This window comes from Delphinapterus leucas, unplaced genomic scaffold (genome assembly GCF_059928025.1).
Source record: "Delphinapterus leucas isolate spDelLeu-1000000601 "Yukka" unplaced genomic scaffold, BTC_Dleu_Yukka2 spDelLeu_asBTCV2_sq49, whole genome shotgun sequence".
NCBI classification, from domain to species: Eukaryota; Metazoa; Chordata; class Mammalia; order Artiodactyla; family Monodontidae; genus Delphinapterus; species Delphinapterus leucas.
The window spans coordinates 1,993,807-2,282,164 of NW_028322258.1; the positions used below are offsets into that span (position 1 = coordinate 1,993,807).

At 36.2% G+C, this 288,358-nt stretch overlaps 1 protein-coding gene and 1 pseudogene across 40 annotated transcripts; one reads left to right on the forward strand and one right to left on the reverse strand.

Annotated features, from left to right (window-relative positions):
- Positions 1-6,386: 6,386 nt before the first annotated feature.
- LOC149743936 (uncharacterized) lies at positions 6,387-233,475 on the reverse strand. 40 transcript variants are annotated; one of them, XM_089905991.1, is made up of 5 exons: positions 232,932-233,475; positions 228,368-230,795; positions 226,310-226,401; positions 12,722-12,812; positions 6,387-12,014 (listed from the first exon to the last, which is right to left on the reverse strand). In XM_089905991.1, exon 1 carries the CDS (start codon positions 233,453-233,455, stop codon positions 233,018-233,020), a length of 438 nt encoding a protein of 145 aa, XP_089762117.1. In that variant the 5' UTR covers positions 233,456-233,475; the 3' UTR covers positions 6,387-12,014; positions 12,722-12,812; positions 226,310-226,401; positions 228,368-230,795; positions 232,932-233,017. The 40 variants fall into 40 exon arrangements, with proteins under 40 accessions (XP_089762117.1, XP_089762140.1, XP_089762115.1 ...); XM_089906014.1 differs by lacking the exon at positions 232,932-233,475 and having other exon boundaries at positions 228,432-228,609; positions 230,732-231,932; XM_089906003.1 differs by lacking the exons at positions 6,387-12,014; positions 12,722-12,812 and adding an exon at positions 115,577-116,365 and having other exon boundaries at positions 228,432-228,609; positions 230,732-230,795; positions 232,932-233,452.
- LOC149743937 (FUN14 domain-containing protein 1 pseudogene) lies at positions 148,645-159,699 on the forward strand (annotated as a pseudogene).
- Positions 233,476-288,358: the final 54,883 nt, after the last annotated feature.

The following is a 288,358-nucleotide window of genomic DNA, read 5'->3' on the forward strand; positions in this document are numbered from 1 at the left end:
AAACGACCTGCTTCACTAAACGTAAAGTGGCAGAAGCATTTACATGTTGAAAGCAGTCTTCTTTCTACGGAATCTCAAAACTCACAAAAGAAAATCAAGCCCTAGGGTAATAGAATCAGAACAGGACACTAAACACACACAAACACATGCATGCATGCATGCATGCACACACACACACACACACACACACACACACACACCATAAGAATAAAAAAGAATTCTCAGGCACAATGTGAGGCAGAAAAAAAATTAAGCTAAAACAACACAACTGTTCTCATTAGTGAATTTATATAGAACCTCACTAACAAATATTATATTTGAATCTTGTTAGAATGACACTTGGAAATGAAAAACTGGAACCATATTGCCATATCGGATACTGTGTTTAATTCTGGTGAATATAATAAAAGGTTTTTTTGTTTGTCTCTTAAAAAATTTATATATTTGCTAAGTAAAATGCACAATGGTTAAAAGCCTGACCATCAAAAAACAAGTAGCTTGATCTGGAACCCAAGATTGCTTTGAAAGTAATTCTGACATATGTGTTCTGACATAATTTTATCTGATTAAACCTAATACTATTAATTTTAATATAAAAATAAAGGTAATAATTATTATAGGCCCACCATGTACTTCTTATGATCTCTGACTTTAAGTCAAGCTTCAAAGTAAATATTAATAATGAGGGCTTACACATAAGCAAACAGGTTTGAATAGTTTAAGTAATTTGCCCAAAATAATAAAACTATGACACAGCAAAGCTAGGTTGTAAACTAAGGAATGTCTTCGTTCCAAATTTTGCAATCTCTTCTATTAAATCATAATAACAGGTTAAATTATTAATGTTTGGTTTTCTGAGGTATAAGTATAAATTAGATAATCATTAGGTATAAAAGACTATTAATAAATGGCACTGTTTCAAAACTTTTTTACTTATCAGTGTCGGGAAAAGAAAATCACACTCTATTCAGTCAATATGGTTTGTACTCTAGGGGATTAGGGGCCATTTCTGTCTGGTTCAAAATTGTATCTGCAATGTAAAACACAGTGCTTAGTACCTAAGAGGTGCTGAGTATTTTTTTGAATAAATGAATGAATATTGGTGGGTTTTATTTAACACTAAAGTTAATTTTGCTATATTAGAAATTAATTCCTCTATGACCTCCCTTATATTATTGTGATATTTTAGGAACTTAGTAAACAAAGCAGAAAACAAATTGTTCAATAAGGAAACAAACTCTTTTATGTGGAGGGCGGCAGGGTTTTCGTTTGCTTTGAAAGTATTAAAACTCTATCTATATCTATATATAGAGAGAGAATTTTTTAAATATATATATATATATATTTACTGATTAATACAATCAAATTGTAAAATGTAAATTCAGGACATACAAAAGGAATAAACTAGTGATATCATTAGTCATGTTGGACATCTACATTTTCATAATATTTAACTGGAGGAAACTCAAGAGCATGATCAAATGTGCACCATGCCAGTAATATTGAACTACCATGATTCTTGGGCAAAACAGCCCATCTTACTATTTCCTAAGAAGAGAAATGTGCTATGTGATTGAAAAACTACTTTTCACATGAGCATTGACTCGTAAAATGCATAAAGTATTAGTCAACATTCCAAAATGTTAAGGTTAATGCTTACTATTTGTATTAGTTTGCAAGGGCTGCCATAACAACATACCACCGACTAGGTGGCTTAAAGAAGACTAATTTATTTTTTCACTATCCTGGAGGCTAGAAGCCATGATCAATATATGGTCAGGTCTTATTTCTTCTGAGATCTCTTTCCTTGGCTTGCAAATAGCCACCTTCTCTCTGTGTCTTCACCTGGTCTTCCCTTTGTGCACATGTGCCCCTGGTGTCTCTCTGTATGTTATAATCTCCTCTTTTTATAAAGACACAAGTCAGAATAGATTAGGGCCCACCAAACCAGCCTCATTTTTAACTTAACTACCTACCTCCATATATAGTCATTTCCTGAGGTACTGGAGGTTAGGACTTGAACATATGAATTTGGAGGAACACAGTTCAGCTTATAACACTAGTACAAATATTACAATTAATTAAGTATAACTTGTTTAGGTAAGCAAGATGGTTCATCTAGGAGATGACAACTGAATCCAGGTAAAAAGAAAAAGTCAAAAGTAGGCAAGACATAAAGGAGTGAAGACACTAAAACCCAAAATTTTTTTAAAAAGCAGAAAATAAAATTTTTAATTCTAATCAATGTGTTATTTTCTAAGCAATTCTAAAATTTTGCTTTCCTGCGTTGCCTGGATCATGAAACAACATTTTCAACCACCATTATTATTCTCTTTTAGAGAAAATTATTTAAGAAAATTGTCTCTGACAGCATTCAAAAATGTTGTTTATATATATATTTTTACTTCAATCATATTTTAATCTTAGATTTATTTTTAGAGCCCACAATTATACATTTTAGGCAAAATGTAATATAAGATATGATGATCCTAAGACTACTGAATACTGGATTGTTACCAGATAAGACAACACTCCTTCTCCTGAGATTCTCAACAGAGAAAAACATCAAACATGAACAAAAACAAAAAGCAAAAGCATTTGATTATTAATTGCCCTTACACTCCTACTTCTCAATTCAGTAGGCTCTGTTAATAGGGTGCAACTTAAAAGGGATACCTGAATTGTCTCCGTGTGGCCCTAAGTATAGAGCCAACTGAAGACAGAGTGATAAGATAACAGAGTGGGTAAAAAAAATGCGGAGGAAGGGCTTCCCTGGTGGCACAGTGGTTAAGAATCCGCCTGCCAATGCAGGGGACATGGGTTCAAGCCCTGGTCCAGGAAGATCCCACATGCCACGGAGCAACTAAGCCCGTGCACCACAACTGCTGAGCCTGCGCCCTAGAGCCCGCGAGCCACAACTATTGAGCCCACGTGCCACAACTACTGAAGCCTGTGCACCTACAGCCTGTGCTCCACAACAAGAGAAGCCACCGCAATGAGAAGCCCGTGCACCGCAACGAACAGTAGCCCCCTCTTGCCGCAAGTAGAGAAAGCCTGCGTGCAGCAATGAAGACCCAACGCAGCCAAAAATAAATAAATAAATATTTTTTTAAAAATGGGGAGGGAGGTTCATATCTCCTACTATAAAGCATGGAATCCTCCACTGCTGACATCCAGCATCATGAAAGTACAGAGCCAACTACTTTTACCCTCCACGATGGTGACTGTTAGAAAACAAGGGCCACAAATTTTATGGTATTTGACATCTCAATAAACACATTGAAAATCACTTTGGGAATAGAATAATTCTCAGTGGCATATTTGAAAGATGGCTAGAAAATAAATATGAAAGGAGTTTTGATACAATTATAGTCAATATTAAGAAAACTAACACAGTACTGGACAAATAATTTCCCTGTCCACAAATATTATTATTCCATCCTCAACCTATTCTCACCATGCCTTTTCTTTCCTTTCTGTTCAGGAAATGCTTTGCACACATACATTTGATGTTGGATATTAGTTAAGTTTGTCCCTTAAATTTTCAGACCTTTGTAAAAGTATTGACTTACTATTCTTGTTAGTTTTCCTTCAGGATGCTACATGTAACTTAAAAATCAATGGAATTATGGGTGTGTGTCTGTGTGTGTACAGAATGTCTTATTTTAGAGTCATTTTCTAGTTACTATATGTGTCAACCTACTCACAGTTATTAGGGACACTTAGTCCACTATGATACATGTTTTTATTTCTTTACAAAATAGTTTTTTTCACGTTTAATCAAAATTGCCAACTATCTGCATTTGCCTAATGATCTCCTGACATGTGATGTGTTACCAGGAGGACAATGTAGAAGGTTAAGAAGGATGGAAAGCTATGAAACATTCTGTGCTTTTTAGGATATCCTTCTTTTGGCCCTGAAACCTGAAATTATGGCTAATATAATAACCACAGTAAGAAAAACTTTTAAACACTTTACTTGCCATTCAACGTAATATCATATATTAAGTTAAATATTATGCCCCCAATATTTTTCATTATTCAAAGAAAGAAGCTTGTAAAAATAAAAAGTGAAATATATAAATTAAAACAATAAACATATGCTTATCTCGTCAGCAAAGCACATTGCCAAAAATAACACATTTTGATAGTTCAGTATTTAACTATATAAACTCTTATGAAAAATGTTTCAACATATAAGGAGCATAACAGAAATATTCTTTGCTAAAACTTTTTCCTTTACTATCAGTGCCATTTTTATGTGACTCAGGAAGATTATATTCCATATATTTACAATTAAATTCTATTCAATAAGAGAGAAATAATACTTAATGCATTTCATACAGACTATTGTTGCTAGAGTTTCTCAAGACCTAGACCTATGGGGTCATAATCCATGGATTCTAAAGTAAAATTACATTTTTATATGCTATATCGCCATCTAGCTCACTGCCTAGGTATTTACTCATTTATACATATTTGGAGGGAGGCGTACATGAGATTTTATATATCTCTGTGTGTTAAATGCATGACGTTATATATGCACAAAAACATATCGTGAGTATGCACCATGTATTTAAAAAATCAAGACATATACATATATTCAAATAGTACTTCATTTACTGCTGATGCTGTTAAATTTCTTTTTAAACAATTATCACTTATATCAGCAAAATACATTTCAATAGTCACAGAGAGAGAGAGCCCCTAATATATGAGTCCATTCCAACATTCATAATTCACTGGATTACACCATTTTACAAATGGCATGACTGTGAAATTGGACTGGGTCTGCTTCACAAAATCTTGAATAAAAAACCACGTAACTATGATGAACTAAAATTATTTCCTAAATAAAAGACTATAATCAAAGTATGTCAGTTACATATGGTTTTACTGATTTATTGAATACTAGTTATAATAGTATTATACACTTAGCTGGCATTTTCCCAGTAGAACAAGGTTTTTAGAAATTTGACTTGTGCTCATACTGAACACACACACACACAATTAATAGGGATGCACATACATTACAGCAAAGAGCAACGGTCATCTCCATGAAGATTTGTGTTACACACTAAATTATTCTGTTATTGTTGCAATAAACTAACAGGCCACCAGAAAATTCAGTGGCCTATCTAGCAAGCATTTATTCTTCTACTCATGGTCTGTTTAACAACTGGGTGACACTGCATCATATTTCAGTGAGCTCCACTTGGCTCTGGGATTTGAGTAGGGTTCAGATATATTCCACATGTGTTTACATTCTCCGTGGGCAAGCACTACCCAGGGATATTACTTTCATGGTCGACCCAGGAGTAAAAGAGTTCAAGCCAAACCACACAAGAACCAAAACCACTTCCAGATCATTGAACAAACCAAGTCAAAGGCAAATCCATAATCTGTGCAGAAGAAAAGCATACTATACCCCAAGGGATATGGAATAGTGGGTGAAAGCAAATAACATTATGAACTAATACATATACACAAAAATATGCTTTAAGGACTGATATAAATATAATTTTTCTGGTAAATTGAGTTATTTGTGTTAATAAACTTAGAACAATTTTAGATTTACAGAATTATTGTGAAGATAAAGAGTTCCCATATACCCCATGCCCAGTCCCCCATATTATTAAAATCTTATATTAGTATGATACATTTGTCACAATTAATATTGATATATTTTATTAACTGAAGTTCATGCTTTATTATGATTTCCTCATTTTTTTCTTAATGCCCCATTTCAGTTTCAGGATTTCATCCAGGATACCATCTTGCATCTAATAGTGTTGTTTCTTTAGACTCCTCTTGTCTATGACAGTTTCTCAGACATTCCTTGGTTTTGATGATCTTAACAGTTTTGATTACTGTTCACCATTTTGTAGAATGTCTCTCAATTGGGATTTGTCTGATTTTTGTCCCATGATTAGACTGGGGTTGTGTATTTTTTGGAGGAAGATCTCAGAAGTAAAATGCCATCCTTAGCACATTGCTTCATGAGTATATACTGTCAATATGACACCATTTTTGATGCTAACCTTGTTCATGTAACTTGAGGTAGTGTTTATTAGGTTTCTCCACTGTCAAGTAACTTTCTTCCCTTTCCATACTGTACTCCTGAAAACAGTCACTATGCACAGCTCACACTTAAGGTGTGGGGAGTTAATCTGTACCTTCTGAAGGGTAGCATATCTACATAAATGGTTTTAAATTCTTCTGTGCAGGAAATTTGTCTATTATTCCTCACTTATTCAACCATTTCTTTATATCAACATGAATGCATGGATATTTTATACCTTATAATCTAAAAGTATTCTATTTTGTTTCTCAAATTGTGCCAGGTCTTTTGGCTGGCCCCTGTATCACTTTTGTAATTCTTCATCATTGTGTGTGTGTGTGTGTGTGTGTGTGTCACTTCCTTACTCTCTGGCACTACAAAATACTCTACAATCATCATACACATTTTCTGTCCCAGTCCTAGAAACAGCCATTTCTCCAAAGAGTACTGGTTGCATTTTGGAGAATGGTATTACGGAACAAGATCTGGCCATCAACTGTAGTTTTTGCTACTGGGTTTTGTTGACTTGAACTATTTTTGAGTATACAAATGTAAGTATCCATAGGAAGTTATACATTTAAAGATAAAAATTACTTATTAATGCAATATCTTCTCTTCCAACAGATTACATGCTTCTAAGAGTCAAAGAAAACTAACTTGGGGTACTATACACTTAGGAGAAGCACAGGGATAGAAATTTTGGGATATATTTCTAGAAAATGTGCATCTTTGCATATATGTGTGTGTATATAGACACACATATGGATATATTTTATATATGTACATATATGTATATAAACATATACACAGTAAAATAAAGATATACATATGTGTATATTACTATATAGGAGAGTGCAAAAGATAAAAGTTAAAATTGTTTCCAGATTCAACCCTGATCATTCCTTTATATAACAAAAATTTTTGGTCATTTTAACATGTAAATAACTTATAGAAAAGGGGATAAATATAGATTAATATATATATATATCTGATTTCAATCTTTGTTAATAACTTCTCAGCAACCAATATAGACAATTTTGATAAAGATTATATGTGACCTTGAAAACCACATAAATTCAAGTTTCCAATTTCATCAGCTTTGCCCTGTATTTCAGCTAACTACTTTCTGGTTTCTCCTTCTGTCTTCCTTGGCCATGCTCTGATTCTCAGCCAAATCTATATACCTTAGATTGAAGATGATCAGTCAGATTTGTTTGTTCTGAGTATTTGTATGTGGTTATGACAAATACAGGATCATATATAAAGACATTATGTCTGAAGCCAGGCTTAGCCTCTGTTGGTGAGTCAACTTGGGTATAACAAGAGGAGTGGTCAAATGAAAACTACAATGAGGTATCACCTCACACCGGTCAGAATGGCCATCATCAAAAGTTCTACACACAAAAAATAAATGCTGGAGAGGGTGTGGAGAAAAGGGAATCCTCCTATACTGTTGGTGGGAATGTAAATTGGTACAACCACTATGGAGAACAGTATGGAAGTTCCTTAAAAGACTAAAAATAGAACTAACATGTGAGCCAGCAATCCCACTCCTGGGCATATATCTGGAGAAAACCATAATTCGAAAAGATACATGCACCCCAGTGTTCACTGCAGCACTATTTACAATAGTCAAGACATGGAAGCAACTTAAATGTCCACTGACAGAGGAATGGATAAAGATGTGGTATATATATACAATGGAATATTAGCCATAGAATAGAACAAAATTATGCCATTTGCAGCAACATGGATGGACCTAGAGATTATCATATTAAGTGAAGTCAGTCAGATAAAGACAAATATCATATGATATCACTTATATGTGGAATCTTAAAAAATGATACAAATTAACTTATTTACAAAGCAGAAACAGACTCACAGGCTTTGAAAACTTATGCTTACCAAAGGAGAAACGTGGTGGGGTAGGGATAAATTAGGAGTTTGGGATTAACATATACACACTACTATATATAAAATAGATAACCAACAAGGACCTCCTGTATAGCACAGGGAACTCTACTCAATATTCTGTAATAACCTATATGGGAAAAGAATCTGAAAAAGAATGGATATATGTATTTGTATAACTGAATAGGTATACACCTGAGACTAATGCAACATTGTAAATCAACTATACTCCAGTATAAAAAATTAATTTTAAAAAAGAGGGGTAGTGAGGAATAGTTGGGTCTAGTGTTTAGCAAGGGTCAGTGGGAAATGTTCAGTTCTTCAGCATCTATTATATTACACGGTAGTTATGTTTGGGGTAAGTGGAGAAAAATATGAGCTTATTTTAGGGACTTAGATGTTTATTCCTCAATAACATGGTCATTGCTTTATCAAATAACAAAAGCATAACCCCAGGTTGTGGGCAGCATTGAATTCAAGAAACAGGAGTGTGAGCCATCACTAGGAATGACTTAGGCCAGTGAAAGTAGCACGAGTGAAATTTAATTTACCTACCAAGTCTCAGACTATTTGGAAAAACAGTGTGTTAGAACACTATGTTTCACATATAATAAATAATATGTACCTAGGGATTGTAAATTAAGGAAAACATGATCTTTCCACAGATAATTCATGTCTAATCCCGCTTACATAGCATTTAAATATGCATTATGTTCCCTACGTGTTACATTTGGTGTTATGCTATAAATTGTTAGCGAGAATTTTTCCTAAGTGCCTGGACAAATTAGAAAAAAAAACTACTTATTTTTGACTTGTCATTCAGATATTATTTAGTAAACCCTATATCTTAGTAAATAAATAGTTATTTACAAAGCAATCTGTGAGGGATACAAAAAAAAATAAGACATGGCCCCTGTTCTGTGAATTTCAATACCCAAGATACATTTTGGGGGGACTCTTAAAGCACAAACGTCTAAAATCATAACATGTCAAGAAGTGTGAAATCTTGCTGATATACAAAAATATGAGAAAACCTAGATATGATGTTGCTAACCTAAAAATCCTTAAAATCTAAAATCAAAACTTGGAAAGAAAGGAAAGATCAACACAAATAGCAACTGTTTGCCAATAATTCTTTACTACATTGCCTTTAACTTTACATTCTTTTTATAATATTAAGTATCTTCTCTTTCCTATATGTTGATTGGTTTCTGCTAGAGACAGAGGATTTTTTATGGTATAATATAAGAACTTGTCAACTTTATGGGACAAGGAATTGAAACTTAATATCTTACATAGCACATGATGTGTCCAAGACAGCCTACATTGTTTTATTTAACAGACTTGCAATCAAGGAGTGGGGAGTGACATCAATGAAACTGTTAGCCTTGCTCCTTGATAGCAATGCAGATCTGTGTGGATACTCATTACTCTACTCTCAGGAAAGCCTAAGTGTTCCCACCTAGTGTCACTATACTTAGGCTCTCCATTTATTTAGTGTTTTGTAGCCAAGCTGTCCACAACATGAAACCTATAGTTGTCATACATTTGAAAGTACTTGTCACAAGATTAGTATTCAGAATTCAGTGGATCTGTACTTTCTTAATAGCACCAGGCAAACTGGAAAAAAAGACTGCAATTCTTTCTGGAGGTGACATCTAATATACACACCAAAATCTCCACACTGATGTGTTCTGTCTTCATAATTCTGTGGGTAATAAGGTACTACAGACTGCAGCCCTCTTCCATACTCAAGTTGTAGAACTCCATCATCTACTATGGTATCTAGTTACTTCCTTCACCATAGTAATTGTGCCTCATTTATCTTTATTTTGCCAGCATCTGGCATGGAGTATGACAAGAAGTGATTTTTCACAAATATTTATAGAATGCGATTGAATCAATAAACTTGAAAACAATGACCCAAATGCCCACAAAAGGAATTGCTTTAATTGGCCTGAGTTAACAGAAACAAGAAAAATCATAAAATCTTAAAACAACAGTAAGAGCACAAAAAGTATGGATACAGTATATATGAAACTCTCTTAGCCAACACTGACTGTTTTTAAATTTTCTTATTTACAGGAGACAATAGTCCAGATAAGAAAAAATTAGAATTTACATATTTAATATTGGCAGATTTTACTTTTGTGTTTATTCTTGTGATACCCACAAGATACCCCCCAAAATCACTATACAGAGTAACTTGTTGAATAACTAAGGCACAGATCTGAATCACGATTATTCATCTACATGTTCCACTCAGTGAGTGGATAGAGCCAGCCATCTATCACCTGCATGTCAGCCAAGCTTTGTTACCTGTATAAGCAGGATGAATGGTGACTTCAGTAAGATCTACTGGATTCCTGTTACCTGACTTCATCCTGTCACACACTGTATTTTACTGTCATTCTTATTTACCCACTACCTGAAGTTGGAGCAGTGAAACACTGTGTATATCACTTTAGCTTTTATTATTTTTAACATCTTTATTGGAGTATGATTGCTTTACAATGGTGTGTTAGTTTCTGCTGTATAACAAAGTGAATCAGCTATACATATACATATATCCCTATATCTTCTCCCTCTTGCACCTCCCTCCCACCCTCCCTATCCCACCTCTCAGAGGCAAATATAGTTTTGGTCATTGTTGGTAAGATGATAAGCATTGGTTTTATAGAATCATAAAAGTCATTTTTTTGGATCGATTTCATTTTGTGGTGAAAATAAATGCGTTAGTATTGTTTGGGAAACTGGGGCTTCTCAGGAATCTTAAAACTTGTCTATAAACGTGAATGTATAAATAAATTAATTTTGAATTAAATTTAAAGTTTCTTCTTTAAAATGTTTCTGAAAATTCTTCCAAAAAAATAGCCATGAAATATGAATGTCTCCATTTTTAAAAAGCAACAAAACAAAAAGAAAAAAATCCAAAGTTAAACTTTAAAACATATAAATTTTATTGAACATATTTTTGGAATAGTGCTTTAAACTCAGTAGATGACAGGTTGCTTATTTTATTTCAAAGGGAGTGAAACTAGTTTGGTTGGCTTTCAGAGATTTTCAAATCCAGCACAAGAATTTGAAAACCTTTGTGTGTGTGTCTGCACATGTATATGTGACAGAAAGGGAAAAGGAGGCATTCTATCACAAAGAAAAATAAAATCATTAGGAAGGCACAGATTCACACAATTTAAAATGACAGAATCAGTTTACTGAGAGATTACAATTTAACATGCAATTGTAATGTGCTCACAAGTTTTCTGGGACCAAGCTTAGCCAGCCCTTTTAAAAAATCCTTAGCCTGTTCTTACTAGTGTTATACAAAATACTTAAAGGCTTTTGATTCATTTTCCTGATTAGTAAGTTAACTTTTCTTAAACGAAGCAGTAAATCCTACAATGTATATAAGCAAAAATAAAATTTCCCATGGATCTAAGAATTTGAAAAGTAAACAGCTTTATAATACAGTGGTTTTAGAAATAATGCTGTAAAAGTTAAAACTGAATGGTCTTTGCTTCAGTTGAGGCTTCACCTGATCTCTAAAATATGGGATATATCAAATTTTGGACATGGCTTAAGTATTGAAAGAATAGACTGAAGATGTATTTTAATAGAGTAGTATCTGAAAGGAGATGCAAAATGTATAAGATCGATAAGTGAGTTAGGGCAAATAATGCGAGGAACAATGTTGGAAAGAGTAAAAGATCATGAGAGTAAAGGCCTACATTGTTCAAGCTTAAAGTCATTTGCAACATTTCCTTGCCTTCAACTCACTTCAAGAATCATAAACTTGAAAGTGTCCTAATGGCTTCTGATTTTTGTGGAGTTCAAGAACAATAACCAAAAAAAAAAGTAGTGTATGATAAACCCCCTCAGAGTTTATCACAACTGAACCAGCAAAAGATTCAAACAGCTCCAGTCAGCAGCCCCTGGAGGTGCTGGAAGAGGAGTTAATGTTATGAACAGGATCATTGCCTTGTGGTTGCACTTGAAGTATAGCTTCTGCCTTTCATTTGGGTTAAGCAAGTGACCCTAAGTTCTGAAAAAAAAAAATAACTACAGTTAGAATTAGAGACAGAGACAAAGAAGAAATATATACCAAGGCAGAGGAGAAAGAATGAGAAAATGAGAACGAATAAGGGGTATAAAGCTGCACTGTCCTATATGGTAACCATTAGCCATGTGAAGTTATTCAAATTTCAATTAATTAAAATTAAATAAAATTAAAAATTCACTTCCTCAGACTTGCTAGCCTCATTTCAGGTGCTCAGTATTTACACATGGCTACTCATTACCATATTGAACAGTGCAGATGGAGGGCATTTCCATCTTCTCAGAAAGTTATGGTTCAAAGGGCTAATATGGACAAAGAGGGAGAAATAAAAAGACAGCAGGGACATAATTAGAGGCTAAAATTAAGTGATAATAGAGAGAGAATGGGTTACAGTTAGAGGCAGACGTGGGAGAGAGAATACAAAAAGATGATACAAAGAATTCCTTTTATAACTTAAAAAAAAATTAAGACAGGGTAGAATATAGGAATAATAGGTGCAGAAAAAGTATAGAAGCCCACAATCACCTGAGTGGTTTATGATTTTTAAAAAATCCATAACTATCAACTCAGCATACATGATATTCAGACTTTAAGAAACTAACCACCAAAAAGACCAAAATAGGGTCACTGAATTTATAGTCTAAGCACCAAGATCATTTAAGGGTTTTTGTTTGACTTTTTAAAGCACATACAATTAACATTTCAGATTTGCTCGTCCTTCCTCTCTTCATTTGTATATGAAATAGAATAGCTGCCTTACTAGGTCAGGAAGTAAGTGGGTACCTGTAAAGAAAAAAACAATAGATTGTGAAAAAATCATAGCAAAGATAAACATTTTAAAATGTATATGTAAATTTTTACAATTTGAAGTCCTAATACTCAATTTTTTCTTTATTCTGAAAAATTGAATATGAATTTTATACAGAATATAGGTTATTAATTTTTAAATGAAAAAATTTTCAAAGATTAAGAAATTTAATGCAGAAATGAATGATAATGACCTGAATTTTATATAGGAAAAATGCACAATTTGGAAGAAAAATTCCATTAAAATCCAACTAGAGAATTTATCAAATAGGAGAGTTTGAGCAAAGAACTTAAAAGGAATATCTTCACTTTTCAGAAAATATTTAGATTTAATAACAATTTTTAAAAATTTACATTTACAATTTACATATTCATATTTAGAAACATTAAATAGAAAAAATATAGAAACAGGCTTTTAAATTGCATGTGGTCAATATTTAGTGATAATATTGACTGATAATCCAAATGGAAAAATTTACCTATATGTTCTCTTTTTATCTTGTGTTTTGAGAGAGTAGTTTACATTTACTCTACTGAAATAATCTAGAAAATAATCTTACTGAAATTTTCAAATTTTAAAGTCTCTGGAGAGAGGATAAAAAGAAAGAAAAACAGGATGATAATTGTCAGGTCCTTTACTTGGCAATAATAAACCATCCTTCTATGCATATAATTAGATCAGTTTTTGTGAATGCCATATCTTACACTTTCCTCCACTGTTTTGTATTTTCCACTACACAGGCCATTCACAGTCTCTACACTTTTTTGTCCAAAGAGATTTGATGCTTTTATATTCATCATTATGGAATTTCTCGAAAGAAGACATATAGATGGCCAAAAAGTACATGAAAAGATGATCAACATCACTAATTATCAGAGAAATGTAAAATCAACGGCCATCACCAAAAAGTCTACAAACAATAAATGCTGAAGAGGGTGTGGAGAAAAGGGAATCCTCCTACATTGTTGGTGGGAATGTAAGTTGGTACAACTACTATGGAGAACAGTGTGGAAGTTCCTTAAAAAACTAAAAATAGAACTAATGTGTGAGCCAGCAATCCCACTCTTGGGCATATATCTGGAGAAAACCATAATTCGAAAAGATACATGCACCTCAGTGTTCGTTGCAGCACTATTTACACTAGTCAAGACAGGGAAGCAACTTAAATGTCCATTGACAGAGGAATGGATAAAGAAGATGTGGTACATGTATGCAATGGAATATTGCTCAGCTATAAAAAGGAACAAAATAATGCCATTTGCAGCAACATGGATGGACCTAGAGATTATCATACTAAGTGAAGTATGTCAGACAAAGACGAATATCATGTGATATCACTTATGTAAGGAATCTAATTTTTAAAAAATGACACAAAATAACTTATTTACAAAGCAGAAACAGACTTACAGATATTGAAAACAGACTTATGTTTACCAAAGAGGAAAAATGGGGGGGGGGGATAAATCAGGAGCTTGGGATTATCATACACACACTACTAAATATAAAATAGATAACTAACAAGGACCTCCTGTATAGCACAAGGAACTCTACTCAATATTTTGTGATAACCTATATGAGAGAAGAATTTGAAAAAGAATGAACATACGTATAACTGAATCAATCTGCTGTATACCTGAAACCAACACAACACTGTAAATTAACTATACTCCAATAAAATTTTTAAAAATTACTACTAAAAAAAATGAAGTCTCTGGGGAACTTCTAATTCTAAATCTGAAAAGGTTTTCAATCCTTATATAAATCAACTGACCTTTTTGCAAAATTTTTTGCTCCTCAGTTCTTATGTATTTGGAAACTTTATACCCATCTTGTAGTTTTTTTGTTTTTTTTTTTTGTTTTTTGTTTTGCAGTACGCAAGCCTCTCACTGTTGTGGCCTCTCCCATTGCGGACACAGGCTCCGGACACGCAGGCTCAGCGGCCATGGCTCACGGGCGCAGCCGCTCCGCGGCATGTGGGATCTTCCCGGACCGGGGCACAAACCCCTGTCCCCAGCATTCGTAGGCAGACTCTCAACCACTGTGCCACCAGGGAAGCCCCATCATGTAGTTTTGAGACAGCTCTGGCTGCCTCCTCTCACTCTTCAAGAGTTCCTCTCCATGCTCCTTAAAGGCTAGGGTTCCCTAGCTTTCACTTCGCTAGCCACTAACTGGCTGTTTCACTCTACTTGCCCTCCTCCCCTGATGCTATTATTCACTCTAGATGTTGATTACATCTCCAAGTATACTTCATGCTTAGAATAATTCTCTAGATTCTGACATGTATCTCAACTGCTTTCTAGATTTCTCTATTTACATCAGCGATTTTAGTGGTCACCACATTTTCATCCTACGTACCTGCTTTTCTTGTTCTTTCCTACCAATCCCAATTCCTCTCCTTCCTTTCCCTCTAGTTCTCTAACTGGGATCAATGCCCCTTCTTTGTGTGCCCGTACACATGGAATGGCCTACTTTGGGACTGCAGATAATTCCACTTCTGACATTCAGCATATTGTATTGTGTCATCATCTTAAACGCCTATGATACCCAGGGAGCACCATGAAGTAGAGAATGCTTTATTATATATATATGTATTTTTAAAATTTCCAACCATTATGCAGTTCTTGGCATGAAAAGTTATCCAAAAAGATTTCATGAATGAATGAATGAAATCAGGATATGAAAATAAAACTAGATTTAATAAATACTTAACTACATGTTAGGCAATACTTCACACATTTAGTTGTTTAATATTATGACACTTTCCATAACCTTTTGAGGCAAGTATTATTATCTCTACATTAGTGGTGGTAGTAGGGAATAAGCCATTACGATATTAAGTAAAAGGCCTAAAATTATATGGTTGAGAAATGGTAAGTCTTTCAACACACCAACGGGAATCAACCAGATAACTTTAAAAAGAAAGAAAACACAAGGTATCACAGAAAGTACACAAACTCTAAGTAAATTCGGACACATAATTTGGCTCGTAGTTTGTAGCACCCTATTGCTATAGAACGTAAAATGACAAAGCATAGAAAAATTAAAGCATTTTTTAAAATGTATTTTTATAAATAAATTAGCAAACGTTCATATATATACAAGTGATATTAAAGGTAGTAAAAACTGAACTTATCTATTCAGAGATGATATAATAAATTATTTCCTTTGCTAAGTACATATATTTTTTAAATAATAGATGATTTTTGTGATGAGTTGAATCACACAAGTATACTGAGGTTTTTAGGAGACAACTCTACAATATTTCAATGAATCACTTAGCTCCCTTCTCAGAGGTAAATTCAGTTCTGACAAAAACTATAAGATTGACCAGGATGATTTCTGATTCCTGCACTTCAAATAGGTTTGATCATGCAGAAGAAGATTTTTTTAAACTAAATTTATGATTGAATTGAAATAGTCAAAGACTAGGTGTTTATACAGAGTGGAAACAAAATACAGAAAGAAAAAGTAGATAAGGACAGCAGAGTAGCCCTATTTAATGTGGGATTAAAAAAAGTGGTAAGTAAAAGCACAAATGACTCTACTTAACAAAGTCTAATTAAACTGTATGGAGAAAGACTTATGTTGCACCATCTTGACAAGCTTGGTTCACAGGTTTAGACTTCTAAAAAAATTAAATGAACTGACATTTGCATCATTTTGAAATTAGTAAATATTGTCTATTTCAGCCTCAGATGCCAGGAAACTCAACTAATTTGAAATAGGATTTAGTCTTTCAGGATCATATGAAGCTGTTTAAGACCTTTGGAACAATTATAATCTCCATGGCAACAAAATATTTTGCTAGTTTTTTGTTTAATGCTGCTTTCACTGTATCTAGATCATGCCCAGTACATAGCAGGTGTTCAATAAAATTTGATAATGTGTTCATCCTATCATTTATTATTCAACCATAGTTTATTGAGTAAAAATTCTTACCTAGGGATGTGCTTGGGTTGCAAAGTGTAAATAAGGTCAAGGAGCTTAGTGTGATGAAGCCAAAAACAGGAAATACAGCACATCTTGTTGCAACCTAGAGGAAACTGCTGAGTTTTATAGGAGTATCAAGGAATTCCTTTTCAATCTGCTTATAAGACAAGTTGGGGAGAAGCAGATTTGGGAGCTGGACATGGAAATGTGGATGAGTGTGAAGGTAGAGGAGCAGGGACCAGACTGCCTAGGTTTTGATCCTAACCTTGTCCTTACTAGCTGGATGACCTTGGGCAAATTATTTGCTTTCCTCCCAATGACTCCTCATCTCTAGAGGATGGATACCAATCAATAATACCTTTCTAATTTATTTTGCTCTTTTTTTTTTAGAATTAAATGATCTAATGTATGTAAAAGACAGAGAAATATTCTGACACATAGTAAGCACTCAGTAAAACATTGCCATTGCTACTTTTCCATAACATTATTCTCATGATAGAAACCAGTATATATTATATTGGCATCATGTTTTATATATTGTTTGCTGAGGATGCACGTTATATTAGGGTTAAGTACTGAGATGATGGACTATTTCTCTTTGATTAAATAAGATCATACTCTGGAAGGAAGGAATCCTGGGGGAAATAATCGAAACATAAGAATACACAAAAAGTCTCCCATACATTCAAACTGTAGCCTACTAAAAGCAAATTAAATGACAATATCAATAGATGCAATTAGAAGTATAGACTTTAAAAGCTGGATCTATATTTTATCCAAATATGTTTCAAAAAAAGCAGTTGGCCTCATTTTATTCTTAAGACAGAGAGGCAGGAGTAGATGTTTCAGAAAAGCCCAAATGAACTTTTTGGCCAACCCAATAGAAATGACAACAACCTCTGCAATCCCGTTTTCTTTCTTTCACCAGGGCAAGCTATTAAAACCTCACTAGTCTCTAGTTTCTTTATGTTTAAAATGTGGCTAGTAACACTTAGTTTATCTCAGAGCATTGAGTAAGAATCAAATGAGATAAAAGACATATTTTAAATACACTTGAAAAATGATAAATTAAGGCACACAAAGTCACAGATACAATGAAAAGTGTTAAACAGTTTTTCAAGGTTTCATAGATAAATACATTTTATAGGCAATAAATAAAGGATACAATTGACTAATTCATCTATACAGAAATTTTGCTGCTTGATAAAAAAAAAGCTTTTCTACTGCCTTCAAGCTGGTTACAAACCCAAATAGCCACACCTCTCTTGCAATTGCTGCTGTATGGCAGCCACACTTTTCTTCAAAAATGGATTTTGTACCTATCCTTTATTAGTAGCTCTTTTATTTTATGTCCCTGTGTGGTGACACTTTAAGAAACAAGACAGGATGTGAGTGAGAGGGGCCAATAATGTAACATTGCATTCTGGGAGGTTGATCCACCTGAGAAATACTGAATGTAGAGATAAATGCAGTCAAAACTTTAGTATCGTAAGAATGATGACGATTTTAGATTGTCAAGTAGATCAGCTGGTAGTTATGGAGAGTGCAATTAAGTAAGGGTGGGCAATACTAGTGTCACATTTCAATAGAATCCAATAAATGGACACTAATGGACTTAAGAAAACAAACTTGAAATTTTGAGACCCATCTCTCATCTTGGATATGAGTAAATCAGAAGGTACTAAACCAGACATATTTTGAAGAAAATTTTCAGAAAGCTATGATAGTTTTGCTTTTATTTTGCTATTGTGCTTCCCTTCCCCTTGTTTATGATCAACTATTTAAAATGCACTTTAATTAAACAAAAAACCAAAAAAATAAGATTGGTTTCAACCTGCTTCACTTTTCATTAACTTTCCCTGGAACAATATACTGGCAGCCTGGACATTGCTCCTCAACATTTCACTTCCCTGAAAACGAATGGTCCCTTTCAATTCACATAATCTCATCACTTTTTAAAGTTGGGATAGTTAAAAATATAAAGTGGTAGAATAATTGTTTCTATTCCCTTTATACAGCTATCTTCTTTGTATATTAGTTCTCTGTTAATTTATCTTTGTCTGCTTTAAATTCATTTTATCAACCCATTCATCTACTTGGCACATTAATTTAAAAATTTCAAACTTGTCTACCCTGACATTCAATTCCTTGTCAAGTACACCTTTTTCCCCTTAATCCCCATATCTGACTGGGATCATTTTTCCTTCACTCTACAGAATTGTGTTGTAGTATAGGAATGCTGATGAAATATTACTTTTATTTTTGTTTGTTTTAAAGTATTATAAAATATCTTAATTTTTGAAGATTACTACTTGTAGAATTTTATATTTATTGCACTGCTTTAATGATATAATTCCACTGTCTTCTGAATTCCACTGATTTTGCTGAGAAGTCAGATGTCAGTTTTACTGGTTCTTAATTTAAAATACTGTCTTTAAAAAATTGTTTTCTTGAATATTTTCCCTGTTTTTCCCAAATATTTTACTATGATGTTTATAGATGTCATTTTATTTTCATTTATACTACTTGGTGTTCACAATGCTTTATGAATCTGTGTTTTGGTATCTTTCTTCAGTTTTAGAAAATTCATGGTGAATATATCTTCAGATATTACTTCTACTCCATTTTCTTCTCTCCTTTTCCCCTATAAATCAAATTGTATGCAGGCTAAACTTTTTCACTGCTTTGCACTTGTCTATAATGCTCCTTTCTGTGCTGCCTTATTCTTTCCTCTCTGTGTTTCATTTTGAATATTTTCCACTAGATAGCCTTAACTTCAGACTGGATTTGAAATAGGAAGGCCAGAAAACTTGAAGACAGGTTGAAAATAACTAGTCAAAGTGGAACAGAAAGAGAAAAAAGAGTGAGAAACAAAGAAGAATAGAGCATGGCTGATATGTGTTACATCAGCAAATGAAAAACTTGTATGTAACTAGTATCCAAGAAGGAGAGGAAAGATAGGATAAACCAGAAGAACTTTTTGAAGAAATAAAGAGTTGGGGATTTCCAGATTGATGAAAGATATTATTGTATATGTGCAAGAAATTCAGCAAAACTCCAAGCAAATAATATACAAAGGAAACCACACCCAGCATGTTATAAATTAATTATTTAAAACCAAAAAAGGATAAATCTTAAGGGACAAGGCTAAAAATACTCATTACATATAGTAGAACAACAAAACGAGTGACTAATGATGTCAACATCCCATCAGGGAAAACATAAATAAATAAAAAATAAAACATAAATAAATAGAAAATAAATACTAATTTTTAGCTACAATTTTATATTCAGTAAAAATATTGCTTAAATTTTAATGGATTTTAAAGGACATTTCCAGGCAAAGCCTGAAAGTATTTGCATCTAGTAAATGCACTATAATAAATGGTTAAACTAAATTCTTCAAGTGGAATGGAAAACAGATAAAAAGCCAGATTTATATATGTGATGAAGACCCAGAAAAAGAATATCTCTAGGGAAATAACAGAACATCATTGTTTTAGTATTTGTATTTTTATATTTTTTAAATTGTTAAAAACCTAGTGACTCTTTAGAGTAAAATGTTAGAGGGTTTATAATACAGAAGGAAGTAAAATATAAGATGTCCACAAATATTTGAAGGGAAGTAAATATATTTTACTGTGATATGGTTTGATGTTTTGTAAAATGATTATGAAATATCATATTATTATGTATTAATATCTCTAGCATAGCAAACTCAAAAATATATAGATAATAAGTCAATAAAGGGTACACTCACCACAAATAGGCAGAGGACAAAAACCAAAGAAATAAAAACAAAAACACTAATTTGAAGAGATACATGTACCCCAATGTTCATAGCAGCATTATTTACAATTGCCAAGATATGGTAGCAGCCTAAGTGTCCATCAATAGATGAATGGATAAAGAAGATATGGTATATATATACACACAATGGAATACTACTGAGCCATAAAAATGATCAGAATTTTGTCATTTGCAGCAACATGGATGGACTTGGAGAGCATTATGCTAAGTAAAACAAGTGAGACAGAGAGACAAATATGGTATGAGATGACTTATATGTGGAATCTAAAAGATACAACAAACTGGTGAATATTAAAAAAATAAGCAGACTCAGAGATAAAGAGAATAAACTAGTGGTTACCAGTGGGAGAGGTGAAGGGTAATGTAGGGGTAGGGGAGTGGGAGGTACAAACTATTGGATGTAAGATAGGATGAAAGAGGTATTGTACAACACGGGGAATATAGCCAATATTTTGTAATAACTGTAAATGGAAAGTAACTTTTAAAAATTGTATAAAAAATTAAATTTTTTTTTAAAAAAAAGGTATTGCCAGGAAAATAAGAGACAAGATTGTTAATGAAGAAGAATAAAATATTTAACCAGGAAACTTGTATAAAATTGTTCAAGAGGATGAACAAAAAAAAAATCAAAAACAAAAACAAATGGGATAAATTAAAACCAAATACCAAGACAGGAATCTTAACCCAGACAAATCCATTATTAATTTTATATGTTTGAATTAAGATTCTTCATGAAAAGGCAAGGATTTTCAGACCAGATGATGAAGTAAAACCACATTATATGTTGCTTATAAGAAACACATTAAAAAAAAAAGACATAGTGGCTGAAACTAAAATGTTGAAAATTACATACTATGAAAACACTAAGCTAAAGTAGGCTGTAGTGGCTATAATAATACCTGACAAGGTAGATTTCAAGTCAAATGTATTACCAGAGTTAAAAAGGGTATTTTATAATTAAAGGAGGATCAATTATTCAAGAAGATCTAACAATCCTAAGTGTTTACCCACTAACAGAGCTATAAGATACTTGAAGAAAAATTGACAAAGCTAAAAATAGTAGACAAATCCATAATAAATGTTAAATATTTCAATAATACTCTCTTAGTAATTGATAGAGAAAGTGTAGACAAATGAGTAAAGATACAGATATTTGATCAGTACTATCAACCAACTTAAGTTCTGTGGATCTAATTGACCTAACTGACATCTAAAGGACAAATACAACTTACCACTGAAGCTTAAATATTCCTCTCAAGTGTACATAGTACATTAACTAAGGTAATTAATAAGATGGACCATAAAAACAACTCTAAATTAGTATAATTTAAGCAGAGTCTATTTTCTGACCCATGTTTATTCCAAGTACTCTTTATTCTTTTGTGTAGATCCCTATTTCCATTTGGTTGTTACTTTCTTTTTGTCTGAAGAACAACATTTAACATTTTTCAGTATGGATCTCCTGGAGATAATTATCTCATATTTCATGTTATAAAATATTTATTTTGTTTCCATTTTAAATGATATTTAACTAGGTATAGAATTCTACACTGGGGAGCATAGAGGAAAATGGAGCAGTAGTGGAAAAATGGAGCATAGAGAAAAATGGACCCTCAAACCTAAATGCAGGGAGAGAAGAAAAGGAAGGATAGAAAGAGCTTCAGCCTGTGATGCAGCTCTGACAAAGTATTGGCCAGGATGATCAGAGCCTCAGGACAAAGATGTCCCATTTAAGGAATCACATATTAGGCAGGAATATGTATCATAGCTCAAGTACCTGAACCATGTTCAGTCATTGGCTGGGAGTAGTCTGGGAAGAGTGTGGTTTGATAAAATGTTCTGGAAGATCCTTAAGTTATGGCAATTGGAGGCTCTCAAGTAACTTTACTCTTTCCAACACAGATTCTCTCTTGAAGAGAGTTCTGAGTGGAGCACTCCCCTGGCTGCCACAGAGACATCCTTATCCTGATATAGAGCATCTTTGATAAGGCTACAACAAATATCTTCCTTACGATGGAAGATCGAATACTTTCCCCTTGAGCTCAGGAACAAGACTGTCTGCTTTCTATTCAGCATTGTATCAGAAGTGTGTGTGTATATATATATATATATATATATATATATATATACACACACACATATATATATTTATGCCATATATATGTATTATATATTAATATAAAGGTATATTACATCTGACTTTTGAAGGATGCAGTATTCTCTCATATCTTTAAGGATAATAGTAGTATTTCTTCCCCATAAATAAACTGATTCTCTCAAGTTGCTTTGGTTTGTTTTCATATTATTTTCTTTCCTGGTGATCTTGATCAAGCATCTTATGTATAAGATAGGGATACTAAAAAGCAAGGTCAACTAACAGGTGTGTGGCAATACTTGGCCTCTCTATCCTTACTGTAGACTGATCTTGCTGGCACTTATTGTAGATATCCCTGGTGATAATATTTTTTATTTAGTTATTTTTTCATTTGCTTGGACTTCCCATATATTGTAGAGAAGGTAATGTCCGTCTCCTGCCTTAAGTGTGAATACCTTTGTCCCAGTTAGAATACCAAATAGCAGAAAAAGCCCTTGGGTGTTCCTTAATCCTCATGTGATCGTCTCCCAAGCTTCAACTTTTCCTCCAAGAAAGAAAATTTATATTTTACACTCTAGAGTATAATTCTGAGTCTTCTCTTAAGTAGGGAAGTTACAATCTCCTGCCTGCTTGGAATGGGGGAGGATACTTGGGTATAATTTCTTCTCAATTAGACTTTCAACCAGTCCACCTGCTGTAAAGGTCACCTTCCTTTACCTTTCAGAGTTTACTGTCACCAATTAGTATGGCTTCTGGAAGCTCTATGGGGATGGGTTTACTTCATTCTTAAATTTCCCCACTGCTAAATTAAGGTTCTGTCTTCCCAAGCTTACTGCATGTAAGCAGAAGGCACTGCTATCTCTTTAATCCTTTTAGACATTTAGGCTATATGTATGTATACATGTGTGTGCAGTTTTTCTGTCATCCCATGATCTCATGCTCTTGGGTTTTACTTTGAGGTTTTAAATCCAATAGCTTGAGTTCTCCTGGTGCTTGTGACTGATGACTTTCACTTACTATGAACTTTGTAATTTCTGATTTTGAGCTTGTGAGCTCATCTTAATCTGGCCTCTTTTGATTTTCTCCTTTATAAATCCTACATGGACCAATGTGTCCCTCCAGAGCAATTTTGCATTTGATTTCTAGACTCCCTAGGATTTTCATGACACCAGGATCATTGTTTAATTGCTACTATCTCAGCTTAGGATATCCCCATATTATGAGCATAGTGTAAATTCATGTTCAAACACATCAAAGTTGCAGGGCTACTCTTTTGATTTCTTGTGAGAATTGTTGCCCCACACAGAGTTATGACAAAGGCAAGCTTAATTTTCTCTGGTGGCAGATTTAGTTAGTTCCCTTACCACTAATACTAAAGGCCTTTGACAGAATCTACTCTATAGGAATTTTGTACGCCTGAAAGCACAGTACTCAAACCATCACTATTTCAATAATTTCACAGGACTGTTGCTGTATCATCTTATTTACCTCTGTCTAGTGCTCAGTGCATTCTTCACTTCTGGCATTTAGAATGCCCCCCCTTTTTTTTTTGCAAACTATTGCATAAATTTTTAAATCATTTTATCTATAATCTAGTTTTTCAGAATAAAAATAAATAATTGCAATTCTATTACTGAAGTCCAACACACAATTTAAGTAATGTTATAAAGAAACCATAATTTATATTTCTTAATAGTGATATGTGTTCATCAAGATAAAGAACTTACTAAATAGGACTGGGGTGTATTTCCTTTTTCAGTACCCTTTATGAAAATCTCTAAGCTTTTAGTGCTACTATATTTGTTCACAACTCAATCAATCCTTTAGACCTATATTTACATTGGTTATTGGTTTGCTGCACTAGGCAAAGATTTTCTCAGTCCTCAAAATAAACTGTTTTTTTCTATCTTCTCATCTACCAGGTGGAAATATTCTAATGTGTCTTAAGTTATATCTTTTTGCTTGACATTGTGCTCCCAGCTTATCCTTTAGCGGATTCTCTGTAATAAACCGAGAAACAATTTCTAGCTTTACCTACTTTCATGCACCTCCTTAGGAATTCAGCATTAGAGGTCTGGTTGATTTGTGAGGCTGTCTTTTTCAGTTGATGGTGAGGATGGCTCATAGTGACACTTTGAAGCTACTCAAGAAGCTGAATGTGACATCCATGGCAAGTCTGTGTTCACAGCAGGAGAGATCTTGTGCTCAGCTCTGCTCTACTGACCCTTCACTCAATTTATCCTTTCATGCTATAAGCCATGATTCAGAAATAGATACTGGCTTTCTCTGTTTTTCAAGTATCTACCACTTGCCAAATAATATACACAAGACAAGTTTGCCCAGGAAGAAACTTGTATAATTTAATGACTGATTCATAACAGAAGTCACTATATTGTTAAGGGTTTTCTTCCAGGTGTATATTATAAAACACATCAGTTCATCAATTATGTTCAAGAAAGTGTGTGGGTATATATCTCCTTAGGAAATTACATATATATATATATATATATATATATATATAGCATGTGTGTGCATGTCGACTTACTCCATGAATTCATATAGTTTCATGGGTTAAATATCATCAATATTCTGACATTTAAGAATTTATATTTCAAGCCTTATTCCCTCTCCACTCATACAATCCAATTGTCTATTCAATATTTATATCCAACTGTCCAATCAGTATGTGATAGAAAGCTCAAATTTTCTACTTTCAAAACTTACTGGCTTTATATCTCATTTTTTGTTCTATACCACTCTTCTCCATTTCAGGTGGTCCCATCATTTCTGTTGCTCAGGTGAAAAATACTGAAGTTTTCCTTGACTCTTGTTTATCATAGTTCCATATCCAATCAGTCATTAACTCCTGTTTACATTTCGTCAACATATGTCTAAAATCTAAAACTTCTCAATACCCCCACTATCAGCACAAGGTATTCAATTGTCTCTCACATGAATTATTGTAATAGCTTCCTGAGTGTTCCTAGTTTTACTTTTTCATGCTTCCTTCCTACTGCATATTATCAATACTTGAACCAGAGTAAATTTTTAATAAGTCAGATTATATTGCTGCTCTGCTAAAAAGTCTATGGCTCCCTATGTCTCTAGTATAAAATAATAGCTAAGAACAATCTTATTATGTTGGCAGCATTATCACAATTTTACAAATGGAGTAACTAAAGCACAAAAAGATCATTTTCTTGACCCATACTCTGGCTAATAATGGTAGTATATGATTTGAGGCCAGGAAGTCTTTTTGCAGAGTCTACGCTTCCAACCATGATAATATATTATCTCTCAGTAGCAGGTACCTAAGAAGCCCTAAATGTTTGCACCCATTCTCTCCCTACTTCCCACTGACTTCTCTTACTTCATTCTCCTTTTAGTTTCCCATTTGTTCAAACTGAACTTGATATTCCCCAAAGATTCCAGGCATAATTCTGCATCAGGCCCTCCTCCTGCACTGGCTCTTCCCTCCTACTAGAGCTTTCCTGTACCAGAAATTCATTTGGATCACACTCTTATTACATAACTTCACTCAAATGTTGCCTTCTCACTCAGATCTATCTTGCCTTTATTGAAAATTTCAACATCCCCCTCCCCTGGCCTTACACCACTATAGATCCACACAAAACCTATCACCATAGGTTTTGTCCATAAGCCTATCACCCTCTAATTAGTTGCACTTAGTTTATTTTTGTGTCATGTAGAAAAAAACAGAGAGGAAAATAAAATTACTAATTTAGGAAATAATAAAAGTTAAATTTTATGTATCTTAATCACTCTTTAATTTATGGGTAGCCTTTTCCTCGAGTTTACTGTGAAATATTTACTAAGAATTCTAAATTGTGATAAGTGAAAACACTTGAATTTGTACGGCAAAGCTAAGGATAGACTGAGGTAGAAATTTCCAATTTTTTAAGGCTGATTTTAGCGACAAAATAAACTAAATATAATGAACATTAACAATTGACATTTTTATTACCATTATCAGGCTCACTGTTATTTCTCCTCCAAACAGTTTTTTACCATATATAATTCCTTTCATAAAAGATGAAAGCATTTTGAAAATAGGCTATTAACAAATATTTATTGAGCACTTCCTAAATCTTAATATGTTAAATAAGATCTCAGTCATCACAAATGTTTGAGGTTTTTTATCCCATATTTTTATAAATAAGTAATTCAATTTACAGAGTTTAAATGTCTCACTGAAGTTTATCCAGTTGGTGACTTATCCAGAATATAAATTCAATATTTTCTTCCACTAGAGAATGAGCTCATTGCCCACTGACATCCCCAAATTTCTCCCACCCACTCTCATTACTGAGAAATGAAAACCCATGTGTACATATCAGTTAACCTAAGAATATTTATTACTGTGGCTAGTGTCATTTCACAATGTCCATTTTCCTAAATGTTTTAAAATATTAGCCTAAGTCTAATATAATTATTACCTTTTCTATTGATTTAATTGCTTCCCAGGAAGTCAAATGTGTTTTTATGTACACTGACATAATTTATAAAGAAGAGATCAAATGCAGGGCAGTCTGTGCTGGCAGTCACACACACAATTACAGAAATGTAATTAATTCCTGCTCATTTTTATACACTTCTTATGCTCTGAAATTCTTTTGAGGTTGGCTTTTCCCCAGGTATATAGTTTATGGTCTCTGATATTCAAGGATGTTCTTTGTCAAACTATATCGTCTCAAGTAAGTTTACTTATGTGGATTGAAGTTTGTAAAGCAGAATGACTTTCAGCTTCCACATCATTTCTTGAATGCTACCATAAATTAGTTTGTAACAGAGTTAAATATTTCTTGAACGGACTAATATCTAGACATTCATTTTTAGCATAAAAGAGACTCTCCATCCTTCCCTTGTATATTCTCTACTGATAGTTTGCATTTGAATTTACTTTATAACATCTGCGTAAATAAGATTTTTTAAATAAAATTTGAAGAAAACATAGAGAATTGAGATTTAAGATTAACATGTTTCAACTACTTTTTAAAGTAGTTGAATAAGAAAGAAGCTGTAATATCTTCTTAAAAAATAATATTGAGAAACAGGCTAAAACATGTTGGATAACATTACAGGGAATGATATTCAGAACCAAATCAATATAAGACAGTTGTAATGCCTCAAAAATATGTTTTTGTTAATTTTTTAAAAAATTGTGAAAAAAGAAATAGTAAAACTCGAATATTAAATTAGCCATACAACTGGCTAACTTCAACTGACCTGTAATTTGCTTTTTTGTAACATGGAAATAATAATGCCTGCCTGTCCTTCCTCATAAAAATTTTACAACATCAAAGCTGTTGACAAATATGAAAATATAAACTACTATGGAGAAATCAAACCTCCTTAATCTACCTGTGCTGCCCTTTTTGATTTGGCCTACCCCTATATTACCATCCTCACCTCCAAACACATTCTATTCAACAAAGTAGGCTATTGTAATTTTATTATATTATGTACTGTTACCACAACCAGTTGGAAACTTTCACACCTTCTAGCCTGTAGTCCTATTTCCCCATTGAAGGTGTTTCTTCATCTGAATTTCTCTCTCTTCTACTCATTTCTGTAGCCTATTCTGTATCAGTCAGTGTACAGACAGGAGAACTAAAACATCTTCTGGATGTTTCAAGCACATAAACATTTAGTCACAAATTATTTTAGATGGCCTAAAATTGCAAAAAGGAAAAACGAAGATTTCATAGAAATGTGGAAGATGCTACCATGCTAGCTGGAGCCCACTAGTCTACCTTTTCATGTGGAGCCTCCCCTGTTGTGCTGCCAATGGTGTTGCAGCCCACAGTTTCCTGGAGGTACCCAAATCTGCTGATTCTTCTACTGCAGTCAGAGTGAGAAATGACACTTTCTCTTTTATATTCCCTTATTTCCTATCAGGGAATCCCAATAACAGCAACTGAGTAGAAAACAGCTGTTGAGGGAGTCTAGGCAGTGTGGTTTTTAGGTCCCCTGTGAAACTGTGGAGAGCTAAGGAAGATGGGAACAGAACTTGGAACCAATACACAATATCTGTCAGAGTGCCTGTACTAATTGTCTAGGGCTGTTGTTACAAAGCATTACAGACTGTATGGCCTTAAACAACAGAAATTTATTTTCTCACCATTCTGAAGACCAAAATTTCAAAACCAAAGTGTCGGCAGGGTTAGTTCTTTCTGAGAGCTGTGAGGGAAGTTTCTGTTCTAGAGCTTTCTCCTTGACCTGTAGATGGCTGTCTTCTTCCTATGTCTCTTCACATTATCTTCCCTCTGTGTGTGTATGTCCAACTTTTCCCTTCTATATTGGATTAGGGCCCATCCTAATGACCTCATTTTAATTTTATTAAGTCTATAAAGATCCTATCTCCAGATCAAGTCACATTCTGAGATACTGGAGTTTAGGACTTCAACATATGAATTTTAGGGAAACATAATTCAACCCATAAGAGTGTCCTAATATGGCAACTACATAAATGATTCATAGCCCATATGGGAATTTATTGAACTTTTCTATTTGTATGTTTTTTTCCCACTACTCTAGGAGGAATCTTGTTTTCTCTTTTAACTTTGTCTAGTAGCTAGCTGCTTGGCACATCAGAGTCTCAATATATGTCAGCTGGTCAATCGTTATAGATTAATGGAGCTAAACATTTAATGTTACATTAAAGGCTTCCAAAACTAGAAGTCAGTTTGCATTTCAAAATTATTCAACATTGCTTCCCTATGTTGACTCTCCCATTAATTTGCTCACTATCAATCTATTGATATTCTATACATCAGACACTGATTTTACAAGACACTGAAATGTTACACACTGAAGATAGAAATTCAGATAAATGTGTTACTCCTTCGGAAAGCTGATATTCAACAGGAAGACAGAACTAAATCAACAATATTCTCAAAGCTTAACAACTGCTCTTAGAAAAATCCCATGCTCTGGGAGTAAAGGTGCACTGATTAGAGAGCTGATCTTTCTACAGTACTCATTTCAACTCCCAAATATTGATCACGATGCTCATCCCACCACTAACACCCTCCACATTACTCTCTACCTATCTAATATATATCCATCAATACTTAAGTTATTTGTCCCTCTGTCTCTATAAACTAATACATGCTAAGTTCCCTACCACAGTGCCTGGAACTTTCTTTCTACATTTCTCTCCATCCCTCTCTCCTGTCTTCCATTCTGCTTCATCCTCTCTTCCTCTATTTCTTTCATTTATCACTTCATTTCAGCAAATTCATAACAATTACATCCAGCTTTGCTAAAACCTGACATACATGTTGATTAAAATTAATGTACTATCCAAAATAATGCCATCAAAACCACAAGCCTTTGGGGAAAATGGAATTTAGATTTATATCTGAATATTTATAATCAGAATTTTATAGTGTATTTTCTTTTATGCCTTGTATAGTAAGACTTGCATATATACATTTATTTTTAATGTCAGTAATTAACTCAGTGAGTCCTTTTCTTGCATTATATTTTTTTATTTTTTATTTTTTCGGTACTTGGGCCTCTCACTGCTGCGGCCTCTCCCATTGCGGAGCACAGGCTCCAGATGCAAAGGCCCAGCGGCCACAGCCCACGGGCCCAGCCGCTCTGCGGCAGGCGGGACCCTCCTGGACCGGGGCACGAACCCGCATTCCCTGCATCAGCAGGCGGACTCTCAACCACTGCGCCACTAGGGAAGCCCTTCTTGCATTATTTAATCAATCTTTTTTAATACGAATACTAATTTTAAAATCAATCTTTTTTAATGTGAATACTAATTTTAAAATTCTATAACCATATATGTCCATTACATTACATTAAATTGTATTGTTCTGAAATGCTCTTTTTGTACAGATTTGAGAAAACTCATTTCTGGTCACAATTCTTTCCTCCCAGAGTAAGCCACCTGGAATGCACTGTGCTCATATTAATTTGTCCATGTGCTATTATCTTTCCTATATGCATATTGGATAAATCTGAAAGCAAAGTATGAATAAATTGAGAAAAAGTAAATTATGTTTGTTAAGAGGATTGGCATTCATAACTGCTGTCATCACCATCACTGTTATATAGTTATCCAGACAGACAGAATCCACCTAAAATTTGTAAGGATGCAAGACACAGAGAAGATATCATAGATTCCAATACCTTTGTGAAACACTGAAAAGGGTAGCCAAATATCATAAAGCATTCCCTTTACTTTATGCCAATGGGGACAGAAATATTCTAATATACATGATTTACTTGTGGAAAAGTTCCAGACTACATATAAAAACAAATGATTAGGGCTTCCCTGGTGGCACAGTGGTTGAGAGTCTGCCTGCCAATGCAGGGGACACGGGTTCGTGCCCCGGTCTGGGAAGATCCCACATACTGTGGAGCGGCTAGGCCCATGAGCCATGGCCGCTGAGCCTGCGCGTCCGGAGCCTGTGCTCCGCAACAGGAGAGGCCACAACAGTGAGAGGCCTGCGTACCACAAAAAAACAAAAACAAGACTACAAATAGAACTACCATACGACCCAGCAATCCCACTACTGTGCCTATACCCTGAGAAAACCATAATTCAAAAAGTCATGTACCACAATGTTCATCGCAGCTCTATTTACAATAGCCAGGTCATGGAAGCAACCTAAGTGTCCATCAACAGATGAATGGATAAAGAAGATGTGGCACATATATACAATGGAATATTACTCAGCCATAAAAAAACGAAATTGAGTTATTTGTAGTGAGGTGGATGGACCTAGAGTCTGTCATATAGAGTGAAGTAAGTCAGAAAGAGAAAAACAAATACCGTATGCTAACACATATATATAAAATGTCATGAAGAACCTAGAGGCAAGACGGGAATAAAGACGCAGACCTACTAGAGAATGGACTTGAGGACAGGGGGAGGGGGAAGGGTAAGCTGGGACAAAGTGAGAGAGTGGTAGCGTATATATGGACATATACACTACCAAATGTAAAATACATAGCTAGTGGGAAGCAGTCACATAGCACAGGGAGATCCGCTCGGTGCTTTGTGACCAGCTAGAAGGGCGGGATAGGGAGGGTGGGAGGGAGGGAGACAGAAGAGGGAAGAGATATGGGGATATATGTATATGTATAACTGATTCACTTTGTTATAAAGCAGAAACTAACACACCATTGTAAAGCAATTATACTCCAATAAAAATGTTTAAAAAAAGGAAAAACAAAAAAGGAGTGCTTGTAATATCTAATTATGCTCTTTAAAGAAAGATGAGTCAATCTGCCACAAGTAGTATAGTTGCAAGGCTTAGCTTCTTAAAAACATTAATGTGAAATAACATAGTTCTTTCAAACTGAGCTTTTCTTACTTTTACCAGCATGCTACACAAAATGATTTCTTACTTTTACCAGCGTGTTAGACAAATTTAACAAATAAATGACATTTTAATGCAAAAAGAAGAAATGTATTGGTTTAAATTATCATATTTATAAAACCATCAGAACAAATAAATACACTCACTTAAAATTATTTGAGGGATTAAGTAAGAACCTTAAATATGTTATTAAGTAGGAAACCAATATTTTAACAATAAAGAATAATGTAGTTTGCCTACTGTGTACTGTTCTGGGTTATTCTGACATTTCAACTATACATACATATATTTATGTATATATATATATATGTTTCTGTTTGACTGCAGTGTAAAATCTATGAATTAACATGAAGATTTTTGAAAAGAATGATTACTTTTTAACCAATGTTATGCTTATTTTTTCTTGACTTTATTAAAATATAATACGTGATGGGAAATGATATAGTTTCTCTTCACATGAAGATCACATAAAACAGTGATATTTCATTAAAAAAATTTTTTTTCCACCAAGTTACTCACAGGTTTGTCATTAGTTACAATAAAAACCATAAAAAATTAATATGCCTCAGGTATTACTTATTTACTTAGGTGACATGCCAATTGCCAAAATTCTGTCATGCTAGCTTTTAGGAGAATTAATAACATTTATGTTGAGAATAATGACTGCATTGCACTTGTATTTATAAAATATAAAATACTGTGAAACCATACTTTTAATTCTCATTTTATTTGTCTACATTTAAGGTAATTTATCCAATTACATCATGATTAAGTAACAAGAACAAGACATACTTATGCCCTAAAAATAACTATAGTAAAAACAAACAAAAAAAGCTTGACAAGAGACAAACGAATGTTTCAGGCACTAGACACTAAAGTATGATTTTGATTACAGACACAAAGAAAACAAATGTTATCTTTGATATTAACTCAGGTTTTCTGCCTATTACATTGTGTTTTTTTTTTATTCTAAGATCAGGTATGGGAAACCAAGCAGAGTCCAAAGCCTTACTGAGATGAGGAGGTAGAGACTAGAAATCTGGAGAGGCTGAGATGGCTGAAACTTACAAAGTTAGGTTCTAGAAAAAGGGAACTACGAAGAAAAATAAATCCAGAAATATGCTTAGTGTCCCAATTGATATTTGCTGAATATGAAATTATGCAAGTGTGGAGAATAATTCTAAAAGCCCAGGAAAAGAAAAAGTGAAAAATTGTAAACTTAAAACTATCTTCACTAATCACGCAGGGCAAGTAGCTATTGGAGGTATTTACAGGCCAAATGAATAGTTTTTGGTGACCACCTGGGCCCTTTAGTGGAGACACCAGAAGACTCATGTCTTAGTAATAGGGCTGAACTATCCCTGGAGTAAATGTTACAGTTTATATTCTCTACAACAGCTAGTATCACATTGACTTGCAAATAATTTAACAGCCAGACAAAACAAACTACAGCACTCTTTAAGAAAGAAAACAAAATCCAGTCACTCAACAAGAAAATACCATGACCAGTATCCTACCAAAATATGACAAGAGGCAGAAAATTTCCCAAAAGTGTATCAGTAAATGTACAGGCATAGCAAGATAATAAAATAGAAGTATTTTTTAAAAAGTACCAGAGCCTCTGTAATCCATGAGGAAATTTCCATTTGTCCAACATATGTGTGATTGCAGACCAAGCAACAGAGGACAGTGTGGGGATGAGAAGAAAAATTAAAGTAATAATAACCATTTTTTCCCAATGTGTGTGTGTACATATGCACACATATATAACATACATTTATACATTATACATATATATAAAACATTACATATATATTTCTTCCACTTTTATTCTTTGCCCTTTTTATTATTTTTTTCTGTATGCCTTTTGATGCACCAAAATTCTTAAAATTTTTTAATGGAATTCATTTATCTTTTTTTACAGCAAGAAATTTGAGTCCTTTTAAAGAAATACTTGTCCATCTGAACTTGAAGAGGCTATACTATTGCTTTCTAGAATCTTTGATACACCATTCACTGTTTCCATATGGAAATCGAATGTATCAGTACCATCCCTTTCACAATGTATTGTAGTGCCACCTTATGTGTACTGATCTCTATATTTGGTGTCTTTGATCTAATTAGCTATTCCTGTGACAATAACCACACTATCTTAAATAGATATTAACAATTTTCAAAAAGCTACCCTAAGTCCTCAAATTTGTTCTTTCAAACATGTTTAGGTTATCATGGGATGCTTGCAATTTGATATGTAATTTGGATTGTGAATTTACACACACCTGCTAAGACTTTTACTGGGACTAAACTAATTATTCATGTTTGAAGAAGATTAAAGTTGTTTCCATTTAAAAGCTTCAGCTTTATGAACTTCATATATTCCATTTACTTAGCTATTCCTAATGTCTTATTTAGGTTCCTGAGGTTCTTTTAGGTTCCTTAAGTTCTTGGAAACTAGAGTTGCCATGGCATAGTGTCCTATGTATCAATAAGTTTGATATGTTAATATTTTGCTTAGGATTTTTATATCATGTTCATGACAGAAATTGAGCTATTAACCAAAATGATCTACCTTTTTCAGGTTTGTCTTTTATTTTATTTGTTTAGTTTTAGCAAAGTTATTGGGTTTTCATAAAATTTGTTGGAAAATGCTTCATTTTCCATATTTCATTGTTTTGTGTTATTTGCTTATTAAATGTTTGACACAATTCACCCTTAAATCATTTAAATAATTTTGGTCTGGAATTATATATGTGTGTGGGTGTGCACACATGCACATGTGTGTGTTAAATTTATTATTTTGTTGGTTTTAAGTTCTCTTTTTTTCTGGATTTGTAATTTTATTTAATTTTTAAATTGATTTACTTACACACGTTTATTATTATTTTTTATCTTTTTAGTATCAGTAGAATCTGGAGGAATAAAACCTGCATTCCTGAGTTTGGTATTTTGACAATCCTTTTTAGTTTAATTTTTAATTCCTATTTCAAATTTATTGGTATTTTTAAAGAATTTCTAATGTTTTTGATTGTTTTTTCTATTAATTCTTCTTTTCAAATTCTTTAATTTTTAGTCATATAATTATTTTCGATTTTCTACTTCCCTGGGATTTGCTTATATCATCCAAATTCATAAAATTATAATTAACAATTTATTTCAAATTTTACCTTTTTCTGAATATGTTTTTAATACTAAGCCTGTGGAAAAAATATAGGAACAGGTCTTAAAGGAGTTGTATCAGGATCTAAGGAATGTAGTGTTGGATCAGCTTGAAATGTGCTGATTTATGCAGAACAAGGAGAAATTCTGGTTTCCATGTGCTGACTCAAGTGCCTGGGAATGATTAGCGTTTTTCTTGGTTGGCTGATGTAATCATAAACCCAAAGGTGATTTAACAAAATATAGTTGAAACTCCTGAACTTCCTTGTTATTCTGTAGAAAAAGATGTCAAGAGAAAAAGAGGGAGTGAGAGAAATCAGAAATTTAAAGTGGATCTGTCATACAAAACTTGTTTAATCATTCTCTACCCATTTTCTCTAGAAGGAAAAAAGAGTTCTTTATAAAGACTGTGATTGAGATTTCTCAGCATTTTCAAACAACATGGGGCTACTATCTGCAGGCAGAGAGTGCCAGTGGAAGTGATGCCATGAAACTGAGCTCACTGAAATGAATGGAGATGACAGAATCTGTGGTGGCTGTGGCCAAATGGCATGGTTACCATAATGGGCAGCAGAGTCAAAGAATTAGAATTGTTTGGGTCACAGAGATTTTTGATGTGGCTGGTTGACCAAGATCCCAACAATGGAAACAGATGGGCAGCCTACAGAAGTTATATTTGTTTTGCATATGCAGGAAATATCCATATCTGTTAAACAGAATTGACTAGAGTCACTATATTGGTTACAATTATAGTACTTAATTCCAAGACTTGAGCCAGCTAACAGAGTCAAAGAACTTTAAATAAAGGTGAAGTTGTATCCTCTTACAGAAGTATCCTGCTACTTAACCATGTGTTACCCTGTAATTTTCCCTTTAGTAGACCTTAAAAGAAAATCCAGCCATAGATAGCAACACAGATGAACCCTGAGGACATTATGCTAAGAGAAATTAGCCAGTCACAGAAGGAAAAGTACTGCATAATTCATTTATACGAGGTATCTAAAGTAATCAAAATAATAGAAACAGTGTAGAATGGTTGTTGTTAGGGGCTAAGGGAAGTAAAAATACAGAGTTGCTATTCAACACATATAAAATTCCTATGCAAGGTGAATGTTTTAGAGATCTGCTGTGCAACATTGTGCCTATAGTTAACAATACTGTATCATACACTTAAATTTTTTTTTTAATAGGATAGATTTCATACCCCATGTTCTTACCACAGTAACAAAAGAGGCACCTGAGGACAATTTACAAGGGTAATTGTACATTAGCGAAGGGGAAATAAACAGAGTTTATGAAATGCTGGCTTTAAACTGAAACTACCATCTGGAGAACAAAACTGTCATTGTATTCAACCAGTCAGAGAATAGCTTTACGAATATCTGGTAATCAATAGAGTTTCAACTGGGGTTCATTTTACAGTTGGCCCAGGTCTTCCTCAAACCTCTCTGTGGTTATTTCCCCAGTTCTAGAATGTATTGTTTCAACAGACATACTGAACAACTGGCAGCAATTTCTCATTGGTTTTTATGATCCATGGAATGATGATTTATACTGTAGGGAAGGCCAAATGCCTTTATCTACACAAGTAGTAAGTTAAAGGCAAATATAGAGGGACTCCAAAGAGTAATGCTGCCTTCAAGGACTTGAAAGATGCAAGAGTAGTGATTTCTACCACAGCCATATTCAATTTGACTATTATCCTATACACAAAATATGTGTCTTAAAAAATGATGGCTTTTCATTAACTTTAAAAAAAAACCTTCATTATCTAATGCTACATAATAAACCACCCCAAAACTCTGGTATAAAACAATTTTATTATTCTAACAGATGTGGATCTTCGAATTTTTTTGTTCAGTAGTCATTTTTAAGCATCTAAACATCTAAGAATGTTTATCATTGAGTATGTATTCAATATATATTTTGAATGGTTATAAATTATCTATCAATATTGAACTACTTTAAAATTTTTAAACCGGGCAAACATTTTCACACATCTCTGTTCTTAGACTCTTGGCAATATTTTTCTCCTTGAATGCTTGCATTTATTTAATAAAATATTAAGCATTTATTAAAACATAAAATATTGTAACTATCAGAGCCCAGAGTATCTGAAAACGAAAGCACTTTTTGTAAGTGGGTCATTAGATGTAATCTTAAGAGATTTCCCCCCTATTTATGTTTCTTTGTTCCATACCTAAATATTCTGATAATGGAAGAAAAGAAATCTTGTGTGTTGGGTCAGAGCATAGCATACATTTGTATATCTCAACTTCACGAAATACTGTCTCCAAGATACCAATTAATGGAATTTTTTAATTGGACGCTTTACATATCTTTGGTCAGGGAAACGTTATATAGGAAAATATATTTTGTATTAGTGATATTTAGTATGCTCACAGATGGTAGATTAATGCACAGATGGAAATCACACCTTAGTTTAGAGTAAGTGTCTCTTTCAGTAAGAGTAAATAATACTCCATTTCACGATGGGAGGAGTTTGGTACTGTCAATTTGCTGGTAGGTAAATGGCTGGCATTTCCAAAGTATGATTAAGTATAGAAACCAATGAATTGTCCTTCTGCCAGCAAATGAAACATTTAGCAGTAAAATTAAGTACAAGTTAAATGTACTTAACCCATGCATATTATTCCGTTTTCATTTTTACCATCATGACAATTTGATCATGAGCTCATTGGACAAGACTATCTAGAACTGGGATAAAAGCTTACTAACATTCAGGCAGTAAGTCATTTTGCTAACCTTTCTATTCAAGGTATCTTCACTATAGAAGTCCTAAGGGGCAAACCCTTAACTTATTCTGAGATGTCCCCAAACTCCACCTTCCTATGAATTCATTTGTTCTTTATATACAGGAGCTCACACTCTAAGCAGAGTAGAGATGTACTGTTTAAAGATAAATCTTTGTATTTGACAGCTTTGTGGTGCTTCAGAGATTCTAATGAGCCGGGATATAAATTTGTAGCAGGTCACTCTGGCTGATGGGAATAAATTAAATAACTCTCCGTTTACCAAACTCCAATTGTTTTTTACCCTCAGCAGGCAACTAGTTAAAAATAACCCCCATTGCAGCACACGTATAGGATATTTCAGCAGGAAAAGTCACTGTGGGAAGGTGAAGAATCTGCTTACACAGTATACATATGGCTTCAGGACATGCTTGCGCCCAATCTCTTTTGTACACTTTAATTGGCATTGTTAATTAGATTTACCTAATGTAACGGCTAGGTGGGTCAGAGTAAGTTTGGAAGAGGCAGCCTGGATTTCATGTTCACTTGGGCTTCATGTTATATTAGGGCCAGTGGAAAACCACTGGCCCTAATATAAATGAGAAGATTTAAAAATAAGATTTAAAAATAAATGAGAAGATTTATTGACCAAAAACAGTAAAGCACAGTTGTATGATTGCTATGGGTCCCATGCTGCAACAGAATTTGCCTTAGACACTGAATTAATCATGTCTCCACAACTAGTCCATATAGTCCACGTAGTCAAATGCTGGCACTGTGTGAAAAGCTGGAAACCCTTCTGAATGCATTCAGAGCTGGAAACTTCTTTAGTTACTTACTAAATAGGTAAAAATAGCATATCTAAATAGAATATATTTTTCCTCAAAGGCAGTCCAACTAAAACTTAGTCCTCTTAGTGCTGGAAGGGATAGAGTATAACTTTTTCCTTCAATTATAAGGTAATATTTTACCCTGCCTACACCACTGGTTGGACAAGAAACTTTAAAGAAGTGTCAGACCACTGAATTATCCCTAAAGCATCTCTCTCTTTTGTGACAATTGACTTAATCATAGCTCTCTTAGAAGGTCGGATACTTGCCCTTCAGGTTGTGAGGGATGATGTCATCAACATGTTGAACAGAATATCTGTGATGATGAGCAATTATCCTTCCTAGAGACTCAATTTTGGTACAAAACTAGAGGGGTAATTCATTCCCTAAGAGTAGAATGAAATATGTACTTTTGTCACTGTCTTTTGAGAACATTTCCTCCTCTTATTAATTCTTATCACAAGGGTGGGAAAAAAACTAATCTCATCAATAGATATATAATACAAGATAAAAGTAGCTTTATTAATTTGCTCAAGTAGGGAGACTACATCTGGACAGCATCTGTAAGCAGATTCATCACCCAATTAAACTGATGATTATCTGTCATTCTCTAATTCCCATCTGTCTATTGAGCCAATTGAAGTGGATAATTTAATGAGACTGTGTTAGCAATCATCATTTTCATGTATTTCAAGGTTTTAATGTGGACAGATCTCTGCAGTTCCACCAAGAATGATCCATTTGTAGAGGGTTGTATGTGTGTTGTTTGTTTTGGTTTGTTGTTTTTTTAAATGGACTGTAAACTCTAGGGATTTCCATCTGACTCTTCTTCCAAAATACAGATTCCAAAATAAGCTATATATATTTATATTTATATATTTATATATGTTTACAATTACAAAGTCCCAGAAATTACAGTGAGAATATATGTGGTGATCTATTTGGACATACTGAGGCATTTCTTCTTTTTTTTTGTTTTTAAAGCATCAAAAATTAGCTCTTGGGGCTTCCCTGGTGGTGCAGTGGTTGAGAGTCCACCTGCCGATGCAGGGGACACAGGTTTGTGCCCCGGTCCAGGAAGATCTCACATGCCACAGAGCAGCTAGGCCCATGAGCCATGCCCGCTGAGCCTGTGCGTCCGGAGCCTGTGCTCTGCAACGGGAGAGGCCACAACAGTGAAAGGCCCATGTACCGCAAAAAAAAAAAAAAAAAAATTAGCTCTTAACTTTCAGTACACAATTGAGTGTATATAGAAAAATCTAAGGAGTTGATAGTTTCCACTTAAATCAGATGAAATATTATCATAAAAATGGAAAATCTGAACAGTTGTGTATGGGTATGGCTACAGTTTTTTTTTTGAATTTTTATTAGAGTATAGTTGATTTACAACATACTGAGGCATTTCTCTCAAAATTGTAATTATCACCTAAGTCCCATATGCTCTCAAACTTAGTTATAAACTACAAATTTTCTTTAGTTCACAAGAATTTATAATAGCTCAGATTCAGGTCTAATATTTCCTCAAAGTGCTGAATTTTTTTTCCATATCCAATGACTTTGACAGTTGTCTAGAGTCCCTTGGTAATAATTAAGAGAAATAACCTTAGTATATATTTATAGTGTTACTGTGTGGTCTCCTTCAGGTGTGTCTAAACTTCCATTTCTCAATTGATTTTAGGTCTATTAACTTATCTAGAGCTAGAAATTGGCTTAGGGGTCAAGGGTCTGTTGTGGTGGCTTAGGATATACCTTACAAACATGGAAATTTGAGGTTATATAAGCTAAGTTGAAACTTAAGTGGCCATTCATAACTTTTGATTCTGGAAACTCCACAATTAAGACCAACAAAATATTTCTGGTTCAGACTACTGTGACTCTACTGGCTCTTTGGTATCTACACTCACTTTATCACTAGGAGTTAGCTCTTACTAACAGATGTCTGTCACTATGAAATTCTTCTATCTTCTGAAATATGGAGACATTTTAACTTTACTATTTCAAACCTGTATCACCAACTGTAGCACTCAGAATGGGCTAGCGTAGGCTGAAGTATAATAAACACCCCCAAATCTCAGTGGCAACACAAAAATGTTACACTTTACTTATGCTATATAAGGTCAGCAATGGTTGGAGGACCCAGAGACCCAGAATGAACTGTGATCTACCTGCACACATACTCCATAATGTCTGAGTGAACGATGCATTGTCCTCTAAAACTTTTACTCAGCGGCAGCTGTTCAAGACAGGGGTGTAGGAAGATCCTGAACTCCTCCCATGGACACACCAAATCTAGTTACATATGGAAAAATTCCCTTTGAAAAGACCTGAAAACTAGCTGAATAGTTTTTCCAGAACAAAGGAAAAAAGAGCCACATTGAGACAGGTAAGAGAGGTAGATTGCCGAAACCTCACCCCCAGCACAGTGACCTACAATCAGGAGGAATCTCACAAGTAAAGAGCTTTTCCCTGAGGAGTGAGGGATTTTTTCCCCATGTCAGGCACTCCAAACCTTGGGACCTGCACTGGAAAGATAAGCCCCCAAATTGTCTGGCTTTGAAAACCAGTGGGGCTTATGTCCAGGAGACCCAAAGAGCTATATGGAATTGAGATCCTGCTCTCTTAAAGGGCTTGTGTGAAGGCTTACTCACCCCAGGACCCAGCACAAAAACAACAATTTGAAAAGCACCTAGACTATATGCAAAGGAGATTCATTTGCTAATCTTAAAGTGTGTGCTGAAGGGGCAAGGGCCTGTTGGGGTTCTCTCTAGGGATGGAGGTGGTGGTGGGTACCAGTTTTGCACTCTCCTTCTACCTTGTTAACAGCAGCAGGCACACCCTGCCTCCATACTCTCCTGCAGCCCTGTTAAGCCAGGGGGCATGCCCTCCCCCCATACTCTTTTGCAGCCTTGCCAAAACCAGCAGGCAGGCTGTACCTCCACATTCTCCTGTGTCACTGCTAAAGCTGGCAGGCACACACAGTCCACACAGGGAATGTCCCTTGAGCATCTGGCACTAGTAGCCAGCAGAGTTAGTGTTTCTGAGCCCTACAGGACTGAAACAATTGGAGAGAGAGTTCTTGGCAGGCTACCACCCCACAGGGCATACCACAGAAAGCTAAATGAGACATAATCCCAGTCTTCCTATGAAAAAGGAATTTATTTACTTGTCCTGGAGCTTCAACCTGAGGGGCAGGCTTCAGGTTTACCACACATCTAGAGGCTACAGAAGAGGTCTCAGGAAACATAGCCCAGGGAACATGATCTTCGCACTCTCCCTTGGCCTTGCTACAGCTCACTGGTACCTCCCAGAAATGAGCTTTTACACTTGTCTAAAACCCTGATTTTTGCAACCACTGTCAAGGAAACACTTCTGGATCAACTGGTCTGGAGGTCAGCAGGGTTTAAAATTGAGGTCCCAGAGGACTGTATATATTTGCATAATTTAGAAGCTGCTGCCTGAGAAACTGGCTCCCAAACAGACTGAAATTAAGTACAGACTAAAAAAAAAATTTTTTTTGAACACTGACAGGTGTTGCACATCCTTAACTACTGGAATCTATGAAGAATAAATCAGGAAGCTTGGACAATCACATAGATTTCAGAGACAACCAAGAGTAAGAACAAGGTTGAATGACAAGTTTCATCTCCTACACAAAGCCACTCCTTCAAGTCTGGGAAAGGTAGCTCTTCCACCTAATACACAGAAACAAACACAGAAAGTAAAGCAAAATGAAGAAACAAAGCAATATGTTCCAGATGAAAGAACCAGATAAAACTCTAGAAAAAAACCTTAATGAAACAGAGATAAGTAATTCATCTGATAAAGAATTCAAAGTTATAGACATAAAGATGCTCACTGAATGGATAGAATAGATGAACATAGTAAGAACATGAACAAAGAGATGGAAAATATAAGAAAGTATCAAACAGAAGTCACAGAGCTGAAAAATGTAATAACTAAACTGAAAAACACACTAAAAGGGTTCAAGAGCAGACTAGATGAAACTGGAGAAAGCACCAGTCATCTCAAGACAAGGCAGTAGAACTCACCCTGTCAGAGCAGAAAAAGAGAAAAGAGTTTTTTTAAAAAAGTAAAGATAGCTCAAAGGACATATTGCACCACTTAAAACAGACTACCATTCACATCATAGGGCTCCCAGAAGGAGAAGAGAGAGGGAAAGTAGTAGAAATATTATTTGGGGATATAATGACTGAAAACTACCCTAACTGGGGAAAGAAGACAAACATTCATATCCAGGAACCGGAAAGTTCCAAATAAGATAAACCCAAAGAGACACAAGCCAAGACATATTATAATTAAAGTGTCAAAAGATAAAGACAAGAGAGAATATTAAAAACAACAGGAGAAAAACTTCTTGTTATGTACAAGGAAACTCCCATAAGCCTATGAGCAGATTTTTTCAGCAGAACTTTGTATATCAGAGGAAGTGGCGCAATATATTCAAAATGCTGAAAGAAAAACCTTCCAACCAAGAATATTCTACTCAGCAAACTTCTTATTCAGAATTGGAGAGAAAAGAGTTTTCCATAAAGGAAAGGCTAAAGGAGTTCATCACCACTAAACAAGACTTTAATAAGAAATGTTAAAGTGACTTCTTTAAGCTGGAAAAAAAGAGCACTAATTAGTAACAACAACAAGAAAAGTAAAAATCTCACTGGTAAAGGTAAATTTATAGTAAAGATAGTGGATTAACTATAAAGCTAGTAGGAAGGTTCAAAGACAAAAGTAAAAAAAAACTGTAACTAAATAATTAGTTAAGGGATACACAAAATACAAAGATATAAAAATGACATCAAAAACATAAAACACAGGGATAGGGAGTAAAAATGTAAAGTTTTAGAATGTGTTCATACTTAACTTGCTATCAATTTAAAATAGATTGTTAAATGAAAGCTGTTATGTGAGCCTTAGGGTATCCACAAAGCAAAAACCTATAGTAGAAACAAAAAAGATAATGAGAAAGAAATCTAAGCACAACACTAAAAAAAGGCATCAAACAAAAAGGAAGAGAGCAAGAGAAGAAAGAAACAAGAATTATGAAACAGCCAGAAAATAATTAACAAAATGGCAATAAGTACATAACTAACAATAACTACTTTAAATAAAAATGGAATAATTCTTGAATCAAAAGATACAGTGGCTAAATGAATTTTAAAAAGAGCCATCTGTAGCTGCCTACAAGGGACTTACTTCAGATATAAGGACACACAGACTTAAAGTGAAAAGATGGAAAAAGATGTTTCATGCAAATTGAAACTAAAAGAAATCTGGGATAGCTGTATTTATATCAGAGACAAAATTCACTTTAAAACAAAGACTGTCATTAAAAACAAAGATTTGCATTACATAATAATAAAGGGGTCAATCCAACGAGAAATATAACATTTGTAAATTTTCATGCACCCAGTATTGATGTACATATATATAAAGCTAATATTAACAAAGGGAGAAATTGACAGCAAATCTTAGGACACCCAGACTGCAAATAGGACACCCAGACTGAAAAGTCAACAAGGAAACACAGGCCTTAAATGACAAATTAGACTAGAGAGACTTAATAGATATATACAGAATATTCCATCCCAAAGCAGAATACACATTCTTTTCACGTACACATGGAACATTCTTTAGGATAGATCACATGTTAGACCACAAAAAAAGTCTCAGCAAATTTAAAATGACTGAAATCATATCAAGCATTTTTCCATCCATAAAGGTAATAAACTAGAAATCATTAACAAGAAAAAAACTTGAAAAAAATAATAAATATGTGGTTAAACAACATGCTACTGAAAAAGCAATGAGTCAAAGAAATCAAAGAGAAGTCAAACTATAACTTGAGAGAAATAAAAATGAAAATACAATATACCAAAATCTATGTGATGCAGCAAAAGCAATTCTAAGAGGGACAGTCATAGTGATACAGACTACCTCAAATGACCAGAAAAGTCTCAAAAAAACAATTGAACATTACAACCCAAGAAACTAGAAAAGGAAGAAAAAATGAAGCCAGAGTTAGTAGAAGAAAGGAAATAATAAAGGTAAGAAGATAATAAAAAGAGAAAATAAATGAAATAGAGTCTTAAAGAGTAGAAAAAAATTTTAAAATTAAGAGCTGATTCTCTGAAAGATAAAACTGACAAACCTTTAACTAGACTCACTAAAACAAACAAAAAAAGAGGATAAAATTAGAAATGAAAAAGGAAAAATTATAACTGAAAACCAAAACATTCAAAGACTCATAGGAGACTAATATGAATAATTACACACCAACAGATTGGACAATGCAGAAGAAATAGATAAATTCCCAAAACATACAATCTTCCAAGACTGAATTTTGAAGAAACAGAAAATCTAAATAGACCAGTTACTAGTAAGGAGATTGAATCAGTAAGAAAAAGACCCCCATCAAACAAAGTTCAGGATCAAACAGTTTCACAGGTGAATTCTACCAAACATTCAAAGAAGAGTTAATACCTATCCCTCACAAACAATCCCAAAAAATTGTAGTGGGAATGCTCCCAAACTCATTTTATGGGTCCAGCATTACCATGATACCAAAACTTGACAAGGACACCACACACAAAAAAGATTATAGGAAAATACTGCTGATGAATATAGATGTAAAAATCCTCAATAAAAATATTAGCAACCAAAACAATACATTAAAAAGATCATACACCAAAATCAAGTGGGATTTATTCCAGGGATACAAGGATGGTTCAACAGCCACAAATCAAGATGATAGTCCACATTAACAAAATGAAAGGTAAAAATCATATGATCATCTCAATAGATGAAGAAAAAGCCTTTGACATTCATTTATGATAAAAAACCTCTAAACAAAGTGGGTATAGAAGAAACATAACTCAACAATAATAAAGGCAATATATGCCAAGTACACAGCTAACATCATACTCAACAAAGAAATGCTGAATGCTTTTCCTCTAAGATCAGAAACCAACAAAAATGTCCACTCTTGCCACTTTTATTCAACTTAGTATCAGAAGTCCTAAGACAGAGCAATTAGACAAGAAAAAGAAATAAAAGTCATCCAAATCAGAAAGAAGGGAGTAATACTGTCACTATCTGCAGACAATATAATTTTATATACAGCAAAATAATAAAGACTTCACCAAAAAAAACTATTCGAATAAACAAATTCACTAACGCCACAGGGAACAAAATCAATATCCAAAAATCTGTTGTATTTTTATACACTAAAAACAAACTATCAAAGAGAAATGAAGAAAATGATCCCATTTACAGCTGCATCAAAAAGAATGAAATACCTAGGAATAAATTTAACCAAGGAGATAATAGACTTGCATATTGAAAACAAGTCCTTAATGAAATAAATTGAAAAAGATACAAATAAATGGAAAGATATTCTGTGCTCTTGGATTGAAAGAATCAATATTGATAAAATATGTGTACTCCAAAGCAATCTACAGATTTAATGCAATTTCTATCAAAACTCAAATGGCATTTTTCAGAGAAACAGAACATATATTCCTAAAACTTGTAAGAAACCACAAAAGACCTCAAAGAGATAAAGAAATCTGGAGAAAGAGGCACAAAGATGAAGGCATCTTGCTCCCTGATTTCAAACTATATTACAAAGCTATAGTAATTAAAACAGTATGGTATTGGCATAAAAACAGACACATAGATAGATGGAACAGAATGGACAGCCCAGAAATAAACCCATGCATATGTGATCAATTAATTTATGACAAAGGAGCCAAGATTATACAATGTGCAAAGGACAATCTCTTCAATAAATGGTGTTGAGAAAATTGATAAACAACATGAAAAAGAATGAAACTTGACCACTACTTTACACTATACATGGAGATTAACTCAAAATGGATTAAAGATTTGAATGTAAGACCTGAAACCATAGAACTTGTAGAAGAAAACATAGATGGTAAGCTACTTGACATAAGCCTTGGTAAAGGTTTTTCAATCTGACAACCAAAAGGAAAAACAAACAAATGGACTATATCATACTAAAAATCTTTTGCAAGGCAAAGGGAACCATGAACAACATGAAAAGCCAACCTACTAAAAGGAAGAAAATATTTGCTAATCCTATATCTGGTAAGGGGCTAATATCTACAATATATAAACAACTCATACAACTCAATAGAAATAATCCCAAACAATTTGTTTAAAAACTGGGCAGATCTAAACAGACTTTTCAAAGATGAAACACAGATGTGCCAATATATACAAGAAAAGATGCTCAAAATATTAATCTTCATGGAAATGCAAATCAAAACTATGAGATGTCACCTCACACCTGTTAGAATGGCTATTATCAAAATGACAAGAAATAAGTGTTGGCCAGGATGTGGAAAAAGGGAACCCTCATGCACTGTTGGTGGGAATATAAATTGGTACAGCCAATATGGAAAACAGTTCCTTGAAAAACTGAAAATAGAGTCAGCAATTCTACTTCTGGGTATCTATCCAGTGAAAATGAAAACATTAACTCAGAAAGATATACAAGTCCAGTATTCATTGCAGCATTATTTACAATAGCCAAGGTATGGAAACAACCTAGATGTCCATCAATGGATGAATGGTTAAAGAAGAAGTGGTATACATACATACATATATACACACACACACACACACACACGAGATACTACTCAGCCATTAAAAAGAATGAAATCTTGCCATCTGCAATAACACACATGGTCTTTGAGGGTATTATGCTAAATGACAGAGAAAGACCAATGCCAAGTGACCTCAGTTATATCTGGAATTTAAAACGAATGAATGAATAAACAACAACTAAAACAAGCTCATAGATACAGAGAACAGATTGGCGGTTGCCAGAGACAGTGGGTGGGAGATATGTGAAATGAGTGAAGGGGATCAAAGGTACAAACTTCCAGTTATAAAATAAATAAGTCATGGGGATGTACAGCATGGTGACTATAGTTAATAATACTGTATTGCATATTGGAAAATTGCTAAGAGCATACAGTAAGTCCCCTACATACGAACAAGTTCCATTCCGAGAGCACATTCATAAGTCCATTTTGTTCATAAGTCCACCAAGTTAGCCTAGGTACACAACACAATCGGCTATACAGTACTGTACCGTAATAGGTTTATAATACTTTTCACACAAATAATACATAAAAAACAAACACAAAATATAAACACTTTTAATCTTACAGTACAGTACCTTGGAAAGTACAGTAGTACAGTACAACAGCTGGCATACAGGGGCTGGCATTGAGTGAACAGGCAAGAAGAGTTACTGACTGGAGGAAGGAGAGGAGGTGGGAGATGGTAGAGCTGAAGGATCGTCAGCAATAGGAGACAGAGGGCAAGCTGCAATTTCACTCACGCCTGACGTTGATGGCACAGGTTCTGGTTCCTTGCTGGATTCAATTCTATCTACCCTCTTGAAAAAACAATCCAGTGATGTCTGAATACTAGGCTCTTTTTTTCCCATCATAGATGACATGGTAGCACTGTATTACATTCCAAACAGTGGCTTCAGCCTTCGTGTACCATTCTACATTTAGGTCCTGTGCCTCAAAAACTAACGGTGCCTCCACAAATAGAACTCACATGATTGGACATGTGAACACACGTCTGCATCTTTGAAGGTTCGCAACTTGAAGGTTCATATGTAGGGGACTTAACTGTAAATCTTAAATGTCCTCATCTCAAGAAAAAGACTTTTGTAACTATGTATGGTGATGGATATAAACTAGACTTATTGTGATAATCCTTCACACAATATATCAAATATTGAATCATTATGTTGTACACCAGGAACATGTATATGTCAATTATATATATATTATTATATACATGTAATATTATTACATACATTATTATATTATTATAAATATATATATATATTATTACATTCTACAACATTCATGGCTACTTCAACTTCCAACATACCAAATAATAACAGTCAACTAAAAATGTACCTCTGCATGCAATCCAGATTTATTTTTTAGAACCATTTTCCCTAATCAAATTTTAGGTCAATAAATAATAACACAATATAAAATATACCCCATTAGTTAAATGATTCCTTATTATTATTTACAAACTAACATTTGCTTAAGTTAAACTTTCAAATAATAATTCCACATTATATATAAATATTTGGATGAGTAATAAAAAATTTCCTGTCTATTCTCTCATATTTTATGGTACATAATTACATTTACTCTCTGCCACTTTCTTTCAGGATGCCCATTTATAACTTTAGTACATCTGACATAAAATGATGTTCACAGAAATTCCCTGGAAGGGCCATTCATGATGGGAGAGAAGTTTAGTTCCTTACTGCCAAAATGATGTCAAATCCTATAGATCAAATGAGAGCTATAAATAACCTGAAACTGTGATTTATATTTTGAAATAATATGAGAGGTGTTACATTGAATTTTCCTTTTTATTCACCAAACTTATAATTCTCCATGTGATCATATAGTGTTAACATAGGAAAGTCAAGTGTTTAGGAAAATAGCAATGTAGAGGAGGTAATAGCCTTTACCTCCTTTAGGCTTAGGATTCTTTAAAATATCTAATTAGTACTGATGTGTCTATTTTTTTAAAGTCAACAAAATTAGTCGATATAATTAGTGTAACTCCAAAGAGCTAATGAAGATAACATAATTATTCTTCAATATATGCTATTCTTTTCTCCAATATATTATCTGCATTTGCCACTCCTAAAAAAAACTTTTTTTTTAAGCCTGCTCTTTTGTTAACAATGTAATTAATGGGCTTTTAGATTACATTTTCTAAACAAATGCTGAAAGCACAACATCAATGCCAAATAATGTTATCTTTATATCTTTGTCATCTTGTTATAGACTTCAATGTTGATGCTATGTTTTAACATGGCTTGTGACTTATCACTTACCATAAATTAGGAAGTGTCGAGCAATAAAAATGAGTACACAGTGTTTTATTTTATAAATTATCAGCTTTGAGTAAAGAAAGCCTTTTAGCAATACATGCCTAGAAAATTTAAAATACCATGAACTATTACCTTATATTTACATTAAGGCTAAGTTGACTATCAATAATTTCTATTTAATATTATTTTATCAATTTACTGTATTTGAAAACAGAAAAGAAATACAAAACTAAAATTATGAGTGATTAATTTCAACTATAGAGAAATTTTATGATATTAGAGAAAGGCTTTTGAACTCTTTTTATTGGTTATATTTTTATAACAATATGATTTTCCAACCCATAAATTAATACTGACTAGTTATCAATTTATAGATTGTTACATTCTCAATTTTTAAATCTATCTTTTTAACCAATTTAAATTCACTATAATTATGTAACACAAAGTTATGATTATATAAGTCATATACATATATGTGTGTGTGTACAAATTAAATATATTTTAAAATTAAAATGTGATAGTGAAAATAATGGCTTCCTGAAACGGCCTATATATTAAATCTTATAATTGTGAATACTTTAGGCTACATTACAAAATAATTCAGGCTTCAAATGAAATTAAGGTCGATAATCAATTGACCTTGAAATAGGGAGATTTTTGCAGATTATTCAGATAAACATAATATAATTACAAGGTTGTTTAAAAGTGGAAGAGGGAAACAGAAGAGTGACTATGGAAGAAAGGCAGAGAATGATGCAATATTTCTGGTTTCAAAAATGGAAGAAGGGGGTTCTAGGAGCTAGAAAAGACAGGGAAACAGATTTGTCCCCAGAAACTCTAGGAAGGAATGCAGCCCCGCAGACACCTTGTTTATAGCCCAGTGAGACTCATATCAGACTTATTACCTATGGAACAGTAAGATAATAAATTCGTGTTTTTTAAGACACTAAGTTTGTGAAAATTTATTAAGACAGCAGATAAACTAATACACCAAATGGACTTATTTTTTAAAACACATTCTGGAAAAAGAGATTAAATGTGCAGTCAAGACACCCTTTTTCTGCCAATTACCTTTATGGATGTAATACCATAAATAAGGGGACAGTGGCAGAAAATTGAGTGGGCTTTCTAAGGCATCAAGAATCAACATATCCAGGAACTCAAGGGTAAGAAAGCTGACACAGGACCAAAATTTTGGTGACATGATAGGTAATAGAATGCATGGTGGTTTAAGAAACCTTTTTCTAATCAAGTGTACAGGATTTGTTGGGGGTGGGGAAAGGGAAAGCACTCAATCTGCCTAACATGGATAAACCAAAACTTGCATTGGTAATGTAAATTCTTCACAAACGTTTAAGTTTTGAATGAACTGTCTTTTGCATCTGGATGAACCTGAGAAAAGAGAACATGCTGGAGGAATACAATACACTGGTTAATTTTTTCCCAGCCTATAAGAGCAGAAGCTTCTATTCCTCTTACTCCTGCTGCTTGGCTATTGCTCCATAATGTCAACAAATTGAGTTCTACAAGTATTAAGGAACCATGTCATCCTGAGTAAGTAGAGAAAAATCTTATCTATTGTAACCTAATGGAGAAAGGCCAAAATGAAATAATTAAAGAGAGAAAAATGAAATAAAGAATTATCAAGAAAATACAATTAGAGCAAAAACAAAAGCAAACACCCAGAAATTAAAAAAAAAATGTATTTCCAAATTTCAAATAAAAACATAACTGAGGGCTTCCCTGGTGGCGCAGTGGTTGAGAGTCTGCCTGCCGATGCAGGGGACACAGGTTCGTGCCCCAGTCCAGGGAGATCCCACATGCCACGGAATGGCTAGGCCCGTGAGCCATGGTCGCTAAGCCTGAGCGTCCGGAGCCTGTGCTCCGCAACGGGAGAGGCGACAACAGTGAGAGGCCCACGTACCGCAAAAAAAAAAAACCCAACATAACTGAGAAAAAGGAATGGCTATTTCTGAAAAACAAATTTATTTTCAAGTATATAAACTGAAAAAAAAATTTAGAATTTAGAATTATGTCACGAAGAATGACAAATCATTTGTTAAAAATCAAAGAAACATGAGATGTGGCAAAGTCAGTACTTAATTGGGAATTTAAAGCATTGAATACACATATTGGAGAAGAAGAAAGAAATGAAATTAATAATCTAAGCTTCTACCTAAGGCAACTGAAAAATGAAGAGCAATTAACTCCAAAGTAAGCAGAAGAATTAATAAAATTAGAGCAGAAATGAATAAAATTAAAAACAGGAAACCAGTTGAGAAAGATCAATGAAACCAAAAGCTGGTTCTCTGAAAAGATGAAGAAAATCAATAAGCCTCCAGCCAAGTAACTAAGAAAAAAAGGGAGAGGACACAACTTATTAATATCAGAAATGAAAGGGGACATCACTACAGATTCCATGGACATTAAAGGATAATAAAGTAATATTATGAACAATTCAGTGAAAAAATTTAATAACCTTGATGAAGTGGATTAATTTCTTGAAAGATAATCTGACAAACTCACATAAAATTAGACAATATGAATAGGCCTATAACATTAAAGAAATTGAGTCAATAATTAATAAACTTCCAAAACAGAAAGCACCAGGTCCAGATGGATTCACTGATGAATTCCACCAAACACTTAAGGAAGAAATGATACCAGTTCTCTTACCTCTTTAAAAAGATAGAAGCAGAAAAAATACTGACTCATTTGATGAGGTCAGCATTACACTAATACCTAAACTAGACAAAGATATGATAATGAAATTAACACAGATGCAAAAAATCCTCAACAAAATTTTAGCAAATTAAATCCAACAATATGTAAAAAGAATTATACACTACAACAAGTGGGGTTTATTCCAGGTATGCAAGACTGGTTTAATGTTTGAAAATGAATTAATGTAATCCCTCATATCAACACACTAAAGAAGAAAAATCACATGATCATATCAACAGATGGAGAAACAGAATTTGAGAAAATCCAACACTCATTCATAAAAACTCTTAGTAAACATCCTTAACTTGACAAAACATCTGCCAAAACTTACAGCTAAAATCCTACTTAGTGATGAAAAATTTCAAGCTTTCCCACTAATATCAGGAACAAGACAAGGATATCCCCTCTCATTACTGTCCTTCAACATCATACTGGAATAACTAGCTAATGCAGAAAGACAAGAAAAGGAAATAAAAGTTATACATATTGGGACGAAATGAAGTTGTCTTTGTTCACAAATGACTTGATTATCTATGTAGAAAATTTGAAAGAATCAACAAACAACTTCTGGAACTAATAAGCAATTATAGCAAGGTTGCAAGACACAAGGTTAATTTACAAAACTCAATGACCTACCTATATATGAGACATAAACAATGGAGTTTGAAGTTAAAAACATGATACCAGTTGTATTAGCAGCCCTCTCAAATGAAATACTTATATAAAAATCTAACAATATAGATACAAGATCTATTTGAGGAAAAGTGCAAAACTACTGAAATAAATGAAAAGAACTAAATAAATGGAGAGATACTCTATGTTTATGAATACAATGACTCAATACTGCCAAGATGTCAGTTCTTCTGAAGTTGACCTATAGCTTCAATATATCTCAATCAAAATGCCATCAAGTTATTTTGTTAATATTCATAAATTGATACTAAAGTTTATATGGAAAAGCAAGAGACCCAGAATAGACTAAGGAAAACAACAAAGTTAGAAGGCCGATAGTACCCATCTTCAAGACTCACCAAGACAAGTGTGGTGTTGGCAAAAGAATATACAAACAGATCAACTGAACAAAATAGAGAGCCCAGAAATAAACCCCTATTAATATAGTTAACTTATCTTTGACAAAGGAAAAAAAGGCAACACAATGGTTCAAAGAATTTTCCAACAATGGTGCTGAAACAACATGACATCGACATCCAAAAAATGGATCTAGATACAGAACTTAAGACTGTCCCAAAAATTAACTCAAAATGGGTCATGGACCTCAAAGTAAAATGCACAACTATAAAACTCCTGAAGGTAACTTAGAAAATCTAGAGAACCTTGGGTATGGAGATGACTTTTTAGATATGACACCAGAAGTACAATCTATGAAAGAAAGGATAAACTAAACTTCATTATGATTAAAAGCTTCTGTTCTATAAAATACAATGTAAAGAAAATGTCAAGACAAGCCACAGACTGGGCAAAAATATGTGCAGCACATCTTATGGACTCTTATTCCAAATATACAAAGAACTCTTAAAACCAACGATAGGAAAACAAACTACCACATTTAAAAATGGGCCCAATACTTTAACAGGCACCTCACCAAAGAAGATATACAGATGGAAAATAAGCACATTGAAAGATACTCCACATCATACGTTATTACAGAAATGCAAATTAAAACAATGAGATACCACTACACACCTATTAGATGGCCCAAATCCAGAACACTGACATCAAATGCTGGCAAGGATTTGGAGCACCAGGAATTCTCTCTCATTCACTGCTAGTGGAAATGCAAAATGGCACAGCCAATTTTGAAGATAGTTGGGTAGTTTCTACAAAAATAAATATTTGCAAACTGTCTTAGTCAGCTTGGATTCCTAACCATCATCTTCCTGGACTTCAACTATATGTTAGATTATTTGATATTGTTCCACAGCTCTTGGATGCTCTTTATTGATTTTTTTGTCTTTTCCCTCTCTTTTGCTTTGTGTTTGTTTTTGTAATTTCTGTTGTCCTGTTTTCAAGTATACAGATTTTCTCTGAGGTATCCAAAGTAGTCCATGGTAGGAATTCACCTCTGAAATAGTGCTTTTAAAAAATTGTGTTTTCATTTTATTCTTTATCTACAATTTCCATTTGTCTTAAAATTCCTCATCTCTTTTTTCTCCTATCATTCCCACTTGGCACTTTAACATAGTTCAGAGTTATTTTAATTTTCTTGTCACTTCCAAAATCTTTTTCTTCTATGGCTCTAGAGCTATTAATGGCTTTATGTCTTAATAAGTCAGTTTTGATGCTGTTTTCTTTTTCAGTGTTTCAATTTTTGAATAAATGCCAAAAATGTGTATCAAATTAGAGAGGCTGAGAAAAATATTATACTTGGTAATGTGCACACCCATCTCTCCTTTGATGGAACTTTTTCGTGAAGTGCAAGGTCAATATAGTCAATTAAGCTTCTTATTTGGGGGGAGATGGCATGAGCTACAATTGCTTTGAGATTACTGCTATTTAAAAATTCCACTTTATATTGCATTTTGTGGAGTTTTAGAGATCCAGAGCATTTTTCTCACTTTTCCTTTCCTACCCTCAGCTTTCAGCAGGTCTAACACACATGCACCAGAGATTGATTCTCTTGCATTCTTCTACCTGAGCCAACAGTAGATAATGGTTTCTTCTTATTAACTGAAGGCTCATGGTGAGACAGGAGTAGTTTCTTGGTTTTCTTTCTCCAGCCTTAGGCAGGCTCATTATCTACCAAAGTGAAAAAGCTTATGTGCCTTATCTTTGAGGAGACTCAACACCCTCTGGAATTTATTTTACTTGTTTGCCTTGAAATATCAGTTCTCTACAGGTTCAAGGAAACACGGTTCTGTAGATTAACTGACTGTTTCTCACTGTTAGAATGTGAACAATTTTTCTTCTGGGTTCTTTCACCTTCAAAAGGATGAGATTCTCATTGTTCTCATAAGTCTGCTTAATAACTAGTAAGTTCAAAGCATACATCACTAAATCATGGCTGAATGTTGGCAAATTCAAATAATTTTGTGGCAAAAGAGTAAATGTATACTGATTTCCATTTTATAGCGATATTTACTCTGCCTTGCTGAACTCTAAAACTGAGATTATGAAGAAGGTATTAGCCAGGCTATAAAGAGTAGATTACCAGTTCCTCTCGGTTTGTTGCATTTCCTGAAAAAGCTTTTTACATAAAAGGTAAAACTGAAGCAATCAAATAGTCTATATTAACTTTTCAGATCATCTTGCTTATGTACTGACCATAGTGTTCTTGAAATGTCAGTTATTGGAAATCAAAACTTCTTTTTCCAATATTTAGAGAAATAATGTGTGTTGCCCCTGGGATTCTTTATCATTCAGTGTTTTTTTTTTTTTTTTTGTGGTACGCGGGCCTCTCACTGCTGTGGCCTCTCCCGTTGCGCAGCACAGGCTCCGGATCCGCAGGCTCAGCGGCCATGGCTCACGGGCCCAGCTGCTCCACAGCATGTGGGATCTTCCCGTACTGGGGCACGAACCCGTATCCCCTGCATTGGCAGGCGGACTCTCAACCACTGCACCACCAGGGAAGCCCTCATTCCGTGTTTTTAAAGGAGTAGTGCATGGTTGTAGTGTAAGCCTTGGCAGGTTGTTTTGGGGGTTTTTTTGGGGTAATGCAAGTGCCTGACTTATGCTTTGATTGCTAAGGCATCCACTTCAAAGCGGCATCCACTTCAAGGATGGCTATCTCAAATAAACCCATGACTAGATAAAGGTTAGGAGGCAATACCTTAAAGGCTGTATAGTAGGAAAAGACATATTTATAAAGCATTTAAAGAGTATAAGAGAAGGGAGATGAATTCAAATGGGTCACAGATTAAATGTAAAGATTGACAATCCATTCTAGCTTGCAGAAGATGTGCTGGAGGATGTGATACCTGAGCTATGTCTTGAAAGATAAGTAATATTTCATAAAGTATAAGGTGGGGTCAGCTTGGAAAAAACAGGAGTTTGTAAAGGGCTTTGCATGTTCTGGTAGTAAAATTTAAACAGTAGACATGCCAATTTATATGGATTCAAAGAATTTGAACACCTTTAAACAGAATTACAGAATGCATAAATCCATATTCACTTAAGTTTCTTTATGTAAATATTTTCTCTCCAGTGATGCTGTAACAGAAATACCCTAATATAAACTTTCTTGTACACTATGGTCCAATAGCTCTGACACTCAAACTAGTGGATTAAACATCCATTATTCTTTTTGAAGTGGTTTTTCTTGCTTGTTTTTTTCGGTATGTGGGCCTCTCACTGTTGTGGACTCTCCTGTTGTGGAGCACAGGCTCCGCAGCGCAGGCTCAACGGCCATGGCTCACGGGCCTAGCCGCTCCGTGGCATGTGGTATCTTCCCAGACCGGGCACGAACCCGTGTCCCCTGCATCAGCAGACGGATTCTCAACCACTGCGCCACCAGGGAAGCCCTGAAGTGTGTTTTTATACGGTGATTTCTAAGACAGTCTTTTAGTAAAATTAGGTGTTTTTTACTGACTTGACCTACTCATTCACTGAATTGAAATGAATGGCCAACCTGGAAAACTGGAACAAAACAAATTCATGTTGCTTTCATTTTGTTTACATGATTCATTAGCGGAGAAAGGTACAAAGTGGAAAATAAAAGACAGGGAAGCGAAGAAATAATAGCAGATGTGGGATATACAATCACTGCCTAAATCTTCCAACAGAGGAATTTGAATTGACATTGAAAAATTAGCTTCTGGAAAGCTTTTACTTACTGGTTACCTATACTATATTACCTACCTAACTTTAAGAATGGTCAACACCTAGGAAAAGTAGGAAAAAACAATCAGGTGAATCAAGTCGATTTGACAAACACCTGGCTTTACTTTCTTCCTCACCAGGGCTGGGAATACACATGTTGCAAACAAAAGATAAATCACTAGGTGTGTGGTCTCCTAAAATTTAGTCCTATCCAATCCGTGAATACTCTAAAAGAGAGAAAGAAAAGCTCTGAAGTTGTTGAAGAAATGAAATGGAGCAGGACCATATGGGGCCCTCCTGTGTACAAATCCTTTCCAGGTCCCCCATTTTCTTGTCTGTAGAGAAAAGGCTTCACCCTCCTTGACCTTCCTTGAGTTCCAAAAGGAATATTCAAATAGTTGCTTATCAGGGAAGGGCAGGAATGCAGAAACAAAGTAGCAGCAGTAAAGAAACAATAGTTCAGTCATGGGGCAGGGTCCTGGTTCCTCTTCAAGGAATATACATAACAATATCTTTAAGTTCTTCTGTGGGAACAAAGGTCCCAGCCCAGGTGGAGGATGATAACTTCAGTCTGAGCACAAGATTCCTGGAGCACTGCCCTCTTACCTCACCACAAACCAATCAAAAGAAAGTCTGCAAACAGTGGAAGATAAGGAAGACTCTGATCCCCTCCGCAAATGATTCTCCCTGTAAAAACATTCATGGTTCAGCAGAATCTTTGGAGTTGATTTTGTTTTTTAGTTTGTTTTTAACCTTTTATTTTATGTTGGAGTACAGCCTATTAATAAAGTTGTGATAGTTTCAGGTGCACAGCAAAGCGACTCAGCCATACATATACATGTATCCATTCTCCTCCAAACTCGGCTCCCATCCAGGCTGCCACATAACATCGAGCAGAATTCCCTGTGCTATACAGTAGGTCCTTGTTGGCTATCCACTTTAAATACAGCAGTCGATCCCAAACTCCCTAACTATGCTTTCCCCCACTCCATCCCCCCAGTAACCATAAGTTTGTTCTCTAAGTCTGTGAGTCTGTTTCTGTTTGTAAGTAAATTCCTTAGTATCATTTCTTTTTAGATTCCACATATAAGGGATATCATACAATATTTCTCTTTCTCTGACTTACTTCAGTCAGTATAACAGTCTCTAGGTCCATCCATGTAGCTGCAAATGGCATTTCATTCTTTTTAATGGCTGAGTAATAGTCCATTATATGTATGTACCACATCTTCATCTTCTTTATCCATTCCTCTGTTGATGGACATTTAGGTTGCTTCCATGTCTTGGCTATTTGTAAAAAGTGCTGCAATGAACACTGGGGTGCATATATCCTTCCAGACCATGTTTTTCTCCAGGTATATGCCCAGGAGCGGGATTGCAGTGTCATATGGTAGCTCTATTTTTAGTTTCTTAAGGAATCCCCATACTGTTCTCCATAGTGGCTGTACCAATGTACATTCCCACCAACGGTGTAGGAGGGTTCCCTTCTGTCTACACACTCTCCAGCATTTATTGTTTGTGAATTTTTTGATGATAGCCATTTTGACTGGTTAAGGTGATACCTCATTGTAGTTTTGATTTGCACGTCTCTAATAATTAGTGACGTTGAACATCTTTTCATGTGTCTCTTGGCCATCTGCATGTCTTCTTTGGAGAAATGTCTATTTAGGTCTTCTGCCCAGTTGTTGATTGGGTTGTTTGTTTTGATGATATTAAGCCTCTTACCAATGGCATTTTTCATAGAACTAGAACAAAAATATCTTAAAATTTGTATGGAGACACAAAAGACTCCAAAGAGCTAAAGCAATCTTAAGAAAAATGGAGCTGGAGGAATCAGGCTCCCTGACTTCAGAGTATACTACAAAGCTATAGTCATAAAAACAGTATGGTGCTGGCACAAAAATAGAAATATAGATCACTGGAACAGGATAGAAAGCCCAGAAATAAAGCCATGCACCTATGGTCAATTAATCTACAACAAAGGAGACAAGACTACACAGTGGTAGAAAGAAAGTCTCTTCAACAAATTGTTTTGGGAAAACTGGACAGCTACATCTAAAAAAATGAAATTAGATCACTCTTTAACACCATACACAAAAATAAGCTCAAAATGGTTTAAAGGCCTAAATGTGAGATTGGACACTATAAAACTCCTAGAGGAAAACATAGGCAGAACACTCTCTGACATGATTTGCAACAATATCTTTTTTGATCCATTTCCCAGAATAATAGAAATAAAAGCAAAAATAAACAAATGGGACCTAATTAAACTCAAAAGCTTTTGCATGGCCAAAAGGAGACCATGAACAAAATGAAAAGACAACCCACAGATTGGGAGAAAATATTTGCAAATGATCTGACAAGGGATTAGTCTCCAAAATTTACAAACAGCTCATGGAGTTGATTTTTGGACATGAGTCTGCCTTCTCTCCAGGTTGCCAGCCTCCTGAAGAAAGCAAACTTTTGTTTCCAACCAACACTTGTCTTTCCGAGTATTGGCTTTCAAGCAGTGAGCAGCTGAACCTGAGTTCGGTAACAGAAACACAGACAGGGAACTCCGATTACTTTCAGCTTGACCTGCCGTTAGTCTTGCCCTTCAAAATCCTTCAAAAATTTCTAGAAAGGTAATGTTGGGGAGAAAGAAATTTTCTTTTACCCTTCTGGATTCTTCTGGCAGGTCTAAGACTTAAATTGATGTGACAGAGTTTAACAGGAGAAAGTCAAACAAAAGCTTAATAACATACATACTTTGGAGAGACCCAGAAAAATTCCAGAGTAACTCACCAAAATGACTGAAATACCTTAAATACCATCTTGAGCTAAAGACAAAAGATGTTGGGGGTAGTGGTTTGGGAAGGAAGGGAATTCACAAGGAGATGGAAAAGCAAATATTTCATAAGCAAGTGTTCCGTAAATAAGCGTTTGGTGGGCCATACAAAGACAATGGGACATAGGAATTTTAAATAAATTTTGATAGACTCTTCCCTGTCTAAACACCTAGCTCATCCTATACTTATGTACGGTGTTAGCTCCCTTCCTGGAACAAGTCCTCTATCTACATTCTTTAGGCAGTTAGGGGAAAGGTCAAAGTCTCTTCCTGAGTCTGTTTGGCCTTGTTTTCAGCTCAAAATAATTCACATGCCAAACAGACATTTTGGGGTGCCAAATTTTCTCCGCTATAGTAATTACCTAGGTTATTCTGAAAATAACAAACTGATCTAGTAAAAGTTTTCAAACAAAAGAGATTAACTATTCTCTGAAATTTAACCAGTAGGTTAATGAATATTTTAGGGTTGAGTCTTCCCTTGATTTTCAAGTGCCAGTGATACCTTTTACAAGCAATTTTCTCAAGAAGTTGGCATAATTGGAGCTAAGATTAAGTGTATATATATATATAATTGGCAGATGTTAGACTTAAACTATATGCAAAAAGCAGTGTTTCTTCTTACAGTGGTTTAAAAATAAACATTAATTAATTGGGATTAAATATGAACCAGTAAAAAACTTTAAAAATATTAGTTAAAATGACAAAATAAAAAGAAGTTCCACCTGAAGACATACATGTGCATATATAATTATTTTAGATGATTCAAATATCATTAGCTTCTTGGAGTTATATCTATAAATTATGTTAAATCTGTTCTTATATTACTATATAAATATTACATTAACATGTGAATTGTATTGCAATACTATTTGCTGATTCTGAGACTCGGATGTATTAATTTCTTAAAATGAAATTTGCAAACATTGTAATAAAACAACAGGTTATTGAGCTGGCTAGCTGTAATTAAACTTCAGGTGGTGTAACAAAAATTAAATTTTTTAACAGGTAGTCTCCCAATGCCCCTGAAAAATAGGTAATTGATGAAAATAACCATAATTCAATATAATTAGTACAAGAAATTCTCATACCCATATTACAATATAACTGTTTAAAATACAACATAAAATGTTATCCATTTCAAACTTCACAACTTTTAACTTTAGTTAAAAACTGGAAACATTTTAGTGCAGGATAATAGTTTTCTGACTTCTCTTGCAGACAGGGATTGTTGCCTGCCATTCCAGTAAAGAAAGAATGTTGCCTATCTTTCTTCTACAAAGATCAAGCCATCAGCCACTACAGCTGCTCCCTTCCACCCATGGTATGCCCTGAAAGGAATTCAGGATGGAGACAAACAGGAAGCGTTCTGGACTTTGGATACTGGCCCTAGATAGTTAAGCTTCATATCTAAGGAATAGTTCCAATGAATCCAGAATCTTGCATCTTCCTCTACATAGAAAAGCACTAAAATTAATTTTTTTTTTTTTTTTTGCGGTACGCGGGCCTCTCACTGTTGTGGCCTCTCCTGTTGTGGAGCACAGGATCTGGACGCGCAGGCTCAGCGGCCATGGCTCACGGGCCTAGCCGCTCCGCGGCATGTGGGATCTTCCAGGACCGGGGCACGAACCCGTGTCCCCTGCATCGGCAGGCAGACTCTCAACCACTGCGCCACCAGGGAAGCCCAGCACTAAAATTATTAACTTGAGATGTCTGTTCTTTGTGATTAGCAGTAATCTTTTGATCTTCAACTACATGTTTTTTTCCCCCCAGCAAAAAACTCCTGGCTCCTCCCTTAACTCTAAGGAACTGCTCCAAAGAGATACCTGAGAGGCCTGTCTCCCAGGCTATAGTATTCAGTAAGACATCCAAATAAAACTTAATATGCAACTTTTAGGTTGTGTTTTCTCTTCAGTTGATACTCTTCTTCTTGCTTTTTGACTACTACGTTTGTACTTATGAGTTTAAAACACCCTTTTGTCCTGAGTGAAAAATTCTAGGCTGTTAGACATGTTTTATCAAATCTTAGATACCATCATTTTAAAATACACAATTATTTTATGTAGGGCTAAGATTATTGAAAAAAGGGACAAAAATGACAATTATCTATAACATGGTGCTTTCTTATGACTTATTTACAAAATAACTCATTTATATTTAGACATAGATTTCTATAATATAATCAACTCATATATTTTTTCACTTATAGAATCCAACTCTTCCAAATAATTTTTCTCCTAAAGTTTTTAACGTCTGTTTTCCATTCCATATCCTCCTCTGTGCTGTCAGTACTGTTAGTGGTATGGCATTAAAAAAAATGTTTTATAATAGCTGAGATTTTTTCTCCCCAATACATTTATATCCGTCCCCCAATTTTTGAGATCCTGATTTTTTACCTCCTCTAAATGTGACAATGAAATGTTTGCAGGACAGTAGGCAAGACTCATGGTTTCTCTTCAAATAATCCTTAAATTATTGTTGATTGAAATTTCAAATGGCTGAGGGTCACACTAACAAAAATAGTAAGGTTTCCCCCATATGCAGGCTGTGACACTGGTGTCATTGTGACTATCACCTGCCAATGACAATTTTAATATGCCATTGAACTTAAGATGTGTCCTACCTACAGATACATAAAGATATGGGAAAATGTGCATCTTACAATTGAGGAAATATGTAATTAATATTGCAGAAGGATACAATATTTAATAATATTTTATTATGAATTAGTGAATAGCTTTTTCCATTTGCCTTGTCCTTAAGATCCCTCATTATGTTTATAAAATTAATATATTTATGACATTTTCAATTTATACTATGTATATATATTTTCATATTTGTGTATGTACACAGGTATGTATGTAAAATAATTCTTTATTCGCCATAGGAAATAATGTGTATTTGCCCCATGTTTTCCAGTTTCATTATGAGGATTTGGGTAAGAGTATAGAAATATATCTTTAGGTGTCCAAATTTATTTCTTGCAACCTGTTTTCAATTTTTATCACCATCAGTAAACTGTTATTTTGGTTCCAGTCTACGTCTCTGCTCTCATGAAACAATTTGTTTCAAAAGGCTATAGCTCTGTTCAACAGGAAATTCCAACATAGTATAGCACTTAAGAACATGACATTGAAAAACCAATAAGTGCACCATTAAGGAAATGCGGTTACCTAGATTTGTGTTTGGTGTTACCAGAAGGTAGATGGTAAGGTGTTATTAACATTCAGTGGTGAATTTATTCTATGGTTTATGAAGGACAACTGAAAACAGACACCAACGATAATGACATTTTTCAAGTCCTATCACTTCACTTTCAACCTGGTATTCCACCCCATGAACCATATATTTTTGGTTTTTTTTTTTTTAAATGCTTACCTGCCTAGGTTTATGATTGACCTCTCTTCTATTTCTTCTGAAAACTATTTCCCTCATTTCTTTATTTTTTTTATTTCTATTCTATCTTCCAGTAAATACACATATTCTTTACTAGAACTGTATTCCACCATTTCTTTCTTCTATCTATGGATTCTATCTAATAAATAAAAGAGTGGCTCCAAGAGTCCAAATAGTACAACACTTTATGTGAATGACAGCCAACTCTACTTTCAGTTTTCTGACCTCTACTTTCATAGGTCAAACTGATTGCAGACATATGCATATGGATAGTGTTGCTTTTTTGTTTTTGTTATTTTTTATGAATAATTTACTTGTGTTTTATATCATCAAGTCTGAATAATATTGCAAATAATATTTCAACAAAGTTCCTGAAAATAGGAGACATTTTTCAGTGACTAAAGTGACCACACTCATAGCTACATAAAAGATCACTCAAGATGAACTGACTTAGGAAACTGGAAGATTAGACAATGTAGTCTTTGCATAATTGTGGTAATGTGGCTACACACAAAGCCATATTGCCTAATGCTATCACCAAGACCTCGGATCATATCACTGATGGGGAGTTATAAAATCAAGTATAATATTCATGAAATTAAGGATTGACCTCTAAAGGGAGGATTTTAATGCTGCAAAATAGCTTCGACATGTAATTCTCCTTTCCCATAATCCGGCTAATGATACCTACATTCATTGGCAAAATTAAAAATATTTTGTTACTCAATTCCTAATTACAAAATATTTTATAATGAGTAAATGGATTACAATTATAGATATTCTGCCTTCTGTTTAAAAAAGCGTTTTATACACAGAAAATATTTTTACTCCTGTCATCTCATGATGAAGACATTTCCACCGCCTGCACCACTGTCTCTACCGTGCTCAATTCAGACTCAGCAATTGGAGAATCTACCCTGAAGAAGGTTTTGTCGGCTAGGGAGATGGAAGATACATTGGTGTGGGCCTGTGTGTATGTGTGTGATGGCTGTGGCTGTGGCAAAGGAAGACACAACTGGAAAGCGCCCCCTCTGTGCAGCCTGCAACTCATTTTATAGGCAATGAATTTGGCAAGGGGATGCAAACCAAGTAGCAAATTGTTGGCATTTAGTTTTAAAATCAAATATGAGTAATTCTGGTGGAAAAGAATCCATTGTTGAAAAGTACCATTTCTGTTAAAGCACAACATGTAGACATATGTAATCATATATGTACACACATATTTACTTTTTCTGTTCTGATACGACATTCATTCTACCAAGGGGGTCAGAGCTTTTAGGTTAGATGCTTTACTGCTATCACCAGTGGTTTCTCAAACCTCACACCTCTGCTTCCATATCAACCCTGTGCAAAATGTCATCGGTATTATCTGGGGGTGTTTAAGAACTTATTCTCTTTATTCATAGATTTGCTAGAACACCTTTTCATTCTCAATACAATATTATATTTATAAAGTTCTTAGAAGGTCACACGAGGTCAGATTTAATGGTTTGCTCGATTATACAGGAGAGAACTAGGTGAGGACATTTGGACACGATTGGCTTCTAAGTTTAATTTTCTCTCTTAAAATTCCATGAAATCTGTGCTCATTACTCAACACTTTCATTGCTCAAAAGAAGACGTCACTTGAAGGGGAAGCCTGTTATACAAAGATGTCCTAACATTTCCACATAATTCATCTCTGTACCCGAAGCGATATATCACTTTTCTTGATTAATGCCCACCAGAACAAAATAACCTGGGATGGTTTCTTGTAGTTTGCATTAATATTATCTGGCCGACACACCTAGGGGTTACTGGTCTATTGAGTAGCAGTTAATAGCTAGCTGTAGAATGCTTATTTAAGTTTTCAATTTAAATGCCTAGATAATGCTGGGGGCAGTGCAGATATATAAACAACTTGTTCTTGGCCTTAAGAGGTGTGATTATTGCTTAGGATGAGCAACTGTTCAAGATATCCTCAGGGGATGTGAGATGTGACAGATGACACACTGATACTATTGAGAAGGAGCCTGCCAGATGGTCAGAACCTGCAGCTGTGGAATGAGGACAGTATGAAGGGACCTGGGGCAAAAAAACAGTCTCTGTAGCAATCTGGTAGCAGCAACATTTGGAAACCTGAGAGACCGGGTCTAAGGGTATGGGAGAAAAACCTCACAAAGTACATGAGTTAGATAAGAACTGAAAGTAGACTCATTTCACAATTCAGTCTTTTCCTGATTAAATCATCTTCTATGACCTGAGAGGTTGGCTGTTTCTACTTCATCTTGATATAACATACAAGTTACAGTAAAATTTAAAATTTTACTTTAAAAAGTGAATTTTTCCCCCCCTCGGGCTACAGAGAAAAGAGTTGGTTATTGCTCTGGCCACAGTTTCAGCACGTTCTTTAAGTCGCCCTGTTATCAAAATCTTTTGCTCTCTTCAGTCTCCATATGCTGTTTACAGCTTGTAGTGCTGAGGATCATTAATTCTTTGTCCAACCGGTATATCATTGGTGGATGAGGACACAAGGAAGTATGAACTGCAAATGAATGTTTGGAGGACAGGAAGGCAAGAGTCTCTGTCAGCCTCATTTTTAGTGTTATTCGAGAAGCACAATACAATGGTGGGAAAATAGTTATTAAAGGGAAACATCAAAATTTACCCATCCCAGCAAGAATATGCCTTTCAGATGAAACATAATATTTCTGACATGCTTTAAATGTAAGGAATGATACTTTGCTAGATTATAGGAGAGAGAAGCTGTCACTGTAATTACACATCACTATTCTTTAGATTTTTTTTTTTTTTTTTGAGGTACGCGGGCCTCTCACTGTTGTGGCCTCTCCCGTTGTGGAGCACAGGCTCCGGACGCACAGGCTCAGCGGCCATGGCTCACGGGCCCAGCTGCTCCGCGGCATGTGGGATCTTCCCGGACCGGGGCACGAACCCATGTCCCCTGCATTGGCAGGTGGACTCTCAAGCACTGCGCCACCAGGGAAGCCCATATTCTTTAGATTTTTAATTAAATATTTTAATATAAGTCAAATACAATAAAATGCTCTCATGCCAATGCCATGATTACTACAGTTTTATAGTAAGTCTTGAAAGTGAAAAGGTAAGTGTCTGACCACCTTTAAATTATTTTTCAAAATACTTCTGGCTATTCTAGGTAAATGGCATTTCCAATAAATTGTAAAGTTTGTCAAGTTTACAAAATTTCTTGCTGAGATTATGACTGGGATTGAAACGAAGCTATAAAGTCTTCCAAGCTATGTATGTAGTTCAATAATCTGTTTATTTAAATTTTAATTTTTCAAGGTTACTCGTCTATTGAGTAGTAAGTAGTTCATAGCTAGCTGTAATTTATAGTTTATTTTGTCAAATTCATTCCTAAGTATTTTGATTTTGATACTACTGTAAATGATGTCATTATGTTAATTTTATATTGAAATATTTTGTCCATGGTGTCTAAAACTGCGATTAAAAAATATCTATTGCTCTTTTATTTTGAATCTTGCCATGATCACTTTACTTTATTGTATATATTTAGATTTCTTTCAGTTTGATTTTGGTGTTTTGTTTTGTTTTTTTACAAAGATTATCATATGGTTTGAAGACAGTTTTAGAGTGGGGCATCTTTGCCCTGTTGCAAAACTTAGAATGAAATTGTTCAGTCCTTCAACATTAAATATATACTAGTTCTAGGTTTTTCATAAATGACTTATCAAATTGAAAGGTAGTGCTCCACTCAAGACAGTGGAGTCGTAGGACGTGGAATTCACCTCCTCCCACAGATACATCAAAAATACACCTACAAATGGAACAATTCTCACAGAACACCTACTGAACACCAGCAGAAGACCTCAAATACCTGAAAGGACAAGAAAGATCTCTACGTAACCAGGTAGGATGACAGGAAAAAAAAGAGGAAGCAGGACGGGACCTGCACACTTGGGAGGGAGCTGAAAAAGAGGGAAGGTTACCACACTCTGGGAAGCCCCCTCACTGGCAGGGAGATCAGCCAGGACAGAAAAGGAGCTTCAGAGGCTCCTTTTGCTCCTTCTGCAGAATGCAGCCCACTATCTATGGCAGGCAGAAAAGAGAGAGACCTACGTGGATGCACGTGTCACTGCCCTGTGCACCCCAGCTGCCTCCTAGGAGGGTTCCTGTTCCAACCACCACCTCAGCGGGCCCTGGGAGCAGGCATCAGTGGGTTGCCCACTCACAGAGGTGGGGTTGAAACCACAGCTGAGCCCCAGGGGCTGTGTGACTCAGGAAGCAGGGCTGAAATCTCTCAACATGGCTGCGTGCACTATGGATTTACACCTCTGCCTCTGGCTTTGTAAATTCATCACCTGTGGGACAACCAAATAGACAATGGGTGCTCCTGCAGCTGGGACAGATCTGGCCTTAGCAGCTGTGGGCTTTGTGGGTGCATGCACACGGGGGGCTGGCCTGGGCCTGGGTCTGAGTTGCCTCCATAGCTCCCAGAGTGGGTCCAGGTTCGTAACTACTGCAGTCCATGGACCTGACTTCAGCGCACTGCACTGGTGGCCTTGTGGAAACAGTGCCTGAGAGACATGAGGCATTGTGTGATCCAATCCTGCCTACCTCGCACTGCAGCTCACAAACACAGCTCAGAAACAGATCTGGGGTTTCTACTCCAACACCTCGGGAACAGATCCTGCCCCTGACAAGGCAGTGACAACCACAGAGCTAAGGGGAGGACCTGCTCAACCTCCAGTGCAGGACCTGGTCACCACAACACCAGTCACACCTCCTATCAAGGGGATAATGGCCAGCATATACCGAGGAAAGAGGTGGCAAGGCATCTATATTAAAAACGGCCTTCACACCAAATATATTAAACCCATGCAGGTGACACAGGGATGTTCCCACATAAAAATAGTCCCCCAAGATCACAGTAGATAACTGTTTCTCCTAAACTCATAGAGCAAGAGAAAAAAAGTAAAATGAAGAATCAGAGGAATGATTCTCAATTAAAACATCAAGAGAATTCTCTTGAAAAAATAAACAATGAAACAGACCTCTTCAGTCTAACAGACATTGATTTCAAAAAGGAGATAATAAAAATACTGAAGGAATTTAGAAAGGCTATTAACAGAAATGCAAATTACTGTAAAAAGGAACTATAAACTATAAGGACGAGTCAAGAAAAGTTAGAAAATTTATTTCCAGAGATGAAAGCTGAACTAAAGGCAATGAATGCAGAATGAATAATGCAGAAGAAGGAATAAGTGACCTGGAAGATAGAATAATGGAAATCACCCAATCAGAACAGCAGACAGAAAGCCAAATGATAAAAAATGAAAGCAATATAAGAGACTTTTGGGATAATATAAAGCAGGACACTCTACTGATAATAGGGATCCCAGAAGGAGAAGAAAGAGAAAAGGGGATTGAAAATGTATTTGAAGAAATTATGGCTGAAAACTTCCCAAACCTAAAGAAGGAAACAGCTATCCAAGTACAGGAAGCACAGAGGGTCCCATACAAGGTAAACCCAAACAGACCTACACCAAGACATATTATAATAAAAATGGCAAAATTTAAAGAGGATTCTAAGGCAGCAAGAGAAAAAGAGTTATTTACAAGAGAACCATAAAGCTATCAGCTGATTTCTCTACAGAAATGTTGCAGGCCAGAAGGGAGTGGCAAGATATATTCAAAGTACTGAAAGGGAAAAATCTGCAACCTAGGATGTTCTACCCAGCAAGATTATCATTTAGAATAGAAGGAGAGATAAAGAATTTTTCAGACAAGCAAAAAGTAAAAGAATACAGCAATATTAAACCTATCCTAAAGGAAATATTGAAAGGTCTTCTCTAAATAGAAAAGAAGTAGGAATCTATAGGAAAGAGAAAATCACAATTGAAAAGTAAGTAACTTAAATAAGCCAGTACACAGATTAAAAAATATCAAAAAAATTCTGTGAAAGCAATGATAACCACAATGAACAGCAAAAGGATATACAAGAAGATGTAAAAGAAGACATCAAAATTATAAAGTGTGGGGGAGAAGAGTAACAAAATATAGATTTTTTTTCTAGAATATGTTTGAGTCTATATGACTACCAGTCTAAGGCAAGTAGATGTAGGAAGGGAATACTATACTTGAAAAATAGGGTAAGCACAAATCAAAAACATACAATAGATTTACAGAAACCAAAAAGAAGAGAACATAATTATAATACAAATTGAAGCACAAAAGGAAAAACAAGAAGGGGCAAAGAAGAAATATAAAATCAATGGAAAAACAAGATTAAAGGGGAAATAAATATATATCTATCAATAATTACCTTAAATGCCAATAGAATCAATGCTCCAATCAAAAGACACAGAGTGGCAGAGTGGATAAAAAAACAAGAGCCTACAATATACTCCCTACAAGAGACCCACTTTAGGGCAAAGGACACACATAGACTGAAAGTGAGGGAATGGAGAAAGATATTTCATGCAAACAGAAATGAAAAGAAAGTGGGAGTCATAATACTCATATCAAACAAAACAGGCATTAAAACAAAGGCTATAAAGAAAGATAAAGGACACTATAATGCCCAAAGGATCAATACAAGGAGAGGATATTACACTCATCAACATATATACACCCAATATAGGAGCACCAAAATACATAAAACAAATACTAACAGACATAAAGGGAGAAACTGACAGGAATACAATAATAGTAGGATACTTTAACACCCCACTCACATCAATGGACAGATTTTTGAGACAGAAAATCAGTAAGGCAACAGAGAACATAAATGATACAATAGAACAGTAATGTAATTGAAATTTCAGGACATTACATCCAAAAAAAGAATATACATTCTTTTCAAGTGCACATGGAACATTGTCTAGGATTGACCACATACTAGGGCAGAGAAACAAGCCTCAACAAATTTAAGAGTATAGAAATCATTTCAACCATCTTTTCTGACCAAAATGGCATGAAACTAGAAGTCAACCACAGAAAAAGAAATGAGAAAAAAAACAATTATATGGAAATTAAACCACTAAACAACATGCTACTAAAAAAACAGTGGGTCAACAATGAAATCAAAGAAAAAAGTAAAAAAAACCACCTTGAGGCAAATGACAATGAAAACATAATCATGCAAAATCTATAGGATGCAGCAAAAGCACTGCATAGAGGGACGTTCATAGCAATACAGACCTTCTTTAAGAAACAAGAAAAATCTCAAACAATCTAACCTACCACTTAAAAGCAGTAGAAAAAGTAGAACAAACAAAACCTAAAGTCAACAGAAGGAAGGAGATAATAAGAGAGGAAAAAATAAAATAAAGATTAAAAAATAGAAAAAAATCAATGAAAGCAAGAGCTGGTTCTTTGAAAGGGTAAACAAAATTGACAAACCTCTGGTCAGTCTCACCAAGAAGAGAGAAGTCCCAAATAAACAAAATAAGAAATGAAAGAGGAGAAATCACAACTGATATCACAGAAATACCAAAAGCCATAAGAGAACACTATGAACAATTGTATGCCAACATATTTGACAACCTAGAAGAAATGGACAACTTTTGAGAAATATAGAGCCCACCAAAACAGAATCGAGAAGAAATAGATAATTTGAACAGACAGATCACTAGAAGTGAAATAGAATCTGTGATTTAAAAAAAAAATCCCTACAAATAAAAGTCCAGGGCCAGATGGAGTCGTAGGTAAATTCTACGAAACATACAAAGAAGAACTTATGCTGATCCTTCTGAAACTCTTCCAAAATATTAAAGAGGAAGGAACACTCCCAAAGACATTCTTTGAAGCCATCATCACCCTGATACCAAAACCAAAGACACTACCAAAAAACAAAATTACAGGCCAATAACTTTGATGAATATAGATGCAAATATTTTCAACTGAATATTAGCAAACCAAATCCAACAACACATAAAAATGATCATATACTGCAACCAAGCTGGATTTACCCCAGGGTCACAAGGATGGTTCAACATATGCAAATCAAACAATGTGATACACCACATCATGAAAAGATAAAAACCATATGATCATCTCAATAGATGCAGAAAAATCATTTGATAAAATTCAACATCAGTTTATGATAAAAACCCTTATGAAAGTAGATATAGAGGGAACATATCTCAACATAATAAAAGCTATTTATGATAAACCCACAGCCAATATAATACTCAATGCTGAAAAGCTGAAAACCTTCTTGCTAACATCTGGAACAAGACAAGGATGCCCACTCTCACCACTTCTCTTCAACATAGTATTGGAAGTCCTAAGCACAGCAATCAGACAAGAAAAAGAAATAAACTGTATTCAAATTGGCAGGGAAGAGGTAAACTTGTCATTATATGCAGATGACCTGATACTCTATATAGAAAACCCCAAAAACTCAACACAAACTACTAGAATTGATAAATGAATTCAGCAAGGTAGCAGGATACAAGATTAACATACAGAAGTAAGTTGCATTTCTTTACACTAACAATGAAATATCAGAAAGGGAACATAAAATCACACAAAAAAAGATTATTTAGGAGTAAATCTCACCAAGGAGGTGAAAGACTTATATGCTGAGAACTACAAAACATTAATAAAGGAAATTGAAGATGCCACAAAGAAATGGAAAGATATCCCATGCTCTTGAATTGGAAGAATTAGTATTGTTAAAATGGCCATACTACCCAAAGAAATCTACAGATTTAATGCAATACCTATCAAAATACTCATGACATTTTTCACAGAACTAGAATAATCTTAATATTTATATGGAACCATAAAAGACCCAGAATTGTCAAAGCAATCCTGAGGAAAAAGAAAGCAGAAGGCATAACCCTCCCAGACTTCAGACAATACTACAAAACTATAGTAATCAAAACAGCATGGTCCTGGCACAAAAACAGACACATGCATCAATGCAATAGAATAGAGTCCAGAGATAAACCCATACACCTATGGACAATTAATCTTCAACAAAGAAGGCAAGAATATACAAAGGAGAAAAGACAGTCTCTTCAGCAAGTGGTGTGGAGAATGTCAGACAGCTGCATGTACATCAATGAAGCTAGAACACACCCTCACACCATACACAAAGATAAACTCAACATGGCTTAAAGACTTAAATATAAGACATGACACCATAAATCTCCTAGAAGACATCACAGGCAAAACATTCTCTGAAATAAATCATACCAATGTTTTCTTAGGTCAGTCTTCCAAGGCAATAGAAATAAAATCATACATAAAGAAAGGGGACCTAATCAAACTTACAAGCTTTTGCACAGTGAAGAAAACCATAAACAAAATGAAAATACAACCTATGGACTGGGAGAAAATATTTGCAAATGATGTGACCAACAAGGGTTTAATTTCCAAAATGTTCAAACAGCTCCTACAATTCAGTAACAAAAAAACCCAAACAGCCCAGTCGAAAAATGGGCAGAAGACCTAAATAGACATTTCTCCAAAGAAGGCATACAGATGGCTTATAGGCACATGAAAAGATGTTCATCATTGCTAATTATTATAGAAATGCAAATCAAAACTACAACGAGGCACCACTTCACATCAATCAGAATGGCCATTACTAAAAAGTCTACAAATAATAAATGCTGGAGAGGGTGTGGAGAAAAGGTAAACCTCCTAGAGTGTTGGTAGGAATGTAAATTGGTGCATCCTCTATGGAGAACGGTATGGAGGTTCCTCAAAAAAGTAAAAATAGAGTTGCCACATGATCCAGAAATTCCACTCCTGGGCATATACCCAGACAAAAGTATAGTTTGAAAAGATACATGCACCCCTATGTTCATTGCAGCACTATTTACGATAGCCAAGACATGGAAACAAGCTAAATATCCATCAACAGATGAATGGATAAAGATGATGCATTATATACTTACAAAGGAATATTACTCAGCCATTATAAAGAATGAAATAATGCCATTTTCAGCAACATGGATGGACCTAGAGTTTATCATACTAAGCAAAGTCAGTCAGAAAAAGAAAGACAAATGCCATATCATATCCCTTATATGTGGAATCTAAAATATGACACAAATGAACATATCTACGAAACAAAAACAGACTCATAGATATAGACAACAGACTTGTGGTTGCCAAGGTGGGGGTAAGGGAGGGAAGAACTGGGAGTTTGGAATTAGCAGATGCAAATTATTATATATAGGATGGAGAAACAACAAGGTCCTATTGTATAGCACAGGAAACTATATTCAATATCCTGTGATAAAACATAATGGAAAAGAATATAAAAAAGAATATATATATGTATAACTGAGTCACTTTGCTGTACAGCAGAAATTAAACACAACATTGTAAATCAACTATACTTCAATAAAATTTTTTTAAAAAGTAGTTGTTCTATTCATAGTTGACTGATTTTTAAAACTCATGAATATGTTTTCAGAAACTCATGAATATGTTTTTAGTATTGCAAATGCTTTCTTTGCACCTACTGAGATGGCTTTGTGAGTTACTTTTCCTTTATTCTGTTACTGTGGTGAATCATGCTGTTTCTCAAATACTGAAGAAATATTGTATTCCTGAGTATACATTTAACTGAACAATGATACATTGCCATATATGATGCTGTTTTGTGGAGGATCTTTGTATTTGTCTTCAAATGCGATATTGGTCTGTAATTTTCTTGCAACGTCTATGTCAGACTTGGGTGTCAGAGATGTGCTGTCCTCAAAAATGAGTTAAGTATTCTCTATTTAGAATTAAATCTGTAAAGTCATTTTAATATACTCTTTGTAGAAAGGTTTATGGATAAAAATTAAATGTCTAATAGGTATAAGTTTAATCAGAAATTCTAGTTTTTTGAATCAGTTTTGGGACATTGTTTTTCTAAAGTTTTTGAAATTATTTCTCAAATTTTATAAATTCATCCATTAAATATGTTATCTATTTTATTGATTTAATGCTGTTCAGAAATCCCCATTATTCTCCTTTTAATGTCTGAAGGATCTGTTTTAATGTCTGTACATCTGTCTAATGATGTTCTCTCATTTATTCCTGCTATTGATAACTTGTGTGTGTTATCACTTGTTTACCTAGTAGTCTTGTAAAGAATTTACCAACTTTATTTCCCTTTCCAAATAACAACCATTTGCCTTTGTTTTCACTTAAAAAGATTCTTCCTTCTATTCTCTTTATGACTGCTTTCATCATTATTATTTCTTTCCTTGCATTTACTATGGGGTAAATTGCTCTTTTAAAAACTTTCTTAATGTAGAAACATCTATGATTGCTTTTAAACATTTTCTTTTTCCAATACGGGGATTTTGTAGTAAAAATTTTCATCTAAGCAATGCTTAATCTGGTCTCACAAATTCAGATAGTCTGTATTTTCATTACTCAACTTGAAATGTTTTAAAATTTCTCTGGTGTTTTATTTTTTGATTCACTGTTCGTATATGTGTGTTGATTAATTGAAAAATTCAATGATATACTAATATATTATCACTATTGATATGCAATTTAACTAGATAGTAATCAGAGCATGGACTGTTATATTTCAATCATTTAAAGTTTAATGGAGTTATTGATTTGTTATTTGATTATTATTTGGCCCAGCAGCTAGTCTACCTTGGTGAATATCAGTCTGTAGAAACAAAAAATATACTCTTTAACAGTTGCTTATACTGTTCCATGAATGTCAATTTGGCCAGTTTGGTTGACAGTTCTGCTCACATTGTCTATATTGTTACTGATATTCATTTATCAGTTTTATCAGTTACTGTAAGAAGTACTTTTAAAACCTTAAACCATCGTCTTGATCTGTTTTACCTCTTAATTCTGCCAATTTTGCTTTCAAAAATGTTGAAACACTTTTGTCACATAGATATTTAGGGATTTTCATGTTAAAATTGAGAAAAGATGCATACATTGTTCTATAAAATGTTGCTTTATAATGTGTGTAAAACACTTCAGATTTGTTGAATCTATTTGGCCTATGTCAGATTTCTAAACTAATAAAATGTAGAGATGTACATATTTTGAAAATTCTATAGTAAAAACATGTTCATATTCAACTTTTTTCTTGCTTAATTAAGATTTTCTTGATAGTAGTAAACTGTTACAATATTTTAATCAAGAAAAATGGTCTAGCCTTTATGGGTACTCTAAATTGATAGCAACAATCCTGCCTTGGAAAGTAATTTGCTGGGAGTAATCAGTTCCAACTCTTACCACTTTCTATGTGTATGACCTCATTTATTTGTACTTAGATCCCTGGTCTATAAATTTGGCTTGTTGAGGTAATTGAATGAGTTCGTCCATGTAAATATATATCTTTTTAAATGGCAGCTACACATTAAGATCCCAAGTGTTGCCTAATGGAATGATCAGTAGCTTTATAAATGTAATGATTAATATTGCATAAGTTTAATACAAGTCATACAGATAAAGTTAGATAGAGGCAAGTATTTTTTAAAGATGGTATTAAGAAAAAACTTTCTATACCAAATATGAAAATATAGCTGATACATATTTTAAGAAAGTGGATATTCTTTGATAATATTAAGGCTAATATTTTCCATGACAAACAGTGGTATTCAATTAGATCTACATGCTATCAATAGAAAACACATCTAGTAATACTACCCACTTAAAGCAGCAGCAGGTGGAAGCTTTGAAAATACACCTTTATATTTTAGCAACAAGGTTCTCTTCTGGACACTATGGATATATAAGTATTTATAGGCTCTTAATTATTGATAATAGGTTTACAAATAGTATCTATATAATTTTATCTCCCTATTTACCCACCAATGTCAGTACCTATCTATCTATATCCACCTACATATATAAAGACAGAGATCAATATATCCATACATAAATGTATATATAGAGAGATCAAGACATAGAGATTATCTATGTAGATGTATAGAGAGATATCTGTATATCTGTATCTCTGGAGAGAGATAGCTATCTATCAATTTGGGTGGTAGAGATAGAGAGAAAATGTATTATCAGTTACTGAACTTTATTTTCTCAATATCTTGATTAGATGGGGAAAATAAAATTATTATATCTACTCTGTAGAATAAACACTATTCATCTGGTTGCGGTGACCCAACTTACAATCCACAGGTCATGACAAATATAGTCTCTCTTGAACTTTGTGGAAAATCTCATCCTTGTAAGAGCAAGGAAAAGAAAATATAGCCTTTACTATATTCTTTGAAAGCATTATTTAATTCTGTTACTGGCCAATCTTTATTTCCAGGAATAATTATAAATAAGTCAAAATAAATAAAATTAGCTACCTTAAGGTTTTGAGAGTCATTTCCCTCTTTACCCAATTTTTTTGTGATCATGCTAATAACCAAGAATAGAAAAAAGGAAAATGTAAACTAGAAACAAGTTGAATTTGGAAGAGATTACAAAAACCTTTAAATCAAAAGAAGAAAATTAATGTTACCCTTATTTAAGCATGCCCCAATAAAGAAACTATGGAAAGAGCTTTAAGAAAACAATTTTGACACCTTAACTGTGTAGAAGATCATGTAGACTGAATTCAAGCTTCATGTAAGTAATATGACCATAATAAGGAAAATATGTCCTATTGCAATTTGGTCTATAAATATTCTGCCCATGTCATTGTAAGGTTATTGACAAAATTCTTCTGGGAAACATATGGTTTACTGAGTTATAACAATGTTAACACCACCTGTGTCCCTAATTAGAACGTTTCAATTTAGTTAATCCTTAAATATCAAAGTCATGCTCATTACTTGTTACCAGGGCTAAGTTAATCACATAATAATGAGTAATATCAAGATGTCAAAATCACTAGAACTTCTGAGGCTAACTGCATATAAAAAGGATCAAATAAATATACTTATCATGGTCCGCTAAAGCACAATTAAGTACATATTTCTATTTTTCCCCATAGTATATTGCCAGTTCCAGGCCCAATGCCTAGAACCCTCTGGGCACATAGCAGGCATTTAAAACTTAATGTATAAATAAATGACTGTAGTATGAGGTTCCACCTATACAAGAAGCAATAAAGTCAGAGGATCAGTGAAGTGGACAGATGAAATTACAGAATATACTGATGAGATGATTCATATTTCAAAAACAAGAAGTGATTTTTTTTTATCCCTGCTCCTAGGTTTTCTGTAATTTGGTGGGAAAAAGCAAATCCAGTGAATCTAGTATACAGACTGAAAGCAATGAGTGACCCCTATGGAGCTGAGTAATGCCTAGGTCTATTTCAGTTTAGTTATACTAGTATTTTCCAACCCTGCACATATGAGAATCACCTAGAGAGAAGTAGAAATGAAAACCCCAAAACCAGTGCTTCATCTCTAAACAATTTGGTTATTTATTTTGGGGTGTGTCACATGCATGAGTATTTTTAGAAGCACCTCATCTCAGATCATTTGGAAGTATAGCTTGGGTGAGAAATAAAATTTAGCCAGTTGAAGGAAATAAGAATTTCTAACCAGATGTGGGGAATAGTGTGAAGAAAAAAATACGAACATGAAACTTTACAATATAAGTATTGCAGCATCATGGTGGTGGAGGAAAGTGGAGAGTTCCCAGAGATGAAGCTGAGAAAGAAGAGCAAGAGGAATTTGTTTTAAATATTTAGAGGCCAGGCTTTTACTGTAGACACCAGAAAGGAATATAAGGATTTCCGTTAAAAGAATGGCAGAGTTATTAGGCTGAACTTTCTCGTAGATGTTGTGGCTGCATTTGGTAAGTTAGTACCTCACTTGGGATTTTTATAATACTATAAATAAGAGACAATGTTACCTAAATTCAGAATAAGGATAAAGACAGTGAGAAATGAATAAAACTATATATGTATGTGTACATATTTTTATTAAGTTAAATTGGTAAATTCAACTTAATTTATCTGGAGAGACTAGTTTCTAATTTGAATGAGTGAGCATATGATATTATAATTAACTGAGTATTCCTACTAATATTAATGGTAATTTACTGATGTCAAGTTTCAGAGGCTATAAATGTTCGAGCTTCAGTCTTTATAAATCTGAAATGCAGGTTGTTAACCATTATCTTATTTACTTTTAAAAATGATCTCCTTTTGTCAGAGAAAGGGGGGATAATATATTGATAGAAGGACATGGAAATGCCAAGTGTATTAGTTTTCTATTGCTGCACAGCAAATTAACTTAAACAGTGGCTTAAACAAATCTATTACCTCACAGCTAACCCATGAACAACAGGGGTTTGAACGGAGCTGGTCCACTTCTATGCTGATGTTTTTCAATAGTAAATACTGCAGTACTACACAATCCCTGGTTGATTAAATCTGCTAATACAGAACTGTAGCTAGGGAGGAATCACACATATGGAGGGGTCCACACTAAGTTAAACGTGGATTTAATTTAGAGTGGACCCTCTTTGCACCTCACTAACTCCTGCATTGTTCAAGTGCATTGTTAAGTGGTTTAGAAGTCTAGGCCCAAGTGGCTGGATTGGGTCTTATATGTCCCCAAATTAAGGTGTACCCAGCTGAGCTCTTACCTGAAGGATCTGAGGAAGAATCAGATTACAAGCTCATTCCTCCTGCTGATTTAATTCTGTTTCTTGTGACTGTAGTTCTTAGGTACCTGTCTCATTGCTATTGGGTGAGAGCTTCTCTATGCTCAGATGCTGCCTGTACTCCTTTTCATGTGTCATCCGCATATTCAAAGGCAGCAATATGTACCAAGTCCATCTCGTGTTTCAAATCTCTTTAAGTTCTGCGGTTGCTACTGCATCTGACTTCCTTTTCTGCTACAAGCCAGAGAAAAGTCTCTGCTTTTATGGGCTCATGTTATTAGACCAGACCAAACCAGTTAATCTGTATTTTAAGATTGACTTTGGAATTTAATTATACCTGTAAAATACCATCACAGCAGTACCTAGATTAGTGTTTAACTGAATAACCAAGGGATAGGAATCTTGGAAGTGGTGGGGGCCATTTATTAAACTATGCCTATAAGATACAATTATACGCACAAGTATACACAGAGTTAAGATTCATCAGCTTTTAGTCAGTGATATAAATTTTTGGAGTAAATAAATTTGTACAAGATGACTATTCAGATGGTCAAAAGAGATAGAATTGTGCCAGCCCAAGGAACACTAATTGCAGGTATAGCAACAGAGTTAACAGAGTCTAAATAAAGATAGTTGATCAAGGAGGGCATGTTTATTTTCCTCCTGGAAGCTAAGGTGGAGAGCATTTTTTAAAGGTTAGATCAATTTCCTATGTCAAATGCTGAAAAAAGATTAAATAAGAATTCACAAGCAAATGCTGGATTTGGTCATTAATTATTCCAGTGATAGCTGAGTAATAGACATAATGAAATTCAGAAGCTGAACATTAGGAGGTCAAGAATATAGATTTGATAGGATTTGAAGTGGACTGATTTTTGAGAAACTTAAATAAGATGGGGAAGTCTTAAAGCAGTATTTAGATTCAATCCTGAATCTAATTCCAAGTGAGGGCCCGATAATATACCTGACATGTCTCCCTTTTGAAATAAAAGGTTTCTTAAGAAGTCAAAAGAATCTGCCCATCTACCCACTCACCTATCCACTCATCCACTCCCTATCTACCCTTTAGCCATGCATGCATCAAGCTCTAAGAAATAGATTCTTTTATTTCATTAAATATTTTAAAAATACAGTGACTGGTACTGAATTATGAGAATTCTTCATAATTTATAATGGTAAATGATGGATCTAATCTAAATAAGATTTTAAACAATTTTTTTATGCAGATAGACTTTATAAAATTAAAATGATACTTTCTAGAAGCACTAGGAGGGGAGCTGAAGGCAGCTATTTCTCACCAATGGTGTAAAGGGTACAGGAGAAAAGTTATCTTTCATACTGTGCTTCCATGTCACTCTTTTATAAAAATGTTTACGTGCATTACTTCTATAAGTTGGAAAATAATCCGCAAAGGGTAAAGTTGGGGAGAAAAGCATTAAATTATATACATTCCATTGAGTTGACTTAATTTTGTTTGAAAGAGTATTTTACTATTTTCTTACATTATAATTAACAATATAATCATTATCTCTGTGGTAAATTTGAGTTATCTTGTTCTTGTCAGATCATGGTTGCAACTGTCCTTTTATGTTATTACTGCGCATGAAGCACCCTGAGACACTCTGGTAAAATCTTTGAATTTTCATATAATTCTCCCTTTCTAGTGCAAATTAGTAGCAGCAAATATATTTTTTCATGATAATAAGAGTGTATTTTCTCATAAGGATAACAGCTCATCTACTGGTATGAGTACTTAAAATATGACCAGAAAGTAGGAGGTAACTAGAAGGTTAGAAGTAACTATTTCCTACTAGAAACATCTACTCTTGGGAATCAGAATCTCTAGTCCACCAGCACAGTAACAAGGATGGAAGTACAAATTTCCCATGTTACTCAATGGTGTGATGGTGGGATCAGCTACTCCTACTGTAGCCTTTAGTTCCTAAACTTTTTTTTTTTTTTAAAGGTACTGTGGTCACAGGACCATGTGATGGCCAACAGTTAAAAGTTTATTCCTCATCTTGAGAACAGCAGTCAAAACTTTCAGGGTGTCTTCATAAAACCTTGGTTGTGTCTTAGGGTAATTCCAGTGTTGTATTAATCTGTCAGCTTCTAGGCAATAAAGTATACAGCAGGACCAGAGTATCCCATGGACATGTGTCAGTGTCATATCTCATGCACCCTTAGTCTGAGGTAATATTATGCAGGATGTCATGATGTTAGTTGGATGCTTTCTGAGTCCTAAGCTGGAAGTACTGGCTAAGGCTCTCTCTGATGCTATCAGGTCCAATATACTGCAGTAGTGATATAGACAGTCTATATGCTTGTTTTCTTCAATAGCCCATCTGACTCTAGTTAATGCTCTTTGGAACAACTTACTGATATCCCCTGGACCTTTTTCAGGCCTATCCCAAATGTACCATTTCCATTTTATAATGGATTGGTACTATTTTTAATCAATCTCATGACTTGGGTCTGACTATACAGTTCATAATGGAACCTCTGGTCGTATAATAATTTTCAGTCATATTATCAAGTCTTTAGTTTTTACTTGGGCCTTGTGGCAGGCTTAAAGCTGCTTTACAGGGAGTAATTATCACTGCAGATGGCAGGATCTCACTCCAGAACCCTAGGTAGCTTTATTAAGGCTATGAGAGACTCTACACTACATTTTTATCTGTCTTAGATACTTCCAGCACCACGGACTATAGTGACTTAAGTAATCAAACGGTGAGGGTCAGGTATACTGAGGCATTAACGTGCTGCATACCCCTCTTTTGTTCTGGTTCCATTTAAAACTGAGAAGTTACCAAATCACTTGCTGAATGGGTCCAATCTATATTCCAAAATTTACTATGAGCTCTCTCCAAAACTTAGTAGGCTTAAGTGTTGTTCTTTGTTTGTAGAAGGTACAAAGCACAATATCTTTACCTTGGATGTTTCAGCATGCCCCAAATAAACCCTCTCCCCCAAATTACCCAAAATGATAGCCCTCTGAATCTTTGTAAGATTTATTTCCCATCTTCTCATGTACAGGTATTGTATGAGGACATCCAGACAATTTGTCACTTCTTGCTTACCAGGTCCAATTCATATCATATCATCAATAGAGTGGATTAATGTGTTCATCTGTGGGATGTCTACAATGAAGGTCCATTTGTACTATACAGAGTAAATATGTCCATGGGGGCACTATCATAAACCTAAACTACCGATGTCAGATGAATGCAAAATACTCCTGCTTCTCCTTCTCAATAGGGATTGGAAGGAATGTATTTGCAAATCAATAGCAACATGCCATGTGCTAGAAGTTGCACTGAATTTTTCTAGTTAATCACACTACCTGCAGCAGAAAGCAAATCTTGTGACTAAGGTTTGATTACTCTTATGGTAGCCAGACAACTCCATGATCCATCTAAGAGCATTCCTTACATCTCTTAAGTGCTTACATTATTTATGAAGCTAGTTGATACCTTTCCACCAATATCATAAATCACACTGTTTATAAAGTCTTAGAAAGTGGAGTACTTCAGTAAGCCAGGGGTTTTCAATACCTCATTTTACTATCAATAATGCAGTGTTTACTTTCATCTGGCCAGCAAGTGATAAGATTTCCCCCAACCCTATCCTCAGAGTTTACTTCCTAAGACCTCTTCTGTTTCCAGCTTACTTGATTTGGGTTCTCCTGCAAGCAGACCCGAGACAACAAGGATCTGAGTGTTGTTTCTTTAGAAAGTGATACAATAAAATATTGGTAGGGTAGCAGGAAATAACAATGGGAAGGGAAAAAAATGGAGAAATAAAGTATGCATTATCGAACCAGTTACCACTGTGTGCACTGAAAGGTCAGTTTCTCTGTGGTAGTCTAGGGACAATCAAATATATGCCTCAGTTCTCCCAACTAAGGAACAAGAATTATGTGGTATTTATCCACCAAATTACTAATGTCGTTGGATGAGGGTCTCTTCTGGGGGACTTATGCTCTATCACTCTGGTTTGCCTTGAATTTGGACCAGTGTACTTCTCAGCCCAGGGGAAAAAAAAAACAAACACCTTTAGAAAAGGATTACAGGTATTTTTCAATAGGCTGCCTTCCTCCTGTAAAGCATGGACCCGATACCGACAGTTTGTACTACTACCAGAGAATCTAGAAATTTGTACCAGGATAGCACACAGACTGATCAGGTTTAGGGTTTGCTAGCAATAAAATAATTGACTAATTTGTATCATAAAAGGAAATGAAGGCCAGAAAGAATTAGAAAATCAGGGTAAGAAGAGATCATGTGACTAGATGCTATGATGTGAATAAAGGGACAGGAGTAATGGGAGGAATACTACAAAGAGAAGGTTATTATCACCCTCCAAATCACACAGAAAAATAGATACTTTGGGGCTTCAAGTATATGTGACATCAGTATTATATAGCTCTACAAATAACATTAGAGAATTGATAGAAATACAGGCTTTGCCTCCACAACCCCAGTTACTTTTAATGTAACAATGTCAGCTATGAAACTCTATAAGACTGCTGGGGAAGCAGTATCCATCAGAGAGCACCAGGTTTATGCTTAGCAATCAGAGGCAGCTTTGTCAGGCAGAATTAACGAAGAGCAGATTTTGGAGAAAGAACATTTTTATGTGATTACTTGTCTAGATTTATTTTTTTACATATTTTTTATTTGCTTTATTTTAAGTCAACATTCCAGAAAGCACGATTAAATCCAGGAGGGAAGTGGTCAGATACTGGATTAATAGCTGGTAACTCTGTCAGAGAATATGTGAAATCACCTAAGAGAGGGCTGAATGAATCAAAAGACACATTGTTATTCTTTTAATCTAAATCCCTAGGCAAGAGGCAATGTTGTAATTCCTCCTACAGCTGTTCCATCAAATATCTGTTCTATTCCTACATATTTCCAGTGAAAGGGAACAAATGACCTACCCATCACTGTAAGCATTTGATGTGTAGGTCCATAACAAAAACGATATAAAAACAGACTATATGAAATTGAAGAAATTGAATGTTAGGGTGACTTTAAAAAGTTCACAGACAAGCCATTGCCTATGATATGGATGTAGCATAGTAAATAGCACTTACTTTTACAGATTTAGTGAAGGCACTGCATGCCATTAGGAAGGAAAATAGAAATAGAACCATAGACCCAGAAAAGCATAGACTGGGCTAAAAGAATAGCTATTTGTTCAGTGCTGTTGAGGAAGAGAACTCCTAATAGGGAATCAACTATATAAGCAGCCTGGGGTCAGAATGCAAATGGTTTTGAAAATCTAAGTGGTTTAGAATTCACTCTGTAGGAAATGAACAGTCACTGGTGGCTTTTAAATAGAGGGGTGGCATAGTTAGAAGTAAGATGTTTAGGCTTAAGAGAAAAGAGAGAGAAGATGCAATGAGAGCAGGTAATCACAAAATTATTTAGCGGTAGAATAAAGAGAGGAGGGCAGTCTGAATGAGACAAGGCAGAATCTTTTGGAATAATTGTTTTGAACTTGTTATTTTCATTATGATTTTTTAAATTATGAAATAAAGTCCACAAGGGACATTATGAATGTTATCCCATCACAGTCTACATACCATCTCTGACCTATGAAGATGGAATGATGGATGGTGGGGGGTTGGTACAGTGTAACTGAAAATTTCTTTCCCTGAAATCCATCACTGTATTCTACCTCTGAAACATCCCAACCCTGATCATCATCCCTGCACTGTTAGTTGTAATATTAAAAGGCATATTTTTAAATATTCATAAAGGGAATATATTAAATATATTTTATTTCCCATGAATATGTTCTTCAGTCCAAAGCCTATTTCAATGCAGTTACCTCAAAAAGAGGGATAAGAAGACAATAACAAAAAGACTAAGTGACTATCTGGAGTTAAACTACTAAAAGCAAAAATTTTTTGATTTAGAAAATGCTGTGTATAAGACTCTTTAATAAATGCTTTTCAAGGGTGACATCAGCATCAAGACAATGTGAGATGTTCCCTTTGTCTTTTCCCTTCCATCTACAAATGGTAAAACAGCCATAACTCAAATGTGTCTTTGTCCAACATGCATGGGCAGCAGAGAATTCCATATATCTGTACACCTAAAATGTGGGTGGACTAGAAGATAGGGGGCAAAACCAGGGAAACAACAGATGCAGTGCCTGTAATCTTGGACCCCCATTTGCAGCAGCTGAACCTACAGCTCCAGAGAACCAGGAAGCATCAGGGGAGGGAGCATACACAACACTGGCCTCCTGGCTGCAGGGGTATTTGTGGTCACAGGGAACCAGATGGCAGTGGGATCTGCAGTCTCATCCCTTGAGGCACCTGCAAATCCAACCTCCCCCATCTGCAGTGGTGGCGCCCACAAACCTGACAACCTTGGTCAAAGCAGAGACACCCCTGCCCTGGCTTTCCCTCCACATTCTCCCTTTTCTTGCAGTGGTGGAGCCTGTTACCCAGGAGACTCCAGATGGAGTGAAGGTGTCCACCATCCCGGTGCCCCAGGTGGCAACACCAGTAACACTAGCAGCAGCAAGACAATATGATTTCAGAGGTATAAGCAGTGACAAGGGTTCCAGGCAACACCTCTGACAAAGATGGTAGGTGGTGGAAAGTACCCATTCTGAAATATGGCCAGAGGCAACTCAGGTAAGACAAACTTAATTTGTGCTATACTGCTGCCTACTGAAAAACAAAAGAAAGACCTCTAATTACTAGCATGATAAATTCTTAGAATTAAAAAAAAAAAAGGGCTTCCCTGGTGGCACAGTGGTTGAGAGTCTGCCTGCTGATGCAGGGGACACAGGTTCGTGCCCCGGTCCAGGAAGATCCCACATGCTGTGGAGCGGCTAGGCCCGTGAGCCATGGCCACTGAGCCTGCATGTCCGGAGCCTGTGCTCCGCAACGGGAGAGGCCACAACAGTGAGAGGCCCACGTACCGCACCAAAAAAAAAAAAAAAAAAAAAAAAAAAAGGTTTACCCTAAGAAGAAAGGTGATTGCTACTTCAAATGTGCCAGCAGAGGAACAACTCATCAAGCAGGAAGAGCCACAATAACATGGTATTACAAAAGGAAAATGACAATTCTCCAGAAACCAAACAAAGTCATGGAATATGATGATCTAACTAACCAAGAATTCAAAATAGCTGTCATATGGAAACTCAAAGAGCTACAAGAAAACTCAGAAAGGCAGTTCAATGAGCTCAGGAATAAAATTAATGAACAGAAGAAATACTTTACTAAAGATATTGAAACTCTAAAAATAACCAAATAAATTCTGGAGCTGGAGAACTCAATGAGATGGAAGAATGCATTAAAAAGCACTGGAAATAAAGCAGACCATATAGAAGAGAAAATTTGTGAGCTCTATGAAAACTATCCTACTCTGTTAGGAAGAGCAATATTAGAATAATGGATAGCCAGAAGGAAAAGAGAGGGAGAAAGTAACAGTATATTTAAAGAAATAGTTTAATAGTTTGATAATTTGATAAAACTATAAAGGAAGAGGAAAAACATGGGAATTGTTATGGCAAATGAAGATAAAATAGTTATTTTCTGCTGATACCATCTTGTCTATGAGAGGTTTTATACAAATCTCATGGTAACCACAAAACATAAATCTAGAGAAGAGACATGAAACATAAGAGGAAACAGAAAAATCAGTTGAAAAAAACTGAGAAAAATCATAGAAAACCATCAAACTAAATGGCAGACAAACACAAGGAAAAATGGACAATGCAGATATAGAGCAACCAGAAGATAAAATGAAGTACTACGACCTCATCTATCAATAATCACCTGAAATGTAAAGGGAGTGAATTAGCCAATCAAAAGACACAGAGTGACTGAATGGATTAAAAAAAGACCCAATTATATGTTGCTTCCAAGAGACTCACACCAGCTCTAAAGAAAAACATAGGCTCACATTTAATGGATGAAAGATAGCACTCCAAGCAAATGGCAGTCAAAATAAAGTGAGTGTAGCCATACTCATTAGACAAAATAGACTTCAAGCCAAACAAGGTAACAAGAGACAAAGATGAACATTATATAATAAGAAAGGAGACAATTCATCAAGAAGATATAACAGTTAATATATATGCACCAAACACAAAAGCACTAAAATATATAAAGCAATTATTAACAGAAATAAAGGGAGAAATTGACAGTGACACACTAATTGTAGGGGACTTTTTGCAACCCACTTACATCAATGGATGGATCATCCAGATGGAAGGTCCACAGAAAACAGTGGCCTTAAATGAAAGATTAGATCAGATAGTTTTAAGAGATTTATACAGAAAATTTCATCCAAATGTAATAGAATACACATTCTTCTCAAGTGCACATGGAACATTATCAAGGATAGATCATATGCTGGAACAAAAAACAAAGAAGACAAATTATATAAAGCATGTTTTCAGATCATAATGAAATGAAACTAAAAATCACCTACAGGAAGAAAACTGGAAAAGTCACAAATAGGTGGAGACTGAACAACTATTGGGTTAAGAAAAAAATCAAAGGAGAAATAAAAAAATACCTGAAGACAAATGAAAATATGACATCAAAATCTATAGGATGCATCAACAGCAGTACTAAGATGGAAGTTTATTGTAATACAGACCAACCTCAAGAAATAAGAAAAATCTCAAACAATCTTACCTTACACCTAAAGGAACTAGAAAGAGAAGAACAAATGAAGCCCAAAGTCAGTAGAAGGAAGGAAATAATAGAGATCAGAGTGCAATTGAACACACACACACGCACACACATTGCAGGCCAATAGCTTGTATGACATAGGTATAAACATCCTCAGTAAAGTATAGGAAAACAGAATTCAGCAATACATTAAAAGGATCATACACCATGATCAAATGGGATTTATCCCAGGGATGCAAGGATAGTTCAACATCTGCAAAGTCAATCAACATGTTACACCACGTTAACAAAATTAAGGATAAAAACAATATCACTTCAACCGATGCAGAAAAAGCATTTGACCAGATTCAAATGCCCATTTATGATACTCAATAAAATGGGTATAAAAGGAACTTAACATAATAAAGGTCATATATGAAAAACACACAGCCAACATCACACTTAGTGCAAAACTGAAAGCTATCCATCCAAGATCAGGAACAAGACAAGAATGCCCACTCTTGCCACTTTCATTAAACATAGTATTGGAAGTCCTAACCAGAGCAATTAGGCAAGAAAAATAAAGGGCATTTCAGTCAGAAAGTTGAACTGTCACTATTTGCAAGTGACATGATTTTATATATAGAAAACTTTAAAGACTCCACCAAAAATACTATCAGAAATAATAAACAAATACAGTAAAGTTTCAGGGTAAAGAAACCAATATACTAATACCTGTTTCATTTCTATACACTAATAAACCAGCAGAAGGAAGTTAACAATCCCATTTACAATTGCAACAAAAAGAATACCTTGGAGTAAATATAACCAAGGAGGTAAAAGACCTGTACACAGAAAACTATAAGACATTGCTGAAAGAAACTGAAGATGACACAAAGAAATGTAAAGATATATCATGCTCATGGATTAGAAGAATATTGTTAAAATGTTCATATTACCTAAAGCAATATATAGATTCAATACAATCCCTATCAAATTTCAAAGACAACTTTCACAGAACCAGAACAAAAAAACTTAAAATTTATGTGGAACCACAAGAGAACCCAAATAGTCAAAGCAATCCTGAGGGAAAAAAAGCCAGAGGCATAACACACCCTGATTTCAAATTATATTACAGAGTTATACTAATCAAAAGAGCATGGTATTGGCAGACACATAGATCAGTGAAACAGAATTGAGGGCCCAGAAATAAACCTAGATATATATATGAACAACTTATAACAAAGGAGCAAAATACACACAAGGAGAAACGATAGTCTCTTTAATAAATGATTGGGAAAGCTGGACAGCCATGTTCAAAAGAATGGAAATGGACCACTATCCCATACTACACAAAAAATTTAACTCAAAGTGAATTAAAGACTTGAATGTAAGACCTGTAACCATAAAGCTCCTAGAAGAAAACTTAGGCAGTACACTATGACATTGATCTAGCAATATCATTCTGGTTATGTCTTCTCTGGCAAGGAAAACAAAAGCAAAAATAAATAAATGGGACTACAAACTGAAAAGCTTGTGCACAGCAAAGAAAACCATCAACAAAATGAATCGACAACCTAATTAAAAGATATTTGGGAAAAGATATTTGCAAATCATATCTGAAAGGGACTTGATAGCCTAAATATATAAATAACACATACCAAAAACATTTTTTTTAATGGGTAGAGAAACTGCATAGATATTTTTCCAAAGAAGACATACAGGTGGCCAACCCTACAGATGCTGGACATCACAAATTTTTAGGGAAACTCAAATCAAAACCACAATGAAATATCCCCTTACCCCCTTTAGAATGACTATTATCAAAAAGGCCAGAAATAACAGTGTTGGAGAAGATGTGGAGAAAAGTTAATCCTCATACACTGCTGGTGGGAATGTAAATTGGTGCAGCCGCTATAAAAAACACTGTGGAGTTTCCTCACAAAATTTAGAGCCACCATGTTACCCAGCTCTTTCACTTCTGGTTATTTATCCAAATAACACAAGAACACAAATTCAAAAAAAATATGCACTCTTACGTTCATTGCAGCACTATTTACAATAGCCAAGATGTGAAAACAACCTAAGTGGGTGACAGATGAATGGATAAAATAGATGTGGTATATATACACAATGTAACACTACTCAGCCATAAGAAAGATGAAATCTTGCCATTTGTGACAACATGGATAGGCCTCAGGCTAAATGAAGTAAGTCAGATGAAGAAAGATAAATACCACATGATTTCACTCATAAGTGAAATTTGTTCTTAAAAAAAAAAAACAAACCAAAACAAAAACAGATACCGAGAACAAAGTAGTGGTTACCAGAGGAAAAGGTGGTAGGGGGAAGGTGATGGGTAAAGGGGGTCAACTGTATGGGAAGGGATGGAGACTAAATCGTTGGTGGTGAGCACATTGTAATTTATACAGAGGTTAAAATATAATATCGTGCACATGAAACTTATATAATGTTATAAACCAAAAAAATCTGAAAACAAAAATAAACTAATGCTTTTGACCATGTTAGATTGTGGTCATTGTGATTTTGCGTGTTTAGGCACATGGCTATTTAAGTCAATTAGTCAACTCATGGACTATGCCATGAGTATGCAGTAAGCTATTTTATCTGAGAATGATTTTTCATGTACTTATCATAACAGTAATTGCACATGCTATTTCAATATCTTAATGATTCTAATTTATGTATCCTGTAATATACTATATTACATATATATACTATATATTATATAGTATACTATTATACCACTATATATACTATACTAATTGCTTTGATTTGTGATTAGATACTATGATAATCCTGTTTTTTGAAAATTGGGTCTGTTGGCATAGTATAATGTAAAAAATTTTTTTATTCATGTTTTTCCCCAGAAACTAAAGAGTTTATGACCAAGACCAAAAACAAACTGCAAATGAAATATAATACGTATTTTCAATAAATATAACTTGTACTTTGTAATATAACCATAGAAGTTATACCAATTCAGCAGCCTATGTGTCTAATAAAGTAACTGTTTAGCATTATCACTGTCTTTTGAAACATTGTATGTATGCCAGTAAACATTGTCAACTCTTTCATCAATGCAAAAGGTTATATAACTGTAGCTTTAAACAGAATTTATGCAAGGAAACTATGAAAATCCTCTGATCCGACTCCTGGTTGATTTGTCCTCTGTACAAGATGCAGTCCCAATATCCCGGTTTTATTCCCACATTTTCTTTTAGTTCCTCTCCCTCTCTTCCCATCCATAATCTCTCTCAAGATAAAGATATTGCAAACATGGAAGAGTGAACACTAGTTATTAAAGTTTTATCTACTAAGCAGGATAAGGTTATACAGAAGGGTATATTTTTAGGTGAGGTGATAAAGGGAAGATCTCTCTGAAGAGGTGAGAGGTTAAGAGACATGTAACTAAGGAGGAATACTATGGGAGTGTCCTAGAGTAGACTATTTTCAGCACTCTGAAGAACAAATGCAACGACTCTAATGACAGGGCATGCCTTGTCTGTTTACGGAGCTGCAAGATGGCTGGTTAGTCTGGAGAAAAGTAACCCAGTGGGAGAGTTAAAGGATGAGAAACTAGATTACGTAGGGTGCAGTAGTCAATAGGAAGGACTTTTTATTCCCAGTGTGCTGGAAGTTTGGGAGGCAGGACTAAGGAGGAGAATAACATGATCTAATTGACATTTGAAAAGATGCATTCTGGTTGTGTGAAAAACTGATTGATTGTAAAGAACTGAAGTGGGAGCATGGAGATCAATTAAAAGGTTATTGCTCAAGCCTGCATGAGATGCTTTGGGTGGCTAGGTTGGTAGGATATGACATGTGGAGAAAGAATTAGATTTAAAATTTATTGTAAAATTTAATGAAACAAGATTTGCTAATAGGCTATGCTAAGACATGAGAAAAAGATGACAATAACTCCAAGTTTTGAGGTGTGAGCAGCTTGAAAAATGACAGTGCCATTTACTGAGTTAGGAAACACTGGGAAAGTACATACAGGTTAAGTTCATGATGTCTCTTCAACATCCAAGACAGTTAGATGTATGATTGCAGGGAGTGCAGGGAGGAGACTTCCACATTAGATGTTTGAGGGATAGCAACATATCTGGGGTAGACTGAGGAGATATTGCAACAAGGGCCTTAAATGGAGAAAGGAGAGAAGAGAAAGGAGGTGCGGACTGAATTCTGGGAGATGCTGAACTTAATAGGTGGGGGGTGTCTTAAAGATGGGAAGGGCTTATCAGGGAAGGATGAGAATAAAATCTCAGTGAGATATGAGAAAAATCAAAAGCATTTTGTATCCCAGTGTTTCAATATTCATTTCACCCTTACAGCCACTCTGGATGAGAGAATAGATAACTATTTTATTTTTACCTATTGGGTAAATACTTGAGATTCAGAAAGGTTAGACATATCCATTATTATAAAGTTAGTAAGTAGTAAAAACATGCCAAGAACAACATGTCTTCTGAGGCCTAGACCAAAAACCTCAACTGAAAAGAAAAATGTCTTAAAATAAAATTTAAAATCTTATGAGCAGTTTTTTTTTAAACAGAGAAAATTATTTTATCAGCAGACCTCAGTAAAAGCTTAAATTTATAGCCTTTGAAGAAAGTACTTAAATTTTATCGATGACAGATGCCTTTCCCAGAAGGGAGAAGGAAGCCTATAGCTCATCTTTTTACTCCAGGGCCAATGTGTCTGAAACATTCCAGTGTAAAAAGTGGCTGTCCTATAATATAAACTAGCATAATTAATAGAGTAGACAAAAGCAGGATTACTTCTTTCATAGAGGAAATTCCACAGGGGCCTAGAAGACAGAATAGTAATGTTAAATATTTCTTAAAGTATGTGTAGGTCAATAGATTTCCCAACATATATATCCAGATTTGATAAAAATCAAAAGGAGAATTTAACTACCAAACAAAATCAACTAAAAAAAGAGTAAAATTAAGTAACATTTTTTTCTTGGCATCATTAGTCTCTTCTAAAATATCAAAATATGAAAAATAGAGTTCTCTTTTATTATGGTTTTGAATTATATTTAAAATTTAATCAGATACTTAATTCTTTAATATGAAAAATGGGACAATTAGAAATATAATAATTCACTACCACTTATCTGCAAATCTGTTAGTGTTGTTTCATATTTTGTATTATTATGCCTATAATGTTTATATTTTTAAAATATAACTTTGATTTTTCTATAATTAAATGAATATGGTATTTACACCACTGTTTCAAAGTTCATGCATTCCTGACTTTATCTTAGATTGTCTGCATTCTGCTAAGGAGAACAAAAAATGCTGCTGTACTTAGTTTCTGCAGTTTTAGAATTTCTAAACGTTGTGTCAGTATTTGAGCAAAAATGACTTGTTTTTTGTAGGCAACACATTTATTCTTTCAACAGCTGTAAAACTGGGTTCATTTTCTCTGTGCTTTGAATGGTATATATGAGAAGCCCAAATCTAGTGTTTGAGATTTTTTTCTTCCTCCAGCTGGGATGTCTCTACAATTTCTTTTTCTTTAAAGGTCAAAAAATTAGCTCTATATGTCAGAGTTTTTAGACCTCAATTTTTTTTGTTATAGAAAGTGCTATTTCCCACTGTAAATGAAAATGTTTCTTCATTAGAGGCAAATACTTCTAGCAGCTTAGGGTTTAATCCTTCCTGATTCCTAATATATTACTTCTACAATTTGTCAGTACCCCAAATCCTTATACTGTATTGGTATTTTCTGTCTTTGCTAGCTGTCTTATTTAAATTGTTATTTTATTCTGAATTCTTTGTAATTTTTATTAAGATGTCCTGGGTAGCACTTCTGGAAATGTGTTGCAAGTACATAGTTCAGAGTGAATTAGGTTACAGCATATCCTTCTAAAATTAGGTATTAAAAAGTCAGTAGGGTCATCATTGGACAAAGTGTACACCAGTGGTCAATCAATAAATATCATGTTAAGGGTTTCCCTGGTGGCGCAGTGATTGAGAGTCCGCCTGCCGATGCGGGGGACACGGGTTCGTGTCCCGGTCGGGGAGGATCCCACATGCCGCGGAGCAGCTGGGCCCGTGAGCCATGGCCGCTGAGCCTGCACGTCCGGAGCCTGTGCTCCGCGACAGGAGAGGCCACAACGGTGGGAGGCCCACGTACCGCAGAGGAAAAAAAAAAAAAAATCATGTTAAGCTTCAAATTTAGTGAGCAAAGAAAAAAACAGGGTTTTCGTTCCTGGTTATTGTTGCACTATTTCCAAGAATAACTAATTTACATATCTAAACATGCACATGGAAAACAATTGTGAATTTCTACAATATTCCCAATTTTGGAAAGGAAAGTAAATAATTGTAATTCTCTTTTGCTGTCTTACAACAGTATGAGTTTAAGTTATGTATGTGTGCTAGCATGTGTGTGTGAACACTTATCTATGCATACTCAGTGAAAATGGGATATGGACAGTGGAACCTTGGGGAAAAAACTAAATTAAATTACTTCCAGAACCATCGGCTCCAGATCCCTAAATTGAGTAAGCAGAGCAAGTTCATAACACAGGTGAAATTCTCACAGATACAGCTTCTACTAAAGTGTAAAAAAACTAGAATATATAATCATAGTTTTTTATTACCTTTTCTCTATAAATTAATTGGTTCCTTTAGGATCATTTTGTGTGTGTATGTTTGTATTGTCTTCATTCTTCCTTTGTTCTGGTAACCCTAAATATTTCTACATCAGATTAGTCAATTATAATCGATAGCATCTCTCTTTTTTTTTTCTTTTTTTTACTATAATTGAACTCTATCCTGGATGAATGAGAAGGAGTATAAGCTTGAAGGCTTCCTCATAACGTTCAGACAGGCTGCCCACACATCAGATTCCAGATGAAGAAAAATCCTATAACCCTCACTCACAGAACCTCAAGCTCGTAATATTTAGGTTGATCATGTTCATGAGAAGGTATTTTTACAGATTCAACCATTATTGCTAGTATAGGTACCAGACACTATTTGCTTTATGTAAAGGAGTTATGGAATTGATGAGACTGAACCTTACAACATATCTATAGGAAGTTCATTTATTCTCTCAATGCTATGGTGAATGAAACTGTTTTAATTTTCTTTTCAGGTTGTTTATTGCTAGCATGTAGAAACAATTTTGTATTGATTTTCACCATGAAACATTCCTCAAATTGTTTCAGTTCTTAGTTTTGTTGTGAATTCCTTTGGATTTCCTACATCAAGAATCATGCAGTTTGACAATAAAGACAGGATTACTTATTTTCTCAAGCAGGTAACATTAATTTCTTTCTTAATTTCTCTCTTTTTGATTTCCTTCCTTATTTCATTTGATCAAATTTCTAGGACACTGTAGAGTTTCTCAGAAGTAGTGAAAAGTCTTCAAGAAAACGCATTCAAGTTTTTACCATTAAGTTTCATGTAAACTGTATGTTTATGGTAGGTTTTTTTCTTTATTGGGTTTAGGGAGTTGATTTCTAGTCTTCATTTGGTGAGAATGTTTATCATTAATGGATGTGGATTTTGTCAATTTCTTTTGTTGCATCTATTGAAATGATTGTGTGGTTTTTATGTTTATCCTATTAATGTAAAGTATTGCATTAATTTTCAGATGTTAATTTGCATTCCTGGACTAAACTGTTTGATCATGCTGTTTAACCTTTTATATATTACTGAATTATTTGTTCTTACTTTGAGAATACTTGTGTCCATGCTCATGAGATACTGATTAATAATTTGTGTAATATCTTTGTCTAGTTTTTGGTATCAGATTAATACTGGCTTTGAGGAATGAATTGGAAAACATTTTCCTCCTCTATTTTCTAAAGAATATGTGAAGGATTCTGTTTGTGCTTTTGGTAGAACTCAACAGAAAGACCATCTGCTTTCAGCCTTCTGTAAAAAAAAAACAAAAAATAAACAAAAACAAAAAATTGATTCTTTTTACTTTTAATAGGTCTATTTAAGTTCTTTCATCAGTTTTGTAATTTGCATTGTTCTATATTTCTTTCATCTACTTTCTTTCATCTAATTTTTTGGCAAAATGTTATTGACAAAAATCCTCCAATTTATGTAACATTAGTACTGATACCCCCCACCCCTCAATTCCTGATTTTGGCATTTGCTTCATTTGCCTTATTTACTTGGTAAGCAGAGAATTTGTTGAATCTCTCACTACTTCATTATATAAATCAGCTTAACTATGTAACATTTTAAAAGTTTTATGATAGTGGTATAAGATTCAGTGAAGGAATGTAGGGCAGATGACTATCTCAATGCTGGTAGTACATAGAGTAGGGGTAAATCTTAACCAGATGGGTATATAGTATGAGGAGAAGTAAAGACCAGAGAAGAGGTCTCTAAAGTAGATTGAGAAAATACATATAACCTTGGGTAACGTATTTATTTAAAACTAAGCAATTTTTCCCCAAAGTTCATTCCCACTGCTGGTGGGGGAAAATAGGCTTAAAGTTAATTCACTATCATCCAACTAAAATAACACCGTATATTTATAAATAAATACCACTTTAATCAATTTAAAATCTAATCTGTCTCTATAAAAAGACTGTTCATCAACACTGAATGGTGTTCAGGCCATTTCTTATGCCAAGGATACAAGGATAAAATTACATATTCTCATTGCACTGGTCCTGGGTTCCTCTTGTATATATTGCCTCTTTATGCTATCTTTTAATTGAAAAACCTTTTGAGATATTAACTTTAAACATCAGCCCCTGTATCCAATACACTGATTTCTGAAGTATCCAGAGTTGGTGCACCTCATGAAAAGGTATCTTAGTCATTAAAAAAGAAACCACTAGGATCTGAACTTTATCTGAACTTAGATCCCATTAGCACTACTAATAATTTGAGTCTCTATTCTGGCCCTTGGCTTAGGCTTTCACTTGCCATTTATACTAGTAGAGTATGTTACTCTTTCTCACATTTGTGCAACCAGGTTAGCTGACCTCCAATCCAGATACCTGCTACAACATACACTGGGTTTATGCAAGTTTTCTGAATTCTTTCTAAACCATACGACAAAGAGTGAGTTTCATCACTTCTATTCAACATAGTATTAAGAAGTGTTAGGCAGTGCAACTAGGCAAGTAAAAGGCATCCAAATTGGAAAGGAAGAAGTAAAACTCACTATTTGCAGATGATATTATATATAGAAAACTCTAAAGACTCCATCAAAAGACTCATAACTAATAAAATAATTCAGTAAAGACAGGTGGTAGCCAAAATGGTGGAGAAAGACACTGAACTCATCTCCTCCCACAGACACATCAAAATTACAACTACTTACAAAGCAATTATCTATGATAATAACCTGAAGACTAACAGAAAAGACCTTTCACAATCATACATGAAGAAGGAACCACAGTGATATGGGTAAGGGGCAGAGACACAATATAGTCAGGTCCTACAACCCCAGGGTAAGCAACCCACAGAGAGGAGGAATATCACAATTGTAGAGGTCCTCCTCAAAGAGTGAGGTGTCCGAGTTCCACATCAGGCTCGCCCTGTTCTGGGAAGATGTGCTCTCAGAAAGTCTGGCTTTGAAAACCAGTGGAGCTTATGTTTGGGAGAGCAGGCAGGCAATAGGAAACAGAGAGACTGCTTTTAAAGGATATGCACAAAATCTCATACACTCTGTGTCCTGGCAGAGATGGAGTAGTTTAAAATGAGCCTAGGTTAGATTCATTTCATCTTGGAGGGCCTCCTGGAGAGGCAGGAGGCAACTGGGAATCCCTCTGGGAACAGAGATACTAGTGGCAGCCATTTTGAGAAACTCATTCTACTACTATAACAGTGGTTCTGGTAAGTGCCATTCTGGAATCCTCCCTCTACTTTCTTAGCTCTGGAGGCTCATTCATCACTAGTGTTGGTATCAGCCCTAAAACTCCTGAGCCATGCAGACAGCCACACAAGGACCTGACATCAGCAGGCTGGCACCAGCCTTGAGCCACCTGGGCTGTGTAGCCAGCTAAACAGGGATCTGGCTCTGCCCTCCAGTGGGCCAGCAGCCACCCCGGGACTCCCTGTAATGTACAGCCAGCCATGTGAGAAGCCTACCCTGCACTCCCAGAGGGCTCTCTGCCACCACACAAGGCACAGACTTACAGCCATCTGGGCTTGGAACCAGTTCTGCCTACCAGTTCACCCACAGTAGTCAGTCCACCACAACTGAGGGGTGCACAAGCCCACATATGGGGCATCCCTAGAGCAAACGGCTCTGGTGACCAGAGGGGAGTGTGCTGCTGGGCCCTTTGGACATCTCCTACATAAGGCCAATTCTCCAAGATTGGGAAATGTAACCAATCTACTTAACATATACAAATAAATACAGAGAATTAGGCAAAATGAGCAAACAATGTTCCAAATTAAGGAAAAGATAAAACCTCAGGTAACGAATTAAGTGGAGGAAAGCAATCTATCTGATAAAGAGTTCAGGGTAATCATCACAAAGATGCTCACTGAACTCAGGAGAAGAATGGGTGAAAACAGTGAGAATTTTTAACAGAGTTAGAAAATATAAAGAACTGCCAAACAGAGCTGAAGAACTGAAATAAAAAATACACTAAGAGGAATCAGTGGTAGATTAGATGATACAGAGAAACTGGTTAGTGATCTGGAAGACACAATCTGTTCACTCAAGCAGAACAGAAAAGAACTTTAAAAAATGAAGATAGTTTAAGAGACATCTGGGACAACATCAAGCCTAATAGCATTTGTATTATAGGAGGAAAGAGAAGAGAGAGAGAAAGGGGCAGAGAACTTATCTGAAGAAATAATAGCTGAAAAATTCCCAAACCTGAAGAAAAAGACATCCAAGTCCAAGAAGCAGAGAGTCCCAAACAACACGAATCCAAATTAGGCCACACCAAGACACATTGTAATTAAAATGCCAAAAATTAGAATCTTAAAAGCAAGAGTAAAATAATCAGTTAAATATAAGGGAACTCCCATAAGGCTACTAGCTGACTTTTCAGCAGAAACTTTGCAGGTCAGAAAGGGGTGGCACAATATATTCAAAGTGATGAAAGGGAAAATGCTACAACCAAGAATATTCTACCCACCAAGGTTATTATTCAGATTTGAAGTAGAGATAAACAGTTTTATGGATAAGCAAAGGCTAAAAGAGTTTAGCACTACTAAAATGGCCTTACAAGAAATGATAAAAGGATTTCTCTAAGTGGAAAAAATTTACATCTAGAAATATGAAAGTTATAAAAAGCAATCTCACTGGTAAAGACAAACATGCAGTAAAGGTGGAAGACCAACTAATTATAAAACTAATAGGAAGGTTAAAGGACAAAAGTATTACAATTATCTATATTTCCACTGAGTACATAAGGAATGCACATACACAAAAAGATGTAAAATACGACATCAAAAAACAGACTTGGGAGGAGTAAAAATGTAAGGTGGTTAGAATGTGTTCAAACTTGAAATCATTAACTTAAAATAATCATATCTATTTTTTTGTACACATACCTCATGATAACCACCATCCAAAACCTATAATAGATACGTACACACAACAAGAGAAAGGAATCCAAATGTAACACTAAAGGTAGCCATTAAATCACAAGAACAAAAGAAGAAACAAAACCTACAAAAACCCCTCAGAAAATAATGAACAAAATGGCAATAAGTATATACTCTCAATAAATAAACATAAATGGATTAAGTCTAATCAAAGGATAGTGACTGGCTGAATAAAAAAGACCCATATATATGCTGCCTTAAGAGAATCACTTCAGATCTAAAGACGCACAGACTGAAAGAGAGTGGATAAAAAGAGGTATTGCATGCCAAAGGAAATGAAAACTGGGTAGCAAAACTTCTATAAAAATATTCTTTAAAACAAAGGCTCATAAAGGACAAAGGATATTACATAATGATAAAGGATCAATACAACAAGAAGATATGACAATTATAAATATGTAATGCACCCACATAGGAACATCTACATACATAAAGCAAATATGAACATAAAGGGAGAAATTGACAATACAGTGATAGTAAGGGGCTTTAACATCTTACTTACATCAATGGACAGATCATGCAGACAAAAAAGAAATCAGTGAGGAAACATTGGCCTTAAATGAGGTAGTAGGTCAGATATAAATATACAATTAATAGGTAAAATTAATACATATATTTCACCAAAGACAGGAGAATACACATTATGTTCAAGTGCACATGGAACATTATTCAGGATAGATCATATGTTAGGCTACAAAATATGTCTCAATAAATTTAAGAAGATTGAAATGTCAAGCATATCTTCTAACCACAACAGTATTAGACTACATATTAACTACATGGATAAAAACTGCAAAGAACACAAACATATGGTATCTAAACAACATGCTACCAAAGAACCAATGGGTCACTGAAGAAACAAAAATTAATAAATACCTGGAGACAAATGAAGAAAAAACCACAACAATCCAAAACCTATGGGACACAGCAAAAGCAGTTCTAAGAGGGAGGTTTATAGTGATACAAGCATACCTCAGGAAACAAAAATCTGAAACTATTTTACCTCTAAAGAAACTAGAAAAAAGACAAATAAAACCCAATGTTAGAAGAAGGAAAGAAATATCAGAGTGGAAATAAGAGACTTAATAAAATAGAGAAAAAATTAAAACTAAGAACTGTTACTTTGGGAAAATTAATAAAGCTTTATCAAAACCCATTAAGAAAAAAGAGGTTTAACTAAAATCAGAAATAAGTTACAACACTACAGAAAAACAAATGATAAGAGATTACTAAGAACAATTATATGCTAATTAAATGAACAACCTAGAAGAAATAGATACATTCCTAGAAACATAAAATCTCCCAAAAGTGAATCAGGAAGAAATAGTAAATATAAACAAATTTACCAGTAATGAAATTGAACCAGTTAAAAGAAACAAACAAAAAAACTCCCAAACCAAAGTCCAGGACCAGATGACTTCCCAGGTGAATTCTACAAAACATTTAAGGAAACGTTAATACCTGTCTCTCAAACTATTCCAAAATAATCTAAGAAGGAATCCTTCCAAACTCATTCTACTAGGACAGCATAATGCTCATCCCAAAACCAGAACCACCCACCCACACAAATTACACGCCAATATCTCTGATGAACAGAGATGCAAAAATCTTCAACAAAATATTAGTAAACTGAATTCAACAATACATTAAAAGGATCATCCACACCGTGTTCAAGTAGAATTTATCCCAGAGAGACAAGGAAGGTTCAATATGTGCAAATCAACCTGATATACCACATTCACAAACTGAATAAAATTTATATGATCATCTCAATAGATGCAGAAAAAGTTTGAAAAAATACTTCATTTATGGTAAGAACTCTCAACAAGGTGGGTGTAGAGGAAACACACCTCAGCATAACAAAAGCCACATATGTCATTCTCACAGCTCACATCACATTCAACAGTGAAAACCTGAAAGCATTTTCTCTAAGGTCAGGAACAAGACAAGGACGGCCATTCTTGCCACTTTTATTCAACATAGTATTGGAAGTCTTAGCCAGAGCAACTCGGCAAGGAAAAGACATAAAATGCATCCTAGGAGAAAGAAATAAAAATTGGAAAAGGGAAGTAAAACTGTAATCTGTGAACAACATGATTTTATATATATAGAAAACCCTAAAGTCTCCATCCCAAAACTGCTAGAACTCAAATTCAGTAAAGTTGCAGAGTACAAAGTTAATAATGCAAAAATCTGTTGCATTTTATATACTAACAACAAACTATCAGAGAAATTGAGAAAACAATCCCATTTACAATTGCATCAAGAAGAATAAAATACCTAGGAATAAATCTAACCAAAGAGGTAAAATACTTGTACTTGGAAAACTGATACTGGTGAAAGAAATTAGAGATGACACAAACAAATGTAAAGATATACTGTACTCATGGATTAAAAGAATACGGGTAAGATGACCATACTCCTCAAGGCAATCTACAAATTCAGTGCAATCCCTATCAAAATACCAAAGGCATTTCTCACAGAACTAGAATTCTAAGATTTATATACAAACACAGGAGACCCCAAAAAGCCAAAGCAATCTTAAGAACAAATCTGCTCCCCAATTTCAAACTATATTAAAAATCTCCAGTAATCAAAACAGTAGGGTAGTGACAAAAAAGGAACAGAATAGAGGGTTTAGAAATAAGCCCATACTTTTATGGTCAATTAATTTACAACAAAGGAGGCAAGATTATACAATGGGGAAAAGACAGACATTTCAATTAATGGTGCTGGGAAAATGAACAGCTACATGCAAAATAATCAAGCTAGTTTCTCACAGCGTTTACAAAAATAAACTCAAAATAGATTAAAAAGATAAATGTAAGACCTGAAACCATAAAACTCCTGTAGAAAACCTAGGCAGTATGCTCTTTGACACTGATCTTAGCAATAATTTTTTTTGGATTTGTCTCCTCTGCCAAGGGACAAAAGCAAAAATAAAGACATGGGCCATGTCAAACTAGGAAGCTTTTGTACAGTAAAGGAAACTGAACAAAATTAAAAGGCCCCCTACTGAATAGAAGATATTTGTGAACAATATATTCTATAAGGGGTTAATACCCAAAATATACAAAGAACTTATACAAATAAAAGGATTAAAAAAAATGGCAGGAGACGTGAACAGTTTTCTAAAGATAACATACGGATGTCCAACAGCAACATGAAAAACATGCTCAACATCACTAATTATCAAGGAAATGTAAATCAAAACCACAATGAGAGGGCTTCCCTGGTGGCACAGTGGTTGAGAGTCTGCCTGCCGATGCAGGGGACACGGGTTCGTGCCCCGGTCCGGGAAGATCCCACATGCCACAGAGCAGCTGGGCCCGTGAGCAATGGCCGCTGAGCCTGCACGTCCAACAAGTGTTGGCAAGGAGGTATAGAAAAAGGTACCGTCACATACTGTTTGTGGTATTGTAAATTGGTGCAGCCACTATAAAAAACAGTAAGGTGTTTCCTCAAAAAAACTAAAAATAGACCTAACATATAATCTAGCAATTTCACTTATGGGTATTTACCCCAAGAAGACAAAAACATTAATTCAAAAAGATATGCACATGCAAATGTTTATTGTGGCTTTATTTACAATAGCCAAGTTATGGAAGCAACCTGTGTTCATCTACAGATGAATGGATATATATATGCAATGGAATACATTCAGTCATAAAAAAAGAATGAAATCTTGCCATTTGTGACAACACGGATGGACCGCAAAGGTATTATGCTATGTAAAATAAGTCAGAAAGACAAATACCAAATGATCTCAGTTATATGTAGAATATAAAACAAAAACAAAACAACCAAGCTCATAGATACTGAGAACAGCTTGGTGATTGGAAAGGGATGGGGGTAGAAGAAATGGGTGAAGGGGGTCAAAAGGTACAAACTTCCAGTCATAAAATGTCATGGGAATATAACGTACAATATGGTGACTACAGTTAATAATACCATAGTGCATATTTGAAAGTTGCTAAGAAAGTTGATCTTAAAGTTCTCATCACAAGAAAAAAAGTGTAACTATGTAAGGTGATGTTACCTGGCCTTAGTGATCATATCAAAGTGTATACAAATATTGAATCATTATATTGTACACATAAAATGTAATGTTATATCATTTATAACTCAATTTGAAATTTAAAAAATTAAAATATAAAAAAAATAGGGTGAGTTTGGGGAGGGTAGAAGGTTCTTATTTCTGATTGCTTATCTCCCTAAACATACTAGGTCACTTTCTAAACATGACATACAGCCAGTTCAAGTGATTTACTTCTACACATGCTTTGCCATCATTTTTAGTTTTTATTATCAACATAACATACATATATTGGTTCATCATTTCCCTGAAGAGTTTTAAAGGTCTAGTAGGGGAAGCATTCACTCTTTTGAAATTTTACCTTAGTCTACATCATGTACTATGATCCCTCGATATCCAGGAGGGATTTGTTCTAGGACCCCCCACACCAGATATCAAAATCCACAGATGCTCTAGTCCCTTGTATAAAATGGTTTCTCTAGGTTATTTATAATACCTAATACAATGTAAATGCTAGGTAAATGGTCCAGTGTGCAGCAAATTCAAATTTTGCTTTTTGGAACTTTCTAGAATTTTAAAAAATATTTTCAATCAGTGGTTGCTTGAATTCATGGGTGCAGAGCCCACAGATATGAAGGGTTGACTGTATCTGTATTTGACCACTTCCTTCTCCCTGGGGCTTATCCTTAGTAGGTGGGCATTAATTTCCTCAAGGGAAATAAGATTTACCTTCTCCTCAGTTCTCAATTTCATTCCCTACTTAAAAAAAAAAAAAAAAGGTTAATTTTCTTCCTTTTATTTGAGGTGCAACTGGCATAATTTTCCCTGGAACACTAAGATAAAAGTTCTAAATGAGGGCAAAGCTCTCAGAGAAATAAAAACAAAATATTCCCAGAGAAAAACATCAGTTTAGAGGTATTTCAAAATATTCTTATTTAAAAAAAACCTAACCATTGTATGAAATACAAATCACCATTTTTTGAGAGCTTATTCTTAGCCACACTCTAATAGAGGGATTTACATAAACTTTAATTTCCATTCTCAGGTAAAACATTAACTCTTAAACATTCTTAGTAAATTTGTAGCTATGCTATTATGGAATATACAATCAAAGTTTATGCACCTATTCACTATTAAAGATGAAAGCTACCGTGGTACACAACACACACGCACCCACCCCAAGGGCAAGAACCATTTTCCAGAAGTTAATGGTCAGATTTTTTTTTTTTTTTTTGCAGTACGCGGGCCTCTCACTGCTGTGGCCTCTCCCGTTTCGGAGCACAGGCTTGGGACGCGCAGGCTCAACGGCCATGTCTCACGGGCCTAGCCACTCCGCGGCATGTGGGATCTTCCCAGACCGGGGCACGAACCCGCGTCCCCTGCATCGGCAGGCGGACTCTCAACCACTGCGCCACCAGGGAAGCCCTGGTCAGATGTTTTAACAATAAAGTAGAATTCAAAAGGGAGATTATATTATTTCACAAAGTGTTCTGAATATTTGGCAAAGGGTAATACATTTTCCCCCTTAAGTCATTGCTTTTCTACTGTACTTTTGCAAGTAACTTCATCTTCATGTATAATCTAGAGCTGATTGGAGCTGTTATGACCTTCTCTCATGTACTTTGAATCTACTGAGATTTGAGTTATAAACAAAAAGATTGAATTGTATTTAATACATGGGAATTTATATGTAACCTAAATCCTAAAGATCAGTGCTCACTGACTGAGAAAATCATAGGGCATGGTTGCTTTAGTAAGAGTGACTTCCAGGGAGTGCTGGAGAAAAAAAGAGGTCCAATGAATTAGGCATTGAAGGTGTTCAGAGAATCAGCAAATCTGATGGTGGTTTGAAGGGAAGCAGGGAGATCGGGAAGTAACTAAAGAGTCATTTCTTTTCCTTTGAGGTAAATGAATGGTTTCCTTATGACATATTTGTATAGTGAAGAAATGGAACCACGTATACAATGAAGATCAAATAAAGAAATGTGAAAAGTAAACCGGTAGAAAATATCCTGTGTGTTTCTATGGCAATTTTCACAAATGTAGTCAAAAGATTGTATTTTAATGTTGGTTTCCCCTACTAGAATATAGACTGCATTATATCTATCTTGTAAACTTTTATATACTTGTTGTCTAACATGGTAGTGGCAATAAATACTTGAAGAAATTTATGTAAGCTTTGTAAAGAAATATAAACAAAGGGCTAAGGACCATAAAATAAATGGATATTAATACACTTCTTTCACTAAAAGTCAAGACCAGGATGGGGAGAGTTCGGATAATTAGGGATTGTGATTGGTCTTCTTATATGTTAGGCATTTCAAAGCTGACTGCACTGTTTTCACTGTAACTTAGAATACATAAACCTGTTGAGGAAGGTTGAGAAGTTGCAAAGGTAATGTAATTTAATTTTTAAAGCAGATATAAGCAATGCAAAGTTGAGTCCAACAAGAATACATGCCTTTGAAATCAGATTAACTAATACTGTGCCAATATTAAGGGATTACAGCATTGTTCTCTGCTTTTATAATTCACATTCATTTACTAAATCTGTTACACTGCATAATAACAATCTACTCATGTAACTGTCTTCCAGAATGGATTGGATTTCCCTCCAAAGCAGAGACCATTTTCTAGTCTTCTTTATAGACTAGTCTTCTTTATAGATCAAAAACCATAGTAATAAACACTCTTAGGAAATGCTCACATAATAAACATTTTATGTTGCTAAACTAATTTGATAAGTACTAGGTAGTATTCAAATTACCTTAAACTTTTTTTTTTGAGAAATGCGAAGACTTTATTCAGAGCTTGCTATAGCCAGGGAGTCAGCCATGATCACTTGTGTTTTGGCAGAGACTCAAGGGCAGGTAGAGGAGTGGGAAAAGGGGGAAGGTGTCAGGTATGCCATGATTATTAGAGGCTGTTGACAAACATTTAAGGTAAGATACGAGTATGCCATTTTCAGTTTTCTAATTAGTTATTCCCTTCAGCTTGAAGAGTGGAATGCATTAAGTTCTTTAGGTAGTTAATATTTCCTAGTGACATCCTTGAGGCATAGGCAAGAATCTTAATATTAAATTTGTGAGGTATGCTGACTTCCCCCCACCCCCCAAGTAAAAAAATCACAGGTTATCCTTGTAGAAACTTAGATTCAAGTGTGACTTTTCAGTTGGCTTTTATCACAAACAAATGGAAAAAATTAAGTGAAAACATTTATAGAAGTGCATGTTCGAATCAGGTGGTAATAATTACAACTAGCAATTACTGAGTCTTTAAAGTCACTATGCTAATCCCATACAGTCTTACTGCATATACCTCTCTTAAGACCCTGTGAATTGGGTCCAGGTATGCTCCCTGTGTCTCCTCATTCCCCTGGGAGCAGCATCTACCCAAGACATTGTCTTAGCGTCCATAGATAACAGAAGCACAAGAGAATAAGTAAACACACTAGGATATTTAAAAGCTCTGGTTTCATCACAGGTGCTGACCCTTCTTTTGCTCTATCTTGCTGTGTGATTAAACCCAGATAGTGGGCTATACACTATGCATGGAAGTATACATTGTCCAAAGAGGTATTATTGCTGTGGGGAAGGAGAGTGACTATTTCCTGAGTAATAATCCATTATACACTGGAATGCATGAAAGTATATAGTGATGGATAATACTGGACTAGAATATGGAATAGCTTTAAATGTTTTTCTGAAGGAAAGTCAAAGTGATTCCATAATTAAGTTATTTTCAATTACAGTGTGGGTATCAGGTAGGGTTCCTACAGGAAACAGATGGCATGGGGAAATTTTGTAATTTAGAAGAGTTTAATAAAGGAAAAATTTACAAGATAAAGCCAGGGTGTAGAAAACCCACAGAAATAGTGCAGTAGTTTGGAGCTGGCAAAAGCAGGGCTCTGTTAACACCCCTGGTTCTCAAGAGACAAGTAGGGGGGCCATGACTGGAACACAGTCACGAACTGTATCAAAACAACTGACTGACAGAAGCTGTGCTCTTGGATCCAGGCAGTAATCAGCCTGTGGTAACTCCATAGGTAGTAAGTCAAGTAGATAAATAACCAGACTTACCATTCTTGTTCCCTCCTATAGGCATCTGCTGCTTCCCATTGGTCAAACCTAGAAAAACTGCCATAGGATAACAGAGCCAGTCTCACTGATGAATTCCATATAGGATGGGGAATTGTTTTTAGGGGCACTAAATATATCCTGTACAGTATGGCAAATAATTTCTATTTCAATATAACTTTCAGGTGATGTATAGTTATCTCTATAATACTGCCTCCCTCATGTACTTCTAGTATACTACTATTATACTTTATATATACTACTTCTTATTGAAGGAAAGACAGAGTGGCAACTAGTAAACTCATAATTACATTAGGGCAGCTTTAGAGGCTGTTTTGTCACAGCCAGTAATGAGCTGATATACTATTAAGAATGGTCAAGATTAAAAAATTTTGTACTACTGATCTACCTGCCTGAAATTTGGGGTGTTTTTCAAAATAAGTATATACATGTATATAATATATATGTGTGTTATACTTGTGAACATTAAAACATCATGAGTTTAAGGATCTCTGACATAACAAAACATAGATCACCTGGCTGTGAATCTTATGACATTTCACTACATATTTGACCTTGAGAAAGACATTCAGATTCTCCATGTGTCATTTTCTTCGTTTGTGAGGATCTATATAAAATGGTAAGAATTAAACAAGGTAATACAGGGAAAATCTTTAGAGTGATGCTTTTACACAATAAACATTCAATAAAATTTGCTGTTATTATTGAGAATAAGTTAAGTAAGACCACAACATTTGATGAAATTTCTAACATAATTTTTAGAATAAAAATGAGGGAAAGACATGACAAAGGCATTATAAATATTATTAGATGTTTAAGAGTTCAGTATGTTAAGCAAAAATTTAAGTGTGGAGGTAATGAAAATGAGGCTTATGTATTTACTTTAAATATTACATGATTTCATTAGGCTTTCACTGATATTACAGTAATTTTCCCTCAATATCCTTTGTATTTTTTTTTTATCGTTTCATGGATTGCACTAGGTAATGCTCAATTTATGGTAACATGCCTTTATTATAGAAAATGGTATGCTTATAACTTGGATTGTGTCTGCAATGCTATTTTATGCTTTGAAAGTCCAGGAAAAAATATGATTAACCTCCTGAGGCTTTAAGAGTGGTACAATTTTGCAAGCTTCTTGTTTTGCTTATTTCCTAGTTTTCAATACATCTCTATATGTCCATCTCCATCTTTTTACCTCCACAGTGGAACTAGCCTCCAAGAAATAAAACCACCCATTTCAAGAGATTATCTCATATTGTTTCCAAGTTAGGGACCACCAACTCAAGTTCATTTTCTGAGCTGAGAGATATGGACCACCCCTTGGGTTTGACCCATGGAATGATCAACTTCAGAGGATTTTTTTATCTTCTACATATGCTCCAAAATAAGTCCACAAATATATGTCACACAATTATAACAGCCATTAAACTAGAATTATGCACAGACATATGACATAAGTTATTACTCATACCTTCTGCTTCTATATATGGAAAAGCTGCCAGTTTCTAAATTATCTACCAAGCAATGCAGAAGACCATTTATAGGAAGAGGTGACAGTATTTCGGCTTTAGTGTTTAACATATTTTAAGTACTTAATATTATACATGTGTTGGATGGAAAGGATTATTCAGAAGTTACACTATTCAGTCCCAAAGACCATCATTCTTTAGAAAATCTCCTAATTTCCTATTACATGAAATAGACATTTTTCAAATTTCCCAGTTAGCTTTAGCAATATTTGACATGAACAAGTTCATGATGTGTTTTGCATAAATAAACTTCTCCCAAAGTTGACCCATTTTCTTACCATTTAAAAATAGAATATTCCTTTTTCATTTGTTTTTTTTTAAAGGACTATGGATTTTCTTTTGTTCAAAATTCCCTAATAATAGTCTCATGAGATATGATTACATACAAATTACATATCTTCTACACATAACTTCTGAATTGGAATTTCTAAGGGGCAAAACCTGACCTTTTAAAAAATAATTTAGTTGATTTTCTTTTACAATTATACAAATATATGAAATACAATTTATGTTTGTTTTGCTTATATTTGTTCATCTTGAAAAGTTTGGCTAAGTTTATTGTAGAAGGATATTTTTATATTACTTTAATAAAACCCAACATTTTATGATTTTCATAAATTGTTTTTATAGTTTTTTGTCATCTAAGTTATAATGGGTAAAACACTTTACTCACTTGCCCTTACCTTACAGTTATTACTCCTTTCATAAAATTCCACTTATATACATTATAAGGCATCAAAAATAGCTTTCAGTTTTACAGTGGAATTTATACTCTTCTATTATAAAACTTCTTCAGTTTGACCTATTAATCATATTTCAATTATCAAAAATATTTTAGAAATATTTGTCTCCCTTTTCAGTTATTAGTGAGTTACACATCCATGTGTTTTGAGCTGAACTGTGTTACCCCCAAATATGTGGAAGTTCTAACTTTAGTAACTCAGAATGTGAGGGTATTTGGAAAGAGGATCTTTAATGTGGGGACTAAATTTAAAATGTTGTCTCTAGGGTGGGCTTTCACTTAAGAGGGACATAACAGTTCTGCTTAGCTTGACTAAACTTCAGACAGGTTTCTTCCTGACATTTGGCCCCTGACCTCTCTCTTTTTAGACATTAAAAAAGCTTGCAATTGTAAGTTCTTTCTCTGCCTCATTAAGATGTAAATCCTCTCTCAGCCACTAGCCGGGCTTTTTAACCTTGATATAACCTTGCTTTATAACCAAGAATGTCTTTCTCAAAGACCTGGGAGCCATCCCCTTGAAATGTAATCATTAAGAAAGACAGAGGCCCTATCTCCTAGTCTGTTGGGAGGGCAGGAACCTGACTTCAATAAGCCTCAATTAGCAAACACAGGTAGCCGGTCTACTCCACTAACATCCCCTTCAGTACTTTTCCACTAGCTCACCCTAGAGCTTAAAAATTCTCTTGTCATTTGTCTCAGCAGAGTTGAGTTCAATCTCTTTATTATAATAGTCTAGACATCTCTTGCAATATCCTTGAATAAAATTTTCTTTGGCTGTTCATCTTGTCTGGTGCAGTTTTAATTTAACAGCTCTAATCCAATTTAATTAGAATCTTTAAAAAGGGGGAAAGTTGGGCACGGAGGCAGACATGCTCACCAAGAGAATGTCACATGAAGATGAAGGTAGAGATCTGAATGATTCAGAAGCCAAGGAATGTGAAGAATTCCCAGCATACTACTCATACCAAGTTATGAGAGAGGAATGGAATAGATTTCCCCTCACAGCCTTCAGAAGGAACCAACCCTGTTTATAGCTTGATCTTGGACTTCTAGCCTCCAGAACTGTGAAAGAAAACATTTCTTTTGCTTAAGCCACACAGTTGGTAGTATATTGTTTCGGCAGCCCTGGGAAACTAATACATCATATCATGCAGTGACAAGATTACCGATTTGTAGCCGAGAAAGCTAGTCTTGGAGACCAACTCTGCTGCTTCCTAGGTTTGGGGGCTGGGGTAAATCAATAAAGTTTCTAAGTTTCCACATCTTCACAGGCAACTGAATGACCTAACATTTTGAGAGGGGTTGGCTCATATTAGGGATAAGTAAAATAAAATAAAAAACCTTATTTCTCAATCAAAAGAATTTCTAAAGTTAAGATAGCAATAGCAAAAAGTTTCTTAAAAACAAACAAAAACACGCAACCAGAACTAAGCACTCAGCAGCAGTTTATCTTACGAGGAGAGAAAAATCTGGAATTTCAAACCCTTCACTTCTGAATTTACTACTTATTAGCATTTTCCATGGAAACCATATTGTGTTAAGTTTTACCCAAAGTACAGAACCTTAAAAGTGCCTATATATTTTCACTCCAAACTAGCTTATTTCACTGATATGTAACACCATCCCAACCTCAGTATAGATGTAGATGTCTTCTGTCATCTTCACAACCACCTCACAGAGGATGGAATCTCCAAATTCCTTAAGTAGAAACACTTTTTTTCTCTTTCCCTTTTTTTAAAGGGAGCATACGCAGAGTGGCTTAGAAAACTTACATTTCCATTATAAACCTCAGCTTTTTTACCATCAGCATGTGCCTTTTTAATACTACTTTATATTAATGTTGGTGCTTAGTAAAGTAATATGAAAGATAGTATAATACTTCTTGGGACAGTATAGTTTATAAGAGCAGAGGTTTTATAACAACAAGGCAACAATTTTATAACACCATTGTGCTTTTCTAGCCCTCACAAAGAGCTGAGGGAAAATAAACAAGGATCCATTTAATGTCCGGGTGAGTGCCAGTTTGACCAGGTTCCATGCAAATGAAAACAAAATAAAATTAAACTTAGACAAGAAAAAATAATGGCCTGTTGGAATAATCAGGTGTGGAACAATGTTTAGGGACAGAAACAAATGGTGAACTGCTTTGTTGTACTTTTCCTACTTTTTCACCCCAGGGAACACTCTTTTAAAGGTGGGTTAACGTCAGCTTAAGAATTTTGATAATGTTCTGATTAGTAGATCATATCAGTATCTGCATTCATAGATTGGGTGAACCTATTGCTTTCAGTAAAAATACTAAAAATTATCTATTGGACTAAAGATATAGGGAAGTTGTTGCACAGTAAGTGTATTTTTTATGTACTAATTTCAATCTCCTTTGTCCTAGGTTAATTAACAACAGCCTCTTAAAATAATTATCAGTCTTTTAATACATAGATCAAATTTGAGTTTGTCAAAATGCCTTGGATGTAGTAACCAAGCAGGTGATGGTGATTAAAGCAATTTCAGCTGCAGGAGGAAAAGATTCCTTTTCCTCCTCTGTCAGTGGACTACCAGCAAAGATGATATAATCTCTCTGATCCATTACTATCGCATGGGCTGGCTTCAACTATTTTGGCCTTTATTTATTTACACATATTATTTGACACATGTTTTCCAAGCTCTTTATTAGACATTACAGTAAGAACATGACTAGAACATGAGTAGATCATGACTATGTGACTTGTAGAGGAGGAGTGGCTGTGGCTTAGGGTCAATAGGGAGCAGAAATAAAGTGATGACTGCCAACAAATTAATATCAAAAACAGGATTTTGTAAGGGAAGCTTCACAAGAGCATGAAGATGTCTGGATGGGAAATAGAATGGTAACAGAGAGAGCAACTATAATGTTACTGCAATAGTCCAGGTGAGAAATGATGAGAATAAGATTGTGGCAAAGGTAAAGGAAAGAATAAAGCCAGATTCAAGAGACTTGTACACCAGATGGACATAGAAGAAGAAAGTTATTAGTAAAGGATAACCTCAAAGTTTTAAATTCAACGGCTGTGTAAATAACAAAGACATTATTAACAAGGATTGGTGCCAAAACAGGTTGGAAGGGAATGCAACTTGCTCAGTATCAGAGATAATTAGTTTCAGAAACCAGTTAGATATCCAAGATCAGTAAGAAATTGCTTTTCAGATTTAAAATTTAAAAAAAGCCTGGAGATAAAAGATAACAGGAGTAGAACTTATAAAGTGGGTAGATTTTGAAGGGGACAAATGAAATATATCATTTTTTTAAAGTTATAAGAAAAAACTGAAATTACATTAGGCACTTGAAAAGATTTATCAGGAAACATAAATTTGGTCATCTCTCCATCTTTGAGAACTGTTTGGCAGAGCTGCAAGTACACTCACACATTTCTTTCTAGTACTCTATAATTGAGTTGATTTTTTTCCCCCATAAACACCCCCTCACTGAATACAGAGAAAAAGAAGCAAAGAAATAAAAGCATAAAGCAAAATTTTGGTTTAATCTCACTGTTCTAGTTTTCTAGGGCTGCTGTAACAAATTACCACATATTTAGTGGATTAAAAGAACACAAACTTTCTTACCTTTCTGTAGCTTGGACTTTTCCTGGGCTAAATCCAAGGTACTAGCGGGACTGTGTTCCTTTCTGGAGATTCTAGGGGAGAGAACTTTTAGGGTTGGTGGAGTCCCCACCTCTCATCACTCTGGTCTTTCTTCTGCCGCCCACGTCCACTTTTAAAACACTTGTAATTACATTAGGCACACCTGGCTCATTCAAGCCATTCTCCTTAATTCCAGCTACAAATTAAATTCCTCTTTGCCATGTAATGTAACATTTCCACCTGTACTGGGAATTGGGACATGGATATCTTTGGGGGGGCTATTAGTTTGCTTTTGACATTGATAAATCTAGCTCAATGAAATTATTTTTTCTTTCTGATTAGATAAATATCATTTCTAACAATGTTCCAATATAAGTGGGATTGCGGCTCTGTGGCTTATGTAAATTTACATTTTGTGGGTGGAGGGCAGGACGCCTGAGATCCCAGCTGTACCCGCTAAATTCTCTCTGCTTTCTGATGCAAATCTGTGCTTTGTCTTCCCTTGATTGGAGAGCTTTCTGGTATAATTAATCCCATCTTTTTAAACTGTGCCGTGCTATCACCAAAACCACTTTAATCTAGCTCACTGTGTTAGATTAAAGACTTCATTGCTAGTGACAGTTTTGTCCTGAGATTTTAGCCTTTGCCTTTCAATGGTGCACTGGTACTTTGTCCACAAACAGGAATTAAAGAAAATGCTAGATCCACTAAATAATGTACAGATCACATGGATGTAATAGTGCTGTTTCAAGGTCAACTGGCTATTCTTTCCCTTTGCCAAACCTAACATCTCTCTGCACCGAATCTATCCTCCCGGACACTGTTTTTCAGGCTCTTGATTGTGTAGCTTCAGGTTTCTCCATTTGTTTGAGGCCTCTCATAGAACTCCAAACCCCACCTTATGGTTTCATTGTGAGGAAGCAGAAATATGAGTAATGGGCTCTCATACTTTACTCTCTTTCTCCTTCAATTTCTCACTTTTCTCCTTGCTATATCCTCCATCTTAAGGTGGCAAACATATTAAAGAGTTATTGGAAACATTATGTAAGGGGTATTGAAAAATTCTGCCTTATGTACAAAACTCTATAATCTCAGTTTCTCCATGGTATAATTTTTACTGGGGGTCAATGTACATTTTTAAAATAAGGATTGCAGATGATAAAATATTTATTTAATACACTAAAATATTCACCCTATTGCATATGAATGTCAAGTAACTAGCTCTCTCTACCATTTCAAAGCAATTCAATCTTTACTCTCGCATCACTATTCTACTAATATTTTTAAAAATTTCAAGACATTCGTACTTTCCTGAAGAAGTAAATGATTTCCTGAATTCATTAATACACCACAGCATATTACTTATTATCATTCAGTAACTACTTCCTGCAAGTATACTTATAAAATCCTAATTCAGAGAAATGGAAATGATATGCCTCTTCCTTCTTCAAAAGGGATTGAAAATTTTACTCCAAGGTGCATAATATAAAAACATTGTTATAAAAAGGTTATATGTACTGGTATAATATTTATTACTCTTAAATTTGAGAGGAACTGACTTGCTTTATAATAAGCATAACATTTTCCGTTAGTAAACGTTACACTTTCCACCACCATGATGAGTTTCTACTGCTTAAAAGAATACTGATTAATAAATATTTCCCTTTTATCATAATATCTTAGAAAAATAAGGGTAGGTCTTGAGATGGAGGTACCACTCTAAAACAAAACCGTGTAAAAATATTTTCACCTTCCATAGCAAAAGAGTGTTCACTGTTTTAAACTAAATCTTTAATTTTTACTATCTATTTATATCTCAATTTTTAGAAGGATGAACTTTTTGTTTATGAAATTACATCATAACAGGAGACATAGTCTATAATTACTTAATATTTTTGGTTTATTTTGTTTAAATGTGAAACTGTGATCATTTAAATATTTATTTTCCAGCCTTTTTTCTTTTTATATCTGTTGGTTTGAGTAATTTTAAATACCTGTGGCTTTTTAATTATTTTAAAATGATATATTGACTTAGGAGTGCTTGGGTTATGTTTGAGACAAATAGACAAACTTTGGCAAGATAAATAAAGATAAAGAGAATATACAAATGAACTGTAACAGGAATAAAGATGTAAATAAAAGTACAAAAGTAGGATATTAAAACTTCAATATTAGGTGCCAAAATTGAATATTTGTGTGCTAGTAGTTTTGAAAACTTATTAAGTGGATAAATTCCCTGAATAATTTAATTTGACTAAGATGTAAAGAAATAGAAAATTTAAATGGAAATTTAACAGATTCAGAGAATCTGAATCAGTAATAAATTCTGAATTTTCCACACAATAGTCAAATAGCTTTAGAATAGATTTTTTTTTTTTTTTTTTTTTTTTTTTTTTTTTGCGGTACGCGGGACTCTCACTGCTGTGGCCTCTCCCGGAGCCAGGCTCTGGACGCGCAGGCTCAGCGGCCATGGCTCACGGGCCCAGCCGCTCCGCGGCATGTGGGATCTTCCCAGACCGGGGCACGAACCCGTGTCCCCTGCATCAGCAGGTGGACTCTCAACCACTGCGCCACCAGGGAAGCCCCTAGAATAGATTTTTTTCCCTAAACATTCATTTAGAGATAAATCGTGTCTCACACATATACTTGCAGAGAGTTGAAGAAACAAAAAAGATGTTAAGCTCCTAAAAATGAAAAGTAGTAAAAGCAAAAATATAAAGACAATAAAATAATATATCTTAAAAGATAATACATAATGAACCATTTGTTTGTTTCCCAGAAATTCTAGATTAATTTTTTTTTAAATTTATTTTTCTTTCTTTCTTTATTTTTGCCTGTGTTGAGTCTTCGTTGCTGCGCACGGGCGTTCTCTAGTTACAGTGAGCAGGGGCTACTCTCCGTTGCAGTGCCCGGGCTTCTAACTGGGTGGCCTCTTGTTTCAGAGCACGGGCTCTAGGCACATGGGCTTCAGTAGTTGTGGCTGGTGGGCTTCAGCAGTTGTGGCTCCCGGGCTCCAGAGCACAGACTCAGCAGTTGTGGCGCACGGGCTTAGCTGCTCTGTGGCATGTGGGATCTTCCCTGAGCAGGGCCCAAACCGGTATCCCCTGCATTGGCAGGTGGGCTCTCAATCTCTGTGCCACCAGGGTAGCCCCTAGATTAAGTTAACAACAGAAAACTGATCAATATGCTTTTAAACATTAACAAATTAAAGAAAGGAAGCTATATGGTTGTGACAATACCTGCAGAAAAAGGGGCAATACAATTATATATCATCTTATGATTAGAAAGTCTTAGTAAATTAGGAAAGTAAACTTTTAGCTTAATATTGAGACTGTGCAAAAAAATTTAATGACATATACCAGAAGTAATATATAAAGTACATTTTATCAAATATCACAAAATGGTCTTTACTGGAAAAATAAAACTTTAAACCTTAGAGAAGACCTATAAAATTGATAGAAATATTATTTTTATAGACTGGCTAAAGGTTGCAAATTTCTGGGGAAAAAACAAATGGTTCATTATATATTACCTTTTAATATATATTCTTGCATTGTCTTTGTATATATATATATATATATATATATTTTTTTTTTTTGCGGTAAGCGGGCCTCTCACCGCCGCGGCCTCTGCCGTTGCGGAGCACAGGCTCTGGACGCGCAGGCCCAGCGGCTATGGCCCACGGGCCCAGCCGCTCCGCGGCACGCGGGATCCTCCCGGACCAGGAAACGAACCCGCGTCCCCCGCATCGACAGGCAGACACCCAACCACTGCACCACCAGGGAAGCCCTGTCTTTGTATTTTTGCTTTACTACTTTTCATTTTTAGGAGCTTAACATTTTTTGTGTGTTTCTTCAATTATACTTTCCAAACTGATCTATGTATTTATATAATTGAAATCTCAACCCAAATAGAAATATGGTCATTTATATGTGGTAATCAAATTTATCACAGAGCTTATACATTCTTGGGGGACTAATAAATAAATGGGTATACAAAAATAATTATCATTATGTAAAAAGGAGATGAATGCTTATCTTACAACACAAACAACAGTTGATTCCAGATATGTCATTGGCTTAAATGCATAAGTGAAATTTATATATAGTTTTTGAAGATGATATAAGAGAATAACTTTATGGCTTTGGGTAGGGAATAATTTCTTAATATTCACAAGTTATTAAAAAGAAGAACATTATAAATTTAAGAACTTCTGTTGGTCTAGAGAAAAGAAATGGTAAGCCAAAGTGGAAAATACTTTCCACAAATATAACTCACAAAGAATTAGTGTTCTAAGAGAATATTTATGATGTATAAGTGAGTGAGTAAATTGTGTGTGTGTGTGTGTGTAAGAGAAAGACCACTAACAAAATTTTAAAATGGTAAAAATATATGAACAAAGATTTCACAGATATAACATGAATAATAAAGGGACATTAGAGAGCAGAGAAATGTGAATCAAAACCACAGTGACCAATTTGGAAAACATTCCAAAGTTGGACAAAACCAATTATTGGCAAAGATATGAGCAATGGGCACATTCATTAACTACCTAGCAACTGCTCGTCTTACAGCAAATTGCTGCAGCCACTTTGGAAAATAATTTGGCGTTATTTAATACAGTTGACAAGTGCATGTTTTATGACCCAGCAATCCCACTACTCGGTATACATCCTAGAGACAATCCTACACATATGCTTCTGCAGACATGAAACCAGAATTTTCCTTGCAGCCCTGTTCATAAGAGTAAAACACTGAAAACTACCCAGATGTCCATCAACCATGGAATAGACTGCAGCTGCATGAATCAAATTGGGTGAATCTCAAAAGCATAACATTAACTGAGAATAGCAAGCTGCAAAAGAATATATACTAATTTCATTTATATAAATTGACAAATGCACTAGAAATGAATGAACGAACTAACTAAATATATATACATACGTATTATATATCTTACATGGATAGTAAAACTCTAAAGAAAAAGAGAGATTTAATAACACATAACTTGGAATAAGTGGTTATTACTCCCGAGGGAATGAAGTTGACAGGGAACAAACAGGGGCTTTTAAGGTATTACCCTGACTTCTGAATACATTGTTTGGTTTATCATGATGATTTAATTGTACATCTAAGTTATATGCAGCAGTTGTATGTATATTTAATGACTTAAAAACATTTTTTAAATGCAATGCTAATAATACATTATGTGCACAAACACTAGAGACGCAGCCCATTCAAAAGGCAGAGAGTTCGGAATCAGAGGAAATCAAGGTTGAATAGTTATTGCACCACTTACTATGTTTGTGACCTGGACATTTTTTAAAAGGGAGGCAATAATATCCATTCCATAGGGCTGCCATGAGCACTAAATGAAATGAATGCAAACTGCAGGCAGAATGCCTGGCACATCGATGCTCAAATTGAGAATCAGCAAGAAGGAAATTAACTCTCCTTTACTGACAGCAGTTACAACAGAAAAGATGTGTTCGCTGCAGCAACTACATTGTAGGAGGAAGTGTCAAATTGTGAGTGAAAAATGCAATGGAGTAACAGCTTCCAATAAATAACACTGTAAGAAAGCAGAGTTTCGTCCTGCTCAGGCATGCATATACATAGGCAGAGGGGAGGTGTGATAGAAATGGCTCTCTTCTCACTGAGACTCTTTCACCCTCAGATGATCTGTCATTGTACGCAGAACACAGTGGCAGATTTATCCCCACATTTCAGGTTGCTCAGTAATGGTTCAGGTGAAAGCATTCAGGAGTGACATAAAGTGGGAACTCATAAATGACAGAGTCTATTACTGGGTGACAAGCTCCAGCCTAGTGACTTTGTATAGACTCTGCAGAAATGCTTTCATTGTCATGAGATTTAGGAGGAAAGGAAAATTCAATGATAACACTGGTCAGCACATTTAATGGCCTGATACTATTAGAAAAACAAAACCCTCCTATGGACAGAAGGCTAAACAGTTTAAAGTAATTGCTGTAATACAGAGCAATTACATTTACTGATGCAACTTGTAATTGTGGTGAAACCTAGGTGTACTTTATATTTTCCTTAATATTTCAAGGAATATTGCTGTTTCCATATTCTGAATAAAGATATTAGATTTTCACTCTGCTTTTATTTTGTATTATAATCAGAATGATGATTAATGGTGTCCTTCTCTACAATTAAATGATCGGTCAAAAGAAAAATATGTATCAATAGCTTATACGTGTAACTAGTATTCCCTGTAAAAATTGCTTTGAGGGAAGTAGTGGGGATAAGCTGGCACTTGGGCTCATGTAATTGTGCCTCATGCCATCTACCCTTCAGTGGTCAGTCATAATGGGACCTGGTTACTTCATAAGTTACTGTATTTAAATTTTGAATCATTTAAAAACTTTTAATGTTGGGGAAGTAATAATGCTGATGTCTATCCAATTATTAGTTTTACAGGGAACATTAGAATCTTTAAAAATTACCTATACATACTTTAATTCTTTTCTTGTTAATATTTCATAGGATTCCTCTTTGATGTTAACCTAAAATGTACAGATGACATCCTTCGTCTCATGTTTTCTGTGATATGCAAGCAAACAGCTGCATTATCACTTCAACTAATTGAAAAATTAATTTTAAATATTATTTTTGCAATAAATATATCATTATTTTACTTTTTTTCTGTCAAAGTGTTAATCAGTTTAGGTAAAAGCAGGAGTCAAAACCATAGGTCCAATACCTGTAAATTACTAGCAATTTGCCTTGATAACCTAGAAATAATGATCATCATTTATACAGGCATTTTTACACACATTAAATCATACTTAAATGATGAGGCATAAATACAACAACACAGAAAAAACGAATTGTGGAGAATTTTAAAGGAATTGGATAAAAAAGGATTTCTTAGGATTAACGCTGGATATAGCTCTACTTTATTGCTCTTTCAATTTTGTCACATTCAGATCTAAAGAAGATAAGCAGCTTTTGAGTAGGGTATCTCAGTAAATTGAAAAGCCTTAAAAAAAAGCAACATACAACTCATTAAAAGTCATTAAAAAAAAGAACAGAGGTTTTATATAGTCCTATAACCAATGAATAAATTGAATATCTGATTAAATTTCCACAGGAAGACCAATGAATTTCTCTGATGAATTCTTTGAAACTTACAGTGAAAAATAGAACATAAATCTTACACAAACTCTGCCAAGGTCAGAAAAAGAAGAAATACTTGCTAAAGTCAGGTCAATCTCTCACTTAAATGAGTATGCCTAAATCCTAAATAAAATATTTTGAACAATATACATGAACAACAATTCATCATGAACACATTGAGTTTTGTCCAAGAATGAGGAGTCCTTTGCAATTCAAAACTCTGTTAGTATAATTCCATTATGACTGAATCAGGAGAAAACATACGTGATTGTAACATTAAATACCAATGAAAGCATCAGGTAAAATTAGTTACCAATCTTAATAAACTAGTAATAGAAAAGAATTTCCATAACCTGATAAAGTATATTTACGAACTCCAGCAAAAAAATTACAATAAAATTGAAAAAAAGTTTTTAAAGTTTTCTCTCTGAACAAAGGAAGAAGGCAAGGAAGCCTGTTGTTATCTCTAGTAGACTTATTTTTTAGAACTCTTGGAATAAGGCAAACATTAGAAGAAAGCATAAAGCTATTATTATTGAGAAATATAATATTGATGAATAATTCAGTAAGTTGCTGATACACCATTATATTTATAAAATAAATGTATCAAGTTTTCTGAATATAAGACAAATGTGCAACAATTGATTGAATATCTATATACCAGATATAAGCCATATGGAAAGAAAATGGTAGCATCGACAGCGAAATCAAAAAGCATGAAATATATCCATATTAAATGTACAAGTCCTTTGCATTAAAGACTTTAAAACTTATTTATGTACATTTGAAAAGAACCAAATAAATGCAGGATGATATCCTATTCCTGCAATCAATGATTCAGTATTGTTAAATGTTAATCTGCTCAGATCATTCTAAACATGCAACACAATCACAAACAAAATTACAATCGGGTTTTTTTGTGGATATTGTAAAATACATATTAAAATATGAAGTATAAGTAATGCAAAAGCAATTTAATTAAAAAGAATTAAAGAGTTGGTGATTATTCTAATGACGATCACATTTATTGGAAAATAAATTAGGAAGCTATGTTTTGGATTAAGGATAAGCAAAAAAATCAATGGTACAGATTTGGGAGTCCAGAAACACACTCACACATATATGGTAGTGTTTTGTCAATTTGTTAAACATACACACACACACATATATAATAATGTACTAGTTAATATAATACTATATATATTAGAGTAAATATTCAAGTCACAAGCTGAGAAACAATATTTGCAAAACATATAACTGACAAAAACTCATTTCTAGAAAAATATATAAAGTCCCACAAATCAATAAGAAAATACAGAGAATCTCATAAGCAATCGACAGGATGGTTGACGAGGCACTTAAATAAAAAGGACATCCGAATGGCCAATTACTGTATGAAAATATTCCCATTAATCACAAGGGCAATACAAGACATAGTTGCCATGAGGAAAAATAAATAAACAAGATAACACTACACACCCACCAGGTCGCTACAATTAATAGGATTGACAATAAAATATATCACTGATGGAGCTACAATGTGGCAGGTAAAAATGGAAAACTGGCACTATCTATTGTTGACACCCATGCACCAACAATTTTATCCAATTATATGTACCAAATAGAAATGCAGAATATCAATATGTTCATTAAGAGACAAAACAAAAATACACATGGGAGCTTTATCTGTACTTGTTCTAAACTGGAAGCAAATCAAATATCTATCAACAATGTAATGAATAAATCAATTGTAATATATTCCTGTAACATGAAATTATAAATCAAAGTAAATTAATGAACTATTGCTATAAGCAACATCCCTGATGAATCTCATCAACCCATAAGTGGGCTAAAGGAGACCCTCACATACTTGCACGCACACACAAACATACACAACAACCCCCACCATGCACAATGCATACACACACACACAACCAGACAAAACTATCTAAGCTATTAGAAATAAAGGTAATGGTTATTTGGAAGGAGAGGCGGGAGAACATTTTTGAAGTGCTGTTCTATGACCCGTGTGGGTGTTACTTAAGTGTTCTCACTATGTGCAAATTAATTGAACTATATACTTATACTTTGTCCATTTTTGTATATACATTGTATTTCGATTAACACATTTTAAGATAGTGCTATATGGAAGACGTATACATTGTACATGGGTACATTTTTTTCTAATTTAGAATGATATTATACATCCCCTAGAGACAAAGATAAAGCTAGCCAAGAATCTCTGCACACATAAAAGGAAAGGCTTGGTGCAGATGTATCGAGGAATATCTATTGTTTATCTAATGGAGTTGGTATAAAATCATTTTCACACTGAAAAATCATTACTAGATTCTTTAAAATTCAATTTGAGCAGGAAATTTTTAAAGAAAACTTTGAAATACAAAATTGTCATTTTTAAAAGAATTTAATCATATAATATTTCAAACATGCATAAAAGTACATAAAATATAGAGCACCATTTATCTAGATTTATCAGGTATAAATACTTCACAATCGTTGCTGCAAGTGTCGTTTTTGTTTAGAAATAAATGTGGAAGGTGTAACAGGTTCATACGACAAGCCCTTCCTTTCTTTATATAACCAGTGAAAAACTATTGTTCTAATTTTGATATTTATCTTTTCTTTGTTAACTCAACATTCATTTTTACTTTTGTTCATTTTCATTTAAGTAACTCTCATTGTTTCTAGTGTATGACTGCATCAAAATGTAATAGTGCATTCCCTTACTGATGGACAGTAAACTTATTTTTAGTGCTACATATCACATATATACAACTTTAAAAATCACCTAGTACCTAACCAATTAAAATGATAGGTAACATAAATGCTGTGAAATTAAGGCAAACAATTTGTTCTTTTTAAAAATATCAAAGACAATAGAATGATTGATATGAAATTATCACCTGATTTCTATTTATCTGAAATCAGAATGCTGTGATAAGCAATTTATTCATATATGTTTTTAATCATCGTAGATTCTATGTCCATCTACCTTATGGTAATAGATTTTTAAGATATAAACTATCAAGGAGTAAACATATCTACCTTTCTGTTTTATTTCTTGCTTATTTCACATATATCTGAGAGAATATTGGATCTATTTACTCTTTATCATCATTTGCAATCTTATACTATAAGATAACTTCCCAGTAAAATGAAAAGTTTTTATTTCTCACAGAAAGTAGCAGGGCTTTGAAAGTGACTAATGTCAACCTCAAAAAGTAACATAGCCAGTTACTTTACAAGCAAAATGGGTGTAATCTGGAAAGCAGGGAACTGCAGTTCTGGGGCAGGCAAGCTATAGTGAATCATTGGTAAGTGTGAAGAGATAAAAGGAAGGTCAATTTCTACTAGGTTTTAGGAGGAAATTGGGGAAGGTTGTTTTGAATAAAATTTCACTGGAGAAGAACAGGAGTTCGAGGTTGTGGCAGTTTCTTACTGGTGGTTAGCGCATTGTTGCTGGGGCAGGGAGGGATCTTCCTTTTCTGCTTCTTTTTTTAATAGATCTTTATTAGAATATAATTGATTCACAATAGTGTGTTAGCTTCTGTTGGACAACAAAGTGAATCAGCCATATGCATACATATATCCCCATATCCCCTCCCTCTTGAGCCTCCCTCCCACCCTCCCTATCCCACCCCTCTAGGTCGCAAAGCACAATCTCCCTGTGCTATGCAGCTGCTTCCCACTAGCTATTTTACATTTGGTAGTGTATATATATCAATGCTACTCTCACTTTGCCCCAGCTTCCCCACTCACCCTGTGTCCTCAAGTCCATTCTTTATGTCTACATCTTTATTCCTGCCCTGCCACTAGATTCATCAGTACCATTTTTTTTTTTAGATTCCATATATATGCGTTAGCATACGGTGTTTGTTTTTCTCTTTCTGACTTACTTCACTCTGTATGACAGACTCTAGGTCCATCCACCTCACTATAAATAACTCAATTTCGTTTCTTTTTATGGCTGAGTAATGTTCCTCGTATATATGTGCCACATCTTCTTTATCCATTCATCTGTTGGTGGACATTTAGGTTGCTTCCATGTCCTGGCTATTGTAAATAGAGCTGCAATGAACATTGTGGTACATGTCTCTTTTTGAATTATGGTTTTCTCAGGGTATATGCCCAGTAGTGGGATTGCTGGTCACATGGTAGTTCTATTTTTAGTTTTTAAAGGAACCTCCATACTGTTCTCCATAGTGGCTGTATCAATTTCCATTCCCACCAACAATGCAGGAGTGTACCCTTTTCACCACACCCTTTCCAGCATTTATTGTTTCTAGAGTTTTTGATAATAGCCATTCTGACTGGTGTGAGGTAATACCTCATTGTAGTTTTGACTTGCATTTCTGTAATAATTAGTGATTTTTAGCATCTTTTCATGTGTCTCTTGGCCATTTGTATGTCTTCTTTTGTGAAATATCTATTTAGGTCTTCTGCTTGCAGGATACAAAATTAATGCACAGAAATCTCTGGCATTCCTATACATTAACAACAAAAGCTCAGAAAGAGAAATTAAGGAAACAATCCCATTTACCATCACAACACAAAGAATAAAATACCTAGGAATAAACCTACCTAAGGAGACAAAAGACTTGTACTCAAACAATAAAACATTGATGAAAGAAATCAAAGATGACATAAACAGATGGAGAAATATACCATGTTCTTGGATTGGAAGAATCAATATTGTGAAAATGACTATATTACCCAAAGCAAGCTACAGATTCAATGCAATCCCTATCAAACTACCACTGGCATTCTTCACAGAATTAGAACAAAAAATTTTACAATTCGTATGGAAACACAAAAGACACTGAATAGTCAAAGTAATCTTGAGAAAGAAAAACAGGCCAGAGGAATAAGCCTTCCCAACTTCAAACTATACTACAAATCTACAATAATCAAGACAGTATGGTACTGGCACAAAAACAGAAATATAGATCAATGGTACAGGATAGAAAGCCCAGAGATCAACCCATGCACATATGGTCACATAATTTATGACAAAGGAGGCAAGAACATACAGTGGAGAAAAGATAGCCTCTTCAATAAGTGGTGCTGGGGAAACTGGACAGCTACATGTAAAAGAATGAAATGAGAACACTCCCTAACACCATACACAAAAATAAACTCCAAATGGATTAAAGACCTAAATGTAAGACCAGATACTATAAAACTCTTAGAGGAAAACACAGGAAAAACACTCTTTGACATAAACTACAGCAAGATCTTTTTTGACCCACCTCCTAGAGTAATGAAAATAAAAATAAGCAAATGGGACTTAATGAAACTTAAAAGCTTTTGCACAGCAAAGGAAACCATAAACAAGATGAAAAGACAACCTTCAGGATGGGAGAAGATATTTGCAAATGAAACAATGGACAGAGGATTAATCTCCAATATATACAAACAGCTCATGGAGCTCAATATCATAAAAACAATCAATCCAGTTAAAAAATGGCCAGAAGACCTAAATAGACATTCCTTTCTTTTCTTAAAAGCAGGAGATGAAATTCCCATGTAAAAAATGTCCTCCCTCATACCAGAAGAAAAACAACATTCTTAACATCATGGATAAAAAGTTGAAACCCAGAGAATGTTACACAAAGAATTCTATACAAAAAGACCCTTTAAAAATTGCTTCTCTTCCGTCTTCCTTCTGATTATTCAGGCTGGTATGTGCATGAGAGCTTTCCCTTCTAAACTTCCTGATAATGTTTTAAATGAAGTTGTCTTTTATTTATTTTCACACCTTATAAAATTTAGTATAGTATAGAGTAGATTAAAATATTAGAATAAAGGAATGTAAAATAAATAATTCTTTTCCCTGTTTTCTTCACAATGTCTATTTTAGACTGTTCCTAGTCTAGTCTTGCTTTTATTCAAGACAGAGTCAACTTTAGATAATTCCACCGACATACCACATATTTGTTTTCTTCTTGAACGTAAGCTCTCCCATGTTTCTGCTTTTTTGGGGTATTCACTTTTCTTCTGTAATGCCCTCGTGCATGTGATATTAAAAATTAATAAACTTATGTATCTTTTCTCCTGTTAGTCTGCCTCTTATCAGTTTATTTCATAGAGACAGCTGTTGAACCTAGGAGGGTAGAAAGAAAGTCTTTCCTCCCCTACATCAGCTAGGGCTGCCATAACAAAATACCACAGAATGGTAGCTTAAACAACAGGAATTTATTTTCTCAGAGTTCAGAAAGCTGAAAGACCACAGTCAAGGTGCTGACAGCATTGGTGTCTCTCCTTGGCGTGAAGACAGCCACCTCCTTGCTGTGTCCTCACATAGCCTTTTCTTTGTATGCCTGTACCCCTGGAGTCTCTTCCTCTTCTAATAAGGACATAGTCTTATTAGATTAGGGCCCCACCCTTATGATCTCTTTTAACCTTAATTACCTCTTTAAAGACACTATTCCAAATAGTCTCACATTCTACGGTACTAGGGATTAGGGTTTCAACATATGAATTTGGGGGGGGGGACATAATTCAGATCATAACAATACATTATAAAGAAATGGACAAAGAAGGACAGTAATGAACTCGGAAAGTTAGGGAGTGATAATCCATATAAAATGGGAAAGATGTATAGGAATATAAGAATGATATTATTTTACACAGTTTGGTTATAATATTTTCTGTTTTGCCAAGGTGGGTATGTGTGTGTATACATGTCCATGTCCTTTGCTTTTTTTTTTTTTTTTTTTTTTTTTGCGGTACGCGGGCCTCTCACTGTTGTGGCCTCTCCCATTGTGGAGCACAGGCTCCAGACGCGCAGGCTCAGCGGCCATGGCTCACGGGCCCAGCCGCTCCGCGGCACGTGGGATCTTCCCGCACCGGGGCACGAACCCGTGTCCCCTGCCTCGGCAGGCGGACTCTCAACCACTGCGCCACCAGGGAAGCCCCCTTTGCATTATTTTTAAAATCAGAAACAAGAGCTGAATTTTTATCGAATGACTTTTCATTCATGTAATATGAGGTTTTATTTTAGATTGCCTATTTTCTTAGTAGTTATAGATATAAATTTAACTATTCACTGAATTTCATTTAATATTTCACTCAACATGTCATCATCTGTATTTATAGGTGTTTTCATTTTTATAATTTTTGGTTTTATTTTTATGATAAATACTACTTCACAAAATAAATCATTTTCCATCTGCTGTTATCAAAAATAGTTTACACAAAATGACAATTGCTTCCTTTACCTATTACTGCATCACAAATCTCCACAGCCTGAAGTGACTTAGAACAACAATTTACTATTTCTCATAATGCTGTGGGTTGTCAGTATGGATAGGTCTTCTGTGGGTCATGCCTGATGTTGCTCATATGGCCATAGTCGCATGATGACTTCACTAGGATTGGAGTGTCTCAGATGGCCTGATTCACAGGTCTGGCAGTTGAGACTGACTGTTGGCTGTGGTACCTCTGTTCATCTCCATCTTCCAGGAGGCTCTTCAGTTCATCTCCAGATGAATTCTGTTTTCTGCCAGGCACTTAGTGACAAATACAATTCTTTGCCTTCTCTCAAAAAACTTACAGTCCAGTTTGGGATAATTATATGTATTTAGATAAATTGTTTTATATGTTATGATAGAAGAATGCATGGTAATATTTTAGCGAAGATAGGAATTTATTTTTTAACTGTTTCACAAAGAAGACACATTTAAAGTGAATTATGAGTAGGTTTCCAACAAAGAAACAATGGGCATAAAATTAGTTTTTTTACTTCTTTCCTCTTAAATTTTAGCTTTTCTTGTCATTCTATCATTGGCCTCCTTATTTCTACTTCTGAATTCCTTATAATAGGAGCAATTATTGGAATTCAAAACTATAAACCACTGCTAAATGCTAATTATATATATATACAGACATATAAACAGGTGAATTTATAGACAGAGAGATTTTTTTCCAGCCAGGACCTGCCTATTAAATATAGGTACAATGATATCTATACCAAATCAAACTCCAGAATGTAATAACCTCCACTAGATTTCTGTAAACTTTAGAGGACTTACACAGTGAATAACCTTACTTGCACTAACTTATTCTTTTCTGTTACTTTCTTACTATCTGATATGTATTTTTTTGTTTTTTTGTTTTAATTATCGATGTCTGGGGGTCAACCCATCTTGAGCCTTTTATTTAAAAGAATCATTGTTCAATTAATTTCCATAAGTTTGTATTTAGCTTAATATTATATCAAGTTATTAATTCCTAATCATGGTTTTGAATACTAAACAAAGTATTTCAGGTAATAAGTAAACTTTAAAAGTTGCCAGATGCACAGTCAATATGATTAAATTAAGTATATTTCTGAATAGTAGCATCAAACAATTTAGAAGTAAAATTTTAAATACCATTAATAACATCAAAAATATAAAATCAGCAGAATACATTTCAGAAGATTTCTAAAACCTACAATAAAGGGTACAAACATTGCTGTAAAAACATTAAAGAAGTTCTAAATAATTGAACAGATACCAAATTTGTGAAAACATTGTAAAAGTATCAATTTTCCTCATATTCTTATATAGTCACTAAAATCTCAATGAAAATGTCTAAGATTTTTTTAACTTTTGTAGAAAGTGAGAAGGTGATTCTAAGATTTAGTTTGAAATGCAAAGAACCTACTGTAGTCAATATATTCTTGAGGAAGAATAAAATTGGAGGACATACATCCCAGATTTGACAAATTACTGAAAAAGCTAGTTATTAGCATCATAGTGTACTGGCATAAGAATAGACAAACAATATCAATAGTACTAAAATACATCCATATATTTGGGCACTTGACTTATATCGAAGATTAAAGAGGTGAAATTATGTTGAAGCAATAAATTAATGAAAGATAATTGAATCAAGTAATTTTATCTCTATAATGGTAAAAAATAAATAAAACTTGACAACTATCTTATACCATTCAATGAAATTGACAAAACTTAGTTCATAGGCATAACTGTGAAAAGAAATCTAAAGTCTCTATAAGAAAACGCAGAGGGATATCTATATGACCCTGCAATAGGTAAAGATCTCTAATATAGGAATCAAAAACACTGAAGAACTAGTCCTAAAACAAAAAATTAAAAATTGGCTTTATAATAAAGATTTTTTCCTTTGCCAATAAACCTCATGAAGAAAGTGAAAACACCAAAGAAATAGTAGAAGAAAATATATATTTGTTATATGTATGTGCTGTAGGACTCATATTCAGAATATAGAAAAGACTTCTCCAAATCAATAAGGAAAAAAATAAAAATAATGGGAAATGTCCCTTGAAAAGAATTTTCATATAAATTATATTTAAATAGCTAATAAGCGTAATAAATATAGTCAACATCACTATTCATCAGGAAAACACAAATTAAAAATACAAAGAAATACTGTTACATAAATACAAATTAAAAGTACAAATAAATACAGCTACTAGGACAACTATAATTAACTAAGAAAGAAACTACCAAATGTGTGGAATAGGTGGAAAAATTGAATACATGGCTGGTAGGGATGTAAAATTATAAAACTGCTTCAGGATAGCTGGCCATTTCCATTATTTCCACTCCTAAATGTATACACAAGAGAAGTGAGTCCACACAAAGACAAAAATATTGATAACATATTTATTCATAATAATAAGCATCTGGGAAAAACCCATATGCTTAACAATAGAGAATGGGTAAATTGTGGTAAATCTTATGAAGGAATATTACAGAGAAGTACAAAAGAATACACTTCGAATATATACAACATGAATAAACCTAACAGACATAGTACTGAGTGAAATCAACTCAAGACAAAAGTAGTAACTGCTATATGATTCCATTTATGGCAAGTTCTAGGATAATCAAATCTAATTGATGAGGAGAGAATTCAGAATAGTAGTTAAATCTAGGGGCTAGTTTAGACTGAGAAAGGGCAAGGAAGTGCCTTCATGGGTGCTGAAACAGTTCTGTATCTTGTTCTGGGTTGTGATTACATGGGAGAATACACATGTAAACATCATCATGCTGTATTTGTAGATTTAGTTCACTTCATTCATTTTACCATATGTATTTTGCCCCTTGATTTTCATAAGACAAGTAAATACTTACATATGTGGAAAATGTATCTCAGGCAACTACTGTTATAAACAAACTCATTTTTTCCCCGAAGAAATGTAATTTTCAAAACGAAGAAATAGTCTGATTTCTTCATTATCAAAACAATAAATCCTTATTCTTGTCCCTAACAATTGATATAAAATTTGTTCATCTTGTTGCTAATAATCAATTTGGAGATAATATTATATAATAGAAATGGTATCGTGTATAGTCTCCTAGAGAATTTGCTATATGAATGCTGGCAGAAGGGTGGACTTAAGTATGTTAAAAATATGAAGAAAATAATCAAGAGTATTTCCACAACGATATTTGAACACTAAAGAGTAGCCAGATGATCTAGAACTTTAAGTAGTTATGCCAATTCAAAGTTATGTTCAAAGAGAAATACACAGTTAAGCAAGTCAAGTTCATTATCAGAAAACGGCCTGTCTGTTCAGACATAGCATGTAGTTTCACACATTTCTGTTTCACCTTTTGAAAATTTCAGTCATTAATAGAGTCTTCTCAAAAAGCTTTAATCCATTGTGAGATTCTTTTCCTGATAAAAAGAGTATCATAATTACAAACTTTGATGTGGAAATTAAAAAAGCACATGGCAGACATAGTTCCAAAGTGTGTCTTCTAATTAGTCATTAGGGATGTTTTGGCTAATATTTCCTCACTAATGGTCTGTCTTTCTACAAAGTTTCAGACTTTATGGAAGGAACTCTTCCCCATAATGAGAACCTGCCAGCACATTAGTAGTATTTACCCTATCCTTTTAGAAATTCATAATTAATACATATATTGTCCTCTACATTTAATTGTTTCATTCTTTATGTAATATTAAAGAAACCCAAAGGATAATTATTTTACTTATAATTTTTTAAAATAGGGAAACTGAGGGTCACAGAGGTCAAAAGTTCAGGATTACAGTTAATAGGAAGTGGCAGTAAGGCTTGAAATCGTTTAGATTATGTTTCCAGAAGCTAAGTTTTATGGGAATGAGAAGATATTGTTGCTAAATTTTCTCAAATCATTATGGAATGTTAAAAGACAGTCTTATATATCAATTATCCACCATAAGCCTGTGAATCAGTTCTCACCATGCTGAGCAAAAGAATTGATTTAGGGTCAAAAGTCACAGATTGGATGTGACCTATATTTTTCATTTGAGTTCTTTAGTTACTGTCTCATTTATTGTGATCATCTACCATGAAAGATATTAAATTTGTTCTTGAAGTACTAACGATAACCCCTGAAAGGTGCTGTTATAATTTAAGCAGTGTTTTAATATTCATAGAAGGAATAAGTGACATGTAGCAAGAGAAGAAAGGCACCTTCGCTGTGAAGGATCTTACTTATTGTCTCAAATTACATTATTTAAGAGACAAGACTATAAATCACACAGAGGGAGGCTAATGAAATTTACCAATCCACATTTTTTTTGGAGCACTTGACTTAACTATATTGAGGTTAATTCTGAAATAAAAAGAATTTACTATCTAGTACACCGATTAATAAAAAAAATCACAGTCTAATGATGACAATTAAATACTGAATGCAAAAAGAAGAAATACAGTGTTATTTTGAGTAAGGTGATAGAGGTGTTAAGAAAAAATCAAATGGAAAGAATTAATGATTTTTTACTGTTCTGTAACACTGAAATTGTGCTAAGTGCTTAAATACCAACATTAACAAAGTTTTCTTTCACCAAATTAAAGATTTTCAAAGATATTGATAGTGACAAAATACTAAAATAATAATAGTAATAATAATGATCTTAATATTATTTCAATGTCAAATAAAACACAATATTATTCATTTAAAATCATGCTCAACTACTAATGTATGTTCTATTCTCCATGTTTCTATATCTTATTACCTGAACATGAAATAAACATTTAATATTTAATGCAAGACAAAAATTGGTATTTTGGACTTAAGGAACAAAAGCTAAGACATGGAAATTTAAAACCGTGTATACTATTAGAACTTAGTATTAAGACATTAATTGATTTGACTTTATTTATATGATTTTTTTATTTCCAAAAAGCCAAAAATTAAATTAAGAAAATATTTTAATTGAATGTAATCATAAATACATATGAATATATTGAATTATTTATAACTTGAATTGAAAGTTAGGAACATCATAAATTACTTAAATATATATTCATGTCTGTCTGAATGAGCTTTTGCAAAAAATTATACTTCATGGATTTAGCTGTATTATTTTCTTAAAGGGGTTTATTTTTAAAAACGTATTTTCACAGTGCTTGAATTTTCTCTCCAATTGTTTTACATCTATCTCATTTATCTTGAAGAATATTGGGAACAAGTCAAAACTGGAAATGCTTTATACTTTTTCATTACACATTTATATTTAACCTTATACATTATTCACTAATTCTACGCAATAAAGTCTATTAAAGTGACATGAACAGGGTACAAACATCTGTCAACTTACTTGGGTGATAGATATCATTCCTGCACTACTGCTGGGAGCTTTTATATCCCAGCCCTTCTAAATCAATCTCTCTCTCAACTCTCTCTCTTTCATTCTCTTTTGCACATATAACACATAAAATTCTTAATCTTCCCTTCCATTCACACATAAACTAAATTTGATCAACAAACCTAGTTGTACCTTTTGTATATTAAAAAAAAAATCTTAATAAGATCATTTTATTGGCATGTGCTTTCATAAGCTTAACCTTAATTTTCATGAAGCAAATTTTAAAATGTAAAACGAATTTTAAGAACTCAAAAATGGGAAAATATAAGAACTTTCTCTAAAGGGATCTGCTTATTTTGTTAATAACTGGATATTTGTAATAGCTGTTTAATCTTCTGCTAAGCACTTATTATGATTTGTATTTACTTACCTTTAATATTGTTTTTCCTATTTTCTCCCAGAATTGTGAGCTCAATGAGAGCAGGAATTTTTTTTTTGGCTTTTTAATCACCATAATTCCATTATCTAGAACAGTGATTGACAAATAGTAGGCACTTTGGAAATCATTGACCAGATAACAGGAAATAGCTAATAATTATTTGTTGGATAATAAGTAAACACACAAATAAACCTAAAATTAGAACTGGAATTCCTACTAAAATATAATCTATAGAAACTAAGGAACTCTCTTTTGAAAATTGTCTTGAGTAACATTGAAAATTTAGAATTTGAAAGACCTATCTTTTTTTTCTGTCATTACAAATCTGAATTGATATTCTGAAATAAATATGGATCTATCATTTACATATTCTTAAACTTGCTGAAGTTAATTTAAAGAGCTTTCTGTGTTTTGCTCTAATTTGAAATGAATCATGCTACTGGAAATAACCAATAATCTTTATTAAAATAAAATTATTTAAATTAAATTTCTATTGTTTCATTACTTATGTTTGTAAATAATAATTGTGAGTAAAATCACATGCAAATTTATTATGTCAATAAAAATTCCATTCTTCTTAGACAAAGAATAGAAAAGTATCTAGATTGAAAATTCACTGAATTGAGACTTATAACAAGGATTAATGTTTTACTTCTGCATTTCCAATGTTTTATGCTCCTTCTAATACTAAATTAGAGTGACTGGAGTATTAAACTACCAATTGGGACACCTTAATTCCAGCTATAAATTCCCACAATTTATTCACAAATCTGTAACAGAAATAAACAAAAAAAGTTCTCCTCCCTAAAAATAAAAAATGGAAAGATACTATAGTAGCTATGAATATACGTATTCTTAAGTTACATTTTATTTTATCAATACTATAGTATATATCATTTGACATTAATATGCTATATTTATAATGACATTGTTTTACAACATTCTTAAAATATAGGGTTTCATTTTTTCATTTCCTTATTCTTAATCATCAATAAGGTATTAAATTAGATGCTGGAGTAAAATGTCAAAAAATCCTAAACACTTTAGAAGGAGATAATTTTGTTATAGCTGCAAAACTAGTCTCTTTAATGCATCATATTAGGTTCTGACATTTCAATCTATTACAAGAATCCTTTGTTGACTGGATTTATCTCTTTAAATCCAATTTATCTCCACCTAAGTGCTACTTTTCTTGACACATAACATGATTTACCTGGATATTAGAGATAAAGTCTAATAATATTTCATCACTTGCTTAAATATTTGCTACATGATATTAAATTTTCCTTTATTACTTTGGAAAAAAATATTATATACAAATTTTATACTGAGTGAGTAAGGAAAAGATACATAGTAAGTACCTAATATATTTCCCATTCCCTTCATATTTTAAAAATTTAATTACCCTCCTCACTAAGTTTCTCAAAAATCACATGGTTCAATTTAGTACTATCAAGTTTTCACTTTTCAAAATACAGAACATTATTTAAGTAATCACCAAAAGAAGGAAGAAGTAAAAATAGAAACTATTAAAAGTATTTGTCTCTAGGAAATTGGGCTACTTTCAGGGAATGGTGAAGTAGGGGATTATTGCTTTCATTATAAATTGATTTTGGCCTTATAACTTAAAATATCTGGTACAAATTCTATTTACAATAACAATTATAAAAATACTAATTCTCAAATATCTGGAATTCAAAAGCATTTTTAAATTTTGTAGTATGTGGCTCATGGAAACAGACTATGAAAAACATGTGCAAAAAATAAAATGGACAGAATTCTTTTAGAAAGGCATAAATGCTAAGAAAGCAACAAAATAGCACATATTCCTGAGAGTGATAAAGGATCAGGAGTTCGATGGTCAAGAAAAACTGAACAACAATTCTCTATTTTCTCCTTCCCCTGGCCTTTGGTAACCACAATTCTACTCTCTACTTTTATGAGTTTGACTATTTTAGGTACCTTATATAAGTAGAATCATGCAGTATTTGTCCTTCTGTGACCAGCTTACCTCACTTACCATAATGTCCTCCAGGTTCATTCATGCTGTCACATATGGCAGAATTTCCTTCTTTTTTAAGCCTGAATAGTTTGATTCATGCAAGATGAATAAGTTCTAGAGATGTGTTGTACAACAAGTTGCCTATAGTTCGCAATACTCTCTTGTGCACTTAAAAATTTGTTAAGTGGGTAGATCTCACGTTAAGTGTCCTTACCACACTTAAAAAAAAAAAAAAAAGGGCTCCCCTGGTGGCGCAGTGGTTGAGAGTCCGCCTGCCGATGCAGGGGACACAGATTCGTGTCCCTGTCCGGGAAGATCCCACATGCCGCGAAGCGGCTGGGCCCGTGAGCCCTGGCTGCTGAGCCTGTGCGTCTGGAGCCTGTGCTCTGCAACGGGAGAGGCCACAACAGTGAGAGGCCCGCGTACCGCAAAAAAAAAAAAAAGAAAGAAAAGAAAAGATGTGTTGGAAAGGTGAAAAGGAACAGATACATAAATGAGGGAGTCAGCTTTCAGAAGATCTGGTGGCAGAATATTCCATAAGAAGGAAAGGGAAAATATATCTTTAAAGTGGAATAATAAAAAGACAAGTGACTATAGGAAAAGGGGAAATGAAAGTGAGAACAGAGAAGTAAACCAGGTCGGACCGGGCCTTGGAAGACGTGTTTAAAATTTAATCTCTTCGAGAATTCTAATAGGGTTCTAATTCCAATGGGAGTTCACTGTAGTGTTTGAAAATGAGAATGATGTTACCTAATACATATATTAAAACTACAAAAATATTCTCAAAAAAAATGAAGAAAAATTCTAGAGGAAAAAAGTTGTACATGGACATGTGATTGATTACTTCATGGGTCTTTATAGATTTCACCAGCCAGAAATTTTCAAGGATGCTCTATAAATGGGGTTCAATTAATTATGTCTTTTCTGTCTTGGATGGTGTCCTTGGTTGATCATCTTATTCCTGGATGGTGACATTGAATTCCTAAATAAAGTCTGTCACTCTATTAAGGGCATTTAGTTATTGTCAAAGTAATTGTGAATAATTCCTCACATCTAACCCAAGCTCCAAGAAAGTTTCTAGATAAAACAAAAAATATCTGAGTTCAGAGCTGCTTTCCAGGCCATTAAAAAAAACCCATGAATCATTAATATAATTTTTTCTAAGATTCCCTCAGAGATAAATGGCACATAGTCAATTGTTCGAAATGACGTAAACCTAACTAAGAAAATAGAAGAAAGAATTTGAGAAACGACTTGAGTTGAGAGTCAGGGGCTAAATAGCAGAATAACACTTTGGAAGCCAACTGTAGAGCTGTAGATGCAAATGATGGAGAATAATCTCAAGGCTGAACTAAGAGATTTGAAAATCGCTCCCAAGATAGAAGGGTACATTCCTTCTGTCATGTTTTGTGCTTCCTGTTCATAGTAAATTGTGAAGAGAGAGAGAGAAGAGGGGAGAGAGAAAGAAAGAAAGAAAGAAAGAAAGAAAGGGGAAGGGGAAGGGTAAGAATGGGAAGGGATGGGAAGGAGGAAGGAGGGAAGGAAGGAAGGAAGGGAAGGCGGAAGTTAAAAAAAGAAAATTAAATAAAGAGAAAATGGGCACAGTATTTTTCTTCAAGAATTAGTCTTCCTGATTAAAGGAAAATTTTAAAGTATGTATTTAAGATTTATCCTAAGATAAGAACAGTGCAATTACCTGGAAGTATAAGGTTTTGGACTAAATATTTGAATTTTTTACTTTTCTGTAAGTTCTTGAAAGGTTTCACCTCACTTCTATTCATATACTAATACTAACGCCAATTCATGCTAATTAAAAAGAACAACAGTAAATAGAGTAAAAGTGAGTTTCACCAGAACTTTAACTAAAATTAGGATGTAAGCTCATAAGTTACAATGTAGATATTTGTCTATGATATCACTATCTGAAGTTTTACTGCTGAATATGTGTGCTTTAAACTGACTATAACTCTACTAAAAAAAAATAATTGGAGGCTTGGGTTTGTGAAATCTCCCACAAAGAGAATACTCTGATGCTTTCATAAATTTTCATTATCTGCTCCTTCACGCTGTTCTGTTCTACCTGGCTGTCTCCAACCATGATACAATTTTTGAGGGCCAGTTTAAAATGCATCTCCCATGTAGTAATCATTTAGTTCTATTGCTTTCATAGTAGACAACTATAAATTAATATACCCTCTTTCCTTAAATATATTTATGCCATTTTACCTCATACTGTAATCATCTTTGGCATGTTTTTCTAAACCTCACCTTCCTTCCTGGTGCACACTGATCTGAACCAGGTCAAATAACAAGGTTCTTTGTGGTAGATGTTACCACTGATATAGTTGGATGAAAGCTGTAGGTTTCCTCTCTCCCCTAAACATTACCAGGTGGATGCTAAAATTAAAGCAAGTACGAGAAAAAAATCCACCACCACACACACCTATATTTATGAGTAAAAAGACACAAAAACTTGTACAATCTTTTCTTAAAGATCCAGTAAATTCCTAGCTTTCTAGCCTTTATCCACCTTCATACAACTTATGTAGGGTTTGTTTCTGACAGAAGTAAAATTATTTTAGTGTAAGATGAAATTAATTTCAAGTGGAAAAATCCTCTGAATCTAAGCCCTAGGACAATAACACCACTCAAAAGTGTGTATTATATTAGGTTTTTCTGTAAATTCAGTCAGAGATGTTGTTATAATATTTCTAAGAAATCAATATATCTTGAACATCACTTATTAAAACAAGTAAAAAAAGTATTTCTTGTAAAATTTTATTCTGATTAATAAATCTCTAATATTCATCTAGGAAATCTAGAATTTCTAAAGCATAGATACAACTGACACTTTTCCTCTCTTCCTCTCTGCCCCTCACCCCACACTCACATCCAGCTTTCATTCTTGAATAGGACACGTAAAAGTAATACATCTTGCATGTTGATTAAAATTCACTAAGAGATTTATCTATAATTTTAATTGCATTTCTGCTAGAATACTTGGAAATAAATTTTAGATAGCATATTTCACAAACATCATATTTAAAATTTCTTCAAGTCAGTATTGTACAAATTTATGATTGTAAAATCCTACAATTTTAGGATTGTATTAGTTTACAAAATATTTGTTGTCTCTTCACTATGAGAGGACTTACATTCCTATCTCATTAACTCCAGGCTTGACTATTGTACTTACACTGAATTTGACCAATAAAATATGAACAGAAGAGGGATGAGGCACTTCCAAGGAAAATCTTTAAGAACCTTTGATGGTTCCATCATTTTATCTTTTCCATTTCCCATGAAAACAGAAATATATTTAACTGGGACTGGTCATCTAGCTCAGTTCCTTTAATAAAAATGAGAAGCACATCCACAGACAAACCATCATGAACATGTCACAATAATAGGAAATGCATCATTTTTATTTCCTTTTTTGTATGTGTCCCTGAAACTTTGTGGTTTATAACTTAAGCATAACTTAGCTAAGGCTGACCAATGTGAGTACACAATTTTTTGTTTATTTGTTTGTTTTGCATATATATTGTTCCAAAAAAGAGCAATGTTATTTTTCAAATTTTAGGTGCTTAATAATTATTTTTCCTATGACTGAATTTTGCTGTCATGTATTAAGTATAAACTTGCCATAGAATATTTAGATATATTGTTTTTCTCTATTTTGGTATTTAGGTTAAAACACAGTTACTCACATCTCTCAAACCTTATTATATCCCTAAGGAGTGTGTGGATGCATAGATAGATAGAGCAGTCTAATTTGAAAATTGAATCAAAATCTCTGAAAGAGGGACCAGATATTTGCATATTCATCAACCTTACTCAGATAAGTATAATGCACACCAAAGTTGTAGAACTGTTGTTAAATGCGATGATACCTAAATCTTTTAACCATTCATAAACATAAAAATACAATATGTCAGAAATAATTTTAGTTACTTGCCATGAAAAGCAAAGAAAATTAAAATGTATATGCAATGTATAGGTGTTTTTTATTCAGGACTATTTATCAAATATATATAATTTTATGTAATTTTATACATAAATTTCAAAATTTATGCATTCTACATATAAAATTTTAGAATCTAAAATTAACGCATTTATCACTTGAATCTTTCAGAATTGTTTGTCAGAGTTTCTCTTCCATATCCTGTTTTTTCACTTGGAGTCATCTTCATTTCTTTCAACTCACAATTAAAGATTATTTAAGAACAAGATTTGTCTTCTCATTAGGGAGAAAAAATAAAGATTTATTAATTGCAAATTCCTCCTAATAAACATGTGGGGAAATTTACATTTTACAAGGAGATATCAATGTTTTTCCTTCTCTTTTTTACCTGTCCACGACTACTGTCCAAATAAGAATGACATATTAATTAAGCAAAATCAAGATGTTACCTATGAATCTCACATTTTGATAAAGATTGCTGTTCTTTTGATTACATTCCTCCTCAGCTTACCATTAACTTATCATTCACCTTCTCTCTTAACCAGATATGACATATTATGGAGATACTACTACAAAGAAATGATACAATTTAGAAGAAAATGCTGGATAGGTTTTAGGATAGGTTCTGCTGCTAACAAGAACAAAAATGTTATATACATTTGAAAAATTGTCAAAATAGCAAAAATTGTCAGGTCAAGATTTGAGTAAAATAAGAAAGCCACAGAGGTAACATACAAAAAGATAACATACAAAATATGCAGTAGAGTTTTAAAATTATATTGAGACATATCACAAAACACTTTAGACCAAGGTTCCTCAACCTTGGCACTATTAACATTTTGGATCAAATAAGGTTTGGTTGATGGGAAGGTTGTCCTCTATATTGCAGGATAGTTCACAGCATCCTAGTTTCTACCTACTAAATGTCAATAGAAAAAATCCTGTTGTGACCAAAAAAAAAAAAAAAAATCCCATTGAGGGCAAATTAGCCCTCATTTAAGAACCAATGCTCTAGGTCAGTAAATAAAATTGAGGTTAAAAAAAATGTTTTTTAATTTCTGGAAATACATAACCTACAAAAATTGACACAAGAAGAAAATGAAAACTTAAACAATCCTTTACTCATAGTAACAAATTAAATAGTACTGAAGCCACTATCCTCATCCACAAAAATTCTCCCCCCCAAAATAATATTTCTAGATGGACCACTGCATAGAGGATTTCTACTGTGCCAACACAGCTAGACTGATGCTGCCTTTTTACAGAATTCTCTTTCCTACATAATTACAGGTTAGCATGACCAAATGAAGCACTTTGCAAGAAATTTGGAAGGGAGAACTATGTAGCAGACACATTAATTTTACATTAGGAAGGTTTTTTGTTTGTTTCCGTTTCTTTGCTTTTATGGCTTCCAAATGGGCTGTGAAATTTGGAGCAAAAAAAAATGATGAATTCACAACACTAATTTTCCTGCCCAAATCTCTTATAAGGGAGCTGACTACCATAAAATAAAACCTCATCTTCTATAGACATAGTGCTCATATTTATAAAGTCATACCTGTGTCAAAGAGTGTTTTTCCTATGTTTTCCTCTATGAGTTTTATAGTGTCTGGTCTTACATTTAGGTCTTTAATCCATTTGGAGTGTATTTTTGTGTATGGTGTTAGGGAGTGTTCTCATTTCATTCTTTTACATGTAGCTGTCCAGTTTTCCCAGCACCACTTATTGAAGAGGCTGTCTTTTCTCCATTGTATGTTCTTGCCTCCTTTGTCATAAATTAGGCAACCATATGTGTGTGGGTCTATCTCTGGTCTTTCTATCTTGTTCCATTGATCTATATTTCTGTTTTTGTGCCAGCACCATATTGTCTTGATTACTGTAGCTTTGTAGTATCGTTTGAAGTTGGGGAGCCTGATTCCTCCAGCTCCACTTTTCTTTGCAGTATTATTTTGGCTATTCAGGGTCTTTTGTATTCCCATATGAATGTGGTACTGATGAACATAGTGGCAGGGCAGGAATATAGATATAGGGAATGGAGTTGAAGACACGGGGTGGAGGGGCAAGCTGGGGTGAAGTAAGAGTGGCATTGACATATATACACTACCAAATGGTAAATATTTAGCTAGCGGGAAGCAGCAGCATAGCACAGGGAGATCAGCTCGGTACTTTGTGATGACCTAGAGGGGTGGAATAGAGAGGATGGGAGGGAGGCTCAAGAGGGAGGAGATATGGGGATATATGTATGTATATGGCTGATTCACTTTGTTGTACAACAGAAACTAACACAGTATTGTGAAGCAATTATACTCCAATAAAGAGCTATAAAAAATCATACCTAAATTATAAGATTACAGAATTGAATTCTCAAGCTTGCAAGGCTTTTTATGATAAATTTAGGGTATTGATTGGGAAGGATTGGGGTCCTAAATATTAGGATAGAGGCATATGGAAAAATTCCAAATAAGATTGGAAAGTTGAACTTTTAAACTCTGCTAAACTGCCTTTCTTTTAGAATTATCTCTTCAACCTCTTGTTTTAAAGACGTTAGTTTCCTCTTATTTGAAGAAACTATAATTTCCTCCCCACTGAGACAGTTCTCTTGCAAGAAGAGACTGCTAACCCTCTCCATATCCTATCTCCAACAATTCTTAATGCTCCTACATCTATAACCAGAGTCAAGTTCCATCAGGGCCCAGAAGGTAATGTACAAAGTGTGACATGGAAAGTATTACACATACCAAAAATTTTTCACATATGATTTTAACATTCTACATTTACCAAAACCTAGGTAAACAAGTGAGAATTAATCCTAAGGTTTTTAGATTAAGGTAGAAGAAATACAAATTTGGCTCAGGCTGAGGAGAGCAATAAAGTCTCACTTAGCCAAGATTCTGGATTCAATATGTTAAATCAAGAAGATAGGAGTAGCTTTAACATTTTCCTTTGCAAATGACTAAAATCTGGGACCAAAAAGTGCTTACATTTAATTAAATTAAATGCTAGAAATTCCCTGTCATATTACTGAGGGATATAACCAAAGTCTTAGTGAGATCGGAACAGTAGAATGTATTTATGATGTCATATTTGTTTATTTATGCACCCCTCAGGTGGATCAGAATACACTCTCTTCATTAAGTCTGGAAGAAATATATTCATGGGGAGTCCACAGTGTCCTTAATGAGCTCCTTTGTGATTACATATTTTTTTCTTTTTAAATATATATTTACTTATTTAGCTACATCAGGTCTTGGGTGGCGCAAGTGGGACCTTCGCTGCAACCTGAGGGATCTTTCATTGTGGTGCATGAGCTCCTCATTACGACGAGCAGGCTTCTCTCTAGTTGTGGTGCACAGGCTCCAGAGCACACAGGCTCAGTAGATGCGATGTGCAGGCTTCTCTCTAGTTGTGGCTCATGGTCTCCACAGTGCACAGGCTCTGTAGTTTGCAGCACGTGGGCTATCTAGTTGTGGTGCACGGGCTCCGGAGTGCACGGGCTCAGTAGTTGCGACACACCGGCTCAGTTGCCCTGTGGCATGTGGGATCTTAGTTCTCCAACCAGGGATGGAACTCGCGTCCCCTGCATTCTTAACCACTGGACCACCAGGGAAGTCCCTGTGATTACTTTCTATTGTTCAGAAATATAAGCAGAAACTACTGCCATGGATCTGGGCTCCCAGAAATCAATGGGGATAATGGAATTCCAGGGTGGCAGATGGCAAATAGAGGCACTTAATCTCCAGAGATAAAATAGTAATGGTAACTCCACTGCAGAGCAGAGCTGAAGCAGGAATCAGAATGTCTATGCTGCAAAGATTTTGGTGTTGAATAGTTCATCATTATGTACCTAGAACTAAAATAAATGAGTAGTCTGTTAAATTTGTAAAAGTAAAAATTCCCAAATGTGTTAACCGTGATCTGTTTTAGAACACAATACAGTCACAGACATCCCTCAACCAGTTTACAGTAACCAGAGTCATTTTAATGAAAAGAAGACTGAGTCCTCTTGAGGAAAGACCTAGCTATATAGCCCAAAATGGATATTGTTAATATTTCTCCTAGCTTTTCCCTAAAGACCTGCAAATATTTACCATGGTTACTATGAACTGGTGAAGGTGAAATTATCAGACTTTTCAAGGGCATTTGACATTGACTCTGACCTCCCACTGATGCCTGGAGATAAAAATAGAACTGTAATGTACTAGTCAGAAGAGAGGCTTATGAAGGTCACATAATCAATGGAGTGTGTCCATTTCATAGTAGACCCAGTGGACACCTAAACCCACACCGTGACTATCTTCTGAGTTCCAAAATACATAATCAGATAGCACATGCTCATCAGCGGACTTGGTTCTTTAACCCGTGGAAAGGGCTTTGTTATGGTAGGGAAAGCCTAGTGAAAACCCCTAGATCTTCCTTTACACATAAAATATAAAACCGGAAACAACATCACACCCCAAGAGGGATTTCAGAGATTAACGTCACTATCAAGCCCCTAAAAATGCTGGAGTTTATTCCTACCACAGCTAATTCAACTTACCTATTTTGCTTGTGCAGAGGACAGATGTAAATAACCATTATGAAATGAGATTATTGAAAATATAATCATGCAGTGATTCCAATTGCATCTGCTAATCTAGATGTAGTTTCATTGCTGGAGCAAATCATTACATCTCCTGTCAACTGATAGGCAATGATAGATGTGAACAATGCTTTTCTTCTCTAAACTTTTGAGCAAAGAGGTAGTTTGCTTTCAGCAGGTAGAGGCAGAAACACAATTGTACTATTCTAGCTCAGGGATATATTAACTGTTAAGCGTTCTGTCATAGTCTAGTCTGTAATGACTTGAAACACCTCTCAATTCAAAAGGATGTCATGTTTATACATTACATTTATGATGCGGTGATTTTGCATCTGATGAAGAGGAAGTATCAGCAACTCTAGAGACTTTGACATGCATGTTAGAATTTGGGAATGCATCCCACAAAATTCAGGGACTTGCCACCTTGGTGACATTTCTAGGGGCTCCATCTCATAGGAATGTTGAAATATCCCTTCCAAGATGAGAGATAAATTGCTGCATCTTGTCCCTCTACTATTGAGAAAAGTTTTAACAGTCTATGGGTCTCTTTAGATTTGGAATGCCACATATATCTCACTTTGCTGTATTATTCTTACTCATTTATTTAGTATCCTGAAAAGCTGCCAGTTTTGAGTGAGACTAAGTTTCTGCAACATGTCCATCTGCCAAGAAAGCTGTTCTGCTTGGACCATATGACTCAACGGATCCAATTTTGTTTTAAGTGTTTATGGCAGAAAACAAATGTATTGAACCTTTTGCAGGCTGGTATAAATGATTCACAGAATGGAGTTTTGGAATTTTGGAGAAAGCTATAATAGTTCCTACATATAACTTTCCTTCTGAGACATCACTTCTTTTTGATACCTTGCCTTAGCAAAGATGAAGTGCTTTATTTAACACAGGGCAGCCAGTTATCATAAAGCCTGAGACGCCCATCATGAACTGGGTTTATCTCAAGGAAATCAATTGCTGCTAAGAAAGTACATGGATACAAAACTTCAAATTTACAAAGTTCTATACAGGATGGAGGCTGACTTTTGCAATACTTTAATTTTTTTTTTGGTTAAAGGAAAATAATTTTTATATTCAAATGCATATAAGTCTTAAGCAACTTACAGAATTTACTGTTGGAGTAAAAATGATTTTGGGAGCAAGACAAGCACCTCAAAGAGGAGAAGCAAAGATTAAAGAATTGGGGGCTTCCCTGGTGGCACAGTGGTTGACAGTCCAACTGCCGATGCAGGGGACGCGGGTTCGTGCCCTGGTCCGGGAAGATCCCACATGCCGCGGAGCGCCTGGGGCCCGTGAGCCATGGCCGCTGAGCCTGCGCGTCCGGAGCCTGTGCTCCGCAACGGGAGAGGCCACAACAGTGAGAGGCCCGCGTACAGAAAAAAAAAAAAAAAATAGAATTCGGAGCCGCTGTAATCAAGGCAGGCTCTGCCTCCCAGATACCCTGCTCCTGAGCTGTGTTCTTTCCCAACAAAGCCTGCTGCCTGACAGCACCAGACCCTGTGCAGAAAAAAAAAAAAAAATTGGTTTATTTGTTTTGTTTAAGTAAATCAATAAACGACAAATGGTCTTGAATAAGGAGGGAAGGGGGCAGGGCACAACCTTTAAAAGAATGATATAGCCATAGGACATGACAAAAACTGTTTAGAACCAACCTGGTCCAAGATGGCGGAAGATTTGACTCCCAGTGGACCTTGGGCTTCATTATATGCTCATTGTAATACATTAGCATACTAAATGACACACCCACCAGCACCATGACAGTTACGAGGCTGACTATAAAAGACCAAAAAGTGGGCGGTGGCCCAATTCCTGGAAATCCCCATCCCTTCCCCCAAATAGTTGGAATAATCCTCCCACTCATTAGTCTATGAAATTACTCACCCCTATAAAAACTGACAACCCTGTACCCTGGGGCCTCTTACCTTCAGAGATGGCCCACACTCTGTGGAGTATGTATCTCCCTGAATAAACCTTCTTTCACTTTACTATAGCTCTCTCTTGAACTCTTTCCTGTGCGAAGCCAAGAATCCACACTTGGCAGCCGTCCCAGGGACTCGCCTGAGACCTGGGACGTGACCATCTTCTCGCACTCCACTTTATCTCCTGCAAGTCTGAATTGAAATAATAAATATTAAATTAGCTTTCTTCTAAAGGGATTTTTACATTTTCTTTAGTTTATGATAAGCCTAGAATGTGTGGTAACTTGGAATAAGAAAAAAAGAAAGATTTGAACGCAAAAGGCTGTGATGAACTACAAGGGGATGATTGGGTTCTATGGATAAACTGAGGAAGATAAGGATGCCAAAGATTCCACAGTTAAGTCATTTGCTGTTTTGTGTTTGGTTATGAGTTCTCTCCTGTGTGGTCAGGTCACTGGAAGTTGCTGTTCTCTTGCTCTCTGTACATCCCCAGCTAGACCAGTGCCTGGGGTCTAGCTACACCCTACTCACATGATTGACCTTCCTACATACTGTCCCCAGGCCCCAGCTAGAGATTGTTCTTATCAAAGAGGAGGTGAGGGGCATGCCCGCTGCTAGTTTCCCTGGTAACCAATGAGCTAACCTGACTTCAATTCCCCCTATAACTGGCAATCTCCTCTTCCCCCCAGGAGCAAAGACTGGCACCATGTGCTGCCCACCATCTGCTGCACATGGTGGGGTGTTGCTTCAGAAGTATAAGATCCCGCTATCCATTAAACCATTGATGTCTCTGTCACTGACTCCGGGCTCTTTCTTTGTCTTGAAGCTGGGCAACTACAGGCCTTGAAGGCCAGTGGGGTGCAACCCAACACCTCCTTAATGCCCATATTTTGTTTACTGAATACAATCAAAGTTGTTATTGACAATTTGGAGAGTAATGCAAAGGACACATTAGTGGTAGGATGTCAGCAGTTGCAAAAAATAAGCCTCAATTTTGGTGATTTCAGATTGAGCTGGAATAGAGCTCCCTTGGAAAATTTTAAAGTATATTTATAATAATAAAACCAACAACAATAGTGGTAGTTGTAATAATATAAACAATGATAATGACTGCCAACATTAATGCACGCTATCTGACTCAGGTATTGTTGAAGTGCTTTACCTGGATTATCACTTAATTATCACTATAATGTATGAGGTAAAACTGTTGTTCCCTCTGTTTTCAGTGAAGAATTTGAGTCACCAAAAATTTAAGAAACTTGCCAAAGATCAAACTTCTTACAAATGAAAGTCGCAGAGAGTCAGAGTTGGTAGACTTAGCTAATCACCCTACACTAGTATACTCTCCATTCACAGAAATGAGGGGAGAGGGAGTTTAGCCTTTGATTTATATTAATTGATAGAGTAATTCTAGAACACTGAGCTTCTGTGGGTTATGAATGCTATATTTGTGTTTATTTTGTATGTATTTCCTACCTTTTAAGATTATTTTTCATTTTATTTATGTGCGACAGAATTGTGTCATGAAATAAATATCACTAGAAATATATTTCTCATACTGTCAACTGGTTGCCAAGTCACGTACTTATAACTGTTTAAAACTGAGCAAGTACTATTATGTAAACAGATGTTTCATCCTCCATAAGACTGGTGATTTATGAAATACATTTTGTAATAAGTTAAGAAGACTGTAGAAATATCACTTCCCCATAAATGAAACAAAAGAATCAATTTATTACACAGAAAATGGGTAATGTGGAAATTGGATTCTGTGACAACTCATTGAACAAACAATCATGAGCAACCACAATAAAATGTAATTTCCTTTACCTTAAATTCTTTAAAGTTAGCAGTTAAAGCTGGATTCTCATATATGCCATTCCATATCTTCCAAGAAAATGATTTTGTGTGTCAAATATCTGTAGCAAGGATAATTCATGAGCTGAGATTTTAAGGGTGAAGAAACCAATGAAAAGTTGCACTGGTGTTCCTTTGCTTCAGACTTATAACTGCACAATGTTAATTTTTTTTCAGTTTTGTGTGAGCTTATGTAGTGACAGGAAAGCATAATATAATCAAGACAGCAGGGAGCTTCTCTCTACAACTCGAATGAATTTACATTTGTCCATTATGTAAATGATTCTTCACCATTTTCCTATTTGCCTATTTGAAGTAGTGTCAGAGTGAATTTCCATGTGCGCTTATGAAAGTGTTTTCAAAGTCTTTCTACAATGATACAAAAATACTCATTTTTTCATTAATATTAAGATAAGTTACTGGTGTATTTCTATCAGAAATAAGAAATTGGTCAAATGTGTTCTTATTTTCTTTATTTACCTAGTATATGATTTATCCTGCAAAGCTAAGTCTGTTAATAGATTTATTTCATAACCTGAATTAGCCATGATTATAGTTTTAATAGTTGGAGGTCATTAAATACTTTTTATAATGTTTTTATAATAATTAGTAAATCCTCTAAAGTTTTCACTTAAAAGGGTGTGAAAACTATGTGTTAAATAAGAACAAAAATAAAATAAAAATATTATCACATCTATGACAGATATTTTTAATCAATAAATTCTAGAAATTTATCAAATAGAAAGTTTCCAGCCTCTGCAAGTTTTGAATTATATCCCTCTCGTTTTATTCTCTTGTAAGATAAATATAGTTGAATGAATTTTGCTGTAAATATGAAAAATACTTTCAACCCCAGAAGTTAAAGTGCATTTTAAAATGAATGCTTTTCAACATATTTCATTTAATAGTCAACTTTACTTTTGACTCAATGAATGACATATATTTTTTATTCCTGAAATTTAGTTCACTTTATAGCAGTTGCACAAGTAGTCACTCACTCAGTCAGTGCAATTAATAACATACGGCAGGCAAGTAGTAAAAGTGTTTAAACCATTTATTTTCTTTAGTGCAGACTTGGGGAGGTTTGCTATGGCACAGATTTTTCACTAGTAAGCAAGTTTCTGTTCAGTAGTGTATATGACATTTTTTTCTGAGTTTATTGTCCAAAGGATAGTCTAAGCTCACAGCTCCATCCTCCTCAATGAATACTTCTCCCAAGTTGCTCATCTACTTTTATGCTTTAACTATCACGTTTGTGGCCACAAACCTCATATTAACAACCAGTGCTCTAATTTTTTGTTTCTCTAATTATCTATTCAAAGCTACCTTCAAGGTATCTCCACTTTCATTTTCTCCCAACCACACAAATTTAATAGTCATAAACAAAAAGCTGTCTTTCTATTGCTCTTGTGCCTCTTCTTACCCTAGACTTTTCTTTTGCATCTGTAGATCATGCCCAGTCTGCCCTCTGCCCAGACTTGAAGTCTTCAATTTCTACTTCAGTGTCCACTTACATCCAGTACCTTCCATTGCTCTACTCTGGGCTTGTGTTCCTGCTTTAATTTGTTTCACAAAATACCTTTATTTTGTAGTACCTCTGTCATCAAACTAAATCCCTTAGGCATCTAAGACTTTTCCGTAACTAGCAGAATGAGTTCTTTTCAGAGTCATGCTTATTTCTTATAACTATGCAAACCAACACCTTTAGTTAAGTCATCTTTATCAATACTACTCCTCCCCTTGTATCTCCTTCTACACACACACACACACACACACACACACTTTATTCATATCGGCAACTATTCCTTTCCTCATTTTATGCCTCACATGGGTAACCGTTTCTAATATGCTCAACTAATTCAAATCATATATTTTACTCTAAAGGTTGCTTAAGAATTTTCTTGCAAATTCTGAATTGCTTATGCTTAAATATTTCAATTCTTGATATTCTCTTTTTACTACCTCATCCACTGTGTGAGGCATGGTGACCTGGAATTTAAGGAAAAATTCTAGAAGGATTTTCTAGAGGGTGGATGTTTTCTTTCATTTAAATTTTAATTAAATACATTGACATTATTTTAATACAATAGCACTTGTTTAAAAATGTTTCCTTATTTATAAATCAGTTAGATAGAATAGTAAAGGTCATAAAAACCAATTGTAATAAAACTATAGATTTCAGGATTTCTATGGGAACCAAATGCAAAATGTAATTCAGAAGAGGATATATGAAAGCAGATTCTGTAGAAATTCTCTGAGTTCAAATATGTCATTGTAGATTTTCACTCTGCTTCCAAATGACACAAGCGTGATATAAAGTGAACCTCTTTAAGTTTTTTATCATTTAAATTTGTGAATTTATTATCCATTCCAGCTTTTTAGTGTTTTTTAAAGACGTGGGTGGGATGCAGGCATTACTTCTTGCACCATTTTGGCTTCATACCACTAGATTTAAGCATTTAACAGTTGGAAGCCTCTTACGTGTTCATTTGTAGAAAATGAACTAGGGAGGATGGTTTCACAGTGACTTTCCTGCCTTCTCTCTGCTCCAAGTGGAACATCTGCTGGAGGTATGTGCATTCTTTCTGCAAAGACATGATGTCCTTGTACCCATTTTCAATTTCGTAATGATTGTCAGTGAGAACTGGTGAAGCGTGAAGTAGAGAGTGCAAGTTTGGTTGTCAGGAACAGCAATGATCTGTGCTAGATAGGAAGGTTAGATAGGAAGATAGAGGTTAGATAGGAAGAAAGGAGTTGATGTATTAAAAACGATGCTGGATTGAGGTCCTCTGGAAACCAAATTGGAGACATTTATTTGCATGAGATGTATCAGACGGTGCTCTTAGTCACAATTGCCATAAAGGAAAGGAAACAATGAGAGTTTGAACCTTGATGTAGTTGAAATAGAGGTTTCATTCACTCCTATGAGAAGCTCTAGAGTTTGTATGGCCAAATAGACTACAAGATCAAAATGAAAAATTGCAATAATGACATAGTCAGGAAATTAAAAAGAGGAAAGAAAGAAAGAATGAATGAAAGGGAGAAAGATTGAGAAGAGACTAGTGAATAGCTGTAAAACTAATCAAATTGAAAAGGAAAAATGTTTTAAATGAATAAAAAATCATAAATATCATGAAAAATAAATTAAAAATCATAAACTGTATATATTGGCAGAGCATAACAGGAAATATCTCATAAAACTTTGTGCACTGCACTAAATTTGGGTATCTTCACATAGTAGAAATCTATTTTAGTATTAACATAAAATTTCATGTTGTAAAGCCTCCTAAATAGCCATTAACAAGATATAAGGACACATTTTTAACAGAATTAACTTGTAATTTTTAATGCCTGGATTTAGGAATAGTAAAATAAATACTGGGTTTTGGTAAGCCCAGTGGAACACCAGGATATTTGAGAAGATAAAAAATTATTAATTTTAGTCATGAATTAAATTAATCAATACGTAAAATATCTACTATGACATTAATAACACTCAAATACAACTGATATTTTTCAGGCAGTATAGACCTTTCTTATTTTCCCTATTTTGCAACTTTTTGCTCTTTTTCAATTTTTAAAATTTATTCTTTTGTTTTTTTCCATCTGCCTCTTTCTAATGTTTATTATTGAAGCTAGATTTATGGATGTCAAAGGAACATATTAAAACCCACAAAATTTAGTAATAATGACTCCTCTGAAAATATGAAGTAAAGGCCAAATGCTGTTGAGTGGCATGTAGATGGAAACTCAAGAAAAAATAATATTTATTATAAAATTAAGCTTATCATCAAATTTGTAAACATGTAAATGGTGTTAGAGACAAGATTTTTCTGTCAGTTTCTCTATATCAGTAGAAAAGGCAACAAGTGCAGAAAAACAAGCAACAACGATGACCTTCCACATGCTATCTGCACTCTCAATATTTTTGTACTTATTTGACATAGCAAACTCTTAATGAAATGCATGCTGGGGTAAGGAAGGGTGCTGGGGCAGATCGTTGTAACACTCTGCTGGTAAATAACATTGCTCCCCTCCTAATTCTAAGAATCATTCGGTTTCTCTAAGGAAATATATATATTTTGTTGTTGTTGTTATTGTTTGTGGGAGGAGGATGAGATGTCAATTTTGAAGCAATGGAAAAGAAGGAAAGACGTAAAGATAAAAACTGGAAAGACTAATTCCAGAACTGATTTTCAAAATTGCCTGAGAGAAATAATCTATATTGTCAGAAATCAGGATAGTGATTTCCTTTGGGAGTTGCTACTAGAAGCAAAGATGAAGGAGGCTTCTAGACTAAAATGTTTAACAAAATTAGTGTACCCCCTAGAACAGTAGCTCATTTTTTTTTTTTTTTCAGTACACGGGCCTCTCACTGCTGGGGCCTCTCCCGTTGTGGAGCACAGGCTCCAGACGCGCAGGCTCAGCGGCCATGGCTCACGGGCCCAGCCGCTCCATGACATGTGGGATCTTCCCGGACCGGGGCACAAACCCGCGTCCCCTGCATCAGCAGGCGGACTCTCAACAACTGCACCACCAGGGAAGCCCAGTAGCTCATTTTTAATGCTTCAAGAATACTTAAAAATAATTTTTAAATGATTAATGTAAACTATGGAAATAGCACACAAAATAAGTACACAACTAATCATGGTAATTCATACCTGTTTTGTTGTTGTTGTTGTTTTTGTTTTTTTTTTGGCTGTGCCATGCGACTGTCAGGATTTTAGTTCCCTGACCAGGGATTGAACCCAGGCCCCCTGCAGTGGAAGCCCAGAGTCCTAACCACTGGACCACCAGGGAATTCCCTCATGTCTGTATATTCTAATCATGTGATAGAGAAGATTCTAAGATATTCCCCTAAGATCCCTGCACTGTAGTGTAAATGACTTATATAATCTCCTTCTCTTGACTGTGGGTGTAGTCTGGAATATAATGGGATATCACTTCTGTGATTAGTTTACTAATAAGCTAACTGTGTGTTATGCAGAAGGGAGATTATTCTTGTGTGGCTGACCTAATTATGTAAGCTTTTAAAAGAAGGTGAAACATCAGAGATGGAAGAACACAAATGAAGATGAGAACTCCATCAATAGTCTATCATAGAAATCAATTAATGAAATTTATTTTGAGTTCATAGATTTTTATTTTATTGCATTTTCTCTTTAAAATTTTAATCTAATTATTATTGTTAATTATTATAGGTACAATTATCTTATTTTATTAATTTCAACTCTTACCTTTCTAATTTTCTCTCTTCTACTTTCTTTGGGTTTAATTTGATTTTCTTTTTCCAGCATCTTAAGGGAATAATTTAAGTCATTGTATTCATAATTCTTTTTTTTCTAATATAAATACTTAAAGACACATATCTCAAGACTGTTTTAGCTCTATTGAACAAATTTTGATCTACTGTGTTTCCATATTTACTCATTAAAATATTTTCTATTTTCCTGAGTATTTTTTTGTCCCAAGTGTTATTTGTAAGTGAATTGTTTAGTTACTGTACACTTGAATATTTTAATATGCCCCTTTTTGTGAATTACTAATTTAATTATGCTGTATAAATGGACTCATACAATATGTCGTATTTGTGGATGTCTTTTTATATCTGGAATAAAATTTACAAGGTTTTTCTATATTGTAGCATGTATCATTACTTAATTCTTACAATGAATAATATTTTTTTTATTTTTTTTTATTTTTTTTTATTTTTATTATTTTTTTTAAAACATCTTTATTGGGGTATAATTGCTTTAATTGAATAATATTTCATTGTATGGATATAACACATTTTATTTGCTCATTTATCAGTTGATGGACATTTAGATTATTTCTACTTTTTGTCTATTAATAAACCATGCTGCTGTGAAAAAGTGAAGAGAAGTTATGGTAGATATATGTTTTTATTATTCATAGGTATATACATATGAAAATACCGAGGAGGGGAATTTCTGGATTATATGGTAACTCTATTTTTAACATTTTGAGAAACAGCTGAACTATTTCCCATGGAGTCTATATCATTTTACATTCCTACCACCAATTTCTCAACATCCTGGCCAGCTAGTTTTATGATCTGTCCTTTTGACTTTAGTCATCCTAGTAGGCATTAAATAGAGAATATACTGTGAATATCCGACTATATCAGTATCAGAGATGATCATGTGCTGTGTGTCATTTAAATAGAGTATATTATATCGATAGTTTTTACGTATAAAACTGCCAATGCATTCTCTGGATGAAGCCCATTTAGCCGTATATACTTATTTTTATATATTGTTGGATTCATTTTTTATATATTTGGATTCATTTTATATATATAAATGAATATATATATTCATTTTTTGGATTCATTTTATATATATAAATGAATATATATATTCATTTTTTATATATTGTTGGATGCATTTTTTCCGAGTATTTTTTGAACATTCTTTGTCTATATTCATTAAGAATATTGGTCTATAGATTGCTCTTATAATGTCCTTATACTAGATGGAAAATAGCCACCTGTCTTATTTCTATAGCAAGGAAACATTTTTTCACACTAATTCATGAACTCATTCTGTTCTATCATGATACATGCAGAAATAATGCAAATTTATATTAACATAGGAAAATTAATCATCATTATCATGAGGTGTTTCTTTTCAATGAAAGAGAAGCATGTAATTTCCATGTGCAGATGCACATTTAATGGGATCAGCTGTATGGTGATGGACAGAAACTACATTTTTGGTGGTGAACATGTTGAAAAGTATGCAGAAGTAGATAATACCATGTTGTACACATGGAACTTACATAATGTCATAAACTGACATTACCTCAATAAAAAACAAATCTAAAAAAAGCACACTTAAGAAGAAAATTACTGTCTTGCTTTATGGTGCTTTTAAAAATGATTTTCCTCCTTCAGTGTTGTTACTTCAAATCTAATAAATTTAAGATGTATATGTAGGGTAGTGTTTATATCTCATATGTGGTTGGCCCATAAATATTATTTAAAATATGCACAGTTTTACATTAGGGTATTATTTCCTGACCTCTCAACTAAAGTTTATAAATAACTGATTCTGACATTCTGTACATTGTAATATAAATGAGCATGGGGTACGATATCAACCTCTTACCATAACTGATCATTAACACTCAAGAATGTTTTATGTTGGAGTGGAAAAGAGTTGGCTATCATTGAATGGAAAACAGAAACATGATTATACTTAGAAAATAAAGGCAGTAAATGGTTCATTTGCTCTCTTTCCATTTGCAGAATTGTAATAAAAATGCCAACTAGATGGATATTTAGGCAAAAGTACATTGCAATGAAGTTCAGATTACAAGAGGAGCTGCATTAATATACAACATTTTTGTTTGAGCCTGCTTTTCTATTTCAATTTCAAGAGTACTTGGGTATTTTAATTTCAGTTATAGATACCCATTTAGCAACTCTCTTTTCTATAAAATAAATGTTAACACTTCTAAGTTATTCCATTTTACCATGTTTTCTTAGATTTTAATCTTAATATTAAAAAAAAATCACAACATTTGAAAGAAGTTACAGTCCTGTATATCATACAGAGTACTGAATGCCTTCTAGTTCACACATTATTAAGCTGCTGTAGCAGCAGCTGCATAGGATTTAGCACAACATATGGTGTTGATTCTTTCTCCTTTTTAATGAAAATCTGATTTATAAATCTCTTGCAACAAACTGGTGGTGAAATGTTTAGCAAAGCTATAACACATATTACTTGATATTTAAAAATGCCACCTTTTTTTCTCGTGAGCAAAATGATGACAGACGTATGAAGGTATGCTAAAAGAGGAGCGGAAATAAAATGGAAGGGAAGAATGAGAAAAAATGTAGAATTACAAGATAATAACTAATACTCCCTAAAATGAGTCTCATAAAATAATGTTATTTTTATTGGTTAAATAATTATTTGAGCTGTAATTTTAGAGTTTTTAAAAAAATTTTAAAGTATTAAGGTTGTAGTAAGGTGTTTTGTGTGTTTTATTGAGGGAGGGTAGAGAGGTAGTACAGCAGCTAAAGAAAAACTACACTGTTTCAGGATGTGTTAGAATGCTTTGTAAGACATTTCAAATAAATGTTCTTAATATGAACAATATCAATTTTTAAAATATAGAAAAATTGTATTAGCAATTAAAATAAAACGAAAAGTGTCATACAGGCTCTAGCTATACATATTCCAAGAAACAAACCTTGATGAAGATTGCCTTTCTTATTCATCAGTTCCTATTTTTCTATGCCCATGGCATTTATTCTTTCTAGAAATTAACTAGTGACTTGATATCATCTCATGTAAGAACTGATTCGGACTAAAATATTTTCCTTATATTCTTGAAGATTCCCTGTTATGGTACCTGTAATCTTTCCACTTAGATGAGGGACTACTTAAAACATCTTCCAATGAAAATATATTTATCAAGAGGAGATTTAAGAAGGGAGAAAACCATCCTTTACCTCTAAAGTGATACAATGCAGGTGTTTTAAGGAAAAATAGATTTTCCTTATACATACATATATGCAGAGAAGCTTGATTCTCAATCTAAGTTTTAATCCTCATTACAACTCAAAACTAATATTTTGTTTATTAAGATGCTATCATAAGCTGTGCTAGCAGCCCTTCTCGAAAACAACACTTACATCATCACCAGTGGTGGTATCTTATTTTTTAATGTCACTGGTAGATTACAGACTGGGAATTAGATGTGTTTTTTTATAACCATTTACTTAGTGCCAAGTATTCATATGTTGATGCAGTCTGAGCTTGAGAATGTTGGGAATGACAGTTTCTATTTTCAGGCTAATCTTTTCTCTCTGTTGACCAAGTAACCTTTCCAGTCTTCACTTCCTCTTTATTCAGAATAAGTCCCCATCCCCCAATTCCTGACAAAAGAGAGCCTCGATATTCTGGAATAATCTTCCTCACCCTAATTTAGATGTGTCAAACCATGTCTGAATACTAGAGTGAGCGTGATTCAGCCACAAGCTGGTAACTCCACTAAGACTAGTGAAGTCAACATTAGACCCCTAAGAAATAAAGCATTTAGGGCTAGCAAAGAAGAGATTTTTAAAAAAGAAAAATACTAATATCTATTGCTGACTAGTGAATTTTTATTCATTTTATTTATAATAAACAACTTAGATCTTATTATGCCAATTGATCTTATTAAGCCAATTAATAACGCTGGTACAATATTTATAGGTGTTTCTAACAGAATTCATTTTATGTATAAATGGCCAGTCACTATTCTTGTTCTCATTATTACTACCGTTATGCCCATCCTCACTGAACACAAATAATTTACAGTAATCTGTGATCTCTCTAGAAAAGGAAATGGCATTAAGGGAAATGGCATTAAGGGAAATCACAGATCGGCAGAGAGGAAATTAATTAAATATTAAATTAAATCTTGACAGCAAGCTTTCAGAGGCAGCAAAAAATCTCCATTGATGATACAAAGCAAATACACTTAACATCTTTCCTCATCTGTAGTATCTCAATAGATACTATACAGATCTAATACAGACCTAGATAACAGATCTAATGATCTGTCACATGAAACACCTGCTCCAAAGTTTCTTTTCTCCCAACTCCTAAAAACATGAGTTCTACAAACCAAGCTAGTAGGTAGATTTTTGCCCCTTTTTTTCTTCTCTCACATTGCTTAAGAGGCTTTCTACTTCAGTTATCTGTAACTCCAGAGTAGTTTAAGTTATTCAACTTTTTCTGAATTTCATTTTAGTGCATCTCAAGAGGCTGACATTGATCAGACTCAGAGAATCTATCTTTTAATTCAAAGACTGGGTAAAAATCTGTAAATGCCTGTGTGTGAATGCATAGTTAGGGTCAATATTACTTTTTCAGTACCCATACCTTTACACTGCACCTGACGTGTTGCGCTGATAAACACTATCAGGTATTCTAGTTTGCAAAAACTGTAAGGACCACTTCAAGGGCATCTCTGGGAAACTAGCTGTTGGAACTGTCCTCAAATTTATCCTGCTGAGGCTAAAGTTTTCTTATCTATAAAATACTCTTCAGGGACTTACTTGGGGGTCCAGTGGTGAAGACTCCATGCTTCTACTTCAGGGAGCACAGGTTCAATCCCTGGTCAGGGAGGAAAGATCATGTATGCCATGCCATGCAGCCAATAATAATAATAATAATAAAATACTATTCATTACTTAATTAAAAAAATAATGGGGGAAGCAGTAAAAGCCCTCAATTCCAGAGGGTGAGAAAGCTTGGGGATAGAGAGCTGTGAAGTTCTTTTAATTAGTCCAGCACAGAAAGACTGATTTACCTAGAAATACCATTTGCTTAGTTTTCATGAAGTGCTTACTTCTGCATCTATGACCCTTTCTTCCAACCCCAGGCCCTCTTTGCCCCCCTTTGACAGCTGAGTCCTCTTCACTTGGTTCTGGATTCCAAGGCCAGGCCAGTCTAGATGGGATCTCTCTCACCTGAATATGAAAGTGATGATGATTCATATTGGACCTAACTCAGTATACATGAAGACACCGCTGGTAGAATCTATGTTTGGCCATAGTTTGGCACTTCCGGTAGAACAATACTCAGTAGCCATCCAGATTGCACTGGCCATTGTGCAGGATTTTTGTTCCAGAAAGTTGGAAAACTTACAGCAACAGTAGGCTGCTGGCCATCTTCTTCAGATTTACCAGTCAAAGTAACTATGTGCAAATCAACTGAGACAGAGTTGATAAAAGATATAAAGAAAGCAGGAAGACCTGATTCAGAAATGAGCAAATAAAGCAGCACCTGAAATCAGCAATATAATTGAAGCAGCAACAGAATTTATCAAACAGGACATTGTGATGTTCAGTGGATTTGTGAGAGGCTATTTGCTAGGCCTTGCCTCTTAAGGACATGAGTGTTCTGTCACAGTGGATTCAACCTGAGAGGAGAAGGGGTGGTAACATGATGATGTCTCTACAGTTCCAGACACCAGATTCTCCAGGGTGTGAAGAAAAAAGTAGTTGGGCAAAATGGAGCTCACAACTTACTGTTTGTCTTCTGACAAATCCTGCAGCGCAGCCAAAAAATAAATAAAGTGAATCCACTTTAAAAAATATATATGTTTGCAATAAACTAAAAGGATTGTAATGCCCTTTTGTGGAAGGTCTTAGAAATAATAGAATTATTGAATATATTAAATAGATTCTACTGATATAAAATACTAATAATGGGGGAAAAATCACTGCTGTTCTAGTCTCTGTGACATAATTAGTGCAGCTTGTATCTCCCAAATCTTACCATTCTGTTTCTCTTGCAGGACCAGAATACGGTGCTGCCCTTTGCATTCTCTGCTTCCCAGCACAGAAAACACTGGCAAAGAACAGGCAAGGAAGCTGGACATTTAAGCCACTCTAAACTACAGATTATTCTTGAAGGAGAATCTTTTAAGGAACTGAGTTTTTGGTTTTACATGTATAGTAATGAATATATACAACTGAATTTTACAGTTATTTTTAAACAGTTGTATAAATGTTTTCTTAACTGAGAGATGACTGATTTTACTTTTTCTGTTTTCACTTGTATTCATTATGACGTTTTTAAAATTATAAGCCTTGAATCAATATACTTATGTGAGTGTTGATAAGAGTAGTCATTTCTAAGCTTGTTTGTCTCACGCCATAATATATACACATATTTCAAGATATTGAATTTATAGAAAATATATAGAAAAATATATGGAAGTGAATATTTAGAGAAAAAATCACTACTGATCACACCTCGTCAAATTATAAGATATGACAATTTCCCCTAACTACTCTCAATACAAATGCTATTAATGCATTTGTACATGCAGTGAAACTTTTGAAAATTCATGTAGGAAAATTATATCAGACAGCTCACAGATTAGATTGTACAAATATTGAGTACATTAATGATAATTCATTAAAAACAATCCTAGGTAAAAACAGTAATAAGATGTCGGTATTAAGCCAATCCTTTGAAGTAAAAAGTAATGGCATATAGGGTGTTAATAGATATTAGAGACATAAATTAAAGTGATTGGGCTAACTAAGGCTATAATGCCACACTAGCAATTCAGATTATTATGAGTGTTTTGTAGTGTCAGCCTGGGAATGCTCAAGGAAGTATATTCCAAACTTCCTTAATGATAAATGTCACCAGACTAGATAGCTAAACGTAATGATTATCAGACCTCTGCCCCAAGAGATTCTCATTCAGTAGATTGTATTGTGACATTGTTATCTATAGTGTACCTGTAGTCCTCCTGGGGACTCTTCAGGCAAGCTTGAAAATCACCAAGGCTAAGAGGTCTGTGACCTTGGCACACTCTGAGCCTTTTAATCTTCCTCATTTGTACTTAAAGTTTGTGAAATAGGTTATAATTGTCAGATTATATAAACTATTTGTTTTATTTTACAGCATTTGCTCACCGAACAACTCTGTGAACTACTTGATATATATTTCATACATTCTTTACTTGGATTTAAGGGTGCACATGCGTTCTCAAACTTAATGTGCATGAGGATCACTTGGACAAATCATTAAAATGCAAATGCATGCTCTGTCACCTAGATTTTGATTCATTTGGTCTCTGATGGGACCTAGGAATTCACATTTGAAATAAGCACTCCTGCTGATTCTGATGAAAATGCTGTACAGATTATATATTCAGAAATCCCACTGTAGAGGACTGATGAATTAAAATCACAGTGACTGTAGGAAATCCACCTAAATCTAAACAAACCCTGTGGAAATACTTCTGTGTTTGGAGCTTCCTACCAGCTGCCAACGTATTACCTGAATTTTACTAGAAATGGTGCACTTGAATGTCATAAGACATTATCTTTATTCATTGGAATTATTTTGAGATTCATTCTATTTAAAAGACACTACAAGGAGGGCTTCCCTGGTGGCGCAGTGGTTGAGAGTCCGCTTGCCAATGCAGGGGACACGAGCTCGTGCCCCGGTGCGGGAAGATCTCACATGCCGCGGGGCGGCTAGGCCCGTGAGCCGTGGCCGCTGAGCCTGCGCGTCCGGAGCCTGTGCTCCGCAACGGGAGAGGCCACAACGGTGAGAGGCCCGCGTACCACAAAAAAAAAAAAAAAAAAAAGACACTACAAGGACAGAACTTCTAGGTGATTTAATTAAGACAAAACTCCTATTATTTGCTATTTAGGTAAACTATTTTATTTTTAATGTCCAAGCAAAATAATTGTTTGCAATTGTAATTATACTCTTTACCAATGTATCAAAAACTCCACAAAGAAACTGGTATTATATTTTCCTACAGGAAATCTTGCAATTTTGCAGTTCACATTTTTAGTTAGGTAAATACAACTTTCATTACAATGCACAGTGAGAATTTAAAAGTTTCTGATCCTTTCAGCAATAAAATGTTATGTACATGCTTTAAGACAGTTGAATTACTATGCTTCTCACTAATGATGGAGTAAAATTTTACGTGAATGTGTTATAATATTTCTGAATCTCATTAAATATTACATTCATAGAATTTTATTTTAGAACAATAGCTATCATCTCTTAATTGTTATGATCCTGAAACACACCAAATGCATTTCACTTGGTCAAATTTGCATTGTAACTTATTTTAAATGTTTAATCTTAGACATCTGAGTTATTAGAAGGGTTGATTCAAAAATCGAATGTGTCTGGCTTGCAGAAGAATGAAACTGTCAATCCTATAATGATTAAAATAATGGATTAACAAATGTGCTAACCATATAAACAGTGGCTTTTTATATTGGTGTATCAGTGTTTTAAATTAGTAAAATTTGTCAATGTGATCAGCTTTATGTTTTTTACTTTCAGATGATATAGTCCAATTTAATGAGGAATAATAACACTGGCTTTCTCAGAGTTATTACCACAATGCAATCAGCAAAGTACGTTAACAATTTGGATAAACAGTCCTTGTGTGTGTGTGTGTGTGTGTGTGTGTGTGTATGAAAGTGCACATATGCCTGTGTGCACATAGAGTACATGTTTAATTATAATATTGATATTTAAAATACAGTTATATTTATCTGTGTGAACACATTTTATTTCTATTTTGAACAGAGTGTTTTTAATTCAACCATGCTATTGACCATCTATTTCTGATTTCCTAAATAATTATTTTAAACAGAAGTCATGTTCCTTTATCCAGGTTGGTTTTCCTCATCGAAATTGTGTGTAGAAGAATAATATCTTGATGAGAAAAAGAAGAAAGACTGCACAGTCTAACCCTAATTTTAGAGGGATAGCTTTTTATCTTCATCCCTGACATCAAAAGAGGAGGTATCATAACATTTTAAAGCTTGAGCTTTTTATATGACCGAGATTAGAAAATAAGGAACTCTGGATTTTGTACTTGTTTACCTGAAAACATCAAATTTAATACAACTCAAAAGATATATTATATTCTACTTTACTTTTCATATGTCATTGTTATAGTCAAATGTTCCCTTTTTTCCAAGAAGATAAAGTTTTCCTTTGTGAATATTTTTTTTTAACTTTTCATTTAATATTGGAGTATAGTTTTTTGTTTTGTTTTGTTTTTTTGCCACACCATGCGGCTTGTGGGATTTTAGTTCCCTGACAAGGGATTGAACCCAGGCCCTAGTCAGTGAAAGTGCAGAGCCCTAACCACTGGGCCATGAGAGAATTCCCTGGAGTATAGTTGATTAACAATGTTGTGTTAGTTTCAGGTGTACAGCAAAGTGGTTCAGTTATACATATACATGTATCTATTCTTTTTCAAATTCTTTTCCCTTTTAGGTTGTTACATAATATTGAGCAGATTTCCCTGTGCTATACAGTAGGTCCTTGTTGGTTATCCATTTTAAATACAGCAGTGTGTACATGTCAATCCCACACTCCCTAACCATTCCTTCCCCCCACCCTTCCCCCCGGTAGCCATAAGTTTGTTCTCTAAGTCTGTGAGTCTGTTTCTATTTTGTAAATAAGTTCATTTGTCTCATTTGTTTTTAGATTTCGCAAATAAGGTATATAATACAATATTTCTCTTTCTCTGTCTGACTTACTTCACTCAGTATGACAATCTCTAGGTCCATCCATGTTGTTGCAAATGGCATGATTTCATTCTTTTTAATGGCTGAGTAATATTCCATTGTATATACGTACAACATCTTCTTTATCCATTCCTCTGTCGATGGACATTTAGGTTGTTTCCATGTCTTGGCTATTGCAAACAGTGCTGCAATGAACATTAGGGTGCATATATCCTTTCAGACCATGTTCTTCTCTGGATGTATGCCCAGGAGTGAGATTGCAAGATCATATGGTAGCTCTATTTTTAGTTTTTTAAGGAAACTTCATACTGTTTTCCATAGTGGCTGTACCAATTCACATTCCCACCAAAAGTGTAGGAGGGTTCCCTTCTCTCCACACCCTCTCCAGCATTTATTGTTTGTGGATTTTAAAATTTGTATGGAGACACAAAAGACCCTGAATAGCCAAAGCAATCTAGAGAAAGAAAAACGGTGCTGGAGGAATCAGGCTCCCTGACTTCAGATTATACTACAAATCTATAGTCATCAAAACAGTATGGTACTGGCACAAAAATAGAAATATAGGACAATGGAATAGGATAGAAAGCCCAGAAATAAACCCACACACCTATGGTCAATTAATCTACGACAAAGGAGGCAAGACTATACAATGGGGGAAAGACAGTGTCTTCAATAAATGGTGCTAGGAAAACTGGACAGCTACATGTAAAAAAATGAAATTAGAACATTCTTTAATGCCATACACAAAAATAAGGTCAAAATAGATTAAAGACCTAAATGTGAGACCATAAACTATAAAACTCTTAAAGGAAAACATAGGCAGAACACTCTCTGACATAAATTGCAGCAATATCTTTTTTGATCCGTCTCCCAGAGTAATGGAAATAAAAACAAAAATAAAGAAATGGGACCTAATTAAATTCAAAAGTTTTTGCACAGCAAAGGAAACCATAAACAAAATGAAAAGACAACCCACAGAATGGGAGAAAATATTTGCAAATGATGTGACCAACAAGGGATTAGTCTGCAAAATTTACAAGCAACTCATGTGGTTTAATATCATCAAAACAAACAACCCAAACAAAAAATGCGCAGAAGACCTAAATAGATATTTCCCCAAAGAAGATATACAGATGGCCAAGAGGCACATGAAAAGATATTCAACATTGCTAATTATTAGAGAAATGCAGATCAAAACTATCGATATAATGAGATATTACCTCACACCAGTCAAAATAGCTATAATCAAAAAATCCACAAAAAAAAAAAATCCACAAACAATAAATACTGGTAAATATTATTTTTATTTTGTATTATAAGTAATAGTTTTTAATAGCTAAGAATTAATACATTTATAACAATGTCTTAAAAACAGAGAAAATCACAATTTGTGAGAATTTAAAGCCGAAATAGATCTATTTATTTCTAAAACATAAAATTGAAAAATGATTATTATTCCAAGTATTCAAGTGCGGCATGAGCAGTGTTTAAAAAGATTTATAGACTTGTATTTCATCTAATATAGGAAATCATTCTAGATACTTATTTGTCCAGGGGATTAGTTAAACAAATGTCCCTAACCTATTTAAATTTGTCATCTCAATTGAAGACAGGTCTCAAGAAGTGAATTGGTGGACTCTGAAACACATGGACACACTTTGTGACCATCCTATTATTAGAAGCTAAAAGGTAATTACAAATCACAGAGGTGGCAGCGGCTCGAAGGGGTCAGGTTAGAAAGACAAGGAGAAAAATTATGGTCTAATTTTTTTAAAAAAGGATGTGTGTTTAAACTCAATTGAGTTATTTAATGAGTAGATTTAGAGAAAGGATGGTACCCTGTCACACCACTTTAGCATACTGAATAGCTCAAGGGGAAAACGTTGCTAGGAAGCTTTAATTAATTTCCTTCATCTAATCCTCTGTTAACACTAAACAAGCCACTGTCACATGCATCATATGAATTCCAAGGACAAAGTAAAAGCCATTTAAAAGTAGTCATATCCCAATAAGGTTATTAAGAGACCATTTCTAAGTTCCTCATTAAAGTTAATGCATTTAACATTAATACTGTTCAAAATCCATATTACAGTCCAGCAATTTCATAAAATATTGATTGCTTTGGTGTGTCCTTATATACTAGTGTATTATATTTTTAAGTAACTTAGTGAGGCAAAAGTCCAGGTTATTTAGTTTCAGCTTGTTGTGAAAGATTGCAACTCCTGTAACAGCTTTAAATTGCAGTAGCTCAAGCCTTTGGGTATATCAGTTTCTGTATCTAAAATTGAGTGCCAGCATCACAGCCTCTGTATTTTGTCTAGAGCTCTTCTCTCTCTGGGTTATACAAAACAATAGGAGATTAATGGGGTAACATATTAAAAAGTTTTATGAATGATCAATATTATCCCTATTTTTCTGTAGGAGAAATGGAGTCATATGTAGGTTAAGTAACCATTAAAACTGTTATAGAAAAGGATCCATTTATGCTGCATTTAACTGCATTCCAAGCACTTATTCTTTGCTAATCTCCTTAACTGTCACTTTGAGTGCCAAAGGTGAGGTACGTATCCTGTATAAACATATGCAAATTTTGAATCATTTAAGCTGTCTTTTCAAATATTGATCAATATATCAAGTTTGATGATCAAAAACCAGAATTTTCCTTACTCTTTGCCAAAAAGCCCCTTTTAGTGAGATTTTCTTTAATGTAAAGAGGCGGGGCTGGGGGGAGGCATAGGTTTGCATATAAATGTATTTCCCATCAGTAAACTTACTTCCCCAAACATCTAGTACTATCATCTCAACTGAAAAGCTGGTGTAGAAAGAATGTCAAAGTCCATGCTGGAGAATAAAATCCTTCCCCACTGAAAACTGTAGAGCAGGTCTGAAGGGAACGACATCTCTCGCTATCTTAAGGAAATTCTTTTTCTTTTATTTTTTCCTGTCAAAATGCAGCTTAATTCAGTATGAAGACTATGTATAGTGGCTTGTTGCTTAAGGTCCTACAATGTTTTTTGCATAACGGTAATAAAGTGTTTTAATGATACATTTTTCCATTAAGACTTTGGAAGAATATATTGTTGGCATAATGGGTAGAATGAGAGAGTATCTTACAGTGTACGGCAAGAGGAGGTGGGAAAGTTAAAGTAAAAGAAATAAAAATATCATTGTATATTATTTTACATGAAATAAAATTTAATTAATGACAATAATTTGTAAAGTGATGAGCATAGCCAAACACAAATGTGAGTGAAATGAAACTAATATCAGAGACTAAAGAGAAATCTTCATAGATTCACTCTTCTGTAGAAATTGAAGACAGATAAAGGGAAAAGGGCATGGAGAGAATCAAGTTTTTAATTTTCATACAAAACATTAAAAATCCATTGATATCAGATAAGTTCTTTGTATTGAGACCTCCAGTGTGAGTGGTGGGAGCTATTTCAATGTCCCTAAATTCTTTCTCAATGAATTTCAGATTTCCTCTACATATATTGAAGAGAAATGTCGTGAATTTTTTAAAGAAATTAGTTCAAATGGAAAATAAGAAGAAATGGAGAAGAAAGAGAAGACAGAGGAGGTGAAGGATGAAGAGAAGAAGAACAAGGGAAAGCACATCATTAACATCTATGAAAACATATGGTCAAGAGAAAAATACACTCCCCCTACAAAGAACTGGGGAGATCAGTGTTCGGCCCTCTTTCTGTCAGTTTACTTTGTAATTGTTTTGTCCAATTTACCTTAGGCTAGCCATGTATTTCCTCCCTACTTTACATACGCATGGAAATTGCACATTTTCTAGGATTGGGCTGAAACAAGTTGTGTCTTGAACACGTGGCAAATTTCCTACTCTCTTCTAAGCAAAGTCAAAATATGCCAAGAAAATATACCACATGGAGGTATAACACAACACAGGGTAAGGTGCATTTGGAAGCAAGCAAAGACTCTCCTAACAGATGAAAAACTTTCTAGAGCCCAGGCCTCCTGAAAAAGAAAGTTCAACATGAATATAAAGAGAGGAAGAGACTGCTATGGAATGAGCTTAAAAGAGTAGGAAGGGATCATATCAAGAAAAAAAAAAAACCTGAAATTATTCTTAGTTTGCAGTTTTATTAAGTAGAAAAGAGAAATTGTGGAAATACCTTACATGTGATAACAGTAGGATGAGTTCGTGTTTCTGTAAACTGTTTCCTTTGCAGTCTGAATACTGGATTGGAAAGCAAGAAAAAAAAAAGGAATTCAGATCAACAAGTTAAGGGTCATTTCAGCAGTTAACAGAAAGACAGTGGCAGCTGGAAAGAGGTGACAGTAGAAATGGAGAAAATAAATAATGTAGGAGGGAGAATAAAGAATTTTTGGTGCTTTGTGACAGGTGGGCAAAGGTGTCTTGTGCGATAACTGTATTAATGGAATGTCAATCCATTTACTAAGAAAGAGATTCAGGAATAGGAGAGATTTTGATGGAATAATATCACAAGTTAAGTTTGGGACAAGTAAGATTTGAGTGGAGCTGTCCAATTGTCTGCAAGATATTACCAAGTAGAAAAAATAAGATTTCTGGGCTATAAAGAAAGTATCTGAGTACAATGGGCTTATAGACAAGCAGAGGTACTAGATAAATTGGGTTTAAAAGCTTGACCATTTACAAACAATTTTCCTAATCAAAGGATTATACCTCAGTTTCTTCACCTGCAAAAGCGGGATTGCAGTGGCACCTCTTGACATTGATCTTAGAGGATTATTGTGGAAATTCAATGAGATATTATATGCAAGACACTTGTCATACGTCTAGAGTTTTATACATATTCACGAATGTTAGCTATTATTGCCGTCACTATCATCACCATTTAAACATCTGGGAATGTATGACTTTCTTAAGAAGAGATGTCTCAAGGTTAGATGAGCAACCTCAGCATTGGAATACAGTTAGGGAAGGAGAATCCAGAACACAAAACTGAGTAATATGGGCAGCATTGGAAGTACATATATAACTATGAAAATGTTATGCGATAGATATGAAAAATTTTCAGAGTCCAAAGAAAATGAGGGTTGAAAAATGTCCACTTTATTTAACAATAAGGACATATTGAATACACTTGCAAAGCAAATTAAAAAAATATATAAATGTATCCTTGGCATGGCTTAGCATGAAATTTTTGGAGAGTAGCTATGCATAAGTAGCCACCAGTAGTAGATAGCTAATATTAGCAAAATTTTTTGTGCATAGCAGATGGCACAGTTTTGGGAATTGAAGAGAACAAAAGGAGAAGAAAAAGAGAGAAGCTGACAAATTTATCAATTAATTAATTGGAGAAATAATCTTGCCATTTTTTGGAGGAGAGCAAGCTTAGGGTTATAAGAGAGGCATATGGTCAAATAATCCTTTAGATATGCAAATATTGGCAATGGCTTTCTTCAGTGGAGTAGAGATGAGTAATATGATCTCTATGAACTGGTAGGACTAAGAAAACTTTCTGTTTAAAGTTGGAACAACTTATTTGGTCAATGATCCATACTGTTCCATACATGGAAATGTTGTAAAATGTCAGTCAGATATCAATCATATAGATCCGACATCATTCCTTAAAGAGAGACATTTTACAATGACTCAATCTTGGAATATTTATTCCTCCATATTTCAGAAATTCCTCCATATTTCTCCTTCAAAAAGAATCCTCCTCGTCAGCAGTTGCTCATGTTTGTCTTATCAAATTAACCAAAATCCTGCTTATTAGCAAACCTCACATGAATTATCATACTGTTTCTCTCCTTTTCTTCATTAACAAACATCTTGGGAAAACTTCCTACTTTAAATTTCTTCTACTCTTTCTTTTTCACCTTTGTTAATTTTTCTCCATTTGCCTCTTAAATGTGAACATTCCAGTAGATTTTTTTTTCTAGCTTATAGTCTCTCCTCATTCTACATATTCTCATGCAGCAATTTGATCTTCAGACATGTTTTCAGTCTGTATGATATGCAGAAACGTTCAGCTCAGGCTCAAATCCAACTGCTAACATTTTTAGTTCCAAACCAGGAGGTAGGAGGCTGACAGTGAAAATAAGTGGAAAGTCAGACAAGTAAACTGCCCCTGAAACCAAGGCTTCCCTGAAGGCCTATGATGGTATATTTATCCCAGATCCCAAGGTTGGATAGCCTTAGAGGGAATAGGAGACAATATTTTGTACTGACACAAGATGGTCAGCTGGAATCGATATTTTGGATGAAACTGGGACTTTGAAAGGGTTATACCTTTATGGAAAAATCAGCAGGAAATAAAAAGTACATGTGTTTACATGACAGAAATCTTCCAAAATGGCCTGAATGCTAGATGGAGAATGCAAGGCAAGCTCTCGTGAAAAATCATATACGGTAATTCTGCTCTTTTGTAGGATTTGGGTTTTAAATTTACGTTACTCATAGAGTCAAGGAAATACAAACTCAAAAAGTTAAAGATATGACTAATTGGTATCACTCCAGAAACTTAGTAGAAACAAAAGAAAATATATTCCAGATTAGCCATTCTGATTGGTATAAAGTGTTATTTTGCCTTTTCCCCAGCATCTAGGGAAGTTAAGCACCTTTTCATATATGTATTGGTTATTTGGATACCTTTGTTTGTAAAAGCCCTGTTCAAGTGTTTTGTTCATTTTTTTCTATGATTTATTCATAGAAATTTATTTGAATAAATTCAAATTTATTCAATTTCTTAGTAAATATTTATGTGTATCTTACAAATATATGAATTGCAAATATATTTTCCCATGCTGAAGCTTGCCTTTTTAGACTCTTAAAGGTGTCTCTTGATAAGTAGAACATCTTTATTTTATGTAGGTAAACTTGTATATTTTTTTCCTCTATGCTTACTGGTTTCTGAATTTAAGAAATCTTTCACACTCAACAGAACAGGTAAAATGAAAAGAAAAACAATATCAAGTGTTGGCAATTTTATGGAACAACTGAACATCTAGTGTTCATTGACCCAACTATTTTGGAAAACTGTCAGTATTGTACTAAAACCGAACAATATTATTCCATATTACCCAACAATTCCACTGTTAGATAAGCAACCTATTTATAGAAATTACTATACATATTTACCTAAAACTTTGAACAAAACTATTGGTATCAACGCTACATATAATGTAGCCAAAAAATGGAAACAACCCTAATGTCCATCAGTAATAGAATGAATACACAGATTTTGCTACAGTCACACAATGGAATGATAAGGAATAAACTGGGTACACACACATAGTAGTTCAATAAATTATTATTATTATTTTGTCTTGAGTATGCTAAGACTCTTTCTTTATTCAAAAGGTCTAATAATTTCACTTTGGATATATCTTGGCATTGATTATGACTACATTTACTAGGCAGCTTTAGATATTTCTTTATTTCAATAAATAGTTATAGGAGTACACAGGTTTGAGAATATTTTTGTTGTTGTTGTTGATTTATTTTTTAACCACTATGGGAAATACTTAAGTATTTTTATACATACAGAGAAAAGAGCAACTGATAAGAGAACTAAAAATGTAGAAGAGAGAAAGTCCTAAATATAGGGCAATATTTCAGTACTGAAACAGATGGAAGAAGATAGAATCCAATGCAGAGACAGTTGATATAACCTTGCAAAAGAAATGAGCACCCAGCCTTTGGAACTGAGGAAAAGGAAGCATGTAGTTGAGTTTCTGAATAAAAAATACTATGTGATTGACAAAGAAAATACCTATCTTGTGTCTTCTGACCCTAATAATTCTAGTGAAGTACAAGGCAAGGTCAAGAGCTGAGAAAGAGGATAGAAGTGACATAGAGGTTACTCTATATTAATGACATCTTTCAATAGCTAATTCATGGGAAGCTTTAAGGTATGAGGAATTTGAACAGAAGGGTAGTTCAAATGATTGGTGAGGGTTTAATAGAGAGCTGTGATCAAAAAACAAGTATCGAATCAGAATGAATGGGTTTCAAACCCACTTCTACCACTTCCGTATTTTGTGACTTTGAGTGTCAGGTTATTCATCTGTAAAATGAGAGTAAAAGAAATGATATTCCTATAGGATTACTATGAAGATACAAAGAAATAATAAGAGGTAAAATGATAGACACACTATCTTAATTAGTTACTTGCATTTTTTTTTTTTTTTTGGTTAGTCAGTGGATCTATAGTGACAGGATAAGAAAGTAGAGAGATTAATAGAGTAGGAAAATGGCAATAGGTCAAGCCTCATGATATATTCACTTTTATTTTTTTAGATCAAAAGTCAGTGAAGTAAGGAGTGAAGGAGATAAAAGGGTAAATGGTTTTAGTAAAACAAAAAAGAAGTAGATTAGCAGTCATCATTTAAGATATGGCAAAATTATGCTTGATGTCAATGTGTAAAATGTAAAAAAAAAATTGCTAGAAAATGGAAAATTATTTGTAAAATTCTTAGTGGATTCAGGATGCCTTCACCTACATACCTACTCACTTTTTAACCAACCTCTATGTGTGCTTTGCACCTAACACTTCAAATGACTTTGCTTTGTTAAGATCTGATATCTAAATTTATTTGATCTAGCAACAACATTCAATACAGTTGAACTCTTTTTCCTTTTTAAAATACTCACATTTCTTGACTGGCCTCCAAGTTTGTACATTTTTTTCACAGTCCTCCTACATCCTTGTCTGCTCCATCACTATCTTCTATGAAAATACGGCCGCCTTTCCAATGATCCCAAATACTGAATTTGGGGGTCTTCAGTGTATAGGTGGTATAGTTTACTTAGTTCTTGGAAAAAAGTGTGAATTGAGAACAGGAGAGCCCAAATCTATATCCAGAGCAAATTTAATATTCAGAATTGCTTAGAATGGAAGATTCTATCTTTCTCTACTATAATGCTGGCTGCTTGAATCAGTAAGAATAACCATCCATCTCCATGGCTTCCCCTTTCCCATGGTAGGGAGAATAATCATGATTTACTCTTTCTGTAGTCTCCAACCCAGCCCTTACTAAAGTGTTCTAAATAATCCATATGTATTTTCCCTAGAACTCCTTAGCCCTAAGCTTCTTGCATTATTCTTTTCAGGCCATCGACCTCATGGCAGAGTTCTCTACCACAGCACAGAATTTAGAGTATTTCCACACATCAGACATACATATTGGATAACTAAGTGTATTGCTTGTATCTTTGCCTATTCGGAATATTTCCCATCACCAAAACCCTGGTCATCCCAGGGAGAGAGGGGGCACTGCAATGAGATAGTAGTTAATTTTCCATAGTGGCGCTACACCATGCCAAACTTTCAACCAGGCCTTTGTCTTTTCCACCTCTCTCTATCTATACAACTTCTGGTTGTAGAGAATCCCTTAAAACTCTGCCTAGCATCCTTACCTACCTCAGATATATTTATTACCATCAGATCTGCTGGATTATATACCTAAGTGGTAGGCTGCAATATCATGTAGCACCCTCTCTATGCTTCACTCAAATCAAGTTATCTTCTAAAATACCACATAAAAACACCAGAACAGTAACCACAAGCCCTCTAAAATTCAAGTGGTCCACTAAAAACCACACCTCATTTTTTATAGGCTGGAAGTTCAAAGTGTAACAAGTATTATAAATTAGGAGAATTTCCTCTAATGTCACAGAGCCCTAGACTCACAAAAACGTCACAAATAACTGCAGATGGATGAATCTTTGAAACTTTATCTCTCACCCTCTGGTTTGCCTGTGTCTTAGTAGATAAGACCACATGCTACTTACTGCTTCCCTGGTCTAATGAGTATATCATTAATATAGTGAATCAGCATGTTGTTTTCTGGAACATCAAAATGGTCTAGGTCCTAGTGAACTACAGAGCAAGAGACTTAACAGGGTCTGGTGAAAGTTAAAGGTTTGAAAACTGAGTGGTAGAAGTAGGAAAATTCTTATCAACAGTCTTATGCCTCAAGAGATGAAATTCTCATCACTCCATCAGACAAATGAGTGAGAATAAAAATGTTGTCCAAAGGTGACTGAAATCTAGAATGAATGGTAAAGGAAGTATAAGATAAATATCAACTTTGATTCTAGGATCACCTGTAACATCAAGGACTATATTGAAGGATATTGACATTGACCTCTACTCTGAGGGATTGTAGTTGCTCCTTCTTTCTTGAGATAGAATTCAGGGCCTCTTTTACTAGTAACAGATTTGTATATCATAAGAGTGTATGCTATTTAATTGGCATGAAGGGTAAACTGTTAGAGACCGAGTCAATACACCACTCATAGTTACTTGGGTCTCATTCATTTCCCTCACTTCCAGAGTGAAGGCAATGATTTTAAAATCCTGGCTCCAGTGACTGCCTCTCATCTCTGAACACCGTAAGTTGTCCCAGGGTGCCAAAGGACCAGGGATGGATATTAGACATGACCACCTGTGTGCCCTCCAAGGCATGAGCTCCAGCAGCTCCAGCATCCAGTCCACCTGAGCTGGACTCATGTCCAACTGAAAATTCCTGCCTTCCTAGTGGCCCAGTTTAGGTGAATTAATGCCTCACAAAGATTTTGATTACAAGAGACAGGAGGTGGAAAGCAACTAACAGAAATGTCTTTCCTTTCTTCCTTCAAGGAACTGCTCTATGTGGTGCTGTGTAATCTCATGGAGATGTTCCATAACTGAGCAATCGTACTTTTTTTTGAAACTATGTTCAGTTTGATAAAACATGACATTTTATTTCCTATCCCTCTTTTTCTACACTTTTGCTTTCAGTTGATTACCACTCCTCCAACAATAATTGAATATGTAAGATTTTCCTCATGTCCTGATTTCTAGGAAACCAAGGCTAAAACATGATGCTTATCAGACAGGTAGGTAAGATAAAATTGAGGGCAAAGTAGAAACTATTTTATAATCCTATGATTATCTGAGGCACAGAATTTGTGCCTTTAGTTACACTTACATTCCAAGCCCCACAATATTATTGAAACTATAGGCCATACCTAAAACAGCAGAACTATGAATCTTTACTACAGGAAAGACTTTTCCAAAAACAGCTTTTCTAGTGTGAACAGATGCAACAAATTAATTTTTCTTCTTGTAAATCTATAAAAATATTGCAAATAACCTGTCAGTTATGACCTTTAGAATGGTATTGACCTTTTAATCTCATAATGGTGAAAAAGTGATAAAGTATAGCTGCACATAAATTGTATTTCAACCCTACCCACCCGTGAGAATTGATAAAACAATAAGCAGAAAAATACAGAGTTGTTCAGTACAATCACATGCCAGGAGTAATGGACACTGAGAGTGTTTAATGGACAATTAGTTATTTTTCACATCCAGAAAAGAAACATGTGTGTGAGAATCTTGCTGCTCTCGTCTGTATATAAACTAGGTTTTTACACAATGTTCGGCAACATGCAGACCTAAGTTCAAGAGGCCTGTACTACTGTTAGAATGAATGCGAAGAAGACAGTGTTAAAATGAAAAATATATGAAACAGTGAAAAGTTCATGCCTACTTAAAGGCAACCTTATATTACATTGAAGTTTATGTACCAGTACTAATGAAAAGGGGCAATAAAAGAGGTTCTTTTATGCTAAATTAAAGAGTAGATGTATATCAGAGACTCTTTCTTGTTAATGCTTTAGCAGAGGATCACCAAAATGATCTCTCTTTCAAGAGAATACCTGCATTACACATAGTCAGCAACTGGATACCTGTATATCTATGCTAAAGCTCCAGACATGTTTCCCTCAAGTTCTCTGACAAGGTTAGAGGCTCCAAAGCCACCTGTTTGAGCTACTAAACCTCCTTTATGTCGCACCAGGTTCAAGGCTCTTGATCAAGTAGCCAGTTACTTCTGGAAGGTAAAGGAATTGTGCAACGATGTAAAGGGTGCTTATACCTTTCTGCTCCCAGCCTCTTAAACTTCAGAATTTTTTTTTTTTTTTTTTTTTTTTTGCCACACCGCATAGCATATGGGATCTTCCCCAACCAGGGATCAAACTTGTGCCCCCTGTAGTAGAAGTGTGGAGTCTCAACCACTAGACAACCAGGGAAGTCCCCAATTTCAGAATTAAAGCCTTGTTCCAACCCACAGTCCTGTCTCTAGCATAGTTGACTCAATTCATAGATATTTTAACCAATGAGTCAGGGAATTTTTAAGAAATAGCCTTATAGACTTTGGGGTAAAAGACCTGGAATCAATGAGATATGTGGTGTTAAGTCTTTTCTGGATGGAAAGGTAGGTAGGGGCAACTCAGTTTGAACTCTTGGCCATGTTAGAGTGTGATACGGAAATAGATGAGCCAGATGACATTCAGGGGTTACCAACTAGTAAGGAGCCCTGTAATATAAATAAAATAATCTAATGTGATATCAGTGAACTGCTTTACTCTTATAAAAATGACAAACTGTAATTTAGGCCCACTCTAACCTAAACAGAGCACGTCATTAAAAACAATTAATGTTCTTTGCTAACTCCTATTTCTTCTGTTGGCCTTTCACATTTCCCAGTCTCAATCTGCATAGTCATGCAGAGCCTGATTCCTACACCAGCCACTAACAGAAAAGAGGAGCCAATGGGCACAGTCATTTTTAATTCCCAAACATGTTTAACAAGAATGAATGGTATATTTAATTATTTACATTTAAACCATTACTATGTTTTTTGAGAAAAATATATCAAATAAAATGCAAAGAAAAATTAAGAGAATATGGAAACTGCAGTCAAGTTTAAAACATTTTCCTACTGAGGTAAGTCCAATTACAATTACAAAAGAAAAGAAAAATGGCAAAAGCAAAGTTTCAAACTTACCAGTAGAATAAAATTTGGAACCTTGCCTATGTACGTTACCTCTAACTTTAATGAGTATGGGTGTTTTCTGACTCATGCGTTCCATGTATTAATAATGGATAAGTGCAAAATTATAAGCAGTACCAAATAAGCAAAAATGCTAGGATACACTTAAATCTCTTAAGTATTTATAAAGGAATTGTTATAGTAATTTCATTAATTGAAAGTCAATTTATCCATACTCCCACCAAATGAATTTTCAGCACTATCAAAAGACTATGAGTTTGAATTAGGATTTTTAAACTATTGTGCTATGACAAAGTTAACTCATAGTATGTAATCCAGGAAGCTCATTGTTTCTATGAAATACTTCTTGCCTACAGCTCCCACATTATAATGAGAACTACAATTGCAATATTCCTCTTACTTATCCCTTGTCATCTATACATGCTTATTTTTTCCCTATGAAAGTGATGACTTCTTCTGCTGGCCTAATCTTTTAGTTTGTTTAATTTGATATGAATGTATCTTTCCTTATTAGATTGCTCTAAAAGACGATATTTCATGTTACATTTCCAAATTGTGTGTGTGTGTGTGTGTGTGTATGTCCTCAATTATCCACATAATTTCTAAGGCCAGCAAACAAACCCTTGAGTCATCATCTGATCCAAATTCTAGAAACACCTCACTGTCATTTGATGGATCATAATATTTTATACCAATGACTATAGGCTGTTTTGTTGTATATGTTTTATTTGTTATATACATTATGTGAAGTATGATAATGATTATAAGAAGGCATGATAATTTTTTTATTAAATGGACTTTTCCAAATGTCATCATTAATAAATCAATCTAGATTTAACACAATCTAAATTAAAACTGCAGAAAAATATTTATTATTTTTGTAGCAATTGACAAGTGATTTTATATATTTTATGAAAATGCAGAGGACCTGGAAAAGCCCAAATGACTTTCAAAGAGAAAAAAAAAGTTGGAACACATGTACTACCTGATTCAGAGATTTACTCTAAACATACTTTATCACATTGGTATGGTATTGGTGTAAGTATAGAAACATAGATTAATGTAACAGAATATCAAGAAATAGATACACTCATACATGGTTAATTAATTTCAACAAAAATGCCAGTGGAGAAAGGGATGCTTTTAGAACAAATCCTTTTGGAACAAGTAGATATCCATATGAAACAATAGGTAAATAACCTCAACTTTTACCTTAATCAAACAGAAAATTAGTTCAGAATGGATCATAGACCTAAACAGTAAACACTAGGAATAACAAGTAACTTTCTAAACTGGATAAGCTACTGCTAATATTTTATGTAATGGTGAAATTATAAAATTTACTCTTATGTTTGGGCACAGGAAGGTTTTTCCACTCTCACTAATTCTATTCAAAAATAAACTAGAAATACTAGTTGGTGGAATTAGGCAAGGGAAAGAAATAAAGACTGTGTAGATTGGATAGAAAGAAATACAACTCTTCATTCACAGCTGACCTGTTTGTGTACATTGAATACCTTAAGGAATCGATTTAAAAAGCTACTAGAGCTTGCAAATTTGTTTAGCAAGGAAACAGAGTACAATATTAATATACAAAAGTCAATTGTTTTTCTATATACTAGCAAGGAAAAATCAGAGATTGAACATTTTAAAAATACCATTTAGAGTAGCATCAACAAACATGAATACTTTGTGATACATTTGATAAAATATATGTAAGTGCTGAGGACTAGAAATTATAAAACATTGCTGAGATAAACTAGAGAAAACTAAAATAAATGGAGAAACAATATTATGAAGTTATCTCCAAGTTGCTCTATAGACTTAATGTAGTCTTTTTACAAAGAAATAATCAAACTGATTCTAAAATTTATATATAAATACAAAAGATCTAAGTTAGCTAAAACCATTTTGGAAAAGAACATACCCTACATAATTTCAAGATTTATTATAAAGCTACTATAATTAAAATAGTGTAGTATTAGCATAAGGATAAACAAACAGAATAGGGAGTCTAGATATAAACTCATACATATATGGTCAAAAATGCTGAGATTGTTCAGGGAGCAAAAGATGATGCTCTAGCACATGTGATGATGGAAGATAGGAAAATGCAAAACACACCTAAAATAGGAACTACTTTGAAGCTGGTAAGATATTAACATACATTTTCGGGAGTGAGCTTTTCAGACCTTTATGTAGGTGTCAATGCGGCAGGCTGGAGGGATTCGTAGGAGGAGAAGCACATGAAGGACATGGAGTAACAGAAGAGTTAGAATAAGCTGCCTTTCAAAAAGGAACAGTACTCTGTGTCAGACCAAAGGCACTAAAGGCATGGTTTGATTATTTCACAACTTTGCATAGGATTGATACTCTGTAAACGTTAACATCTTTAGGAAGAAATCAGATAAGCAGTGTTGCAAATACCACACCAATCTACAATTTACTGACTACAAGCTCTGTGTTTGTGGAAGCGTGTGTGTGTGTGTGTGTGTGTGTGTGTGTGTGTGTGTGATTGAGAGAGAGAGAGACTATCTCTGATATTCCCTTCTAGCTACTTAGAAGACATCTTAGAAACTTTGGGTCATCTCTTAGGAGTATATATACCGTGGCATTGGCAGCTAGAGGGTAATGTGAAAAAGAGGTCTGAAAGATGAAGCTTTCTCCTGAGAGCTAACTTTTTCAGAACAAATTGGGCAGCTGAGAAATATTCACTCTCCAGACCTCAGAAGATAGTTAAAATCAGTGATCTCAGGGTGGTCAAAGAAAACAAATACCAAAGGCTGACTCAGAGCCCAAACATTTGTTGTGACTCTCTTCAAAGAACTCTTGGGTGATATTTTTATTTAAATCAATGTTTACAGATTTTGTCAAGTTTTCTGAATTTGTCTGCTGAGTACACTCATGTACTTTTTCAATAAATAATTGGAAAATTATTTATTTTCAATGTAAATGAACAAAAATAGTCCAAGATAAAAATAGAAAGAATAAAGCATGATTTGAATCAAATCCATATATTCTTTAGTACCTGGCATGTATAGTATATATAGTTCAGATTGTTTATTCTTACTCATATATTTTGTTTTATTTTATTTCACTGAATTCTTGCAACAACCACTCTGCTCTTTATCAATAATTATTTTCCATTTAATAGGAGAAGGAATGATGAATTTCTAAATATAATCTTATTTATCTGCAAGTTCCCTACTCTTCAAAGAAAGGAGTTTGTCATTTTTCCACTCATGTTACGTATTCAGGTTTAAGAACACAACAGAGAGGGTACTGAGAATAAATATTTAAGAATATTTATAAGATTTCTAGTAAGTTTGATACTCTTGGAAAAATAAATTTTTATACCAAATGGCATAGCTTGAATTCATAAGTGGAAGAACAATGAGAATTTGAAGTGTTGTTATATTTGTTCAAGGACATTACTCTTAAAAATTTGAGAAACAGTATTTAGTGTAATTGTTAAGAGCACAGATTTGAGGTCAGACTATTTGGGTAAAATAAATACATCTGCCTTTTATTGGCTGTGTTTACTTGAGCAAGCTATTTAATGTCTCTGGGTCTTTGTTCTTCATCTGTAAAATGGAGATAATATATTCATATCTGTTGTCAAGAATAAATAAATACACGAGAAACACTTCAAATGCAGCCTTATCTACATTAAAGTACTGTGTGTTAGTGATTATATTTAGTCTATTTTCCTATCCAGTGATAAAAATTTTCATTTCACATTTAATTTCCTAGGGGCATTTTATAACAACTAGAAACCACAATAAAAACAAAAAAGTTCTCAACACAATTATTTTCACTTCCGCAACATGCTTTCCGTATGTATGTGTTTCCCCCTTGATTGATCTACATTCTATAGTTGTTTAACCTACTTTACCGAAATTTCTCCCTGATGATATTGTCCTCTCAAATTTCATTTCAGACATTCCCTCCTTCATCCTAAAGCCCAACTAAATCCCCTGATATAAATGATCATCTCTCCATCTTAAGTCCCATAATAATTATCACCTCGGTTGTAGCAAAGATTGTATTCTGCTTTGACGTTTTTTCATCCTCATCCAGATCTTAAATAACTTATCTATGAGCTTTGAGTTGAATCATTCTCCATCACATGTATAACTTGAGCTTTTTCGTTGTTATTTCATAGGTAATTTTTAAGTTATAAAAGTAATGACTTTAGAATATTCAATGTAACTTAATACTTTATATGTATATGTAATACCTTATGTAATGTATAGTTAGAATTAAGATTCAATTATTTTCCAAATGCTTTTATTTGTGGGTATCTATATAAACATTTGCCTTTGCTCTGTTTTCTAATTTTAACTTTAAGAAAAGGTAGTACTTTTCCTCTGTATTTACTAGTGGTTTTACAATATTTTAAAATGTATTTTTCTCACATAGTGCTCATCCATAATATTACAAACATTGGGTATTGCATTAATATGACTAAGTTGCTGTAACTTAGTTTGTTAACAAGAATATATTTCAAGAAGTATACTGTCCAATTAGTTTTCTATTTGAATAATTTACAAACCTTCTGAAAATGGATAATAGTGAATAATAAAAATGTCATACAAACTAGTAAGACCTCTCTAATTATATAACTATATGATATATTCTAAACCTTTGGGCCTTAAACACAAGATAAATCTAAAAAACCTTATAATTTAGATAAAATACATAATAACAAAAACAATAGCAAAGACAAACATTCCTATAGTTCCTACTATTTATCACACAATTTAAGAACTTTACTAATGCATCTATTTGACGGCAAACAAAAGCTTAACACTGACTATTTCTAGTGCTATTACATGTGATTATTTCTCCTTATACTTTTTTGTTTTGTGCAATAATTTTGTTAACAAATATGTTACTTTGGGGCTGAAAAATTTTGCCTTTTATGCCTTTTCTCTTTATTTTATTTTTAAGAAGTTACTTTCTGTTTTTCCAAATAATTGTACCAGAGTGGGTTTTTCATACATTCTGATATTCAGTGGAAGAGACTCTCATACACAAATGTTTTTTAATGATTTTATCTTAAAAAATCTTATAGGATTTTTAAAAATTTGAAATATAGTTATTTATTTCTAAGTTAATCTCAAGAGAAAGTTAAAATAACTGCAACTATAAGATGTAAGAAATAGGTATACATGAAATGAAAGAGAAAAAGAAATTCTTAAAATCAGCAACTATCAAAAAATCTTATATATTTACTATATACCATTTTCAACATACATATAATCATATGCCTCATTTTATGGAAAAAGTTGGCAATATTATATATAGTAAAAATGTAAAAGCAGCAGCGAGTTCAATGTGAGTCTTCTTTATTTATAGAAAAATTTCAATGAAATGATTTCAATCTCATGATCTATCCCTTTAAAGAGGTTCTCTGGTACCACCTTATCCCCACCTCCATCTGTATATGTGTGTGTATTTGAAAAAGTTTTAGATTTTTATTTGGAAATAATTAAAATGGCGTGATGTGTCTCTCTAATATGGGTCTCGTTTTTCAGACTTTTGTATACTTCAGTTTGAATGCAAGAATTAAGGTCACTGGTGTTATACTTTAAGGGTTTGGGGGCTTATTTTTGGATAACCGTGAGACTGGGCCCATTTTCACATTAGCAGTGACTTGAAAATTATTCCACTGGGTAACAGACATATTCAAAAACTACAATCAATAAAATTAATATTTTAGATACGATCATAATAAAATCTTATTAATAAGTGATTAGGTGTGGGGGGCAATATTTTATGTGCATTTTGTTAATAAACAAAATACAAAATGCATTCACTTTTAAGTGAATAGCCGATAGCTCAAAGTACTGCCAGTATTGCAGTTTTGAAAGAAGAATTTCCCTTCACCAAATAAATGTTAGTCCTGGTATATTTCCTGAAACAATCTAACTTTTTATTTTCCAAGTTAGGTTTTTAGCCTATGAACTTCAGCATATTTTTGAATGTTTCTTTCTTTTTTTTTTAAATTTTATTTATTTAATTTATTTATTTTTGGCTGCATTGGGTCTTCGTTACCGTGCGTGGGCTTTCTCCAGTTTTGAGGAGCGGGGACTACTCTTCCTTGTGGTGCGCGGGCTTCTCATTGTGGTGGCTTCTCTTGTTGCGCAGCACGGGCTCTAGGCACGCGAGCTTCAGTAGTCGTGGCTCGTGGTCTCTACAGCACAGGCTCAGTAGTTGTGGCCACGGGCTTAGTTGCTCCACGGCATGTGGGATCTTCCCGGACCAGGGCATGAACCCGTGTCTCCTGCATTGGCAGGAAGATTCTTAACCACTGCGCCACGAGGGAAGCCCAAATGTTTCTAATAATGGTGTACCATGAACTAATTCAACACCGATCATTTTTACATACTGGATTTTGTTGTTTAAAGCAACGAAAGCCACTTAACCACAAGGACATCCTTTATTGAGAAATAGGATACCACTTAGAAATGCATCACAATAGTTGCAGAATATATATTATCTAATATTCACTGGGCTCACTGTGAAACAGACTTGAGCTAGCAATAAAACAACCTATTTTATTAATTTTCATTTACTTAAGGGTCATTTAGTCCAAACTAAATATAAATTATCATTAATTCATTCAACAATATTTATGGAGCACTGATTTAGGGGCAGGTCCTTCTCCAAGCTATGGAATTTCTGTAAGTTTCCAAAAGACATCAGTCCTAAACTCATGGAGCTCAGTCTTATAAATCTTAATTATATTAAAAAGTCTTTTGTAAAGAACTTTTGTTGTTGTTTCTAAAACAGACTCAATTCAAAGAATTAAAGATAAATTATATACTCATATAAAATTTCAGGTTGATTTAAGTTAAGAAAAAAAAAACAAGAGAGAGAAAGTATATCTTTCAAATTTCAAAAACAAAATTATCCATTTCTCATTAAAGCATTTACCTTGTGTAAAATAAGGATGCTTCAGCTTTTTCTCTCACTTCCATAGGAAGGGATATTTCTTCTTTCAAGAGAGAATTTCCTGGCATTTTCCTTTTTTTACTAAAAAGAAACTATTCTTATATGTTTTACCGGATTTTCACAGCACCAGGACCCGGGGTAATCAAAGTCATTCACCAGAATGACGGTGCATTGTAACAAGGCCTTCTACTGCTGCCGTCTGTCAAGAATGGAATCATTTTTTTAATGTAGAGAAGCCAGGAAGAAATAAAATGAAATGTCTGCCCTTTAACATTTCAGAACTGGGAAACTGATTCACTCTGCCCTATTCCAGTTAAATGTAATAGATGTATTTTTGTACTTGTTCAAACCACAGAGCTTCTGATGGGCATTCTTTTAAAATACTCCTATAGATAGAATATATTCTTCCTCTCTGTTTATTTTCTTTGGAATGGCAGCTGCCTCAACTTAATGAGATTGAGACCATTTCTCTGAGGATCAGATGCTAGTTCAGTGAGATTAATGAACAGTATGAAAGCTTAGTTTGATATTTGAAAAACTTATTTGTTTACTTATTTATGACCACTACTCATGGAATTCTGCTCCATAACCAGTGAATTCTAGTTCCTCAGGCCTGATTCAGGGTAACATGTAGACTTTAAAATATGACCAATACTATCCTGATGATATTTTGACATCCTTGACTCTCTAGTAGAATCAGTAGATTTTTAGCAACATTTATTATTTGTTCAGAGATTTAGAGTTCATTCATTTGCATCATCTGTCTTATCACAGTGCCTGAGTGAAGAATGATGGTGATGGTTTCTATAAATACACATTCTCAGTTGAAGGAAACATTTTTCTAATCCTTTCCTATGGTCATTAAAAATATTTTGAAAGTAAATATTAAATATTTTCAATACCAGTTAAAATTAAAGTATTATATCTCTGTGTATCTATTAATATTGTAATTGCATCGTAGTAAGCTGAAATATGTCTCCCCCCAAAATATTCACAACCTAATCCCTGGAACCTATGAATGTTACCTTATATTGCAAAAAAACAGGGGTATTTGCAGATGTGATTAAATTGAGATCTTAAGACAGAAAATTATGTTGGATTATCCTAAATGCCATCACATGTATCCCTATAAAAGGGACTCAGATTTTACACAGATGGGGGAGAAGGCAACGTGAAGATGGAGCAGAGAGATACTTAAAGACACTGGAATGATGGGGCCACATTTGACGGGATGCCTGCAGCCACCAGAAACTGGAAAAGTCAAGGAAAAAATTCTCCTAAGAGCCTCTGGGGGGGCCATGGCCCTGCCGCCACTATGACTCAGATTAAGTAATACTGACAGAACTGTGAGAGAATAAATGGAACACATTTTGCTTGTTTTAAGCCAAGTATCTGCTGAATTGTTACAGAAACTTTTTATGACTTGGAAAAATTATTCTTATGTTATCTTCTTGATTGAGGGCTTAGCTAATTTATTTCTTGGTTTTTAGTTAATTCTTGAAACATCAATGTCTTTCTGAGAACTATTTTTATCATATTATATATTCATCAGCCCATAGTCCATATGGTTGCCATTTAAGCAAATTTAGTGAGATTTTTCTTAGTGCCCATATTCTATGTCTGTAAAACATTATCGATGTTTGAATAGATTGAATGTTATTCATATCGTAGACACATATATTATAGGTTAATATATAGAGGGGTATGGATAGATACTTTATAATATCAAGTAAAACAAGTTTTATTATGATATAATCCCTTCTTTGTTTTTTCCTCTTAGTTTTTTGCTTGCTTTGCTATATTTGAACAAAACTGTTTCCTATTGACTTATTACTTACACATGTCATGCAGTTTGTAATGACTTCCTGTGAATTTAAAATATACATTGTTATATCTTTAATTAGTAGACCTTTAGTTAACCAGTTTCTACCTATAGGTGATATGTTGTTTCACCTGTCATATAAGGTCTTTAAAACTGGCCTTAAAATGCCCTAAGGCCAACATTGTCACTGTTTTTTTAGCTAAAGACTTTTCTCTTGTGGTGGAAATAAAGGGGAAGCATCAGGATGCATATACTTGTCCCACCCCCATGGCTGTGTTCCCCTCTCCAATCTGCATCACTAATAAGCATTTCTAGTTGATCTTTCAGACCTTTACTGTGAGAGACCAATGGATTTAATGAAGAAAGAGTCCTCCAGGACATGCAGACTCCCCCAGTTTCTTCAGTGCAGGGTTGTTTCACATGGCATTCCCAGCCTGCAATTAACCTTCCTCAAATGTCTGTCCTTCTAACTAAATTCTTCTTACCAGCTTCCTGCTGTGTCTACCAATTTTGTTTACTTTTGTGTTGTTTTAAGAACTTGTTTTATCTGTATGTAACAGTACTATTGTAACAGTGAAGAGCTAAATTGGACTGCAGGTTAGATCTGTTTCTTTGAATTTAACCTTTGCTTTTCATTGCTTTTATTATTATATCATACATAATGGCCTGCCTCAAGGAACACTGCCCCTCTGCCTGAATGTTAAACTAAACTGCCTTGGTTCAGCTCACAGGGAGCCGATCTGACCCTGCCCACTTGTGAATGGCTGCAGTTAAGAAGAAATTAACACATCTCCTCCTATTTTGCAAGATAAATGGCCTTGTTTACTTTACTTCTTCACCTTCTCTCCCTCTCTGTTCTGTAAAAGAAACTGGCATCCAGACCCCGATAAGATGTTTTTTTGGGAACCCTTGCCTCACCACTTGCTGTCCCGATTTATTGGCCTGTCGTGCGGCGAGCAGAGTGAGCTTGGACTCGGTAACACTATTGCATTATTTGGAACATTAGTTACCTCTTAGATGTCATTTTCTAAGAAAGACAGCATCACATCTGACTCTAACAAATTGTAAATTCTTAAGTATGTCTTAACTGCTAGAATTTTCTATTTCTTATTCCACTTTTTAGAGTATTTCCCTCATTCACATGTGTGTTATATTGTGCAAGTTTTACACACTTGTGATGTTTCTCTGTTCTTGTTTATCATAATTTTTACTGATATAAAGCAAACCCCTTGATTTTTAAAGCATTTTTACCGTAAATTCTATTTTGACTGAGATTTACATTGAAAATCTTGTTTTAATCTTGCTTAAAGTTTCCAGGTCTATAAATGGAGATACTTTTAAATGTCTTAAATTTTGGTTTTGATTTGTCTACTATAAATAATATAGTGATAGAATTTTAAGTAGTCAGTCTAGGAAAATTTGTCTTTTAATGCAAGCTTTCTATCAATTCACAATTATTATGATCCATAATATACTTCCTCTTATATCTGGTTTTCATTGAAATTCTTTTGCTTTTTCCCTTGTTTCTGCATTTTCTTGTATTCCAATTTAAAAACTTTTCTAGAAATAGTTTGTATTTTATATTTGTGGTTCTTATTTTTCTCTAACACTTAAAAATGTCTATCCTCTCTTTATAAATGGTACATGTGAAACCGAGCAGGGCCCTTTTGAGGCTCCCGGGCACGGAGGTTTCTTTTTTGTCCCCTGTTTCTTGTCGGCGAGATTCCAGCCTCCTTGACCTTCCCTGAGTTCCAAAGGGCAGATTCAAACAGTTGCTAATCAAGGAAGGAGGAGGCAAAAAACCACTTGAGGCAAGATTAAAGGGAGCAGAGAAGCTCATCTAGATTAGGAGACCCGCCACTGAGACCCTGCACACACCCTAATCTTGTCAGCAACCCCACCCTTGGGAAGCATTGTTATAAAACTCCTTATCAAATCCTCCTGGGTGGGGACACACAGTTTTTTGAGGCAGAAGCCCCCTGTGTCCCCCTTTGCCTGGCAAAGTTATAAAGCTATCCTCTTCTATCTCATCCAAAGCTCTGTCTCCGAGGTTCGATTCGGCACTGGTGTACAGAGAAGCTGAGCTTTCGACATCACAGGTAACTGAAATGACCGTATCTAAATGTAAAACAACTTTAACTGCAGCATAAACAACTATGTATATATCCCTGGTAAAACAAACAAATAACAAAAATATCACTATGCATAACTTCTTCTATAACATAGCAATACATTTTGCATGGAATTTCTTGATCCTTCTCCCCTCCCTACCTCTAAACCCAAGGGTTGGTCCTACCATCTAAAATATCTCTTCTTGTTTATAAGTTTTTATATATACAAACAAAAACAGCAAACAACATGAACGTTCTTAAATGGTAAAAATGCTGAATAAATGATAGTACATATAAATACAGAAATATTACCGTTTTTATATGTGACTTGTATGTCCGTCCTCACATGATATCTTGATTGATGTTTAAGTGGGAAATGCGGGTTTCAGAGTACTGTGCATAGTTTGCTTCCGTTCTTTATAGAAGTAAACAGCAAACACATCTACATATGTGTTTGTGTGTATGTATGTTTTCGTATGGGTGCATGGTATTGAAGCCGAATCCAGCCTCTGTACCCTGACACCGAATTGAATCTCAGAGACAGAGTTTTGGGTGAAGTAGAAAAGAATAGCTTTATTACTTTGCCAGGCAAAGGGGGACACAGCGGTATAATGTCCTCAAAACTGTGTGTCCAAAAAGGGAGGGGGGGTTGTGAAGAGTCTTATAGTCAAGGGGGCAGGGTTGCTGATAAGGATCGGGCTGTGCATTCCTTCAATCCAAATATCATCTGGCGTCAGGTGGTGATGGGCAAACTGTTACCTTCTCTGGAATGAAGAGTGCTTCGTCAAGTAGTTAACATCTTCCATTTGGTGAGGGTTTTAGTTCTGCAGAAGAGCTCAAAGGTATTGTTATGAATATCCTTTGCGGGGGTGGGGTGGGGGTGGGGGGGGACCAGGACCCTGCCCTCAAGGCTGTACTATTGTTTCTAGACTGCTCCTCCCTTGTCTCTGCATCCCCCACCCCCTCTCCTGATTAGCAACTGTTTGAACCTGGCCTTTGGAACTCAGAGAAGGGGATACAGAAAGGCTTTTGTGCCCAGGAGCCCCATAGGGTCCTGCTGGGTTTCAGTATCTTTTTAAATTCATGAGGAAAGATGTAATAAGTTATATATATATATATAAAAAAAAACTCATTGCTTGAAGGAGCTAGAAAATGTTTTATTTCTGTGATTGCATTGAACTTGTATTATTTTGCAATACAAATATTTAGTACTTAAATTGCATTACATTCCAAAGTAGTGTTGTCAAAAAGTATTTATGTTTTAGTCAGTTTTCTCCAGAAAAACAGAGCCTGCAGCAGATATAAAGATATGCAGAGAGAATTTTTTTATGAAGGTGACGTGATTATGGAGGCTGAGAAGTTCCGCGATCTGCAGTTGGCTTGCTGGAGGCCCAGAACACTGGTGACGTAGTTCCTCTTCAAACCTAAAGGCTAAGTGGAGGGGAGCCAATGGCGTAGGTCCCAGTCTGAGTCTGAAGGCCTGAGAACCGAAATCATTGATATCTAAGGGCAGAAGAGGGACCTCCTGGCTCCAACAGAGAGTAAATTCACCCTTCCTCTGCCTTCTTGTTCTATTCAGGCCCTCAGTGGATTGCGTGATGCCCCCCTCCATTGGTGAGGGCCATCTTCTTGACTCAGTCTACTGATTCAGATGCTAATCTCTTCCAGAAACACCCTCACAGACATACCCAGAAATAATGTTTCACAAGGTATCTGGGCATCCCTCAGCCCAGTCAAGCAAGTTGACACATAAAATTATCTATCACAATTTAGCATAAGCTGTGTTTTGCTATTTACATATATATGTACATACATATATAGTTTTTTTATATATAAATTTATTATCAGTTTTACTGACCTTATCTATGTGATTAATTTTCTTTTTCTGAAAAAAAAGTATGTACTTTATTTTTAAATTTTTATATTTCTTCAATATATTTGTTTTTTTATACTTGCATAATTAGTTACAGAGTTGTTTTTGCAATATCTTTTTTTTGACCACACTTGCACACGTCGCTATATTGTTTTGGAGAATGGGCTCATCTCTCAATACATGTTTTATTACCTCATCAGATAATAAAGAAAATGTGACTGTTTTAAAGTGTAAATATTCCTTTTCCCTAGGAGTTTGTAGCAATTTATTATTATTTTGTTTGTTCATTAATTTTGTCTGAATGTTTCAGATGAAAGCACCATCAATCTTAACAGGGTTTTTGGGGTTGTTTTTAATTCAGTGATACGTTGTACTATTTATTTATCTAAATACCTTTTGCTCTTATATTCTCTCTATCCCTTAGTAGGATATATGTTACTGAGGTTGCATACGCATTTATTTTAAATTCCTAAGCTCCCTTAAAGAAAAGTTTCATATTTTGCAGGAATGCTACCTTCTCAAACATTACTAAGCATATTTATTAAGTTATTTGTGTTTATTTTTCCATTAATTTCTTTCCTTAATAGATAGTTCTTTCATTAGCTCCAGCCAGTGTTCCTCTTCTATGTTCCCCTCAGATATTTGGTCATTATGGATTTTTCTGTGTAAATTTATAACAGTAGTTAGCATTGATCAATAGTAGTTGTTTAAGTGGCTTCTTTTTATTCACTCAGCACAACACTAAATATTTTTCTTTTCCAAACAGCAGATGCACTTTTACTTTATGTGATTTCTAGCTGTGGTTGTAATTATGAACTTGAGTCTGGTCTGGTTTTTCTGTTGAACAGGAAGAAATAGCCTTTTCTATGGTGATGACCAGAAGTTTTCCTCAGCACACCTCTCAGCTTCTCCTTCCAGCTTCAACACTCTGGGAACCTGCCATACTTGATCTCTTTGGAGAGGTATTCTGGGACAAATCCTCTAGATACAGCAAATGTTAAGAGGTAACTGGCACAGAATTAACAGCTTTCATACTTGGCTACAAGACAGTCTTCTCTAGTTTCCCATATATTTCTTGACCTGATGCATTTAAGGACGTTTGAAATCACATTATTTTGAAGTGTCTTAATTTTGCTTATATTGGGTTGTGGAAGTTTCAGATTAGGTTTATCCTCTCAAGGCAATCTGATCTTATTGGCTCTGTATCCTTCAGAAATAACTGAATAATTGATTCTTACTAGGGACTTCTCTTGGTTTTTCAGGACCTCCAAGTCTTTAACTGTTTATTTACTATATTTTGTGATTTCTATAATCTCAATGGGATTTTTGAAGGAAGAAGAGATTAAAACATGGCCTTAGTCAGCCATTTTGAAACCCCAAGTCTCTCTTTTTTTTTAGGTAATATTATCACAGTGAGGGAACAGAAAAAACAGTTAACAATCAGAGTTTAATACAGAGTACGGTTCTATGAGTTATACATGGACATATAAACAGCAGTTGAAATCTAATCCCTATTAGAAGGAAATGCACATTCTTAAATGTGATTATTTTAACTTCATTATGATTAATTTTAATAAAATTACATACAGTTTTCTGGAATCCAGTTTATCATTAATTAAAATGAAAGGTATGATTAATACATCCACATTAAAAGTGTTTTTAAAAATTAAGCAAGAAAAAAATACACTAATAAAGTAAATGTGAATTTTATTAGTAAATAAGGAAAGTTAATTGGTTTGAAATAATTAGAAATAGACATATCCTAGATTTAGATTGGGTGTAGAATAGAAATTCCACAGAGAATGTAACTTTAATTCAAAAGGTAATACAGTGAGTTTTACAAATCATAACTTGAGTGTGGGTGGAAAATCACCTCAGTTTCTTTTTTTGTTTTTGTTCTTTTTTTGCGGTACACGGGCCTCTCACTGTTGTGGCCTCTCCCGTTGTGGAGCACAGGCTCTGGACGTGCAGGCTCAGCGGCCATGGCTCACGGGCCCAGCCGCTCCGCGGCATGTGGGATCTTCCCGGACCGGGGCACGAACCTGTGTCCCCTGCATTGGCAGGCGGGCTCTCAACCACTGCGCCACCAGGGAAGCCCTCGGATCCTTTTTAAAGTGTGCATTCCTGGTCCTCATTTCCAAATATCCTAATGAGATTCACAAGAAACTAAATTCCTAACAAGAATCCCCAGGTAATTCTAATGAGAGACACTGTTCCAAGAGAGTATGTACTCATTTTACCACTCAATAAAAGAGCTCAACAGAAATAGTTAATCAGATTTGATAATGCTGCAGCAATGCTAACTATGAGAGTAATAGTAATAATAACAATTACAAGAGCAAACAAATTAATAGCTTTATAGGTGTCAGTCTGCTATGAACTTTCTTTTAATGGTTTCCACTAATCCTTATAAAAACCTGAGTTCCTACAAATTAAGTTTATACTTCTGATAAAGAATTTAGTCTAAGAAAAGAGAAGCTATTTGTCTATGTCCTGTAAGTAGCAAGCATCAGCACTCTCTGACAGCAGAGACTTCTCCCATAATCCTCCCTGCTAGACACTTCTATTTAAAATCATAATTTTAATAGTGCAAGTTGAAAACAACATATATTTATATAATTACTATGTACCATGTTAATGTATCACATGACTAATAGAAAGACACCTTTCTGATGTTGATTCTTCCCATACAAGAACAAGGTATTTACTTCCATTAGTCATATCTTTTTTGAAGACTCTCCATAATGCTTCACTATTTTATCTATTGAATTTCTAAAATGTATTGAATGAGTTATTTCTAAATATGTAAATTTTTGTTCTATTGCAACAGAGTTTTTTTTTTTCTTTCTATGATGTTTCTTATCAATTTTTATTAGGAGAAGTAATTTTGGTATATGATTAGATCACCAATTTAACACATTGCTTATTTTAATTTTTTGTTACATTACTAAAATTTTCTAGGTAATGTATCTGTAAATTGTTAAAATTTTATACCACTTATGCCTCTCATATAATCATATGATAATTGAAAAAATGTATATTAATCAAGAGCTGTGTCAAGCACTGCATTGAGTGTTGGAGTGAAAAAAACAAAAAGCAAAACCTTGCTTCATTAAACTTACAATTTACTGGTAATCTCAGGCATTTGCCAAGTAATCATACAGAAATATAATTCCAAATTGGATAGGTTCCATTAAGAAAATACAGAAAGATTTTTTTTCAATAAATTTATTATTTTATTTATTTATTTTTGGCTGCATTGGGTATTCGTTGCTGCACACAGGCTTTCTCTAGTTGCACGCAGGCTTTCTGTAGTTGTGGCGAGCGGGGACTACTCTTTGTTGCGGTGCGAGGGCTTCTCATTGCAGTGGCTTCTCTTGTTGTGGAGCACAGGCTCTAGGAACACGGGCTTCAGTAGTTGTGGCTTGCGGGCTCTAGAACGCAGGCTCAGTAGTTGTGGTCCACAGGTTTATTTGCTCCGCATGTGGGATCTTCCCGAACCAGGGCTCAAACCCGTGTCCCCTGTATTGGCAGGCAGACTCTTAACCACTGCGCCACCAGGGAAGCCCAAGAAAATACAGAAAGCTTTTAATGTATGCCACGGGGCATGTGATTAGCAGTTCAGATTTTAGAGAAATGCTGCAGTTAACGAGAAGTGTTACGGAATATTGTTTTACATGGGTGGCACTATTTGAAAGCTCCAGGCATGAGGGAAAACAGGGCACAGTGGAGAGCCTAAGGCCTGGTGACTGAGGCAGAGGCCACAAAGGGGAATGAGATAGGAGAGTGTATTATCTACTGCTGTGTAAGAAATTACCTAATTTTAATGGTTTCTAACAATAAAAATGTATTTTCTAACAGTTTTTGGGAGTCAGGGATCAGAGTGTGACTTAGTTAAGTGCCTTTGTCTAACATCAATACTGAAATTATAGTCCATAGGCCACCTGGGGCTCTGGTCACACCTATAGACTCAAAGTGAGGAGGGATAAATCCAGTTACAAGTCCATTCATGTGGTTGTTGGCAAGTCTCTGTCCCTCGACACATGAGCCTCCTACAGGGCTGCTCGACAAGGTGGCCTAACATGGTGATCAAATCCAAGAAAGCATGAGAGAAAGCAGCCAAGATGGAAGCCAGTCTTTTTACAGCCTAATCTTGGAAATGACAAGTCACCCCTTCTGCTATTCTATGTTACAAAGGACTCCATAAGTCCAGCCTCCACCACCCACAGCCCCTCCCTCCGCGACCCACACCACCACACACACACATGCACACTCCATCCTTCCGATCTTCTCCATCTCACTGTCTATGTTCCCAGGGTGACCATAAGCTGTGGCTGAACCATAAAAATCTTCACGCACGCACAAGCTGACAGTGCTTTGCAAAACGCCCATACTGTGCCCCTCTTACTCCCTGTCTGACGACTTCTTTGAGCCGTTACAGGACCTCTTTTGGCACATTCCTTTGCACAACCTGAAAGTATGTGGGAGTTAATGTCCCAAGGGATAAACTTTGAACAGTAGGATTCAGTAATTTGTGGGTAAATTCAGTCCTATTTATCCCTTCCAATAGAAGGACCCAAAATGAAGCTAGTATGGATTTTTGAGAGTAATCATGGTACTCTGCAATTTGTCTTACTTAGTGGTAGGCAGTTCAATAATCTATACTTGTATCATCTCTCGCTTCCTCCTTGCCACTTTGTCTTTCACTTCTGCTCCCTAGAAATGAACATAACTCCTCTGCCTCAGGCTCAGCTTTCTGGGAAGACTAAGCTACCAGTGTGTACTTAGAATGCTAATCTTCAAGGTGGAATTTCGGAACTGAATTTTACCCTCAACTGAAAGCAATAAGAACACCATGTAACAGCACAATCACTAAAGATTTTATGTGTCATTTGGATGAGATATAGGTGGAAGGTGAAGAGTTCAGATTTATAATGGCTAAGGCACTTGAGCAGTATGACAGCAAAAAATAATTATAAGAACTGTGAAGTGGGTTGGCTTTTTATAAACTGCTAACCATAAGAATGTACTGTAAACCGTTGTTATTTTTAACCCAAATTTTAGTATAAAAATATGTGACCTTCAAAAATTAGAAGTTTGCATTCCTATATCCCTTACCTAGAGTTTCCAGGTTTCATTATTTGCTATATATCCTTTATCTCTCACCCTCGGTCTACCTAAACATACACTCACAACAATACACATTTTGATTACATATTTATCAATTATTTAAAACTAAGTTTCTGATACTTCACACAAATATTTTAGCTTGTATTTCATTTTTTTTGAGATATTTTATCTAATTGTAATGTAATTATCACATCCAGAAAATTTAAGCCTGATATACAAAATGTTCTTTAATATTTATGTCATGTGTTCAATATAACAATTTTCTCCAAATATGCCACTGAATATTTTTCTAGTTGTTTTTATTTCTTAGTTCTGATCCAAGATCTAATAAAAGATCACATATTGAATTTTCTGGTCATCTAGAACAACCCATATTCCTTTTATTTTTATAACGACGTTTTCACAGTTGTGACTGAGAATTTTCTTCACTTACTTCCAAATACCAGGAATGAACTTGACTAAGGGCTCCAAATCCACCACTCTGAAATCCAACTCTGTGATAACACTGAGGTCACAGGCTATCTACCGGACTCCTCTTAGAGCCGATGTTGCCAGTAACAATGTCCCTTTATTTTCCATTCTTGATATTGAAAATTTTCATTCTTATAGGAAGCTCTTCTCCCTTTTTTCTTGGTCACTGTAACTAGAAGTTTGTCGATTTTATTGAACTTTTCAAAGAATATGCTTTTATTTGCATTGATTTTTTTTAATTTTTCTATTTTCAATTTCATTAATTTCTTCTCCATTCTTTATTACTTCTTTCTACTTGCTTTGGGTTTAGTTTTCTCTATTTTTCTTTAAAAATTTCTTAAGATGGGGCTTCCCTGGTGGCGCAGTGGTTGAGAGTCTGCCTGCCGATGAAGGGGACACGGGTTCGTGCCCCGGTCCGGGAAGATCCCACATGCCGTGGAGCGGCTGGGCCCGTGAGCCATGGCCACTGAGCCTGCGCGTCCAGAGCCTGTGCTCCGCAACGCGAGAGGCCACAACAGTGAGAGGCCCACGTAACACAGACACACACACAAAAAATTTCTTAAGATGAAAAATTAAATTATTGATCTGAGTCATTTCTTATTTCCTAATATAAGTATTCAATACTATAAATGACCCTGAAAGCACTGCTATAGCTGTATCCCTCATATTTTGATGTGTTGTATTTTTATCTGTATTTCATACAGACTATTTTTTCATTGGTTTTAGACTTCCCCTTTAACCCTGGGTTATTTAGAAATGGGATGTTTAATATCTAAAGATTTGAGAATTTTTTAGATTTATTCCTGTTTGACTTATAGCTAAATTCTATTATGCTATTAAAATGTAGCTATGATTTCTACTCTTTTAAATTGTTTGAGATATTTTTATTGGCTTATTATATGGTCTATCTTGTTGAATATTCATATGTCTTTGAAAATAATGTGTATTCTACTGTTGGGTGAATTCTATAAATGTCAATTAGGACTATTTGGTTGATAGTGTTCAAATCTTCTATACTCTTACTGTCTTTCTGCCTATTTGTTCTATCAATTACTGGGAAAGGATTTTTGATGTCTCAATTATAATTTTAGAACTGCCAACTTGTTTTACTAACTTCCATTTTTGTCTCATTTATTTTGATGCTCTGTTATCAGTAATATATATATATATTTATGGTCATTATGTCTTATTGGAGAATTGACCCTTAATGATGATATACTGTCCCATTTTATTCTGGATAGTATTCCTTGTTCCGAAGCTGGCTTTTTCTGATATTAACATAGCTATTCAAGGTTTTGGGGGATATTTTCATGGCATATCTTTCTCCATCTTTTTACTTTTAACTTATCTTTATCAGTATATATTAACTGCATTTCTAATAGACACAGTAGAATTGGATCTTGCTGTCTGATCCAATCTGACAATTGCATTCTTAAGAAAGTTATATTTAAGCCATTCATAAGTAACGTGATTATGGATATCGTTGGATAAAAACTTTACTAAATTGCTAGCTGTTTTGTATTTATTTAATTTATTATATACTCTTGCTTTGCCTTCTTTTGCATTAAATAAACATTATATAGTATATCATTTTACCTCCACTATTGACTTATTACTTATACATCTCTTATAAAGTTTGTAGTAATTTCCTGCTAATTTAAAATATACATTGTTATATTTTTAATGAATATACCTTTAATTAATCAGGTTGTACCCTCAAATGATTGTTTCACCTATCATATAAGCTCGTTAAAACTGGCCTTAATATACCCTAAGGCCAGTAGTGTCACTGTTCTTTCTGATTAAAGCTTTTGTCTTGTGGTGGAAATAAGGAGGAAGCATCAGGATGCATATACTTGTCCCACCCACATGACTGTGTTCCCCTCTCCAGTCTGTATCACCATAGGCACTTCTTAGTAGATTTTTCAGACCCTTTGCTGTGAGAGGCCAATGGGGTTCATGAAAGAGTCCTTCAGGGCATGCAGACTCCTCCAGTTTCTTCAGTGCAGTGTTGTTTCACATGGCATTGCCAGCCTGCAATCATCCTTCTTCAAGTGTCTGCTCTTCTAGCATCCTACCAATTCTGTTTTGTTTTGTGTTGTTTTAAGAACGTGTTTTTTTCTGTATATAGCAGTACTATTGTATTATTTGGAACATTAGTCTTCTCTTAGATGTCACTTTCTAAGAAAGACAACTTCACATCTGACTCTGACAAACTGTAAATTCTTAAGTATGTATTTATTACCTGCTTGAATTGTCACATAATAGTAAATGTTACACTGAAAATATTTTATGATGAAAGACCGTTGGAATAAAATACCCTTGGAATATTGTAAACAAAGTTTTAACATATTAAACAGGGAACTTTTTAAACAGAAGTACTTAGTAAGTTTCTCACAACTTGACATAACCTTAAATACATACCTTACTTAGAATGATTGCTTCTATCATAGAACAGTCCTATGCTGAGATCTATTCCATTATTGAAATAGCTGAAAATCAATGTGTTATTGGGAGATATATAGCCAGGTGTATATTCACATTGTCAGTGTGCTTTATAATAAATGCTCAAGGACTTAAAATTATTATAGCTAAGTGATTTGCCCTTGACATTCAGGGATTACTGTTATGTATTTTGACTCTTGCATTTTATATAATAGTAAGTTCATTTGGCTCAGAGCCCTAAATGTTTCCAAATGACTACAATTTTTTCAATGCCAGCAGTTTGGAAAATAATTGCTTTGAATCTCATTTTTTTTTTATTACCCATCATCTACACTATGCCACCCAGACAAGAGAACAGTGAAGTAAAAAAACATTGTTGATTATTTTGTTACATTACAAAGTCTTCCCATTAACGTATATTGATATGGAGTTTTTTTAAGTGCAAGGACTAAGATCACTGAAAGTACAAAATAACATGCCTTAAATTTTGTTGTTTCTGGTAGATAGGCTCTGCTATAGAAATGCTGATTTGAAGGATAGTCACAAAAAGTCACAAAGCCAGATATGTAAATTTTACATGGATTAGAATATATTAGCTCAAATTTAACTTAATCCTAATTTTAGAAAAGCTACAGAACTTAACAGATAGTCAAGTTAAAAGCTTATTTATTATAATTTGTGATAAGACAAAAGATCATATATTCATACCATTCCACACTTCACAATATATAGGGCATGGAATTTCTAACACTCTTGATATCTTTGGCTTAATCCCATAAAGTTAACATTAAAAACTTCAATAGTTTTTGAGAAAGATTAACAATTTAAACAAATATTACATATGGTTTAGGATTTACTAAATGAAAATTGAAATTCCATTCTGAAATTTAGTGATTATTGATTTCTTCAATCCACATAAAATTAATTTCAGGACACCAAGGCACAGTTCAGTCAGATGAGCACAAATTTCCTTATTTTCTCTGTTCAATGTTAGACAAGAAATATTCAAATATAAACCATGCTATCTTCTGTCTGATGATAGTGTGTCAGATACAATGGTGTTCATCAACCCAGTCTATTCAGCCCCACTGTTTTCCTAGTCTTCTTTCATCTAAGGAAAGCAATGTAGCATGGTTCCAACAATTAGATGGAAACAAGTCACTGAGTTGAGCTTTTGGGAATGTTTTGAAGAATGGTGAGGCTCCATAGGCAGGCAGTTATGTTTTTGCCCTTAGGCACTTTATGTTTTTTCCACCCTTTCTTCTTCTTTATGCTTGGAATAATGGCAGGTTGTTAGAAGATTATCAACCATACTATGAATGGGAGAATGGAATCCACATGCTAAAAATGGCGAAGCAGGAAGATAGAATGTACCTGGGCCTTCAATGGCATTGGTCAGAAGCTGCATGTTTAAGAAAAACTTATAACAGCAACAAAACAACTAAGAGAGAAGAGGAGGATGAGAGAGAATGAGAGAGAGAGAGAGAGAGAGAGACTTAGAATGAAGAATGTTCTTTTATGTTTTTCTCCCTTGTTTGTACTCTTTCTTTGAAAAAGAAAACCATCATAGGATAAAGTGCTAAAAAAATGCTCAATATTTACTTAGTTAACTTATTCAATATGCTTTCCAGAAGGAAAAAAAAAATCATTACATGAAGTGGTTGACAGAACTGTAAAAATATCTCCCCAAGATTTTTTGTTTCCTAGCTGTTCAGTAAAGCACTGATACAGATACTGCTGAGAAGAGTCTTTCACATGGAATTAAGGTTACTAATCAGTTGCTTTCTATTAGGAAGGTTATCCTGGATTACCTGAGTGGACCTAATGTAATCATATGAGCCCTTAAAAGCTAAAGAGGAAGACAGAATCATCAGTCAAAGAGATGAAGCTTGAGTGACTTGAGGCATGAAAGGGACTTGACCCACTCTTGTTGGTTTGAAGATGGAGGAATGGGGCCAGGAGCCAAGGAAGGCTAGCAGCCTCTAGAAGCTGAGAAAGATCCCTGATGTCTAGCCAACCGGCAATACCAGCAAGAAAACAGGGACCTTAGCCCTACAACCACAAGGAAGTGAATCCTGCCAATCACTCACACAAGCCAGGATGTGGATTCTGCCTTAAAGCATCAAGAAAGGAACACAGCCATGTAGACACCTTGATTTTAGCCTTCTGAGACCCAAGGAAGCTAGACTTCAGACTGTGAAGGCACTGTGAGATAATGCCTGTGTTAAGTCTCTGAATTTGTGGCAATTTGTTATGGCAACATTATGAAACTAATAATCATAGTAATACAAGAGAACCTGTTTAGAACATTTGCAAAAAATGTCTTGACATATTAACCTTTCAAAAATTACTTTCATCAAATTATAAGGCACAGATCAGAGATCAAAACCCTGAAAAATTACTACTAAGAACTCAGTGTTTTAGTGGAGGCAGGGAAGTAAGGATCATGAGATGCAATCAGGGTAGATAGTGTGTGGCTCTGTGGATGGTCCTTTGTGATTGAGCTTCCAATTGGAAGTTTGAAAAATAAATGCCAAAAAACTACACTACTTCAGAGTTTTCACTAGTGTCAGTTTCTAAAAAATCTTACATGAATTACTATAATTTCAACAAAACATTGATTTTACTAACATTTTATATTGTTGTAACTCTAAGATTTGAACAATAATGTTTACTGTGAAATATAGGAAATTTATAATTATGTGTTTTTAAATTTTTTGCATGTAAAAAGTAGGTTGATTGAGACTATGCAATCCCATCTATTCACTCTTTTTGTGATTATACTGAAGTGCCATTCTCTTCAGAAAAGAAAAAAATATAGAGAGCTCAACTGAAATGAAAGGATTATAGTAATATGAATTACTCATTCATGTTAGTGATATATTCAATCAATCCAAAATATTAATTGAATAACCATTATATCCAATGATTTTTATACATAAATTTACCTACATTGCCACAACACAATGCATATTTTGAATGCATTTAAATTATTTTACACACGTACACAAAATAAGACTGCTGATGATTAAATTTCACCTCGAAGTATCTTATTAGGTGATTAAATAGTAGGTGGCACAGAGTACAGTGAATAGTACCAACTATTATTTCATCACTCACTTATAATAAGAAAACATTGAATAGAGAGTCAGCGTTGTATTTATCTGAGTTTCCCAAGCAAACAACAAAATACCTAATACGTAGGAAAATAAAAATGCTGTTGGAGTGAACTGTATGTTAATAGTTACACTATTTAAGCAAGAACATGACCAAGGATAAATGTATAACTGAATAGCTATATTCTGTCATTTTGATAAAAAATTTCAAAATAACACTAAAAAATCAAGTTTTATTCTCAATTATTTGCTATCTTTCATTCTCTAAACAAATATTACATGAGTACTTGCCATGTAGCAAGTATCCAAGACATTTAGGGAATGGAAACGAGCAAAGAGAGTCTCTGGCTTTAAGAATTTCCTGGACATGTTAGAATGTTTGCCACATGCAATACCTGAAGATGTTTATTAGAGCTTTATTCGGCATGCAGCAAAGGGCAGAGGAGAAAGTGTTTAACTCAAGGTAAGTTGTTTATCTGCTGGGGGAAAATCAGTGAAATAGCTGAGAAAAACTGTCATGTGATATTATGGTTTAGTTATTCTGAAATGGGAAATAAAAGAATATTTTATACAGAAATATTAAATTATTTTATGGTGTGCAAATTAAATTCTTTGCATTGAGGTTTTGTAAAATGGCAATGTTAATCATGAACTTAAGAAAAAATATAGGTGAAAAAAGAGAAATGAGTTATATTTTTCAGGATTGGGCTGAGGGGAATATATTCCAGGCAGTGGCAACGGAAGATGCAACTTGCAGGGCTGTGAAAACTCATGGAACTTTTGAATGATGACAGGGAATTCAGAGCCAGAGCAGAGAGATCTTGTAGGCAGACAGGGATGAGTCTGAGAAGCAAGCAGGAGTAAGATCAAAAAAGTTCTCAAATATATTGCCAACAATTATTTGACTTCAAGCTAGGCTCTGGGAACTCAATGACATGTGAATTGCAGAGGAATGACCATATTTCCATTTCAGAACAATCACACTGGCAACAATGTGGAGAGTCAGAAGGGAGGCCAGAATGTGAGCACTCAAATGAAGAAAAAATGAGCATGAGCCCAATGCCAGCAGAAATAGGGTGGAGGAGAGGGCTTCAAGATAGGTTTAGGACGTAGAGTCTGTAAGACTTTCTGATTGATCTGAAATGAAGGGGAGGAACTGCCAAAGGAAGATTCAAGGACCACCCCAATTTACTGGTTAGCAAAACTTAACTTATCACACATACTTGTGATAACTATAAACTGAGATTTAAAAAAATCTTATTTATACTTGAATTTCAGAGTTAACCTAAACATTTCCTAATAAAACTTGCCTATAATTATGATTCCTTCTATTTTTTTCCTAATACTCAAAAGCAGTGATTTTACATTTCATGTAATCATGGTATAAGTGGCATGAGAAATACTAATTGCAGAATATTTACTTCAATAAGCCTTTTTCTCATGTGTTTGAATATTTCAAAACATAGTTTGTGACATTAAAGAAAAAATAAAAAAGATATAGTTAATTCTAAAAGGCACCATGAAATGCAAAAGTGCAACCTATACTTAAAAAAACATTAAAACATTGAGTATTTGTCCACATACATTGCCCATTGATTTGCAGCAGCAGTAATTCATGTAAAAGCTATCATGTAATATACATGAGGCTGCTTTTCTACAATCTTGCAGAAAGGATACTTGGAAGTATCCTTTTGTACCAAAACTGGAATCATTTTTCTGATGATAGGGTAAAGTAAGGTGAAGCTTTACATTTCATGAGTAGTCAGTAAATGTAGGTGGGTGAAATCATTTATTCCTTTCAAACAGATCACAAAATGTGTTATTCTTGATGATTTCCAACAATATTATAAGTCCTTGAAGTAGCACATGTATTTGCAGAAAAAAAATATACACATAAGCAAAGCAGGGTGAAAGAAACAAAAATTTACCCATGATCCCAATAGCGATTATATATATATTTGAAAGAGAGAGAGAGAGGATGCTAGCTAACTGACTAGGTAATCAGACTCCCTAAGCAAAGTCTACCATTACAGGGATTCTAGGAATCTAGGCGTGGGCAGGAATATAGTGATTCTAGTACGTCATAGTGCTTAGTCACTGGGGAAGCAGTCTGGCAAGAACACATTGGCCAATCTTGGGGCAGCTGGAGGCTGTCAACCAGCTATCCTTCCTGCAGAAGTCTTCCTTGAATAGAGATGTAAGCAAGACACCTCCCATCCATCCCTTGCTTCATACAGATTCTCTTCTCTGTGCATGAGGTTTGGAAAACAGCTCCTTCATCATTTTCTTTTTAAGCTTTGTATATGCATTTTTCTTTTGAACCAGAATCATTTTTTTAATTAATTTTTTTTAAATTTTTGGCCGTGTCCAGTCTTTTTTGCTGTGTGCAGGCTTTCTCTAGATGCGGCGAGTGGGGGCTGCTCTTCATTGTGATGAGCGGGCTTCTCATTGCAGTGGCTTCTCTTGTTGTGGAGCACAGACTCTAGGCACACGGACTTCAGTAGTTGAGGCATGAGGGCTCAGTAGCTGTCGCTCACGGGCTCTAGAGTGCAGGCTCAGTAGTTGTGGCACACGGGCTTAGTTGCTCCGCGGCACGTGGGATCTTTCCGGACCAGGGCTCAAACCCGTTTACCCTGCATTGGCTGGCAGATTCTTAACCACTGTGCCACCAGGGAAGTCCCTCCTCCGTAGTTCTTGTCCGTGTTTCTGAGGAGAAACTTATGAGAGGTTAGTGAGAAGAGGTACAGACACCATTGCTGCAGGTAGGTTCAGGGTACCATTAATACTCATCCTCTCCCTCCTCAAACACCTATACTAACTTCCTCCTACCCTTAATTATTACCACAGGATTTGGTAGCTTACCTGGCTTTATGACCCAGGATTAGCTATATAATTTTCTGTGTTCAGTGCAAAATGAAATGTAGGACTCCTTGTTCAAAAATTACTAAGAATTTCAAAACAGTGACAGCAGAGCAATAGACCAAGCAGAGGTTCTTTTAAGTATGGGGCCCTTCATTTGACCTGTGGGACTGCCCAGGTCAAATGCCCATGAATCTGGCCCTGTTGTGGCCCAAACTTAAATTTCTAAAGGGACTGAGACCTTGGTAATCACCCCTCTGTCTGGCTGGGGTTGCTGCATCCATCCACTCACAGGTGCAACTGGGTAAGTTCCAAATTTCATAATGAGAATGCATAATCATTACTGAACTGAGCATGAGGAATTGGATTAATATCAAGATTTTAGGTGTGGAAATGGTAAATAGGAGCTTAGAATTCACTAAATTATAAAACTGAAGAATGTTTCAATGTTTATGCCAGTTGAATGGTATTCTTTTAACAATGTTACTTTGTTTTCATATGTGATGGGAACCTCCTAATTCTTGAAAAGACCTGTGACTTCTGAAAAAAATAAACAATATCTTGAAGTTTTGTGACTTCACACCTACTTTATAAACTAATTGAGCTGAAGATTGGTGTTTAAAATTCTTGTGTTCTCGAGTGGACAGCTTGTGAAAAAAATTGAGGAAAAAATAATACTTACTGGAAAATAAGACATTTATTTGGTAAAGTATAAAAATATTCTATTGGAGAAGTGAATATGGCCTGTGCATTACTTATTAATAATAATAAATATTTACAAAGCACCTTCTAGGCACTAGGAAAAGTTCTAATTGCTTTCCATTTTTTTTATTATATGATAAATGCCCCCATTTTATGGATAAGGAAACAGAATAAGTAAATATAGGTAAAAATTTAAGAGTTACAGTCTTAATCAGTTTTTTAAATTAATTACAAATTAATAAAATTCATGTTCTGGTATAAATTAAATTGTGTTTTGAATCATTTACTTTTTAAAATTTTGTTTTAATTTTACTCAAAGAGAAAAAATATACTCCTGAGTTTGATTAGAGAGAAAAGTGGTCACATTTCAGGAACTAGGTAATATACGATCTTTATATACAATGCCAGCACCCAGGAAGAGACTGCCTATTATAAGTTGTTTTTTCTCAAAGTAACAGCTTTATGGAAATATAGTTTACTTACCATATATTTTACCACTTTAAAGTGTGCAATGTTTAGCATTAGTGCTTAAGTGTTCATTGTTTGGTATATTCACAGAGTTCTGCAAGCATCGCCACTATCTCATTTTGGAATATTTGCATCACCCCAGGAAGAAATCCTTTAGCAATCTCTCCCCTGTCCTTCCTCTTCTTAACTCCTATTAAACTCATAAGTTTTTCAAAATTGAAAAAAGTCACATTGAATCTTAACGTGAGGCCCCATTTTTTGTTTGTTTGTTTTTAAGCTGTGAGAGACTTATTTGTTTGAAGTTGATGATAATTTTGTTTTTAAGAGATTTACAATGCCAAATTACTGAGTGTTTGATAGTAATATTAATTTAAATGTGTTACACTAGATATAACAAAATTCAGATTTTTCCTTATGTAGTATGTTTAAGATGGGTTGCTTGTATATTTTAACCCCTTAACATGACTCTGCATTGAATTTCTGTGGTAACCGCATTTCTGCAAAGGCATAAAAACATTCAGAGGCTGTGCCCTCTCTCTCCTTTTCCTGTTGCCTTTCAGATCAGGAGAACATGTCTCTCCAGAAGTCACTGGAATGCCCTACATACATTTATTATTATTGCTATTTCCATCCCCCAAATTAATATCAAAACTACCATGATAGATTTGTAAAGAAACCATTTAGGACTACTCATGAGAAAGAAAATTATCTTGGATAATGACAGAAAAGAAAAAAAAAATACAGTTAGAGGATAGGAAGTCAAATTCAAACTGTTTGGCCTAATCCTGAATGTATCATTTTCATTATATAGTCAACTTCTGCTGTGACTTTATGGCTTAATGATATGATTATGCCCAGTTGATGATGAGTAGCTCTGGTCATAGGATCACCCGAAATCCTAGTCATGTTTAAATAGAACATAGTGGTATGTGAGAAGCTCTTACTCAAACTAAGAGTAATTTACTGTCACAGCAACCAAGACTTTGTCCCCCAACTTCAATTAGGCTATGATGTTTTATCATAATATTTCATTCCTCTCAGATTTCCTATCTTTGGTTATAGGACCAGATGGTTTCACTGGTGAATTCTACCAGATATTATAAGAAGTCATACCATTCCCTCTCAAACTTCTCCAAAACATAGATGAGGAAAGAACACTTTGAAATTCATCTTACAAGGCCATCATTACCTGATACCAAAGCCAGACAAGGATATACAAAAAAATTAAATTACAGGTCAATATATGTGATGAACATAAATGCAAAATTACCCAATAAAATATTAGTAAATCAAATTCAACAGTACATTAAAAGGATCATACACCATGATCAAGTGGGCTTTGCTTCTGGGATGCAAGGACGGGTCAACACTTGCAAATTAATCAATGTGATTCACCACATTACAAAATAAAGGATAAAATCCTGTGATTATCTTAATAGATGCAAAAAAAGCATTTGACAAATTCAACATCTTTTCCTAATAAAAAACTCTTAACAAAGTGGATATAGAAGAAATTTATCTCAACATAACAAAGGCCCTATATAACAAGCCCACAGCTAACATCACAATCAGTGATGAAAAGCCGAAAGCTATTGCTCTAAGATCAGGAACATGACAAGAATGCCTGTTCTCACTATTATTTAACACAGTACTGGCAGTCCTGGTCAGAGCAATTAGTCAAGAAAAAGAAATAAAAAGCATTCAAATCAGAAAATAATAATTTAAATTGTCTCTGCTTGCAGATGATATAATATTTATAATAGACTTCACCAAAAGACTGTTATAACTAATAAACAGTTTCAGTAAAGTTGCAAGATACAAAATCAATATACAAAGGTCAGTTGTGTTTCTATACACTAATAATACCTATCAGAAAGAGAAATTAAGAAAACGATCTCATTTACAATTGCATTAAAAAGAATAAAATACTTGGTAATAGGTTTGTTCAAGGAGGTGAAGGATTTGTACACTCAAGAATTGTTCCAGATTGAATGTTGAGCATCTTTTCATGTACCTGTTGGCCACTTGGGTGTCTTCTTAGGAAAATGTCTACTTAGTTCTTCTACCCATTTTTTAGTTGGAGTATTTTGTATTGAGTTGTATGAGTTCCTTAGATATTCTGGACATTAACCCTTTACTCTGTATATGGTTTGCAAAAAATGTTCTCCCATTCTGTAGGTAGCCTTTTCATTTTGTTGATTGTTTCTTTAGCTGTGAAGAAGCTTTTTAGTTTGATATAGTCCCACTTGTTGATTTCTGCTTTTGTTGCTTGTGTTTTTGGTGTCAAATCCAAAAAATCATTGCCAAGATCAATGTTAAGGAGCTTTCCCTACATGTTTTCTTCCAGACGTTTTATAGTCAGGTCATATGTTGAAGTGTTTAATCCATTTTGAGTTAATTTTTATGAGGAGTATAAGATAGAGGTACAATTTCATTTTTCTCCATGTGGTTATCCAGTTTTCCAGACACCATTTGTCGAAGAGGGTATTCTTTTCCCAGCAAAAGAAGGTATCAAAGAGGTATCAGCACTTCTGTCATTATTGCAACTTTACTCAGAATAACCAAGATATGAAAAAACTTAAGTGTCCATCAATGGATGAATAAATAAGATGTAAAATATATATGTATGTATATATATATTTATATTATATTATAATTAATATTATAATATATATATATAATTCAGCCATGAAAAAAAATGAAATTCTGCCATTTACAACAACATGGATGGACCCTGATTTATTATGCTAAATGAGCTAAGTCAGACAGAGGAAGATTAAATGCTGTATGATATTACTTATTTGTGGATTCTAACAAAGATAAACTTGTAAAAACAGAGAGTAGAATGGTGATTACCAGGGGCTGAAGGTTGGGGGATTGGGGAGATGTTATTTAAGGATACAAACTTAAAACTAGTAGATAAATAAATCCTGAAGTTCTAATGTAGAGCATAGTAATTATAGTCACCAATACTGTATTATGAACTTCAAATTTACCAAGAGACTAGATCTTCATTCTTCTCATCACAAAGAAAGAAGTGATAATTACATGACACATTAAAGGTATTAGGTAACACTATGGTGGTAATCATATTGCAATATATAAATGCATCAAATCAACACATTGTACACCTTAAAATTACACAGTGTTATATGTCAATAGTATCTCAATTTAAAAAAGAAAAAAAAGTAATTGGTTGAATAATTTAGTTATCAGAATTGATGTATGTGTAACTTTACCACCTCAACGTGAAGCCCTGATTTCTGTCTAGTCTAAGCTTCAGAATTCAGTTTTACAATTGTAAATTAGAAATGAGGATTCTGAAAAGTCCTACACATAAATCCATGTAGATACATATAGCATGTGCACACACACACACACATCATACTTTGTATATTTATTTTGAATAGAAAATGGAATAAGCAGGTGAGTAGTTTCAAAGTTGAAGATTTATTCATTTTTGGAAATTTTAAGGTAATTTTAGTCAGTTTGATATAAATATCAATATACTATATGTTGGCTGCCATTGGTCTAAAAATCTACCAGATCTTCCAGCTCCATGCTACTAACAATATCTAGTACTGTTGTGAGCTGAATTGTGTCCCCCCAAAAGATATATTGAAGTCCCGAACCCAGGCACCTGTGAATGTGACCTTATTTGGAAACGGGGTCTCTGCGATTTAACCAACTTAAGGTAAGGTCATATTGGATTGAGGTGGGCCCTAAGTCCAATGACTAGTGTCCTTATAAGGAGAAAGAGACACAGAGAGGTAGACACGCAGGGTAAAGGGCCATATGATGGTGGAGACAGAGGTTGGAGGGATGAAACTTCGAGTCAAGGCACGCCAAGTATTTGCCAATGATCATCAGAAGTTAGGGAGATGCAATGAAGGATTCTTCCCAAGAGTCTCCAGAGGGAGCCTGGCACTGCTGACACATCAATTCCAGACTTCTAGCCACCAGAACTGTGAGAAAATAAATTTCTGTTGCTTTAAGTCATATACTTGTAGTATTTTGCTATAGCAGCGCTAGGATGTTAATACACATACTATATACAGTAGTAGATAGTAGATTGGCCAGTGATATTCCAACTGGGTAAACATTTCTTTGACATGTTCTTACACAGATGGGCATTCACCATACCTTAATGACTTGCAATTTATAATTTTGCTTCTGTGACAGACCCATGATATGAACTTTGGAACAACAACAACAAACAAAAAGTACTGGGTGAAAGAACAGTATTGTTTCTCCTGAGAGACAATTAGAAACTGGTTTCAGACAGGCTGGAAGTAGAGAATGCAAATTTTCTCTTAAAAATCAGTGGAATAAAAGCATTTTATTTCAATCTCATCTTTTCGACCCCTGTCAAATGCCTAAAAGAACAAAAGAATAGTAGAAAATTCAAGATTTAATATAATAGAAAAAAAACCCTTCAATATACAAATAGAATTATACTAGCCAAAAAATGTGAAATATTAACCTAAACAAGAGTGCATGATATTTATTTTCACAAACTTCCTCAGTCTCCAAGATATTTGTACATTTCCAAAAAAAAATTAAGTATCTTATTCTGCATAATCTCTACAAAATGACAGTTAAGACATCAAGAGTTATAGGAAGGCTCTGGGTACTGTGGAATATATCCTGTTGGGACCCAGATATTTGCGACAGAAAAGCAGATACCTGGCAAATAAAAAACAAATAAATAATAAAAATAAATAAAACCATCTGTACACTTTCTTTCCTAGCCTGAAAGTTACTTCACTGAGAGCTGAATAGAGGAGAGAAGGAAAAGCATTGCCATAGACTAAATGTTAGTGCCCCCATTCATATGTTAAAACTTAATTTACAGTGGGATGTCATTTGGAGGTGGGGCCTTTGGTTGGTGATCAGGTCATAAGGGCAGATCCCTCATGAATGAATGACACCAAACCTGCTGGCACCTGATCTTGAATTTCCCAGCCACCGGAAGTGTGAGAAATAAGTTTCTGTTGTTTATAAGTCACCCAGTCTACGGTAATTTGTTATAGCAGCCTGAATGGGCTAAGACAGGAATAGAGGAGGCAATCCATGATTTTATAAGTTGAGGGGTGCTCTGGATACTCTAGCTTTCAATATGATGGGCTCTCAATATTACACTTTCCTTTCTGCACTTTCTTCTGTACTTTTGAGGGATAAACATGCAAGCCACATATTTCAGACAACCTAGCTTTCTGAATTTCTCTTGGTTTCTGCCAATTGGAGGCACTAGATGGAATTTAGAAGGAAGAAAGAAGAAACAGAATATTACTTTGCTATTTCAGTTTCTTTCAGCACCTAGGGGCTGTGACAGTAGCAGGACCATAACGACAAAAGAAGGCATCTTGCTCATGGTCTTCTTGGCATGGAACCTCCATTCTAGGAGAAGAGCATGCAGGGGTGGAGGCAAAGAAAGGCAGACCAGCTCTACAATATACAAAAATTTATTGAATTAAATGCTCGCGAAATGGGTGAATTTTATAATATTTAACCTATATTTTATAAAGCCGTTTTTTTAAAGGTGATTTTAGGCAGCAGTGAATGTCAGCAACTTTGAGAGTAATTTAGCAGCAATGGTAGAGTGGGCTCCTGGTTTTTGCTTAATAGCAAAATACATTTCTAACATAGCAGACACAGAGAGCTTACCCCTCATACTGTCAGCAGCTCTGGGGCGAAAATGGTCACATGAGCTGTAGCCTAAGGCAGTGACAGTTTCTTGATCTATGAAGAACAATCCTCCTCTTCCCCTAACGCCTTTAGCCATTCCATCACTCTAGTCACCCGTGATCAGCTATAAATTTCCCCATCCTTAAATACTGAATGGTTTTCACATCTGCCAAATGTACGCTGAATACCAAAGAAGATTTTTCTGTCACCCAAGCAATTTGTTGAGGAAAAGTTTGGAGTCAACACCTCTGAATCCACGCCCCAGATAGTCCCAGTTACCATAGTTGTCAACATCTCTGGCAAGCAGCAAAAATAATTCAAAGATGGATCATACTTAGAAAGGAAATGATATGTGCTCTATGCACAAAACATTTTTCTTTAAATCAGTAAACGGTCATTTCTGATAAAAAGATGGTTACAGTAAAACAAAGGAATGAAAGAAATGCTTCTCATTATTCTCACAGAATTTATAGATAATATCATCTTTATAAGTAATAAGTGAAATTTGAACAATGAGAAAAAAGTATTCCAAAGAGACTTTATAGGATGTCCAAAGAATATAGAATTGAGTTGCAAAATGTCACAATATGACAAAAAATGAAAAGCCAGTGTAGAGAATAATGCCCATTATAGGTGGAAAAAGTTAGATGTTTGTAAGTAGTTATGAGGGTGACTCAGAGAGAAAGAAAGAGAGGGAGGGAGGGAGGTGGAGCAGGGAGAGAGAAAGGGGAATGTAAACATGATCACAGAAGGAATGTTAGACTTTAAAAAGGTATATCTAACATGCATTATTGATATTTTTAAGAAGAACTAAGCAAATGAAAATATAGAAAGAGTCTAAAGTATAATTTTTTCAACATTTTTCTGAAATAAAAACAAGTTGAATGTGTAGACTGAAGGGGCTCATAGATTTCCAAGAAATAATGAAACCTAACATTCATACCTACCATTCCAAATCAAAGCATATTCTGGTAAGGATGTTAAAATTCAGGTACAAAGAAAGAATCCTAGGAGTAGGAGGGGAAAAAATCATGCCCCCTACTAGTGTGAGATATCAAGATGGATTCGACATCTTCACAGTAATATTCATGCAAGGAGACAGTTTGATCAGTATCTAAAATATACTGAGAGGAAGAATATGTGATGCAAGAATTTTATAATCAGCCAGGTAATCCTTTGATTTTAAAGAAAACTTTTGAGTAAAAAGGAAAAGGGTGCACGAAGTTATGCCATTTATGAATAACAAGGTCTGAAACTCCTAGGGGACAAGGTTAGGCAGTGATAAAGAAAGAAAAGGGAGAAAATGGAGCTGAAATCAACTGATTAGGTGATGAGAACTAAAGGATATTTTTTAAATTGACAGAGTAGACACCCATGCCAACCCACCCCCACTCCTGCCCAAATACGTTAAGATTAATTTTTATTTAATGAAAGTGACAGAAGCGTGAGATGGTCACATGATCAGAGCAAAGGTAGCGGGAATATTCAGCCAGCCTCCTTTGGGTTGCAGAGTCTGTTAATTTTGACTCTGTTCTCATGTGAGGACTCTTGTCAATACGCAAAGCTCATTTTTTCTAAGCTCAAAGCTTTTTCAGAATCAAGTCACCTAACACCATTCAGAAAGAACTTTAAGCAGCATCTATGTCCTTCCTGTGAAATATTTATGAGCAACTTGGATTCTGACTTTCCTGTCAAACCCACCAAAGCCTAGTCTACATTCTCTTTTAAGGACATGATGGATGTTGGAAGTGGAAATCCTGTTTATCCCCAGCCCACATCTATCTTTCTATTTTTTTCTATTTCTATAGATGATAGATAGAGAATAGAGATACAGTTAATTTCTCACCGAGCTTATTAAAAAATCTATGTTCTTACAAGATGTTACTTATATTATTTCATTTGATTTCCCCAATACTGTTAATAGTTGGCATCATAATTCCCATTTTACAGCATAGAAATTTCAATTCCATTAGGTTAAATCAATTTGTTCTAAATTACACAGAAATTCAGTTTTGTGACTGGTATTCGAAGAATCTCTTTGTACTTCCCCACCACCCCTTACTGTAGTTGTAAAATTCACCTATTGGCAATCACATATGATAAATGATCATATGATTCCAGAGAATAAATTACAAGTGTTAAACTTAAAAATAATGGCTTGTTAGTTCCCTATCCCCCCATCTTTAATGACAGAAATCACAGATCTTGTTCATGAGGATCACAGTTTTTGAAGTAAAATACTGGATTTTTATTTCTATTGCTATGACGGTATTATTATAGTAATACCAAAACAAGAAAAACACAATACACAAAAAGAAAACTACACACCAATTTCCATCATAAAATAAATGTAGAAATCCTTAGCAAAATATTAATAAATAGAATTAGCAATATATAAAAATAATTATACACCATTACCAATTGATATTCATTCTCAGCATGTAAAGCCAGTTCAATATTCAAGAATTATCAATGTAATTTACCCAATCCTAAAGAAAAAAAAAATTGCATGGTCATATAATTCAATGCAGAAAAAGGGTTTGACAAATTTCACAACCATTCATGTTGTAAAAACAACAAACGAACAAAAAGCTCTCAGAAAAATAGGAATAGAGAATAACTTCTTCCACTTGATAAACAGCATCTATGGAAATCAAAAACAAAAAGAAAACCAAAACCAAAATTCCCAAAGTTAACTTATACTTAATGATGAAAGACTGAATTATTTCCCTCCTCAAGATCAGGAACAAGGCAAGGATATTCACTCTCACCGCACTCATTTCACATAGTATGAGGTGTTCTAGCAAGTTCAGTAAGGCAAGAAAAACAATTAAAAGACAGATATGTAGGTAAGAAAGAAATAAAATTGTCTCTATTCGCAGATGATATGATTATATACAAACTGAAGTCTAGGAATACACATATACTCAAAAAATACCCTTTTAGAATTAATAAGTTAAGCAAGGATACAGGATATAAAACAAACATAAAATATTAATTGTAAACCTATTTGCTAGGAATTAACTATGGGCAGTGAGATTTTTATAATCACTCAAAAATGAAATATAGAAATATATCCAAATAATCAAATATTTACAAGACTTGTCATCAAAAACTATAAAATGCTCATGAAAAAAATCAAAGAGGTTCTAAATAAATGGAAGACATTCAGTGTTTATAGATTGGAAGCTTCAGCTTGGTAACTGTTAGTTTTGCAAGGGCCATCATAACAAAATATCAAAGGCTGGGTAGCATAAATAAAATAAATATATTTTCTCACAATCCTGGAGGCTTATTAAAGTCCATGATCAAGATGTCAGCAGGGTTTTATTTTGCCTAAGGCTTCTCTTCTTTTCTCCTAAATGGCCATCTCTTCTCTGTACCTTCAGAGTCTTCCTCTATGTGTGTCTGTCCTAATTGCAAATCAGGTTGGATTAGAGCCCATCTTAATTACCTCATTTTAATTTAAATACCTCTTTAAAGACCATATCCCAAATATAGTCACATTATCATATTGTTAAGTCTGGGGGGTTAAGACTTCTACACATAAATTTTGGGGAGAGTCAATTTAGCTCATAACAGTAAGGATTTCAATTATGCCAAAATTGATATATAACTTTAAAACTATTCTCATCAAAACATCAGCAAGAATTTTTGTATAGACCAGATTATTTAAAAATATATATGGGGTTTCCCTGGTGGCGCAGTGGTTGGGAGTCCGCCTGCCGATGCAGGGGACACGGGTTCGTGCCCCGGTCTGGGAAGGTCCCACATGCCGCGGAGCGGCTGGGCTTGTGCACCATGGCCGCTGAGCCTGCGCGTCTGGAGCCTGTGCTCCGCCAACGGGAGAGGCCACAACAGTGAGAGGCCCGCATACCGCAAAAAAAAAAAAAAAAAAAAAAAAAAAAAAAAATATATATATATATATATGGAAAAGAACAAAAAGAATTTGGAAAATGAAGAATATAGTAGAAGAAGCCAGTCTACCCAATTTTAAGCCTTATTTTTTATCTTTATCTTTTTTAAATTACTGCTTTATTTATTTATTTTGGAGTATAGTCACTTTACAATATTTTGTTAGTTTCTACTGTACAGCAAAGTGAATCAGCTATACGTATACATATATCCTCTCTTTTTTGGATTTCCTTCCCATTTAGGTCACCACAGAGCACTGAGTAGAGTTCCCTGTGCTATACAGTAGGTTCTCATTAGTTATCCATTTTATATGTAGTATCAATAGTGTATATATGTCAATCCCAATCTCCCAATTCATCCTTATACTATATTTAGTAATCAAGACTGTGTGGTGTGAGTGGAGGAATAGACACATAGGCCAATAGAAGAGAACAGAAAATTCAGAAATAAACTCACAAATATGCCCAAATGAGTTTTGACAAAAGTGAAAGGAACAATTCAATGGAGAAAAGATAGCCTTTTAAACCAATGGTACTAGAGTAATCTGATAGGTTAAAAAAAACTGGGCCTTGACTTGTCACACATCTTACATAAAAATTAGTATTCTGGTTGTGATATTGTACTATAATCTAAGATGTCGCCATTGAGAGAAACTGGGAAATGAGTACATGAGACCCCTCTGCATTATTTCTTATTACTGCTAATGAATCTACAATTACTTCAAAATGAAACTTTTTTAAAAATTTAAATAAAACATTTAAATCCTAAATAAGATCAATAGTCTGAATGTTGATTCATAGTAAAGCCTTTGTCAGTTTGGTGCTTGTGCTATCAACAGCAAGGCAGACTGCTATGATCAGGTGAAAAAAAGAGATTACTGTGTGTAGCCTCTCATCCTATAATACCCCACTTGAGTTCAGACCTAAATAGAAGAGAGTCCTATTTACCAATCAGCTGGGGGAACACATACTGTCTATATATATGTAAATATTTCATTTTTAGGAGATTAAAGAAATTCCTAAGCTATAAAATCAAAACTATAGTGCTTAGGACTCAGAATGTTATTTGCTAACTTCAGAGTTTATGAAGATCTTTCATTATGAGCTTAAGGGAAGAAAAGAAACTAATATGTAAATTAAGCAAAAGAAAGTTATGATAAAAGAAGAACAAAGAGAAAACCCAACAGAGAAGGTAATAAAATTCCAGTGGAGATCATTACAGGTACTTTTTAGAAATAAAGGTAGTAGAACATAATGATAAGCATGATTTAGAACTGAAAAATGTTGAGAATAAAAGCAGTACATGCAATTTTTAAATGGCCAATATAACCTCCAAAAATGACAGAAACTGAGGATGGAAATTATTTTCCAAATATAATTTTAAATGATTTTTTACCAACTGAGGAAATCCTTTCAGCCTAACATTCTCCCTCAAGGGGCATTTGGATTTGAACTCCTAAAGATGGGAAGATAATTGGTATTTTATTGCTCAATTGCAACCATAATGATGAAAATATTGTTTATTTACTTTCAATTTTGAGTCAATCTTCAGGCCACGGAAAGAAGATGCTATGTTTAAGGATGGAATGAAAATCCAAGAGCTATGATAAAAATGTAACTTACACAAAGCAGATTGTGAAGAATATTGGGTAGAGAAACAAGGGCATTAAAATTGTCATATAAAGTATGAAAACTGAATTAAAGGACTATAGAAAAATGAGTTTAATTACATTGTTTATACTAAAGATAATTGACAGAAAAACCAAAAGAATAACATAATTGACTAAAACAGTTGGAGAAGAGGACCTGAGTGAGTTAAATATTTATATTTGATATTGGGGGAATAATAAATGTTATCTGATATTAATAAATTCAGAAAATATATATTGTTTGAGAAGGGAAATAACCAAAATATAAACAATTGTGAAGAACTTGTCTGGAGAGTAGACTTAGAAGTGAAGAAGTGATCTGACTCTGTTGATATTTAATATAAAACATTCTTTAACATGTGATTTTTTTAATGAGCATATATTACTTGATAAAACCAAATACTTTAAAACTACAACCCTACTTACTTATAAGTGATAGTGATTTATATGATACGAAGGTGCTTATTGTTGAATTGATATGAAAAAATTTAGAATAGAAGCAATTACCAAACTAGAATCATGCATGTAAACATTTTTTCTAGCATTTTTTATGTGTTAAAATGTGTTATTTTTCTTTGCTTTATACTGTTGAATTTGAAATATCACCCACCCAAGGCTCTTCGTTTCTCCCTAGTTACTTGGCTAGCGGCTGCTTCTATTTGCAAGGACATATCATGTGAATTACAAGGAAGTAAAATAATTGGCCTTCAACTAGACTAAATTTTCACCAAGTGGATTATTGTGCCCTGATAATGCCCACAGTCTAAATGACAACACTCAAAACTCAAATGTGTTCTTAATTATAATTTCCAAGTTAGGAAAATTGTGTTTTGTATAAAATATTATTTCATTAAATTAGCCACAATAAAAAATAAGAATCACCTTTCATTGGGAATATACAAGAGTAAGTTTCAAATAATTTTATCATGGAAAGTATTATAATAATCATTTCTAATATTTACAGTTAAGAATCTTAAAATCCTTCTGGCTTTACTTTCAAGAAAAGTCATCAGCAACATTTAAAAATGTATGCTTATGAAATAAATCATCCAATTACTCTATTTCTATGTTTAAATTCCCCAGTTCTTCTGGCAATAGAATATAAGTCACTGAAGCTTTGTTTCCAGTGGAAAGTGGCTGGTACCTCCAATCCTACCCCAGAAACCCACATTTATATAATCTGCAATAATTATCCAGGTATTTTTAGATCACTTCCATGGCTTTAATATTTACTTGTCATGTTACTTATTTTCACAGCTAGGCATCACATCACCCGTCTTTACAAATCAATTTATTACAAATTAAAGGATATAATCCTTCTTCTCTGACTAGTTTTCTACAATTTCTTTTTCCCAGCAACAAATATAATTAAAAATAATAATTGATCATTTGTTTTAACTTGTCAGTAGAACTTACCATTTCCTGGTAAGGACATCTTTGTTAAAATTGGATGATTTTTAAATGTGTCAAAATGATCAAGATAATAAAGGTCTTGAAATATTTGCCTTTTTGAATTTAGAAATGTAAGCTATGACAGAATACAATTTCTTTCTGTAAAACACATACAAAAATGAATAGCACGTTTCAAATAGTTAACTGTTATTTCACAAGGATCATAAAAATTAAATAATTAGATGAGGAACTCTGTTCCATTATTCAACAGGACAATTAGTTCTATCAACATTTACAAGTTTTAAATATAGATTTATAATGCAAATATATTTATAATGTATTTTTATTTTTTATAGTGTATTTTTAAAATCTTCAATTAAAATCAGTAATCAAAAGAATTTAACATTAATGATAATAAAGCATTTATTATAATGTTTCTTTTATTCTTCAGTTATACTATTTCAATACTTTAAATACATGTTCAATTTTATTACCATATTTATGAATTAAAAATCTTAGTTTTGCTTAATGTCCTCCACTAGCAAGAAAACAAAAATTGAATGATACATTTCCATTTACTTATAACTTGAATTCTTTATAAATAATTTTATTTATCAAATATAAATAACTATGATTATAAATATAAGGTTTCAAAAAATGAGAAAAGCGAAGGTACAGTTCATGAATTTGTGCTAATGACAGTTAATTATGCTTAAAATTTATTGTCAATTTGAACAAAAAACTATCACAAAAACAAAGTAGGACATTATATAATGATAAAAGGTCAAATCACCAGGAAGATATAACAATTACAAATATATATTCATGCAACATCAGAGCACCTAAATATATAAAACAAACACTGACAGAATTGACTAGAAAAATAGACAGAAGTGCAATAATAGTAGACGATTTCAACGTCTCACTTTTAAGAATGGAGAGACAGTTACCTTATAGGGAACAATTTTTATGAGTTTTTCTTCTCTCCTTTCCTTATTTATTTTTGCAAATATAAAAAAAAAGCACAAACTGTGAAATAATAAAGAAAAGAAACAGAGATGAAAGAGGGAGAAAGGGGTGGAAGGAAGGATGGAAAGAAGGAAGGAAGGAAGGGAGGGTATCTTACACAAAAGGTGACATACTACATACACAGTTTTCTGCAACTTCCTTTTATCACTTAACAATTTATACTCCAAAATATACAATATATAATCCATTTAATCCATTTTGTAGAGATCTTCCCAACTGCTTTGCGCAAGCACATAGTAATCCACTGTGTAGATATATTGCAGTTTATATAACTGTTGGATTTTAGTGTTAGAATTTTGGATTTTGAGGGTGATTTCAATTTTGTTACTAGTACCAATAATGTTACATTGAAGAACATTTGATACATGTCATTTCAAACTAATGTCAGTGTACTTTTGGATCTTTGGAACAGATTCCTGGAAGAGGGATTGATAGATCAAAGGCCAAATACAGCTATGATTTTGTTAGATATTGATAAAATCTTCTCCATGGATGTTGTCCCATTTTACATTTTGAAAAACAAAATATTAGACTGCTTTTTCCTCCTTAGCCTCACCAACAGAGTGTTATCAAACTTTTCATATATTTCAAATCTTACAGGTGACTAATGGTTTTGGTTTTAATTAGCATTTTCCTCATTATAAAGATTATAATATGAAATATATTTTCTAACAAACATTGTTCCATTGAAAATATGAAACCTACATTTCGATCTGAGTAGCCCAGGGAAGTATCCTGGGTTAATGACATAAGTGGCTATTTAGTTGTAATTAATTAGGTTAATCTGAAACCATCCATTTTACTCAGGACTGCAGTTTAAAGAGATAGGAGAAAGAAAGGCAGAACAGAAGAAAGGGAAGGAAAGATGGAAGGAAGGAAGGAAGGAAGGAAGGAAGGAAGGAAGGAAGGAAGGAAGGGAGAGAGGGAGGAAAGGAGGGAGGGAGGGAGGGAGGGAGGGAGGGGTGAATTAAGCTAGGTCTGAATTAAGACAAAAAAATATATGAATAAATGGGAAAGAACTGCTTAAATCAATGTAATTACCCTTGTTTGCTTGAAATCTGTGTTATAGTTTGAAGTCTGTGCCATACCTACCTTGTTAAAAAAACACTAAATTTACCTATTTTGCTCATATTCATGTTTCTCATAAACTCTGACCAGAAATTACAAATTTTAAAGTTTTACCGCATTTCAGCAGTAAACTACGTGCATAACCTCAGAAATGGATTGATGTCTCTTGTTAATACATATTTTGTTCATCATATGCTGGGTAGGAGCTACATATTAGTATATATGCTCAAATTTTTATTGCATTTAACACACCAGAAGGGACATTATACAACTAATAAGAAGTGAAGTCCATATTAAGTTATTTGATCAAATATGTTTCATGAAAACTGCCTAAGAACATCAAAACAATTAGTCAAACCCAAAATTCAATCTGAGTTAGCATTCATATTCAAAGATTTGAATTCAGAAGTAAGTTCAGAGACCAAATATTATATTTTGATTTGTTCTGGAGTGGCCATCTGCCCATATGAAAAAGCTACTGCAACCGTCTGGCAGGCAGTTTAAAGAACCAAAATAACTACTCTGTGCAGGTCAGGTTCACAGGCATCTGGGTGTTGACTTGGAAAGCACAAAAAGTAATAATCACAGCACGTGGTACTTTACCGAGTAGCCAGCCAAAAGTGTCTGTCTAAATAGTCAAAAAATTTAGCTGTCATAAGAATCCTTTGAGGAAACTTTATAAATACCTATCAAATTTCAAATATCAGTGGCCAACATTTTTAAAAACACCATAAAGATCTAATAAAATGTTATAGAAAAGTTATAATAATCCTGAGGTACCCATAATTTATATCCTGGCACATTTAAAAATGTTCCTTTTGTTTAAAAATGGGCTTCAAAGATATCAATAGTTTTATTTGTATATTTTATAAATATTTGTGTGCTAGTCAATAGTCTGATTTTTAATTGTTTAAAGCAAATCCAATGCCACAAAGAGCTACTTTAGTCATGACTTGCAGGAGTTCAAGGGGAATATCCTCTATCTTCACCCCTCTGCCCCTCCCCTACCTTCAAGTCTTCTCCTCACAGGTCTCTGCCTGGGAACTGTGGACTTTTGCTGCTCCTTTTCTTGGAAGAGTGGCTGCTGAAAGGAGTTAAATATGGCTCTTGGATAAGTAAGTCTGGGTTGGAGGGCCATGAAGAAGGGTCAGCAAGAGGACAATCTCCCTTGGCGTCCGGAACTTGTAGAATAGCCTGCAATAGAGTGGACCACCAGCTGAGCTCCTTGAAGTGAGAGCTACAGGCTGGCAGGGAGAAGGGTGACCCCAGTGTCAACCAAGAAAAGTTAGATATGCACACTGATGCACACTAAAGGTTGACGACAACTGAGAACATCTGTCTCAGACTCTCCTGGAGGCATTCACCAAAAATTGAGTTACAGGACCTTACACCTGACCAGCTGGAGAAGGGGTCTAGTAATTGCCCTGGTTATCATGCTTGTCATGATTTTTCAGCACATAAATGTTTGAGAATCACTGCCATTTTGAATGTGTGTTTCACTTGTCTGTTTTTCCAGTGGACTTTACCTCCTTGCAAGGAAGGTTCGTGAAGATTTGTTGCTGTTGTTTGCATTATTAGTTTTATTATGCTAATTCTAGAATCTCTGGTGCATAGTGCAATCTCAGGCAGGAAGTAATGGCTCATTAAAACAGGTATCCCAAAAGTCTTAGTAGAACTTCAAGATTAATTCCTTCAGGAAGAGGTAAAATTGTCATTAGATGCAGATGATATGATTCTATATATAGAGAACCCTAAAGACTCTACATGAAAACTACTACAACTGATAAACGAATTCAGCAAGGTAGCAGAATACAAGATTAACATACAGAAACTGGTGGCATTTCTTTATGGCAACAATGAAATATCGGAAAGGGAACGTAAAAAAACAATGCCTTTTAAAATCACAACCCCCAAAATAAATACTTAGGAATAAACCTCACCAAGAAGGCAAAAGACTTATACGCTGAGAACTGTAAGACATTAATAAAGGAAAGTGAAGATGATTCAAAGAAATGGAAAGACATCTCATGTTCTTGGGTTGGAGGAACTAATATTGTTAAAATGCTCATACTACCCAAAGCAATCTACAGATTTAACGCGATCCCTATCAAATTACCCATGACATTTTTCACACAATTAGAACAAATAATCCTAAAATTCATACAGAACCATAAAAGACCCAGAATTGCCAAAGCAATCCTGAAGAAAAAGAACAACGTTGGAGGCATAGCCACCCCAGACTCAGACAGTACTCCAAAGTCACAGTAATCAAAACAGCGTGGTATTGGCACAAAAACAGACATATGGATCAATGGAACAGAATACAGAGCCCAGAAATAAACCCACACACCTCACTTAATCTTTGACAAAGGAGGCAAGAATATATAATGGGAAAGAGACAGTCTCTTCCGCAAGTGGTGTTGGTAAAGTTGGACAGCCTTATATAAACCAGTGAAGTTAGAACACATCCTTTCACAAATGAACCTATCTACACACGAAAATAAACTCAAAATGTCTTAAAGACTTAAACATAAGACATGACACCATAAAACTTCTAGAAGAGAACACAGGCAAAATATTCTCTGACATAAATCATACCGATGTTTTCTTAGGTCAGTCTCCCAAGACAATAGAAATAAAAATGAAAATAAACAAAGGGGACAGAATCAAACTTACAAGCTTTTGCACAGCAAAGGAAACCATAAACAAAATGAAAAGACTACCTACAGAATGGGAGAAAATATTTGCAAATGATGCGACCAGCAAGGGCTTAATTTCCAAAATACACAAACAGCTCATACAACTTGATGACAACAGAAGCAAACAACCTAATCAAAAAAATAGGCAGAAGACTTAAAGAGACATTTCTCCAAAGAAGAAATACAGATGGCCAATAGGCACATGAAAAGATGCTCAACACTGCCAATTATTAAAGAAATGCAAATCAAAACTACCATGAGGTACCACCTCACACCACTCAGAATGGCCATCATTAAAAAGTCTACAAATAACATATGCTGGAGAGGGTGTGGAGAAAAGGGAACCCTCCTACAACACTGTTGGTGGGAATGTAAGTTGGTGCAGCCACTGTGGAAAACAGTATGGAGGTTCCTCAGAAAACTAAAAATAGACCTACCACATGATCCAGCAATCCCACTCCTGGGCGTATATCCAGACCAAACTATAATTCAAAAAGACACATTCACCCTGATCTTCACAGCAGCAATATTCACAATAGCCAAGACATGGAAACAACCTAAATGTCCATCAACAGATGAATGGATAAAGACGATGTGGTACATATATACAATGAAATACTACTCAGCCATAAAAAAAAGAATGAAATAACGCCATTTGCAGCAGCAACATGGATGCAACTAGAGATTATCATACTAAGCAAAGTAAGTCAGAAAGAGAAAGACAAATGCCATGATACCACTTATATGTGGAATCTAAAATATGACACAAATGAACCTATCTATGAAACAGAAACAGAATCAGAGACATAGAGAATAGACTGGTGGCTGCCAAGGGGGAAGCAGGTGGGAGAGGGATGAACTGGGAGTTTGGGATTAGCAGATACAAACTGGTATATATAGATTGGCTAAACAACAAGGTCCTACTATATAGCACAGGGAACTATATTCAATATCCTGTGATAAACCATAATGGAAAAGAATATGAAAAAGAATGTATATACATATGTATAACAGAGTCACTTTGCTGGACAGCAGTAATTAACACAATGCTGTAAACCAAGTATACTTCAATAAAAAATAAGTTAATTAAATTTTTAAAAAGATTAATTCCTTCAGAAGAACAAGTACTACACATTCACAAAAAAAGCACCCTTTGAAAGTTTAAATTTTTGAATTTCTTTGCCACTTCCTTAGTTTTGATCATCTTGGAAAATATACTTTTAATATTGACTTTTAAAAATAATTGTGTTTCAGTGTTTGCTATCCTTAGAGAGACAGAAACAGATAAGTACAACTAAATACTTATTTTTCAAAAGTCTCAAAAGTATAAGGGAAATGAAAGTAATTATATCTTCAAATGATTTTGGGGTATGTTTCTAATTCCATACTTCTGATGCGATTAAAGATTAAAACTGTATTAAGACATTTGAGACATGCCGCATTGGTATTAAATGAATTTAATTTTGCGTAAAGTGGTAGAAATATTTTCTTCAGCAAACATACCTGCAGATATAAAATCACAACCATAAATCTACAAAAAAGCAAGCTATTGAATGAAATCTGATTGGTTATTTCCCTGCAGTATGGATCTGCTAATAATTTAATTTACTACTTGCTAACAGAAGCCAAAATTTAAATATACATATATATATGTGTGTATATATATATCTCTCTTCAATTTTAAATCATTCATATATATGAACAAGTATACATACACATATATAACAATTGTTCGTATATATATATATATATATATATATATATATAAAAACAATTTAAAGTAAAGAAAGTACATCTGGTGGCCTATTTTTTCCCCCCGATTTCTAAAGAACACCATATTCTATTCTAGGCAGTGGAATGTCAATCCACCTTAAGGGCTGTTCAATGAGCATATCTGAGAAAGCACTGGTTTAGCCAATGATGTACTTATTGAGGGAGGCCCTAGTGCCACTGTCAAGAGCTTATCCACAGGAGAGATAAGAAGGTACTTGTTTGGTTTGTGAAAAGAAGTAGTGAGGAATGGCAGGTAGCTGCAGGCTGATGACACGTGATGTCCATATATATGTAGAACCAACACGCCCATAATTGCACCCATTTTCCATACCCAAATCCAAAGCCTTTATATCATTAATCCCAGGCAAAAATGGTAAGATTCATGTGTGTTACTATCCCACGGCTTCAAGATGCCTATAAACTCATATGAGTATGTCTTAGTTATATCAGTGGAGGACAAACCAGGCTTCTATCACCAAGCCCCATTCCATAACAGGCAAACCAGTCCAAGACTTCTCTGAGTGCTGCAGGAGAGTCTATGGAAGGGGCGCTCACTCCACTGTGATGCCTAAAATGCCTTTGCACAGAGCAAACATTCAATACATGCTGAGTGAATGAATGAGTGAACTGGTGTCATAAAACAGGCTTATTTCAGGGAAATTCCATTCAACAGGCTGGCATTCCTTCCTACCCATCTTAACTGTTAAGCTTGCCATCAGACAAAAATTTAATTATAAAACGTTAGAGCTGAGGAAATTTTAGAAACTATCTACTCTCCAGAGGTATACAACTTTAATTTAGTGGTAAAAATCACTAGGAGTGATTTAGGAGTCTATCAGACCTGAGTCCAAATTCCACATCTACCATATTTTGGTGAGCAAATAACTACTTCTGAGGCTCTGTTCCATGTATGCATTATGGGATATCATAATAATACATACATTAATTGTATGACTATCAGGGGATGAAATGACACAATCCATTTGCCATGGTCGGCTAAGTAATTTGCACCAAGTAAGCACTCAAGACATTAGCCAATATTAATAGCGGAGAGATGAAAACAAAACTCTGGGACTGATGCCTACCCTAGGGGCCCCAGTGGTCATAATGACTTTCTTCCATTCAGCCTGCTCTCTTCTCACTAAGACTAAGGAAGAGAAGATGAACAAATTAGGAATAACAATTGGAAAATGGTTTTATACTCCCTGAATGAATGGAATTATAATAAAATGATTCATGAGTTCTGCAGAAATATGATGAGGCTTTAGATCTTTATGTTAGTTCTCTACAAAACCAATTTATGGCCCTAAGATGTACCTTCCCACCCAGCCCCATCCTTACCAGGATCAAATATCATTGTAAATGGAAAAGTCAACAACACATAATCAACAAGCTAAGTTACAAGCCAGTGAAGTCTCGGAGGTTTGATAGAGAAAATTCAGATTTATCATTATATGTAAAAATAAGATGATATGAAGAACTCAATCTAAAAAGTATTACCTGGAGATCTAAAATCTCTACAATAGTGCTATAAAAAGTAAAGAGCTAGAAATCTATTTAGATGGTTTTCCTTATAAGAAAGCACTTTCTGTATAACTTTTAATGTACTATTGATGAGAACAATTCAACAAAATTCAAATAAATACCTGCAGATGTCCTACAAGAAGAAGAGAACAGAGTTAGATGTGACAGGGGATAACTGGACTTCAGGATGAGTAAGACCCTATACTTGACCTCAATAAATTAACATGAAATACAGTGGATGAGTCACGTACAGAATGTCAGAATTCTAAAAGGCCAAGCTAAGTACCAAAAGGAACATGTGGGGACTCTTAAGAAGGAAATAAAATATTGGTTAGTTGATTACGAAAAGGCAGAAGGGAGTAGGTTCCCTTTGGCTGCTCTTTGAAGAGATCACTTCCTTTCCCCCCTAGTCCTGAGGCTAGGGTGGCATGGGCAATAGAGGAATGTGGGGACTGAGAATCATTTCTACTCTCACCAGAGTGGCTGGAAGCAGATTTTCTTACCAGGATGTAGTAGTATGCTAATATTTAAGGGTTCTTGAGGTCAGAGAGAAGGGTTTGAATACTCCGGCTCCATCTCTTGCTGTGGGTCAAGTTTCTTACCTTTCCAACACCTCAGCGTCTTTACCTGAAAACTGGGGATGATGATAATGTCTCCCACCTGAGTGGAGTGTGAGAACTACATGATATAGTGCATACGCAGGGCTAAATTTGGTGCCTGGCAAACAGAAAGTGCTCAGTACGGCAGGCGAGTGTAGTGACAATAAAGGCAAAGATGACGGGGGTAGTGCCGGTGTTGCTTCTGCCCCCAGAACAGGCTCTGACTGGGAGAGAGTTAAAGCACCTTTGGGTTCATGGGGGTTTATATATAAGCAACGGTTGATCAATGTGAGCTGGTTGTCCAAATGATTATGTGCAATCTAAGAAAAAAATGGGCCTCGGATCTGCTCAGCTACTTAATAATATTAGCAGCGGTAGTAGTCAAAGAAGCTAAATTTTATTAAGTGTTTATATGCCAAACAACGTGCTGAACGTTTTAAAAGGATTTACTCACTTATTACAACGAGGCTATACACTAGGTTCTGATAATGTTATTCGTCTCTTTCAGGTGTTGAATGAGCCTCAGACGGGTTACAAAAGCACCTAAGATCCCGTTGTCAGTACATGACGGAAATGAGTTCAAATCCAGCCTGTCTGACTTGTTCTTAATCACTAAGGTATGAAATTAAGCATGTTGCCCTTTGCCTGATTCTCCTTCTGAGGCCTGAATATTTCACTTAGCTCTCTGAGTGCAGAAGAGAGAAAATTCTCTCTCCTTGACCCAACTTGGCATCAATATCCAACTCCCCTTCTCAAAATGGGTTGCTTCAACGAGCAGCAATGAATGCCGGGGTCATGGACCAGTCACCTTGATGACTAAGAGTCAGACACTAGGGAAAGAAAATGCTCTGTGACAAACCTACCCTTGTACAGAAACAAGACAGAAATGGGGGAACAGGGCAGAAGATAATGGAATAAGGCATAGGAAAAATAGCACCTGGCATCGTGATAGTAATAATAATAATAGTAGTAGTAGTAATAGTAATAATAATAGACTTTACTATGCTCTAGGCATTGTATTAAGTGCTTGGTGTAAGTGACTTCATTTTAACATTGAAAACAAGTCTATGGGGATGAAATATTATTAACATCATTTTATAGGCAGGAGTATTGAGGTTCAGGTAATCAGGTAAATTGCCCAAGCTCATATGGTTAGCAAGTGGAAAGCAGAGATTGGAACCAGCACCTACACTCCTAACCATTATGCTATAACCATTATGCTGAAGACATAAGAATTCCAATGGTCTTTCCCCATAACCCACTCCTGCACTCCAGACTTAAATACTCCAAGATCAAGAGAGAGCAAGCTTGGAGCTGCCACTCTTCAGTGAGTGTCAATCATTTCAAAACAGTGTATTTGCTAACAAGATGCAGTTCTTGTGATAATCTTCTCAACCAGGTATCAAGAAACAGGAAGCAAAGATTCAAGTAACAGTATGTTCCTACTTACGAGGAAGGTGGGACAGCATAGTTGACACTGGGCTTAACTGTTCTGGAAAAACGTGGTCCCAGTAGGCATACACGCTGGTACATTTTCCCCACCTACCAAATACAAAAGAATTATTTCATTTCCATGTTGCTCTTCAAAGTTCCACCTCATTCGTGCCTGTCATTCATCCTCTGGCCTCTTCCTGTCTCCATTTCTGTACAGAAAGGTGCTGAGTCTCTGCTCTCGGATATAAAAAGGGTGTGTTAGGAGAGGGAGCCATGGTACCTCAATGTCTTTTTTTTTTTCATCTTAATTCTATTATGCCAACTCCACTGAACTTAATTAGAGTGAATACAGAATTACACAATTACCCTCTGTTCTATTCTTCAGATGTTATATTTTGATAAAATTTACGACATGCTGCTCTCCCCTTGAACACCAGATGAACACTAGAAATGGATGTGTGTTGACATAAAATCTGTTATAATTACAATTCAAGTATAGCTTACATAATGATAGTGTTAACATAAAATTATAGATGTGTAGAGACAACGTGGTCATGCATTTTTTAGTATAAGTACATGCTTAGACCAATATCTGTTAGCGGAATGAAGATGGAAGAGAATTTTGGTTAAGCCACAAAGGCTGTTTAAGGACTTGCAGATAGCTAAGGGGAACTCAAAGACCAGTAAGATAGTATTTCCCCTGCATTCAATTGCAAATTCAATTGCAAAGTGAAGGGAAGATGTGTAATTTCCCCTATGGAAATTACAAGACAAGTACATTTTTTCCCTTGAATACCTGGGTAAATGCTTAAATTCTAATGTATATCAGTGATGCAAATTTTCAACTGAGTTTGATAAATCATAAAATAATAATTATACATATATGTATATAAAACTGCATGGAACTAGACAGTTCAGAATTACTTCTAATTAAAGAGGTACCCTATGGCAACTAACTTAAACCTTACAAAATATGGTTCCAAGTACCCTATCAGAGTGAAAAGTAGGAGACGGAAAGGTTTATTGTAAATGTTTGTAGTCATGGTGTCTTAACTAAAACTACTGTGTCACAAATACTATTAAAATAATTGTGACATTTTATTCACTTTTACTGCAAACAACAAAACAAGCTATAGGTATTTTTTCATTTCAGGTAATTATTTTAGCTAACAGTTATTCAATGTTTTGAGAAGACAGAGTGCTAATTGCATGACTTCATTTTATCTTTAAAATAGCGCTTCCATGTCATTATTCTTAATATCTCCATTGTATTAAAGTGTATCTCTAGTTCAGACCTTTCTTCAGAACTGCAGACTTGTGTATCCAACTGTGTACTCAGCATCTCTGCTTGGACGTCACGAAAACATCTCAAATCTTATACCTCCAAAACTGGTCTTTAATCCCCCAAACATGCTCTACCCCAAACTTTTTCCATCTTGGGTGACAGTAACCACACCTTTCCAGTTTCCCAGGCCCTAAATCTCGAATTCACCCTTGACTCCCTCTTCCTTTCCATTCTTGCATTCAATCTACCACGAAATGCTGTCACAACCTTCCCAATGTGCCACTTCTGAGAATTACCAGCCGCTAGCAGCCTGGTGCAGGCCACCAGCATAGACCTCGAGGATCCTGTAGTTGCCTCCCGAGATTCTCCCTGACTCCACTCTCTCCCCACATCCTCAAGGCCACAGATAGAGTTATGCTTTTCAAACAAGAGACAGTTCATGCCACACCTCGGCTAAAATCCTGCCCCTGGCTGCCTACATTTAGAGTAAAAGACACAATGCATGTGATGGCCTCCCAGGACTTACCCAATCCAACCCATCACATATCCGACCTCCAGCCCTCCTGCTGTCTCTTCCTCCCCACTGACTAAGTCAGCCAGGGTGGCCTCCTTGATATTCCTCCAAGCTGCCCGGCATATTTCTGCCTTAGAGTTTGGGGACTGGTTATTCTTGCTCCCAGGGAGTGGTCTCCCCATCATACATTCTGACAACTCCCTCACTTCAAGTCTTTGCTCAAATGTCAACTTATAAAATCCACCCTGACTACCCTATTTAAAATCGGAACCTACCTGTACACTCCTCCAGCACTCCCAACCCAAGCCTCTTCAGTGAGCTTCACATCCTTTTCCTTACCCCGTAGCGCCCGTCAACTTGTGACAAAGCACAGAATTTATTTATAACATCCGTTTCCACACGAGAGTGTAAGGAGGGAGAAAGCATGCAAGAAGGAGCACGCAGGCAAAGGCTCTTGTCTGATTTATTCATTGATACGTCCAAGCATAGAGAACAGGAAGATGCTTGATAAATAGTCCTGAAAAAGATACAGATGAGGAAACTAGTAGTGAAGCTCAGAAAGTTTAAGTAACTTCCTCAAGGTTCTAGAGCTAGAAGAGGGTCACAGTAGAATTCACACCTGGGGATGTCTAACTTCAAATCTCTTAGCCTCTCTGCTATCTTTTTTTTTTTCTTCTTTGCGGTACGCGGGCCTCTCACTGTTGCAGCCTCTCCCGTTGCGGAGCACAGGCTCCGGACGCGCAGGCTCAGCAGCCATGGCTCACAGGCCCAGCCGCTCCGCAGCATGTGGGATCTTCCCGGATCGGGTCACAAACTCTCAACCACTGCGCCACCAGGGAAGCCCCTCTCTGCTATCTTAAGTCCATGCAATTCAGGATTTGTTTTAATCAGTGCCATGGAAATTCTCACTCCACTGAACAGGATCACTAAAGTGTTCTCTGTCTAGATTTATATATATATTTTCCATTTAAACAAAGGAAACAGAAGAGGGGAATTCATCATGGGTTATTGCGGTAGTTTTACAGCAATTTTAGCAATAATGACATTTAAGTAATAGTGATATTTAACGATAGCATAATAATAATAAAATAATAGCTCTTAAATGTATTGAAGACGAATCGCATGCTAAACTCGGTGCTAAAATATATCCATGTATATTTTGTGCAAAATCCTTATGAATATTCTATCAGATGAGCTTTATGTGTAACTCCACCAGGCATACTTCTCTTATTCCGCTTTCAAAGATAAGGAAATTGATGAGAAGTGTGGTAACCGTTTGATCAAGATGAGACTGGTAATAAGTTGTGAGTATGAATTTAAATTCAGGTCTAACTCCAGAATTTGATTCTCAATCCATACATGAAAATTCTGATAATTCCTTTGATAAGGGTATGTTCTCTCCTGGAAAACATCCCCCATTATGTCTGCCTGTGCTCATACCTTCAGAACACAGTCAACTTTGAAACATGATAAAAATGTTTAAATAGTGTGCTTTAATAAATGGAAATATCTTCATCTAAACAATAACACAAAAAGGCAGGCTGAGACCTTTGAAGTGGCTTCGTTGCTATCTTCCATCCAGAACAAGAGAAGGAATCAACAGCTGCAGAGTAAAGAAAGCATGAAACCCAGAGATGGAGGATTCTGTAAATGACCAATTACAAGACTATTAAGCCACACTTCCATAGCAAGAGGCAAAATATTCCATTAAACTGAAAATTTTTCTACCGCTAACTCCAAGGCCCACACAAACATTAATGTTGCATTTATTAGGATGTATTTCCTGTGCTCTATCAACTTGACTTTCAGCAACTGTATTAATACAGTCCTTTCGCTTTGCACATATATCTGAATGATGGATTCCATTACTGGAGTTTTGTAGAAAGAGTGGAGTGAATGAAGTAAAGTTTGGGAAGAGCCATCATAATCCATAATGATGGGCACTGAATCAGGACAAGAAGAAACCTCTCTTCTCATTTATTTGAATGAAAATTCTACTATATATTTATTGCCTCTGTACAGGGCCATCTGTTGAATAGTGGAAAACAAGCATCTTTCATTTGGAGGTAGGATTTGTGTGCTCAAGTTTCTATGGGCCTGCAGAATTAATCTTGTTTTAGAAATGAAATAAAATGTAATTTCTTACTGTAAGTAGATGTGGTTAAGCAACTGGCAACTTTGATGTCTTTAAATCACTGCAGTTTCAGGGTAGGCAAATCTATAATTATTTCAAGCACTTCTTTATTGGTGCAACAATTGAGCAGTGTACATAGTGGTCAACAACCTGGGCATTGTCAGACGACTCTAAGTTTGAATCTAGACTTTGCCACTCACCAGCTATGTGACTTTCAGCTATGAGAATCACTTTCTTCAGCTTTGCAGTGTGGATTATTATATGCCCTTTGCAGAACTACTGTAAGAACTAAATGCATATGGGCACAGTGGCTCATAGTAAGGGCTCAAATTAGTACTGTGGTCACTACTAGTAGTATTGAAAAGAAATTAGAACTTCTATTCTCATAAAGTGGGATATGTGTCCCTTTATCATTGTAATTTCGTATCATTTTACTTTTGACCTTATAATTTAATAGCTTGATCCAAGAAACATTTAGCAGTAAATATAATTGAAAGAAGATTACCTGTCAAACATGAAATACTGTAGCATCAAGTGTGCTGGCACAATACTCTTCTCAGATAATTAACCTGTAAAAATATGTTATTGTCTTCTTTTTAATTAAGCACATTGAACATATATATTTACTGTGCCAATTGGCGAAAGGTCCATTAATTAATCAGTCTAACTATGTGTTGCATAAACGTCTTCTAAACATAATCGTATATGTATTTTATTTGTTGGGAAAATGTGTTTGAGATTGTTCTTTTCTGCCTATTTAAAGTAAAAGAGGGTGAGAAGTAGAGTTAGGCTTAATGTACTTTGTACTCCATTATGCCATGAAAATGCTTCTGTGCCCTGGAGACAACAACAAAAGATTTGCTTTAATGACAAGAATCAAGTATGTTCTAAAGCTTCCAGGTAGGAGGCGTATAGGTTGCAGTTTATATCACAAGTCTTTGCTCTCTCTCTCAACTGCGTCTAGATGGGAAAGATGTGGTCACAAATGCTTCAAGGTGATATAGTAAATGTTGGAAAAGAGGGGGGTAGGAGGCAGAGTTTTGAATATCTCAAACCTGAGCTAGAAGGATTTTATTTAAAGAAAATAGCGGATATTATTTTTCACTTAAGGAATGCCACTCAGCAAACCTGACATTAATGTAGGAAATTAGCTCTTTTAGCTATGATGCTTTCAAATGCACATTACTGAAAACAAATTCAAAATAGTCAAAGGAAATTTAAAAACAAAAACCAAACAACAACAACCACCTCAACAAACAAGTACTAGAAATTCAGGGATGCAGCCATATTCAGATACAGTTGGATCTGCAAGTTCCAGAGTATCAGCAGGGTTCCAGCTCTCTCTCCATCGCTCAGCCCTGCTTACCTCTGCAAGACTTTATTTTACAGAAAGTCTCTTCTTGTGCTGGATGGTCACTGGGAGTCCCAGAGTCATATCTCCCCAGCTTAGAAATTCCAGAGAGAAAAGACAATTCTTCCATTTTTCTCTGAGAGAAAAGTCCTGGGGAGGAGTCTGATAGACTCAGCCGAGGTCAGATGCCTACCCATGAGCCAATCACCTGCTTTACTGGAGTTCATCCCCGGGGCCCGTGAGGAGGCAGGATGGCATTATCTGGCAGTTCTCCAAGAAAAGCCTGCTGTTTTTGTAAGATGAAAGGGGAGAGGACATGGATAATGAAACCTGTATCTACTTCTGTAAAATCCACAGAATCTTACTCCCTGCCCTGTGTCGATGACCATGCAGTAAGCTGACCCAGGAGGTCATTCTGCCCACAACAGTCTTTATATATATGACTAAGGAACACACTGGTAAAAGAATATGGAAGAAAGTCTGAGTATGACAAGTCAGCTAGACTGGTATTAACTAAAAAAGCTGTGTGAAAATATCCTGAAAAAGTTGCCCCCAACTCACTCAAAGTCCAAAGTTGGAGCTGGAAATACAATGTCATGGAGTTTGGATAAGAACAGGTTTTCTCCAAGCTGAACTATGACACAGAGATTAGAGACTTCTAGAAACTATACTTTTTCAAAGAAAAAACATCACACGAGAAAAATGAGGCCTAGAAAAATTAAATGACTTAAGCTAATTAATGGCAGGACTGAGACTAGAGTATACTTTGTGTAATTGGCTATGGTCTTTTTGTTTGTTTGTTTGTTATCACTTCAGAACGAGACAAACTTAAAGAAAGGAAACACAACCAAAACTCAGTGGTTGGAAAAGAGACGGATGTGAACGCTATCTTGTTTCTTACGTATAAAGTTACCCCTCACAGTGTTTTGGAGGAGAAAACGCTGGCTCTTCCCAACGTTGGTTACATACACAAAGATTCCAAAGACAAAACAACTGCTTTGCAAACAAAGTAACTAGAGCCAGCTCAGGCTTCCCCGCGCCAGGTCCTCCGTTCCACGGTCAGAACCACCAACTGTATCCCCCCGGGTAACAAGGTGATTCAGAAAAGCTGGCGCCTTCAGAGAAGGGAGAAAACTTAGCCGGGAAGAGAGTCAGGAGAAAACTTGCTCAGCTTCTTGCTGGGGTCTGAAACGATCCCAATAGAGTCCTTAAACCCCTCAGGTTTCCCCAATCAAGCACCCTCGCCTCCAACCTGGGCCACCCCAGATCTGACTATCAGACGACAGAAGTCTGCGGACGCACGGAGAGCTGACCACCCCACGAGAGGGACCTACGCGCGGCCGCGCCCACTCACCTGCCGCTCCGCGGGAGACGGGAGACCTGCCCGGGGTCCAAGTCCTGGGCGTGGCAGACTCGCCCCTCTCCGGGCCCGGCTCCAGCTCACCTCGGCGCCGCCCACCTGGGCGCCGCCATCTTGACCACAAAGGGGGCCTCGCGGCGGAGGCCCCTGAGCGGGCGCCCTGAGCGGAGCCGGAGCGCCGGGGAGGCCCAGGTCGGCGCCCTACGTCCCCCGCGCGCTCGCGCCCCGTCCACGAGCGACGAGAGTCCCGCACGCAGCGCCCGACCCAGGCTTCCGCGGAACCGGCGCCCCGCGCAGCCCGCACCGCGGCTAAGGCGGCGCCGAGGGCGGCCCGGGCGGAAGAGCGGGCGCGGGGCACGCGCTCGGTAACCTGGCAACGCGGCGCAACCCGGCGTCTTCGGCGAACCCCAGCCCTCCACCGCGAGGAAGCACGGACCCCCGCACCCGCCGCCCAGCCCGCGCCGCCCCTCGGTCGCTCCGCCCGCCGCTGCCCGCTGGCTATGGTCTTTTAAATCCATGATACAATGTCTATATGTAACAAATCTGTTAAACCCTAAATGTTTATGATATTCAAGTAATCCATTATCTGAATTATTCTTGAAGATAAAACATCCAAAGACTTCTTAATTGTATGGGTATACATACATAAAATACACGTGGAGGTAACTTCAAATACAGTATGTGCCTGTCTCTATTCCTTCCCTCTCCGCTCTTCTAAAAAATGCCCCTTTAAAAATTGCTCACTCACCATCTATTAGGTAAATTTGCTGAAACACAGTAAATGTGGAGACAGAAATTGTTATAGAGACTATTCCAAATGGCACTGACACCTGTATTTATGAAATTTTTAAAAGGGTAAGTTAGAGTTGTTTTTTTAAAAAAAAAAAATCCCACTATAGTAACACCACATCATCCTAGGTGCCCAGTTCTATCCAATTACATAAGATGGAGAAAGAGAGAGAGATAGAAACAGAGAGAGGGAGAGAGAGGAGAAAGAGAAAGAAGAAAGGAAGAAAACCAACTACTTATGTATAAAATGTTGCTCCCAAAGTTTGAGATTATACTCAAGCATCAATGAACAGAAAGAAAACACTTACAAATTTACAAATGTATTTCATTTATGGTATGAGGGACACAGGTTTAGATTTGCAACACGCTCCCACAAGGGTCAAATTGACCACTTTTTTCTATCTAGTTGCTCTTGAGAGAACAAAACAATTGAAACAGATGCCATTCAATTCCAAGTCTATAGCTTAGACCATGTCACTGCACACGAAATATTGTTCATTCAGAGTCAGCACATAGCAAGAGTAATTTATACTCTCAGAGTATTTGCTCTCAAGTCAATAGCAGAGAAGCCTTGACTAAAAACGTTCCCATTACTTTCCATTGTAATATATCTTACTTATAGCCCATGAAACAGTGGTCAGGGGAGATTTATTCTTTGGACACCATATTATATAATCTCTCCACTTTAAGCCATCCCCCACTCGGCGATTATTTTTTAAATATGTTACTCGTAGTCAATATTAATTTACATTTAATCTTTCTTAGCATTATGAGTATTATTTTGTACAGGCTCAGAAACAAATCTCCCGAAATTCCTCCCTGATGCTCCCTTCAGGCTGAAAATGCATTGCAGTGTGGCTGCAGTGACTTAATTCTAGTTGGCAGAGCCCTGGCCACACACTAATTTCATTAGCCTCAAACTCCTGGATTTGAAAGATCCACTGAATATGATTCCTGTCCTCTGACACGTCACTTACTAACCAATTCAGTGTGCATACAGAGGAGAGAAAGGACTTGCTCAGCTCTGGCCCACCGGCAGGCAGATGAGAATTCCCAGTCAGAGACACTGTTTACATCTGAGTGGTTGTTCTTGCCCGGGTCCTCATTTTCAGGAAGGAACTTCAATCCAGGCTTTGCCGGCAGCTGCAGCATTTGTTACATCCATTACTAGCTCCTTCTTCCTTCCTGCCCCCCAGTGCTTAGCATCCCCCATTTCAGTCACTAAGTCTTCCTTCCCCCAGCCTAGAAGCTTACCTCACCATAAATTTTTATCTCAAATGATAGGTTTGGCACATTCCCCACAGCAACCCACAGGGACTGGGGAAAAGAAAACTCAGATCTCTGGAGAGCTAAGAATTCAACCATTTAGAGAAGTTTCTTTTATACAGGACCGTCTTCATTGAGCTGAACCCTGCAATCCCAGAGAAGATTCACCTACCCGTTCTTTTCCTCTTTCCCTAAAGTGACTGTTTCTTTGAACAATGGGTCTGTGTTCCACTATTCTCTCTATTCATTTTGCAGGTTTACAGAGGCTGGGAAACTGGGGACTGGACTTACATGCCAGGAGCTTCTAAGATCACACGCAAAAATAAGGCTGCGGGAAGAGATTGTTGGAATCTATCTCTGTATATTTGAACATGGGCAGTGGTTAACCAGGATGCTCACACCAAGCTTATATCCAGCTTGCAGCACAAGCTACAAGTTGGTGCATCCCTCCTACTACCAGCCTCTTCTCAATAAATGCAGGTGAAAACTGGGGGCTCTTTTCCCTCAGCTGTTCAATCCAACATGAATAGCTGCAATTTGCAAATTAGAGGAAAATGACAGAGTTTTCTCTGAATGGTTTTGGTCCCAACCCACACTGCTAATGCTGGCATTCAGTTCCTTTCCTTCCCAGCCCAGGGAACGGGGGAACTAAGCATAAGGCAAGCGTTCTCTTTTCTTGCAAGTGCCTCAGATCCACACACCAGAGAAGGAATCAGCTCCCCCTGGAATCTTTTTCAGCAAACACAATCCTTCAGCCTAGTCTGCAAGCTCTCTCTTGACTTTAAGATTTCACTCTTTTTTCGACAGGCAGGCCCATCTGCAAGCTCCCAAGCTCCAAGTGAAGGCACCAAAATAATTTTTAAAATGTCAAACAGCAAATGTGCCTTCAACCCCCAGAGCTCCAGTAAAAACACGGTGAGTTGCGCCTGTGGTTCTCAGGTGACTTCTGGCCTCATCCTCCCTGCAGCGCTGCCTCCTCAGGTTCTCTAGGTTAAGCTCAGAGGTAAAGGAAGTGCTTCTGGGTTTTGCTTACAACAACCCAGGCTCTTCCTGAAAGCATTACCTCAAAGTGAAGGCTGCCCAGAAGCACTTTTGGCCTTGCAAACATCTAGAGGTGACATACTCAACAGGTGCTAGGGATGCTCAGAGGCTCAGAGGGGCCATACCAGGCTGCAGCTTTAGACAGACACCCCTCCTTCTGGCACAAACACAAACTTCATACCCCTGGGTGCTGATGTAGTGACAGCTTGAATCTCACAAGGAGTCCCCTCCAGAAACCCAACATGCTTCAGGAAAGGCACTTGAGAGGGAGCCAACTTTTTAGCTACGGGGAGCATAAGGGTCAGCCAGAACATCTGGAGAAGGGACTAACTGAGCTTGGGTCCTACCAGGCAGGGAGAGAGCTGTGCATTAGGAAAGGATCACTTCAAGACAGAGATGAACAAAAAACTTGGAGATAGGGGTAGAGAAGGAAAAGAGAGGCAGAAATTGAAAGGGAGAACATAAAAACAGAGAGAAAAAAAAAAAAAAAGCAGGGAGAAAGAGACACAAGGAGAGAGACACACAGGAAGAAAGACAGAGAAACAAGAGAACCCATAGTCACGCATACCCTGAAACTCAATTTCTTCATACAGAAGCCATCCATCTATGCCCAGGGCGGCACAGGAGCCGTGGGGCCGAGGCTGCGGGAGCAGGCGGTGAGAGAGCACTGCAGCACCGCCCACGGCTCAGCTGGCTCGATCCGCCGACCTCGCATCTTCCGCCGCCGTTGCCCGCCTGCACCCGGAGCTAGAGGACCGCCCGGCCTTGCTCAGCGCACCCTACTGCCTCCTTCCAGGCGCCTTCTTGTCTGGCTCTGAGAATCGCCCTCAAAACCCAGGACTGGGGTTGGGGGCTGCGTTAGGGAGGTCGTGGGAAAGGATGGGCACAGGGTGGGTGCAGAAAAAGCGACTGTGTTTCGCAGTTAGCATGAGCTCACCTCCGGGCTCTGAGCTGGCAGGAGTAGAAAGCTGATCGCCCGGCTCCTGCCAGTGGCCGGATCGCAAAGGCAGTTTAGACGGTGCAAACAACTGCCCAGAGCAAATCACCTGGGGGCACGTCTGCGGGTGGCTTCTCCCCGCTTGAGGACAGTCCCCACGCCTTCCGCCCCATGCCCTCGCAGAGACAGGTTACAGGTCGGGAAATCCAACCCGAGCGAAATGGGCAATTCACGTCCAAATGTAGGTGAAGAACTAGCCTTCGGTTTAAGAACTGCCTCCCTAAGCTCTTCTCGAAATTTTCCAAGGGAGCTGCAGCTTGTCGGGCGGCTTGGGGCAGGGAAGCTGGGGAGTTGAGAAATGCCTAGTTTCTAGGCGTCTTCTCATCTTTCATATTCCTTGCGCCTAAGTGGCTCTCATAGGAGTCCGGCACTTTTACCAGCCTGTTTTGGAACCATATTTCACTCTAATGCAAACCCATTTAAATCATCCCCTTGTTTTTCGGAGACTGTTTCTTGTCAATGGGGCCATAAATCCAGAAAGTCAAGCCGGATGGAGTGGAGCGCGGACAGGGGAGAGGTGGAAGGGAAATGAATCAAACAGGGAAAGTACCTCCTCGGGTGAGGTGGGAGGGATTCGGCAGGATCTCCAGGGTGGAAATGAGCGAAGGCTGACCAGACCCCGCACCCCTGGAGTCCAAGCCAGCCTTCAGGAAAAAGAGCGCGGGGAGCTACGGCGCGCTCTGCCCCGGAGGGAGCGCCCCCCTACCTGGAAAAGCCTCAGGATGTTGGCTACCATGATGGAGACCGAACTCCCCGAAGCCCCAATCACTCCAACTACTTTCTCGGGCTTGACGAAAACCGGAGGCTCGCCGTTGGTGCAGCGCACTTCGGAGGTGTCCTTCTGGATGAGCGCCTGGACGAAAGTGAGCGACTGTTCGAGCGCATAAGTGTCCCTGGAACAAGTGTCCAGGATCCGCGCTCCCAGCGTCACGTTGGGCAGCAGGTTGGGATCGCTGTTGATCTGGTCCAGGGCGTAGAGCATCGCTTCCAGCCTGTGGATCCCGTTCTCCCTCTTGATGTCGCCACAGGGCACTCCGCTGGGACCCTTCGCGTGCACCGTGAACAGCCCCCCCGAGGGTGACGTCCCCCTCGATCCGAATGGAGTGCGGGGCGTACATCTCCTGGCCGCGCGCCGCCGCCGCCAGCGCGCACAGAAGCACCTCCAGCGCGCAGCAGGGAAAGTTCATCAAAGTCAGGGCGCGGAGCAGCTTCCCCAGCTGGACCATGCTGCTCCCGCGGCTGCGGTGGTGGCGGCGGCACTCGAGGGGACGGTGGCGGGCTCGCCGGAGTCCTGGCCCCTTGGGGTGAGCTCCTCCGGGGAAGCCCAGGGTCTCCTGCGGGCGAGGAGGGTAGGGGCACCCGGGGAAGGGCAGCCGGCGAGGGTGGGGGGCCCCGCGGCGCCTGCCAGCTTGGGGCGCCGTGCGCTCTTGGGTTCCCCGGCCAGCGCGCCGCGCTCAAGCTCGCGCTCGGTGGCTTGCAGCTCGAGCTCTCCAACAGCCCAGCACTGGGGAGAGAGCGAGGATGGCTATCGCTTTAAACGCGCGTTCGGCTCCCTCTCCTCCTCGGCCCACTCCCTCCCACCCTCGCTCGCTCTCAGGCTCTCCCCACCCTTCCCAGCGCCCACCCTTCCCACGGTTTTGCATCATCACGCAGGGAGGGGCTGCGTGCTGAGGTAAAGGGGGAGGGAAAGGGTGGGCGGCTGTGTGGGGGGGTAGTAACTCCGATTGGGAGTTTCGAGGTCCCCAGGGAATCTGGGGATTGCAGGTCGCAGTCGAAGGCTGAGCTCCTGCTTCGGTCTCACTGTAGAAGCCGCTCGCTCGCCCGCCTGCACCCACACGCACATTCTAGGCACAGGGTGGCATCAGCCCCGGACAGGGCGGTTCTAGCTGGGGCTGACTGCTTCCAACCCTGAGGTCCGGAGCCGGGGCTGTCAGCGCCGGGAGAATGCGAGGTAGTCGAAGGTGATGCCGCCAAGCATGAAGGGTAGTAGGGAGACCCCAGTCTCTACTGCTAATTCGTCTGTGCCAGTTTTTCCTAAGAAAAACACACATACACACAGGAGCCTGATCTATGACCTAAAGAACCTTTACGCAGAGACTTCTCCGGGGCCAGGCACAGGGCTAGCCTGTAGGGAAAGACGCCAACAAGAAATGCTGGGAATGGAAATGCATCTTTGGTCTTCAGGGGTTACTGTGGCCGGAGCCGTATGAAGTAACCCTGGTCTCCAGTAAATCTGTGGCGGATTCGCTCCTTTTCTTCCTTTCATCGCAAGAGATGGAACAACTGAGAACTCTGCAGAGCGCACTTTCTTCTCTGGCGCTGACAGGTGTAAGGCTCCCTCCTACCCATTTCCAGAGGTGCTTTTGGGCTGATGTCAGGTTTCCTCGGGCAGGAAATAGCAAGAAAGAGGTGACAGTAGGAGGAGCAGACAGAAATCTCCCCATCGATCCAGTGATCCATTCTTTTTTTTTTTTTCTGGCTGAAGATTTGGGGGGGGTTGGGGAGTGGAATCAGGATGCCAGAGCAGGTTGTAGTGCAGTTAGGAAGCTGTTTTTCAAAGGTGTCCCCTCCTGCAGGTCCAGCCCAAACTTGGCCCATTAAAGCAACAAGTGGCCCTAGTTCCTACACAAGGAAGGGCAATGTATCTGCCCTTGGTGCCCACGTGTACTGCTTATGGTGGTCTCTACTCTTGCTGAGCCTTTCTGTTGGAGTGCAGCGAAACTGTCTTATACAGAATTGAGGGCGCAGAGAAAACCAAAACAAGACTATACTTTCTGTTGTAATGTTAGTGTACTAAAGAAAAATGTCCTTGCACGTAAACAAAACAACACACACACACACACCTAAAACGTCAGAAGCTGGGAAGTTGGTTGTCTCTTCCACCAACCACCTGTATGACCTTGGCACTTCAGTTCCTGTGCCTGAGTTTTACTTTGCCCATCTGTAAAATGATGAAATTGAATTGAATGTTTTACAGGTTAACTTTTAACTTTCAAATCCTCTGTTGAAATAGGCCATGCACCTTTGGCCATGGTGTTCTTTTTAGACCAATATCCTTTGTTGCTTTATGTGTAGGGCACCCGTTTTTTGATACCCAAACAACACTTCAAACATTTCCTGGTACAGAGGATTTTTTTTTTTCTTGTTGACCACCCATTTATCTTCCTTCTAGGGAGAGTCCAGTCCATCATTTTCTTTTCAGACATGCCCCTCCTCCAGGTTTCAATACTTAAGGTTTGAGGAGGAAAAAAACCTTCTGGCTACAGTGTTCAAGGAAGGGAATAGAGGCTAACAAGAGCTAGGCAGGGCTAATCCCTGGACTTCTGCTGGAGTAACGAGGTTGATGACATAGGCTTACCACTGTCCAATAGACAATCCGTGCCGGAGTTAAAAGAAAAAGGAGCCTCCTTCCTCTAAATGCTTTATGTATATCTTTGGACAATGTTACACTATTTGATTTTGTAAACACATACCATTTTACTGCCATCTTCAAGAAAAGTGATGTAAAAGCTATGCGAAGCTACCCCTGTATACAATGTGATCATCCATCACTCATAGATGTGATGCCCTGCTATATAAGTGCACACCTCGTGCAACCTTATGCTGTGATGCGCCCGCCCCTTCCAGCCAGCCCTGGAGCTGCGAGCGTATAAGCCCGCAGCTGTGCCAGAAGCTCCCACATAAACAGGGAAATATTTGAATCCCATAATGAGAGATACCAGAGAGGAGAAAAGGCAGAGAGAAGAAGGGGTGGGGAAGAGAGAAAGGGACCTGGTTAAAACATGTGAACTCCTGGATCCACATGTGCCTGAAAGATTGCCTCTTTTTTTTCAATTATATAGTATTTTATTTCTGTTGTTTGAAGTCAAAATATCCTCTTGTAACTCACCTATTCTGCTATTCAATACATTGGATCAAAAAGGCTGGAACAAGTGAAATAGATATCCTGTTAAGGCAGCATTAGCTAATTTGGAAAGGGGGAAAGAAGCAAAGCAATAGAAAGGCATCCTTGGGAACACAAATACTGTGATCCTAGTATTTAGGCATCAGTACCTCAGGCTATATTTGATAGAGACTGTATCCTTATTTAGTTTTTAATTTAAGGCTGTTTAGTAGGCACTTGGTGCCAAAAAATATATTTGAAGAGCTGTGTTACAAGTAATAACACTTGATTTTTCACCTGCCCACGTGAAGATCTATGTTCTCCTCTTCCATTTCCAGGTCACAGCTTGCAATTGCTCAACAAATAGTTCTTGGCTGACTGTTGAATGTTGCCTTATTCTGTGTTCTCTCTTTGCTCTACTCATTCTCCCCAAACATCTGGCAGCAATCGTTATCTTCTTTTTGTTGCAGTCATCTGTGTGCATATTTTATTTCCCTTGCTAAGCTGGAAGATCCTTGAGGGTAAGCGGCTAGGTATTATTTATCTTTTTACCTCGGACAATGTTCAGAATGGTGTTTTGTACCTAAGAAGCACTCATGTGTTGAATGAATCAGAAATGGTTTGCCATTCCCCACTGCCTTTATCTCACAATAACAGAAACATAAAGTGGGCAGAGCAGAAACGACGGCAAATAAATTGTCCTCTTAGTCACAGAATGCAGTTTCTAGAACTTAAAGAATAATTAGTAGATTTTGAAATAATTTTGTTTTACAAAAATTTCATAAGATTGAAATACTCTAACCTTAAAGCTCTCGATCAACTCTAAAGGAAGGCTTTAATTGGCTCTTCCTGAGTCAAGTGTTTATTCCTGGGCCGATAACTGGGGCCATTGTCATAATAGAAAGTGTGATTTATTACCAGAGAAAGAGGAAAGTGACGCTGGGCTTGCAAGATATTTATATCTTCAGCCAGAGTGCATAGGATCTGGAACTTAATCGGTGACGCAGTATTTGTTTGAGATTATATGAATGAAAAATCTTTGTGTAAGAGTGATTAATCTAAAACTTGGCCAGTCATTGTCCTAGTGTCATATTAAATTGCAGGAGAATCTAGTTTTAGGCACAAAGATCATAAATATAAAATGTGTTCCCAGGCTTGGTTCTGTGTAGTCAGTAATCTGTACTCAGCCACTCATTAATAAAACTGAAAGTTAAGGACTCAGTCCTAACTTATATGCTTAGCATTGTATTTTGTTAACAATCTCAGTTTTATTTTCTTTGTTCTCCCCTGTCCATCATCTTCTGCAGAAAATAATGTCTCCACTTTCAATTCCCTGTCTATTTAAATCCAATTTATAATTTATAAAGTTGTCCTCCTTAAGGGCTGCTGCTTCTGCCACAGTAATGTACTCTGGCCATTATTATACGCTTCCATCTTTCATGTAGGTCTCCATCCATAGGTTTTGTTTTCATAGCTTTTTTTTTTTTTTGGCGGTACGCGGGCCTCTCACTGTTGTGGCCTCTCCCGACGCGGAGCACAGGCTCCGGACGCGCAGGCTCAGCGGCCATGGCTCACGGGCCCAGCCGCTCCGCGGCATGTGGCATCTTCCCGGACTGGGGCACAAACCCGTGTCCCCTGCATTGGCAGGGGGACTTTCAACCACTGCGCCACCACGGAAGCACTATACTTATGATTTTATATTTGCTTATTTACTTTTGTCTCCCCCCTCAGCTCAAGAGAGACTATATTCATCTGTGTTAATCACTGCTGTGTTTCCTGAACATGCCTATAAATCATACTGAAGAATGGTGCCTGAAATTTGGTAAGGGATCCATCAATTTTCTTGGCTGGATGAAGAAATGTGTTCATAAATTAATGAACAGATCTTCGGGGCTTCTGACTTGAGGACTAATGGGAAGAGGATGGCAAATGGTTGGGACAGGGTACTGCAAGAAGTAGTATGTGGAGTACTCTGATAGCTATCCTAACAGATAAGATTGTGTTCATTTAAGTAGTTTTAATGAGAGAGCTGGGAACTAGGGACACACAGCATTAAGGTTTTTATAATGCATTCTGTAGAGTTCTTTTTAAGTCTGTACAAATATCATTGAAAATATATGCATACATATACACCTCTGTTACTTTACTTAGTGCTTTACAAGAGCCCCTCAAGGAAGGGATAGTAGCAACTCTCAGTATCCTTCCTTTATGATGAGCTTAATTTATTCAAAGTTACATCATAATTTATTTGTAACTGTGAAACTAGACTTAGTTATTGAATAGACCCTCCCTAGAAACGTATGACATTAATAAAACCAACAAAACTTTGTTCAGTTTCCAATGATAGACACACTACAGACTCAATTATGGGCCATCCAGTTTAATGAAGGGAAGAAGTGATTGAACAAATACAGAGCAAACAGAATATGAAGTTTTATCCTCCACTAATATTAGTAACGGATAGTGTGGGCTGCAACGCCTTCAAGATAGCTTGAGACCATCATCTCTGTGTCATGGGCAGGGGGATGTTCAGCCAGGATGTCTTTCACTGTCACTGAGAAAAATTTCCATAATATATAATGATACCTACTGAAACTGATATGGGGCATTTGGGTAATTAGGAATCCATTAGCATATTTTTCCGGAAGCCTTGACTACAAAACGAAGATAGTGGATTTGGACACTTTCGGCCATGAAGAAGTTGTTTGGATATTCATCTTTATGCCTAATGAAATAAGCTTATTTCATCTCTGCAGCTTCCCATATACCATTTTCCTACCTCTGTTTTATGTTTGGAAAGACTTTTAGAAATTGAAAGTCAAGTTAAAAAGTGAGTGACAACTTAAATGATATATGGAATATTTTGCTGACTTACAAGAGCATGCAGAATTAAATATGACCCAGTTCCAATGTTTATTTTAACGTGTCTGTTGAGGTGGAGTTTTCAAGGTGCCAGAAAATGAGAATTCACCTTCCAGTGTGTGTTACCAGTTCTGTTCATTGCACAGAATCATCTTCATAAAACATACGGTTTGCTATGTACCTGGTATATATCTCAATTAGTTTGAAGAATTTCTCAGATACCTCTTAATATGTAGTGCTCCAATTTCAATCTTGCCATGTCCTGTACCAGTGACACAGCACACAGGAGTTTTATTTCTCTTTATTTCTCTGGGTTGTTCAGAACCCAATGAAAGAACGATGGAATGGGATCAAAGAGATCAGGGTTCTTGTCCCAGATTTACCATAAAATAATTGTGTCCTCTTGGGAAAATTATAGTCATTCTAGGTCCCTTTTCTTTACTTTGACAGAGCTGCACTAGATGACCCCAAATAATATAGCACTCTTTCAGTAGTAGCTTAGATGTCATTGGTATTCTGAAACAAATGAAGACAATGACACATGGAGCTGTGCAACATCTCTGTAACTCTGTTGTCTTAGAGTTGCCTCCATTTTACAGATGATAAGATGACTCTGCATAGAAGTAGATGTTTGGAACCAGCGGTTCCAAAGTAAGTGGAGGTCAACCACAAATTTCCTTCCTTCCTGAAGCTCACTTAGCCAAAACATAGGCTTCTGAATAGTAAGCTGTAAAGCATATTATCAGTACATTTTAAAAGAAGCTATTCTTCTAGGATTTCCAATTAATAGCAGGAGGTTTTGAAATTCTTAAAAGATCATCTAATTTTGTGAGATTTACAGCTCTATTTTCCTGTCAAGCAAGTTGTATTAGTGCCAGACAGTCATCTGAGCTTCTGGATGCTTCTCTGAACCTCTTGAAGTTTTCTTCTTGCTATCTGAAATTCATGCCAGAGAAGCCTTTTTCTAGAGCGTATGTACAGACTTGTGTATTTTTATATAGGAAAGCGATGCAGTGAGTCAAGTCGGGGGTTAAGCCCTCATTCTCAGAGTGGTATTGAGCTCCTGGTGAAATGTAATCCTCATTTCCTCAGAATAGAAAAGCAGTTATCTCACGTTTTTAATGCCATTAACTCTTTATACATTTATGTATAATACATATATTTATTGTACCTACGAGGTGTGCTCTCTTTGGGAAGTACAAAGCTATTTGAGACGTAAGTTGTTCATTTTTTTGTTTTCCCACAAATACTGTGACCCTTTGAGCAGGAAGGTCTATGTTTTACTAACATCTAGAACAAGCAGCTAACACGGTGTCTAAGATGTAGTCAATAAATATGAATTAGATAGATGAACACATTTTTATGTAAGGGCCAGGACATGGACAAATAGAAATTTTTCATTTTCAGTCACAAAGCAACAACAGACATAATAATGATACAGACAACAAGTGCTATGGTCATTCAAAGAAGGCATAGAATAGATAGAAGGATCTCCTCTGTGGCACAGGGAACTATACTCAATATTTTGTAATAACATCTGTATGGGGCACCTGCTCCACACCAGGCCCTATGACAGGTGCTTACATACTTTCCCTCTCCCCCATCCTATGGGGAAAGTACTCTGCTATAGATTTAACATTTGCCTTCCCCAAAATTCATATGTTGAAATCCTAACCCCCAAAGTGATGGTATCAGGAGGTGTGGCATTTGGGAGGTGATAAGGTCATGAGGGTAGAGCCCTCATGAACAAAATTAGTGCCCTCATAAAAGAGACCCCACAGAGGTCCCTCGACTTTTCTGCCATGGGGGGTTACAGAGAAAACACGCCAGCTGTGACCCAGGTAGAGCATACTCACCGGACTGTGAATTTGCTCACACCCTGACCTTAGACTTCCAACCTCCAGAACTATGAGAAATAAATTTCTGTTGTTCATAAGCTACCCAGGCTCTGGTATTTTGTTATAGCAGCCCAAATGGATTACGATAACCTCTGTCCTTAGGTTTCAGACCCAGAAACTCAACTTTGTAGAGGTTACGAGGACCCTAAAACCACTCAACCAGGCAGAGGCAGATTTGAAATTTAAGTCTCCAATTCCACATGTAAGTCTATCAGACCCTGTCTCCAGACATGATGTCATGAACAAGAGCTAATGCAACAAAGAGTTTACATGCAGCAAAACAATTAGCAAACAAAGTAAGAATATAGTAGACCGACTGTTTTTGTCACCCAATAGCCATTCACCACTCTTCCAGTTGAACAGAAGCCATGCCCCGTGGGCACATTCAGCCCTGCTGTTTTCACTTCCCAGATTTGAGGGGTAGGAAATTATTATCCCTCCTGGCCATCAGCACCCTGACCTCTACCACCCACCGGGCCAGCTTCAAGAACAGCTGGATCCACCTGTTCAAATGAAACAGGTCTGCTCTCTGTGGTGTTGGCTTCTAGTTCAAGCAGCTCTCCCCACATGATAGCAAAGCTGGCTCCCAGCAGTTGCAAGCATGAATCCTACCAGCCTAGCAGTCCCAACAGATACCTTTTAAGTATTTTTTCCCCAAAGCTCCAGTTAAAAGTCCTAGGCTGATTGCAATTTGACCTGCTCTGGACAAACATTTTCTTTAGAACCAAGAAGGCTGCCAGACAAAATACAGGATGCCCGCCTCGTTAAAGCTGAACTTCAGATAAACAGTAATTTTTTTAGTAGAAGTATGTTGCATGCAATGTTGAAGACACCCTAAAAAGTCGTGGTTTTCATCTGCGGTTCACCTTTAACTGGGCGCCCCGTGTGGGCTTTGCCGGCTGTGGTGGGTGCCGAGCGGGGTCGGAGGGGACGGTGGGGGACTGTGGCCCGAGCCGGGTTGCACACCCAGCCCACAGCGTGCAGGGAGAGAGAGGCAGCCTCGTCTCCGCTGCAGGAGCTGAGACGGGGAGAAGGGGAGCGCCCCAAAAGGAAACCAGCTGTCCCTCCCAGGAGAGAGGAGATGGCTGTTCAGCAGCCAGAAACAGCAGAGGAGCCCGAGCACAGAAGCGGCGGCCTCTGAGGACGCGGCGCACATATTTCTGGTGGGCGAGGGGCACGCGGGCCGGTCCGTGGGAAAGAGGGGAGCCCGCGCCGGCCCCTCCGTCTCCCGAGCCTGTGCGTTTCCCTAAAAGAGCAGCAGCTGTGCAAACTGACGGTTCACAGTTGTGATAAATCTCCTTAGGAAAGCACTTCGATTAAAGTCACATCTAACTAGAACGCAAGAAGTCATCCCTGAACAGATCAATTGGGAGAGGGGCAGCTCTGGGCGCGCACCCACCCCGCTGCTGTTTTGCTTTCCCCGCAGGACGAGGGCCGCTCACTGGGTCGCGGGGACAGCGCGCTGTCTCAGCTGGGGAAGAGGCGCTTCCTCAGGACACATGCAAAACCCAAAGTGTGAAAGGAGGCCTTTATTCCATTCCTTTGGGGGATTTCTTAATGACGTAAAGCCCAACTTGGTTTCAGATCTGCCTGTCGTTTCCGTGACAGAACCTTCCTGGGGGGTCCACCAGCAGCGGGGTGGCCAGGCGTCACAGGGCTGTGCTCTCCTTCCCAAGCCAGTTCATCTCCATCTGTAGCATTTTCAGAGAAACTCTCGGATAGGTTTTCTCCAACAGGTTCTTTTTCCTTCACTTTATAAAGTCATTCTCCTGCACAAAATAAACGGCCTGAAGACATCACTGAGCCTCTTTTTCTCCCAGGGTCAGGGCCAGCACGGCCCCCAGACCACAGGGGCGCAGGACCTCACAATGGGCTTCAGGCCTTCCCCTCCCCTCCCGCCCCTCCCACCCCGCCCTACCCCTCCCCTCCTCCCCTGCAGAAATCACATCCCTTTCTCCAGACTCCCCACTTCAGCTTGACTTCCAGCAGATCTTTACCCTGCCAGTTAGTAATTCAGGACTAATTAGGTGATTGCTTTCATTTATGGTAGCACTTGGGGGGGGGGGTGAAATGGCTTTGCCCCTATTCTTGTTGGAAAAATAAATTACACCCACTGTCACTTGAGATCTTATTTTCCGCCCAATCAAGCAAATTAGCAGCGTGGTTCATTTTCCCAGCATTCACTCCTGAACAGACGGCAGTGCCCAGCTGTGTGGTCAGTGCAATTGTTTGGGGCTGTTTGTGCCGACAATGACAGGAGACGCCTGTCTCCCGAAAGAAGAGTGGCCCTTGTCTTGCTTAGGCCAACGAGCTGCCCGGAGCGCTGCCCGCCTGGCTTCTGAGGAAGGTGTACACCGCCATCTAGTGGAGATGGGGGCTCACTGCAGTGTGCTCGTTCTCCAGCCTTTCCTTCTGGCCGGTAAGAACAAGCAATAATGCTTCTTGTAAGTTCCTAAAAATAGGGGAGGTCTTATATCACCAGGAGTGAAATGTTTGCCTCAATGTCTGGAATGAAAGTGCAACCCCATGCTTGCACAACGTCTGTCTTGTCAGTAGCCCTCTTTCATCCCGATGTTTAGGTCCAAGACAGGATCGTCATTGTCTGAGCAATGGGTATCTCTCCGAAGCTGGGTAGTTCTCCCCTGTCCCAAGTAGTGTGGGAGGAGACAGTCAGCACCTTCACAGACGCCTTCATCTCTGCAGCCTCGCCATCACTCCTCATCTCGCCCACAGCAAGCCCGATTCCAAAGTGCACAGGGTAGAGGCGTTCGAAAGTTGGCTTGTTCAACCAGGGGCATTGCCACTTCCCAGAGGGAGCCAGAAACACACCCACATCCTAAGACTCTTTTCAGTCTTGGCGTTGAGGGGGTTCCCACTCTGTCCCCTGACTACACACAAGTCAGTGTCTTTTTCCTTTCCGCTCATTCTACCTACATGAAGAGCACATTGATGTCCCCAGTTTTAACACAGGAACCATGATTTTCTTGGGTTTTGTGTATGGGGGGGTGGAGAGAACGGGAGAGAGAGCAAGTACATCCCAATATGGAAGGGCTTGGGGCCGTGGTTCTCAACCAGGGGCAATTTTGCACCCAGGAGACATTTGTAAGTGTCTTGGGACACTTTGGATGGTCACAGCTTAGGGGAGGCTAAAAGTTCTTCCATCACAGGACAGGCCCACAGCAAAGAAGCATCCAACCCCACCCAGCAGTCGTGCTGAGGCTGAGAAAGCCTGGTTTAGGCTCGCAGATATCGCCCTCCAGCAAGCCGGTTAGAACACTGATAGTCCTCGGCCCACACTGCAGAGGCTGTGGATAGATAATGCATCCTCTCCCAAGTCAGTACTGACCGCCATTTTTCTTCTTTTAGACTCTTCCATTTTAAACATAATTTAGTTGTCTCTTTTTTGTCCCTCTGCTCTGCTGAGAAGAGAAAGGATTGGAAAGGGGGAGGGGAAGGTGACAGAAAAGGAGGATTAGAGGCCTGACCTGTTTCTCCTGGAGAAGTGGGCACATTCCTCTCTCACACGTACTTTGTGACCGAGGAAGGTACAATTAAAAGCACAATAATTTGCTTGTTATTCAAGTCAGGCATTAGTCCGGGTAATGGCGTGCTTGGTGTAGAGATGGATTTCCTTGTTCGGAGCTAAGCACAGGACTAGCTGAATTCTCCATGGAGAAATCTTGATTTGTTCAGGTCTTTCATGTTTTCTACAGAGAAGGGATTATGTCTTCCTAAAGAGGGGCGTTGCTTAAAAAGCTACAAAGTGTAAGAAAAGGATTTAGGGCAGAGGGGCCTGTGGTTACGTAGCTGAGGGGTACAGGGAATTTCAGAGCCAAGGATTATTTAAAGCCATAAAGTTAAAAAAATAATTGCTTTAGGGACTTCCCTGGTGGTGCAGTGGTTAAGAATCCTCCTGCCAGTGCAGGGAACACGAGTTCGAGCCCTGGTCCGGGAAGATCCCACATGCTGTGGAGCAACTAAGCCCGTGTGCCACAACTACGGAGGCTGCGTGCCACAACTACTGAAGCCCACGCGCCTAAAGCCCGTGCTCTGCAACAAGAGAAGTCACCCAGTGAGAAGCCCGTGAACCGCAACGAAGAGTAACCCCTGCTCACCACAACTAGAGAAAGCCCACGCGCAGCAACAAAGACCTAAGGTAGCCAAAAATAAAAATAAATTTAAAACAATTTATTAAAAAACATTGCTTTAGCACTACTGCATCAGTGCTGGCGAGTACACTGTAAAGGCAATTAAGCATGAGCTAATATTCATTTTACTTTGGCTAATTACTGCATGGATCCAGGAGAGGGAGGGGAAAGAAAACATGCCCCCTCCCTGGCAATCAGAGAGGACGTTGGTTTTGGTTTCTTTGCCTTATAGGCACGCTTATTATTTGGAGTGCCCAGAATCCAGCCATCACAAGGGCCTTATTAGTTAAAACACAGGAAAATTGTTCTCTCAAGGCAGAACAGTGAATGCTCTGCTGTCCCAGTGACCGAGCAGAAGCCGCTATTAGTTTTAACTCCATCGATTATTGTTAGCCAGAGAGGACATGACATACACAGTCCTGACTTCACCCATGTGCCTGCTGAGCCTGGGTCAGGGGCTCTCAACCCAGAGCAATTCTGCCCCCCTCCCCCCAGCTCCCCGCCCCCCGGACAATTGACAAGTTCAGGAGGCATTTCTGCTGTCACAGCTGGGGAAGGACTGCTGGAGTCCGCTGGGCAGAGGCCAGGGATACTGTAGGAGTATCCCGCAATGCCCAGGACAGCCCACAGCAAAGAATTATCGGACACAAAATGTCACCAGTGGCAAAAGTAAGAGGTCCTGGTGTAGAGAGAGGCAATTTCCTCTCTTTGAGTAGGTGAAGGTCTTCAGAATCTTCGCTTCCTCAAATACATAATGGACAAGTCATCAGATGACCATATTTCATGCTAACTAACACGCTTTTCTTCCCCCTTTTCTACACTGGGTATTCATTCTCCCACTTCAGGAAATCGAGTGACGCTAAGAAAAACTTGCCCTGGAAGAATGGTCCGCGGGGGCGAATCGAGACCCAATTCACACACACGCACCCAAGAGGGAAGACAGCGAGCTTCTCTACAATCCCCTGGTTCGGAGTTTTGAGAAGTTTTATTCCCTTCTCTGAGATTACCCATTCTTCCCTGCATGAAGCATGTTCAGCGAAGTCATTTGTCCTGCAGCTTTACAGGAGTTAAGAGCCCGCAGCAGTGAGATATCCATTTCCTCCCTGGAGAATGAGGACTCCCCCTGAGGGAGGTTAATGCTCAGGACAGGAGCATCCCCGGAGCTGGTGACAGCCAAGGGGCTGTGACTCAGGACTGTCCCAGGCAGGCCATCAACTCTCTGGGAGAGCCTCAAGGATGCACTTGGCCTCCGTTTACAGGAGGTGAGGAGGGCAGAGTGCTGCAGATGGGGAGCGGGGCGGCCACTCCCAGACTAAACCCTAGCCGGCACCCTGCAAGAGACAGAAAACCTCTCCCCTCAGGTCCCACCAGCCCTGCTCCCCCCTTCTGTGCACCCCTTTCAAATGCGTTTTTCTGCTTTGCCCCCTCCCATTCAATCCGTTCTAGGTACAGTGGTCACGGTGATCCTGGTAAGTCCCAAGTCAGATCGTGTTGCTCGGAGCTCAAAACCCTTCAGAGGCTCCCATCTGGGTTCGAATAAAAGCAGTCTTCTCCCTCTCTCCCCCTCCCCATCCCCGCTCTCTGTCTCTGTCTCTCACACACACACACATGCACGCACGCGCGCGCGCACACACACACACACACACCATCCCTCCCCTTCCCTCAAGCCCTTCCAGACACACTGGCATGCTGTCCCTGGCTGTTCCTAGCAGCTCCCTCCCCATAGCCTCCTGCACTTACTATTCTCTCTGCCTAGAAGGTTCTTTCTCTCCGTATCTACAGGGGCTGCTCTCTCTGGTCTGTCCACATGTCCCCTTCTAATTAGGGTAGCCCTCTTTCCCTTTGATGCTTTATTGTTCCCGTAACCTGCATCATCTGGTAACATGCTAAAAACGTCCATGCTTTCATTTGCGGATCCTTCCCTACCCCACCTCTCACTCCCAGATTGCAAGGCTCTCTGTATAATGTTTTCACAGCTGTCTATCTCGAGGGCCAAGTACAGTGACTGGCTCCAGCAAGCACTCAGATATTCGTTGAAGAAGTTAGGAAATGGACCAGGCTACTTAGCTTCAGAAGCTCTTTCATGGAAGTTCCCATCCCCTCCATACCAGTTCTCAGCTAGTTGACTGAAGACTAACACCCTCACAATGAGGCAGCTCTAAACTGTGAATGACAAAAATATTTACTGTGTCACCGAGGGCCACTTGTGTTTGGTGTTTTATTTTTTTAATAGTTTTTTAAATTAATTTTAAAATTAATTATTTTTGGCTGCGTTGGGTCTTCGTTGCTGTGCGCGGGCTTTCTCTAGTTGCGACGAGCGGGGGCTACTCCTTGTTGCGGTGTGTGGGCTTCTCACAGTGGTGGCTTCTCTTGTTGCGGAGCACGGGCTCTAGGTGCATGCAGTTCAGTAGTTGTGGCACATGGGCTTCAGTAGCTGTGGCTCGCAGGCTCTAGAGTGCAGGCTCAGTAGTTGTGGTGCACGGGCTTAGTTGTTCCGCGGCATGTGGGATCTTCCCGGACCAGAGCTCAAACCCGTGTCTCCTGCATTGGCAGGTGGATTCTTAACCATTGCGCCACCAGGAAAGTCCATTTTTGGTTTTCAATTGTAGTGAAATGCACATAAAATTGTATCATCGTATCACTTATGAGTGTAGAGTTTAGACACGTTCAGGAGATTCACGTTGTGCGGCAGCCAAACTCCAGAACTCTTTTCTTCTGGAAAAACTGGAACTCTCTGCCCTCCAGCAACCGCTACCCCCAGCCCCTGGCACCCACCATTCGACTTTCTGTCTGTATGAACTTGACCACTCTAGGTGCCTCATACAAGTGGAATCGAGAGCATTTGTCTTTCTGTGACTGGTAGGTTAGCATCATGTCCTCAAGATTCATCCATGTTGTAGCCTGTGTCAGAACTTCCTCTTTAAGGCTGAATAATATTCTGTTGTGTATACACCCCGTTTTGCTTATCTATTCATCTGTCAGTGGGCAGTTGGGTTGCTTCCACAGTTTAGTTATTGTGAACAATGCTGCTATGAACAGAGGTATACAAAGTATCTTGGAAAACCTGCTTTCAGTTATGTTGGGTATATACCCAGAAGTGGAATTGGACCATATGGTAATCCTACTTTTAATTTTGAGGAACCACCATGATATTTTGCACAATGGCTGTACCATTTTACATTCTCACCAGTAGTGCACAGGGTTCCAATTTCCTACATCCTCATCAACCCTTATTTTTTGTTTTCATAGTAGCCACCCTAAAGTGTGTAAGGTGGTGTCTCACTGTAGTCTTGACTTGCATTTTCCTAATGATCAGTGATGCTGAGCATCTTTTGAGGTGTTTATGGGCCATTTATGTATCTTCTTAGCAGAAATGTCTAATCAAGTCCTTTGCCCATTTTTTAGCCAGGTTGTTTGCTTTGTGGCTGAGTTTTAGGAGTTCTCTGTACACTCTAGATATTAATCCCTTATCAGATATATGATTTCCAAACATCTCCTCTCATTCTGTGATTGCCCTTTTCCTCTGTTGATAGGGTCTTGATGCGCAGAGTTTTAAAAATTTTCATGAAGTCCAATTTCTCTATTTTCCTTTTGTTGCCTGTGCCTTCAGTGTCATATTCAAGAAATCATTGCCAGAATCTAATGCCATTAAACTTTGGGGCACTTGTGCTTTTTAAAAGGACCTTTTAATGACAAGTTCCCCAGTTTGGGGAGTTCAGAGCCCTGAAACCTAACTATAAGTGTTCCCAATGCAGAAAGTACATAAGAACCAGAGTGCTTAATCAACATTTCTGTTGGCAAGCGAGGTCCCAAGGAGCATGTGGAAGCACAGCAGAAGTAACATGGAGGACTTTTAGGAATGTTCTCTGCCACCTTAGTTTCCTCCCTCTTTCTCCATATATCCCTCCCATTTTTCCTTCCTTCCTTTCAGATAACATGTCTGGGGCAGGATATGGTGAAGAAAATGCTTTTACCTCACTCCCCTATAACAACACTGACCACCCCATGAGCCTTGGAGAAGCAATTTGCCTAATTTGGAGAGAAAAACTCCATTCAAGCCCTGCTGGGATGCAAGTTCAAATCTGCGTGACCACAAAACCCACGTTCATGGACCCACTTGCCTCTATTGCTTTTTTAAGCTATAGGAATGCTGGATGAGGAATGTTGTCTGTTATCAACTAGAAAAACATGATCCCCCTTTGAGCCTTCATGTCATTACCTATAAGATGAAAATGGACAAGCACAGCACATTTCCAGTGTTACTTCTGAAGTTTTCAGTGCTATCTTACATGAAAATAACATGAAGAAACAGAAGCAAACCTGCCTGATTCCCCCTTATGCCTTGACTACTTGGCCTGCAGAGAGGCCTCCAAGACCCTCCTTGGACGATCCAGGGTTCAGCCCAGCACTGAGCTAGACGACCACGGGCTCCCCTTCCAGCCCAATGAGTCTTTGCATGACTGTTTTGGGTTTATTTTTCTAGACTCCCATTTCTTCAAAGTTTGAGAACCAGTCACAGATATCCATTTCACCCAAGGGCTGGCATGTCACGAGGTCACCAATATTTGTTTTATGTACTGCTAAGAGATTAAGGGGCAGTATAATTTCAGAGAAAAGTTAGGTTCCCTGGAAGTCAGGAACCCCAGCACCCCGCCCTTAAACACTCGAATGACCTTGAGCAATGAAAGGTCTCCAGACCTTCATTTCTCATCTTCAAATGAGAAGACAAATTGGACTACATCACTGTTTCCTAAAGTGTGGTGTGTACACTGCTGTGGAAAGTAAGCAATAGGTAGAAAAAAGTTAGGTGCTTTTATCTTATGTATATATCTATAAATACTTAAATAGCCTCTCAGCTGTACAGTATCTTAGCTATTATTGCTACAGCAAGGCTGAAGTCGGTGACACACACACAAGCAAGACCCAATGCTAGTACATGCGGTGAAGGTATCGCACCTTCAGGAATTGTCCTTTCCACCCAAACTATCCAGAAAGATTGACACCGATGAAATGTATCGCTATTATGGATCCTCATATACCAAATTCCCATGAGCTTTGCTGAGAAGACCTCAGCATTGCATCAAAGCATCCCTTTGATGCAATGTGAATAAGGTTTAAAAAAGTTATTAATGGGGGAGGCAAATATTAAATCTATAGCAGAGGTACTTTCCCCATAGGATGGGGGAGAGGGAAAGTATGTAAGCGCCTGTCATAGGGCCTGGTGTGGAGCAGGTGCCCCATACAGATGTTATTACAAAATATTGAGTATAGTTCCCTGTGCCACAGAGGAGATCCTTCTATCTATTCTATGCCTTCTTTGAATGACCGTAGCACTTGTTGTCTGTATCATTATTATGTCTGTTGTTGCTTTGTGACTGAAAATGAAAAATTTCTATTTGTCCATGTCCTGGCCCTTACATAAAAATGTGTTCATTTATCTAATTCATATTTATTGACTACATCTTAGACACCGTGTTAACTGCTGGTTCTAGATGTTAGTAAAATATAGACCTTCCTGCTCAAAGGGTCACAGTATTTGTGGGAAAACAAAAAAATGAACAACCTATGTCTCTAAGAGCTTTGTACTTCCCAAAGAGAACACACCTCATAGGTACGATGAATACATGTATCATACGTAAATGTATAAATAGTTAATGGGATTATACACCTGAGATAACTGCTTTTCGATTCTGAGGAAATGATAATTATATTTCACCAGGAGCTCAATACCACTCTGAGAATGAGGGCTTAACCCCCGACTTGACTCACTGCATCGCTTTCCTATATAAAAATACACAAGTCTGTACATACGCTCTAGAAAAAGGCTTCTCTGGCATGAATTTCAGATAGCAAGAAGAAAACTTCAAGAGGTTCAGAGAAGCATCCAGAAGCTCAGATGACTGTCTGGCACTAATACAACTTGCTTGACAGGAAAATAGAGCTGTAAATCTCACAAAATTAGATGATCTTTTAAGAATTTCAAAACCTCCTGCTATTAATTGGAAATCCTAGAAGAATAGCTTCTTTTAAAATGTACTGATAATATGCTTTACAGCTTACTATTCAGAAGCCTATGTTTTGGCTAAGTGAGCTTCAGGAAGGAAGGAAATTTGTGGTTGACCTCCACTTACTTTGGAACCGCTGGTTCCAAACATCTACTTCTATGCAGAGTCATCTTATCATCTGTAAAATGGAGGCAACTCTAAGACAACAGAGTTACAGAGATGTTGCACAGCTCCATGTGTCATTGTCTTCATTTGTTTCAGAATACCAATGACATCTAAGCTACTACTGAAAGAGTGCTATATTATTTGGGGTCATCTAGTGCAGCTCTGTCAAAGTAAAGAAAAGGGACCTAGAATGACTATAATTTTCCCAAGAGGACACAATTATTTTATGGTAAATCTGGGACAAGAACCCTGATCTCTTTGATCCCATTCCATCGTTCTTTCATTGGGTTCTGAACAACCCAGAGAAATAAAGAGAAATAAAACTCCTGTGTGCTGTGTCACTGGTACAGGACATGGCGAGATTGGAATTGGAGCACTACATATTAAGAGGTATCTGAGAAATTCTTCAAACTAATTGAGATATATACCAGGTACATAGAAAACAGTATGTTTTATGAGGATGATTCTGTGCAATGAACAGAACTGGTAGCACACACTGGAAGGTGAATTCTCGTTTTCTGGCACCTTGAAAACTCCACCTCAACATACACGTTAAAATAAACATTGGAACTGGGTCATATTTAATTCTGCATGCTCTTGTAAGTCAGCAAAATATTCCATATATCATTTAAGTTGTCACTCACTTTTTAACTTGACTTTCAATTTCTAAAAGTCTTTCCAAACATAAAACAGAGGTGGGAAAATGGTATATGGGAAGCTGCAGAGATGAAATAAGCTTATTTCATTAGGCATAAAGATGAATATCCAAACAACTTCTTCATGGCTGAAAGTGTCCAAATCTACTGTCTTCATTTTGTAGTCAGGGCTTCCGGAAAAATATGCTAATTGATTCCTTATTACCCAAATACCCCATATCAGTTTCAGTAGGTATCATTATATATTATGGAAATTTTTCTCAGTGACAGTGAAAGACATCCTGGCTGAACATCCCCCTGCCCATGACACAGAGATGATGGTCTCAAGCTATCTTGAAGGCATTGGAGCCCACACTATCCGTTACTAATATTAATGGAGGATAAAACTTCATATTCTGTTTGCTCTATATTTGTTCAATCACTTCTTCTCTTCATTAAACTGGATGGCCCATAATTGAGTCTGTAGTGTGTCTATCATTGGAAACTGAACAAAGTTTTGTTGGCTTTATTAATGTCATACGTTTCTAGGGAGGGTCTATTCAATAACTAAGTCTAGTTTCACAGTTACAAATAAATTATGATGTAACTTTGAATAAATTAAGCTCATCATAAAGGAAGGATACTGAGAGTTGCTACTACCCCTTCCTTGAGGGACTCTTGTAAAGCACTAAATAAAGTAACAGCGGTGTATATGTATGCATATATTTTCAATGATATTTGTACAGACTTAAAAAGAACTCTACAGAATGCATTATAAAAACCTTAATGCTGTGCGTCCCTAGTTCCCAGCTCTCTCATTAAAACTACTTAAATGAACACAATCTTATCTGTTAGGATAGCTATCAGAGTACTCCACATACTACTTCTTGCTGTACCCTGTCCCAACCATTTGCCATCCTCTTCCCATTAGTCCTCAAGTCAGAAGCCCCGAAGATCTGTTCATTAATTTATGAACACATTTCTTCATCCAGCCAAGGAAATTGATTGATCCCTTACCAAAGTTCAGGCACCATTCTTCAGTATGATTTATAGACATGTTCAGGAAACACAGCAGTGATTAACACAGATGAATATAGTCTCTCTTGAGCTGAGGGGGGAGACAAAAGTAAATAAGCAAATATAAAATCATAAGTATAGGGCTTCCCTGGTAGTGCAGTGGTTGAAAGTCCCCCTGCCAATGCAGGGGACACGGGTTCGTGCCCCGGTCCGGGTAGATCCCACATGCCGCGGAGCGGCTAGCCCCGTGAGCCATGGCCGCTGAGCCTCTGCGTCCGGGTGTGCTCCACAATGGGAGAGGTCACAACCGTGAGAGGCCTGCATACAGCAAAAAAAAAAAGTATAAATATGTAAATAAAAACTAAATAAATGGATAGAATAGTATATCAGGTAAGTGTTGGAGAAAAACAGTAAGCAGGGAAGGGAGATGGAGATTGTTAGCTGGTAGGAGGAGGCTGCGATCTGAAACTAAGTGATCGATGAGGGCTTTCTGGGGAAGATAAAATATAAGAGGGAACTTAAGGTTGTGAGAGGGAGCAAGGTGCATATCTGGGAAGTGAATAGTACAAGCAGAGGGAACAGTCAGATGGAAAGGCAATGAGGCAAGAGTGGGCTTGGAGTATCCAAGGAGCAGAAAGGATGTCAGTGTGTGGAAAACAGAGGGAGCAAAGTGGAGAGGAGGAGGAAACAGTCAGACAGGAAACAGGGGCCCACATTTCTAGGGCTGTGGACGCACTTTGAGGACTTTGCTTTTCCTGTGAAGGAGCCACTGAAGAGACTTAAGTGACATGATCTCACTTACGTTTTAACAAGATTTCTCTGGACGCCATGTTGATTAGAGACTGTAGGAGAGTAAGGACAAGCCCCAGAAGACCAATAGTTGATTCAAAGAAGTGATTCCTCAAACATGGTCCCCCTCCTCAGTAAGGACGCAGAGCAGGAATCGGCAAATAATGGCCACAAATCAAATCAGGCTCTCAGCCTGGATCTGTGGGACTGTGAGCTAATAATGTCTCACGTTTAGAAAGGTTGTCGAAGAAAAAAGGGTAGGAGAAGTTACAGAAACTGTATATGGTCCACAAAGCCTAACTGCTTAATTCTTTTTTTTTTTAAGGGCAACTCATTCATTTATTGTTTAAAGATTGCAAGACAACTTCTGAATTTCTGTAGCACAATTTAAATATTTTACTTTTTTGATAAAGCAGAGTATAATAGAAAATACATTTAGTTTCCAGTAATATCTATATCTCTATTCAGAATTAAGTCTTCCACAGACATGTAACCTGGAAACAAAAGCCTGTTACAATAAGCAAAGCTTCAACAGAGCTGCTACTTTTCGGGCCAGGGAAAGGTTCATCCCTATAGGAGGAGGATGTGCTATGTAAAATGGCTGCAAGGTCACAGCCTTGAGGGCGCTGGAAGTCTATTATCCTATCCCACATTAAGTAGTTTGGTGAACTTCAAACGTCCGTTCATCTGCAACCAAGCTGGCAAACTTTAACTGATATTTCAAGCAGGTAAGAAATAAATTAAAAGAAATCCTTACACTGATGTTCCTTGATTTACACTGTTAAATGGTTCATTAACATGTAATTCTGGCTAAGAATTACATTTGAGACTCCTTGCTCAGATTTTGGTTAACAGTACCAATCTTTCAGAAATTCAAGTTCTTATTAATCAATAATTTGTCAGCTAGGATACATTCGGCATCAGCTGCAACTACAGAATAGGTGCACTGCCTCAGCGCTGTGGAGAGACATAATCCAGAACACTACTAGCAGACAAAATATCTGTTACTAGACAGCACAGGTGCAGTACAGCAAGACAAAAACATATATTCATGTGTGCCGCGGACCAGCCAGAGAGAGAGGATTTCACCGCCCAGGTTCAGAAGGGAAGGCGTAAGGAACTGAAGTAGCACCGACGAATGGGGTCAGAAGGACCGAGACAACTGATGGTTGCAAGGCAAATTTTATTATGCTACAGTTGCAGATTATCTAGACTAGAAAAAGGAAGGCTGCCAGATGGTGGTTTACATTATCTACAGACTGTCTCGGCTCAAGGTTAACTTCCCTGGGAGAAAATCCATAAACCCAGAAGCATCAAAAATAACCTGCATGTGCAGGGGGGAGACAGCTTTGCTTGTCTCATTTTACATTCTTTCTGATCTCTGGGCCCTGGTGATTTATCTCCCATGGAATGGAAGAAGGAGGGGAACAAGTGGGACAGTCCCTTCGAGCAGCGGCGGCATGCCTGGCATGTCCTTACCTGCTCTCAAGGCTGACTGCTTCCCGCAGGTCCCCCTTTTTTATTTTTTAACTTTTGCTGCAAAATAATGCCATGAAGTTTAGTGCCGAGAGTAGTATACTGTTGCATGAGGATACGAAACAGACATGAGAAGATTACTATCAATAATAGGCAGATTATGGCCAGGGTAATAAATCCTGACAACCTTCCAGTAATCCAAGACTGAGGGTTTAACCACTTTAAATGATCCAGTAAAGTTTGAATTACATCTTCTGGCGAAACGTCATCAAGATGTGTACTTTGTATATCCTGAATTTCAGCATTTAATTTCTTAAGACTAATATTATTATCTGACCAAACACTCAGCAGATGCATTTTTACTTTTTCCCATTCCCAAATACAGTCACTGAACTTTTAAGGAGTAACACACATCCATGTATACTTTGCATGACAAGCTAAACGCATCCTCAATTTTAATGCTGCCATCTGATCTCCAATCCCCCAAACTGCGTTTTTAAATTCATCTAACTTGTTATTAATCTGTAAATCTATGTGACTTTGTAAAGATAAAGCAAGACTGGTATGTTGAGATAACTGATTAGCAAAGTGAGCATGATGAATACTCTGTGAAAGAGCAAGACCGGCAGTAGCCACGGTAGCAGACAGAGCAGCCGAGGCAAGTAAACTTACTATTAGCCACCCAAGAAAGCGTCTCCTTCTCTGCAAGGCTTTAGAGAGTTCCACCCATGCCTGTACTCCAGTATCTTCACACCAAGGTTCTCTCAGATGTACAGGCACCATAACATACATGGGTTGCTTTAGTATAAGCACAGATTGCGTTCCTGCAGAAGGGAACATACAACTGCTAAAAATACAATTAACACAGCTAATATTATATTCTCCTTTGGAAGAATTACCAATGTTAATAGAACCACACAAACGTGTATATGGAGGAGCAACACAAGTTATAACAGGTGTACTGGAATAAGTTAGAGCTAGTTTCCATATATCCCTGTTCTTTTGAAATGTGATAAACCTATCTATGATGGGAAAAGAAGAGATAAGAATTGACACCTTGGTATAATCTATAGTACACCATATTTGGTTATTATTCCAAGATGCATTGCAACGTTCAAAACTGGATCCAGGAAAGTTAACAGTCATAAAAGGAGGCAATTGATTTTTTGATTTTCTGTTAAGCATAGTAACCTTATGTCCAGCTATAAGTATCCCTTGTCCTCCAAGTAAACGCTTCATACAGAAATAATTTCCTGAATCTTCACCTGTAACCTTGGCTATAGTAATAGCGGAATCCCTAAGTGGTGAGGCGTATGAGATTTGACCTCTAATATTAATAGCTTGCCCATTTTATACCAAATGATGGTATCCTTAAGATCCTCTCGTCGGCTGGTAGCCGGGCATGTAAGAGTAATGTTGGTTCCTGTAAAACGAAGGATGCCTGGAGAGCCTGACAAACTCATTGATTGATCCGTTCCCTCATAAACATCTGTATGCTCATAACTAATAGCCTTTACACATCCAGTTTCCAGATGCAATGGGCTAAGACAGACAGGATAGGTACTAAACCAGTTAGTATAATTTACATATTGATTTGTTTTATATTCCCAATAAGAGGCCCATAAACAGTTATCATTGTAAAATACAGGAAACTGTGCTTCAGACCAAGATATGGGTTGTAATAGTGGAGGATCAGGTACATAGGCCTAGTAAGTTGCTGCATTAACAGAGGGAACACATGAAATGGTTGCCAACATAACCAAAAATAAAGTTACAGGTGTAACAGGATTATTCTGTTGTTTCACTGACTCTTGAGCTCGTGAAACCAGTTGTTTAATTTGTCCCCAAGTTGGAACATCACTCCTTTGAGTCGTCCTGGCAAGTGGTCTCCTCTTCTTCTTCTTTTTCTGAATCAAGACTGTCAAATTTTCCGGAGAGGTGCAGAGCTTCTTCATCTTCTGAACTAGGTGAGCTGCGGCGAGCCATCTATTTGCTTGACTAAGCGCTCAGGAAGCCAGCAAGGTCCAGGCGCTGATCTGGGATAAGACACACACGTGACCACGTCCCCAAATCAACACAGGATCAGGACCACGCCAAGTGCTGGTTAACGGATCTTTCCAGAGGACCTCCGGAGATTAAGAGGCCAATCTTGGCTCAGCCACAAACCTTCCCCCTGCAGAGCAGCCAAATTTGTCAACAGTGAGAACATTTAAAATAAACAGAGCATGATTTATAAGGTTATGTGGTGTTGTTCTAGACAATTCCCCCCTTTTTATTTTTTCAATAGTTAGCTTTAAAGATCTATTTGCACGTTCTATAATACCTTGTCCTTGAGGGTTATATGGAATGCCTGTAATATGGGTAATTTTGTAATGAATTACAAAATGTTGCAAAAGCAGCGGGCCCATTATCTGTTTTAATAATTTTGGGAAGGTTCATGAAAGCAAAACAGTGTAATAAATGAGTGATAACATGTTTAGTAGCTCCTCCGGTCTGTGCTGTAGCACAGAGGAAATCAGAATAAGTATTGATAGTGACATGAACAAACTGTAATTTCCCAAAAGACGGGATATGAGTAACATCCATTTGCCATAAATGTCTAGGTAATAATCCACGAGGATTAACAACATAATGTGGAACAGGAAGGTGAGGTAAGCATTGTGGGCATTGCTTAACAATTTGTCGGGCGGCTTCACGAGTAAGGGAGAATTGTGTGTGTAATGTAGCCGTCGACTGACGGTGTAGAGCGTGCAACGGCTGTGCTGCTTGTGAAGCAGTTTGATCATAACTTACCGTAATATGAGGGTGTCCAGGACATGGACCATGAGTATCAACAGTATGAAGATAATGAATGCAGTACATTAGCCATTCTTGACAGCATGACGAACGGAAAGGAGGAGTACAGTAAATTGGGACATGTCCTGCTTTAGGGAAAAGAGATTGAGGAGGAGGAGTAACTTCAACTCTATTCTTGGGAGGAAAATGTACAGGATAAAGATCACGTTTAGATCGAGTTAAAACATCTGCAGTCGCATTAAGTTTAGTCAATGGACCAGGCAAGTTAGAATGAGCACGGATATACAGACCTGCAACAGGACCATCGTGGGAACGAATAAGCTGTTGAAGCAAACGAAAAGAGGATGATAATTCAGGGTTATTAGTATGTCCTATGGTCGCAGTCTCCAGAAGGAAGCATAAGCTAATAAGATATTTACTACCAGAAAACAAATTAAAAGATATAGAAGGCAAATGTTTAAAAGCCATAATGACAGCATACAGTTCAACACGTTGAGCTGAAGTCAAGGAAGTTTCTTTAATGAGGTTTGTTCCGTCGTCAATGATTACAGTAGCCACTCCTGAAGAAGAACCGTCCGTAAAAACCAAAGGTACATGAGGAACAGGCTGTTGCCTAATTATAGAAGGAAAGATATGAGTTAAGTTTGCTGAATTGGATCAATTTATCAGCAGGGTAATGGCATTCCAAGGTACCTGAAAATCCTGCAAGAGCAAGACCCCATTCATTACTATGTTGAAAAAGCCAATTTTGTTGACTAACTGAATAAGGGATAATAATTTGAGAAGGTTCTATACTTATAGGTTGTAAGCATCTAGTTCTACCTTGCATTATTAAATTACTAATAAGTTCATAATAAGGGTTAATAACTTTAGAGGGTGTAGTTTTCATATGAATCTATTCAATAATTCCAACAGTTTGCCATAAGACGGCAGTAGGCACATGAGGAGTGGGACAAATTATTAAGAAAATTGGAAGGTGAGTATGAATTCTAGTTAATTGTGCAGAACTGATTGACTATTTGTAAAGCTTGAAATCCTTCTGGAGTCATAGAGCGTGAAGAAGAAGGATCTGAGTCACCTTTAAGAATATCAAACAAAGGCTGTAATTGAGCAGTAGTAAGTTTTAAGGAAGGCCTTAGCCAATTAATATCTCCAACTAATTTTTGAAAACCATTTAATGTTTTTAAATTATCAACTCGAATTTGCAGTCTTTGAGGCCTAATAGTAGTGTTATCAATGTATTTTCCCAAATATAAAAATGGAGATTGTCTTTGAATTTTTTTTGAGGCAACGACCAAGCCAAATGATTGTAAGGACTGTTGTAAAAATTGAAAAGCAGTCTCTAATAAAGAAATATTATCAGTGGCTAAAAGTATATCATCCATATAATGTATGAGATATAACGATGGAAACCTTTTTCTCACAGGAGTCAAGGCCTGAGCCACATACTTTTGGCATAATGTAGGACTATTTGCCATGCCCTGAGGCAATACTTTCCATTGAAATCTCCTCGTGGCTTCCTTAACATTTAAGGAAGGCAAGCTAAAAGCAAAATGTTTTCTATCTTCAGGAAACAAAGGAATAGTGAAAAAACAATCTTTTAAATCTATAACTAAAAGATGATAATTGTGTGGTATGGCTGTTGGAGAGGGTAGGCCTGGTTGAAGAGTTCCCATTATTAGCATAGTTTTATTAACAGCTCTTAGATCCTGTAATAACCTATATTTTCCAGATTTTTTCTTGATAATAAAAATAGGAGTATTCCAAGGACTACTGGAAATTTCTAAATGCCCTAATTGTTTCAGTACTAATTGTTCTGCAGCTTCTAACTTCTCCTTTGTGAGGGGCCATTGGTCCACCCATACAGGGTCATCAGTCAGCCAAGTAATTGGATCAGCAGTGAGTGGAGGAGAATCCAAGGCCCCTAAGAAAAACCCAAACCTAGTCTATCATTTTTTTATTTTCACATCAATAGGATAGACAGTTCCTTGTTGATTTGTTCCCAGCCCTTTTGTGGGAAGAAATCCTTGATCCAACATCATATTAGAGACTTGAGAGTTTGGACTATAAAGTAATACTCCCATTTCTTTTAATATATCTTGGCCCCAGAGGTTTAAAGGTAGCCCAGGCAAAACATAAGGCTGGAAGTATCCTGAATGGCCCTCACTATCTTGCCATAATAAAAACTGACTACTTTGCATAGGAGAAGAACTTTGTCCTATTACGTGAAGTTCTGTAATAGTAGGACTAATGGGCCAATGTTTAGGCCAGTGTATCTGCGTCATAACAGAGACATCAGCTCCAGTGTCTAACAAACCTGAAAAAACCTTTCCATTAATGGTTCATTTCATTTCTGGACGTTCTTTCCCTATATTCTGAATCCAGTAGGCAGCATTAGACGATCCAAAAGCCTTTGTTTCTCTCTTTTGATGTTGTCAAATTTGTCCATGAGGTACAAAGGGCAAAAGTAGCAATTGTGCAATTTTATCACCAGGAGAAATAGTTATTATATTTTTAATAGTTTGTGCCATGACTTTTATTTCTCCTTCGTAGTCAGAATCTGTGACTCCTGGCATAACAGTTAAACCTTTCATGGTGACACTACTTCTTCCCAATAATAGTCCCATCAAACCCTTGGGTAAAGGTCCACAGATGCCCGTAGAGAGGGCCTGAGGACCCATTTCAGGAGTTAATACATATCGGGCGGAGGTACTGAGCTCCAGTCCTGCGCTTCCCGGTGTTGCTCTGGAGAGCGAGGATATTGTATATTTTTGTTTTTGGTTAATGTCTGATTGATAATTTGAGGAGGATACACAGACATTGCCCTTATTATTTGTTGGGGCCGGGGAAGGCCCCGGGAGGAGTTCCCCGACAATGGTGGCCCATCCTTGTGGGCCACTGAGCAACCATCTTGTGCCCAATGTTTTCCCCTATTGCATTTAGGGCATAAACCAGGGATTTTCTGACCATCTGGAGGTTTCTGAGTAAGGAAGGAAGGACTAGGGTTAGAATTAAAAGATCTACATTCTCTAGCAAAATGACCTGCCTTTCCGCATTTAAAACAAGTCTTTGTTTTCTTTTGATTGTTTTTAAACCCCACTTTAGTTAATGCTGCAGCCACAGCAGCACCCTGTATGTAAGTAGGCCCAATGTCTGCACAAAGGCGAATATAATCCTCCAGTGTTCCCCGTTTTCTCCAAGGTCGAATCGCAGCCTGACATGCATTATTAGCATTCTCAAAAGCAAGCTGCTCTACTACAATTGTACCAGTGAGTCCGTCCACAATGAGTCTCCCCACCGCCTGTGACAATCTATCTACCAAATCAGCATATGGTTCATCAGGTCCCTGTCTAATTGTTGAAAGATCCTCAGTTTTGTGTGTAGAAGGTCATTTCCTCCAGGCTTGTAATGCCAAATGATTTATTTGAGGATAAGCAACAAAGGGATAAGTTAATTGATCTTGTAAAGAAAGATATTGTCCTTCCCCAATCAGCATATGATAATCAACTGGAACATTATGGGCAGCATTCTTTTCTGCTTGTTCAGCAGCCCGTTCATAAAAATCAAACTTCCATATTAAATAATCTCCACCATTTAAACAAGCTCGTGCAATAGACTTCCAATCGGCGGGGGGAAGAGCTTCTCCTGCAATAGCTTCTCCTGTCAACCATACAGTAGTAAAAGGAGCAGTGGGCCCATACTGAGCACAGGCAGATTTTCAATCTTTCAAAACTTTAAAAGGGAGAGCCTGATGCTCCCTAGTAGCTTGTTGAGGATTACTAGGATCAGGTCTTTCTATGACGGGACAACAGAAAATAGGATCTTCTCCTCGTTTTATTGCTCCTTGTACAGCGCGCTGCAAGGGACTGAGCATTTTTACAGATGTAGATTTTTGAGGAAGACAGTCCTTATTAACCTGCAGCTTTTTCACTGACTTATCTATCATAGCCATTAGAAAATCATCCTCAGGATATTTCTCTCTTTTATGTTTACAAGCCTCATCTGTTAAGTCAAAATGTTCCTCTTCATCTAAAATATTTAAATTAATTAGCTCTTTCGGTTTAGGAAGTGGCGACACAGTAGCTGATAATACAGCCTCTCCTTCTGTCAGAGGCTTATGTTTTTCTGACTTTACATTCAAATCAACACTATCATGAGAAGAATCTAAACATATTTTTATCAGAGTCCACAAACTATATGTAACAACAGGAGTATGAGTAGGCCCTCGAGACTCATAATAATTTTTTAAATCTTCTCCAAATTTCTGCCAGATTTCTATGTCAACAGAGCCGCCATCAGGAAACCAGGGAGATACACCATGGATATGCTGTAAAAATTCAGTCAACTGTGAGGTAGAAACTTTATCACCCCGAGCTTTAAGCATCGAAAGTAAAACCTGAGCAAATAATTCACACTCCTTTGAGCCCTTTTGCCCCATCTTATTTTACTTCTGACTATTGCCTTATGCCTCTATTAGTTGCACTTTTACTGGTGGCCACACATATTTTGCATAAGGGTTCTCTTACCTGCACTTTCTTTTTCTTTTAATTGCCTTCACGCTTCAGGTCCCTGTTCGAGTGCCACTTGCCGCGGACCAGCCGGAGAAAGAGGATCTCACCGCCCAGGGTCAGAAGGGAAGGGGTAAGGAACTGAAGTAGCACCGACGGATGGGGTCAGAAGGACCAAGACAACTGATGGTTGCAAGGCAAATTTTATTATGCTACAGTTGCAGATTATATAGACTAGAAATCGGAAGGTTGCCAGATGGTGGTTTCCATTATCTACAGACTGTCTCGGCTCAAGGTTAACTTCCCTGGGAGAAAACCCATAAACCCAGAAGCATCAAAAATAACCTGCATGTGCCGGGGGCAGACAGCTTTGCTTGTCTCATTTTACATTCTTTCTGATCTCTGGGCCCTGGTGATTTATCTCCCATGGAATGGAACAAGGAGGGGAACAAGTAGGGACAGTTCCTTCGAGCAGCGGCCGCATGCCTGGCATGTCCTTACCTGCTCTCAAGGCTGACTGCTTCCCACACATATGTTGCCTTGTTTAAGCCTCAAGCCCTCGATCCTTTGTTGAAATACAATAATTTCATTCCTATGGTTTTCAATACCAACAACTCAACCTCCAGGAGGGCTAAAGTCTAATTTGTACTCCAAACCAAGTAGCAGTGCAGTTCGCTACTACTGAGGCTGAATCCATAAAGACTTCAAGACCACGTCCAGAAGACAAGTTATTATATATAATACCCTAGAAGGTCTGAAACATAATTATCATATACATAGCTGGTCCTTCAGAGCTTTTTACCTATAACATGTTTTTTGATGAAACTTATTTAATGTACTGGAGATAACTGTGACTTACTGATCAAATATTTGAATACTTATACTTACCTGGGATTTCATTTCTGCTGAAAGAAAAAGGAAGAACAGGACTCACTAAAAAAAAAAACCAAACTTTAGAAGTGAAAGTAAAAATCTTAACACACACTATCACTTTTGGAAGCAGCATAGAGGGGCAGTCAACGGTAAAACACTGGTGAAATAGGTCAAAACTCTAGGCCAAAAACCCATTATTATTATCATCAGTGACAGTACCACAACTGTGCCCTTCAGAATTAATAATCGCTCCTAAGAAACTTTATTTGGCATCAGATGATGTGTTTAAGAGAAACACTCTGGGAGGTTTTGAATCAGTCTTGGTTTTTTGTTCGCCAAGTTACAGGAGAATTTTTAAAGTGGGGGGAAGGGAAGAAGGAAACGGACCAGGAAAAGAATTTAAGCCATCATCTATAAACCAACAAAGCACTGATAGTTCCAAACATTATGTCACAAACTAAAATGACTGATATAGGCTCCAGTGGTTTATAAAACCTATAAAAAGACTACACCAGCAAAGTCCCCATTTATCTGTAGAGTTCAGAAACTAAAACAAGGAATACTTTAGCTTAAAACCTTATCTCAAGAGAATCATACACTTCACATGAATAAAAATACACGAAACCAAACATTTTTAAAAGCTCCAATACCCAAAATATAAAGAAAAATATTAATCCAGAAGACTCAATCAATCCACGATAATCACAAAATGGCTGGGCAATCTCTATCTCCCTTCCACACTAACCATCCATCCCATGGAAGACCAAGGGAGATCAGACCTTCCAGACTTACCTTCCAGACCTTCCAGACACCTGGATGCTGCAAAATTCTATGGAGACTCCTTGTGGAACAGCAGTTTCCCATCTCTTGTGTCTCTCCCTATCACGATCATGATCATGCAGGAAGCAAGTCTAGCTGTGCTATTTCTTATCATTGTCTGTCACCCATCTGCAACATGGTATTGTACGGATAAGGAGAAAGTAGTTCCCTTTCCCCCAGAAGGTTGAGGCTCAGGTACAGGGTAATTCTCCTGTGCACACAGTCATTATTTAGGCCGACTCAGTGACTTCAACAGGCTTAATCATGTGATCAGGTTTGTTGCCAGCTGCGTAATGCTCCCACATCTGTAGATAGAGCCGCTCTAGGTCCACTGTGTATTGTTTGGTATTGAACAGAGGGCTAGATGTTCTCTGCTTCCAGACTTTGCCACGAATTTTCTTCAGGTATTCTAGATCAGTTCCCAGTTTCACAGCTATGTCTTCATATTCTTGACTATTTTTAGCAATAAGCTCAAGACAGCCTAAACAAGTGAGCTGGGAAGCTGCAACTCGGGAAGCAAGAGTCTCTCCTGGCATAGTCACCATGGGTGTCCCTGACCAAAGGACATCCATCCCTGTGGTGTGTCCATTACAGAGTGGAGTGTCCAAGCAGACATCAGCCAGCTGGCCTCTCCGAACATGTTCCTCTTTAGGAGCAACAGGTGAAAAAATGATACGGTTCTGGGGAAGGCCCATATTTTGTGCGTACTGTTGAATATTAGGCTCTCCTACTGCTGGAAAACGCAACAGCCACAGTACACTATTGGGAACACGCTTCAGAATGTTTGCCCACATCTGCAAAGTAGATGGGTCAATTTTATATAACTGATTGAAGTTACAGTACACAATGGCATCTTCCGGTAACCCGTACTGAGAACGTGTGGTTACAATAATGGTACGGGGAACCTCCTCTCCAGTGGCAGCCTTAATGTTGATCTGGGTAGTTGCCAGTCCATTGCTAAGACTGAATCCATTAATTGTTATCTGAATTTGTCCTCTGTTAATCATGTCAATAACTGCCTCTGCAATAGTATTCATAGGAATGACAGGCATATTAAGAGCTGTATTACTGCTGTCTGTGGTGTCTCCTCCCTCAGGACATTTCATCTTGACAATTTGCACATCTGGGAGACTATCAAGAAATGCTTTGAGGTCGATGCCATTCAGCACAATCCGATTGTCATAAATGTGCCCATTGGACTTAAAATCGATGACCGCTTTCTTCTTCAGGTGAGGGAACATATTAGCATGATCACCAATAAAGAAAGTATGGGGCATATAAGCCAGTTTCTCAGAATACTGCTCAGCAACTTCAGCAGGTGAAGTTTCCTGATCAGTGATGATATAATCCATGAAAAGCACGCCACTGGTCCCAGGGTAGCCCAGCCACATTGCCTGAATAGGAGCTGGCCTGAGAGCAAAGAGTTCATTTCGAGCACCCCTGGTATAACCATTCATATTTACAAGGATGTGTATACCATCTTGATGGATGCGATCAGCTGCTTTCCCGTTGCATGGAATCTGAGAAAGATCAACGAAATGATGGGCTTCTGCCATCACCTTCGCTCGGAAGTTTGTGCCATCATCTGGGCTCAGGGCATAACAGAATACCTCAAATTTATCAGGATTGTGCGTGCCTGGAATAGACTGCATAAGATGAGAAGTAGGATGATTCCCAAAGTCAGAACTCACGTATCCTACACGCAGTCGACCATCACTGAGCTTCAAGTCTTTTGGATGTTCGTACGGTGGTTTATGAAGGACACTGATCTCATCCAAGCAGAGGTTCCCATGGCTCTCAGCAATAGCCTTCCTGAAGCCATGAGAAAGAGGATAGAGCATACTATGATGAGGCTGCACAGAAGGCAACCTATTCTTCTCCAGCTGGTCAGCCACAATGCTGACCAACTTCTTCATTCGCTCATCATAGTCTGTCCAATCACACACAATCTGCAGGCAATGAGCCAAATCACAATAAGCGTCAGGAAAGTCAGGTTCAAGCTTCAGAGCAGTGCGATAAGAAGCAATTGCTTCTGGAATATTCCCTGAATACTTGTGAATGGAAGCCAGATTGCTGTGGGCATCCGCAAGTGCAGGGTTAATCTGAATGGCACGAGTATAACACTGCAAGGCTCCCTGAACATCCTGCATCTTCTTTAGAGTGTTTCCCATGTTACAGTAGGCATCAGCAAAGGTAGGACTGATTCGAACAGCCTCCTTATAATGCATCAGAGCTTCCTGCAGTTTTCCCTGCTGCTCCAATACACTTGCTAAATTTGAATGGGCAACAGCAAACTCTGGGAAGACTTCTAATGCTTTACGATACAAGCGAACTGCCTCTTCAATGTTTCCCTGGTCTCCTTTGATATTGGCTAGGTTATTCAGAGAGTCTGCATGGGTGGGGCACAGCCGCAGAGCTGTATTATAACAATCTTCTGCTTCGGCAACACGGCCCTTCTCTTCCAGAGCGTTGGCTAGGTTGCAGTAGGCATCAGGGAAATGTGGTTGCAATTCAATAGCTCGCCTGTAGGTGTCTATTGCCAGATCCATCAGGCCTTGCTCATAGTATACACAAGCCAGGTTGGCACGTACCACTGCATGATTTGGGCTCAAGCTTAGGGCACAAAGGTAAGCTGCCACAGCTCTGTCAAAAATCCGTGCCTCTTTCAAGACATTTCCTAAATTGATATAAGCATCCAGAAAATTGGGGTCAAGGGTGACAGCCTTTTCAAAGTGATGAATTGCAAGCCAAATCTCCCCTTGTGCATTGAAAACACAGCCAAGATTACTCCAAGCTACTGCAAAGTTCGGTTGCGTCTCCACTGCTTTCAAATAACATGCCTTGGCTCCTTCCAAGCGACCCAGGGCTTTGAGCAGGTTCCCCAGGTCACTGCGAACACAGTACAAATCAGGATTGCACTGAAGAGCAGAGACGTAAGCTTGTACTGCCCCTTGCATGTCGCCTGCTGCTACCAAAGCGGCTGCCAGGTTAATAGAGCCATCGATGAAATCTGGTTTGAGATGCAATGCATGCCGGTAATGCTCCATTGCTTCCTGCAACTGCCCTCTTTCCCTGTACACATTCCCCAAATTCGAATAGGCTTCTGCCAGAAGAGGGTTCTGTTTAATTGCCAGAGTACTAAAGTGGGCAGATCTGTCCAGCCTTCGACACTGGAAGTGTAGAGATGAAAGTAATAAAAGTACTCCAGTATTGTCTGGCTCTTGTCTCCACAGCTGCATGCAGTGTCTCTCAGCTGCCTCAAAATCTCCTGCCTGATATTCTCGATGTGCCAACTCAGCTAACCCTTGGAAGGAAAGCATACGTTTCGTTGGTTCTGTGCTGTCGGCCACGTTGCCCAAAGAAGACGCCATCTGGAGCTTCTGGAGAGAGTGAGAAAAGGGGGTAATTGAGTCCCGCTGCCGCCACTACTGGCAAGAATGTTTCTAGAGGTAGCAAATACGAGGGCAGCAGCCGTACCACTGCTTTGGCAGGCTTAAGCGGCGGCAACAGTTACAGGCACCGAACCTTAGGAACTCTGGTTGGCCATCTACCTCTCACGCTCTTGAAATCTTAATTCTTAACCCTGCCCTCTTCCACCATTTTTCTCCTAATCAGGGAATAAAAATTACCTATACACTTGCCTTAGAAGAAATCAAAAGTCAGTAGTCCAAACACTTTTAAAATTTTTGTTTTCTGTCCAGTTGGAAAGGAAATACATGATTGACTTTACTTCATCATTCATATAGTCAATGTGGAAAACATTAGGGCCGTGTATTTCAATACAGTAAGATCAGAAAATTTTAAATTGGCCTTCCCAAACCACTAATAAGTAACCAACGTTGTATATAATGCTAAAATCTTAGAGACTGAGTTTGATATTTTAAAAGTTCTGAAAGGATTAGCTAATTTCTCCTCATCATATTTCTCATGCCTCAAACCTGAGTATTACTTTTTAAAAAATAAATCTATTTATCTTTATTTATTTTTATTTTGGCTGCGTTGGGTCTTCAATGCTGCGTGCAGACTTTCTCTAGTTGCGGCGAGCGGGGGCTACTCCTTGTTGCGGTGCCCGGGCTTCTCATCACAGCAGCTTCTATTGTTGTTCCACAACTCTATGGTTCCTTTTTAGGTCCTATGAAGAACCCTAGAAATTAGTTCATGGAATTATAAGTTTTTGCAAAATTGTCAAAAGCGAGATGTTTTAACTTCCATCAGGTAAGACCAGCGTCTCTTTCTTTGCCAATTTTCCTTCTATCATATTCCGCTATGTTGGATCATATTGGAATGGCCACAGGCTTTTTTGAAATCTGGCTAAGGAGATTTTCTTTTTTCTGTGGTACGCGGGCCTCTCACTGTTGTGGCCTCTCCCGTTGTGGAGCACAGGCTCTGGACGCACAGGCTCAGCGGCCATGGCTCACGGGCCTAGCCGCTCCGCGGCATGTGGGATCTTCCCGGACCGGGACACGAACCCGTGTCCCCTGCGTCGGCAGGTGGACTCTCAACCACTGCGCCACCAGGGAAGCCCTAAGGAGATGTTTTAAGTGAGGCTATTATGTGATTTTCAGACACCGCTGTATGTAATTGACTATATACTATCCCATTACAGGAATAACTTCCAGTACTCATACTGACTACTCTACTGACTTAACCTAGCACAAGACACAGAAGCATAAGGACAAAAACCACCTTACAATATAGCCATGTCTTGCACTTCACAGCTCTCAAAGCATGTGCGTTTGAAGAAGAAAAAAACAACTGAAAAGTACAAAACCAGAAGCTATTCTGTGGAAAATTATTTCAATCATCAGGCATGTGAAAGATAAGTCAAAGATTCAGTTCTCATCAATGCTTAGTCAAAACGGAAATTTTCTTCTGTCAAGAATATACTCCAGGGGCTTCCCTGATGGCGCAGTGGTTAAGAAGCCACCTGCCAATGCAGGGGACAAGGGTTCGAGCCCTGGTCCGGGAAGATCCCACATGCCACGGAGCAACTAAGCCGGTGTGCCACAACTACGGAACCTGTGCTCTAGAGCCCGTGAGCCACGACTATTGAGCCTGCGAGCCACAACTACTGAAGCCTCCGTGCCTAGCGCCCGTGCTCTGCAACAAGAGAAGCCACAGCAATGAGAAGCCTGTGCACCGCAACGAAGAGTGGCCCCCAGTCCCTGCAAGTAGAGAAAGCCTGCGCACAGCAACGAAGACCCAACACAGCCAAAAATAAATAAATAAATAAATAAATAAATAAATGAATATACGCCATCAACAATGTGTGTAATGGAATGGTGTGAGTGAGCATTTTATCAGAATCCCTGTAATGCACAAACCTATAGCAGTACTGAAATCAGTAATGCATTTATAATAGTAAATACTTATGAGGAAGTAATCCATAGAGGTTTTCTCAAAGTTAACAATGAAAATTAATGTGACATTATCAATAATAAATTGTGAAGCTGAAATAAACTTTTCTAAACTATTAATAACTAGAAGCAAATTCTAATCAACCATGTTACAAGAAATCTATGTCTAAAAACTACAAAGTTTATTTCTTAAAATTTTATTTCGAAAACACATAAACTGTCGTATGAGGAGGCAGTTAAAGAATATATAGCTAAAAGAGTGGGGGAAAAGTTTTATAGAGACACATCTGGCAGTAGTTAATTTTTAAATGTCATTTTTCTAGATTTTGTGACACCTATAGTATTGATATTTGAAAGCATTTAAAAAATTGTAATTTGAAGACTTGCTACTCCCAGGTAGAATAAAATATTTTGAAGCAAAACGTTTCCACTGAGAAAAACAAAAAAAGCCAAATAAAATAGCCAGCATTCAATCAAAAAGTTCTAGACAAACCAAGAGATAGAATCATATGGCTAAAATTCTAAGAAAAGAACAGATAATACAAAAATATTTATATAAGATATTGTGTATCTTTATCAGGAAAAGTCTTTATCAAGAAAAGACTTCAAAATCATCAGAATTAATATTTTATTTATTTGTATGTTATATTTATATATAGATATTTATATATTTATATAAAGAACTTAAAGATAAAGCCCTAGTTAAGGCAGTGACAATAGCAGTAGCAGTGGGAGTGAAAAGAAATGGTTATATTCAAGCATATTTTGTCAGGAAAAGTCCAAGATCAAATGTCTGACTGCATACATGGGATGGATAGACGGAGTGGGAAAAATCAAAGTTAACTATAGAGGTTCTAGTGAAGATGGGGTTGCCATCACCCAACCCAAGGGGCTGCGATCATCCCCAAGGTCTAGGAGACTCAAAGGGAAGGTCATGGTCAGAGGCAGAGTTAATTGGTGGGAAAATAAGACTCCCAGTCTCTCCATCTCCTTATACCAGTTTTTTTTTTAACATCTTTATTGGAGTATAATTGCTTTACAATGGTGTGTTAGTTTCTGCTTTATAACAAAGTAAATCAGTTATACATATGTCCCCGTATCTCCTCCCTCTTGCATCTCCCTCCCTCCCACCCTCCCTATCCCACCCCTCTGGGTGGTCACAAAGCACCGAGCGCATCTCCCTGTGCTATGCGGCTGCTTCCCACTAGCTATCTCTTCCTTATACCAGTTTTGTTTTTCTGCTCATATACGTAGCAGCATTTCATTCAAGGGGAAAGTCATTGATCTGACTGGTCAAATTAAACAACATAGTTCAAGGCACATTTACAGTGGTTAGCTCCTCCACAATTTAGAAAGTCACATTCACAATTTCCCTCTTCCTATGCCGCGGAACACACTGGCCATTCCTCCAAAGTTTCCACTCCACAGAGTGGACCAGAGATGACGTGAGCCCAGAACTGAGAGCTTGGCATGAGATGGTGTCAGCCCCACGTAGAGCTCTGGCATAAGTTATAACCCAACCCAGGTCTACAGAGAGCTCTGCATGGAATCCTGGGAGTAAACTCAGCCATAATAATGTGATTCTGTTTTTCATTTGCTTTTCTTCCTTGCTTCACTTTCCCTGGCCACTCTGACAAACAAACTTTCAGGCATTCCTGGGCCACTCACTAACTTTATTCCATTTAATGTCATCCAGATTCCCAAGAAAATTACTAACTATAAGGAGGGAAATTTGGAACGTGGTGAGTTTTAGATGCCTGAAATATACAGGTCATTGAATCCAGTTAAGTAGCAAATTATCTGGATCTCAAACATGCCAGTAGAATAGCAGACTAAGCTCAATTTAATGTACTCTTACTGGAGACACATGTAAATTCTGGGTCAATTTTGAAAAAGTTAAAAGCACCTAGCTGAGATTAAAAGAAAGAAAGGAACACCTGCATGTTTCAGAAAGTAACAGAGAAATTAAATCCAGAGAAAGAAGAGTGGACTGATGTCTGTGGGTTCCGTTCCTTAGTATAGGCCTTATGTAAATAGGGGCTGGAGCTAGAAATCTAACATTACCTTGAGGCCAGGAATTTAGACTCAGGATGGAACAATACTGAGAAGTTGGTACAGATATCCTACAGAAATTTCATGAGGAACTGCTTAGTCCATTAAGAGGGCCAAGGGCGGTGGTGAGGAAGATTGATATCTCCTGAAAACCTTCAGGTACAGAAAACATCAACACCTCTGAAAAGTAGGCCTGTCCTTCCCAGCGTTGTGATGGCCAGGTTGTCACTAACCTGTAAGGCCCTGTATGAATCAGAAACTGCAAGGAGAGTAATTCAAAGAAAAACAGATGCAGGATGGGTGTGGCAATAAATCCTAGGACCCTATCAGAAACAAAATTAAAACCACTCTAAAGGGAAATTTTAACAAACCAGAGCAGATAGTATCCTAACCAGAACAGAATAATAATTCTGAGGAAGTTACTTTAGTTATTTAAGTAATATTCAATGCATTTCCATGGCCAGGCCCTTTTGAAGAATTCTAAAACATATACAAACAATTCGTTTACATCTTATATATCCCACCATCCAGAGCAAAATTCACTTAAGTACTGTACTGGTGGAAATTGGGCAGCACTATGGAGACAATAAAAAGGTGTTTACCATCAAAAAACATCAAGGTAAGAAAGAGAATGTCTAATTTTTAATTATCCTGTGGTTTATTGAAATCTTTTGGAAACCCAAAATAGAGAAAACCTAGGAGGCAATGAAGACTTAAATCTTTAGAGATTTATCAACTCATCTATAAAAGCTTTATTAATCTCTTCTTTTAATATCATTCCTGAGAGGTATAAATGTGTCCAGTGATAGGGTTGAAGAAGCCTGAGAGAATTTCAATTGTTTACTATTCTTGGTCAGCTATTAAGACCTTTCAGGAGCATCTTGATTTTCATGGCATCATCCAACAAAAAGCAGGATATTTTACAGAAAGTCCTGGTCCACTTTTTGGCTTGCTTTTGTGTTTATGGTTTTGGTTTTCTCACATTGGGCGGTACATTAGGCTACCTATTGCACACTCCCTCATTCATGCATGCATTCATTCAAACAATATTTACTGAGTTGAGATATTTAATTAACACCCAATAAATGATGTTTAGATGAATGAATGTGCTTTTTATCAAAGTAAGTGTAAGTACTGAGAAAAATTACAGAATGTATGATCCCAGCCCCACAAAAGCGTATAATTGTGTTGAGGATATAACACATGCTGGTGAAATAACTAATATATCACATTGGACAGTTTCTAAGTTCAAAAATGAGTTTTTATAAATAATCAGAGCCTAAGGAGGACAAAGAAGGGACAGTTCATTATGGGTTGAATCTATCAATAAATGTACATTTCAGATGAGATTTGAGATTGACCTTAAAGAAAGAAGAGGACTTAGATATATGAACAGAGAACAAAAAAGGCATGGTGATAGCATGTGCATAGATAGTGTGGCCAATATTTATGTTCTTCATTAAAGACAGTCAGAGATAACCCAAATGTAACTGTTTCCATGGGTCCATTCTCAGTATCCAAACAAAACGGCAAATCCTATCTTAGTAAAACTAATGAAAAACACAGTCTTTAACAAAGGCATTGTGAAGGAAAGGGGGAGAGAGAGGCTTGCATCCCACACCACACAACAAAACTTATTTAATTATTTGTTTCATTTTCTCCCTCTGAAAATTTCCTCTCCCTCTCTCTGTACGTCTCTCTTCTCCCACATCTGGCCACACTCTACCAGCCACCTTTCCAGATCTTTCCAGAACTCCCCATCCTACTTTCATTATGCCACAAGTTGAACATCTCACAGGTCTCCAGGATGCATCCTCATCACTTATTCCACAAAGACAAACAAAGGACACTTCTCAGGATCACGTTTCTTGGAAGGAAGAGGTCACGAGGAGTGATTATAAATAATATAAGGTGGAGAGCAGTGACTTAAAATACCATTTTTTCCTCTTAGAATGTGAATACAGGGAACTTTGGGAAACTAGAAAATCTAGAAAGGATTCATTGATAACTATTCATTTTCAATGAATAAAATAAAATGTAATAATACGGCTAAACTCTGACAGATTAACTTTTTCAAAAGTTGCTTTCACACACCTTCACTATTGGGATGTTTGATAAACACACCTTTCTTCTTTCTTTGCAGATACTGGCACCAAACTTTCAAACAATAAGCACCTTCCCGTAAGTCCCTTGCCAGGCAAGATTAAGGTATAACAATCCAAACAGATTTTTGAAGAAGATAACTGGTTGAAAGCACAGGAAAAGAGCTGGGTTTCTCTTTTTCAACAGTCACATAATGAGTAATGTGGCAATTGGTTTACAAAGTCTCTCTCCATGAGGGGTTAAGGTTAAGATTAGAACTTCTGAGGCCAGAAGAGCAAAATAACTACAACAACCCACATATTTTCAAGAGCCGCCCTTTGGATGTGAGGGATTGATTTTTCCCACGCTTTTTTCAGCAACCCAACTGGTGTCTTTATTAAATGACATAAGAGAATACAGTGTGGCCAAGAAGGCTTAGATTTCCTTAGCCCCAAGTCAGATATTCTCAAGTGACTGTCCACTCAAATTAAAAAGAGAGATTTACAAGAGGAAACTGGATACAACTGAGTGTACTTTTATTTCAACCCTTTACCTGAATGTTTTGTTTTGTTTTCAGTTCTCCACTGAAGTTGCCTACATTAACATATTTTTAAGAACATTTCCTTAAGTTGAAGTATTCATTCAGTATATTCATTTACTATAATTGAGAAAAGCCAAATGACTTAGGCAAATTCATTTCTATATTGCCACAGCAGTGTATTGTGAACTAAATGACACCTGGCAGTTCTTTACTCAGATGCTAACTCAATTAGAAGGCAGAACAAGGATACCTACCCATTCAGGGAAGGAAAGGTCACTTAGCCTCTGTAGCTGTCTTAGGTCTCTTATCATCACAGTAACAAGTTGAAGACTAAAAACCGTACGATCACCTCAACAGATGCAGAAAAAGCTTTTGAAAAAATTCAATATCCATTCATGGTAAAAACTCTCCAGAAAGTGGGCATAGAGGGAACATACCTCAACATAATAAAGGCCATATATGACAAGCCCATAGCTAACATACTCAATGGTGAAAAGCTGAAAGCATTTCCCCTAAGACCAGGAACAAGACAAGGATGCCCACTCTCACCACTTTTATTGAACAGAGTTTTGGAAGTCCTAGCCACAGCAATCAGACAAGAAAAAATAAATAAAAGGGCTCCAAAATGGAAAGGAAAAAGTAAAACTGTCACTGTTTGCAGATGGCATGATACATAGAAAATCTGAAAGACACCATCAAAAACCTATTCGAGCTCAAACATGAACTTGGTAAATTTGCAGGATACAACAGATTTCTATATATAAATTTTGTATTTCTATACACTCACAGTGAACTATCAGAAAGAGAAATTAAGGAAACAATCCCATTTACAATCACACAAAAATGAATAAAATACATAAGAATAAACCTGCCTAAGGAGGTAAAAGACCTGTACCCAGGAAACTATATGACACTCATAAAAGAAATGAAAGATGACACAAACAGCTGGAAAGATATACCATGGTCACGGATTGGAAGAATTAATATTGTTAAAATGACCATCATACCCAAGGAAATCTACGGATTCAATGCAGTCTGTATCAACATATCAAGGGCATTTTCCACAGACCTAGAACAAATAATTTTAAAGTTTGTATGGAAACACAAAAGATGCTGAATAGCTAAAACAGTCTTGAGAAAGAAGAACACAACTGGAGGAATCATGCTCCCTGGCTTCAGACTGTGCTACAAACCTACAGTAATCAAAACAGTATGGTACCGGCACAAAAACATCCATCACTGGAACAGAATAGAGAGCCCAGAAAGAAACCCATGCACTTATGGTCAATGAATCTATGACAAAGGAGGCAAGAATATGCAATGGAGAAAAGTCTGGGCTTCCTTAGGGATGGTTTCATCAATTAATTTGTTTTCTTAAATGGACCATACTTTTCCATGTCTTTGTATACCTTGTGAGTTTTTTGGTTGAACATTTGGCTTTCAAATATTATCATGTGGTGTCTATGGAAATCAGATTCTCCCACTTTCCCAGGGTTTTCTGGGCTTTTGATTGTTGAAGGCTGTAGTAGTCTGTTTGTTTAGGGACCTTTCCAAACTAGCTTTGCAATGACTGTAACGACTTTGACTTTCCAAAATAGCTTTGCAATGACTCCTTATCGTATGTAGGCACTGAAGTCTCTGTTCCTTTAGTTCATGTTTAGCTAATGTTTTGACAGAGATGTCCTTGAATTCCTGCACCTAAGACAAACAGAAACAAATATACACAAGCACATCCACATGCACACTCAAAACCACACACCTCTCCCCATTGTGCAGATTGCTGGATCACTCCTTCAACATTTAACTGACCTGCACTGAGTTCAGGGCTCAGCCCATGGTAAAAGCTTAGAGACTCCTCTGGTGTTTTCAGAACATGCATCTTATCTTGAGTATGCATGCGGCTTTCTTAATTTCTCTGGACACATGTGTACTTTTGGTATGTTCTAAGTTCCCAAAGAATCTCCCCCAACTTTTGCTCCTGCATCTTATGTGGTCTATTGTATTTCAATGCACAGTCTTCTGCCCCAGCCATCTGTGCTTTGTTAGCTCACCTTGCACTTTATTTTCAGCAATGACCGCTGCTTTTCCAGACTGTGTTCCAGGTTAGCTAAGACAGAGATAAGCATCTTGTGTCAGTCCTTCAGGTAGCCCCAGACAGGTTAGAACAGATGCACATAATAATCTGAGAGTACGGTCTCTTCTGCTCCCTCCTGAAGCAGGATTGAGGGTCCCATACTACGAATGGTCTGCTGCTACTTTAAGACTATCACTGCATTAAGACTCCACCACTTTAAGACCATCTCTACACTAACAGTGGATGGGGCAAGGGCAAGTAAAAATGCCACAAAGCTTTCCTGCCATTTTCCAATTGCCTCTTCCCTGGTTCAGTATGTGTGTGGTTGCTGTAAATCTTTGGCTGATTTCAGGACTAAGAGAAACTCAAGGAACCCCACAACAAGAAACAGTATAATCAAACTCTCAGATGCCAAAAGACAGAGAAAGAATCTTTTCTCCCAAAGGAGAAAGAAAACACAAATTTGTTACAAAGCAGGGATCCTCAAAAAGATTCATAGCTAATTTTCTATCTGAAACCACGGAAGCAAGAGGCCAGACATATTTAAAGTGCTGAAAGAAAGAAACTGTCCACCAAGAATTCTATATTTGGCCAAAATGGTTTCAAAACTTAGGGAGAAATTAACACATTCCCAGATGAACAAAGGCTGAGGGCATTTGTTTTACAACTTCCTAACACTGCCCTATGACAAATGCTAAATTGAACCTTCAGGTTGAAATGAAAGGACACTAGACAGCAACTCGAAGCTGTATAAAGAAATAGAAATCTCCAGTAAAGATAAATACATGGGCAGATACTAAAGCCAGTATTGCGCTACTGGCTTGTAACCCTACTTTTTATTTCTTACATGATTGAAAAAACAAATGCATAAAATAATTATAAGTCCATGTTATTGGGCTCACAAAGTATAAAGGTGTAATTTGTGACAACAATAATGTAAAGAGGAGGAATGGAACTGTAGAGGAACAGAGTTTCTGTGTGCTATTGAAGTTGGTTTCAATTCAAATGATATTGGTTGAACTTTAGAAGGGTAAATGTAATCTTCGTGATAACCACAAAGAAAATATCAATAGACTATGTGCAAAAATAAATGAAAAAGGGATCAAGAGTTCACTACAAGAAAATCGGCAAACCACAGAAGAAGTCAGTAATGGAGTAAATAAGCGGCAAAAAATGCATAAGACATACAGAAAACAACCAGGAAACAGACAGAATTAAGTTCTTCCTCATCAGTAATTTTTGAAAAAGTAAGTGGATTAAGCTCTCCAATAAACATATACATATTGGCCAATGGACTTTAAAAACAACCAGAATCCAAGTACATGCTGTCCGCAAAAAACTCACTTGATTACAAGAGACACAAGTTGGTTGAAAGTTAAAGCATAGAATAAAATATCCCATGCAAATAGTAACAAAAAGAAAGAAAGAGAGAGAGAGAGAAAAAGAAAGGAAGGAAGGAAGGAAGGAAGGAAGATAGATCTGGGATGGCTACGTTAATATCACACAAAATAAACTTTAAATCAAAAACTATCACAAGGGGAAGAGGAGGCCACTATATGTTGATAACAAGTTCAATCTATCAAGAAGATATAACAACTATAAACATATATGTAACAAACATCCCCCAAATATGTGAAGCAGACATTGACAGAATTGAAGGAAGAAATAGATAGTTCTAAAATAATAGTTGGAGATCAATACCTTGGTAAATTCAGGGATTAGTATTCAGGAGTACTCGTCACAAAAGCAGAGAATCTTAGCTCACACCAAAGGAAAAAAATAGAGAAAAAGTATAAATTATATGAATACACACACATACACACATGTGCCAACTATATGTTGCACTTCTCCAAAATCTATTCAGTATCTGCACATTTACTGTATATTAGCAGTAAGACCAGAAATGAGCGTAACGCTCTGTTTACAAGGCACAGAAAACAGACCCAAATATGGAAATTACTAGCAATGAGAATGGGGAAGAAAGACTACAACAAGGAATGTAGATGATATTTTTGTTTCCTAGCTATGATGCCAAATATTGAACTTTCAACTTGAGACAAGGAGGCCATAAAAAGTTGTATTAGTTTCCTAGAGCTGCCATGACAAAGTACCAGGGACTGAGGAGGTTAAACAACAGAAATTTACTCACTCACAGGTCTAGAGGCTAGAAATCTGAGATAAGGTGTCAGCAGGATTGATTTCTTCTCAAGTATCTCTTCTTGGTTTGTAGATGCCATGTTTTCCTTTTGTCTTCACATGGTCTTCTCTCTGTGCATGTCTGTGTCCTAATATTTTCTTTTTATAAGGACACCAGTCATATTGGATTAGAGCCCACCCATTTGACCTCATTTGACCTCAATTACCTATGTAAGGGCCTTATCTCCAAATACAGTCATATTACGAGGTATTGGGGGTTAAGACTTACACATATTAACTTGAGCAGGACACAATTCAGCTGATAATAGAAGATAAGAGTAATTTAAGCAAGTAACTGTTGTTTACAGTGAGTTGCTTAAGGATATGAATTTACTCAAGAAAGACAAGAAGAAATTACATAACACTGTATGTTATACAAAGATATTAAATTAATCATCATAACATCCTGTGAGATGGGCATTAAATTAGACTAAGCAAGATTAAGCAACTTATCCAGAATTGTAGAGTTGGTGCTTTCCAGAATTTAAACCAGGTATTTTCCCAGTTCCATTCTACGTTATATATTCATTTCATTATTTGAAATGAATTTTGAGTCTTCATTTTGCTTAGTTTCTGAAGTTATATGGGGATAGAATGGAGTTGGATATTTTCAGTGACATTCACACATGGGGAAGGAAATTGAGTCCAGAAGCTTCAGCAATGTTTCCATGGAGAGCACTAACAACAGAACAAGAAACACCGTTATCCTTTTGGTTCAGTGATCTTTCCTGAAGCACTACAAGAATCAATTTTAAGAAGCCCAGTGTTTTCCAAACTTTCACCAATGGGCTCTGTAGGGTCCTCTAACAGTATCTAAGAGACTAACTAGTTTCTCATCCCAAGCCACTTAAGACAAGGAGTTCTGATTGTTCTCTGTGAGGAAATCAAGTGACAAGCATAGCTGGTGATTTAGGATAGTTTCTTCAGGGCCCAGGCAAAACCTAATACACAGTAATAATCATTGTTAACTGCATCTTTGACAAGGATTAATCAGGTATCAAAGAGGTCTATAAATTGGGAGAAATTATGATCAAAGAGAAACACAGACCACAGATATTTAATTAATGCTCAATTATTTATGAGTTTAACTTTGGTGAACCTAATTTTCCTTCTTCTAGACAATTTCCAATTCGTCTCCACAAAGAGACCAGAATAAGCACCTTCCAATACAAGATTTATTGTGTTGCTTTAATTTAAAGCATACAGTGACTTCTACATTCACTCCACCAAGTTTTGCCAGGAGAGAAAAGGAGACATTATATTTTGTCTTGAATTAGATATGCCACCATACTTGACTTAGCTCATCCCACTGGAAGCACTTTGAGGGCAGATTCTACAGTCTTGTCTTACATCCTCTACGGAATCAAGCCAAGGGAATCACACACAGTTACAGCTGGAAAAACATTTGTTCTGGGTTAATACTTTTAGCCTTTACCACCAAGACTTTATCACCAAGACCTATCTTTACAGTCTCTAAACAGGAGACCTTCTTGCCTTCCCTTTTCATATTGACTAGGAAGGTAAAGGGAAGAACTGAGAAGTACCCAAAGTCAGCTAGCAGCCAGCACAGATAAATCATCTGTGGAGATATTGTTTCTTTCAAAAGATATAAACATAAGAGGAAGTCCTAGTGTTTGAAACAACTGTGCATAATAAAATTCCATGAAAACCTAGAACTCCAGATGCAGATCAGTAACATATTGGTTAAATAAGCTGTTATGCTCATGCAATGGACAAGTGTACATACATTAAGAAGAACGAGATACTCTTTTCTATGAGATTCTCTTTTCACTGAACTCATCAGTGCTGCAAAAACAATGTTACATAATACTTTTTCTTTAACATTATATCAGGCATCCTCATCTTGTCCTGCATTTATTGCCAGTGTTACTAAAGTCTACCACTTACCTCTTTCTCTTTTAGACATATAATTTCTTCTTATTTTGGAAGCATTCATCAATCCCTATTTTACTCTTTCTTTTAAATTACAAATGAATATTGAATTTTATAAAATATCTTTTGGGGGATATTTCAAGTGATTGTATAGTTTTGCTCTCCTTTGACCTTGTTATATGGTAAATTGTATTTTGTTATTGTATATTATGTTATTTATTATATATTGTATTCTGTTTACTAATGACATTTATTATATTATAATTACATTATTTTAAGGTAGCATTTTGTTTTAGATAGACAAAACAACCAGTGGAATAGGAAGCATCTTAAAATTAGATGCAAGAGCGTAAGGGAATTGAGATTAAAATAAAATTCACGTTTTGGATCAGCAAAAATTATTCAACAAAAGTGGGAAAATATAGCTATCATAGAATTAGTAAATTCTAGATACAGCAACGAGTTAAAAGTTAAAAAATAATGAAAGTGTAAAAGTATCAGAAACCTGGGAGACTTGAAATAAATTATTCATGAGGAATACCTTTCTAAGATACAAAGAAAAAAGGATACATTTAATTATATAAGAATTTAAAAAAAAAGAATTAAAATTTTCCTCATGGCAAAATGCACTACAAAGGTCAGAAAACAAGCCAAAGAAATTGGGAAATATATTTAGAAATGGATATGCCTTCTTTACAACTTTTGAGAGAAGCACATGTTTCTTTTTCCTTTAACCTGTTATGTGGGTATTAATCTATAATGTAAGTGCATGGTTCCTTTCCTTTAACCTGTAATGTGAGATTTAATCTATATGGTAAGTGCATGGTTCCTTTCCTTTCATCTGTAATGTGAGTGTCAACATGGGGCACTGTTTCCAAGCACAGACTTTGGATGTTCCCGTACTGGTCCCGTCACTGACCATCCACAAAAACTTACAAATGTTGCTTTACTTTCCTGGGGGTTAGAGTCTTAGCTAAGAAATGGAAGCAAAACAGAACTTTCCCGCAGGGATGATAGAAGGTTTAAAGGAGTAAATATGTAAGTGACTTGGCACAGTGCCTACTACAAGAGAGATCAATATAAGTACTTACCAATTTTTTAAAGAGACAGATGAAAGAAATAAAATGTGGTGATTTCAATCCATTGATATATATTCTTGACATTAAACTACCTTTTCATTCACTGGATGACCTAACTTGCTCATGCTTTTTCTTACTCTAGTGAACTTGGGTAGCTAATATCATAGTTAAAAATTTTTCCTTTTATAGTTACAAGTAAATTTGACCTGTAAATTTCTTTTTCCTTACAGTCCTAATCTGTTTTCAGTATTAGGATTATATAGACTTCATAAGATGAATAAAGGAGCATTCTTCCTTTGCTACTCTCTAGAAGTTTTTCTTTGTTAATATTGATGTTATCTGTTTAACAGAAGTTTGATAGAATTCACCTCCCAAATGATCTGGCCGGGTCTGGTATTTTCTTGGTGAAAGATTGTAAACTATTGACTTAATTCCTTTACTGGTGCAAGAACTCCAGCTACAAATTTCCTCTTGTGTCAGTTTTGGTAAACTTTAGGAGCTAGGAAATTGTCCACTTTACAGAAATGTTCAAATTTACTGGCATTTCATATATTCTCTGTTTGTACTCTCTGCTATAACATTGTCCTGATTCTTTCTGTATATTATTTACTTACGTTTTTGTTTTGCTTAATCAAAGTTTGTTTTTTTAAATCTTTTCAAAGAATATTCTTTTGACTTACTAAATCACCTCAATTTTATACTTTTTTCTGTTTTATTAAGTTCTGCTCATATCTTTATTGTCTATTTTTCTATGTTCTCAGGGTTTATTGTTTTACTCTTCTGATGTCAATTAAAACACTTGGTTATTAATTTTAATAAATCTTTTTACTTATAAATAGTTGAACTTTTTGAAGGTTCCAGCTTAGTTGTACGTATCTAAGGGTCAGCTCCTCCTCATAGTTGCTGGCCTAAGGCTTAGTTCACCCTATAGCAATGTATATATTGACATTTATTCCCCTCGACTTTCTGTGTTTTGCTACTTCTCACCTTTCTTTGCAGAGAAGCCCTTTGAAATACCCTTAACTTATTTTACAGCCAATAAGTCTTTAAAATACTGTGTATTTTTTAAGATAAATCAACTTATATAATTAGGCAGGAAATCTGATCTGCCATATTTTAAAAAACAGCATAATTTCACTCTTCTCCACGATTAATCTGCTGTATTACACGACCTTCGAGTTTTTAGCTTTATCAATGACATGTACTTTAAAAATGTTTGAAAGATCCTACCCAGTCTTTTAAAACATCCTTGCTCCTTGTTTCAGTTCTAGTTTTATGTATATTTTCTGCCTGGCACCTGATTATTCCAACATCTGATGGATGGCCTTGGGAATTTAATTCTGGTATTGATTGTTTTTGCTGATTCTCTCCACTTGTAGCTGATTTCTTCATTATTGTGTAAATTTAGATCATGAGCTCACGTTTAGCTAAACTTTATCTGTGGGAACGCCATAGGCCTGTGTTGAGGGTCTACCTCTCCAGAAAGGGTTTAGTTTTGTGTTTGGAATACCACCGATTTGGGAGCGTTTTAAGTTAATTTCTTGGCTTCTGTTTGCAAGACCGCAAATAAATTTGCAACCCAAACACTGTGAACACAGATCGGCGGTTCAGAATTCTCAAGATTTCCTACCTGTTTCCTACCCAGAGCAGAGGCCAAGAGAATTTGGTCTTAGTCTCCCTTTGCCAGCAGATATTTTTTTCTCCTGGCACACCCTTTCATTAAAGGTGAAGCTAGGGATAGATAGGTTTAGTTCTAACTTCCCATCTAGTAGGGATGGAGTCTTACCTCCTGCCTCCCATGTGGTCATGGCCATTTAAAAACAAGTCTCTATACCAGGTGTGTCATTCAACTACGGCCTGTATTCCAAATCCAGACAGCTGCCTATTTTTTATGGCCTATGAGCTATGAATAATTTTCACGTTTTAACTGGTAACATTTTAAATGGTTACCTAAGTACCTAAATAATATCCTCAATTTTGCCTCTTTGGTCTACAAAGCCTAAAATATTTGCCATTTGGCTCCATAAAAACAGGATTTCCAGCTTCTGTTCTAAGCTGTCAAGATCTTCAATCCACTCTTAATAGAGCTATACCTCTTACACATGTACCACCCTTCCTTCATGGGTCCTGGAAATTTCGACTGCACACTTCCAAAATCAACCACGCACTTAAAAATAAGT

What these genes read in the sequence shown, in the direction of transcription:
- LOC149743936 (XM_089905991.1), bottom strand. Translation starts at nt 233,455, where the DNA reads ATGGATTTAAAAGACCATAGCCAGCGGGCAGCGGCGGGCGGAGCGACC.